Source organism: Schistocerca gregaria, chromosome 8, assembly GCF_023897955.1.
Source record: "Schistocerca gregaria isolate iqSchGreg1 chromosome 8, iqSchGreg1.2, whole genome shotgun sequence".
Taxonomy (NCBI): Eukaryota; Metazoa; Arthropoda; class Insecta; order Orthoptera; family Acrididae; genus Schistocerca; species Schistocerca gregaria.
This window is the reverse complement of record NC_064927.1, coordinates 83448479-83736836: the sequence shown is the minus strand read 5'-3', so window position 1 is coordinate 83736836 and position 288358 is coordinate 83448479. Positions and strand designations below refer to the sequence as shown.

The window sequence follows — 288358 nt, the reverse complement described above, 5'->3', positions numbered from 1 at the left end:
ACCATTACATACTTGCAGGCGATCGTGACATTGTGCTATTATCTTGGGACGTCGTTCTTTTGGAATTACCACTCGTTTACCCAAGATTTTGATACAAAATAACAACCTCAACAGAAAATTCAGGCTAGGTTTCTGACATTCAACATCTTTACGCTGTGCTTCCCTCCATTCTTCAATAGAAACGTCATTGGAAACAACCACTCTAACTTTACTGCTTAACGCATCGGCATTTCCATGCAATTTTCCTGGTTGATGTTTTACCTCATATTCAAATTTGCTCAATTCTAAAGCCCAACAAGTTAACCTGCTACTAGTATCTTTTAAACTTAACATCCACTGTAATGCTGCATGATCCATGATGACAGTAAATTTTCTCCCGTACAAATAACATCGAAAACAGGTTACACCGAACATGAGTGCATGAGTTTCTTTTCAATTGTACTGTAATTCAATTCTGCTTTGTCATGCTATCGAGATGCATAACCAATTAGTCGTTCTTCTCGATCGATTTCTTCTGACAGAGTGGCTCCTATAGCACAATTGGAGGCGTCCACCGACAGAATGAATGGTTTTTCAAAATATGGGTATGCTAGTACAGGGGCTCTAGATAAAACATGTTGGGTTTGTTGCATTGCTTCATCACATTCCTTAGTCAGGGGCTTAGCAATGGTAGCATAATCGTTCACAAAACGTTTGTAATAATTGGCAAGGCCTTAAAATGACTGTAATTCTTTGATATTTGTTGGTGTTGGAAATTCTTTTACAGCTGTACTCAAACAGGGATGCGGTTTGACGCCTTCTTCACTTATTATATGTCCCAAATATTGTATCTGTGATTGAGCAAAGGCACACTTTTCCAGTTTCACACTCAAGTGAGCTCCTTTCAACCTTTCCAAAACATCCCTCAGCCTTTCTGCATGTTCTTTGATGATATCCCTGCAACAATAAATCTGCAAATCTTTGAAAAGTGATGGGTGCATTCGTCAAACCAAAGAGCGTTATTACACATTCATATAATCCTGTAGGTACAACAAAAGCAGTTTTATGTCGGTACTGGGGTGCAACATGGATTTGATGGTATACAGAGCATAAGTCAAGGGTGGTGAAATATTTACAGTTGCCTAATGGGTCTGGAGTAATTACGTGATTCACTGCCATCATATCGACACACAGACGATGGGCTTTCTCTCAATTTACTGACTTTTTTTTGGGCGACGACCATGGGGGACGCCCAACAACTTAAGGAGGGCTGAATGTTTCCTGCAGCTAATTGCTGCTGAGTCGTATCCTTGACTACAGATTGCAATTCATACGGTAAATGGTATGTCTTTTGCTCATTGGCAATGCTTCACCGGACAGAATTTCGTGCTGAACCAAATCAATTGCCAGTAGAAACTGCATCTCTTCAAACAACCAAGAAAATTCCTGTAACGCTGGCTGCAACATCTTTTTCTCCTCAACGTTTAAATGACTCAACTTATCTGTCAACTGATTCCTTAATGACGATGCAACATAACTCACTCCTCTGACAGGACACTTCTTTCTCCTCCATCTCTCTTTATCTTTGCTTTTGTGGAATTTCAGCTCTTCGTACTTCTTCCAAGATCTCTTTCATACCAAAGTTATCTATGCTTACCGGTATCGCAAAACCTTAGTGTTATCTTTCCGATCGGCAAATACTTCTCTTAACATGAACTGATTGATGATCTAATACATAATTTTGGGTGAGCGGATCCACCATAACGTCTACCTTCGGCTGCTTCTGATTTTTGACAACTTTCCAAAGAATTTTTCCAGTTCTGCCTTTTATCCTTACAGGGTCTGTGGTTTTTATCATTCACATCCGCAGTTTTATGGGAGACTGTGAACGGCACCTTTCACAGCTTCCTCACGTCTGAAGGTTTAGTGCACTGCCAAAACAATAAATTGCTGCACCAAACTGCACAGTTCACGCTCGATAATTCACTATTCCCTGATAATGGTGCAAGAAGTAAGTCCCTAATATGATGTCAAAATCACCTTTCTTTAACCTCACCTCTTCCTTTTCTTGACTGTATTTATTCTCGTCTCTTTGCAGATTCACTACACACGAACCTGCAGGGACAATTATTTCTTTACCAAGGCCACTGATATGAAATCAGGGTGCCTGTAGTACCCTTCAGTCATTCGTATCTACAAATAATACACTAATTTGTGTACCAGTGTCAACGAAAATCTTAACTACTTTGCTCCACCTCTTTACTTTTTCTGGTCCGCACCGGGTGTATTATTCTGGTCGGGGACGCGGGCAGGTGGTGGACTCGGCCCCTCACACGTTTCCTGAGTTTGACCCCTCGTTGCGGCGTTCGTTGCGCATCTGGTTAGAAAATTGGTACTTGATTGGATAGACGTTATTAAGATGACCTACCGTCTGGCAGATAGTGCAGAAAGGTGTGCAACAGCGCATTGCCGTGTGGTTGGGTCTTCCACAACGCTGACAAAATACTTCCTTTTCTAATACCAGTACTGGATCCAGCGGCCCTGGTGCAGCAGTGTACTATTGCCAAAGTAGCAGCTTCAAACAAAGAGGTGAGGGAGGCTGCTTTAATTTCTCGTCCGATAAGAGGATCAATACCATTAACAAACACATCAATTACATGCACTTCTGGTTATGAGCGCAAAATCCTACTTTCACTGCCATTTTCGCCTAGCTTGTAGGTACTGCAAGATACGGCTCAAAGGTGATATGCAAAAGCATCAAAATCTTATCGTTAGGCTTCTGCCTAAGAGTTGATAATTGATCTCTGTAATATCCTGTACCTCTGGTATCTGAATAATGCGCAGTTAGTCCATGAGGCAAAAGACAAAGTGACACATACCACGCAGTTCGCCCACTGTCAGTATGAGCATTCTGGTTTCCCCTGTTTGTTACAGGTTGGTTGGTTGGTTTGGGCAAGGAGACCAGACAGCGAGGTCATCGGTCTCATCGGATTAGGGAAGGACGGGGAAGGAAGTCGGCCGTGCTCTTTGAAAGGAACCATCCCGGCATTTTCCTGGAGCGATTTAGTGAAATCATGGAAAACCTAAATCAGGATGGCTGGACGCGGGATTGAACCGTCGTCCTCCCGAATGCGAGTCCAGTGTTTAACCACTGCGCCACCTCGCTCGGTTTTGTTACAGGTATGGAGCTAGCCACAGGTACTGAAGGTCGCACACTGACTACCATCATCTGTTTCAATATGCGGTTTTGCTCAAGTAATTCTAGATTTTGTATGAACAATTGGTGTATTTGAGTATTAATAGCTTTCAGCGGGTATTCCAAGGCTGGTGCCCCTGCGTGGCCAATATGCCCGCCGATCAGCACACTCTATGCGCGAACTACTCGGCAATAGAAGTGTGACGAAGTCTCAGATACTGTGGCATAGGGCTATAGGCAAGGTACATTTGCCGAAAGAATTTAGATAAGCGAGAAAGTCGATATGGGAATGCATCCATACTTCCGACACCAATTTTGTTAAGGACAGCCAGAATGGAAGATGGTGGGTAGGAATAAACCATTAGGAGGATTTTAGTTGATAGGTCTTTTATTAGCAAACACTGCACTGAAAAAGGGGCACATAATCAGACCTAGGGATGCGAGGGTGAGCCAGAGCATAGTAAGGGGCGAGTTTGCATAGCTAAGGAAAAGTGAGTTTCTGCCATTGATAAGTCCGACTGGTGTGGCAGCTACTGAAAAAACAAAGTCTGCAGTTTTGCAGCACCGGGAAGGGCAGGAGTTGTTGACTGGTACAGGGCGTGCGATCGAGAGAGGAGCCCCGGTAGAGGGTGGCAGAGTACATTCAGCATGGCCACGTGGCTTTCTCAGCCCTCATTGTTCAGAAGCTGAGAAACCTGCGGGGGCACCATGGAAATTTCCAGAGCATGGCCTGCTCAGCGTCGCAGAGATGGGGTTACCTTATCAGCACATGAGGGACGTGCGTGATCGAGATTGCCTCCCCCAGTGCTTAGTTGGTGGACCATGGGATGGGAAAGTTACAGGCAGCCGAAGCTGCAGGCTGGCTACTGATTGAGAATAAAGTGACTTTTGAAAGCGAGTAAAAAATAAAATAAAATCCCCTACTATCAAGCTACTATCTGGCTAATCCTTACAATAAACAAAAATTTATAAATAAAATAAAATAAATTTATAAATAATATAAATATATAATATAATTATTATAATTATATAAGTATATTGTAGTATATATTATTTATTTTACATTTATATTACATACTATTGTGATATAATATATTAATTATAATTATATAAATTATAATTGTAAATATATAAATAATATAAAAAATAAAAAGATAGAAATATAAATAAAAGGAATATAAATATAATGTGAACAATATATCTACAATTTTATTTTCAGTCAATCTGTAAAACATTTTGTTGTGCTTCATGCAAGTTAGCAGTAGATTAGGGTGAGAAAGAGAAATGGAATTTGTTGTGATATTAGTCGAGTTGACAAGGATCATCTCTCTTAGCGACTGCCTGGGTGTGTTCTCAGGCACACGAGCAGCTGTCTGTCTCTCTCTGTAGGGCATCCAGCAAGTGGCAGCAAACGTATCCATGACATATGAAAACAGTGAGGAATGAAACACGGGTGTGTGTGTATATATATATGTATATATATATATATATATATATATATATATATATATATATATATGTGTGTGTGTGTGTGTGTGTGTGTGTGTGTGTGTGTGTGTTTGTGTGTGTAATGACTAAGCTTTCATGTTTAAAATTCTTTAAGCATGACACAATAAATTCCGATCGATACTCTTCTGAACATGTGGCCAATACTGGTGTTCGTGTTTGTGTGTTTATGTCCTTGTATATAACCCAGAAGTAGTACAGTAAACGTTACATTGGTTTTACATGGAAAAATTAAAAATCTATGAACATAAAGCTATTTTACGCAATTCAGAGACAAGTATCTTCAAAAATGACGCGATTTTTACACATCTTAAGCGGAACCGACACAACTTTAAACACGGAAATACTCCATCTCTTTGAAAAAGTTTCCTGCTGTGAGTTGTTGTTACTTTACTGTAACAGTCAGATAAATTTAATTATAATTGTGTCAAATAAAAGCTTATCAGTCAAACTTTTCCTTTCTCAGTCACTACTGTTAGAACCGCTGATTTTAGGCTGTTTACGTCAGCAGATCGGCTCATGTGAATGCTTAGTGTTGATTCAAATACTTTCCTAGTGACTAGGAGGGAAGATGTTTGTCTGTACGTGTCGACATTGTAAGGCAGTTTTCCTGAATTAAATTATTTTTGCTGGCTTCCACTGGTCTGGCACTGTTCTTAGGGAAAAAATACATCGAAAAGTACTGAGAGGGTTGGAAGGCTTCCGTGGGGGCCTTCCCTAGTTGTTTGATTTTGATGCCTTTCACCCCAGTGGTACAAATTTTCCCTTGTTTGATCGCTAAGGAGACTTATCTCGTCCATCTGTGGTACCGTAGGAGGATGAATTACTTGCACTTTGGTTTGATTTACATGATTTTTGTGGATGTCGTCAACAAGTGCTTTTTTAGGAGAAGTGCGAAGCTTAGCTAATGCGTTAAGGAACACATCGGCTTATCCTGTGTCGTTCGCAGCGACGTTTCCATGTTTCCGTTGGAGAAGAGGGCAGGGGTACAGGGGACCTTACTTATTCCCACAGTGACCTCGATGGGCTTCTTGGAGCTTAGGAGCTGCAATTCTGCGCCCCTATTTCGGCTCTCGGGTGAGTAAGAGGGGCCCTAACTCCACTGCGTCGGCAACTCCGCTTCACTTTCAGAGTGACAGACGGAGGCAGAGTCTATAGCACTTGTATATCCTTCTTTTCCCCTTGTTCAGCTGAAGAACATTGTGTGAAATCCTGTCTTCATGCTCCCTAGCCACGACGAATGCGACATATGCATCACACATTTTGAGCAATGTGTATATCAATTACCTTTGTGTTGTGGTTGTCCATAGGGTGGGTGACGAGTTCATGCACAAGCTTGTCCGGGAACGTTGCCCAGTCAGCTGGATTATGTGCTGCAAAGGTTTTTGTGTTTGCAGATGGAGTGGTTTTCTCGGGGGAGCTGCTGTTCACAAGAAGGAAGAGATAATCATTTTCCACATCTTTTCCAACAGTACCATCTGAGCATTGTGTAGCTACTTTGAGGCGCCATGGTATGTGGCCAGGTACTGAGCTGCCACTGGCTTCATTGAAGGTAGGGGAAGAGTTGCGTATGTTTGGTAGGTTGATTTGGGGGAGGGGACGAAATAGAAACATCATCGGTGGTATCGGATGGGGACGGAATCCGGTCGTCCCTTTCAAAGGAACCATCCCGGCATTTGCCTGCTGAAATTTATGGAAATCACGGGAAACCTCAATTATGATTGGCCGGACGCTGGTTTGAACCGATGTCCTGCCGAATTCGAGTCCAGTGTGCTAACCTGTGTGCCACCTCGCTCGGCTAATTCTCCTATGTGTAGCCTATCAGTAATTCTTACCCTTATTTGTCACCTTGCTAACGTGAACTCTGATGGCGGTTGCGAGGAGGCGCTATGCTAAATGCACTGGCGTTGCGTTCTGCAGGATCTGGGTTCAAATCCACATGTGGCCATGCAGATACAAGTTTTCCCGTCGCCCGAGTAACACACGATTAGTTTCCTTCCTAGTGGTTATTAAATCCCCTCTTATGCTGCATCTCATAGGATCTCATTCGTCGACAGACACGTATACCACTCAACAGCTAAATCGGTAATCCATTTACAGTTACAGGCTATCTATCTGAGGGCTTCCAGGGGCAAAGACTACGTTTTCGTATTTCATATAATTATTGACACAAAACAAATATTTAAAACGTTGTAGTAATTTACTTATTATGTGGTATAATCTTACGTTAAAGACTTGATGGAGTAAGAAAAGAAAGGTTACGGAGTGGAGTTGAAATTCAGGATGAAAGGATATGAATGATACAATTTGTTGATGACATTGCTGCTGTGAGTGAAGTGATGAAGACTTACAGGATCTGCTGAATGGAATGAACGGTGTAATGAGTACAGAATAAGGATTGATAATAAATACACACCTGGAAATTGAAATAAGAACACCGTGAATTCATTGTCCCAGGAAGGGGAAACTTTATTGACACATTCCTGGGGTCAGATACATCACATGATCACACTGACAGAACCACAGGCACATAGACATAGGCAACAGAACATGCACAATGTCGGCACTAGTACAGTGTATATCCACCTTTCGCAGCAATGCAGGCTGCTATTCTCCCATGGAGACGAACGTTGAGAAGGCTGGATGTAGTCCTGTGGAACGGCTTGCCATGCCATTTCCACCTGGCGCCTCAGTTGGACCAGCTTTCGTGCTGGACGTGCAGACCGCGTGAGACGACGCTTCATCCAGTCCCAATGCTCAATGGGGGACAGATCCGGAGATCTTGCTGGCCATGGTAGTTGACTTACACCTTCTAGAGCACGTTGGGTGGCACGGGATACATGCGGACGTGCATTGTGCTGTTGGAACAGCAAGTTCCCTTGCCGGTCTAGGAATGGTAGAACGATGGGTTCAATGACGGTTTGGATGTACCGTGCACTATTCAGTGACCCCTCGACGATCACCAGAGGTGTACGGCCAGTGTAGGAGATCGCTCCCCACACCATGATTCCGGGTGTTGGCCCTGTGTGCCTCGGTCGTATGCTGTCCTGATTGTGGCGCTTACCTGCACGGCGCCAAACACGCATACGACCATCATTGGCACCAAGGCAGAAGCGACTCTCATCGCTGAAGACGACACGTCTCCATTCGTCCCTCCATTCACGCCTGTCGCGACACCACTGGAGGCGGGCTGCACGATGTTGGGGCGTGAGCGGTAGACGGCCTAACGGTGTGCGGGACCGTAGCCCAGCGTTATGGAGACGGTTGCGAATGGTCCTCGCCGATACCCCAGGAGCAACAGTGTATTACGATAGTTCCTGTCAGTCTTCCATTAGGCTTCAGATCAAGGAAGTAAATGAGACCTACATAGAATAGCTGTTACAGAGATGAGTTTCAGTAACAGAGTTGGAAACAAATGTGCAGTTGAGTTAAATTTCAATAAAATATTAAAGAGATAACTAATAGGAATTAATAGAAGCAATTGGTAAGTAATTTTATGTGGAAATTTCAGCAGCGATTTCGTCTTGAATAGTAGTGGTTGTAGTCTCTTACAATTGTTGATTTCCAGCTTTGGTATGATCCTTAGAACATAAATCGATAGACACAGTGTAGAAGTTACTAATAACTTACTTAAAAATTCGACTGCCTTCCAGAAAACTGATATGATTCCAATATTTCATGGTTTACCTGACAATGATGGTCAAAAGGCAACAGTCAAGTATCGCAATGCATCTGGTTCATTTACTAAGGAGACATAAAATCTCAAAGGATCATAATTGCTAACTTATGAACATTATTAAAAGAGAATGACTAATGGGAAGTAGGATACACACTACATAAGAAATTTGATACTTTCCTCAAATTACTGATTTATTAATCATGGTTTTCTTTTTGTTGAGTCGAGAACAATTACAGTGATGTGACCACAAATGCCTGTGGAGCATGACCCTCGTATTTAAACTGCACTTTTGGCTCTATGTCTCCGTTTATGATGAGACCACATCATATTACATTAAATACAACAGGATAAACATTCAATCTACCATCGCTAATAACATTTTTGTACCGATTTTCACCCAAATAACCATGTTTACAGTTTAATATATATAAGTAAATAAGAGATATTCTGCAAAACGTTGGAAAATGTTAATGCTCTGGGAAAATTGTATGTGATAGCATAATAGTCTCAAATAATATAATTCGACTTTTACCAGCAGTGTCCTTATGTATTCTAACTTTAACTCTTGTGATCTAAAGCACCATCATCATTGCATGATTAGCTTGTAATTGATGCATAGCAATTTGTAGTGCTCATAATATTGTTAATGTCATCTGTCTGCAAGCTATAATTATCCCTCAAAACTCCCTTTCTGCCTAAGTATTCTCGGCAAGTGTGGAGGTGGAATTCTGGAAAAATTATTCTATATACTATCGTTATTTACGAGCTAAGTCATATTATGTGGTTGAATATTAAAAATTAATGATATCAGACCATATTCTCTTAATTGGCGGTAACAAATACAGGTCCATCCCACATTAAATAACTAACACTCTGCAACTAATACATACCTAATATACATTAACACTATATTATCAAAGTATGGTGATCACTATAAGATCATCTGCAGTACACTAGCAAATAAATGACGCAGAAAAAATACTCACTTTGCTATATGTACTAAATGTATACTTCAAGAACCATGACCACTACTAGCACACAATGGGAGTATTTATTTACTATATTTATTCAGTGTACAACTTTGTGCACAGTGGTAAGAAGTTGGCTACAGAGTCATGTAGCTACTGTCAGACAGGAGCAGAAACGATTAGGCAACAGATTAACACTGTAAACAGAAGATTCATGTAACTTGCATTTATGCAAGCATTCGAAGACTCATTACAAATAATGCAGCAAGTAATAGACTCCAGCTCTCAATGTCAACAAGGAATAGGCTCTCTGAAAAGCAGTCAATGGTGTGACAGCCACGACTAGGCAGTGTCTATGTAGCATCATGTTGTGAAGAGTCTCCAAGTGTGAGTGAGAATATGTGGGTGCTGCTGGCCATCCTACATTATGGTGACAGAGAGCGCTCTTCATACAGAACCACTGGAGGTGTGGCTCAGCAGGTGTGCTCAAATTGGATCCGCTGAATGCTGTACGATCACTATCGGAGTTGGACAGAACTTTGCAATTCAGTTGCCAACTTATAAACAACCTTAGGTAGTATCAACATATGATACTATTATTTATTTACTTCTTTTACCACATCAGACAGGACCCATCAGTCCCTCTGTTACATTGCATGGGGGTTTCACAACTACAGCACAATTTTTATATGACAGATGGTATTAAAATGAAGTCAGTAGTGACAATGTGTGTAGGAAAATACACAATTATGAACTTACAAAATTAATACAAGCAGTACTTGTGCTACTGTTGCTGCTTCTACCACTAGTCATAATACTAATAACAATAATAACAGTAATAATAACAATAATAATAGCTATAATGACAGTAATAGTAATAATAATAGTAATAATAATAATAATAATAATAATAATAATAATAGTAGTAATAATAATAATAATGACAGCATTAATAAGAATAATAATGATAGTGGCTGGTACAAAAATAATTTGTAGGTGTACAAAACGAATGTTTTCACATAAAGTGACTTCTGGGGAATGAAAGTTTAAGGAGACTGCTCCATCTAATAATACTGGGAATCGACGAAGATGTGGTTTAATGAAATTTGTACAAGTGTAAGGAGAACATATAGGAACAAAGATAATCATTACTGTTCCTTTGGTAAATATGTCATTACTGTATTCTGAAGATGGAAATGTTATTCAGTTCTATAGTTTACGCCAGGGGTTTTCTGAAGAGTGTGGTTCCCATTACAGAGGAGGACTTTGAGAAAGAGGCTGAATGATAGAGTAGGATAGAAATGATTTTGCTCTGAATAGGCCACACAAGCACTTTATTTATAAGAAATAAGAAAATCTGAATACTTGGTTGTAGGACTCTCAGACTGCGGGTTCTGAACAAACTTATGTATATAGATGGTACATCCATCCCTCCAGCCCTGAATTCTGAGGATTTTTGCCTGTTAGAGATACTGATAACGGCAAAGTATCAACATATGGGATGAAAGTGGCCACATCTTTTGAGTTCATTGATGTAGAAGCTCACATTTCTTAGACTGCGAAGGTACCATTAACTTTGGTATGTGAGGTAAACGTCAACTTGATACGTCACCACTTCCTGTAAAAAAGGGTTCTTAACAATCGGACATACAGACAGATGGACAGGCAACGAAGTGCTCTTACGTGAATTCTGTTTTTACCGACTGAGGTACAGAGCCAGCAGAAACGGGGATAGTGGTGATGTGGGACCAACGTCTCAACATCCGCACTGAACGTACCTGGTAGCCAGCTGGGAAAACACTGTCGAAGTCAGTTGTCATGAGGCGTCTTCAGCACGTAACTGAGATATACATTAGCTACTGCAATCTCTCATGTACGTAGGACTTACAGCACCAGATCAAGAAAAACGTCAACATTTGAGTTCCATATCTCGATAAACCGACAGTGATTACAAGCTGTCGACAATGGCCCCAGAAGGCCCCCAACGCGTGCTCCAGAAGGTGACGTAACTGCCCTGTAGCACAAGTAAACATACTGCGCCGCGAGTGGTGAAAACAGGAGCAATCGAGATATTGCAATCAAAAATCAAAAATTATTCCGACGATCGAAACATAAACCATTGTTTTTTAATGTCTGATAACACGGGGGTTTCCAGGTCTTACTTAAAAGGTTACCCTTCTCTCTATTAATAAGATTATCAGATAAACGAATCTCTGTGGATACTTTTAAAACACAGTTCCAGTAGCGAGATGCAAGGGCAACCATTTGTGTCTCGTCACACAGCATTCTTTGTCCCTCAGTGAGACAATGCTCCACCACTGCAGATTTCTCAGGCTGAAGCAACCGTGCTTGCTGCTGGTGCTCAACACATTGGTCCTGAATGGTCCGGATTGTCTGACCACAGTGGCTAAGGGATCTTGTACACACTGGGCTTCCTCAAACCCAAGACATCCTTAACAGAGCCAAGAAGTGCTCTAATCTTGGCTAGCCGACGAAAAATACTTTTGATATGATTTTTTCTTTTTTTTTTAATCCTTCCTGTCTTCGAGGAAATACGCCCAGCAAGTGATAGAATGCTGGGAAACCCCAATTAACATTAACAAAAGAAGTCCCAGCTGCAGTGCAGAAAGAAATAACGTGAGTACAATATAATACCTTTTAGAATAAACACTGCCGAGACTGTAGGTAAATGGTGGTACTAACGAGGCTAGCAACGACCCGAGCAAGAAAACTAAAAATTCACCTATAACGAGGAAGTATTTGGCTGAAGCCATACTGTGTGACGTAGTAGAATCATGGTAGGGAGAGTAACGTTATATGTAAGCATTTTGAGAACTTAATTAAAACACAGAGATCTCTCGTCTCATGGCAGGCCACACACATGCATTTGGTAAAATTATCGAAGACATTGAGTCTCAAAATGTATGTTTGTGAAGTGAGGGCGGTACGCTTTACGTATCGTGGAGACAAACGTAAAGTGGTAGTTCATATTCCTATGGCCTTGGATTTATGCACGTCGTTCCATCCATAGCAAGTGTGCAATTGTCATTAATTTCGACTAGGGAAAATTTAACATGCTACAGAATGCAGGAAAGTTAAGACTGGTTGGATTCAGTCAAGGCCAGAGTAGAGAATTAGCGTTTCAGCTCCAGCATTGACACAACGCCACCACAGTTCCCAATTGGTAATTTAACAACTCATGTTAGGCGAGATTAAATGTTGATTCAAGATTTTGTTTACTCCAACCTGTGTATTCTTTGAATATAGAAATTCAAGACTTAATTACAAACATCCCATCCATTGAGTACATGAGTGTTTTGATTAGTTCAAAAGATACAGTTCATTCTCCACCAACTTAGCCCATTGCTCAGCTACGAGCATGTGGATGTAAATATCACTGATAAATGTTTAATTGTTTCATTTGTCATAATACTTTCATATATGGAGATAAAATTTTAATAATCACATATTCAATGTCTAAATGTCAATTAATTTGTTTAGAGTTGAAAGTATTCAACTATCTTGTTGTTTATGACTTGAACCTTGAAAGCTTTGATAAATTGAAATGTAGAAGGAGAAAGGGAGAAGTTGTGTTATCATTTTAGGATAAATCCCAAACTTGTCATTTATATTTACTTGAGTATTCTTTAATGTTATAGTGGCATTTTAATTTAATTTTGAGAGAGGTCCAAAAATTATACCTATGTGAAATGTCTGATTACCCCCTGGGCTTCATATGACAGTTAAGATACATTATCCATTGGCATGTAACATACATTACGTACTTGCATAAAGACCATAAGATATGTCGCCGATTTACAAATGGCTTACCTTGTCAGGATACTGAATAAACAGTATTCTGCTCAGATAGAAAATGCAGAATTCTGAATTAACAGCATTCTTATAGTTTATTGACGATAAACAAAAAACCGTCGCAAATTGTAGAAAAATACTTTTCATTTTAAAAATGGCTCTGAGCATTATAGGACTTAACATCTGAGGTCATCAGTCTCCTAGAATTTAGAACTACTTAATCCTAACTAACTTAAGGACACCAGACACATCCATGGCCGAGGCAGGATTCGAACCTGGGACCATGGCGGTCGCGCGGTTCCATACTGAAGCGCCTAGAACCGCTCGGCCACATCGGCCGGCAATTTTCATTTAAATTTGACTCAGCTGTGTAGCAATAAATAAGTTACATAAATCAGTAAAGTGTAGTTAGAAGTGTATTTGTGCATGTTTTAATTGCTGGCGTAAAATTATTGCTGTACTGGTAGTGTTGAGTTCTGTGTCAACTCCAGTAATAAAAAAGGCAAAAGGAAAGAGGAGAAAACCGATTGAATATAAGACTGATATTTTGGGGCAGAGCCATGTCATAATATGATGTTAACGCGTAGTCAGGTTCGAAAAATTCACGAGCAGCAACACTTAGAGGAACGATCAAAAATGACAGAAAGCAATAGATCCAAGCAGAGAGTAGTCATGGCAGATCTTGATAGGATCGAGCTTGAGACGCAACAGCCACATTAGCGTGAACAACATGAAACAGAGGACGTAGAAATACCGAATGAGACTGAAAAGGTAACACATGGCGTTCAGTCTGGTCAAACGAATGAACATGAGAACAGCAGAGCACATAATTCAGAAGTAGAATCCGTAGACAGAACCGAAAGTGATCATATTGAATCAGACAGGTTTTCTGTCACATGATCGAACGAGTGTTAGTGCACCTACACTGTATTCAGAAAAGAAGGAAACGGTTCACGAAATACGCGAGTGCGTACGGTTACATCAAATGGCAACAGGCGAAAATGATGTAAGAGTAGAAAACGCCAAAATATTTGGTATGTTGCAGCGGTTATTACAACAACCTCAAGTATCAGAAAAGCGTTTAGAAGGGCGCATAACCCAACAACAAAAAGAATTAGCAGGGCGTTTAGAAGAACGCATAACTCAAGGACAAAAAGAATTAGCTGGGCGTTTAGAACGGTTCATAACTCAAGGGCAAAAAGAGTTAGAAGGGGGCATAGCACTGGGGCTGAGAGAAACTAACAAAGAAATACAAAAGGCAAGTGTTAATATTCAAGGTCAACTAGATCAAATTAGTACTAAGGCTTAAGAAGCACAAATTACGTTTCAAACGCTTGCTACGGAGCACACACGAAATGAGAACAGACATTGACACTGTTCAAGCAGACATGAATACATTACGTGAAGATATGCAACAAAGTGTCAAAAAAGTTGAACAACAGGTCGAAGCTTTTGCCATCAGAGCATCGATGAAAGCGAGACATGACATTGCTGAAACAATGACTCACAGAAAAAAAACAACGACAGCTGCATTAAATAAATTCGATGCTCATATTTTAAAGATACAAGAGAAAAACGAATATCAGTTTCAACAGCTCAAAAAAGATATTTCGAGTTCAATACAAGGTCGAGGAGACGTGGAAAGCGTTAGTGGGGAGTCGCAAACGACGACAGAATCAGCTTTAATGCCGGTAGATAATTCTGTGAAGACGGCAAATTCAACAGTTGCCGATACATGTGAATATCAGTACGAAACCGCAGACAGAGATCGGGAATTTAGTCCAAAACAGCATATCCCAGCTCAATACGGTAATAATAGGGAACAATGTCATTTGCTACCACTTGTTCACGAGAGAATAACGGGTCAGTCGGGAATACGAGAATGAGGGTTGCAGCAAGGTTACGTACGTCAAGCACATATGCAGACCATGCGATAGCGACACATTACGCAACACCAAAACATAAAGGACGAATACCGACAGGTTACAGTGCAGTATCTCACGAGCCACAATCGGTCACAGGACAAAACACAGAGCCGGAAGCGGGTGTTATGCACGCATATTGCACAATGAAACCTGCAAGTAATTCTGCTGCACAAATGTCAGAGAATGAGCCCAATTACACACACTAAGGGAGGATGAATTGCGACCACCAGATCCAGGGAAGTGTACAGAATGACAGACGTCAGGTACATTCGATGCAAACATAGGACAGAATTCGAGTCTCAAAACACAGAAGGTATGATGCCACAGAGCGAAGCAAGAATTTTTGGTGGCAACTACTTTCTTACAGTGCGCAAATATCAGCACTATAAGGAAGAGCCAAATAGTCTACATACTCGCACATTTATTGATCAGTTCATAGTAGGAATACCAACACATTGGCCTGTGAAACATAAACTACATTTCATTTGTGCACACATAGGAGGAAGTATAGCCAAAACCATGCAGAAATTTGGGATTCGTATCGTCACCTGAGATGCAAAATGTCTGGTTTGAAAACTCGCGAGAGAAAACTGCGGCCAAGTTCTCTAAGAATATGGCGAAAAGATCAATGTTTAGACAGCCCATATAGTGCTGGCGAATTGATAGAGATATGCAAAACTGAATTACCAATGAAATATGTACAAGTACTGATAGGAGGTGGAGGCGATAATGATGAAACTTTCAAAGGTGTTTTGAAAGAAGTTGAGTTAATGTATGAAAAGAACGTTGTGACTCAGGACAGAATAACTTTGAAAAGACAAGTAATAAACAGACTAGTAATGGTAGCAAGGGTACATCGGTAATGGGATTGAATCCTTGAAGAAATGGAAACACTTACGTAAGTAGGAATAGTGGAAATACGGGACCACAACGTAACTGGTATGGACTTAATAATAATAGTTGGAACTTAACGAATGAGAATAGGAATGGCTATTGGAGACTTCGGGAATATGGACAGACTGATTTGAATCAGCGGTTGTCAGGTTAATGGAGAGAAAGTAGATGGGGAGGTGTTGCAAGAACGCAACCACAGCCAAATACGTCAGGTAATTACAGGAAAAATGAACCGCAAAGGGAGGTTGAATCACAACCACCAAATCCAGGGATGTGTACAGAATGACAGACGTCAAGTATTACAAGGCATGAAGCAAATATTACACTGTCTGCAGAAAAGAGGAACGAAGTAACAGCGGCGATAACGAGGGTAAAATATTATGGACAGGAATGGAAATCGGAAATAGGAACGAGAGAAGGATCGTCAAAAGTATCAGGACCGATATTTCATATAGGAAGTAAGTCGCAAATAAAGTGTTGGGACGAGATAGATAGGGAAGATACGGACGATGTGGAAGGAGTCCTAGCTTTACCTAATCATGAACCAAGTAATAAAGAGGAAGCATTGATGTATATGGCACAGATGTTTGATTCTTCACAGATGAAAGACGATTCTCAACGGGATAATACATATCCTAATGTTATTAGACACGGTACAGTTGATCAAGGCGATAAGAGTAAAAGATGGAGTACGTCAGAAAGGAAAAAGGAAAGTACGAACGAGTACACCTAATCAAAAGTTCGGTGTGCTACAAGATTTGTTAAAATCCTTCCATCAAACCTTGAAAGAAAAACAGAAAGAGTCGGAAGTGTTATGGAATCAGGGAATCGAACAGAATAGGGAAGAACACATAGATCATAGCGAGGCCAATGATAGGGCAGATATTTCGTCTAGGCCGAGAAACGAACGAAATAATATAGTATCTGAACAGTCAGATAAATCAGAGCCAGGAGTATATATTTGTGGCATTTATGAGGACATAGTACGGCAATATTGCCGAGACTATGTAATCACCAAGCCAGATCAGAAAACAGCGTCGCAATAAATAACGTATAGCTGAAAATGTGAATCTGCACACTTCAGTGGCAGATAACAAAGATGAAAACGAACTGTTGAATCAGGATGTGAGTACAAAGAATCTAAACGTGAGGTACTATCACATTTAAAAAGTAGTTGTCATATTTTAAAGTCCAAATTAAATACGATCACGTAGATGTGTGACGAGGAGCAAAGTTAAAAGAGAGAGCAAGGTGTCAAAATGATGTTTTGAAATCTAGACTGGGCTAAGCTACAAGCTGGTCTGAAAGCAGCAAGAATACGGTTATATAATTTGCAAAAGGGAAATACTTCTCCTCAAACTTTCGAACAAAAACAAATACATCGATTAAACTATGAAGTAGTTGCGAATGTATTAATGGAAGAAGTCAAAGGCGAGAGCACTTCGGAGACAAGTCCGATACTGCGAGTAACAGTAAAGGGTTTTGGCGTTAACACAATTGTACACAGTGGGAGTGAATTAACGGCAATATCAGAGTCGTTATTTAATCGATGCAGTAGCGACAATGATTTGTTACAGTTCAAACATGCAACTTTAAAGTGCATGGACCAATTATGGGACGTCCATCGAACGTCACAAGGAGGAAAAGACTTGAATTTGGCTGCCAAGGTCACATAATAGAAACTAACTTGTCATAGTACCGAAGATGTCAGTCGACATGATTATCGCAGCCGATTTTCTTAGTCAACATAAAGCTGTGTATGATACAGGCAGAGGAAGCCTCACTTTAGGAGAAATCACTGTGAAATTCGAAGACAATCTGGGACATTACACAATTACAAATACAAGTAGATGGAGATAATGCGTGTCAGGATAATTTGTAATATCTAAGGATAAGTGAATCAGAGCCTATGAATGTAGAAATACTTGAAGATATTCACGCTGACATCGAGAAAAAATACAAAGTCTAGACGGGTTAACAGATTAGCAAAGATTGGATTTAGATGGAATATTATGCAAGCATGAGAATGTATTTGAACCAAAATCTGGAGAAATTAAAAATTTCCAATACAAATTCGAGGTTAAGGACCACAAGCCGTTTAGAGTAGCTCCATATAATATTCCATTGAGTTACTGACGAGCTGTATTCTTAGAATTAAGTAAGATGGAACAAGAGGCTGCTATTGAACAGGTACCATTAACTTATAACAGCCCGTTATGTGCTGTAGAAAAGAAGGATGGAACGATATATTTAGTGTTAGATTCCAGACACATTAACACAATCATAGTTTCAGACACAGATAACAAAGCTCTCGAGTTTTTACTAACAGTAAAGTTGACACATGGCAGACTGGCAAGGTGAATTTAGATCTTGCAAGAGTATGATTTCTGTGTAAAGAACATACCAGAACGAGCAAACACCTTAGCAGATTTTCTTTCCCGATGCCCACATGGTGCAAGGCCAGGTATTATGGTACAGATCAAGACCAAGTTGGCATATATTGCATAAGAAGAGTTCCTTTTGAGATTTACATCCCAACAGCTTTTCAAATATAGCACATGAACAGAACAAAGGTCCAGAAGTATTCAGGATCAAACAAATGGAAGGACAAGAACTCGGTTGACATTCGTCAGCATTATTTGCTGAAGGCACTAGTTTATGGCAGGCACTAGATTATGGACAGTATGCATTCCTGTTGAGTTAATAAACAAGTATATGTGGTACACTCACTTACGTAAGGGACATTTTGGAGTGAAGAAATGTTTTATGAAACTTAAGGAGACTGCACATTTCCCCAACATGGAAAGACGAATACGTCAAACACTTAAAAAATGTAAAGATTTCCGAAGAGCCAAACATGTTACATTTGAGACTCGACCACCATTATCACCTACAGTACGGAAAAAATTTAAACATTTGGCAGCAACAGATTTGATGGGACACTTACCAAGAACACGGAATGGTAATACATTTATTTTCGTGGTCGCAGAGTTAACATCAAATTATGTTACGTTGATCACTTTAAAATGTACACCGGGTATTACCAACAGCGAAGCCCTACAACGTGATTTCCTGAAACAAGTAGGACATGTACAAAGGTTGATTTCCGATAATGGGCCCCATTATAGGTCAAACCGAGGTTGGCAACTTTAAAAAGACACAAAATTCTACTCATATTCACATCCAGATACAAACCAAGCGCTAATAGTGCAGAACGACCAACGAATGATATTGGGACATGGTGTCATCTGTACTGTAGCTCATGACACACTACATGAGATGCAAATTTACATCAGTTACAAACTATTATTAATGAAATCCAACATAGTACTACGCATGTACCACCATGTACTACGCATGTACTCAAGAATAAAAGACCAGTGGATAGGGTATGAGAAGGGGTACAGTTCCCCCTATCCAGACCATCATACCAACAGATCATAGCAGTAGGAGTAGAAAACATCCAAGTAGCAGCTGAAAAACGTTAGCTTAGAGATGACAGAGGTGTGCCCAAACGAGAATTCATGGTGGGAGAGTTGGTTCTTGTTAAAGCTCACCTATTATCAAATAAACCGAAACAGGTCTATCATAAATTTTATCCATTGTATAAAGGACCTATATTAATCAGTAAGGTAGTTCATGCCAATGCAGTCGAATTCGTAAATCCAAGAAGGGGAAAGAATATAGGTTTACATCATGTCAGTAACCTTAAACCTTATAACTAATAAAATTTATTACAGTAATCATATGACAATTAACCATGAGCATATAAACGAGTAGATCATGTATAATATAGAACAAACATAGATATGTTTCCAGTTGTAGCAGAAATGCAGATAACAACAAGAAGAACTACAAACAAGTAATGATTCAAAATTAAATCTCATAATAATACTCAATTAAATTGGTAAACTAGGTCATAAAAGATTAATAAAAGAAAAATAATAGCACGATGAACTAACAAACTAATAAATATATCAGTGATTCATACTCATGAAGGAACTGGAAACTAAAATAGTGTAATGTAAAGACATATAAATGATAAATTAATGTATAGTAACTGAGAATATCTTATTTAAATATCCAACATTTAAATATTTATTGTGTTATTCATGTACGTGTCCATTTCTGAAAATATTTATGTAAAAGTTTATATAATTATTCAATGTAATGTTCATATTGTTATATTATCTATGTAATTAACTGATGTCAACTAACTGTAGAATTCATGTAAATAAAATTGTAAGTAGTGGTGAAGAGGTGAAGCAGATGCAGATCCACATCATTACCATTGTCTAGGTAAGGAAAGAGCAGTAAAGCTGATGTTAAAACGCAATTTCGACAGAAAGCTACTGATGTGAGTTGGAGTAAACATTTGCACAACATGGCATCAGCAACAAACCAGCGACAGAAGGAACGAATTTACTGACTCACACCTTACATGAAGGTGGATACTGAGCCAGGTGGATGTTAAAGGATCTGCCTCACCCCATTTGCCAAAAGGGTTGGGGGAAGACAGCAATTGGACACCTGGGACACACACGTGCAAGGAAGGCTAGCAAACCCCATTAGCGACATCAATAGCTACAGGAAATAAGCTAAGCTCATATTATCATCACGACCACCTGGGGAAAATAAACACGGAATATTTCTCTTAATTACCTAATGGGAAACTGTATCTCTTTATCAATTCTGTGATCTATTATCTCATAACAAACATAACTGGTAATCCTTTCGAGTTATATACTGAACAACAAATCCTATCCCTACGCCTGAGAAGCTCAAGTTCCAAGAAAGAAGATGTGAAGATACACCAAGAAATGAAGAGAAGAGATAGGCTGGAAGATGAGGCCAGAAGACAGGAGATTCATTTTTTTCAGTCTCTTACATTAAATTCAGTATGAGATGTCGGAAATCAACTACAAGTAACACTCAACAAACCTTAACAATACATTTATTCAGCAAATAAAGGGGGTCAAACCTTCAAGCAGAACGCATATTGGGAACTTCATACATTAACCTGCAACTAATTTCGAGGAGTTACACTCAACATTCTCGATGGCAACTACACGAAAAAGGCGCAAGGACACCTAAGTCAATACCTCATGACAGTGCCTTGGACGAATTGACCACGTGATAGCAGTCCTAATCAACCACTCAGAACTATAGATGTCAGTGATCTTCAGCAACAGCACAGTCTACAAGTGACTATCAATATCAGCAACCACTAATCAACAGTAGCACTGAGAAGAGACCCAGCACAAAATTAAGTGAAAAGGTAATGAAAAAAGTAATGTGTGGGGAAAGTCATGATAATATTTGAAAAGGAGTGAAAAAGACACTCATTTGAACAAAACATCTGCACTACTGCACATTTGTATTTCGTAATTGATTGTATTTTTATAATTTTAATTGTAATTTGTAAATGTAACTGAAAAATGTACCCTATTTTTATATTATGTATTTCATAAACAAAGTTCCTTTATTTTATCTAAATCATCATGGTTTTAAAATTTTTTATTTCATATGTAATGTATGTTCATTTAATCTAAACATAGCAAAAACTATTTGTGTATAGTAGAGATAGAAAACATTTGTTTGCAAAAATAAATAAGATGAAAAATATGTAAAGTTGGCTCTATGGAAAATTATTAATTATTTAAATATGATAACAATTTAATTAAAGTAACAGGTATATGTGTTGAGACTATAGATAACAGAAACAAAACGCTTTCTTAACTTCAACTCATCTTCCATAATCAACATCATGAATGTTTGATAACTGTGGAATGCCTGGAATTGTTATTACCAAAGGACAATATAAAGTGTGTATGAACCATTTTGACATAATTTAACCATAAGAGGAAGGAAATATTGTAGGACTGAATTCAACAGAAGTTTCAAAAGACTGTGAAGGAAAACAGTAATCATCTAGAAAAGATACCGTGTAAGACAAGATTTTAACTCAAAATTTCCAGGATATTAAGACTAGATCATCCATAATAAGGTAGACCAGTAGCTGGACATTAAAAAATTAATTGAGCTTATTATTTTGCACTGCAACAACCAATGCCTGAACTGTTGCTTATAGCAGCACAAAATCAAGGCAGAACAGACACCATCTGTAATTTTGGACCTTACATAAGATTCATAGATATGATACAGAATAAATTACTTTGAAAATAACTCTCTGTTCTCAACAGGATGTAATTATGTCAGTCTCATGAACCGAATAACCAAACAATATCTATGCTTATAATGGTAGGGTCTTGCATAAAAGTCAGAAAGTGAACACAGTGTGGAGGCAGATCAGCGCACATGACCAATGGCATTGGCAAACCTCAGTTAACATTAACAAAATAAGACTTAGCTGCAGCACAGAAAGAAATAAGGCAACTACAATATAATAACATTTAGAATAAACACATCCGAGACCATGGGCAAATAGCGATACTACATTAACAAGGCAAGAAAAATAAGAATTGAACAATAACAAGGAAACAGTTGGCCTAACCTGTACTGTGTGAAGTGATAGAATCACAATGGGGAGAGCATAAAGCATAAAAGCATTTTGAGAATTAAATTAACACACAGAGATCTGTCATCTCGCTTCAGGTCACACAAATGCGAGTGGTAAAATTAGCAAAGACATTGAGACTCAAACCTTACATTTGTGAAATGCAGGCAGAAATCTTCAAATATCGTGCCGACAAATGTAAAGCTGTAGTTCACATTCCTGCGGAAATTATTGTGGTCTCAGGTTTCTGAATGTGACTCCATCTCATAGAGAGTGCGCAGTTGGCATTAATTTCGACTAGGAAAAAATTATTCAATCTGTATAATGAGCAAGCAGTAAAGGAAACAAAAGAAAAATTTGGAGTAGTTATTAAAATTCACGGAGAAGAAATAAAAACTTTGAGGTTCGCCGATGACATTGTAATTCTGTCAGAGACAGCAAAAGGACTTGGAAGAACTGTTGAACGGAATGGACAGTGTCTTAAAAGGAGGATATAAGATGAACATCAAGAAAAGCAAAACGAGGATAATGGAATGTAGTCAAATTAAATCGGGTGATGCTGAGGGAATTAGATTAGAAAATGAGACACTTAAAGTAGTGAAGGAGTTTTGCTATTTAGGGAGTAAAATAACTGATGATGGTCGAAGTAGAGAGGATATAAAATGTAGACTGGCAATGGCAAGGAAAGCGTTTCTGAAGAAGAGAAATTTGTTAACATCGAGTATAGATTTAATGGTCAAGAAGTCGTTTCTGAAAGTATTTGTATGGAGTGTAGCCATGTATGGAAGTGAAACATGGACAATAACTAGTTTGGACAAGCAGAGAATAGAAGCTTTCGAAATGTGGAGCTACAGAAGAATGCTGAAGATTAGATGGGTAGATCACATAAATAATGAGGAGGTATTGAATAGAATTGGGGAGAAGAGGAGTTTGTGGCGCAACTTGACAAAAAGAAGGGACCAGTTGGTAGGACATGTTTTGAGGCATCAAGGGATCACAAATTTAGCATTGGAGGGCAGCATGGAGGGCAGCATGGAGGGTAAAAATCGTAGAGGGAGACCAAGAGATGAATACACTAAGCAGATTCAGAAGGATATAGGTTGCAGTAGGTACTGGGAGATGAATAAGCTTGCACAGGATAGAGTAGCATGGAGAGCTGCATCAAACCAGTCTCTGGACTGAAGACCACAACAACAAACAACATATGGAGCAAAGGAAAGTTAAGAATGGTTTGATTCAGTCAAGACCAGAGTGGGCAATTAGTGTTTCAGATGAGACACAGAGAGAACGCTGCCACAGTTCCTGATTAGTAATGTACCTATGTGCATTAGGTGAGATTAAATGTTGAGTCGAGATTTTGTTTACTCCAGCCTACGTACACTTTGAATATAGAAATTCAAGAGTTAATTACTAACATACGCTCCATTGAGTACATGAAAGTATTAATTAGCTCAAAAGATAAAGTTCAATCTCCACCAACTTAGCCAACTGCTCAGCTACAACAATTTAGATGTAAATATCATTGATAAAAGTTTAATTGTTCCATTTGTCGTAATACTTCCATAAATAAAATTTTAATAAACACATATTCAATGTCTAAATGTTAATGAATTTGTTGAAACTTGAAAGAAATTAAACTCTCTTGTTGTTCATGACTTGAACCTTGAAAGCTTTGATAAATTAAGATGTAGAATGAGAGAGGGAGAGGTTGTTATCATTTTAGGATTAATCCCAAACTTGTCTTTTATATTATTTGAGTATTCTTAGAAAGACAAACTAGCGTTTTTATTTAATTTTCGTACAAGGCCAAAAATTATAGCTATGTGGAATGCTTGTATACCACCCTGGGGTTCAGACAACAGTTAAGGTACATTATGCATTGGAACGTAAGATACGTTATCCACTTGCATAAAGACCATACCATACATCGCCCATTTACAGTTTGGTTGATCTAATGTTTTTCAGTAAACATACCAATGAAAAATTTTATTGGGAATCAACCATCTTGGAGCTCTAATATAGTTATCCATCATTAACGTAGTTTCTCCTCAACCACTTGGTCCTATGATTGTACATCAAATAGAGTTTGTAAAATTTTATGTCTTTACTACTTGATTTTAATTCTGGGACTCTTATTTTTGTTCCCAATATGTCTTTTATTTAAGTAAATTTTGTTCGTTATAAATTAGTAAATTATTTCAGGTAAGTGGTAAGTCATAACTACTAAGAAAGAGATTAACTGTATCAAGAAGGAAACTTTAGAAAAATGCTAGATTAGTTGGTTGTAATAAAACTTTCTTAACTCCAAGTATTACATCGAAAAACGTTACACGAGACTGCGAAGGAAAAACGATAGAAATTCATATCGGTAAGTATAATTTCAAAAATGTAAAGAAATATTTATTCGAAAAATCCATATATTCACATTAACTTTCATGAACTCTTACATGGACTTACTATTGAGAACAAGGTTAAATTGTATATGGATATAAAGGATAGTATTGGAAGTATGCTTGGGCTTAGTAGATAAACTGTTGAAGCCAATAAAAAGACTATTTGTAACGAAGTTTCTAAAATTGTTCCATTCAAATTAATAAATAAAAATTTTAATCTTGATGGTGGTAGGTTTCTTACCTCACTTATCATTTTCATAGAGAAACTAATATTTTTGCTTCATTTAAACCAAATGCTGAATTTGGAAGACCAATAATTTATGAACCACATTATCTTGTAGATATATCAATTCTTTTATATTCAGTATTTACAAATTATTATAACTGATGAAAATGACAGTCTGGTCAAATTTAATCTCTCTTGTGTAACAGTTCTTTTAAAAATGTCTTAATAAATTTTGTGATTAATAAATCATAAACTAAATCGAGAATCGAGAGTTGCCAGTTTTACTCATTTCCTGTGCATCAGAAAACAAAAAATAATTGAAATGAACCCAACAGAGACACAAAAATTGAAATAAATGTTGGTGATGGATGGCTTCATCCATACATGCTAAATTATAAATGAACTTTAGAATTGTTATAGCAAATCGTGATAGATCAGGATCAGATTAACTTACTTATGACAGAAAATAAAATAAAGATCAATAATTATGTGGTGAAGCTCTTTGATTTTATGACCATAAAATTAGGAAACAATATTTATCTCGACTTTTTATTTCATTATCACCTATGTTATATTTCATTTTATCTGTTACTGTTAAAACAAACTTAGAAGGACATAGCCTAAATAATGGAGAAATAAGGAGTATGTTAAACCAGTTACTTTATCGACTTGAACTACTTGCAGTATTTTTAAGGATTATTAAGACATTAAGTGGGAAGGAGGTTTAACAGCAGTTTTTACTAGTTTTTCTAGTTCTGAAGACGCAGTTCTTATATCGCTTGATTACAATGATCCTAAAGTTGAAATTAAACAAGCAATTCCTAAGGAAGGAAAAATTGTAATAGAATCAATGAAAATTCGTGTAGCAATTATTAAATATGAACCAAATTAAGAGTTAGAACAACCATAATATATTCTGAAAATGCAAAAGTTTTAATATCGTTGCATGAACTACATACTGTAGACGTTGGAGGATTGCATGGTAAGGAAAACTTCGAATTAGATATCATGAATTACAATAATTCTGCAGAATTTGATTTGACCTCTTTCGTATTTGTTATATTTCAGACAAATCGTAAAAATAAACACTTACTTGACACTGCATCATTTAACTGCGTTACTTTATAAAATACACTCCTGAAAATGGAAAAAAGAACAGATTGACACCGGTGTGTCAGACCCACCATACTTGCTCCGGACATTGCGAGAGGGCTGTACAAGTAATGATCACACGCACGGCACAGCGGACACACTAGGAACCGCGGTGTTGGCCGTCGAATGGCGCTAGCTGCACAACATTTGTGCACCGCCGCTGTCAGTGTCAGCCAGTTTGCCGTGGCATACGGAGCTCCATCGCAGTCTTTAACACTGCTAGCATGCCGCGACAGCGTGGACGTGAACCGTATGTGCAGTTCACAGACTGAGCGAGGGCGTATAGCGGGCATGCGGGAGGCCGGGTGGACGTACCGCCGAATTGCTCAACACGTGGGGCGTGAGGTCTCCACAGTACATCGATGTTGTCGCCAGTGGTAGGCGGAAGGTGCACGTGCCCGTCGACCTGGGACCGGACCGCAGCGACGCACGGATGCACGCCAAGACCGTAGGATCCTACACAGTGCCGTAGGGGACCGCACCGCCACTTCCCAGCAAATTAGGGACACTGTTGCTCCTGGGGTATAGGCGAGGACCATTCGCAACCGTCTCCATGAAGCTGGGCTACGGTCCCGCACACCGTTAGGCCGTCTTCCGCTCACGCCCCAACATCGTGCAGCCCGCCTCCAGTGGTGTCGCGACAGGCGTGAATGGAGGGACGAATGGAGACGTGTCGTCTTCAGCGATGAGAGTCGCTTCTGCCTTGGTGCCAATGATGGTCGTATGCGTGTTTGTCGCTGTGCAGGTGAGCGCCACAGTCAGGACTGCATACGACCGAGGCACACAGGGCCAACACCCGGCATCATGGTGTGGGGAGCGATCTCCTACACTGGCCGTACACCTCTGGAGATCGTCGAGGGGACACTGAATAGTGCACGGTACATCCAAACCGTCATCGAACCCATCGTTCTACCATTCCTAGACCGGCAAGGGAACTTGCTGTTCCAAAAGGACAATGCACGTCCGCATGTATCCCATGCCACCCAACGTGCTCTAGAAGGTGTAAGTCAACTACCCTGGCCTGCAAGATCTCCGGATCTGTCCCCCATTGAGCATGTTTGGGACTGGATGAAGCGTCGTCTCACGCGGTCTGCACGTCCAGCACGAACGCTGGTCCAACTGAGGCGCCAGGTGGAAATGGCATGGCAAGCCGTTCCACAGGACTACATTCAGCATCTCTACGATCGTCTCCATGGGAGAATAGCAGCCTGCATTGCTGCGAAAGGTGGATATACACTGTACTAGTGCTGACATTGTGCATACTCTGTTGCCTGTGTCTATGTGCCTGTGGTTCTGTCAGTGTGATCATGTGATGTATCTGACCCCAGGAATGTGTCAATAAAGTTTCCCCTTCCTGGGACAATGAATTCACGGTGTTCTTATTTCAATTTCCAGGAATGTACATTATTGAAAATGAGAGTAAAGAAATTTTTCCACAGTGGATTTAGAATATTAAACCTCCAAATAATTTTCTCAAAACATATGGTACATTTCTCGATTTTAAACAAGCTACACTACTGAAATCAGACATTGACATAACGCCATGTAATTTCATAATGAACTATCCTACCTGTATGATTAACATGACTCACATTAATAATATTGTAGCTTCTCAGAAAATAATGATGAAACATTATGCAGCTTCTAATGAGATATGGAAGTAACTAGCGATGCAGAGCACAGAATAGTTACAAAATTTTTTTACTGTGTAAGTGTAACTAAAGTTAGAAGAAGTAAAGAGATAAAGCCATGTGCTGATTGACAATACTTCATTTCGTGTACACATTCATGTTAACTAAGCAGTTCATTACTTCATTCAGAGATGGTGCTAAAGCAGTCGTCCTTCAAAACAGTATGGGAATATAATTTGATTGTAGCAGAACATTTTTTTAAAATTATTTTGAGTATTGTAAAGAAACATTAAATGTTATTTACATTTCATCACCTCAAATAAAATGCAAAAATGTGAAGAAAATACTTAATTTACATACAAAATGAACCAATGGAAATATCACTTTTAGAATCTAAGTTATCACTCGAACACAACAATGTTTACAAGAAAAATAGAGAAGCTGAAAAATTCCTTCCAGGGGTTTCCTTCATATAGCGTCAAATGCTTTTAGACCTTTTGATGAATTTGTTTAACTTTTTACTTTCACTACATTTCATTCTACTTATTTTCTTAAGTTCACTTTTTTATTAAAAAAATATTTAATTTATTTTCTTATATTAACGTTTTTTGTGAGAAAAAGTAATTATTGTGATAGTACATGACTGTGGTAATCAGAAATATTCATTTTTATTCATTTTCTAAGGCATTTTAATTGAAAAATGTGAATTTTGATCTGGAATTGGAAATATAGTACGTAAAGAGTGTGAGTCCTGGGTAACATGGGTCGGTCCTGGCGTGATCCAGGACTGAGCGAATTAAGTTTGTACCGGTACTTTTGATGTACTATGCATGGAAATAGGATTTTTGTAATTTTTATATGCTGACAGAAAAAAAAAACGCAGCACCACGAACGAAATGTGATAGGTGTGTTTCTACATCTGGAAGATGAAGTCAATTCAGATTAGATTCTCATAAGAGTGGCGTTAGTGCACCACTATGAGATTGCAGACCAGTTTTGCTTCAAGTGCACACTCTGTCATGTTCATTAATTACTCACTCCATATGCTGTAAATTTTCTTCCATGCTGCTCTCATGAGGAGTGTGTGTGTGTGTGTGTGTGTGTGTGTGTGTGTGTGTGTGTGTGTGTGTGTGTGTGTGTGTGTGTATACATAAGGAAATAAATAGCTCAAAATGTGTCCAAACATGAACATTTTAAAATATTTACATTTGTAAAGGAAAGTAAATGCAGCTAATCTCATTAAAAACATCGTAAAAAACTTTCTGACACTCCTAAAATTTTACTATAATATGTAAAATTAGTATTACACACATACCTTCTAATGCATCTCAAAACACTGGGTATATCGTCGATGCTCTGATTCAGAAGGTACTGCTTCACTCCAGTAAGTCCTTCTTTACAATATTCACACTGATCAGCATCATTAAGACTGAAATAAAATATTTCTTCAATCTCAGAAGCCAAAAATTCCTACAGAGACATAATACTTTTGTTTACACATGTACATTCATGTACCATTTAATACTGGAACATGACCTTCACAGAATGGAAATGATTGTTTATGTGCATCATGCTGGGAAAAGTAGTAATTACCAGAGTACATTTCTGTGCTGCAGACAGTTGTATCGGGCCATTCAGACATTCACAGTTTGCTGTGTCAGGTAGTGATGATAATCCCAGGTATCTCAGCAACCTAGTGGAAGTGTTCCTACCAGATTCCACTACGGCGAGGTGCCTTTCCCTATCCTACTCCTGTTATGCTATGAGGGAAATGGTATCTATAGCTTAACATGGAATGTGAAGCTTCACATCACTCACAGCTAAGAAGTAAGTTAAAGACAATATGAAATATCCATCAAATATTCAATCACTCAATCTTTCGATTTCCAGATTGGAGATTTAATACTTAATGTCAATGTTTAAAATAGCTTCCGTCCTCTGTTTGTGGTCCTACCCATTCTCACCACCTATGGCCTTTGTTACCAAATGGACATGCTCATCACCTATGGCCTTTGTTACCATATGGACTCTATGATCATATTACTTAGCCTCAAAAATTTCTTACTTAAACCCTCAAGCCACCTGTTAAGTCCTGATATTTCTTGTGTATTCTAAAATGATGAAAAGCAAAATTTAGTTTTTAACACCTTAACACTGTCAGGGGAACTCAAAGGTCTTCATATATCAATAAATTAAAATAAACACATACACGGTCTTGAGTTACTTAATTATCGCTCAAACTTTAATTTGGAGCCTGTACTGTAATTAAAAGTGGAAATAATGCTCCTGTTCTTCTAATTCTTCTGAATTAAAATCTTCCTGTCTACTGGTAAGTCACCTTTAGACCCATGTTGAAAAATCCGTATATCCTGTGTGTGGCCTTTATGTTGATTCATGACCTTAAAGTTAAAACTGAAACTATGCTTAATAAAAATTTAAAAAGAATCATACAATTCATTTCACACAATAATATAATTTGTGGTGAATTTTTGAACCTCTTCGTATTTTGAGTATGATAAAACAATGTTCTTCTGCTAGGTGCAATTTAAAGTCTTTCATTGTTCCCATTTCTACTTTCACAGTGTCACAGACATCTTGTCCAATAATCCAAATATAACTATGGATTTTGTGTTCACAGAATAGCTGCATGCTGGGTTAATTGCGTAGGTGATACTAATTGAGAGTAGTTGGGCAGTAGAGTTATCAGAACAGCCAGAATTGTTCCATAGTTCATGCACCAAGGACAATGTTGCCAGATCTCCCTAAAGTTTCAATTTCCTCCCTTCCAAATACCCTGAGACATTTGTCCTTCAAGGCCATGTGTCAATATGTAAAAAATCTGTGTCGTTCTGGGACATGGGTCCAGTTTTCCATACAAAATAGCCAATTGTCTTTATCACTTTTATTGATATTCCCTCATTATATATTGTCCAGTTAGTGAAATTAATGGCATACCACTTTCATTGTCATAGTTCAACATCAAATTATAATTATTTATATCCCAAAAAGCTGATTATCCTCCTCTAGCCCACCCTTGAGACTGACTTGCTACTTGTACCCTGTTCACCATCAGACAGACTGCTCACTTCTATGCTGATTAGCTGTACAGCTGACATATGCCTCAGCTTTCTATGCAACGACATTTTCTGCAATTTGTACCATACTACTGTGCCCAATGACACTTCTGCAAGCACTTTATCATCTAACAGTCGTCCCCCATTGCTATATACAGCTCTGAGGCTATTTGTTACAATTTTATTGATTTTTCCGAAAAATATCGACTCTTATTGAGATCATAAATAAATATTTAAAAAGTAAGACAGTGCACCACTTAAACAAGTTACATATTTAAACAACTAATAGCCTACTGTGGTGATGGAAATTATTACTTCATATCAATTAGATTGTGATTAGGTGTACGCTAAAAGAAACGATGTCCTAAACACTATCACCTCACCTAAGAGAAGTCACTTACCATGTTACTGTGTGTATGTAAATAACCGTGGGAATTAGAATATTTTCTACAGCCATCTGATACTCATACACAGTACAACAGTGTTATGAGTAGGAAAGAAATATAAATGAAGATATGCACTGCTGAATAAGTCCTTGACTATATAATCCATGTTTACACTATAGTTCACTGTAGGGTAGGAACATTATGTTTTTATTATGCTGGTCAAAGTTTAAACCAGTCGATGGTCCTCACACTTATGCAGTTGTGAGTGGTTGCATCACAGCCCCAAAGGGCAACCGCATGACATGGTAGATTTGGCAGATAGCAAAGATAGATAGATAGATAGATAGATAGATCTGTCGACGCCTGCCTGCTATGCTGTTACTTTCATGACTGTGATTTGTCACTTTGCAACTGAGCCACCTTAGTTGACTAGAGATTAAATGTGTAAAGCAATTATCCCAATAGCATGTCTAGCAGATGTCTAGTGATGGTATGCTTCCATTGCATGTAAGTGGCGACTGGGGATATTCATATGTAGTGCATGGGTTACTACCAACTGGCGAACAGTCCACAGCGATTAAAATCCGCTCAGTGGACATCATATCGTACGTAAAGCAGTCTTAAACTCCAAGAACTTTATAACTGTAGTTTTTCCCACATATGGATCGTTAATGATGTTCCATCAGCTTGAATTTTTCGTATCAGGACTAGTACTTTAGCATTCCTTACATCATACGTTCTATACTGAAACAAGTACTGATAGAGTATAACTGTATCATTGTGTAAGCGATTGTAATCCTCTGCAGTCTACTGTTGCTGCAATCCTTTAGAGAACTGCAGTATGTTTGAACAGTTCATGACATACCACAGGTTCTGTCTGCCTCTTGTCAACCTGCTATTCATTTTTTTAAATGGTGAAGCAGGAAGCTGTTAAAAATGTATCGAACTTTAGCCTGCACAGTTGACAATTACATTTACTGTTTAAACAAACATCGCCACGGCAGCACCAATTCACATAAACTATTTGATCAAAAGTTTGTGAACATGTGGTAATAATACTATCATCAGTATTGTGGCTATTGGAAATACAGACCCCGGCCTGTAAGTGTCGATAAGCGCATTTTCTTAGGTGTTTGGTACATACACTCCTGGAAATTGAAATAAGAACACCGTGAATTCATTGTCCCAGGAAGGGGAAATTTTATTGACACATTCCTGGGGTCAGATACATCACATGATCACATTGACAGAAACACAGGCACATAGACACAGGCAACAGAGCATGCACAATGTCGGAACTAGTACAGTGTATATCCACCTTTCGCAGCAATGCAGGCTGCTATTCTCCCATGGAGACGATCGTAGAGATGCTGGATGTAGTCCTGTGGAACGGCTTGCCATGCCATTTCCACCTGGCGCCTCAGTTGGACCAGCGTTCGTGTTGGACGTGCAGACCGCGTGAGACGACGCTTCATCCAGTCCCAAACATGCTCAATGGGGGACAGATCCGGAGATCTTGCTGGCCAGGGTAGTTGACTTACACCTTCTACAGCACGTTGGGTGGCACGGGATACATGCGGACGTGCATTGTCCTATTGGAACAGCAAGTTCCCTTGCCGGTCTAGGAATGGTAGAACGATGGATTCGATGACGGTTTGGATGTACCATGCACTATTCAGTGTCCCCTCGACCATCTATCAGTAGATGCTCAGGACAGTAGCACTTGAACATTCGACCAGCTTCGCCATTTTCGGAATACTCGTTCACAGGCCTTTGGAAAGTCTCTTACCAGAATGTATTTCCCAATTTGCAGTCCATATCTTCCATATCTTCACTAGGGTGATCTCGCGACCGAGTCTGCTTCGCTTGTTAAGGCGTCACATGCTCGCAACACAAGCATGCGACATACAACATCGCGTTGACAATTGGTCATAATGTACTGGCTGGTCATTTTGTGCACCACTGTTCTGTATCTGTAACCAGGAACGCCATCAATTAGTAACATCAGGAACTATTTCCATAAACGTTGTCATTTGTGTCTGAGCACTTTAGTATTTGTGATACTATTGTTTATGTAATAGATTATTCGAAAAGTTAGTGTAGAGTGTATGTAAAAAAATTATGCAACACATTTATTGTCCTTGTACGAGAACTGTTATGGCTAGGTACAGACTTTCTTTAGTCTAACATCTATGGGAGTAGCAGTCTGTGGCAGTAGGTAACTTGTTGTGGTCTCTGGTCTGAAGACAGGTCTCCATGCTGCTGTGCTATGAGCAAACCTCGTCATCTCCGAGTAACTGCTGTAATCTACATCCTTCTGAATCTGCTCATGGTCTCCCTGTACGATTTTTACTCCGCACACGCCACCGCAGTACTAAATTTCTGATCCCTTGATGTCTCAGAATGTGTTCTGTCAACAGATCCCTTCTTCAATTCAGGCTGCGCCACAGTTTTCTTTGCTCCCAAATTTAGTTACATTATCTACCCATCTATTCTCCTGAATTCGTCTGTATCACCACATTTCAAAAGCTTCTGTTCTCTTTTTATCTAAACTGTTCGTCCATTCTTCATTTCCGTAGGTGGCTACTCTCCAGACAAATACTTTCCGAATAGACTTCGCGATACGTACCTATACTCGATGTAACAAATTTCTCTTCTTCAGAAACGCTATTCTTGCCATTTCCTGATTACATTTCATACCCTCATTCCTTGGGGGATTTGAAACATACATAAAGGACTATAATATATAACGTAGCCATGTATGGAGATATTACAAGAAAACATGTCCAATATGCAATAATTAATGAAACATGGGCGTAAACGGAACAAGGAAGAACATGTAAATTATGTATCTGCCACTAAATAGAGACGTCGCAGCAACAATCCAGCTAAGTGTTGTTTGCTTGTAAAGTTGACTTTTGCAATAACGTTTGGCGTCCACATTCCGAACATAAAGAGTTAAACACGATGTATGTGACAGATTTCTTTCTTAACTATTTTCACAATGCTTCATGAGAAATTATTTCGGTAATCGAATATAATGCTGTATTACTAGCGTGCTGTTCCAGCCATTGCAGACAATTATCCATATCAGTAATTGCATTTATATTACCTACATGAGTACTTTCATTGTTTAGTCCATAGATAGTATTTTAATGTGAGTGCAAGATAGAGTGAATGATTATTTCAGTTATTACGTTACTGAATTATTGTGACTCAGTGTTGCAACGCACCGTTAGCTACTCTGTGTCAACATTCTATTTCTCATAGCTGTTTTGTTTCTTTCTAATTACTAGTTGTGAGAAAGTGCACTACAATGTAGGGTAATATTACCGCCCGTACTGAAATCTAGTTAGAGCTCGGCGTCGGGCCTTCCGACGTCTTTCCGGTCACATTTTCAATAACTTTACATACTTCATTGCAAATACCGACAGCCACTTTATGAACTCACCAGACATTTGCGAAATTAGAGATTTGTTCTTCCCCAAAGTTGCTCATTCCATCCTATGCATTTTCCGCTCACTGTCTTTAGTTTAGATTACCAAATGATGAGTGTATTTATGTACAGTAGCTGATCGTAAGTATCTGGCCACAAGTTACTGGATGTTAATGTGTGGTGAGTCCATCTTCCGCATTTAGGACGGCGTGAATTGGCCCAGGAACACTTTCAGTGGGGTATCAGAGTGTCACATGTCTGGATGGGTGGAGGTGTACGGCAGACCGTTCTCCTTCAACAGTCGAAACCTGAGAAGGTTGTGATGTTGGACGCTGCGGTCGGCAACAAAGTCTTCACTGTAGCTCACCACAGAGGTTTCCCACTGAGTTCAGGCCAGTCTGTTTCAGGAATGACATCGTCCAGAAACCATGGTCTCAATGACGTGTGTTGCCATGCCGATAAAGACAATCACCGTTTCCGAAATGTCCCTCTGCTGTAGGCTGTACACGAACCATGTAAAATGCGTTCAGCTCCTTTTGTATTTAGCGCTTGAGTAAGAGAAATAAGGGGACCACGCCTTAACCACGAAAATGGGAGCCTGTGAAAGAATCGTTCCATTCATTAATGCGATTTTTACTACCCACCTCCGCAATGCGCCCCTGTGTCCGTAATTATAAGAGGTCTTCTGGTGTCGTTTATAGCTGTGATTGTTCCTTCGCTTATCCACTACATAATAGCATTTTCGATTCGGTCAGCTTTGAAAGGATTGAAAGGAGTTGTTCCTCGGGCGACACCTGCTGACTGATGCACATTAGAAGTGACTGAGCGCGCTTCACGGACCCATTCTGCTGCTGCTTCTCTTCTGACAAAGCGTTATTCCCTGCCTGTTCTCACACTTGCCGGTCTGCCTCTCTATGGCATGTATTGCTCAATTCCGCATTACGTGGTGTGTCCAGATACGTCTCATATGATAATCTGACAGTCCATACCAGTCATAAGATAGCGCTGAATATTAGTCATCGATGTGACTCCACCTCTGGAGTGCGTGAACTATTGTACGGCAAAATTTATCCAATCATTTTCCCCTTTTTCCACTAGGATTAATGAATGGTCGTTTATTGACCGAAGATCTGTAAGAGGCCTGTTGAGGATATACTATACTTACATTGTAAAACTTCAATTTACTGGAGATCCAAGTGTTTTCAGAAAACATTCAGTACTTTTTAAAGCAGTAACTCTTGCTAGGATGGCTAGCTACCCATAGACTCAGAAGAAACAAATTTTCAGTTGTGGGAACTGAAAAGCATATGAGCTATTCAGCAAAAACATTATAATCACCTTGCTTGTTAACGTGTTGGTTCACCTTTGAAACAAAGTATAGCAGTGAATATGTGTGTTACGGATTAGATAAATCCTTGGTAGGTTTTCGGAGGTGTGTGGCACCAGATGTCTTCCTAAGGTAACAGAGTTTAGGTATTTAATGGCCAGCTGTTTGTGGGCGCTAAACTCGTGCCCAGTTATTTTGGTTTTAGAGCGGTTAGCATTGGTCAGACATCGCAAATAAACCTGTCAGATGAAGAGTAATTATATCTAACCAATTGCTCTTTTGTTTAGTAATTTAAAATGTTAAAGTAGTCCAGATGACAGACAATCCTCAAATTTCGTTTCATTCTTTGGTATAAATTTAATGAGTTAGGATCATATTAAAGTCTCAACGTTTCTTCACAATGTGTATGTCTGTCTATAATTTCATATAACTGTCTTTCTAAATTTCTTCTTTGTGTTCTAATCACATAATAATGATATTTACATTCTGGTACTAGGCTACCTCAAGCAGCTAACCGACAGTGCAGCAGCTGTCTGGAACGAAGTGTGAGGGGTCAGCTGCCTTCAGGGGGCTGAAGGCCGCTTACGACGTAATTCCTCAGCGGGCACTGACAGATGATGTCAACCACGAGTCAAGACGCGACCGATATTTTATGGAAATAAATAACTCATTCACAACTTCATTCACAGTGCTTAACGGCAAGCACAGGCCACTGCTATCCTTCTGAGGAAACCCAGGACGGAGCGAACTGGGAGAGTGCATCCTGACACAGAACAACTATACTTATGCTTTCCCAATAGTCGCCTCTTTCAATCAATATGCGTTTTCATCCAGGGAGTTAGACACAATGAGGATACCTGGTGAAGTTTGTCCAGAACAAGATTATTCCTCTGGCTGCTTTAAATTTATTTAGTGATTCGCTTAAATTTAATCATATAAAGTGAAAATGAGTTTCTCTGGCACTCCTGGAGTGCTGATATTAGGTGGCGCTAGAGTTTTAATTGGGTACAATGATAAATCAGTGTGAAGTACATGAAATTTTTCAGATACTTCTAAAATGTTGTCTGTGTGTGATTCATTACATGTAAACTATGCATCGACAACTATGCAAAATTAGAAGAACTAGTCGTTGAAAGCTGTGAGACATACACCTTTTAGGTTTTTCTTGAAGGGAGTTACCCCACACGACGAATTTCTTTGGGAACGTCTGTATTTTTTTAGAGGCTGATAGTCACTGTTCTCTTCAGTTACTTGCAGAAAATTCAATACCGAATGAGAAACAGTATTCGTGAGTAACTCTATGTAATCAATATATCAAACATGAAAGGTTTTTAATAGCAATACATATGCATGAGACTTACATTAATTTGGTTGCTCATATGTCCTAAACGAAAGGCATTGAAAGGCAACGACATTTACTAGAGCACAACAACAGCATCATGCCTCGGATGGAAGTTCCACTTTACATCCCACCTCCCTCCAAAGTCAGCAAAATTGTGCTGACTAGTTCTACGCCCTCCTGCTTCCTGCTGAATCAGAAATTTGTGCGAAGGAAGGAGTCTGTGCATGCACGTTCACAGAATTCCGTATCTTACGTGAAACGCCTAAAAAAAGTCCAGATCTGTACCAAAAGACAAAATAAAATTCGATAAGTGTCCTCTTTTCAACATATGCACTTTATTCCGCTTTCACATATGCAAGGAACGTAATTTGCAAAGCAGGTGTGCTCTCAAGATATGAAACTCAACGAAACTGTAGCATACTATCAAATGCGTGCGGCATCACTCTTGCCATCACACTTCACGTCTGCATTTCAAACGACAGGAAACAGATATTTTGACGCAAAGAACTCACATTTAGGCGGCGTTGCCTGTCTGCACGTCTGTGCTGCGTGTATTTCGCTGCCTGGCAAAATTATAGTTTCACAGTGAATAAGCCGTCTAACTCTCGCAAGCATACCAGCACGTCACGCAAGCTCCGATGACAGCTCCCATCCCAAACGATGAGTCGCAGATTGCGCGCTGCTCTACGTATTTTATGTTAAGGAAAATTTATGCTTAGGAAATCGTGGTGAACCAGATTAAATCATTTAGAAGACCAACAAGGGCGACATCCAAACATTTTCACAACATCAACGCTTGTTTTTATAGAGGAAATGTATTACATCCACTACTGAACCATATTCGTGCCACTCTCATACCTCGAAACGTGTCACCTTTTCGAACCTATCTGCTATGGATGTCACACATCAAAAACTCCAGCGCTGTTATTTTGACAGTTCCTCTGCATATTGTAACTGCTTCTCAGTCTCCGCCCCACCATCCTGCAGCTTCATCCATGTGATCGTCCCAATTTATGTCGGACCTGAATGGAAGTTGGAGAGCACAAATCTAGGAAGTCCTGCATCTCTTGGAGAAACAGGAGGAGCTGAGTTCATGGGACAGGCCCATATAATCGTAGCTCCTTCAACCATGTACAATGTGTAAGGCCAGTACCAAACGAAGCTTTCCTCTGCAACACGAGGTGGTAGGAAAGATAGTATGGGCTGTAATGGTGGTGTTTCTTGTTTGGAAAATTAGGTAGACTCCACATCATATATGTCATGGAGGAAGTATGAACATTTTGCTACTGCACTGCGACACATCTCCAATCTACATACTGGCACTGTAGTCTGAAGGAGATCTAGATCTCCCAGGGTGCATTCACGTCTATCATCCAAACATTTTCTCCAATCCAACAAACTATAATAACTAACGTCATCTGTTAGAAAATCGATAAGGTATTGTCATGACTCTGACTTGTGATATATCTGCTCAAATACAGTCTGCTTTCCGGCATTGACCACATGTGGCGATCCTATTAAATATATAGATATTGGTTCATTTGAGCAGGTGGCTTGTCATTGCAGTAACTTCCACAGGCTGGTGTAAACTTTCGTTACCTGTACTTTCAAGGGATCATATCCAACACACTATCAATCAAATCAGATGGTTATTGTATCGCTCCTTCATAAGCACTTGAATACATTGCTTTTTCGGTTATAACACACCTAATCAGTGTACATTGCCATACACGTCATCTTTCCTATGCTGACATAAAGGTCCATGTCAGCTACTGCTAGACTGGCATTAACATGTTTTGATCCTCTGGCTGTCACAGAAAGCTGAATATTTCATGGCATAAACTATATAGCTACACTGTCAGCTAGAAATAAAAAACAGAGGAGATGTTTTTTATTAACTAAAGTGTGGAAGACATAGCAACATATGGAAACTGGATGCGGTATTGGAGAGTGCTTCCAACAGCTATTTGACGGTGAAGACCTGTAGACTTAATCTCATCTTCCCCATAGACAGGGTTGCGGATGTCTAGGTGCTCCATTTCGAGTAGCACTGTTCCTTCATTTTCCGTCCTGTACAAAATACCAAGATGGGACAGAAGTTAGGGCGACAGCCATGAACGCACCCTGAAAGACACAAACCTGCTTTGGGCTGCAGTACCTGTATATATTTTGGGGCTGTGTCGCCAAATTTTCCCAGCAAGAAACACCATTGTAGCTGCTCGTACTAGCTTTTCTACCACCTAGTGTTGCAGAGGAAATCTTCGGTTGGCACTGGCCATATGCATTGTACACAGTTGCTGGAGCTAGGACAACATCTTCCCATTTCCACAGAGTGGTCAGAACGCAGTGCTGTCCCATTAACTCCGCTCGTCTTGTTTCTGCAAGATATGCAGAAGGTCTTAGGTGTAGCACTCTCCGACTTCCATTCAGATCCGACTTAAATAGAGGCGATCATATGGATGAAGCTGCAGTGTTGGCGGGGCAGAGACTGAGACACAGTTACAAGATGCCGAGGGACTGTCTCAAAAACAGTGTTGGAGCTATTGCTGTATGACGGCCTCAGCAGATAGGTTCAAAAAGGTGACTCATTCTGAAATATGAGAGTGGCACGAATATGATTCACCAGTGGCCGTAAGCATTAGAAGATGTCTCTACAGGATCCAATGCAAGTATGTGGTTGAATAGATGGACTTGATTCGAAATTGCAGACAGCATTTCTCCTTGAAAGTGCAATGCTATCATCAACTCAAGAGAGATTTTATGGAGAGTGATGGTAACATTGTCGCTTCAATCGTCTTTCCAATACCGCTGTCTTTATGAGAAATGTATGGTGTGGGCCGTAGAATTCCTCTCCGGTTAGCTTCAAACGTCGGTTCTCAACAGTGTTCGTTGAAAAGTGTCTTCCCTCCACGGATTCCAATTTGACCAACGTGGTGAGTGTAATCGGAATACTGGAAAAATTACTTGCCATGAAAACCAACTCTCATGATCAATTTCATTACTTAGCCCATCAAATTAATATAAATGATGTGCCACTTGGTGGGTGGAGGAGAAGGCTAGGGCACCACAGAATCATCCTTGATGGTTGTTCCTTTTTTTTCGTTGTGGCAGTATCCCTTAACTACAGTTCAAAGTCCCACCTACACAGGGCGAGACAGGCTCTCAAGATTTGCTTCGTAAGTGATAGTACGATATAGCATTGCACTGGTAAAATGGGACCTGCCCTGCTCTAGTGTACAAAACAGCTATGTCCTCTTGAAATATAGCTTTTTGTTGTCGAACGTAAAATCAATGTGTGTTTTTCCGACATATGAGCAAATGGCGTGAAAGTCAGTATTATCCGATGTTATTTTACGTGTCTGAAATATTTGTAACACATACGTGATCATCCGCCATCAGCGGTGGTGCTTTTTGCTGAGTGTCGCAAAATGATAAAATTAGAATTTTTTCGTGGAGTTGAATGTGGAAACCATACAGTTTTTCCTCAAAAAACTAAAAGGAAATGGGCTGTGACCATTTTCATGGAAAGAGTTCAAGTATTATCGTTGCAATGCTGCTGACTTCCGTAAGAGGCCGTTGCTCCCCCTTCAGACAAGCAAAATACCGTTGGGATAGCCCTACAGTTTCGTTTTGAGGGATGCCAGCGTCACTCCTTTATGTATGTGTAGCTGACCACATGACCGCATGTTCGCCAACGTATTTTGTACTCAAGACACTGCATTGTGAGGCTCCGGTCGCCTTAGGTGCAAAGGGCTTGTTGTTTTGGAAGCAGCCAACTTTCAAAAAAGCAACAAATTTTCTCCTGATGGGTGTGGTGGTGCTACTAAATTTCCCTTTTGTGTCGTGTTACTGTCTCCTCAAGGCCAGCAGCAGTAGATGGGGTGGCATTTGTGCCGCATAACAGAAAAGGGCGGACAGTGGCCACACCTGCTGTGAGGCATTCAGTGAAGCAGCTGACCATTTGAAAGAGCCTGTGTCCTCCCCATAGGTAGATGGAGGGAGGGAAGTGGCAGGGGGAGGTATTAGGAAGAGGGCCTCGATTTTCGGCAGTCTGTGGTTGTACACAGAGGAGAATGCATGTTCAACTACCACCCCGTTTGCAGTGTTTTAGGACGACGATTTCCTGAGTACATATACTGCATTATGACCTGTTCGTTATGAGTTCTGGTTATTTCTAGACAATTTTTAAGTGTAATTAGAACTATGCCGCATTTATCTCCATCAGATATGGTATTGTGTATTGGCTGCCTTTACCTGGAGTGCAGGGTGGTTTTTGATTAGGCATGTTTAGCGAACTCTTACATCAAACAACAATAGATTCTGTATGCTCACAGGTAATACACTTTTTAAACACCTCTCTTTCCAACACCAGCATCTTGTCAGTTGAAAATATTTCCCACCAAAAAGAATAAAAACAGTACTTTGTATTCCAGCCTTTTTTCCCTGCCAGCCTGTAGGTGATGGGCATAGTTTGAGTGTGTCTGTCAATAGATTCTAGTGATATCGCAAAATTTTTTCCCAGCAGGGTAACACCAGTTGTATGGTATCGTCAGTTCTAGAGTAGTATTGCGATTTTGGGCAATCCATGTCTAGCACCAGACATTTAGTTGTGTAATTAGGCTAATTCATTACGATTAATTATGTTAGTAGAACCTATATTCACTTCATTTTCCTGACCATAAATAACGTACCCTAACCTAATCTTCCTCTCCTGCAGCTGAGTACTTTCTGTGTGGTGCTGGGGAAGGGGGAGGGGGGGTTCACTTAGGCTTTCCTTCCAGTAGAATCAGGGTTTGAGTACCAGAAAGGGTACCACCATTTTTAATTTCCCATCAATTCCAAGCGCCACTGGTGTCATAATAGTGTTTGGGGGGTTGCACTTGGGCTTTGAATCCATGAGAATCAGGGCTTGAGTCCCAGAAAGTGTACCATCAATTTTAATTTCTCGCCAGTTAATGTTGGTGGGTGGGGGTGGGTGTGGGATGAAATATCACCACAGCTGGGGACAAAGAAATTTCCACCATAATTGGAAACTACCCCTACAGGGTATATTGGGGGAGGAGGGCTGGGGCAAATATGCAATCTGAGAAAGACGCATGGCATCTTTAGGTGAGGGTTTCCGTGGTCGTGGGGTGGTAGTGGTCAGGGCAGGAGGTGATTAATTGTTCTATTTAATTAATTTGAGTATCTATTTTATATCTAAATTGTAGTGAGAACCCCACCTCCCTAATAATAACAACATGTCATTGGTTGCACAATATTCAAGGTGGAAAGCAAAATTTGCAAGAACTATATAGGAAATCCAAGGACTGTACTTGAAGAAACGAATGCTCTATACCACAGTTTACAAACTAGAACCTAGAGAACCACATTAATCACTCTGCAGTACTTTGTGACATTTTTTAACATTTGGAATTGCATATAGAACCAGAAATAAAAAACATGCTTGAGAAACAAGACCAGGAATAGAATCAACTGTTGACACGAACCCTCAAAGTAGAACCAAGCGATTTGGCGCAGTGGTTAACATACTGGATTTGCATCTGGGAGGATGACTGTTCGAACCCACAGCTGGCCATCCTCATTTATGTTTACCATGATTTCCCTTTATCACTTCTCGCAAATACCAGGATGGTTCCTTTGAAAGGAATTTGTGGGACCCATTACCTCGCTATTTGGTCCCCTCCCCCAAACCAAATAACCAACCTCGTAATAGAAAGGATAGACATCAGTACACAAAACATGCTTTCCATGATAGAGTTGCTATTTTAACTGAAATATAAAGAGCTCAACACACGAGGAAAAACTACTCCTGAAGGGAACCAAACACAATATAAACACTCATGTCACACAAAGGGCAATAGAAGACATCATCAAAGAAAGTAACGCGCCTGCAGTGCAGTTGGGACCTGGCAATCGTAGAGTTGGGACGTGGTGGAAGGCAGTCGGGTTGGAGCAGTTGTGAGACTTGGATAGCCATGACTCGCCTGACTGTCGCCGATACACATGACTAGAACTGGTCGCCGGTCACTTATGGGTTGGTGGTGTGTGTCTCAACTCCTGGTTCGGTAGTGTCATTGTTGTGTCACTGCTTTTAGCATTGGTTGCGTTCTTCGTCCCAGTGTTTGTGAAATTTTGTGTAGCTTGTGATTTCGACTGCTCAGTTATTTTAGTGCTGTCTCCGTGCTGATGCGTGTGAGTCAGTCGGTTGGCGTGGAGCAGCAAGGAAATCTCTGCTGCATGTAGTTTGGCGGGGCCCGCTGGCACTTTCTGTACAGTGTGCGGGGTTTTTCTCATTGCCACGAGGTCCGTGGCTTAAATACCCTGGACACGAAAGTTGAGTTTGCATCTAATTTACCAGTAAGTCAAGACTGTTTACATTGTGCATTTGGGCCTCGTTGTTGGCTGTTGGAACATTCCTGCGAGCAGTAATGTATGTGTTCGAGTTGGTGAAGGTTTAGCCACCGTCCGGTGGAGTCTAGCTGTATTTCGTTATTTGCAATTGAAGTGCACCGACACGATTTTCTTCCTTGTGCCGTTAACGTTCCGGTTACCTGCTCTGGCCGTCACTGTGTTGTCGCTGTCCAGCACAGATTGTAGTTCGACAGCTTACTGTATGCTTCGTTGTAGGCGTCCATGCTCTTTACGTTGCATTGAACTCCCTCTGCTACACGTTACCTGGTCGATGGGTCTGTTGACTGTGTGTTGGTTGGGTTGTCGTCGGATCGAGAATGGTTGTGCCGACTGCCTGTCTCACCTAAGTCGGCAGTATTTCATGTGCTGGCCGACCCCAGAAACTTCTGAGCACCGTTAGCTGCACTGCCTTTTCTTATTTTCTGTTGTGTGTATTTGTATGGCTCATAGCCGATGGTTTTGAATCAAAGTTGAATTGTTTTTAGTGGTGTGTTAAGTAATGGACCTTCAGCTACTTTAAAATTAAAGTTCTTTGCTTTTCATGTGTTAGATTGTTTGGGCCAGGAGCCTGATTAAAATATTGTTTAAAGATAGAGCCTTGCGCCTTGTGTCCACAAAAAATTATTTTAGTTGTTTTTTAAGTCACGGCCTTCAGCCGTTTTAAAATTAAAGATCCTTACTTGTCAAGTGTTAGATTGTTTGGGACCTTCAGCCTAACTGAAGATAAGGCCTTCTGCCTTACGTTTCTTTATTTAATTTTACCTTGAGTCTTAAATCATCGGCCTTTAGCCGTCTTTAAATGAAGGTTGTTTCTTTTCAAGTGTTATATTTTTGGGCCTTAAGCCAAATTATAGAACTTACTTTACTTGAGGCTTATCACACTCCAACTGAAGAAAGAATCAAAATAACTGGGAAGCAACTAAGACTGACAAACTTTATCCCAAAAGTACAGACCCAAGAAATCTCAACTATTTGCAGGCAATGACAATAGAAAATTATTTTTGATTTAAAGATGAATTCATCATCAAACACGGACTCCCCATGAGCTCACCCTTAATTCGCATTCTGACCAACATCTTCTTTAACCACCTAGAAAAGAAAATCTTTGAAGAAATAATAAAACCAAAACAGTTAGGCTGTTTGGGCTGTATACGTCGTAGGGCGCTGAAACATCACAGGTATGCTCATTAATCTTTGCATTCCCTCAATATGCTGATAAAACTAACAGTTCTCCTTTCTGTCATCAGGTGAAAATATAATGCTACAAGTAGTAAGAATGTGAAATGTTATTCATTTTGACGTTAAGATGTTTGCAGCCTGGGGACTTGTTTGATATCTTTTGTGAAGTGGCTGTTGTCGTGATGTACGCTGAAGAAGGTTTAAGTTATCCGTACGAAACGCGATAGCTATTGAGAAGGAAGACTATGCAATGCTGGTAAAGTTGTTTTATCAGAACGGGAGCAATAGCAGAGCTTTAATGAGGAAATATCACCGACAGAAGTTGTTACGAAGACAGCCCGTGTCAGTAAGTGAGCTAAGGAATATGATCAACAAATTTGCAGGAACAGGTGAATTAGGTGGTGCAGCAGGGAGAGGGAGGCGTCCCAGTCCCATGGCACTTTTTGACGAAGCTGTTGTAAGCCTAGCTCACTGGGCAGCGCTCTCCTCAGATTATGCAGCCCGTGCTTGAGCTGTGTCACGGAAATTGTCTCTCCCCAGGTAAACAGTTCAAACGAATTTGCAGCACATATTTTGATAAACTTTATGTTCAGTATGGTTTGTTGGAGTTGCGTTGCTGTGTTCCTGTACTTGTTGTAGAGCTATAAGGGAAATATCGGGCATAGCTCTAAAACTAAGAATTGCTGAGCTCAGTTTCCCATGAGGCCACGCATTGGTGGCTGGTTGACCATTATTTTCCTTAACTACCATGAAAACAAAAGCTTTGAATGTATAACAAAACCAGTTGCTGCTGACATAATTTGCTTCATAGTTGTAACACATGACCGTCTACTACAGTTACTTAGAGACATCAGTACTGCTCATCCAAAAATACACTTCACCTCTGAAATTGAACGAGACCAAAAGACAGATTTCCTAGACACCACAACAGACAACAAAAACCCACTGATTATGCCACAACTGTGATGAATCATGTTAGGGTGACAAAACAAAACTATAATTTGTGTACTTACAGAAATGGAACCCATCATTAATGCATTTTATGTACCGAGATATTCCTAGTCTCTAGAGTATCAAAATGTTTATTGCAAGAAGTAGCCCGTTTAAAATTTGTCGTGGCAACTACCCCAAGACAACCAATTCATTAAACTGACCACAAAAATATTGCGATGTTCTCCAATATTCTGCATGTTACATGAGCAGTCTCTCACCCCACTCTATCAGCAACGCGGCAACAGCATCATTGAAAAAGGGTACTACACTTTGCTGTCACAACTGAACAGATCCCTGTAGAAGAGATCAGCGATTCTGTGGAAGCAGCTCTCCGGCACACATTTGGGACAGAATCTAAGAAAACCAGACAGGAAACCAAATTTTACTGCGAGCTGTGTCATCGAAGGACAACCTTAGTCTTGAGGAAAGGGCAGCTAACACGCAACTGAAGAACAACAACGATATTTTGTTGTTACAAACAGCAAAGGCAATGCAACTGTCATCTTGGGAACTGAGCAGTGTGAAGGCAATATGAAGGCATTATTAGAAGATTCCATCGACAATGAACGAAAGGCGGAGCCCACGGCCAATATAATTCGAAAGGAACACATCACAATCAAGGATTCCAGAACTGACGATGACACTGCCTATACACTCATTCCCAGAGTACCAGTTGCTTCTAGAATCTTTGGAGGGCGGAAGACAACATAAAGAATATTATTCCTTAACGCCAATAGTGGACTGGATTAACTCACCTAAATACTATCAGGCAAAATATCTAGCCTTTAAACTAAATATGTAGCTACAAAATTGACTATTATTTGAAGAACTCGTTGCACTTCTTACAACGCATAAAGAGACAAACAATTTTATCCAAGAACATCATGATCAACTTAAACATAAAATCATTTTTAGCAAACGTGCTGTAGATGATACTGTTCGCATCCAGCGAGAGCATGTCCCGCCAAATATAAGCAACATTTCTGAACTGTTGTTTGTCTTCGACGTAGCAAAAAATGTCAAGGAAAATACTACGAGCAACTGGGTCTTACTCATCCCTGTTAACAGCATATACACTCCTGGAAATGGAAAAAAGAACACATTAACACCGCTGTGTCAGACCCACCATACTTGCTACGGACACTGCGAGAGGGCTGTACAAGCAATGATCACACGCACGGCACAGCGGACACACCAGGAACCGCGGTGTTGGCCGTCAAATGGCGCTAGCTGCGCAGCATTTGTGCACCGCTGCCGTCAGTGTCAGCCAGTTTGCCGTGGCATATGGATCTCCATTGCAGTCTTTAACACTGGTAGCATGCCGCGACAGTGTGGACGTGAACCGTATGTGGAGTTGACGGACTTTGAACGAGGGCGTATAGTGGGCATGCGGGAGGCCGGGTGGACGTACCGCCGAATTGCTCAACACGTGGGGCGTGAGGTCTCCACAGTACATCGATGTTGTCGTCAGTGGTCGGCGGAAGGTGCACGTGCCCGTCGACCTGGGACCGGACCGCAGCGACGCACGGATGCACGCCAAGACCGCAGGATCCTACGCAGTGCCGTAGGGGACCGCACCGCCACTTCCCAGCAAATTAGGGACACTGTTGCTCCTGGGGTATCGGCGTGGACCATTCGCAACCGTCTCCATGAAGCTGGGCTACGGTCCCGCACACCGTTAGGCCGTATACCGCTCACGCCCCAACATCGTGCAGCCCGCCTCCAGTGGTGTCGCGACAGGCGTGAATGGAGGGACGAATGGAGATGTGTCGTCTTCAGCGATGAGAGTCGCTTCTGCCTTGGTGCCAATGATGGTCGTATGCGTGTTTGGCGCCGTGCAGGTGAGCGCCACAATCAGGACTGCATACGACTGAGGCACACAGGGCCAACACCCAGCATCATGGTGTGGGGAGCGATCTCCTACACTGGCCGTACACCTCTGGTGATCGTCGAGGGGACACTGAATAGTGCACGATACATCCAAACCGTCATCGAACCCATCGTTCTACCATTCCTAGACCGGCAAGGGAACTTGCTGTTCCAACAGCACAATGCACGTCCGCATGTATTCCGCGCCACCCAACGTGCTCTAGAAATTGTAAGTCAACTACCATGGCCAGCAAGGTCTCCGGATCTGTCTCCCATTGAGCATTGGGACTGGATGAAGCGTCGTCTTACGCGGTCTGCACGTCCAGCACGAACGCTGGTCCAACTGAGGCGCCAGGTGGAAAAGGCATGGCAAGTCGTTCCACAGGACTACGTCCAGCATCTCTACGATCGTCTCCATGGGAGAATAGCAGCCTGCATTGCTGCGAAAGGTGGATATACACTGTACTAGTGCCGACATTGTGCATGCTCTGTTGCCTGTGTCTATGTGCCTGTGGTTCTGTCAGTGTGATCATGTGATGTATCTGACCCCAGGAATGTGTCAATAAAGTTTCCCCTTCCTGGGACAATGAATTCACGGTGTTCTTATTTCAATTTCCAGGAGTGTATATTCATTGAGACCTTTGAAGTAATGGTACTTTCTTCTGCTCATTTACGCCCACATGGCTGATGAAGACAATGTGGACGATACGTTCGCTACACGGCCTCATGGTGAAACATATCTACCCAGGTTTCCTAATAGTGGAATAAAATGCACGGGAAGATGCAGTTCACGATAGAGGTAGAAAATACTGGTTGGTTGGTTCATTTGGGGGAGAGGCTAAGTAGTGAGGTCATTGGTTCCATCGGATTACCGAAGGAAATCGGGCGAGACCTATCAAAGGAGGTAGAAGAGAATGGGGTAATAATATCCCTGAACGTGGATGTGTACAGGACAACGGACGACACATCAGGACGCAGATTATCCCGGAAGCATACACATACGTACAGATATTTGCACCACCAACCCAACCACCACCCAGCACAGAAGTACTTGGTCATTCGTGTGCACCGCCTAAGCGATGCTGAAAACGTAACACAAGAGCACAGAGCGCTACAACCATAAACCGATACAAACGGAAAAGTGAGCTTACCTCGGCTGAAAAATATCACTGACCAGATTAGTAAACTTCTTCACTGGGTTGGCGTCCAGCCTATCAATCACAGAAGCCAGAATGTGCTAGGCTCCACAAAGGACAAAATAGAAGTCTTACACACCGCAGGTGTGTTTAAGGTGGAATGGCAGTCTGGAAAAGTAAACACCGGTGGGAAGAGCAAGCCGATAGCAACTCTCATACTAGAACATAAGTGTTACTCTCGCCTGGAGTAGCATAGCAAGTCTGCAGTGGCCAAATATCGGCAACAACGACACAAGGAAATCAAATTTAAATAGGCGTTTGGACAAAAGAGAATCTGCTGCATGAATAGAATGATCTCAGATGGAAAACGAATGATAAGCAATGAAGGGAAAGCAGGGAGGTAGAAGAAGTAGACAGAGGGTATGCGCGAGGGAGATGAATTTGAAGGCAGTGTTATAGAAGTGGAAGACGAGAGGAATACGAGAGGGAAGATATGATATGGCAAAAAGAAATTGTCAAACCCCTGAAAGATAAGGCCCAGAGAATAGACGTCTTTCAGGCACACATACTGCTAGCCTTGAGAGAGCCAGCCATGACAAAACTCTTCCATCCTGTGTGCAAGACGTGGAAGACAGGTGAAATACCCTCAGAGTTCAGGAAAAAGTAGTAATTACAGTTCCAAAGAAAGTGGATGCTGACAGTAGTGAATGTCACCCAACAGTCAGTTTAATAAGTCATGCTTGCAAAATACTAACACAAATTTATTTACAGAAGAACGGAAAAATTAGCAGAAGTTGGCCTTGGGGAAGATCAGTTGGGATTCCAGAGAAATGTAGGAACATGCTAGGCAATACAGACCCTACGACTTATCTTACAAGATAGGTTAAGGAAAGGCAAACTTATCTTTATAGCATTTGTAGACTTACAGAGAGCTTTTGATAATGTTTACTAGAAAATCCCCTTTGAAATTCTGAAGGTGGCAGGAATAGAGGAGAGAGGGCGAAAGGCTATTTCTAGCTTCTAGAGAAAGCAGACGGCAGTTATAAGAGCCAACAGAAATGAAAGGGCAACAGTGGTTGACAATGGAGTGAGACAAAGTTGTAGCCTGTCGACAATGTCATTCAATTTCTACAATGACCAAGCAGAAAAGAAAACAAAAGAATAAATTGAAATAGGAACTAAAGTTTTGAGAGAGGAAATAAAAATTTTGAGGTCGATCAGTGAAACTGTAATTCTGTCACAGATATCAAGGGGACACAGAAGACCAGCTGAAAGTTGAACGGAATGGACATTGTCCTGAAAGGAGAATATAAGATGAACATCAACTAAAACAAAACAAAGATAATGGAAAGTAGTGGAATTAAATCAGCTGATGCTGATGGAATTAGATTAGGAAATGAGATTCTTAAAATAGTAGATGAGTTTTCTTATTTGGGCAGCAAAATAAATGATGATGGCAGAAGCAGAGAGATATAAACTGTAGAGTGACAATGGCTAGAAAATTGTTTCAGAAGCAAAGAAATTTGCTAACACCAATATCAATTTACATGTTACAAATTCTTTTTTAAATCTATTTGTATGGAGTGTAGCTGTGTATGGAAGTGAAACAAAGAATAAACAATTTAAGCAAGAAGAGAACAGAAGCTTTTGAAATGTGGTGCGACAGAGGAAAGCTCAAGACTGAGTGGATAGATGAGGTAACTGATTAGCAGGAATTGAATATAATACGTTCTGAAGCATCAAGAGATCACCAATTTAGTATTGGAAGCAAGAGTGGGTGGTAAAAATCGTAGAGGGAGACCAAGAGGTGAGAACAATAAGCTGGTCCATAAGGATGTAAGTTGCAGTAGTTATTAGGAGATGACGAGGCTTGCAAGGGACAGAGTAGCATGGAGACCTTCATGAAACCAGTGCTCAGACTGAAGGCCACAACAACAATAACAACGACAAATGTACACTCCTGGAAATGGAAAAAAGAACACATTGACACCGGTGTGTCAGACCCACCATACTTGCTCCGGACACTGCAAGAGGGCTGTACCAGCAATGATCCCACACACTGCACAGCGGACACACCAGGAACCGCGGTGTTGGCCGTCGAATGGCGCTAGCTGCGCAGCATTTGTGCCCCGCCGCCGTCAGTGTCAGCCAGTTTGCCGTGGCATACGGAGCTCCATCGCAGTCTTTAACACTGGTAGCATGCCGCGACAGCGTGGACGTGAACCGTATGTGCAGTTGACGGACTTTGAGCGAGGGCGTATAGTGGGCATGCGGGAGGCCAGGTGGATGTACCGCCGAATTGCTCAACACGTGGGGCGTGAGGTCTCCACAGTACATCGATGTTGTCGCCAGCGGTCGGCGGAAGGTGCACGTGCCTGTCAACCTGGGACCGGACCGCAGCGACGCACGGATGCACGCCAAGAGCGTAGGATCCTACGCAGTGCCGTAGGGGACCGCACCGCCACTTCCCAGCAAATTAGGGACACTGTTGCTCCTGGGGTATCGGCGAGGACCATTCGCAACCGTCTCCATGAAGCTGGGCTACGGTCACGCACACCGTTAGGCCGTCTTCCGCTCACGCCCCAACATCGTGCAGCCCGCCTCCAGTGGTGTCGCGACAGGCGTGAATGGAGGGACGAATGGAGATGTGTCGTCTTCAGCGATGAGAGTCGCTTCTGCCTTGGTGCCAATGATGGTCGTATGCGTGTTTGGCGCCGTGCAGGTGAGCGCCACAATCAGGACTGCATAGGACCGAGGCACACAGGGCCAACACCCGGCATCATGGTGTGGGGAGCGATCTCCTACTCTGGTGATCGTCGAGGGGGCACTGAATAGTGCACGGTACATCCAAACCGTCATCGAACCCATCGTTCTACCATTCCTAGACCGGCAAGGGAACTTGCTGTTGCAACAGGACAATGCACGTCCGCGTGTATCCCGTGCCACCCACCGTGCTCTAGAAGGTGTAAGTCAACTACCCTGGCCAGCAAGATCTCCGGATCTGTCCCCCATTGAGCATGTTTGGGACTGGATGAAGCGTCATTTGATGCGGTCTACACGTCCAGCACGAACGCTGGTCCAACTGAGGCGCCAGGTGGAAATGGCATGGCAAGCCGTTCCACAGGACTACATCCAGCATCTCTACGATCGTCTCCATGGGAGAATAGCAGCCTGCATTGCTGCGAAAGGTGGATATACACTGTACTAGTTCCGACATTGTGCATGCTCTGTTGCCTGTGTCTATGTGCCTGTGTTTCTGTCAATGTGATCATGTGATGTATCTGACCCCAGGAATGTGTCAATAAAGTTTCCCCTTCCTGGGACAATGAATTCACGGTATTCTTATTTCAATTTCCAGGAGTGTAGATCTCTATGGGTATTGCACTAATAAAATGGAAAATATACGTGTGTAATATTTGCAAACATATAAATTTACATATTTTAGGGATAAAAGGTAATATTAATTAAAGGGAGAAGAAGAAAAAACATGCCAAGAAAAATTCTTCTCAAGCTCGTCTTTTGATTTGAATGTGAGCGATGGGCTTTGTTTTTCTCCTCCGTTTCGTGACCTTCTATCACACAATCAAAGAATGCCAGAATACTGTCTCCCACGCAGCTCACAGTCGCAGCACGAATCCTGACACGTGGCCTGGACAGATTTCCTCGCGTCATTCCCGCCTCCTGTGCACCTCGTGGTCTCCGCCTTTGTCTTAACATTTCCGCTGCCGGGAAGCCAAAGCTGTTAATCATTGTTATCTACAGGCTCGTTAAGAAAACAATAGTTTCCCACGTCCGTCTCTCTCCTCGTGCACACTTGACATGTCTGCGACCTGCACTCTGGTGGAAATACTGTTCTATTTGCAGCATCGAGTAAAGCGATTTATGTTAGCTGCATCTTGGTGGACCTTCTAAAAATCTCGCTTCTAAATGCATCTCATAGCTAGCCTCCAATTCTTAATGTATGTCATTTATTTTAATCAGTAACATTAAATGCATGTTTTCATTCTACTCACGACATATGTATTTTGAGTCTAATTGTATTATATAACTGTTTTTATAGTAAACAGCACCTTCAATTGCTTTTCGCACATGTCAATGTTGTACAGCCATCGTCTTCCCAAACCTAGCGACGCAACCCTTTAATCTGTTCAGGGACACTTCCTGAGTATTTTGGTATTGGTTGCTCGTAGCCTCCAGTTGTTCGGTACAGAGTAATAACCAAAATGTTCACGATATCCAGCTAGGTTTTAAATCCCTTAAATTTGACAGACAAGTCAGGTTTCAAAGATCCAGAAACCAATTTCGTACAAATGTACTGCCGAAGCTGAGCCCGTCTCCACACAAAGAACACCGCCGTCCCTCACGTCTACGATACTTTCTACAATTTTTTTCTACGCAAATTTCTCAGATATTTTCTGTTAATAGCTTTAATGCAAATAGGTCATTATTTATAATGTTACTGAAACGAGCTATACTAAGGAAAAATATTATATACAAGAAGCAGATGAACCATTTCAGGTTAAATACATCGGATGCTATACACTTTCTAAAAGTAATGGAAAACAATATGTAATTGTTCATGGAAACGGCTGTACTTTGGTTTTAGTCTGATGTGTAACACATTTCATTTGATTTTCATAAATTATTAACAGCGCACACATTATTAATTAGAGTGAAAGAACAAGAGATAAAATTAAGAATTGAGAAAATATCCCTTTCCAGGAATTTTGCGTTTATTACATATTTACTTTGCATTTCCTAGCTCATTGACTATGTTATTAAAGTTAGCCGGCCGCGGTGGTCTCGCGGTTCTAGGCGCGCAGTCCGGAACCGTGTGACTGCTACGGTCGCAGGTTCGAATCCTGCCTCGGGCATGGATGTGTGTGATGTCCTTAGGTTAGTTAGGTGTAAGTAGTTCTAAGTTATAGGGGACTGATGACCTCATATGTTAAGTTCCATAATGCTCAGAGCCATTTGAACCATTTGAACTCCCTTCTCAACCACTGCTTCCCTTTTGTGCCCGTCGACTCTTATTGGTGCCCTCTGATTTCTGTACAAATTTAAATAGCCTTCTGCTCCCTGTATTTTACCCCTACCAACTTTAATCCTCAAAAGAGACTATTACAGTCAACAGTTTTCTCTAACTGTACAAATACTATGAACGTGGGTTTGCTTTTCCCTTAACTATCCTTTATGAGAAGTTGAAGGGTCAGTATTATCTATCGTGTTCCTACATTTCTACAGAATCCAAACTGATCTTCCCTAAGGTCGGCTTCTACCAGTTTTTCGGTTCTTCTGTAAAGGGTGCTTGTTAGTATTTTGCAGCTGTGACTCATTAAACTGATAGTTTCGTAATTTTCACAACTGTCAGCTCCTGCTTCCTTTGGAATTGGGATTATTATTTCGTCTGTCTCACATATCTTGCTCACTAGATCGAAGAGTTTTGTCATGGCTAACACTCCCAAGGCCATCAGTAGCTCTAACTAAATGTTGTCTATTCCTGGGGCCTTGTTTCGACTTAAGTTTTCAGTGCTTTATCTTTACGCAGTATCATATCTCCATCCTTGTCTTCCTCTACATCCTCTTCCATTCCAATAACATTGCATGCAAGTATATGTCCTTTGTATAGCTCCCTCTATATACACCTTCAGTCTTTCCACTTTCCTTTATTAGCTTAGGAACGATTTTCTATCTGAGCTCTTGATGTTCATACGGGTGGTTGTCCTTTCTCCAAAGGTCTTTTTAATTTTTCTGTTGGCAGAATCTATCTTACACCTACCGATTTGTTCTCTAGCTATTCCTGGTTAGCCATTTAGCACTTCCAGTCGGTATCATTTTTTAGACTTTTTTATTCCTTTTCGCCTGCTTCATATATTGCACTTTCGTATTTTCTCCTTTCCTCAATTAAATTCAGTGTCTCCTGTAGTACGCAAGGGTTTCTACTAGCCCTTGTAATTTTACCTACTTGATCCTCTGCTGCCTACACCTTTTCATATCTTAGAGCTACCGATTCTTCTTCTGCTGTATTTCTTTCCTCTGTTTTTGTCAATCGTTCCCTATTGCTCCCTCTGAAACCCTCTATAATCTCTGATTCTTTCAGTTGATCCAGGTCCCATCTCCTTAAATTTCTGCCTTTTAGCAGTTCCTTCAGTTTTAATCTGCAGTTCATAACCAATAAACTGTGGCCAGAGTTCGCATCTGTCCCTGAAAACGTTGTTACAATTTAAAATGTGGTTCTTAAACCTCTATCTGAAAATCAGTCTGAAACCTTCCATTATCTCCAGGTCTCTTCTAAGTATTCAACCTTCTCTGATGATTCTTAAGCCAACTACTAGCAAAATAAATTATGTTCTTTTCAAAATTCTACCCGGAATCTTCCTCTTTAATTCCCAGTCCATATTCCCCTATTACTTTTCCTTTTCTTCCATTTTCTGCAATCGAATTCCAGTCCTCTATGATTACTAATTTTCGGCTCCTTTAACAATCTTAATAAATTCTTTTATCAGACATTTCCTAATCTCCTCCTCATCTGCGGCTCTAATTTGCATACAAACTTCTACAATTGTAGAGCTTTTGGGCTTCATGTCTACCATGGGTACAATAATGTGTTCACTACGCTGCTCATAGTGGCTTAGCAGCGTTCCTGCATTACCCCTATTTGATTTTGTATTTATAACCCTGTATTCACCTGACCCAAAATCATGTTCCTCCTGGCACCGAACTTCACTATTTTCCACTATATCTAACTTTAAGCTATCCATACCCTTTTTAAAATTTCATAACCTACCTACCCGATTAAGGGATCCGAAATTCCAGGTCCGGATTACAGGTCCTGATCGGTAGAACACCTGTTTTGTTTCTCCTCATGACAACGTCCTATTGAGTAGGCCCCGACCAGAGATCTAAATGGGGGACTATTTTACCTAAATAATATTTTGCCCAAGAGGATGCCATCATCATTTAACCATACAGTAGTGTCGCATGTCCTTGGGAGGAATTACAGCTGTAGTTTTCCCTTGCTTTCCGCCATTTGCAGTACCAGCACAGCAGCGCCGTTTCAGTTGACGCTACAAGGCCACATCAGACAACCATCCAGGCTGTAGTTCCTACAACAACTGAAAAGGCTGCTGCCTGTCTTTAGGAACCACACGTTTGTCTGGCCTCTGAATAGATACCCCTCCATTGTGGTTGCACCTATGGTACGGCTAACACATGTAAGCCTTCCCACCAATGGCATGGTTCATATCCTAATAATTAGCGCAATAAATGCGTCGCAACCACCGTTACCATGTGTTTGACCGTTCCCCCTTTTCCTGCACCCACACCACATTCTGACTACTTAAAGCGACATGTTTTCAAGTATGAGGGAAAGTGCGAACTTCTTTCAACAGGCTCCACGACAATAACGATTAATGAGCATACCTACGATGTTTCAGCACCCTGCGATGAATACAGCCTACACTAAAGCACTCGGAACAACGTCAGTTTAATTATAACAAACCGGCAGAAGCAAGAAGTTCATTGTTGAACGAGCTAACTATGTACATGGGACCTGTGTAGATTATGTATACTGTGGCCATATAAATTATCGCTAGACCTCCTTCTGGTAACAGTCGTTTCTCTACGGAGCTACATAGATGAAATGATACCGTGAAAATATGGGCTGTAATAGTCGGTTTTCAAGGGAAGGGCCTGATCTTGGAAGACAAGGGGCACAAGAACTCACGTGCTTCTCTTGGTGCATGCTTAACAACACTACTCTTTCAGTGTCCTATCTCCGTGTCCCTCCCTCCCTCTCTCTCTCTCTCTCTCTCTCTCTCTCTCACACACACACACACACACACACACACACACACACACACACTCTGTCACTCTCTCTTTCTCTCACCCTCTCTTTTGGCTAATGTTTTCACCCCATCTGTGCCTGCAGCATTGTCGGGGTCCCATCTTGCGAGATCGCCAATACAGTCCTAGTATGACCTCAGAGAACTTCAAAACAATGTACCATAATTTTAGATCAGGTAGATTATAAGAGGAATAAAGTATGATTCAAATTTACACATGCATAGTCCTGGCGTAAAATCTTTTGTAAAACAGCAACTGTGTAATTCCATAGAGGTTGAACCATCAGCTAATCCATTCCAAACAAAGGTTTGTTAACCCACGACCATGCTTTCGATATTTGTAACAATACCTTCTTCAGATGTTTTGGCCCTAAAAACGTATACACTAGTTACAAAATAATTTTTACAAACATAATAAAATATTGATAGAAGAACATCTGAGCCATGCTGCGGCTCGCGTTGATGCTGTTACAGGTTTCCGTCCTCTGTTGGAGGCCAGACTGTAACGTTTAGTTGACACGGTTGCGGTTGTTGGTGTTGTTCTGGCGTTGACTGGCACCACTTCGTTTCCAGAGCGTTGCCTGTCCGCTAGTGGCAGCAGCCGCGTTATCGATATGTGGCCCTAACATTGGCGTGACGCGGTTGTTCTTCCGGGTCGTGTGAGTGAGCAGTCCGGTTGGTAACTCCAGAGGAGTCACTAGTGCAGTGCGGGAAGACGCAGGAACCGCTGGCGGCACTCATGCACTGCCAGATGGAAGGGCGCACGACCTAGTCGTCAAACGGATCCAACAAGCCTTGAGTGCATTTTAGTTCGAGTAGTGAATCCTCCACCATAGTGAGATCTCGCGATTCTCCAGTGACGTGAGTTGTGTTGCTGCTCGCAGTGTCGCCGTGACGAATGGCAGCGAGTGGAGCGCTTGGGGAAGGCGGATCTAATTAGCTTTCTTCGACTTCTTGTTACTAATTGCTGTAGTCTATATTTTACTGTTTGTTAAGTTCAACCAGCGGTATTTTTTCTGCCTGGTGGCTGCTAACGCCCCAATTACCTGCCGTGGACGTTAATGTATGTAACGGCAGTGTACGTTTCCTCGCCTTGCCGCCGCTGTCCGGTGAGGCGTGTAATTTTGACAGATTTCTTAGTTGTAAATTGGCTGGCGATTCTTCTACTTTGGTCGTGGTGATTCCTTTCTTGTTCTGGGTTTCGGCTTTCGCGTATTTTTACATCCTTGCATTTCGCTCAGTGGACGTCAGCTAGCCTCACCAAGATTGTCATTAGTCACTCGTTAGACTGCCACTAGTCTGACGGACCCATCTTGTCACGTGAATGCAGTTAGTGGCTGCCCTTCTGACTGCTCACAAAAGTGTTTCTGCCTGACCCACACAGAGGTCGGTTCCTGGAGCACCCTCTGTGACTGGCCCTTGTCTTTCATTATTGTGTTCGTGTTTTATTACTGTATTATCAAGTACAATCATTTGTCTCGCCGATTTGTTGATCAGTTGCCTGTCTTTTACATTAACTTCTGCTATTGAATTGCTGTTTGATAGCATGTCTGTTACATTTTTTTAATAACTGCAATTTTTGTAGTTAAAGCCCTTCAGCCATGACTGTGGTTATTTGCTTTAAATTCTGATTGCGATCACATTCACTTGTTTTAAAAACATTATTTGCTGTGTCTATATTTTATGTATCTTCGTCCTTTCTTTAAATAATTGGTATTCTTGTCGTTAAAGGCCTTTAGCCGTGACTGTCGCTACTTGTTTTAAAATTCTAGTGAGGCAATGGTATTTTCGCAGTTAACTTTAAAGATCTTGGTGATTTGTTTTCAATATTTTAATAACTGTAGTTTGTAAGTTTCAACAAGTGAAACAATTCTCAATTTATTGCCATTAAGGCCTTCAGCCGAGAGTTTCTTTACTTGTCTTGAAATCTTAATTTGGCGATTGTATTTTTGCAGCGAGCTTTAAGACCTTGGTCACTTGTCCTTATATTTTAATAACTATAATTGTAAGTTGCAGCAAATTAAATCAATTCTAAATTTTTTGCCATTAAGGCCTTCAGCCGTGAAACAATTCTTAAAGTACTGCCATTATTTTAATTTGTTGATTTTAAATAAATTTTGTGTGATTAAAAGAAAAGCCAACCATTAGCAACTGATTATGGCCCCATCCACAATCGTAACCGAGTGCTGCCTTCCTTGACCACCAGGTCTCAATATTTGTGAAGTAAACATGCTTGCGTATTACACTGCATGATAGCACAATAGACTAGATGAAGCCAAGCGGCTCTTGTCATGAATGAAATTGATGAAACAAGAATTATTGCAAGACATGACTTTAGATAGCGCCGGATTACGTATAAAGTACCTCAGAATGACTACTCATTAGCAGATTCCCACAGGCAGAGGCTCTTGTGAATACATAATTGTAATAGTTGTCACAGGATAAAATATTTGTTTAAGTTACATGTACTTTACGCCATAGACTAAGACCAACTGCTAAAAATATACGTGCTCAAGCGACCAGGAAAAATCGGGCTATAGAGGGCGCTAAATACATACAAGTAAGAGCTGCACCTGGGTTTTGTTGAACAAAAGCATTCTACACTCCTGGAAATTGAAATAAGAACACCGTGAATTCATTGTCCCAGGAAGGGGAAATTTTATTTACACATTCCTGGGGTCAGATACATCACATGATCACACTCACAGAACCACAGGCACATAGACACAGGCAACAGAGCATGCACAATGTCGGCACTAGTACAGTGTATATCCACCTTTCGCAGCAATGCAGGCTGCTATTCCTCCATGGAGACAATCGTAGAGATGTTGGATGTAGTCCTGTGGAACGGCTTGCCATGCCATTTCCACCTGGCGCCTCAGTTGGACCAGCGTTCGTGCTGGACGTGCAGACCACATGAGACGACGCTTCATCCAGTCCCGGACATGCTCAATGGGGGACAGATCCGGAGATCTTGCTGGCCAGGGTAGTTGACTTACACCTTCTAGAGCACGTTGGGTGGCATGGGATACATGCGGACATGCATTGTCCTGTTGGAACAGCAAGTTTCCTTGCCGGTCTAGGAATGGTAGAACGATGGGTTCGATGACGGTTTGGATGTACCGTGCACTATTCAGTGTCCCCTCGACGATCACCAGAGATGTACGGCCAGTGTAGGAGATCGCTCCCCACACCATGATGCCGGGTGTTGGCCCTGTGTGCCTCGGTCGTATGCAGTCCTGATTGTGGCGCTCACCTGCACGGCGCCAAACACGCATACGACCATCACTGGCACTAAGGCAGAAGCGACTCTCATCGCTGAAGACGACACGTCTCCATTCGCCCTCCATTCACGCCTGTCGCGATACTACTGGAGGAGGGCTGCACAATGTTGGGGCGTGAGCGGAAGACGGCCTAACGGTGTGCAGGACCGTAGCCCAGCTTCATGGAGACGGTTGCGAATGGTCCTCACCGATACCCCAGGAGCAACAGTGTCCCTAATTTGCTGGGAAGTGGCGGTGCGGTCCCCTACGGCACTGCGTAGGATCCTACGGTCTTGGCGTGCATCCGTGCGTCGCTGCGGTCCGGTCCCAGGTCGACGGGCACGTGCACCTTCCGCCGACCACTGACGACAACATCGATGTACTGTGGAGACCTCACGCCCCACGTGTTGAGCAATTCGGCGGTACGTCCAGCCGGCCTCCCGCATGCCCACTATACGCCCTCGCTCAAAGTCCGTCAACTGCACATACGGTTCACGTCCACGCTGTCGCGGCATGCTACCAGTGTTAAAGGCTGCGATGGAGCTCCGTATGCCACGGCAAACTGGCTGACACTGACGGCGGCGATGCACAAATGCTGCGCAGCTAGCGCCATTCGATGGCCAACACCGCGATTCCTGGTGTGTCCACTGTGCCGTGCGTGTGATCATTGCTGGTACAGCCCTCTCGCAGTGTCCGGAGCAAGTATGTTGGGTCTGACACACCGGTGTCAATGTGTTCTTTTTTCCATTTCCAGGAGTGTATAATAAAGTCAGTATAATTTCATCTACAAGGCTATTAAAATGTAATAGATTTACAGGTGTACATTACATATATAATTATTAATACATTAGCTGACAGAGTAATATTGTACATAAATTCAGTGTTCAGAAGGTAGAGGTCTGTGTACAAAAGATCACTGTTACAAGTGTATGGGGAGACAAAAGAAATTTAAGCTAAACCACCGTCACTATTAAGAGAAAACTACCGATTAACACGACGGAAACTTAAGTGATAAGAAAAATAGGGGAATAGCTGGCGCTATATAAGAGAATTAACTGAAAAGTAATATCCTCCATCTTCGTAACTCATTCAACAGTTGGCAGCATTGGTATTTAGCAGTTACTGGCTTGATCCTTATCCTCTTCTCTACAGCTCCAGTTGGCGGGAAGCCTTAGCATTAAAACGGTTGTGTTGTTACAGTGTAAAGTATGGAACCCTGAGCTTACTGTCGGTCAGTGCTATTTACGCAATGTGCAGTCATTGAATTTTTGACCCCAGAAGGTGTCACCCCAACGGAGATTCATCAGAGAATGAAAGCAGTTTATGGTGATTATGTTGATGTGAGTACTGTGTGTCGTTGAGCGAGTAAGTTTGAAGATGTTGAGGAGCGAACCAAAGAGTCGGAAGACCTGTGACAGCAACCACCGAGTTTCACAAGCAAAGTGTTGACAGGTTGAGTCAGGACGGCCGTCGTATCACTCAGAGAGAAACTGCAAGTACTATCGACATTTCACAAGAACATGTGGGTCACACTATTGCTTTGCTTTGCTGTCGGAAGATCTGCGCACTACGGGTACCCCAAATGCTGATTCCCGAAATGGAAGTGCACAGACTTGAAATCTGCCAGGAACTCCTCTCGCGTTACGAGAATGAAGACGCACGGTACTCACACCAACACAATCACCTTAAACCCGCTTTCATTCTCTGATGAACCTCCTTTGGGGTAACACCTTCTGCTGTTAAGAATTCATTGACTGCACGTTGCTTAAATCGCATTGACCGACCGTCTGTGCAGGGTTCCATACTTTACACTATAACAATGCAACCGTTCAATGCTAAGGCTTCACGTCAACTGGACATGTAGAGAAGAGGCTATGGAACAAGCTAGTCAGTACTTGCCATATACCAATGGTACCAACTGTTGAAGAGTTGCGAAGGTGCAGGCCTTACTTTTTAGTCAACCCTCCTACATGCGCGTAAGCACTGTGTCTTGTTGGTATTAACTACGATAATTTACATTAAAGAAATATGACAATTTCTTATAGAAGGCCACTAACAAATGCAACAATTTTAGAGATATCCATTCAATATAAGATATTTAATACATTTATGTAGCACAGTGACACTGTGTGTAGCTTTTGTGTGCGGAAGATAACAGGTACAAAGCTTACGTATGTTATCAAAAAGAAAAAAAAAAGGTGGAGGACATAACAAATGGATTAAATTACATAACAACATAAAAATTTACCTCACAACATAAATTTACATCACAACATAAAAAAACATTTCGCTTCTCATGAAGGCATAGTTAGATATACCAAAACCGTGGTCTAGGCTCTAAGCACTGTGGGACTTAACATCTGAGGTCATCAGCTCCTAGAACTTAGAACTAACCTAAGGTCATCACACACATCCACGCCCGAGGATTCAAACCTGCGACCGTAGCGGTCGCGTGGTTCCCTACTGAAGCGCCTAGAACCGCTCGGCCACAACGGCCGGCAGTGGTCAAGGATTTCAATAAGTCCTTACCCTGCAACTTTTTATCTGTTACCACTCACCGCGAATAGAAAGAGTTAAACTGAACCAGTACTATTTTTGGAATATCAACAGTGTGAACATGTGTTGATAAGACCACGAAAAATGAAACCCACTGGAGTTCAACAGTAGAACAAATATATTTTGAGAAAAACCGACATTGCCAGAGATCGTATATACGTATTATATAACCGCGAGGAGCTGCAACTGATCGTCCAAAATGTAACCCCCCCCCCCCCAACAAGATGGTTATAAATTTGAAGGTATTCTTATAAATCTAATTTCCAGCCTTTTATTTCTTTACGTAAACTGACTTCTAATTCCCTCAGAGTCTTTACAAGTTTTTGAGGAAAATGTCACATCGAAATTAGCACAGATCCCACCGTTAACCAGCAAAAAGAAAATCAGAACTGCTTAAATAATACTGAAATCTTCTGCGGGAAATTTTAGAAGATATGAATCGAAAGTCTCCCGTTTTAAGGAGCCATTTCAAGCTTCACAAGAACCAGCATCCCATCCGCCCGGCCATAATAGCATAGGGAGTGCCCACCACAAGTTAGCTAGACATTTGGAAAGTAAACTGAAGAAACATTTACTTTTGACAGTAATATTTCCGTTGAAAATAGCAATATCTGGTTAGAAAATGAAAATGCTCAAATGCAGTCTTAATACTAGATTGTCATCTTTTGATTTTATAAGGCTGTACATGAGCGTTCCGTCTGACATGTCACTTGAAATCGTTGAAAAGTACCTATTGCCGCATAAAAAGTTAACTGAGAGGCAAATTAGAGAGATGAGTTTGTGGAAGGTAGTGCTCAAATACAGTTATTTCACTTGTAACTGTAAATTGTATGTACAATCCTTTGGCCTTGCGATGGGTAGTCCCTTAGATGACATCCTCTCTGATATCCCCATTAACTCCCTTCAAGATGGCTTCTTCAAAACTGAGAATCAGTGAAATACGGCTTTATGTGCGACATGTAGACAACCTAATTTTTGCATTTGATGAAATGACCAAGGCTTAGATTCGTTGCTTAACCCCTTTAATATGGTAGGTTATAGGCTCCTTGTTTGGCGTTATAATTTTTAGTTGTATGAAATGCAACAACGAAGTAAATGCAGTCGTTGGTAAGCCAAGTAAAGGCTTAGTGGGAAAATGCAATCAGGCTACAAAGGAGTCTCTTCATAAATAACTTTTGCAGCCAATCTTAGAATACTACTCAAGTCTTTAGGACCAAAACCAAAGAGGAGTAACAAAGAAAGGTCACAGATTTCTCTGACGTACGAGCGGCAAGGAAATGCTGAAAAACCGCAATTCGCGGAATACTGAAGGCGGACGCAAATTATCTCCCAAAAGCATTCTTACCAAATTTCAAGAACCAGTGATACGTGAAGAATCTGAATACAATGTTGAGCCTCTTACGAATCAGCCTCGTAGACATCATGCAGACAAAATTGCACCAATTATGGGATGCACAGAAGCTTTTCAGTTCTCATTAAACATTATATTAGAACAAATAAGCCCTCGGTCACAAATATTAAGTCAAAATTGACCACGTTTCGACGCTACTATGAGCGTCGTCTTCAGAATTAAACTAACTGTTCTAAAACAAATTATGTATATAATACATTAATAAAATTAAAGTTTGTACTGACTGGAAAGAGATGCAGTGCTTCCAAGTCACATTTTAAAAAACTTAAGCCGGAAAGGCGACGTCATGAATAGTTGTAAATAAGATGGCGATCCGCTAAGAGCTGCTCGTACTTCAGTGAACAAGGGTTGCAACAAAATTCATTCAACACTCCACATGCAACTGTAACGGGAAGAAACACTAACATGTAATTATACACTGTCTTGCGCTTCATAATGGGTTGGGGACCGCGTATGCAGATGTGCAATGTCAGAATAACAATTTTTTCTCCGCTTCCTGTCTTCGTGGGTGAGCCTGCAAACCTATGAGTAGCAGCCTCATGGAAGGTGTTCCATTGTAAACATCCATAGTTTGGGCTACTTTCAGCACTCCATTGACTCATATTCCAGCTTACACTCCGGAACCGTGGGACTGCTACGGTCGCAGGTTCGAATCCTGCCTCGGGCATGGATGTGTGTGATGTCCTGAGGTTTGTTAGGTTTAAGTAGTTCTAAGTTATAGGGGACTAATGACCACAGCAGTTGAATCCCATAGAGCTCAGAGCACATCTGCATACGCGGTCCCCAACCCATTATGAAGCGCAAGACAGTGTATAATTACATGTTAGTGTTTCTTCCCGTTACAGTTGCATGTGGAGTGTTTTGAACCAGCTTACAAACACGTCGCAATTTTCGATAGACCTTCATTCTGTCACCCAAACTCAACTAGCAGATGTTGCCCGGTTGGTGGATGGGCTTTAGAAATCCATGCAGTGATCCCCTGTGATTCACTTCAAAGCCTATCAGGCAGTTTATAAATTATCTTTAAAAGAGTGATATTGTCTGTCAGTTCTACGCACGACAAATCATAGTGGCCAATTTTTGAAGGAAGTATCAATATCACGATGAAATTGCGTTAAAAATTAGACCTGTCTCTATACAGAATGTTAATGTGTGATGTCTCACGTTAAAAGAAGCAGTCACATAGTTTTCGTGTGTATAATTATACAGCATTTTTTGCTAACTCCACCATTACGTCTCTGATGCAACATAAACAATATATGATATGTAAAACAGATAGTTATTATCTATGTACGAAGTATTATGTAGATGTATTGAATACCTACGACACTATCATTTTTTCACAATAATGTCAAAATATGACCACCCTACTTTAATAAATACAGACATCCCCTTTTTCAAGTACTTTATGATTTTTTCTAAATTTTTCTTTATTTCCATAATTTAATTGTTCTTCCATATTACATGTGTGAATGTACAAGAATATTTGTGTTCTTATTGCTTACACTACTATGTTGCCTTACTAACCAACAGTGATTTAGATTCCCACCTCAAGTAAGAGGGATACTACAAAGCGCCTGCAATCACTTCCTCTGTGTCTTCCAAAAGTCAAAGCATAAAAAGAACTTCTGTCAGTACACAACGCTAACTGATAAAGGCAACACTCAAACACAAATGGATTGCGGGAGTTGGAGTGCTGGCTCTAGCTATCTTAAATACTGCTATGTGTTTACTGATTCTTACTAAAAAATCTATCTCCTTAACCGCCGTAGCAACGATGACATCTATTTATAATAGAGAATACTGTCTTACTACAATCGTCGATGCTTCGTATAAACTCCAAGATGCAAGATCTATGTAATAGATGAAAATAATGTTCAGAATACTGATCAGATGCAGCTGTAAATGTTTCTGTATATCTAAAACCTATACTTCCATGATATGTATATGGTCACAGATGAAAATAATAAGAATGTCTGATCAACTATTTTTATCCTTGTGTTAATATACAAACACACAAAGACCATTTTCACTATTTTGCATCTTCGTTTTCTATGTGTTTTCTGATACTCTATGTGCAAATATACAAGAATATTTGTGATCCTAATGCTTATGCTGTCAAGTTTCTTTAATATCCAACAGTAATTTAGATTCCTCACCAAGCTGGAGGGAATCTAAAAAGAGTCTGCAAGATAAGTTAGTGGTGAATTGTTATCATACGCATGGCTGTGGAATTGCATATTTCTCTTTCATGTAATTCTACAGATAAGACTTAGTTAAGTGTACAACTGGCCTTTGGTGTGCTATTAACATACCACAAAGCACCTGTCAAAAGTTTAATTGCTGAAAGAAACAATGGGCTTTTGCACAGAATAAAATATAATGTTGTTTTATCAACGCTATAAGACACAGATTGTATCGACAACTGGAGTTACTGTCTGCCAGTTCTACGCCTTCTCATCACAATCACAGTTCTTAAGATTGATGAATTTAGACAAGGAATTTCTTTTGGTATATTTGATGTGGTTTGTATGGTAAGAGAACCAGGTACTTTTCCATGCAATGCAACTTGTTAAGCAAGGTATCACAGTTTATAAATAGATTTCTTTTGGTATATCATCGAAGCAAGCATAAGTAGTGTTTACCAGTTTAGCAGTCAAAATCTTTGATGTTTGTTTACCTTTAAGGCAGTCCCCCACAAAGTGCAAAATATAGTCGATGCAAAATAATTAGGGACCGGATTTTAATGACAAGGTATATTTTTTCTTGAACTGTAGAATGAATTTTACAGCAGAATTTTTTTGCACAAATCTAGATATTCTGTTGTACAAAAATTGTTTTGATGTGCATATAAAGTCTTATTCACACCTTTGTTAGTAATAGGACATAATTGGGCCAACTTTGTCGTATATTTAGGTACACAAGAATAAAACATGAAAATTATCCTCGCATGATTATGTTTCAGGTGATCCTTTCCTTCCATTTGGTCCTGAGTCCCGTCTGACGCAGGGTTGGCGTTGTTATTACTGACTTGGCCATGTTAGTGTCAGAGGGCGGCCGGATGCCCTTCCTGCCGTCTCCACGAACCCCCTGGGACGTAATATGTGTACCCCAACTGTCTCCATCTAGTGTAAGCCATGAAGTAGTGTGAATATTTTCAAATGTCTGCGAGTCGTGTAATTGAGGCGGAACGTGGGGATCAGCCAGGTATTCACCTAGTGGGATGTGAAAAACCGCCTAAAAGCCACATCCAGGCTGGCCGGCATACCGACCCTCATCGTTAATCCATCGGGCATATTCGGTCTGGGGCTGGCACGCCTAACCGAGTCCAGGAAGCAGCGCACTAGTGCTCTCGGCTATCCTGGCACGTACTATGTTTCAGGTGATACTGTCACAAATAAACACAACAGTACTAGGGATCTTTATTTAACAGGGTTATAGAAGGCAAGCAGAGTAACATATTAGACAGTTTGCTGACGTATGGAATTGTCACATGGAGTTCACAAAACTTTCTTAATACAAAAAAAGGCGAATTCCGTCATAATAAACATGGAACATGTTTATTGGAATACACACGCACTATAGTTGAACATGGCAAAAGTGGAGTTCTCCAACTACATGAAACTGGGAGGTTTTGTTCCAGTTTTTGGATAGTAGTTCTGCTGCGCTGATGGGTAAATATTGTTTTGTTAACTATGAGATGTTATAGGGAGTGCAGAAAAGCGCTTTAACGTGCAACAACACAGCAACAACGCCAATTATAGCGGCTGTGTGAAAAGAAGGGCTGATAATAACAGCTGGAGACAAACACCGTTATTTGAGCAGATTGGCCTATCTTCAAACATGCACGTTTTCTTCAAGGACCCGTGTGAATTAACGGTGCCCAGCAACACACCATTGGAGAATCTGACAAGCCACGCTTCAGACAGTTGCTGTACAGTGCACGACACCTCCAGTTCCAGATGAACCTACACATCCCGTCAAAAGTTTTCTACCGCCCTTTATAAAAATTGTATTCTTTATTTTAGAATACAAACACATCGTACAAACCATAAATATATATAGCATTAAGTATAGAACAACGCGGTTTACATTTTACCCTCATCAAAGTATCCCTGGAGACAGCTCTTCGTTTGCTGGAGATTAGATTTTGTATTGTTTTTGCAAATATTTCAGTTCAAAACCTCTTTAAGTTAATCCATAGATCTTCAACATTAGACGTCCTGAGTATTCGGATCTCTGTGTTTAGTTAATTCCTTAGTAGCTTAATGGGATTCAGATGACTGACTTGGCCAAACCAATTTCTTCAGAGCCCCACATTTCTCTTTCCTGTTGATATACTCCCCGCACAATTTAGAAACATATTTGGAATCATTGTCCTTCTGCAGATGAAGCCCACGACAAAGGACCCTCTTTTCAGATGGAACTGCACCGTTCATTAGTATCCTGTGATAGCCTTCCGTCCTTAACATCTCATTAATTCTCACCAGGTCACCCTTAAAACATCGTCACATCATGACAGACCCTCCACCGTGATTCATCGTAGACGACAAACGCTGACCCTTCGAACGTTTTCCACGAAGTCGTCAAACAAACATTCGTCGACGAAGGCTTCCAGATATTTTAGCCTAAAACTCATCCGCAAATAACACCTGGGACCATTGCAGCACGCTGCAGTTTTCTTTTATTATTATTATTATTATTATTTTGCGACGCACGCCTTCGAACCTTATTCATGCAGACGTCGTTGCACTGTTGAGACAGACTGCAGCTCCTCCGAAACTCTTCCTCTCATAATCCAGACGCGGCACGACTCCTCTGGCGTTTACGCAGTAGACATATGAACTGATCTTCCCTGTACGACGTGACTCTGAGCCTTGCAGGCGGAGCAACTCTTGCTTCGACACCAATTTGGTTGAACTTCTGCAATATATGCATCACTGAAGATGGGGCTACGCCAACATTCGTTGCTATTGCTGTACTAGTAATAAAAAACAGACCAGTAAGAGACGTTGGGTTCAGGGTCTCATTTTAATGTCATCACGAAATCTAGCCCCTTAGCCTGACACCCAAGTCTTTTTGTACTGTCTCCAACAAAAGAGCCCTGAAAAATGTCTTACTCTGTTGCCCTTTCACTCCCATACACAGCCTCTAGCAAACCAACAAATGGATGACCTCGAAAATCCCACGTCACCTTCCATCTGAGAGTGCATGAGGATGGGATTCAACATTAGCACATGCAGTAGATCTGTCATTAATAGAAGACACATCAATCGGCTCTTGTAAAGAGAAGTTTAGAGAATACAGCCGCCTGAGCGACTAACATTATTTTTTCAGGTGTAAACAAGAGGCTATTATGTGAGGACTGCACTATGGAGAAGCACGTCAGTAAAAGAGACACCAGACAGTGGCAGACAGTGGCAATGGAGCAGAGAAATCCGCACTGTACCCTCTGCCACCTCTGAGAAGGCTAGAGGAATGTCTACGTACAGGTCTTCACAAGGAAATTGCAAGCAGGCGACCAGTGGTGTGTCGCCGATTCGATCTTCAAAGGTATCCAGGGCTTTGTGATTAGGCGAGATTATTGGTATGTTACTTTTGTAATGAACCAGGCTATATAGCGTGACAACGCAGTGCCAATGCTAAACGAGTGAATACAAATACTAAAGAAAAGGGAAACGAAATAACGTCATAAGTTGGCAGTCGAGTCGAGTTGAGTCACAAAGTTGTACTGTGGAGTGGTACTTAAGATAGATGTTGAGAGGTAAATTCGAGGGCGAATTTCTCCGAAGTGTGGAGGAATGTTGAGTGGTACTTAAGATAGGTAAATAAATTACTGAAATCAATGTGAAGTGAAGTAGAAATTAGAAAATAAATGAAAAACTTAGTTCAGTATGAAGAAATACACACTGGCAAACAGCGGACAGGGCAGAAGTGGCAACGGCCAGCGCTTGCAAGTCAGCCCGTTGAGGAGAAGCCATCGCCCTCCCCACATAAGCGGAAGCTGTCGATTCAGCCGCCAGGGCATCGCCCGACCGGCTCACGTGTTTCTCAATTGTCACATGTGATCAAAGGCCCTCGCCTACATTCGAATAGCCAATGACCGACGTTAAGAAGATTCATCGAGAAGCTTTTCAACATGACAGAAGAGGCAATGACTGTGAAGTCGTTCACCTCCAGCGAACTGAAGTAAATAAATACGCGAGACGCAGTGGGCCCCGACAGTTCAGTCGGTGCAGAAGACCGTTATTCAGGAAAAGACTACATCGTACACAGAAGCACCAAGTCCGCTGCTGTAATGGAATAGCAAGCAGCAGCCTCGCCGCCAGAAGACAAAAGTTAGAAGGTATTTGAAGGCTGATATTTACGTACCCCGATGACTTGTGAGGATGGGAAGGAGACACCCTCACATCAGCAGTCACCTGTGAGCTGGGATGAAGATCTGACAGCTGAAGACTGGCAAGGTGGAGTCCATTGTTCGAGTCCAGGACATTGGCCTTCCCCCGCCGCGCCGCTCCGCTGGCCGACGCACAACACAAGCGACCGCTTAAAGAAGAGAAACACTGGGACGTCACATCCAAGGTATCACCATCCTATTCACGACTTCGTTCTCAATAAATAAAATGTAGACTGGCAATGGCAATGAAAGCGTTTCTAAAGAAGAGAAATTTGTTAACATCGAATATAGATTTATGTATCAGGAAGTCGTTTCTGAAAGTATTTGTTTGGAGTGTAGCCGTGTATGGAAGTGAAACATGGACGATAACTAGTTTGGACGAGAAGAGAATAGAAGCTTTCGAAATGTGGTGCTACAGAAGAATGCTGAAGATTAGATGGGTAGATAGCATTACTAATGAGGAAGTATTGAATAGGATCGGGGAGAAGAGAAGTTTGTGGCACAACTTGACCAGAAGAAGGGATCGGTTGGTAGGCCATGTTCTGAGGCATCAAGGGATCACCAATTTAGTACTGGAGGGCAGCGTGGAGGGTAAAAATCATAGAGGGAGACCAAGAGATGAATACACTAAGCAGATTCAGAAGGATGTAGGTTGCAGTAGGTACTGGGAGATGAAGAGGCTTGCACAGGATAGATTAGCATGGAGAGCTGCATCAAACCAGTCTCAGGACTGAAGACAACAATAACAACAACAATTAAACGGACCGCTTCGCGATGCGTGTCTCCAGTCAAATGGGAGAGACGGCAACACGAGATACACCCCGCCAGGCGTAATCAGACACCGACGCTGCCGCAGCAGAAGGCTCCGCAAACGACATAGATGCCGCTCTCCCAGCCTGAACAATCCATTAAGGAAACCGTTGTACAAAACGTTCAATAAAAGTTATTTCATGTAAAAATTCTGTTTCATTCTACCTCATACCCGAGCCAAGGAAGAACCCAGCTTGCCCACATGTTGTTAAGAGACAAAAAGTAATCTATTTAGTGTTTGTCACCCTGACGTAATGCTTTAGAATCAAATGCCCTTTGCAGTAATGCTCATCCTGACAAGTGACTAGCATCAAAAGAGAAAACCCAGTTACAGTACTCAGTTGACTGTATGAGCAGGAATTCTTTTGTAAATATAAGGTGCACACAGAGGAATATGTGTGTATGGAACACAACTTTCAGACGGTGGAGGACTAGTTAGACGTCCCATTGGAAGAAATTTTAGGCAGGGACTTTTGCAGGAGTTTAAGAGTAATCATAGGTTCCTCCTTCAACACTACAACATGTGTAATTAAGTAAACAATAGGAGATAAAAGGATGGCAGTCTCAAGTGCAAGTTGTTCGCCTAAAATATAGCAGCACAGTCGCTCCCCCACACGCTGCCCGTAACGGTTGTGGGACGCACCAGCTGTGGCGATCTCACACAGACCCGGAACGTCTCCAATAGGGCTGCTGCTCTGTGATGGAGAACACTTAACTCTTTCTTACAATCTGTTAAACGTATTTCTTTGACAGATTGTACCCCTCTGCAACAACTAAACTCTACAGAACGATATAGATCACTCTTTTTAAATGGCTGCCTGCTGCGCCGAGCGCTTCATGTTTTTCTGCAGCCGCATTGCCTCCCCTCTGTAGCCACTTGTCTCGCCAGGCCTTCCTCCATCCTCCTTGGCCGCTCAGTGTGTGCAGCCGGCCTTGAGGAGACGGCCCTTCGCCAACACAAAAGTGAGATGCAGCAGCACCGCCTCACCCCTTGTCATAGCGTGGTTCTCTCCAGCGACCACCAACAGTAGACTCGCCTCTCACGCCCCAAGCATTCTGCGATGGACAACAGCTGTATTTAACATCAATCCATCTCTTACAATCGAGCACATATTAAAAAAGGGGAACACAAATGTGAGAATAATAAATGCCCTCTTTCCACGAAAACAGGCGCAGATCATTTTCTTTTAGGTTTGTCAGCAAAATCAGTATAGTTTGTTATGTTCAACTGCAGAATACAATTCACATCTCATCATTTTGTGATGTCCAGCGAAGTGCACCGCCACTGATCACACATGATCAGTAGAGACACGTTCACCCTGCGTAAAATCAGGGAAAAAGAGCGTTGACTATTTTGCTGCGAAAAGTACCGATATCCGCAACTGTGACGAGAGTCAAGAATAAGCCAGAATTTAAACTTCGAAGAAAAGAACATCTATATTAAGAAATGTTTTTCAGCTTGATAAACAAATTACACATCCTGAGAGGGTCTCTCATGTTCAGTGTCTGTAAATAAACTATCATGCACGTGTCTATTACAAATATTCCAGACTCATTATATAACATTAGACAATACTACCTCTCAGGCCATTGACTCACAAGTTGAAAAAAAAAAACACGTTCATTTCACTTTCGACAACAAGAAGATATAATTCAAGAGGACATAGCTGTTTTGTACCCTGTGGCAGGTACCGTTTTATCAATATAATGCTATATCATACTAGCATTTACGAAACAAATCGTGACATACTCTCCAGCCTCGGTGGGATATTGAAATTTCGTTAAATGGTATTACCGCAATGAACAAAAAAGAAACACCTGTCAAGATTCAATCTGTGGTGCCCCAGCCATTTCCTCCACCCACCAGGCGGCACGTCATTGATATCAATTTGATAGGCTAAGTAATTAAATTGTATGAGGAGTAATTCTTTCAGCAGTTGGAATATACTCATCACGCAGGTGAAATGGGAATTTCTGTAAGAAAGACGATGCTCTTTTCGAGGAACACTATTGAAAACCACCATTTGAAGGCGACAGACAGAGGGATTCTACAGCCTACACCATACATTTCACGTAAGGACCGATCTTTTGAAAACACGATCACAGCGACAGCGTTACCGTCACCGTTCATAAAACGTGGTCTTCAGTCTACAGGCTACGTTGGATCCTGTAGAGACGTCTTTCAATGGTTACAGCCGCTGGTGAATCATATTCGTTCCACTCTTATGTCTCGAAACGTATCATCTTTTTCGGACCTATCTGCTAAGGAGCCCATGTAGCAAAGTTTCAGCGCTCTTTCTTAGACAATCCCTCTGCATCTTCTAACTACTGCTCAATCTCTGCCTGCCCCTCCCAGAAGCTTTGTCCATGGGATAGCCCCAGTTTAACTCCGACATGCACGTAAGTTGGAGAGAGCTTTATCTAAGTTGGAGAGATCTAATACCTTCTGCATCTCGTTTACAACTAGCACAATATCAGTTATTGCGACAGGAGCGAGTTCTGACCACGTAGTAGAAAAGGGAACCTTGTGTATAGATTGGAATGGTTTTCCTTTTCTTCCCCTAACATGTTTGTTTGATATGTTGTTTGTCATTAAGTGGCTGCTTGGTTGTTTTTCTCTCTGCTATCGATATCTGCGTTTTTGCTTCCGGGTAACTGCTATCGAGGAAGTGAGATCTTTGACCGGTGGGAACGTTGTGTGGTGGCGCGGAAGTAAGGGCGTGCGCAAAGAGAGTCTGGTGGACACGGGAGCGCAGTGTGGCTCGCCAGCGCGGACCAGACGTGATCTGTTGTACCCAGTCGCCACGTGATGTATGTCGGTTGTGTGTAAGGGGCGGGTGGAGTAACGGAAGAGCTCCCCGCGGGTTGGTTGTATACAGAATCGCCCCACGAGTAGTTGCTGTTCATTTCACCTTGTTGGGATGTTAACAAGCTCCTCCGTTTCACACTGTAGTTTAAAAAGAAAACACCTAACATGACGGAGCGGTCACTACCCGCCCACGTTGCAGAGAAGACGTGAACTCGGGTGACAGAGCGTGTTGTCGTGTGACCGTGGCGTGTTGGGTACACTGGCGACGCGTGCGTAGTCGGATGTGTGGATCCTTGCCATCGGAGGTCGTGTACTGCCTGTTCGAGCATAATTGTAAGTTAAATCAGTGGAAGGTTTAATCATTAAGTAATAAGTTTGCGTAACCAGTGTCTCTTCTGCCTTGTGGCCTCCGGCGATCGGGTTTCGTGCTCCCGGCACCGGTGTAATTGAAGACAGTGACCTTTCCTCCTCATCTCGTTACTGCCCGATGGGAGGTGTAGTTTTGGCAGTTTAATTGTTTCGCTATTCTGTCGTGTGTTACGAGTAAATTCTTGCTTCCTGTTGGTTGATCATGTGGTCGCTCATTCAGGACTGTGTGGTGTAATGTTTCCTTGCACGAGGTTAGCTCTAATTCTGTCAGCAAGTTATGCCATCTTATTACAAGTTTTCGGTGGCTAAAAGTCAGCGCAGTGACCAGCCTGAGAGTGGCAACTGTGTTTACGGGCGTATTTAAATTGGTCAGTATTCTGCCTAGCCTGAGCATCCCTGAGTGGGTGATTTGTCGCCGCCTTACACAGGTTCGTCATATCTGTTATATTCTAATTATGTTCCAGGACACTTTCGTTTAAAAACTTTGTTAAATTCCTCCATTCCTTTATTGCCATTAATCGTGTGTTTGCTGAGACCTTTGATATTTTTAATGGCGGTGTTGGAGCTTCACTACCTCACCGTACTTTATTAACAAAGTTCTGTATTTACTTTAGTAGCCTGTTTACTAATGTTCTTTAAATTTTTTTAACTGTTGTATTGCTATAAATTACGATTGCCGTTATCGGCGTGTTTTGAAAGGCTGTTATTGCCGTACTGCTACCTTGTGTGCCTCTTTTTTTAGAAAGAAATTTTTAAATTGTGGTATTGCTATAAAGTACTTGATTGCCGTTAACGGCGTGTTTTGAAAGGCTGTTATTGCCGTACTGTTAGCTTTTTTTTTACAATTTTAAGCTGTTGAATTGCTATAAATGACTTGACAGCCGTTTTTAAAAGAAATTTAAACTGTTGCATTGTTGTAAATTACTTGATTTCTGTTAGCGGCGTGTTCAAAAGGCTCTTTAGTGCCGTATTGTTAGTTTCTGTAAGATATGAATAAAACACTTGTGTGTGAAAATCTCAACTGGACAGTAAACTACTAGAAATTTGGCCCCGTTTCCCAACTTGTGGTGTCGCTTGTAGTAACCGTAACCACTGTGTGTGTCAGGGACATTTCATCGTTGCTCTGCCTACCGCGTATAATGTATGAGTTCCCCCTTCCCCCACAGCACAAGGTACTAGAAAAGAAAGTACTTGCACTTAGGGTGGAGTTTCTTGTTGGGAAAATTAGGAATACTCCACACCCACACGCATGGGAAATAAATGAGGATTTTGCTATTGCATTGCAGCACATCTCCAAAATGCATAGAGATACTGCAGTCTGAAGGAGATCTGCGTCTCTCAGGGTGCATTCGCATCTGTCACCCAATCATGCTCTCCCACCTCGGTATTTTCTAGCATCCGACAGAGAAAATCTATGCACTATATAATCTCTGCTAACATAGCGTGTAAGCTTAGGGACTGATGACCTTAGCAGTTAAGTCCCATAAGATTTCACACACGTTTGAACATTTTTGAACAAACCCTTTAAAATACACTCCTGGAAATTGAAATAAGAACACCGTGAATTCATTGTCCCAGGAATGGGAAACTTTATTGACACATTCCTGGTGTCAGATACATCACATGACCACACTGACAGAACCACAGGCACATAGACACAGGCAACAGAGCATGCACAATGTCGGCACTAGTACAGTGTATATCCACCTTTCGCAGCAATGCAGGCTGCTATTCTCCCATGGAGACGATCGTAGAGATGCTGGATGTAGTCCTGTGGAACGGCTTGCCATGCCATTTCCACCTGGCGCCTCAGTTGGACCAGCGTTCGTGCTGGACGTGCAGACCGCGTGAGATGACGCTTCATCCAGTCCCAAACATGCTCAATGGGGGACAGATCCGGGGATCTTGCTGGCCAGGGTAGTTGACTTACACCTTCTAGAGCACGTTGGGTGGCACGGGATACATGCGGACGTGCATTGTCCTGTTGGAACAGCAAGTTCCCTTGCCGGTCTAGGAATGGTAGAACGATGGGTTCGATGACGGTTTGGATGTACCGTGCACTATTCAGTGTCCCCTCGAAGATCACCAGAGGTGTACGGCTAGTGTAGGAGATCGCTCCCCACACCATGATGCCGGGTGTTGGCCCTGTGTGCCTCGGTCGTATGCAGTCCTGATTGTGGCGCTCACCTGCACGGCGCCAGACACGCATACGACCATCATTGGCCCCAAGGCAGAAGCGACTCTCATCGCTGAAGACGACACGTCTCCATTCGTCCCTCCATTCACGCCTGTCGCGACACCACTGGAGGCGGGCTGCACGATGTTGGGGCGTGAGCGGAAGACAGCCTAACGGTGTGCGGGACTGTAGCCCAGCTTCATGGAGACGGTTGCGAATGGTCCTCGGCGATACCCCAGGAGGAACAGTGTCCCTAATTTGCTGGGAAGTGGCGGTGCGGTCCCCTACGGCACTGCGTAGGATCCTTCGGTCTTGGCGTGCATCCGTGCGTCGCTGCGGTCCGGTCCCAGGTCGACGGGCACGTGCACCTTCCGCCGACCACTGGCGACAACATCGATGTACTGTGGAGACTTCACGCCCCACGTGTTGAGCAATTCGGCGGTACGTCCAGCCGGCCTCCCGCATGCCCACTATACGCCCTCGCTCAAAGTCCGTCAACTGCACATACGGTTCACGTCCACGCTGTCGCGGCATGCTACCAGTGTTAAAGACTGCGATGGAGCTCCGTATGCCACGGCAAACTGGCTGACACTGACGACGGCGGTGCACAAATGCTGCACACCTAGCGCCATTCGACGGCCAACACCGCGGTTCCTGGTGTGTCCGCTGTGCCGTGCGTGTGATCATTGCTTGTACAGCTCTCTCGCAGTGTCCGGAGCAAGTATGGTGGGTTTGACACACCGGTGTCAATGCGTTCTTTTTTCCATTTCCAGGAGTGTAGTATTTACAATCACAACCATGCGATGTCAGCTAACAAATACCATACAGAACACTCACTGTATGGTCTTTAAAAACATTTTACTGTATATATATATATATATATATATATATATATATATATATATATATATATATATATATATATATATATATTGAGGTAATAGTGATGTATGCATGTTGACTGGTGTCTTTGATGATTTCCTTAAAAAAAAAGCCATCTGCGTTAATGGATGATACAAAGTGGATGGAGTGATCGGTTTAGAGGGGTTGTAGCGAGGTATGTTTTGGTGGTAGACTTACAAATCATACTAGGGAGAGGGAGACGTTACCGTATGCCATTTATCATGCGTTTAACCATATTTTTCCTTTGTTCTCTAGGGATGCATCAGTTGTGTGGCATAGCCTGCTTTTGTCTCATAGACAACTATGTGTTCGGTGTGTGACTTAGAGCACTATGTACCAGCGATTGTTAACAGCTAATCTCTCAATATCACAGTCAGCAGTGGGCTTCTGACACATGTATGATGAAATATATCCATCAAGGAAAAACCTGGAACTGTGGAAAGGGGCCAAAATGAGCGGCTCTCAGTTACACTCGAGCACATATGACTTTATTTATTCGACCAAATATTACAGTACAAATTCTTGAACTTAATTATCAGCTGAATACGCCACACTATCTTATGCCTTAAGGGCACAACTACCGTAATTTTAAAAAAACGGCTGAAAGCCATTAAGTCAATATTCAGACGCCAAAAGAATATTTAGAAAGCAGAAGGCCTCACATTAAGTAAGTTCTAGAATTTGGCTGAACCCCAAGAATGTAACGCTTGAAAATCAACAACTTTAATTTAAGGACAGCAGAAGGTGGATGATTTAAGACTCAAGGTAAAATTAAATAAAAAAGCACAAGGCAGAGTGCCTTATCTTCAATTAGGCTGAAGGCCTGAAACAACCTTAAGCTCCAAAGACAAAGATCCTTAATTTAAAAAACGGCTGTAGGCCCCATGACTAAAAACTAAAGGTAAAATAAATGTTAACAACAAATTTTCATCTTAAATTAGGGTGAAGGCCCCAAACAATCTAACCCTCGACAAGCAAGGAAATTTAATTTTAAAATGGCAGAAGCCCCATGACTTACAACTAAAATAATTTTTATTAGGGAGGAGACCCAAGGCTTTATCTTTAAAGAATATATTAACCACGCTGAGGGCCCAAACTGTCTAACACTTGAAAAGCAAGGAACTTTAATTTTAAAGTGGCCGAAGGCCAATGACTAAAAACATCGCTAAAAACAATTCAACTTTAATTCAAAACCATCAGCTATGAGCCATACAAACACACACAACAGAAAATCAGGAAAGGCAATGCAGCTAACGGCGCTCAGAGGTTTTGGGGGTCGGTGAGCACTTGAAATAGTAACTTTCACTTAGGTGAAACAGGCAGTCGGCCCAACTATTCTTGATCCGACGACAACCCAACCAACAGACCAACAGGAATTCAACAGACCCACCTATAAGGTAACTTGTGTTCCACTCGACCAGCACACAACTGGGAGTTTAATTCAAAACGTAAAAGGTATAGACGCCCACAACCAAGCATACATTAAGCTGTCAAACTACACACCATGCTGGGCAGTGACAACAAGGTGAGGAAAGGACACTACCTGTATTTACGTCAATAGCCAGGGCAGGTAACCGGAACGTTAACGGCCACAAGGCAGACAAAATTCCTCTAGTGCACTTCAACTGCAAATAACTAAATACAGCTAGACTTCACAGGTTGGTGGCTAAGCCTTTGGCAACTCGAACACACACGTTGTTTCTCACGAGAATGTCTTAACAGCCAACAACGAGAACCTAATGGCACAATGTGAACAGTCTTGACTTGCTGATAAATTACAATCCAAACTCCACTTTCATGTCCAGGGTCGCTGAGCCACAGACTTTGTAGCAATGGGAACAGCCCCACACACTCCGACACTGCGTAGCGACCGCCAGTGGGCCCTGCAAAACTACGCCCCCCAGATTTCCTCGGTGCTCTGCGCCAACCGACCGATTCCCACACATCAGCACGGAGACGACTCTAAAATAACAGAGCAGTCGACATCACAAGCTACACACAGTTTCACCAATACTTGCATGAAGGACTAGACCATACTAACGGCACTGTGCAATAACAAGGACGAATCACGAGTAGGCACACACAGGCAACCCATAAGCAACTGCCTGCCAACATACACATCGTGCGACAATTCAACCAACTGCCAACCAACCAAAGTGATCCACACTCAAATGATATTTATTGGCTACCATCGGGCAAGTCATGGCTGTCCAGACTTCACTGCAGCCATGCCCCGAATAAAATTCTACCATATACCAAGTCAAATACTGCCAGGTCTGAACTGCACTGGTGGCGCCTCCCAATTCACAGGCAGATCCGAACTGACTCCGAACACACAACTGTTAAGTAATAGCAGTCAGCAAAGATGATATACCAGGGCATATATAGATAAACGCCACTACTGTCGCTCACTAGGAGGCAAACCTGCAATTCACTGACAACAGAAATTGAAACTAACGTAACGAGGTGTCAGTATAGTAAAGAAACTGAATGTAAAATAAGAGATGACCCGAACATGAGCCACACACGGCTCAACCTCCCCCCCTCCCCCCCCCCCCCACAAAGATCAACCCGGCGGACACATACCGAAATGAAATCAACTAGTAGCTCCTAATGATGACAAAAGACAATGGTCGGGAAAAGCCGCAAGTGAAACCATCGCTCGGTCCCACCCCTACAGAGGGAACATCCTCACCGGCTACCCAACATCCTTGCACCAGGAAGGTACCGACCTAAGTGCCACAAGACGAGCAATTCAAAACCATTGCTACGTCCGCAACGAAAATAGCACGATACCCGCTCGGACTTTAAAACTGCAGGGGAAACATGCCAACAGGTACCCCGACATCCCTACTCTGACGAAGGCACCGAGCTAAGGCCCACAAGATGACGGAGTTGAAGGAACTATTCGACGTTGACATGCAAAGAGATGATGACTTGAACTAATGCACTAACAGTGCCCTCACCCTGTCCAATTGGCTGTCCGTAGGTTGAATTATTTGCAAAACACAATAGCGTCTTCAAGGCCTCTGACAGCATTAAGCAAAATTTCAATTGCCGCTTCTGTCTCACTCACCATCGCGGACGTGAAGTCAACCGGCTGAAGAACGGCAGCGCCCAAACGGGCTGCCAATTCCGGAAGACTTCCCTCAGTCGCTTGGCGTTTATTGCCCACTAGTGAACAAAGTGGTCCTTTCTGAGCAGGCCGATCCCCGGACACTATCTGACTGCCATTACGATAAGCACCTCAAACGAATAACAGCCAAAACATTATGGTACCACCAAACAGAAACAAGAGTGAAACTGACAGCAACTGCAATGGCGAGCACAAGCATAACCAAGCTCTGCTACCAGTGAGACGCACAGCTAAATCCGCAGGGCTGGACAGGACAGGTAGTTGGAACTGTGGAAAGCGGCCAGAATGAGAGACTATCAGTTACACTCAAACACACATAACTTTATTTATTTGCTCAAACATTACAATTTCTTGAACTGAATTATCAGCTGAATACGCCTTAAGGACACAACCACTTTAACTTAAAAGATTAACGGCTGTATGTCATTTACTCAAAATTCAGACGCCAAAAGAATATTTAGAAAGCAGAAGGCCTCACGTTAAGTAAGTTCTACAATTTGCTTGAGGGCCCAAAAATCTAACACTTGAAAGGCAACAACAATTTATGGATGGCTGAAGGCCAATGGCCGGCCGCGGTAGTCTAGCGATTCTAGGCGCTTAGTCCGGAACTGCGGGACCGCTGCGGTGGCAGGTTCGAATCCTGCCTCGGGCATGGATGTGTGTGATGTCTTTAGGTTAGTTAGGTTTAAGTAGTTCTAAGTTCTAGGGAACTGATGACCACAGATGTTAAGTCCCAACCATTTTGAAGGCCAATGATTTAAGACTGGAGGAAAATTAAATAAGAAAAACATAAGGCAGAAGGCTTTATCATCAATTAAGCTGAAGGCCCCAACCAGTCTGATGCTCGAAAGACAAGGATCCTTAACTTAAAAATGGCTGAGAGCCCCATGACATAAAACTCAACGTAAGATAAATTTAAACAAGAAAGTCTTATCTCAAATTAGGCTGAAGGCCCAAAACAATTTAACACTTGACAAGGAAGGAAAATTTCATTTTAAAATAGCTGAAGTCCGATGACTTAAAATACAACTAAAATAATTTTTACTAGGCAGAAAGCCCAAAGCTTTATCTTTAAACAATATATTAATCAGGCTGAAGGCCCAAACAATCCAACACTTGACAAGCAAGGAATTTTAATTTTCAAATGGTTGAAGGCCCATGGCATAAAACACAACTAAAATAATTTTCAGTATTCAGAAGGCCCAAAGCTGTATCTTTAAACGATTTCTTAATCAGGCTAAAGTCCCAAACAATGTAACACCTGGCAAGCAAGAAACTTTTAATTATATACATGTAAATCTATAGTCTGGATATGGTTGCAGTTCCAGCTACAATTCTTAGTGTGCTATTGTGTTTCGAGTGGTAATTTTATGAGACATTCAATTTTCAAAGCAGCAAACTTATACACCAAGCAAATAGATGCAAATTAATCTGTTACAGAGAGTGAATAGTGACAATAACACTGTTTTGTTATCGTATTTTCAGTCAAACTTGTATCCTGGAAGTTAGCAGATCTAGACGTTAATGCAGTACACACATACATACCTTAGACCTCAAAGCGCTGAGGCACAGAGAACTGAATGCAAATTAAGCGGTTTACACTGTGTGCACAGTCACGGTATTTGATGTTATTAGCGTTTGTAGCGTTTTTGTTTTGCATGATGAAAGTCCGGTTGCTACTGGTTTCTTTATCGACTGTAATTATTTTTCGTTGTTCACTGTTGCTGCGTGACTTCATTTTGTAATTTGGTGATAGTGAGTGGAGTTGCGAACGCTAGAAAATGGAGTTCCACGTGGAGAATTCGGAACATGTTCTTCAGTTTAAGTTCACCAGAGGGATGACAACAGTGGAGGGGCCATAAACATTTGCATCGTCAATGGAAATAATGCCACTGGCCACAGCACGGCAAGAAAATGGTTGGTGTTCTCATCTTAAGGAGGATCGTTTCGATATCAGAGACTCTCCTTTTTCAGGAAGGCCTTCAGGTTTTTAACGAGGATCGTTTAAATGCACTAACCAACAATGATCCACGTCAGTGTACTCTGATGGCAGATGTGGTGAAATGTGTTCACTCGACCATCGTCCAACATTTACATGCGATGGGGAACGTTCAAAAATCGGGTGTACTGGTACCACATGCTCTAAGCCAAAATTACAAAAATGAGTGGGTGGCCACATGTGCTTTCTCGTTGCGAACTGGTTCGAGAACGTCACGGACTATTCTTATCCTGTATCGTTACTAGTGATGAGAAATGGTGTCTTCATGCTCACGTGAGGAAAATAAATGGATTGTTGAGCCCAGAGAAAGAACCACCTCCCCGTACAAAGACCTGTGCGGAACCAAAAAAGATAATGTTATGAATGTGGTGGAACAGCGGCAGCGTGGTGCACTACGAATTCCTTCCCCGAGGTGTATCCATCACTGCCGACATTTACTGTCAACAACTGAGACGTCTTGCAAACGGAATCCAATAACAACGACCAGGAACACTGCGTGAAGTGATGCTACTCCACGATGAAGCGCGGCTGTTCGCCGATTCTGTTACACCGGCAGAAAACGGTATACAGGAGTTGGGGTTGGAAGTCATTCCACACATACCTTATTAATCTGATATTATGCCCTCAGATTTTCGCCTTTCGCACTGTATCGAAATACCTTCAAGGAACTGCTCCTCCCGATGAAAATGCTCTCCGAGCATGGCTTGAGCAGTTCTTCACTCAAAACCAAGTGATTACTACAGTTGCGGAATCGAAAATTTCCCCCAGCTTTGGAAAACTGTTGTGAATAGTGAAGGAGAACATATTATCGGTGACTAAAGTGTGTATTTTGTGTATCTGTGGTGCTTATTAAACTAAAAGGGTAAAAGCTGCGAGATTATGTAGCAACCTAATACATGCAGGTTAAGATGCTTGCACAGAATAAGTTGAGACAATTATACTGTTTTGTCATGATATGTACAGGGCCCGGGAGGCAGCAGGCTGGAGGCAGGTTGACACAGACGTGGTGTTCGGCGGGTCTGCGCCTGAGTGATGGATTCTATGAACTTTCGCACAATTGCTTGCTTTAAACGTTAATGCGAAACTGACTAAATTACATGAAAAGTAAGTATTGTTGTGAAGTAACTTGTGACGTCATGTGGCCTTTCGTAACACTTGTTTAAATGTGAAAGTATGTCAAGCTCGTTGCAGAGACAACAAACACACCCTGCTTACGAACAGTATGTTCATTCAACCACGCAGCAGCTGTCTAAGCTTTCAGATTTCTGCCTTCTTAAATATGGAACGGTGACGAAGTCCACGACAAAGAATTGCATCAGTTGGTCATTTCATGTCACCTAGTCCTCTCTGCTCAACCTGAAAATTTATGTGAGCTTTCGCACGTGTCCCTGATGAAGACTGGTAAAGTTTAACGAGCGTCGAAAAAATACTGACCGAGATATAGTCACTTGTTTGACGGTACGCACGACTTTTTGCAGAGCGAGCGTGAATTTCTAGCGACTTTTGGCTGTTATATCTCGGGAAATTTGACAATTCAGGGTACTCACTGCACGGAATCAAGCTCGCTTGTAGTGTGGCAGTCACCTCTGCTTATTTTCTGGAGCAAGATTCTTCATGTTACTGCCTCTCTCCTTTCAGAAGAAAGCCTGTGACGTTTTCCTGTCATTTCGTCTACGAAGATACAACTGACATGGGAATCTGCCCATCATGCGCCAACTCATATTTAGTGGTAAGATGGACCAGTGGATAACCCGTCCAAAACAGATCACAGATCGAGTATGAAAACAGGAAGATCGTATACTGGACCGTGAAAAAAGAAGCAAAATAGAAACTGTGAACGGTGCAAGCTCAAGATGTGCTACATCGAGCGAAATGGAAGAGCCACGGCGCCGTGGTTATGTGGTCACGGTGTTGGACTACAACGCGAGATGTCTATGTTCAAATCCCAATCGCGTCCCATTTTCACAAAATTATGAACTGTTCATCCGCTCACAGACTCTTCTTTTCTCGTTCTGTATTCTTGGCAATTCTCATTCTATACATTGATTATAGAACATGAGTCATGTGGAAGAATATATTACCATTGTGATATCTATGTGATCAATAGTGAGAGCAGGCGGGATGCCACGCAGACTTCTGGCAGATATGGAAACAACAAATAAAAGGGTGTTAATTATGGAATTCAACAGTCAAAACCTCCAAAACGTTAAAAACAAACGTTTGGTACAGCGCAAGGGAACTGTGTGATTGTGAAATTGTTGCGTTCGTTTGTTGCAGCGTGTGTGACAAACACTTATGTTTTTATCGTCTCATTGAGAGTGATCACATTTGCTTTTAAAGGAACATCTCCTCGAGCAAGGAGACACATTTCACTCACTCACCAGGTGCACAAGTTACGTGCATCGGTGAGAGATTCCTGTTATATGACACACGTACTGTCACTAATTCCGTGTATGACACACCAGTGTGTTTTCCGGTGGAGTACTCGGTTGAGTTGTCGCCTTGTCATCAAACATTACACCACGACACAAACACACATCTAAATACAGCGATAAGACGTGTCAATGACAGGACGGATAACTCATACTTTTGTGGAAACAAAATGGGGCACGAGAGAGATCTTAACGCGTATGTCCCACTTGTCCAGCCCTGTGACCACGTCTTCACGATGCTGTGGCTCTTCCAATTCTTTCGATTCGCACATCTTGACTCTCTATTTTGCTTTTTTTTTTCACCCTTCCTTACACCTTTCTGCTGCTTGATCTGTGTTTAGTTTTTGACGAGCTGTCCACTGAGCAGTCTTGGCACTAAATCGGAGGTTATACGATGGGGCGTTTCCCTTGTGAGGACTCAGCACTTTGGCATTCGTCAACAGGAAACACACTAGAACACACAAGAAATTCTACGTGCTACAATCAAAGTAAAGACAAAATATGGCAAAAAATATCGGATGATGTTAGCCAGTCCTGAAATGTAGACGGCGGCAAGTGATAGGGAAAAGCTGGCCCAATCTCCCGTATACGGAGCTTTAGCATTCAAAAAGGATCGTAAAACCTTGAATCTCGATTTCGAGAAAACGTTTCAACACTTCTTAAATCCAAGTAAAAGTGTACGAATGATAAACAAAATGGGTGATCCAGTGGAGTTATGCATCCAATGTGGAGCCAACCTCCTCGAACGCTGTCACTGCACGACAGTTCGTTCACTTCCCTTCGCTCACTCACTTTCTCCCGTGGATTCCTCTCAACAACACGTCGCCACCATCGCCAATAAGCGATCGGCTCACTATTGGGTAATTTTCCCTAAGCCACTGTTTCGAGAATCGAAAATGGTAGACATATTATTTAAACAAGTGCTAAATTAGGTTAAAAAAGGGAGTAAATTACTTCCTTGTCAGACAGATTTTTCAAAATCACTACACTTCATTCCACTTCATGCAAAATGGCTTTATTGACATTAACCATCACTTTACGAAGCAAGTAGTAATTCGACAATCCAGTCAAGTTTCCAGTACAGTTGGGAGTTTACATGGATGCACAAATTATTCTTGGGAGTCGAAATCCGGCAGTCATATAAGTCCCTTCGAAACCCATACCTGCTGAACATTAACAGAACTACTGAAACGGTTCTTGTTGTCCCGTTCCATTTTTTCTCAATAAATTCTTGTATCGGAGGATTATAGCGAGAGAGTTTTTACTCTGCAGAAATAAATCAATGAGTAACAAGGAGAGAATGGACCAATTGGTGTTTATTTATTAATTCTTTATTTAGTGGGTACCATGTTTCCCTGCCTCCTTTCCCTTATGTGACCTTGGACTGTATGAATGAGATATTAGGTGAAGTAGCAGAAAGCTTTGGTCAGAGGTCGTAGCATTGCATGAGTAGAGTGGTTCGGTAGTAGGATAGTACCAACCCCGTACACGCACACAAGTTTTGCAAAGATAGTGTGCAAATCAGGTCAGAGAGATCTCGAAGGCACGAGTATTGGCTCTGTCGAGTTGGCGAACCGTCCCCTCCACTACCTTTTGAACGAACGAAGGTTAGGCGAGTTGCTCGCAGGCCCACTTGTTCCTGGGTAGAGGCGCAGGACAGACGTGGAGACGCAGCTCTCATTTTGGTAATGTTAACAAACGTATCAGAACGTCTCAAATCTGCTCGTTATTATGTTCCAGATGTTGAAATCATGTGTGATATTACCACGAAACCCCTATAAGGGAGTTTATTTTCATAATGTAGTCAAATTTTAGTAAGAACGCGTTTGTGCCTTGGTCATATGGCTTTAAGCACACGGTCGTATTATTTTTCTGTGTTTAACAGAAGTTGATTCGTTTAATGTATTTTAATGACGTCTTTCTCTTACAGCAATATTTTATGGGATTTTTATTTATTTTTCATACATTTTATTTGTGTATTTGTTTTGCCGCCATGTGGTCAGTCGGAGCAAACGCCACATTGGTAGACTGCAGTTTCGGTTTGAAAATTTATAGTAGTCGAGTGAATAACCATACCGTAGCGGGTCAGTGTAAAATAGAGAAGGAATAATCTCGTGTGTCCTTATCTTCAGAATTTCTGTTGGCTACCGCTACTTGGCCACGTGTGTGGAATAGTATTGATGTGATAGTTAGTTAATGTTTATTGTACATCCCATAACTATTTGACTCGCCTACAATGAAGTGCATTACGTAAAAAAAGGTTTAAACTCTTGTATCTAGGAAAGTTCAAATTTTAATGCCCATTGATGGAATGAAGACTTGTAAAATTTTCCCACCATCTGACAGCAAATGTTCTTCCCCCAGCTCAGAAACGTGGTGTTTCTGAAAGCAAGATTAAACCAAAATTGGCGATCATAGTTAAGTGCACCACTTGCTACCCCTTCTTTAGCGTACGTTTTAACGAAAATTGGAATATTTAGGCAAATACTCTTCCGTCTTGTCCGATTTCGCTAGTAGTGTCTTTGCTAAACTTGTTCTGCGTCACCTATAGTATTTGATTGTAATAAACAAGGCTTCGGTACGATTGTAATGCCTGCATAAAATTTCACTGAAACCAGGTCTGCGCTCCGCTCTCCCTTACCATAATTACAAGGAAAAAGTGAATCATGCTAACAAGAGAGACCAGTCGTGATGATGTATATTCCAACAGACACGCGGTTAGTTATTGAAATGCCATCGGTACTGAGTAAATATCAATTTACCTATACACTCGACTGATTATTTCCTCCCTTCATGATAAATAATAGGCGAAAGTCAGTACCACAGTTGAATGCTAGGTCATGAAAGTAAGTAATGGCTCTATGCTCCCTATTACGCCCTGAAAGGTTGCCTTCTGTAGTGGTTCAAAAAAATATTGCATTATCCGTTGCATTCTGCAGTATGTGGCTACTGGGTAATTTTCCCGAAGTCATTGGATTGAAAATCAAAAATAATAGACGTATATTATTTAAATAAGAAATTAGATTAAAAAAGGGAATAAATTTCGTCCAGATCAGTCAAAAATTTCACATTCACTACACCTCACTTCACGCAAAATGGCTCCATTAACATTAACCATAATTTTACGACGCAAGTAGTAACTCGACAACCCAGTCGAGTTTCCAGTACGGTTAGGGTGCAATAATTATTCTTCGGAACGGAAATCTAGCATCCATACAGGTCGCTTCAGAACTCATATGAGATGAACATTAAGTGAACGGAAAAACTGGAGGGATGAGTCTCTGACAGAAAATGGAGGATAAAAGGTGCTATGAATATGTGTCTGGAGATGGCCGGTGTACGTATGTAACGACAACAGATCGTTCCGCAACACAGTACAGAGCTATATACCATCCAAGTCACAACACAGGTTCGAAGAGGCGTCCGTGGGATGCAATCTACTCGTTCACACGTCGCACCTTGAAATGCCACACTCTTTCGCACGTTCTAGCCTCTGTCTGAATCGTGTCACAGGTGTCGTGCTGTTGAAGGGTCTCCACAACAGGAACTGGTTCAGCACACACAACGCTGTTCAGATGCCTCCAGAGGTAAAAATCCAGCCCGTTCCAGCCAAGTGATCCAGCAAGCCATGCTACAGGGCCCCCGCGTCCCGTCCAATGTCCAGGGAGGATGTCGTTGAGGTGTTGGCGAACTATAATGCGGAAGTCGGGTGGTGCTGCGTCATGTAGAAACCACACAACCTGGCGTATTGCCAAAGGCACATTCTCAAGGAGCCCAGGCAGATATTCTGCAGGAGGTCCAGCTACGTTCCCTGGTCGAGGCGTTGTGGAATAACGATCAGTCCAAGTATTTGGCCGCCAAGAAACCCTGCCAACGCTTTGATGCTGAGCCAATGCTGATGAGATGCGACAGTCATTCGTCGAACATTGTCTGTAGCCCACAGGCCACTATTACACAGATTGATGATGCCGATTCTGGTCAACGTTGCTTCTTCAGTAAAGACGACTGATGACAGAAATCTCATAATTGTGTTGGTCAGGCGAAAAAAACATATACAAACTCCTTCTGTAGAGGGAAATCCGCTGCTGATAATTATTGCACACTTTGCAATAATAAGGACAGTAGCGGTTACCGTGCGGGATTCGCCGAATCGTACTCTGACTTAAACCATATTTTCCTGGAGCTTGTTCTAAGGTTCATCTCAAAATCTTGTAAAACCCGGCCGTCCAGATCTGTTTTACGTACAGTCCACCGCCTCCCTGCTCGTTCGCCTTTCTCAAGAGACACATAATCACACAAACGCCCAGATAGGGCTTGAAATGTTGTGTGAAGTGGTTGGTGATTGCGAGAGTATTTATTTTCGTATAACCGTGTTGCCTCTCGACCCTTTCCATCTGCTTGGCCTTACACAGATACCATCTCGGCTTGTTCCCGAGACGTATATCAGACAATTCTGCTGCCTACAGTACGCTGCATCAGTCACACAGACTGCAACACGCAAGGAACAAACGGCAGGTGGACAGAGGAATATATATTCGTCAGGGCCATCTACCGTAGCAACGATGCGTTTTCGGACACATGTTCGTGGGACCTCTTTCCTCCATTTCGGTCAGGAATCCATCGCTGCTGTTTCTCGGTTTTATTAATGTTTATCTTGCATATGAATGCTTATGTGACCAGAGAGTAGCGGTAAGCGGCCAACGACTTACAAATATTAGATTTGTGAGGCAATGTGTATGTAGTGAGTAGTCAGTCTGACGTAATAAAACATATGGTTACAAAATAAAGACACGAAGTGCCTACGAAACATGGAAAAACAGGTAGGATTTGACCTCTGTTCAGTTTTCCGGAGCAGTGTACGAAAACGTGACACATACTGTCACTCTGAAGATATACGGAAGAAAGGCAAAGCTACATTTGAACCTCTGCAGATTTATAGACACTTTTTACAATGTTTACTGCAACACAAACTATGAAATTCTGCAGGAACCAGGGATAAAGCACAGGAAACGACAGTTTTCTATGACCCATACAGAATCCAGACTGGAGCTGCAGGAGTAGAATAAAATGAAAGTGAAGCAGCAACTGAGCAGGGAGTGACACTTGAATGTAGCCTACCACGGGTAGTATTCAACATGGACTTTGAGCAGGCAGCGTTGGAAAGCAAGAATAAAATTTGGAACTTCGAGATTTTACGATGAAACTGAAATTATGTAAGACACAGTAAGTAATTGGAAAAGCAGTTGAACGAAACGGGTAGTGTCTTAAAAACATGCTATAAGATTAATAACAGCAGAGGTGCCACAAGGGTAATGGAACATACCGGAGTTACGTTAGGTGATGCTGAAGGAATTAGATTAGCAAATGAGACACTAGAGGTGGTAGATAAGTTTTTCAGTTTGGTTAGCAACATAACTGATGATCGGCGAAACAGAGAATTTGTTGTTGTTGTTGTGGCCTTCAGTCCTGAGACTGGTTTCACGCAGCTCTCCATGCTACTCTAACCTGTACAAGCTTCTTGACATCCCAGTAACTACTGCAACCTACATCCTTCTGAATCTGTTTAGTGTATTCATCTCTTGATCTCCATCTACGATTTTTACCTCCACGCTGCCCTCCAAAACTAAATTGGTGATCCCTTGATGCCTCAGAACATGTCCTACCAACCGATCCCTTCTTCTAGTCAAGTTGTGCCACAAACTTCCCTTCTCCCCAATCCTATTCAGTACCTCATCATTAATTATGTGATTTACCCATCTATATAAAATATATAAAATGCATACTGACAACAGCAAGGTAAGCGTTTTAGAAAACGAGAAAATTGTTCACATAGAGTACATAATTAAGTGTTACGAAGTAGTTTTGAAGTTATTTGTATGGCGCGTCACGTTGCCCGTAAGTAAAGCGTGGACAAGAAATGATTCAGACTACAGCAGAATATGAGCTTTTGAAACGTGCTATAAGAGATGAATGTTGAAGTTTAGTTGAGCAGGTCGAACTTCTGAAGAAGAGATACAGTACAGAGTTCATGAAAGGAGAAGTTTGTGCCTTATGTCGACCAAAAGAAGGGATCGATTGGAATGGTGCATACTAAAGCATACAGTAAACTGGCCGTAAGTACAGTGACGAGTGTTTGTCAGTGCATCGGCAAGGTAACACACGTAGCTGTAGTGACGCAACCGGAACTGCTCGGATTACTAATGAGCGCAAGAGGTCGACGATTCGGCGAGCACCGGCGCCACTGCCGTGAAGCCTGCCGTACGCTGACCAGTGCTGCTTTGTCCTCGCCGAACGTAAGTCACATCTTCGCGTCTCGACATTTTCTTTCCTTTCCTTTACTTTTGTTGGATTCCCACGCAAGGCCTTTGCACTCAGCTGCACAAAACAAAATCGTATAACTGCAACAAATTGTAAATATACGTGCTTAACATTTTCAATGAAAGCAACAAGAAAGACTCACACATGACAATATGAAGAAGAATGTGTAAGTGATGGTATTAGAAGCAGGGATTTTGCCAGATGTTTTTCCATTCTAGGTAAGAATTTAAAATTAACGCCCCCTCTTTTTTAACACCATCCATCTCCCCAATATCAACCCTTCCCCTCCACCGCCATCAACATACACAGAACAACAATGTAAATTCCCTATTATACTTTTAATGATTAAACTAACGTGACCGGACGTCCTCACTTTCTGAGGAAAGCCCTCAATTCAACTGTCGCATGACAAATGACCTGCAAAGACAAAAATTAATATAGGGGCTGACGGAGGAGGGGCGGCGTTATGTATCAACTCGTAACATGATGGCAAGCCAACACACAAGCCCTTCTCTAGCGCTCGTCGTACGTGAAAAAGAGTTTGCTTCCGATTTGCATTCAGTAACTGGGGCTTTAGTTTTGAGGTAGGTAGACGTAATGTGTTTGCTTTCGTCGAGTAAGTAAGGACTTCTTAAAATAACTGTTCCGTACGCACTTGATAAAATGCTCTTTTTTAACTTTTCATATTTTTAATTTTTTCTCCTCATTTGGTCAACTTTTTCACTGTTTGATTCTAAAGTAATTTTTTCCGCCCTTTGCAGCCCATAAAATTGTGTCGCTCAAGGTGTTCCTGTTGGTAGTACCTGTCCTGGTTACAACTAACTGTCTATAGTTTTCTAGTGCAGCAGAGCATTAGCCTGTGTTAAACCTAGACAAATCTACTAGGTAGGTGGTCTAGAGGGTGAATCGCTTAACACATACACTGTAATAATTTCGGATCTGGAAGGCCGTATCGATTGCGGTTTCGACAGAACTGAATTGTAGCCAAAGGCGCATGTTTGGTGCTAATACACAGACTTTGAAACGTTGGCAGCAGTGAAGTTTTTTACATCAGTTACTAATTTTTAAATGGGACAGTGCCTGTTGATAACAAAATCCTAAAAGTAGGATAAATGTAAATGTCAGTGGTGATTGTTACTGGAAGCTAGTGCAAATAGGTTATGAGTTACCGTATTGTTAATTTGCAAACACGGACTGCTATTTGTCCCATGCTATTGCTTAGATGCTAGGCGGCGATGTTATATTCTTTTGCATTGTTTTATGTGTATACAGTGAATGCATTGCGACGCTCCGGTCACTTATTGTGGTGATAGTGGACTTAGCAAGTGTTTTGCAGATAGCACATGTGAAAAAAGCGGACATGCCCATGGTATATGGTGAATGTAGAAGTATGCCGTTAGTTCGTGTATCGTGTATGTCGAATGATATCACAATAAACTAAAACTTCGGACAATTACAGGTAATATGAAACGGCATGTTACGGCTGCCTGCGCTGCAATTTCCACTGAAATTCTAGAGCGTGTGCAGCATTCGTTGCATGGCAGACTGCAGGCTTTAAGGGTGCATTGGTTCTTTACGTGTCAGGCCCGACAGAGGTACTGCAGTCATCTCTTTTCTTGTCTTTCGCTTGTCTTAGACAATGTCCCATTTAACAACCCAACACCTCCGGAGACTTGCTTAGGGCTGCTCGTACGCATCCGTGTGAGATTCACATACATTTTTGTTACAACGTGGAACAAACAACTGTTCAACAAACAAATGTTCAAGCTGCGACATACTGTAATCTTCCTGCAGTAGATTTTTGCATTAAATAATTGTATTCTAAAGAAATACACGTTTGTAACTTAAAGCACGCTGTATATGGGCTGCATATTCGGGCCCCTGCCTAGTATTCCAATGTGTGACATCCACGTATAAATGACATCTTCCACTATCGAAATATCTGCAGTTCAAATTCTTCTAATAAACACTATCAAAAGTGTCTACGGCATTTGAGCGCCAACAGTTACTGAACGGTACTGGTATTACAAAAAATAAACGCCGTGCCCTGTAGCAGCGCGGTCTTTGCTGTCTTGCCACGGTTCGCGCTGCTCCCACCCCGTGCGAGGTTCGAGTCCTTCCTCGAGTGTGTGTATGTGTGTGTGTGTGTGTGTGTGTGTCTGTGTTGCCCTTACCGTAAGTTAGTTTAGTTTAGATTAAGTGGTGTGTAACACTAGGGACAGATGACCTCAGCACTTTGGTCCCATAAGAACTTACCACGAATTAAAAAAAAGAAAAATAAATAAAATAAAATAAATTAATTGAATTCTATTTGACTTGCGTAAATCCATGGATAAATGGCTGAAAGGATGGTTAGAGTTTTGTTTCCCAAACAGACTTTGTATATTACTGAAGTGGCCACAGCACAGTCATGCCTTCACACTTCCACTGATCATGGATATAAAATTCGGACAGTCGGAGTGTTGGCCATGTAATGTTGTTTGGTGTGAAAGCTCTGCGACAGGAAGCGAATCTCTCCTCAAACAGTCGCATTCGGGAGGACGACGGTTCAATACTGTCTCCAGCCATCCTGATTTAGGTTTTCCATGATTTCCCTAAATCGTTTCAGGCAAATGCCGGGATGGTTCCTTTGAAAGGGCACGGCCGTTTTCCTTCCCCATCCTTCCCTAACCCGAGCTTGTGCTCCGTCTTTAATGACCTCGTTGTCGACGGGACGTTAAAATACACTAAACTAAACTAATCTCCTCAAACAGTTTCAACTTATGGAGCACCATAGATTGTCGTGATTCTAACAAATAATTGAGCAGTTAAAGTTGTTCACAGTGTAATGCTTTCGACTAGAACGTGTCCCCATATTGGCTAGTCTTACATCGTTACTCCTTTCACTATCGATGGTGTTCTGCTTACTAAACGATACGAGGCAGCTAACTCACTCTTTGCTTCATTCGCTGTTTCTGTTATGTTTTCCTCAAAGGTAAAGCATTTTGTCCAAGTGAACTCCATGATATTTGACAGATGCGGTTCACGGAATGTTTCCACTGAACGACTGCATAGTTGCTGGTAAATTTTGTCTGTCGTATAAATAGCCGCTTAACTTTTGATGGCATTTATTTTAGCCTGCCGTTGCTTTAATCGTTTTTCAGTATGTATAGGATCTCTTGGGAATTCGTAGTCAAGTTCATTGCATTATGGTCTGCCTGATACTTTACTGTATCGTCGTCAAATATGAACTAGATACAAGTGTGGTATCTTACAGAAGTAAATACTAAACAGTATCGGACGCAAAAGGGAAGCCTGTGCAGGCCCAGCACAACGGGCTCCCTCACATTACTTCCTGTGTGCTGTTTGCACCCCAGTGCTGTTCTCAGATTTAACGTGTTGGCTCATGGCGCAGTGCTCCGCAGCAGCTGTGATTTGGCATGCAGCTAATGAGTGATGATACGTGTTATGGTCCGTCTCTAACCAAGAATAGTTGTTTAGAAAAGTGACAATAAAGCTGTGTGCAAGCCACGAATTTCCAAACATTTAGAGACGTTGAAAATCATCGCGTGCTCAAAATAATTTATCTATAACTGTTCAATGGTTAAGACTTGCTGCCTTCAAGTTTCTTTTATGTTTTCCACTTACTAAGATTTTGCTAGGTGAAAAATCGCTAATGGAATGTCTCAGAGCTGGAGCCTTATTTACTTTTGCCATTTGAGTTTCTGGAAATGTTTCTCAGTTACTATTTCTCCATTTGTAGGTTATAGGGAAGCAGTTGCAATAAAATTTCCGATGAAGTAGTATTTTGTGGTCAGTTGATTCTGAATACTACACTTCTTCAGTTCCAAATAAATGTGTTCATTTCTATCAAATTTTTGCATCTGGACTATTTTATATCGCCAGTGTAATATGTGCTACCATCGGTTAGCTCTAATAGTAAAACGAGGCTTATTACACGGAAGATTGATCACGGTCTCATAAGATACAGGTTTTGAAGTGAATAAATCTATGTGCTTCCTTTACTTCAGTTGTGACCTATATCATTGTAGTGAAATCCATTGCGGTATCCTGTATTTATTGCACAATCAAATCTTAGCTCATGCATGCAGTCGTCAAGGGACATCGAAGGCAAGATATTCATAGGTATTTAAACCATTTTTAACTACTCACTAACCGGTGGGATGTTGAGGAAAGCCATGACATTTATTGTTGTATTGTGCGTAAAACGTATCACATACAGTGTTCTGTCAAGTGAAGAATTTTTATTGAAATTAACATTCGGAAATTTATAGAAGTGCGTTTAGTTCTTGGAACTGTTTACTTCAAAATAACAACAAGTACAAAGTTCGCCAGCTGGAAAGAAGAGGGCGACGTCGGTTCAGAAGACGCTGCCTTTGGGAAGTTCTACAACCAGGTCCTTTGGAACTTCAGAAGTAACAAGACGCAATTTGTTTACGACACGGATGCAACCAAGTACCTGCAAATGGTGGATGTAATCTGAATGATAAATAAGGCAGACTGACTGCTTAAAACAGGTATCTACATAGTGTTAAACATTATTTTTGTGTGTAAACATTGTTAACTTCTGTTAACATAGAAAGAATCATGGACAGATAAATGAAAGTACTGCTGTTTTAATGATTTACAAAAATTAATGTCTGGAAAAGGGAGTGGAGACGATAGCAGTACAAAATTAGAGGATTCAAAGTTTCACAGTGGAGAGAGAGGAGCTGTTCCACAATGGCCTCGTAATTTTGATATCTGTAATATTAAAGTTGAACAAACTAATCTAAATCCAAGTAGTGAAGTTGTGACTAAGTACAGGTTGTCTCACAGGAACATAGTGATGTAAGGTTAAGTTTTAAGAATAATGAAATCTTAGCGGCGCTGGCTAGTCTGATCAATAGTAACATTGACAACAAAATCAGTGGTCTAGTTAGTAATGTGAACAGTAACATAAGTAGTTTGGGAAGAGATATGTTTACTAAGAATGACATAAATAGTTTAAAGGGTGAAATTGACTGTTAGATCAGTGGTTTGGCTAGTGATATTGACAACAAAATCAGTGATTTGGCTAGAAACAAGAGTGATATTGACAGTAACATAAGTAGTTTGAAAAGTGGAATGTGTGCTATTATTGACAGCAAAATTAGCAAGTTGGAAACAAGTTCTGATCTTAAGTTACAAAAATGTCAGGAGGACCCTGTGAAGGCCTTAAATGCAACAACTGAAAATGTTGGTAGCAATTAGGAAGCGATAATAAGTACAGTAGACAACAATTGTATAACTAGAATTAATTTTGTTGTAGATTACTGTGATGGGAAAGTAGAAGAAGCTGTTTACTTCTGTAATAAGAAAGCTAACAGTAATTTTTCTAACAGAATCTTAAATTCACCGAGCGAGGTGGCGCAGTGGTTGGACACTGGACTCACATTCGGGAGGACGACGGCTCATTCCCGCGTCCGGCCATCCTGGTTTAGGTTTTCCGTGATTTCCCTAAATCAATCCAGGCAAATGCTGGGATGGTTCCTCTGAAAGGGCATGGTCGACTTCCTTCCCCATCATTCCCTAATCCGATGAGACACATGACCACGCTGTCTGGTCTCCTTCGCCAAACCAACCAAGAAACCAATCTTAAATTAAAGTTACTGTAGCTGATTTTAAAAGAGAGTGGGAATCAGAGAGGAAAAACCTACAAGGGAAGTGCTTTACCACTATTGACAGTAAGACAGAAAATCTAGGTAAGCAATTCTTGGAACTTGAAACTCAGGTAAACAATGTGCAGAGTGTAAACTGTAGTGGTAATAATTGTAACTTATTTAGTAAATTGTAAGAGTTTTAATAGTTTTGAGAGATATGGTAATGTATATCCCTTAGATTTTATTAGGGAATTTAATAATCTGCCAAAGAATTGGAGTGACCAAGAGCAAATGTCTTTTGCAAGGGGGTACATGAAATCTGAGTCTTATAGTTGGACAGCTGAGATTTCAGAAAAATGTGCTTTATGGGAAGAGTTTAGGCAAGCTTTTCTAGACAAATATTGCTCTAAAGATGAGCAACAAAGTATGTTGTTCTGGGTTGGCGGCAGATATGAAGATAGGAAGGCAACGATTACAGAGTTTTGTGAAAAGTGGATTGGGAAAGTGAAGTATTTGGATCTTATTAGTGAGTCAATTATAATGGGACTGGAAAATAAGTTGCCAAGTAAAATAAAAGAATGGCTTACTCCAGCTCCTAGAGATAATATTAGCAAATTTATGGGTTACGTGGGAAGAACAGAGAGAGCACAGGTTGCAGTGGAAGGAAGTGGGTTTATGGAAATGGGGATAACCACAATAGAGAACCCCATGCTAACAGGAACTCCGGAGAGGAGTGAGAATACGATAATGATAGAAATTCTGCAGAGGGGAGAAATTATAGTTCTGACAATGTTCAGAGAAGTAATAGGAATTTCTAGAATGAGCACAGAAGAGACAGGAATTCCATAAGATAGAGGTTACAATAATGACAACAGTTATAGGAGTAGTAGGAATCTCCAAAATGATAGTGGGCATATTGAGCAAAGAAGAGGTAGCAACTACAGGAGATTTAGAGAGCAAAATGGGTGTAATAACGATAATGGTTATAGGAATTGTGGAAATTCCTGGAATGAAGCAGTACCAGACGATCAAGGGAGAGAGAGGTATGACAAATCAGACAACAGAGGGATAGAAACAACAGTGGGAGACACCACAATTTAAACTGACTTCTTCTCTAGTTGGGGTCTGCACAAGAGCAAGAGATTCAGCAGGGCCAAGATTTAGACAATTCAAACCAGTGTAAGCTATGACCATGACAACAGGACTAATGAAGATATTAGGGTAGCAAATATACAGGTAGATAATATAAAAATGGTTTCCTAAGAACAGGAACCAACAGATTTAATAGAAACTAATACAGAGAGCATAGATCATTCAGGTATTGATCAGTATGATGACAGAAATTGTAGGTTACAGTGTGAAAATCAGTGTTTTGCCTTATGGTCAGAAAAGGAAGACAGTGAACAGTTGGTTAGCCAGGCATTAGAAGGAGAGGATAGTGACAACACGGATGTTTTGGATAGTGATTCATCAAGTAATTGTGATACTAGTGAAGTTGATGAAATGTTTGAATTTGTGTATGATAAGAAAGATAACCTAATTAGCAGAGAGAGGATAATGGTTGAAGAAGTGAGTGATGAGGAAGATGCGTGGTTTGTAGGAAGTGTAACTGAGGAAGGGGCACATGTCACTTGACTGTAACAGATGATGTTTTTGGTGAAGCAGATGATAGTTTCTCTATGAGAAAAATCAATGAGGATTTGTTATATGAAGAGGACAGTAAAGATAACAATGATAGTAATTGGCATCCTATAGTTATGGCAAAGTGACAAGGTGCACCCATAAAATGCTTGTTGGACAGTGGAAGTGAATTGAATGCAATATCTCAGGAATTTTTTGACTAAATTAGAGACAATAAACAACTGATGGTCATGTATGTATCTGGGGTAACGGTAGTTGGTGCTACTGGTAAAATGACGAAGACGATTAAGCAGGAAATGTTTCTGTCTGTTGAAATTTGTGATCCGTTACTTGAGTGTAGATTTCTGCTGGTACCAGAACTCAGCCAAGACATGATTCTAGGGACAGGATTCTCGTGTAAATGGAATGTGAATACAGATTTTGCTGCCAGCAAATTTAGTTTTGTATGTAGTGGGAATAGATTTGAGATGAGTTTCATAAAGAAAATTATTGATGAAGAGAATAATGATTTAGGTTGTTCGTTGAAATATCTGTCCAATAATAATGTAAATGGATTAGATGAAGGAGAGAAAATGCAAAGGGAGATAGAGCAGAAAGTAAACAGTATTGAAGCTATAACCGAATAACAGGGGGAGGTGGGTCAGGTGTTAATGGAAAATAAAGAGGTTCAAAATGGCTCTGAGCACTATGGGACTCAACTGCTGTGGTCATTAGTCCCCTAGAACTTAGCACTACTTAAACCTAACTAACCTAAGGACATCACACACACCCATGCCCGAGGCAGGATTCGAACCTGCGACCGTAGCAGTCGCACGGTTCCGGACTGCGCGCCTAGAACCGCGAGACCACCGCGGCCGGCAATAAAGAGGTATTTTCAGGTAGGCCAGGGTTAGTAAAGGACTTTGAATGCAAATTGTCTTTTAAAGAACATGAACCTTTCCTTGTCAAACCCTATGCTATCCCGTCTGCAAGAAAGGAAGCAGTTAGGAGAGAAATTCAGAGGATGTTACAGTGAGGAATAATTGATAGATTTAACAGTAGATACAACAATGGTTGAGTCCTGATGAAAAAGAAGAATGTGGATGTGCGATTGATTTTAGATGTGAGGAAATTAAATGAGATAGTACTAAGAGAAAGTGATTGGTCTGCAAATATAGAAGGAATTCTACAAAAATTTCATGGTACTAGATACCTGTCATCATTCGATGTAATGTGTGGGTATTGGAATATTAAATTGAAAAAAGAGTCTAGACATTATACAGCATTTTTGCATGAAGGTAAAAGTTTTCAGTATTGTGTTGTGCCATTTGGGTTGAATTTGTCTTTTTGTATTTTTAACAGGGCTCTTGATAAGGTCTCAGGAGAGGAATTAAGTAACAAAATCACAGTGTATGTGGATGATGTATTAATTGCTGATGCAGATTGGTTTGAGCATTGTAGAGTCTTGGATGAAGAGGTGAAAACAATATTTAAAGGGAGCTGGAAGTTGAAATTAAGTAAGTCTGGATTTGTGAAGAAAGAGACAGTATTTTTAGGGAATGTGATTAATGAAATTGGGATTAGGCTAGAATCAACAAAGTTAAGGGCAATAGAAAATTTCGCAGCGCCAAAGACTAAAAAGGATTTAAAATCAATGTTTTGGTTATGTGGATTTTATAGGAGGTATGTATCAGACCAATCATTTAATCATCCATGTTTAAGGGGAGCCGGAGGTGATCAAATCCAAAAAATTACTATTTTTTTTGCTACCGAAAATTAATTGGAACATTCCTCTTTAATGTAAACTTTGAATTATTATTCTACTCGCCCTAGAAGTGGAGTTATTACCATTTTCGCCCACGCCTGCAGAGGAAATGGGCGGCCGCTGAATGCATCTAACGGCCTCTCGTGACTTCCTGGCGAACTGCTTGGGATTTTCGCTGCCTGTTACGCATACAGCGCCTTATGTTACGCATACAGTGAGTGTGCAAGGGTTGGCTACATTGTTTTCTGTCATAAATGAAGCGCTAAGAGCGCGGAACATCGTCTCTTTGCTGTTTACCGTTTCGAATTAGTTCAGTGTTGCTCCTGTTATTGGTAGTATTATACTTCTTGTGGAAAGCGTTGTTCTGCTTAAGATCCCACGTTTTAGTAACCGTGTATATAAGCAGAGGAAGAACGTAGGGAAAACAAAATTAACACTAATACCAAGTTGCGATACTACAATTACTGAAACAATGCTTCCTTCTGCTAAGCAACACATGGCCGGCCATAGCCCTGTGACATCTTCTAGCAAGAATCTGACTGATAGAAGTGACAGATTTCGTGAATATGTTTGTGACAGTGATGATATTAACGAAGTACTGAATATTGGATTATTATCTTCTGTGCTGAAAGAAAGTGTTCTGTGCAAAATGTGTTCAAGTGTAGGAGTGGGACTAGAGATAACAAAGCACTTTGGTTTAGCTTGTAAGATGAAGATAATCTGTGCATGTTCCAAGTATCAAGTGACTTTCTACAATTCACATGCCAGTCTCTTTGGTGAAAATGGACGATCTAGAGTGTTTGATGTGAATGTTCGGCTTGTGTATGGTCTTCGATCCATTGGAAAAGGGTCTGCTGCTCGTAAACTGTTTTGTGGTATTATGAACTTGCCATCGCCTCCATGCAAATTTGGGTACTACTGTGAACTGGTAGGATCCTCTGAAGATGTGGCTTTGAAAACCATGAAGGAAGCAGTGGAGGAATCTGTAGAAATGAGCGGTGGTTCTAGGGATTTGGTAGTGGCATTAGATGGTTCCTGGGAAAAGAGGGGTCATAAATCCCTTAATGGGGTTGTAACTGCTACTTGTGGTGATAGTGCAAAAGTGATAGATGTTGCAATATTATGAAAACATTGTAGGTGCAAAAATAAAAGCAAAGGTGTTCCCAGATACAACGTTAAGTACAAATACTACCTTGGGGATGGTGACTCCAAAGGTTTCAAGACTATAGAGGAACTGAAACCATATGGAAATGAATTTGTAGTTGAAATGTTGCAATTCATTGGGCATGTGCAAATGCGTATGGGTGCACGGCTTCGAAGGCTCAAACAAACTTTGGGTTCAAGTAAGTTCAGTGATGGAAAGACAATAGGAGGGAGAGGCAGGCTTACTGATGAGGTGATTGAACGTCTACAGAGATACTATGGGTACGCTATAAGGCAAAATACTACTAATAATAGTGACATGCGAAAAGCAGTCTGGGCATTGTTTCTTCATACTGCCTCTTCCTATGAATACCCTCAACACAGCCTGTGCCCAAAAGATTCCAAGTGAAAATATAATGCAAAAAAGGACTATGATCACATACATGGTTTGCCCGCAGCTGTGATAAATGCTACAAAACCAATTTTTCATGACTTAGCACAGCCAGGATTGTTACACAAATGTCTACACGGAAAGACGCAGAATCCTATTGAGAGCGTAAACAATTTGATTTGGAAAGTGATTCCTAAAAGGGTGTTTGTAAGCATAAGTGTTTTCAGGTGTGCTGCAGGGGAGTGTCATAGGACCGTTGCTATTCACAATATACATAAATGACCTGGTGGATGACATCAGAAGTTCACTGAGGCTTCTTGCAGATGATGCTGTGGTGTATCAAGAGGTTGCAACAATGGAAAATTGGACTGAAAAGCAGGAGGATCTGCAGCGAATTGACGCATGGTGCACGGAATGGCAATTGAATCTCAATGAAGACAAGTGTAATGTGATGCGAATACATAGAAAGATAGGTCCCTTATCATTTAGCTACAAAATAGGTCAGCAACTGGAAGCAGTTAATTCCATAAAATATCTGGGAGTACGCATTAGGAGTGATTTAAAATGGAATGATCATATAAAGTTGATCGTCGGTAAAGCAGATGCCAGACTGAGATTCATTGGAATAATCCTAACAAAATGCAATCCGACAACAAAGGAAGTAGGTTACAGTACGCTTGTTCGCCCACTGCTTGAATACTGCTCAGCAGTGTGGGATCCACACCAGATAGGGTTGATAGAAGAGATAGAGAAGATATAACAGAGAGCAGCGCGCTTCATTACAGGATCATTTGGTAATCGCGAAAGAGTTACGGAGATGACAGATAAACTCCAGTGGAAGACTCTGCAGGAGAGACGCTCAGTAGCTCGGTACGGGCTTTTGTTAAAATTTCGAGAACATACCTTCACCGAAGAGTCAAGCAGTATATTGCTCCCTCCTACGTATATCTCGCGAAGAGACCATGAGGATAAAATCAGAGAGATTAGAGCCCACACAGAAGCATACCGACAATCCTTCTTTCCACGTACAATACGAGACTGGAATAGAAGGGAAAACCGATAGAGGTACCCAGGGTACCCTCCGCCACACACCGTCAGGTGTCTTGCGGAATAAAATAAAAAAAAATAAAAAACACTGCACTTTGGCATTTATGATGCAATAGCAATCTACAACCAAGGGAACAGTGTGAAGTGTGAAGTTCTGAAGGCATTAGGATTTACAGCTGGGGTGAACACTGTACGAGCAGTAAGAAATATTGACAGAGAAAGGATAAGAAGAGCAGACAGAAGAGAAAGGGATATGAAGTGTGATGGAACAACAGGCCAGAAAAGAAGACAGAAGAAGCTTTTGGAGGATAAAGAAGACCCCGATGATCCATCCTGTAGTGCAGGAATGTATAGAGAAACTTTGACAGCCATTTCCCATAAATTAAACTTTTTCGAATATAAGGAACATTTTCTCAAAATCCACTCAAGTTCGAGAGATGAAATTTTTATACAGTACTCCTAGTGGTCAAACTTACATTGTAACACAGCCATTTGGCATTATGTTCAGTAGTTTGATTTAAGTTTAATTATAAAACAATTATTTGTAAAAAAATTGGGCCATTAATAAAAAAATAATGGGAAGGAAACTAGAAAAGATACTCCAAAATCCCTCTGTCATAACTGCAATGCTAAACCACTCAATATGTATAAAAAAAATTCAAATTTTTCTATTTGGTAGTTTATTCACAAATGTTCCTCAAACTTAGTGATTTTAACATGGGCAGCATAGACACCTCCGACTCCTCTTAAGCAATTTGTTAAAGAAAAATGTTCCTTGGAATTTGATGCAAGAGTGTGAGGAAGCATTTAGGAAACTGAAAAGAGAACTAGTGAATAGTTCAATGATATTTCATACTGATTTTTCTTTGTCAATTTGCATCAGTACTGATTCAATTTATAGCAGCTTAGGGGTAGAAATTTTTCGACTAGTCAATACAGAGAAAGAGGTTGAGTACACTACAATAGCGTTTGCAAGTAGGACATTACACCTTCATGAGAAGAACTACTATATTTCTGAATTTGAGGCTTTGGTCATTATATTCGGGTTTCGGAAATTTCCATGCTACTTGTTAGGTGAAAATACGAATATGAAATAAGATGGGACTTGAATGGTGAACTAACTGATGAAGCTAGAGTTAAGTAATGTATCAACTTAAGCAGAGTAAGAACCTGAGTGAGCAGAGAGGAGCTGAAATTGTTTAATAAATAATTATGAATTGGCTTTATCTAGGGATGACTGAAATTGAGGATTTTGTGGGCACAATAGTATTTGAGGAAATTAGTAGTAAATTTGAAGCTAACAGGAATCAAGTGTAGCTTTATGGTAGCAAGTTTCTGTGAGTGTTAGTTCTGTTTTGTGAGAGCATTTGGTTTAGGGGCTTCCACATTTCTAAAAAGGAAGGAAGTTTTGATTTTGCAGTGTGAATTATTATTATGTATATGCAAGGAATGTATCTAAATGTCTAATGTAGTGATAATCTCGTAGTTTTAAGTTCATGTACGAAATAGGTTATGAAATAGTGTCTGGTTGTATGTATTTATGTTTCCCTGGGACACAACATTGAATGAAAGGAGCACAGGAACTGCAGAAAATAGAGAGTGGATAAAGGACCATAGAAACCTAAAGGACTGCAAGAGTTGCCTGTGACTGTACATCAGTGAATGTGAATGGAAGCGCTGACAGACACTGAATTGGTGATGTGTTGAAAATTTCATTATTAATTTATTCAACATTAGGAAAAAGGATATGTGTATTCTTTTGAAAATGTAAACTTAAAAAGCAAATTTTTATAAATAAGGTTTTAGAGCTCATGATCAAATTATGAATAGGGAGAAAAATATGAAAAAAGTTTACAGATTTAGTATCAGTGTGATGATTTACCATTTTTCTTTCTTTCAAACTAGAAAAATTCATCAATTTCAATTTCATATAAATTTATTGATTGGCTATGGGAATGTGTGTGTGTGTGTGTGTGTGTGTGTGTGTGTGTGTGTGTGTGTGTGTGTGTGTGTGTGTAAAACATTCCAGGCTTATGGTTAACACAACTGCATTATGTATTACTAGATCAATACTCTCATATCTCCACCTACAGTTAAATTCAATTGCTTTTAGATAATAGGAAAAAGGCTTTTAGAACAGCAAAACCACACAATAGTAGTGATGATACCCATTGTACCATAAACAATCAAAATCAGATTCAGGAAATTAATATATTCAAAATGTTTAGATAAAAGAATAATATATTTCGTCCACATTATCTGTATCTCTATCTGAAGCCTAATTAACAAAATGTAGATACTTGATCGCTTAGCATTGTTAATATGCTTATTTCTGCCATTTCAATATTAATGTGATTTTTAAGTGTAGAAAATGTCTTAAACTTGTTTTAGCAAAGCAGGGATTATTATAGTGTGTTTGATAACGTTGTGAAACTATTTCATATTATAAATTACGTTTTGCATTATTGTAAGCAGTAGTACATTGTAGAAAGTGTATAAATACTCGGCGTTGAGTATTGTTAGGGCAGATCAGTGTTGGACCCACTAGAGGACAGATAAGTGTGTACAGCTGAGATAAGTTCTTGGTGCATTATTCAGGTTTGAATTTACAATAGAGCAACTTGTGTGTTGGACATTGTCTAAAACAGCATATTAGAACAGTGCAGTGCCTGATAATTTCAGAGAATTAAACAGTTTGATTTAATATGGTATTGCAAAAGGCAGAATGATATGTGACTTTATATTCGTACTTTGTTGAGTATTAGTGTTGAACAATGCAAAGGATCTCACACACGCATTTCTATCAGATTACTGCATCTGGACTATTCAATATCGCCAGTGTAGTATGTGCAACCACCAGTTAGCTGTAGTGCTACCAAGGAGGCTTAATACACTGAAGATTAGTCATGAGAGCATAAGATACAGTTTTTGAAGTGAATTAATCTATGTACTTACTTTACTTCAGCTGTGGCCAACATCATTCTAGTGAAATCCATTATGGTTTCCTGTATTTATTGCAGAAGCATATTTTGGCTGATGTATGCAGTCGTTAAGGGACACCGAAGGCAAGATGTTCACTGGTATTTAAACCATTTTTAACTACTCACTAACCTGTGGGACGTTAACACGTTTTTTCCGCACGCTATCCGAGATTAGAATAATAGAATGTTGTTGTGAAGGTGGTTCGATTAATCCTCTGCCAGTCACTTAAGTGTGATTTGCATTAGCCGTGTAAATGTAGAGATAGATAATAAATGGTCTTGTCTTTTTCGTAGCAAAACAGTCCGCCACCTGAGTCCTTTCCTGCTCCACATGACGGATTTTCTGTGGAAACTTTCTCTGCCAATCGTAAATGCCCTAACATTGAAATCCATTGAAATCCCGGTACTTTACTCCTTCTCAATTCCTTTCCGCCAATCGGACATTTTGTGCCCACTCCAGACGCCTAAAAGTTATATGCATCCAGCATGAGGGGTACCATGCACTGTTCACATGATCATCTGCGTCACTGGTTTGTTTGTATCCATTTGGAAATTCTGATATGCAGTTTTCCAAAGCTTCTTTCTGTCTCACTGCAGTGGCCTCCTACTTTCTCTCCTGCATGAGTCACCTGGCATGCATTCATTGGCTCACGCCACAGAGCACCACCTAAGAGACTTTCGTTGTACTGTCTGTGTTTTTATTTTTATTTATTCGTCACGTTCCGTGGAGGAGCAAATCTCCAAGGTCATGGAATGTGCAGCACATTAATTTAATATTCTGCTATACACTCCATCATAGCCATGAGAGTACTTAGTCTTCAGTGGTTTAATTACTAACTCAATCTCCCTCTTGTCTGTATCACAGAGAAGTATTTCAGTATTAATCTTGGAAAAGTGGCAAGATAATTACATGATTTCCTGTAGAAGATAAATTTTTATTTATTTCACCTGAAATTCTCAGAAAATTATTGTTAAATACTGTACATATATCTGATTTATGAGTAACAGAAATAATTTTACAGCGAACTGATTTTATATCGTTGACCTTGTGCTGCTGACCTGACACTTCCTTCACAAATGGTTCAAATGGCTCTGAGCACTATGGGACTTAACATCTATGGTCATCAGTCCCCCACTTCCTTCACAACTAACCATATGGTTTTAATTTTATCCTGTGAGCTAGCTATTCCTCTTGCCTACCACATACTTTTTGCCTTCCTAATAACATTTTTAAACACCTTACATTACTGCTTGTAATGGGCTACTGTAGCTTGATTGTGACTGCTTCTAACATTTTGATATAATTCCCACTTTGTTCTACATGATATCCTTATTCCACTACTCAGCCACCCGGGCTGCCCATTACTGCTAGTACCCCTTTTAGAATGTTCTAATGGAAAGCAACTCTCAAATGTGTTAGTGAAATCATTGTGTTTATCATCTATGTTACTGGCACTATTAACATCCTGCCACTCTTGTTCCTTGACAAGGTTTAAAAAACTGTCTGTTGTTGTTGGATTAACTTTCCTACATAGTTTGTAATTACATATACCATTGGTTCTAGTACAAAAGCCTTTTTGTGTTAAAATTTGTGCAACATGGTCTGAAAGGCCATTCATGCTCTTACTAAAAGAATGCCCATCAAGTAATGAAGAATGAATAAAAATATTGTCTATGGCTGTGCTACTGTTCCCCTGCACCCTAGTTGGAAAAAAACACAGTTTGCATCAGATCATATGAATTTAGGAAATCTACCAACATCATTTTCTTTGCACCATCATACACAAAATTTATATCGAAGTCACCATATATAACTAGTTTCTGGTACTTCCTATAAAGTGAATGGAGAACCCTCTCTAGCTTGAGCAGAAATGCTCTGAAGTCGGAGTTAGGGGACCTATAAACAACAGCAATTAGAAGTTCAGTTTCATTAAAGTCAACTACAGATGCACAAGATTCAAATAACTGCTCAGTGCAGTGTCATGATACGTCTATGGACACCAATGGAATATTGTTCTTTACATACAGAGCCACTGCCCCACCCTGCAAGGAATTCCTTGAAAAACAGCCAGATAATCTGCAGCCTGATAAAGTAAGTCTCTCAATTGTCAAATTATTTAAGTGGTGCTCTGATATACCAACAATTTATTAGTCAACATCTGTAAACAGTTCGCTAACTGCATTTCTAGTACCCCTTATATTTTGATGAAATATGCTAATTCCTTCTCTACTTGGAATCATTATGTTCTCAGAACATGAACCCTTAGTTAGAGGGACTTCCTTTAAGCAGGTATCCCCATCAGCTGACTTTAATCTAAAAAAATTGCAGCTCTAACACCAAGTGCTACAGGAATTTTTCCATGAGTGACACAACCATCACCCACTAAACTGTTACCTATAAGCTTAGCCTGCATCCCCTTCCCTTCCCTTTTGAGGTGCAGGCCATGCCTAGTGAAACCTGATCTACTGATAGACCCAACTGGCACCCCTGAGATGTGACCCATGCCACCAGCGCTCTCCCCAGCCCCAAGTCATCGCGGCTAACAACTGCATTACGGTGAGGTCGATCATGACGCTGAAACAGCTGCATGAAATGCACATTAGTGCCACCAGTTTTAGTAGCTATCTTAACCAGGTCACCACCTACATCATATTCCCGATCCCTACTGAGACTGTTCCCTGGCCCACCCACCATCACTACCTGATCCTCCTTCGTAAAACCCTCACATAACTCCCCCATGCTGTCAGTCACGTGAGCCAACCCTGCACTTGGCTTCACAATACTGGTGACCTGGTACTCACTCCCCAACAGTTTCTACAACTGCTGGCCCACACCTGTACCATGGGAACTACCTGGCAGCAGAACCTTCTTCTGTCTGCTAAACTTTGCGACTAACCTAGCCTTAGGACTGCTGCATGTTCCGTACATCTACAGCTACACAAAGTTCCTCTCCACTCAAAGCTAACAGTTGGTCATATCTATTGCTTCCAAACAAAATGTTTCCACTAGCTGCTTGTTTCATTTCTTGCTCATTGACATGCAGTATATAGGACCAATGTGTTAATACACTCGATTGAGTGTCATCCCTTTGCAATACATACTCACAGGCAAATCTGCTCATTTTAGCTGAAGTTAGTTAGATGTCATATTTATCTTCCTATTAGGATGTATAAAAACTCTCATGTTAGTCTGCCACATTACATATCCTCCTCCTTCCGTGTTCAATTTTGTGCTGGATCAATCAGTGGTTGAAAAACTGATTGGAGTCAGTGCAAAATTTATTGCAACTGCTGACTGTAATAATTGACATATTTACTGACAAACTTCCTATTCTAATATATGGTATAACCAAACATTGGTCCGATCCAATCTCCTTATCGTTACATTTTACATTGCAATTGATCTCATGTTTACGAATTTGAGCTTTAAATTAATTTTTTTCCAAAATTTAACATATATTTCTAATTTTCTGATTCAATACAATTATGAACTAATCTGAGGTCGTTTTCATTTTGTATATTTGTCTATGTTTTGATTTTAATTTACATTCATACAAATCTAAGCTTGTCTATAAATTTGAATCATTTCTAAAATTTTTAATGGATATGTATTGAATTTCAGGAAACCTTCGTTTAAGATTATCCTTCCCTCTTTTCAATATTTTTTCCTTTATCTTTACCTTTCATATTAATCATAACCTAAGAAAGTTTCATTTCTTACAATAATTTTTTCGATTTATGTTAAACTGAAACACATCATCCTCAGGATTTTACAGGCATTATCCTATTCATAAACACATTTACACCCTCCAAAAATCTTAAATTTACGCATTATAACTTTACAAAAATTTTCAGATTTGACTTTTACAAACATATTAAGTTTTTAATCCTACTAATTGCATTGCAAAATTTAAATTGACATAATGGAATAGCTAAAGCCATTCGTATTTATACCCTATATTTCTAACAAGCACATCACACATTAGAATGTTACCTCCCAAGAAAGTTCTGCACTGGCTGTATCAATGAGTTTTATTAAATTTGCAAGCGGTTTTGCACCACTTATCGGTGCATCCTCAGGCAATATACGCTATTTATAACATGGTAACGTTGAACATCGCCCTGTAGCCACTCTCCACTATTCAATATACAGTCATCTGGTGAAAGTGGTAGTTACAATTAAAAATATTTTTTAAAACAGTTTTTAAATGATGGGAGCGGCGATGACCATCCAAGGTGAGAGGAGCCAGCTTGCATGGTCTTCAGCGCTCCCATCATTTAAACTTTTTTTAATTTTGAAATTTTAGCTAATGCTTTCACCAAATGACACTATATTGGACGTGAGTGGCAGGGAGTGACTACAAGGCAATGTTCAACGTTACCATTCTATAAATAGCGTTTTATTGCCTGAGGATGCACCGATAAGTGGTGTGAAACCAGTCGCAAATTTAATAAAAATCATTGACTCAGCCAGTGAGGAATTTTCTTTGGAAAGATGTCGAAGTCTTACTTCGGTTGCCCACCCTACAAAACGACATGTACTAAGAAAGTGTTAACATTAGGTCTTCTTAACTTAGACATGTTGAAAATTATGAATTACAAGGGAATACTATTGATATGTCAAAATAAAAATTTTGAAAGCATCGTTATTAAAGCTCTTTTGCTGACACACAAAAGTCTTCAGAAATTAAATATTTTTAAACACAATCTTGAAATTTATATTTTTTTTCAGCTTAATCGGATAATAGTCGGTCACAGACAGTTCTTTATCCTATATCTTTAACATGGTTCCCTGAGGTCATTACTGTCTTTTTCATGCATCTCGACATGTCTCCATCAAACATGGAATGATGGTCGGCCGCATTCCTTGACATGTTTCTGGTGAGCATGGAATGATGGCCGGCTGTGTGTCCCGCCGCGCCTCCGCTGAGCATGGAATAACGGTCGGTAGAGAGAAAGGTTACTGAAAGTCTGAGTGCATCATGAATGAGTGGTTGCCTTTGTCCCATGTCGCATGTGGCCATGGCGATGTTGTGTGGGAGATCTATTCTTGGCAGCATAAAAACTTATCTTCTTCATTCGTCGAATCTTCATGCTGGTCCATCGTTGGTCAATCTGTCTCTAGGTGTCTATACGAGTAGTATCTCTCATCCTTCGCTATGACATCTGAAAGTGTTGCAATTTGGCATAAGGAATATTGGAAATTTGTACTGCTAAGACAGTTAAAATTGAATTGTTTGTTGATAGTTAAATGCAATAATAGTCTTGTATGGGAAGGTATTTGGAAAGGTTTCTTTATCTCTTCTGGTCCAGGCTCTTTTTTCCTCCAAATCTCCTGTGTTGCATCTTCAATTCTTGTTGCATCTTGCTGTCTTCTCACTTGTGGCTTCGTTCTCCTCTGAACCAGGAATTGGGATTGAAGACCTGTTTAACCTCATTATTATTTAATCCGTTATTATGGTGTCTTCTTTCAAAATGGTGTGTATCCTGTGTTCTATTGGGAAGCTCATCTAGATAGATTGGACAGCATTCCCTCCTTTCCTTGCTTACTCCCATGAGGATTCAGGAATGTTTTGCAGTTGTTGAATTCCGTATGGTATGATAACAGGTTCAGGTATTCTGAACATTGCATCTCTTCTTCTGGTGAACTTAAAAACCTGATCGTCCATGATGTAATGTGTCTGCCTCCATTCTGGTTCGGTGGATATCCATCATCTCTCCTTATGCTGCTCTAAACAGTTTGTGATGGAAGTGCCAAGCATCTAACACTTTTGTAAAACGGTTGTTATAACTCTTGTATGTGGCTTTTATATGAATAAAATTCACATCATGGTACATTTTGATTGTATCCAGGATGCATCGTAGATCTCCAAACTTTTCCACAGAGTTGTTATCTCCTTGGACTGTTGCTTCCACCAATGCCTCTTCTCTTGTCATCTCGTAAGCTGACATACCAGCCACTCACACTCAGTGTGCCTTCCTCTCTCACCTAACTGCTCTCCTCAGTCCTGATGTCGATCTGGCTGCAATGATGCTGCAAGTATTGGGGCAAGGCGGCTCCTACACCAAAGTACCGTTATTCAAGATCGCGGCGATGATGTCACCCAACCCCAAGGCGGACTCTACACCAAAGTACTGTTATCCAAGATGGCGGGAATGTGTCAGGCCCCTATGCCATGATCCCATCCCGGGAAGTTCAAATTCCATCAGGACAATGCAGCCTATAAAAACCTAAGAAAATGGCAGGAAAGAAAGGTCATTTGTGTTACCTCCACTAACCCAAGTCATCTGACTGCCACCTCATCTTAGGAACTGGCGCCAAGTTTGAACTTTGGCGGGAAGATTGGTCAATTGGGCTACCTCTAATAAACTAAGAAAATGGCAGGAAAGAAAGGGCACTTGGGTTACCTCCACTAATCTAAGTTAACCGTCTTGTCCTAGGAAATGGTGGGCAGTTTGAATTTGGTCAGTAAAGAAAGGTCACTTGGGCTATCTCTACTAACCTATCTAAATGGCAGGAAAGAAAGGGCAGTTCCACTAACCTAAGTCATCCGACCACTACCTCCTTCTAGTAGGGAATGGTTGGGGAGAGGATTCGACCAGTTCTGGACATAAGTCTTTAGTTGAACAATTTCATGCAGTACAGCTATCTACTGTGTTCATCATGGGGACCAGTTTCCAACTTACCTAGTACACAGTACTGTCACCAGAGGGCGCTGTCATCCAATATGTTGTTGTTGTTGTCTTCAGTCCTGAGACTGGTTTGATGCAGCTCTCCATGCTAATCTATCCTGTGCAAGCCTCTTCATCTCCCTGTACCTACTGCAACCTACATCCTTCTGAATCTGCTTAGTGTATTCATCTCTTGGTCTCCCTCTATGATTTTTACCCTCCATGCTGCCCTCCAATACTAAACTGGTGATCCCTTGATGCCTCAGAACATGTCCTACCAACCGATCCCTTCTTCTGGTCAAGTTGTGCCACAAACTTTTCGACAATCCTATTCAATACGTCCTCATTAGTAATGCTATCTACCCATCTAATCTTCAGCATTCTTCTGTAGCACCACATTTCGAAAGCTTCTATTCTCTTCTTGTCCAAACTATTTATCGTCCATTTTTCACTTCCATACATGGCTACACTCCATACAAACACTTTCAGAAAAGACTTCCTGACATTTAAATCTATATTCGATTTAACAAATTTCTCTTCTTCAGAAATGCTTTCCTTGCCATTGCTACGCTACATTTTATATCCTCTCTACTTCGACCATCATTATGTCCCTCGACACTTATAACTGCCATCTGGTTTCTGTACAAATTGTAAATAGCCTTTCGCTCCCTGTACTTTACCCCTGCCACCTTCAGAATTTGAAAGAGAGTATTCCAATCCACAATTTCAAATGCTTCCTCTAAGTCTACAAATGCTAGAAACGTAGGTTTGCCTTTCCTTAATCTAGCTTCTAAGATGAGTCATAAGGTCAGTATTGCCTCTCGTGTTCCAGTATTTCTATGGAATCCAAACTGATCTTCCCCGAGGTCAGCTTCTATTAGTTTTTCCGTTCGTCTGTAAATAATTCGCGTTAGTATTTTGCAGCTATGGCTTATTAAACTGATAGTTCGGTAATTTTCACATCTGTCAACACCTGCTTTCTTTGGGATTGGAATTATTATATTTTTCTTGAAGTCTGAGGGTATTTTGCCTGTCTCATACATCTTGCTCACCAGATGGTAGAGTTTTGTCAGGACTGGCTCTCCCAAGGCCGTCAGTAGTTCCAAGGGAATGTTGTCTACTCCAGGGGCCTTGTTTCGACTCAGGTCATTCAGTGCTCTGTCAAACTCTTCACGGAGGATCTTGTCTCCCATTTCATCTTCATCTACATTCTCTTCCATTCCCATAATACTGTCCTCAAGTACATCACCCTTGTATAGACCCTCTATATACTCCTTCCACCTTTTTGCTTTCCCTTCTTTGCTTAGAACTGAGCTCTTGATGTTCATACAAGCGGTTCTCTTATCTCCAAAGGTCTCTTTAATTTTCCTGTAGGCAGTATCTATCTTACCCCTAGTGAGATAAGCCTCTACATCCTTACATTTGTCCTCTAGCCATCCCTGCTTACCCATTTTGCACTTCCTGTCGGTCTCATTTTTGAGACGTTTATATTCCTTTTTGGCTGCTTCATTTACTGCATTTTTATATTTTCTCCTTTCATCAATTAAATTCAATATTTCTTCTGTTACCCAAGGATTTCTACTAGTCTTCGTCTTTTTACCTACTTGATCCTCTGCTGCCTTCACTACTTCATCCCTCAAGGGTACCCATTCTTCTTCTACTGTATTTATTTCCCCCATTCCTGACAAGTGTTCCCTTATGCCCGAAATCCTGTACAACCTCTGGTTCTTTCAGTTTATCCAGCTCCCATCTCCTTAAAGTCCCACCGTTTTGCAGTTTCTTCAGTTTTAATCTACAGGTCATAACCAATAGATTGTGGTCAGAGTCCACATCTGCCCCTGGAAATGTCTTACAATTTGAAACCTGGTTCCTAAATCTCTGTCTTATCGTTATATAATCTATATGATACCTTTTAGTATCTCCAGGTTTCTTCCATGTATACAACCTTCTTTCATGATTCTTAAACCAAGTGTTAGCTATGACTATGTTGTGCTCTGTGCAAAATTCTACCAGGCGGCTTCCTCTTACATTTTTTAGCCCCAATCCATATCCACCTACTACGTTTCCTTCTCTCCCTTTTCCTACACTCGAATTCCAGTCACCCATGACTATTAAATTTTCATCTCCCTTCACTATCTGAACAATTTATTTTAGTTCATCATACATTTCTTCAATTTATTCGTCATCTGCAGAGCTAGTTTGCATATAAACTTGTACTGCTGTAGTAGATGGGGGCTTCGTATCTATCTTGGGCACAATAATGAGTTCACTATGCTGTTTGTAGTAGCTTACCCGCATTCCTATTGTCCTATTCATTATGAAACCTACTCCTGCATTACCCCTATTTGATTTTGTGTTTATAACCCTGTAGTCAGTTGACCAGAGGTCTTGTTCCTCCTGCCTCCGAACTTCACTAATTCCCACTATATCTAACTTTAACCTGTCCATTTTCCTTTTTAAATTTTCTAACCTACCTGCCCGATTAAGGGATCTGACATTCCACGCTTCGATCCGTAGAACACCAGTTTTCTTTCTCCTGATAACGACGTCCTCTTGAGTAGTCCCCGCCCGGAGATCCGAATGGGGGACTATTTTACCTCCGGAATATTTTACCCAAGAGGACGCCATCATCATTTAACCTTACAGTAAAGCTGCATGCCCTTGGGAAACATTACGGCCGTAGTTTCCCCTTGCTTTCAGCCGTTCGCAGTACCAGCACAGCAAGGCCGTTTTGGTTATTGTTACAAGGCCAGATCAGTCAATCATCCAGACTGTTGCCCCTGGAACTATTGAAAAGGCTGCTGCCCCTCTTCAGGAAGCACACGTTTGTCTGGCCTCTCAACAGATACCCCTCCGTTGTGGTTGTACCTACGGTACGGCTATCTGTATCGCTGAGGCACGCAAGCCTCCCCACCAACGGTAAGGTCCATGGTTCATCATCCAAGATAATGAACATGAAGTCAACTGATCATGGGAGTACAATCATCTAAGATGGTGGCAAACAGTGTGTTCACCATGAGATGTATTGTCCAACTTCTCTAGTATACAGTACTGCCACCAGAGGGGTGGTGTCATCTCTCCTGTGACATAATCTAAGATGGAGGACTTGAGGGGGAAAATGGCTTGAAAATAACTCAGCCTGCGCTGGGATGCTGGAGAGAGTGTACTTTATTTATTTTAGTTTAATTTATGTAGGGATGGAGTACATTTACCACACTGATACAGAACACAGGCTTTGACATGCTTGGGCTCATTCCATTCAGCCCACAGACCTGTAAACTTCTCCTAAATAACACTCAGCAGACACGCAAAAGCTCCTAAATTACCCAATTAATTTCAATACAGACATGCAAACTCTTCCTAAATAATGCAGTACACAGATGTGCAGACATGAAATCTACCAGAAAACTGCCCAAATAGTGCATAGCACAGCCTACAGACCCAGTCGCAAAACAATGCAACAGACGTAATCAACATGCACAAGCACCATCCATCACTCCCTGCCCAGTAGACAGCATAAGAGGCCACCTGCAGACCCACGAAGTGATGTGGCCGTCAGCTGTCAAACTACGCTCAGGTGCCCATTCACGCCCCTTAAGCATGAGGCGGCGACATCCCGTTCATACTTGATACCTGAAAAATTGCTCTCGAAATACGTGTTCACCTAGGCACCATTGTTGACTCAACTGGACAGGTGCAAAGACATATTTGCAGAGCACACTAACACAACCACTAGCCACTGCCAGACGCAATCCAGCACGTCCCATTGCTCTCACACTGCTGCTGCCAACAGCGACTGGGTGAAAGTTATTTCTATTTTGGAGTATACAGTTAGAGTTCTCCAAGTGTTATACTAACATCACAGAACTCCAATGCTCACTCACGCTGGTCACATATACGAGACACCATTGCTGAAGCGATACCTGGGAATACTGACATTTATGAATAGCACAAGGCACATTGTTCCTAGTGCTACATGAGCGACGTGTCTAACCATGCTTAACGGCTCAGCGTGACTGACACAACTCCGCAAATAGCGTGCGCGTAGCTACAAACCAACACAAGCGCATCTAACAAGGTTCTCAATCTTATACTGATGTCACATGACTATGTAAAAAATAAGAACGGAGTCTACTCTCAGAAATTGTATAGTGTCCAGAAATAGTTAATGCTCGCATTATTGATGTGTCAGGTTATATGCAGGGAAATTCTTGTCACAACAGGAATTGTTTACGAAAATAGCAAAGAATAACATCAAATGCAATCTTCCTCACAGGCCTAACATGGCGCCCCATCCATCATGCCTTACCCTTCCTGCTTTCAACACACACAAACGTTCTCACTGCTGTGTAGAGACACCTATATCCCAGTACAAAGGATGTGAATGAATCGAGCATTATGATTGGCTCTTATCGAATTTATAGTCTGAAGTACTGATGCTACAGGTGTCAAACACCATCCACCTTTTTTCCTTTCTGCATACTACACTTTCAGCGGTTATTTCACACAGATAGGCATATTGCATTGACAATTAAACGCTGCAAAGTGCCTCCACATATTGTCAAATATGGAAAGGCTCTTACTCAATTACAATGCTCTCGCACTAAGGACCGGAGCTTGAATATTAGAGCGTGAAACGGAACTCCAACGTAGCAATATATCACCGCATACTGTGTCCATGTAGTAAACGTACCAAATCGTCCCTTTTTCTCATTTGCACACATACTGCAAAGCACTCCTCCTAGCACCAGACATCCCCCTGTCAGGTCGGTGGTCATCCATCCCCACCAGGTGACCAGAGCACCCTCAGTGGATCGAAGTCACTCCTAGAACTGTTCTATAAATTGAGGTACATTCCCCTTGACACAAACATGTTACTGTTTCTGGTGTGGACCGGCTTGCTTGCTTGCTTTTTTCTACACGCATCTCCAGACTCTGGGATTACAAAAACACATATATTTCCCATTGGCTGCACACAGCAGTAGCCTACCAATCGTTCTCACAACATAATTCCGAAGATATAGACGAAATTATTTCACTACAAACCCGAAACGTCAGCATTTATACCGTCTGTGAAGACCTGTTAGTGAGAAGTCGAAACAAACGGTGGAAAATGATATTTCCACTTGTGAATACCGATATAACAGATTCCAAACCATCCCTATAATTTACAAAGTCAACTATGTTGTTTCACATGTCTAGAGAACAAGCAAACATCTCTTTTACCTGCTGGATACACAGACTATAAACGATGTTCCCTCAACTAAGTAAAGGAGCGAAATGTGCAGAATCAGTAAACTGAACAATTTGCTTGGTAGGGAATAACGGTCCAGCACAAACACACCTCCATATTCAATCTTCTCAAATTTCCGCGCGATCACGAAAATTGCCCAACGCATACTAAGTATTCGTTCACTTCAAAAACTGGCGCTGAGCACTATGGAACTCAACTGCTGTGGTCATTAGTCCCTTAGAACTTAGAACTACTTAAACCTAACTAACCTAAGGACACCACACACGTCCATGCCCGAGGCAGGATTCGAACCTGCGACCGTAGCAGTCGCACGGCTCCGGACTGCGCGCCTACAACCGCGAGACCACCGCGGCCGGCTATTGGTTCACTATTTTGCCCTCTAGAGGACGGCAAAGTTAACTCAGATACATTCCTGCATTCCAACAGGTCTTTACATTTGGACTGCTGCTGACGGCTGTGGCTCTGGAAATAGAAAAATCGGTACCCATTCTTATGTCTTGACATACTCTTCTAATACTGTCGCAGTACTCCATGTCAGATCCCTATCGTCCTTACGACTGGACATAGGTAGTCATTTTCTTTGCACATATCAGAACACAAACACATACTTTACAAGCCTGAAGCTCGAATGAAAACATATCAAGCACCCTCTACTTCAAAGTATAATACTTTGTCAATAACTGATCGCTGGGGATGCGAAATAATACTGAGAGAAAATCAACCATGAGTGGACATGTCTCATAAGATTTTCTTGCGAGTGCTACCACCGTGTCCTAGAAATAAAGGTTCAACCCCCAGATGTTAAAAAAAAAAAACCGATCCCAGCAAGTACTGTATGTTACTATCACAAAAGGTCTTGGTTCTCAGTCATCTTTCGAACCTCTCTGCTACAAATAAAATCCAACATGGTTTTAGTCAGCCCCTACACATCCGCAACTGCTCCCATTTCTACAGCTTTGCGCATATCATCGTTCCAATTTAAGTCAGAACAAAGCAGAAGTCGGAGAAAGACATATCCACCACCTTCTGCAACCTGTGTAGAAACAGAACGACTTGAGTTCGCCCAACAGGACCAGGTTTTGACCATTCGATGGAAATGCGCGCAATGTGGTACGTGTCCAGACTACATACAGATACTACAGGCAGAAGCAGATTTGCTTCCATTCACATCTATCAGTCGAACGTGCTACCATCGTTATTCTGTACGATCCAACAGAGAAAAATTATAAAAGCTCCACTAACTTCGTCTGATATAGAAGTCACACAGGCGCCCTTGCAGGCGCTATGACGCATAGCTGCGATGTGGATCCTGTGCAGAGACAGAGTTGTTGCGATGCTCTCCAGAACAGCACTCCGGAAGAGACACCCCGTCCGTCATCGAATTTACCTGTTAATCTGCTGCTGCTGCCTATGTGGGACGATCCTATTAAATATACAGCTTTTGATCCATTGCAGAGGGCAGTTTGTGGTTTCATCACCTGTACTGTAGGATGATGACCGTATCCCACAGACTGTACTAGAAGTCGCAAGAGACGCTCCCTGGGACCCTGTGTCGTTGTTGAAACGTTGTTTTCTAGCACACTTTGTATACTGCCATACATTTTCTTTTTCTATCATTACTTCAAGGTCTCATTTTATTACTACAGCTACAATAACATGTGAGATATGGTGGATGATTTTAAATAAAAAACAGTTACAAAATAAGGAAACCAGAAGAGTTTGGCTGCGTTGTGCAGAGTTACCAAACTGACGTCCAAAAGTGATTGATGACTTCTACATTTAAACTTAGGCATCACAATGATAGAATAGATGATGGCTCTGTGTTCCCTTTCAACTGATTGCTCACATTGCACTCATGTACACGATGACTGTTTCGGTGCTAGCAACCCCCAGTAGGTGTCACCCATTCACAAAACTCATTTCCCATTTCAAACAAGCACTGCCAGTCAATCATTTTGTGGTAACCAACAGCGCGCCAATGCACAGATGGGATGGAAATTGCTTGTGAATGTAGCACAGCTGCCAACACCTGGCCCAAATGCGCAGATCAGGAGGAGTAGTATAGCATTGTACTAGAGTGTTTCCAGTCACCTCCACATTTGAAGAGCTTTTGATCTGTTTTCTGTATGTCTGTGTCAATACATGTGTTGCAGATGGCTCCCAGGACACAAACTTCGAACATTGAATATGTGTGCAGACGTAATGTTTTGTTATTCCAACTGTGAACCATATCGCAGATGTGATGTGTGGTTGATATGCCTCTGAACATTGGTCCGGATATATAGTGCAACCCTAACCCGTGCACAGCATATTGTGGATCCGAGTCCCTACATCGCTCCTTATATAACATGCAGCTGATCGACCTTCGAATGGTAACTCATATCTACTATGGGTCCTGGTAGCCATCTGCAACATGTGCATATACGTAGACATACAGAAAACAGAGCAAACGCACTCCAAATGTGGAGGTGATTGGACGCACTTGAGTACAGTGCTATACTGGTCTGTGAATTTGGGCTAGGTATTGGCAGCTGTGATACATTTACAAGTAATTTTAGAACACATGACGAGAGGTTACGTCATGATCGCATGAATAGAAGTGACGGAAAAATCGACAGAACTTCAAAAAATGACAGGTGAATAGCTATAAATTGACATAATATATCTGGAAATGCAGGGAACTTGGGGAAGTACTTGCGTATCTTCTGGTTCACTCACAACAATTTATAAGTGGGGACGAGTATGCGGCAGCAAGAGGAATCCGAGAAAAAGTCGACATGGAAGCGAAGAGGATCGCTCTATCAAGTTAGCATTATACTGTATGTCTACTGAGGTAGCAGTGATACACGTAAATTAACTGTATTTGACGTTTTTCAGGAAGACTGATAACCATCCGCCTCTAAACTTACATGCATCTGTGTTAAGGGATAATGGAGAGCGGATGGAGTGATCGATTGAGATGGAGGTGTAACGAAGTACGATTTAATGGTAGACTGATGATGCATTGTAGAGAGGTTTGAAGTTGCTGCAGGTCAATTTTTCCACTGTTCTGTCAGGATGCATCAATCGCCTGGCATAGCATCCATTGGACTCGTATACAGCCACGTCTTATGTATATGATTTAAAGCACTGTCTACTTACGATCGTTAACGAAAAACCTGTTGGTCATCAGAGGACTTCCATCTCATGTGTGATGAAACGTGGCGCATTCCTCTAAATGATGATTTATGTGATGTGCTTCAACCCCCTCTTTATCTTGGTTGTAAAATCATGACTTCAGCTTCATAACTATGTTAGTGGTGAGTGCTTGTGAGGCGCTTCAATCTCCGTGTATACATTTCAGTTACAGATGTGCTGCTTACAGAGTTAGTGACGGAATGACTTGTAATTTTCACATGTCGTACGTTGATGCTATGGGTTTATCTGTTTCCTTGTAAGAGGAATTCGCCGTTACTATCATTTTGCATAGGGCTGATGCAGGCATAGTATGATTTCCGAACCGTGAGTGGATGTGAACAGTGGGCACCATACACCTCCGGAAAGCTATATTGTACTCGTATCACACAGAGCCAATGTTTCAAGGAAGTAGTTTTTTCGTTTTACGGCTCGATAACATAGTTTATCGTAGAGAAACCGGGAAGATAGATGTATGCCATCCGCTTGAAATATATTTCTTACAGTGGAATATTAACAGCGATCCATTCCATACGACTGATAGGTCGGAAACGTAAGCAATTTAGCATTATGCCCCGTTTTAAGTGCGGATCGTTGTAGCCTTAGGAGCGCGTGCCAGTACCCTCCAGATACCGATCCTAGACTCTAGAACAATACTTTGGAGTATTTTGGTTGATTTACGTAAAAATGCGTCGAACTCCATCCATCTAGAGCTCCATCGCGCATAAAAATCATTCGTTTCTTGTTCTTCTTAACTGTCTGCTATTACATCACGACACTTTGAAATCTGTTACTATGCATCGATAAGGAGTGCTAAGCTCCTCGACATGGGCGCATCTCGAGAAATCTTGTACACTTGGATGGGTGAGGACTCGGGAAGCTCCATTCATTCACGAGACATGGAGTGTAGCTGTCAACTTCTGATCGGTTGCAGATTAATTCAGTAACGGTGCAACAGCGCGGGTTGGTAAATGACAGTATGATGAGGATATTTCACTCTCTAATTTTACCCTAAGACAGCTAGAATGCTCTGCTACTCTCAAACTCTGAGAGATAGATCGTAAATTAAGCACTGTGATCGAGGTGTTAGAAATAAATAGAGCGCTGTCTTGTATACCTTGATGATTTGTGTATTCAGAATTAACACTGAATGGACATACTGCGCAGTCGTGTAGCTACATTCGCAATGATACTCGCAAAGTAGAGAAGAGGTGGTACAGATATGATACTAAAATTGGGGAAACATGCTGTCACATCATTGGCCAGTGTTGAAATTACTGCAAAATTGCTAAAATTGTTTACACTATCACCTGTGATCCTTATTGTTAGAGAACATCAGCGGTGCCATTTCTATCCCATCCGTGCATTGGCGAACTGTTGGTTACCACATAATGACTGTCTGACAGTGCTTGTTGGGAATGAGTTTTGTTGACGGGTAATACCTTCTGGGGTTACTAGCACTGAAACAGTGATCATGTACATGAGTGCAATATGAGGAATCAGCCGAAAGGGAACGCAGAGCCATCAGCTATTACGTCACTGTGACTGATGAGTTTAAATGTAGGAGTCGTCTATCACTTTCGGAGTTTGGAAACTCTACACAACACAGACAAAATCTTCTACTTTCCTTATGTTGAACTGTCTTTATTTAAAATCATCCACCGTGTGTTGTGTGTTATGGAAGCCACAGTAACAAAATGATTTACACCTTGTGATGTCTAGTTTTCTGCGAGTCCGTGTATCAGAGAGTCTTAATGTCAGTTTAGGACCTGACGCAGACCTCAAAGAAGTGGCAGAGAAACAAAATGTATGGCAGTGTACAAAGTGTGTTAGAAAACAACGTTTCAAACAACGATACAGGGTCCCAGGGAGCGTCTCTTGCGACTTCTAATACAGTCTGTGGGATACGGTCATCATCCTACAGTACAGGTGATGAAACTATAAACTGCCCTCTGCAATGGATCAAAAGCAATATATTTAACAGTATCGTCATACATAGACAGCAGCAGCAGATTGACAGGTAAATTCGATGACGGACGGGGTGTCTCTTTCGGAGTGCTGTTCTGGGGAGCATCGCAACAACCCTCTCTCGGCACAGGATCCACATCACAGCTATGCGTCATCGCGCCTGCAACGGTGGCTATGTGACTTCTATATCAGACGAAGTTAGTGGAGCTATTATACTTCGAAATTTTTCTCTGTTGGATCGTACAGAATAACGATGATAGCATTTTGGACTGATAGATGCGAGTGGACGCGGTTCTGCTATGGACTGTAGTAACTGTATCTAGTTTGAAGACGTACTGCATTGCTCGCATTTCCACCAAATGGTCAAAACACTGTCCACTGTCCTGTTGGGCTGACTCAGGTCGATCTGTCACTGCACGGGTTGCAGAAGGTGGTGGACATGTCTTTCTCCGACTTCTGCTCATTTCTGGCTTAAATTGGAACTATCACGTACGCAAAGCTGTAGAAATAGGAGTAGTTGCAAGATGCGTAGGGACTGACTAAAATCATGTTGGAATTTTACTGTAGCAGGCAGTGACCACTGAAAGCTGTTGCCTGTCTTATCCGCTGTACGTCTTTCTTATATTATTGAAATACACTCCTGGAAAAGGAAAAAGGAACACATTGACACCGGTGTGTCAGACCCACCATACTAGCTCCGGACACTGCGAGAGGGCTGTACAAGCAATGATCACACGCAAGGCACAGCGGACACACCAGGAACCGCGGTGTTGGCCGTCGAATGGCGCTAGCTGCGCAACATTTGTGCATCGCCGCCGTCAGTGTCAGCCAGTTTGCCGTGGCATACGGAGCTCCATCGCAGTCTTTAACACTGGTAGCATGCCGCGACAGCGTGGACGTGAACCGTATGTGCAGTTGACGGACTTTGAGCGAGGGCGTATAGTGGGCATGCGGGAGGCCGGGTGGACGTACCGCCCAATTGCTCAACACGTGGGGCGTGAGGTCTCCACAGTACATCGATGTTGTCGCCAGTGGTCGGCGGAAGGTGCACGTGCCCGTCGACCTGGGACCGGACCGCAGCGATGCACGGATGCACGCCAAGAACGTAGGATCCTATGCAGTGCCGTAGGGGACCGAACCGCCACTTCCCTGCAAATTAGGGACACTGTTGCTCCTGGGGTATCGGCGAGGACCATTCGCAACCGTCTCCATGAAGCTGGGCTACGGTCCCGCACACTGTTAGGCCTTCTTCCGCTCACGCCCCAACATCGTGCAGCCCGCCTATAGTGGTGTGGCGACAGGCGTGAATGGAGGGACGAATGGAGACGTGTCGTCTTCAGCGATGAGAGTCGCTTCTGCCTCGGTGCCAATGATGGTCGTATGCGTGTTTGGCGCCGTGCAGGTGAGCGCCACAATCAGGACTGCATACGACCGAGGCACCCAGGGCCAACACCCGGCATCATGGTGTGGGGAGCGATCTCCTACACTGGCCGTACACCTCTGGTGATCGTCGAGGGGACACTGAATAGTGCAAGGTACATCCAAACCGTCATCGTACCCATCGTTCTACCATTCCTAGACCGGCAAGGGAACTTGCTGTTCCAACAGGACAACGCACGTCCGCATGTATCCCGTGCCACCCAACGTGCTTTAGAAGGTGTAAGTCAACTACCCTGGCCAGCAAGATCTCCGGATCTGTCCCCCATTGAGCATGTTTGGGACTGGATGAAGCGTCGTCTCACGCGGTCTGCACGTCCAGCACGAACGCTGGTCCAACTGAGGCGCCAGGTGGAAATGGCATCGCAAGCCGTTCCACAGGACTACATCCAGCATCTCTACGATCGTCTCCATGGGAGAATAGCAGCCTGCATTGCTGCGAAAGGTGGATATACACTGTACTAGTGCCGACATTGTGCATGCTCTGTTGCCTGTGTCTATGTGCCTGTGGTTCTGACAGTGTGATCATGTGATGTATCTGACCCCAGGAATGTGTCAATAAAGTTTCCCTTTCCTGGGACAATGAATTCACGGTGTTCTTATTTCAATTTCCAGGAGTGTAGTACCACACCAAGCCTGTTTTCTCACGGTCGGTTGCCATTCAGAATTCGTTCGTTATATCGTGATGAGCTGAAAGTGGTGACTTTAACAGTGAGCCTTTGGTTGCTGGAACTCCTGTTCTGCTTGGGCATCCCACACCCAGGACATCTTTTCACTAGTTAACCCATATAAACGTCAGGTAGCAAGGGATTCTACCGAAATGAATCTTTTGTAGACGTTAATGAGTCCCACGAAGGCACGCAGAGTTTTTCTATTATATGGAGTGCCTATCTTCTGTATGGTTTGCAGTTTGTTAGGATTGGGTTCAATTCTCTGTTCAGTGAAAATATGACCTAACATCTAAATCTTTTTATTCCCAAAACTGAATTTCAGTATCTTTATGGTTACTCCATATTCTTTTAATGTCCTTAGCAATTTATCAAGCACCTTATTACGAAGTTTCCATGATGGCTCAGCTACTAATATACTATCGACATAACAGATGAGACGCTGTTGTAATTCTTTATGCAACAGAGTCCCTCAACCTCTTATAAAAGCAGCAGATGATATGTTCAGGCGGAAAGGGAGCGTTTTGAATTGATAACTTCAAAATGAATGAAATTTTCACTCTGCAGCGGAGTGTGCGCTGATGTGAAACTTCCTGCCAGATTAAAACTGAGTGCCTGACCGAGACTCGAACTCGGGGCCTTTGCTCGCGAAAGGCAAAGGTCCCTAGTTTGAGTCTCGGTCAGTCACATAGTTTTAATCTGCCAGGAAGTTTAACTTCAAAATGGTTCAAATGGCTCCTAACACTATGGGACTTAACATCTGAGGTCATCACCCTCCTAGAACGTAGAACTACTTAAACCTAATTAACCTGACATCACACACATCCATGCCCGAGGCAGTATTCGAACCTGCGACCGTAGCAGTTGCTCGGCTCTAGACTGAAGCCCCTAGAACCGCTCTGCCACAGCGGCCGGTTTGATAACTTCTTCTAACTGCGATAAAAGCTTTATACTTCCTACATTCAGGTGTTAGTTCCATTTGCAAAAAACTAGCTCCCAAATCAAGTTCTTAACTGCAAAGAACTTTTGTAACAGCTCTTCCCATTTTTCTGGGCGATCGTTCTCAGGAATGATAATGGAATTTATCTGTCTTGCATCAGTGACTAACCTAATACTCCCACCCTTCTTATCTACAATTTGCAAGGGGCTATTGTACGTTGAGGTTTAAATTTCAATAATGTCACCTTCTAGCATCTTATGTAATTCTAACAATACTTGACTTCGGTGACACAGTGGAATAGTGTAAGGCGGTACTCTATATGGCTTGTGTTCTTTAACCTGGACTCCGTTTTGAAAATTCTTAATGGCACCGGATTTTGTCGTAATACTCCATCTGATTCGGCTTTGTCTGTATCTGAAATATCTTTACTTGTCGCAGCTTATTATCTATCTCTTAATGAATTTCCACCATTACCTCGTCATCTGCAGGTATTGTTTCTTTCACCCACCTATATCTTGGATGTCCTTCTTCCGACTGACACAGATCCAGTTGCATAGTCAATTGTTCGTAAGCCCCTGGCATCTCTTCATGTCTGAGTTTGTCCTCAAAATTGACATGTACCCTCCCGAGCATCATATACCCTTCGCCCATATTGACCGTAGCACAATTTTGCCATATGAAATCGGCTCCAGTGATTATGGGTACAGAAAGTTTCGGCACAATTACCATGTTGGCTTCTATTTAATGTCCCTGAGGTGAAAAAGTTACAGAAGTCTGTCTAGTAATCACCGCTGACGCACCCATGATTGGTCCATTGACTTTAACACGTTTTGTCCGTAACACTGGTGGCGCCTGTTCAGCGTTACATTTCTCAAAAAGTTCTTCCGAAATCGCTGTCATTTCGCTTCCCGTATCACGAATCGCGTCTACAAGCGTGCCACTTACCACAATCCTAACGAACGGGTGCATCTCATGAGGAGATTTAATTTCATTTTCGTGCATTAGTAACTCCTCCAACGAGTCATATGTTAACCTGTCAACGTGTTGGGCCTGGTTTTCCCATTGGTTTGGTACCGTAAGTTTATTCTCCTCATTACTTATAACTAATGTCATCTGAATGATTTGGGCTGAAGTTATTTGCCCACAATCTTTATCAAACGCCTCTAGTACTTCTTCATACGTTCCTGTCCTATATGCGTCATCTGCCTTGGGTATCACTATTGGTGTTATCAATGGTGTTTTATCCTCCTGGCATACTATTTCTCTCTCAGTATAGTATCAATGAACTATATCCGCCACAATTAGTGTGCTACTGTCGATATTGACAGTTAACAACTCCTGTTCCTCATCATTGGTGATTTCCCAGACAACTGAATCACATCATGCTGCGGTTTGTATCCGATCACCCCCTGAAGATACTTCACAATCTTGCTGATCAGAACTAAGTCTATCTACATGTTTACTTATAAAATTAACTTCATTTGGCGATTGAATCACTTGTGACTGGTCTTAGTAGCTGTCAATTCTGTCTTTTACCTGTGTTTGGTGGCCTAAGGTCAACTTCCTGTACTGGTTCGTTTCGCGTGTTTTGTCCCGCTGAAGTCTGATTTTCCCAACCTAGCCATCCCAGTTCCTCATGAACAGCTTGGATTTTCCTGTTGAAAACCTGTTAACCTGCCTGGTTCGAATGGCTCTAACCACTATGGGACTGAACATCTGAGGTCATCAGTCCCCTAGACTTAGAACTACTTAAACCTAACTAACTTAAGGATATCACACACATCCATGCCCAAAGCAGGATTCGAACCTGCGACTATTGCAGCAGTGCAGATCCAGACAGAGGCCCCTAGAACTGCTCGGCCACAGCGGCCGAAACCTGCCCGCCTCGTTTTCACGGTGATTACGTCTAGCATCATAGTTACCACCGTAGTTTCTGCGACCAAACCAATTATTGTAATCCCGCGGCCCCCAAAAACCACCATAACTATTGTTTTACTCGAGTTTCCAAAACCATAGTTATTATTGTTATCGCAAGGGCGATTACCATTCTTTCCGAAAAGATTACCTCTTCCTACGATATTATTGCCGTTTAAGCATTATTAGAGAGCAATCGGTTGTTATTATTCCCCCTGCCATTGTTTTCTCTCACTGCACGTTGATGCTTCGCGTCATCTTCACTGAAGATGAATTCTAGTTCTCTTCATATCCCTTTACATGCCTGTATATTATCTCCTGCTCTACCAACCAACGACTGCTGAAAACGCAACGGTAACTTCATTGCGCACATAGGTATCAGTTCCCCATCACAGTATGGATCATTTAACCACTGATTCTTTTTTGTCATTTCTTCAAACAATCTAGCTGGTTTGTTTTCACCTGAATTTTCAAATGACTCCTTCCGCATCAATTCATATTTTATTCTATTTTTGGTTTCCGTGGACCATTATCGCTCCAAGAACGCAGATTTAAATTGCTCAGTTTGCAGCTATGCATGGTTTCCGCTATCGCGTCCTCCATATGCCCAGAAATGAAGTCAAGTTTATGGCTAAGTGACCAATGCTTTGGTAAACCAATCTGGAATTGATGTATGAACGTGCGGGGGTGTAAGCCGTTCTCGCTTTCTTTGTAATGTCCTTCTGACTGTCAAAAAGTGATCCTTGTCAAATTTTTCTATTCCACCATATGGTGTTTGTGTTTTCGCCACCTGTTCCGTTCCCTTCAACTGCGTCATGTCTTCCTATACCCGTTCTACCACATTTGGGTCCTCAGATGTCATATTTGATTCCCATCTAGCACCGCATCTACGCAGTGGTGAGCAGTTATCTGAACCGTTTCGGACTGAAAAATGTGTTTACATTTCCCATTACAGGATCAGTGTTTTGTCTTTGTACTTGATTCATATTGACTTGCGGTGTATAACCTGTTGTACTCTAACTTGGAAATTGAGAATTTAGTACATGTGTAGCCGTGAATTGTTCTATTCTTGCGCCACTCACGTTCGTTCGGAGGATCGCTGGAGTTCCGTTGGAAAGCGTGCAGTTAGCGTTTCCCGCACCATTGTCTGCTGTGAACGCACATTACCTACTTCGCTCACCTGTGTTAACTGCTCTCCTCCAATTTGCTTCAGTTCTGTATCGGAAATTACTGGCGTAACCTCTTGTGGATATACAAGTGGAATCTCATGACCTTCTTGCATAACTGACTTGTTTACTTCTGGATTTCGTTCCACCATCATGTCGCTTGTTACTACTGATTCCGTTGCCTCACTGCTGCTTTCTGTACGGTGCCCAATACATTGTTTCAGTTCTGCACGAAGCTGTTCATACTGTTGCTGATTTTTCGTGACGATGATCACGTGACACGTTTTCTGACATTGAGCTACTCCACGATCTGTTGCGCCTTACCAGGCGTCTTACGTGCTAAATTATTAACTCTTTGGTTAACATTATACATTGCATCCAGCACCTGGTCTGCGTTAGAACGCATCTTTTTCTGATCAGGCATTGAATAGACTCGCTCCAGTCGATCGCCTCTTTCCGGATTTCAGCCAACTGTTTATTAACTTCCGTTCTCAATTTTTGCTGATCTCTGCGGATTTTTTCGAACCCAGCATAGGTTTCAAATTCGAGGCCATTTAAGGCCGCATTTGTTTCTGTGTTTAGAATTCTAACCCTACATTTGTTTTAGTTTTTAAGTCTGCTAACTCTGCATGTGTCTGCTTTACGACAGTGATTTGCTTCGACATTGCGAGCACACTATCTGACTCTTTGCCATCGCCACCTGTCACAATTTTATGTAGATTTTTCCCTTCTCGTCTTTTATGTGACGTCTCACCGACTTCCGTGCACAGTGACGACGCACTTAATACATTCTTTCTGTGGGAAATTGTCCCGTTTGATTCAGAATTACAATACACCGAAGATGCTGTTCTCTGAGTCTATTTCTGACCCACTACATCCGTCATTTGTTTGTTTTGGTGTATTCTCAGACTGTAATACCAATCGCGAAACTGCCACCATTCCATCTGCACTATCACTTCGTTCGGTTTCGTAACTCGCACTCGATACTTGTGGTTGTACATCAATTTCTATCCTGTCAAGTTCTTCAGTTTGCCCTTTATGCAATGCTCTCCGTCCTTCCGCCAACTCCAATCGTCTAACCAACCCCTGTCTTTCTCGATTTGAGCGAGCCTTAGCTCTTGTCAACAAGTTATGACCTTAGACATCTCCAAAACACCATAGAAAATTCTTAGACTATATACACATCATCAGCAACGCCGTTCACTATTTGTGGATATTCAAACCAACTCAACAACGCTGTGATCAAATTCGCTCGTGCCAGCAAGGTCATGCACAAGCTATTTTTACAGAAACACAAAATTTTAGTTACTTGTTAACACAAATTCTCTTCTCTTTGGATTACCCATTTACTGCACTCCAACTACTAGTCATACACATACATTGGGTAACCTATTCACAAAAACAACAAAAACAATTATATTCTCAATTAAATTTTAATTTCTTTTCTTATTGGACTAATTGCCATCCTGGCCAACCAACTGCCATCCTGGAAGGATCTCCATTCTCTGACACTTCACTCCTTTTCTCTTTCGTCAGAATTCAGCAAAAACACTCGTTGATTGTGTTTAAGTCTATGGTTTAAACGACTTGGGTAAAGAGTGGACCTGTATTCTATGTCAGGTGTTTTAGCTGTAAAAAGATGGATTTTAATGCTAAGTTTTTCACAGATATACACGAATTTACATGGTTTGCAAACGTGACAATGTTAGGACAGTTGTCAAGATAACGCATTTCGTCATGAGTAAGTGAAATAACTCGAAATAGAATCAGAGGAAATTTAACTAGAAGTTTCTTTACAACATTATTCTTACCACTACGTCATGAAGTTGGCCAATACAACGATAAATCATCCGATTCCGGTTCTAAGTTGGGTTCTATTTAGGATGACAATCAAGTCTAAGGAGGGTAGTTACTTTTGTGACAATCTGAGCAAACGAATAACCAAGGTTGCTCGATTTCACAGTGGTCGCAAGCTGGTGAACCAACAAGTTGCGCCTCTTCTGGAGGTATTTACCTTAGCTGTGATGAACTGTGTTCTGCATGGCTGCTCTCGTCCTCTGAAATTCCTATAAAAGCTAATCGAAACCTTTTGCAATTTTTTCAGCAGAAACTCTCTTATGTGTCTCGTGAGGCGAGAAATCATGCACCCATCCCTAGTATTGGAATATGTCGATATGCACGTGAATGGCTGGAGAAGCGTGCATATTACAATGCCCTCGCAGTTCTCGCAAGAACAATTAAGTAGCAGGTTCGTTTCTCCACATTTGGAGCTCAACGATGCTATAGCTAATATCTAGCTGAATGCAGTGATCACACAAATTTCTCCTCTGCGTCATACAGAGCGCTATACGCCCAGTTCTGCACTTCACGCCAGTTCAGAGTAGAGTATCCCAAAATTTCGATCTTGCCTTTCTCGTAGCAAAACTGTCCTTCGCCTGCGTCTTTTCATAATCCACGTATTGTTTTTCTGGCCAATAGGAGCATTCCTATTGTTTTTGTGAGAACTCTCTCTGCCAATCGCAAAAGCCCTACCATTAAACTGCTTCGAAATCCCAGCACTTTACTCCTTCCTAGTTCGGGACATTTTGTGCCCACTCCAGACACCTAAAAGTAGCACGCGTCCAGCATTAGGGTACCACACGATGTTCACGTGATCAACTACGTCACCGGTTTGTTCATATCAATTTGGAAATTCCGATACGCAATTTTCTAAAGCTTCTTCCCGTCCCACACCAGTGGCCTGCTACTAGCTCTCCTGCATGAGTCACTTGGCGTCCATTCAGTGACTCACCCCTGGACACCCCCTAAGAGCCGTCCGTTTTACTGCCCATGGTGTGCACTTTGCGCCTGCTCATGTCTGCCTCCAAACAAAATGCTTCTTCTAGCTGCTTGTTTCACCTCATGTTCATTGATATTCAGTATATAGGATAGATGTGTTAATACTGTCGATTGAGTGTCATCCCTTTGCGTTACATACTTATAGGCAAATCAGCTCAGTTTCACCAAAGTAAGTTAGGTGTATAATTCACCTTCCCATTATGATGTACAAAAACTCTCATGTAAGGTGCGAAATTGACCTCCATTTAATCTGCCATCTTACACCCCTAAACTTACAGATGATAAACTGCTACAATGACATACACTTTGAAATACAGCCCACTTCCCTAACAGTGAGTTTGAGTTGCTGGTGCCGGTGTAAGGGATGTCGTTAATGTACGGTGGAACACAGAAACATCCAGGACAAATTTGATTATTTCCACCAAGGGCTTTTCTGTTTCCGCAGTGTAGTCTGTCACTGTTATGAAGATCACAAAACTCCCTCTGCCTGTCTTAGTGATGAGTGTATTATGTTAATTTAGTTTGGGTGTATTATGTTTATGGTTTTCTAACAAGAAGTTTTTGTATTTGAATGTAAGGTTAATTCGTCCTTTCTCAATATCTGTTTTATTTCCTCTGTCACTAGTTTTCTTGGTAGACTGCTGTTGAAGTCTGTTGCCATATAATATACTCAGTCTCAGGAATAAAACTTTGAGTGGTCTTATCTGTCATGGGGTGTTCAAATTGTTTTTGAAGCTATTCTCGTCATGTGAGTCTTAATAAAATTAATCAAGTCTTAATGGAATGTGTGTTCCGTGTTTGTGTTTTAGTTTCAGACGTGTTTCTCTTCTTGAGTTTATTTAATTTCCGTTCCTATTTGTCATACAGTACTGAGGAGCAAATGACTTCGTTTGCTAATTCTAAATGTAATCGGTATTAGCTGGCATTCAATTCTTGATTTTTTGAATATAGGAAACAAATTTCACATTTTAGCGAAGTGCTTAAAACATTTTCCATTCCCAACCTCGTGAGACGTACAGTGCGTTTGTTCTCCCACCCCTCTGCTCGCTGCTTACATTCCTCATTGAGATCATCAAATGTTTTCCAGAGCCGTGTGCTGGGGCTTGTTATGGGGTGTGTTATATTGGGATAACAGAAGAGATGATGCAGCCACCCAACAACGTGCAGATATTTATCCTATGAAATGTGAAGTAAACATAAGCAGTCACCACGAATCCGACAATTTTGGACCAGAAACACTTCTTATTCTCCAACAATGTATAGGTTTTGATGTAAATACATAACACCCAGGCGAGACATATAAGTTAACTGGTGGTAGGGACAATGCTCTCACAGATGGAACTGAAGCGAGTTTCGTGAATGTCACAGATCCACATTAAAAGTGGGTTTAAAATGGGGACTAAATAAAACATTTTTACGCCTTAATTGACTTTTATGACGTACTTAGAACTGCCTGAAATGACAATATCAGAAAAATATTTACTCTTATTCTTTTGTGTTGTTAGTAGGATAGCTCTTAAAAACCCTACAATTCAAAGTCATCTAATAGAAAAGAAATTAAGTAGACTCAGTCATTAATAATTATGAGTAAAACTTTCTGAAGTTAGTACAATGGTTTCAGTGTGTGTCAGTGTTTCTCTAAGCCATGCTGGCAAGAGCAACGCTTCTGGTAGTTCACCCTTGCCAGACTGGTCAGCTGGTGAGATTCTAAACAAAGCGTAGTGCCCCTAGGGGGGCCCCTCCTTGCAAGTATGTGGGTGGCAACCAGATGGGCCCTTAGCTAAGTCTGACATTACTTTAACTTACTTGTGTCAGGCTTCATCTGGTTTCTTATCGATCAGCCTTTCACGGTCAACAATGTGTTTTTCTTCGAGCTCAACAGTATTAGGTTTCAAGGCTCAAGGCTGTTTTTCATTTTCCTGATCTGGCTCCAACAGAGGCGACAGTGGACACTATGGACCTCACTACCGAAATTCTGGTTAAGACATAGACAGGACCTACAATCAGCGTAAAGGAAGAAGACCTTGACTAAAAATTACCTGGTCCTCCAGGTTGGGGGTTGAGGCGTTAGGCCTGCTCCCCATCAATCGGAAAACTTCGGTCTGCAAAGCAATCCAACAGTAAAGCTTCAGACGTGGATCGCAAGTAAACGGATTGGACCCAGTAAACTAGGCATCGGAGTTTCGGTACAACATTGATATTTTATCTTTCTTCCAAGACACTATTCACTCCTTTTAAGTGCTCTTCGAGGTAATTACCTGTCTCTGACAGAATAACAACACCGTTCGCAAATCTGAAACGTCTTTGATCTTTTCACTAACCATTAATCGACTTCCCCAAATTCTCCTTGGTTTCTGCTCAGCGTTCCAGTTGATTAAAGCTGGAGATAGCCTACCACTCTGCGTCACTCCCTTCTCAACTGCTGCTCCTCTTTCACGTCCTGTGGATCTTACAGCAGAAGTCTGGTGTCTGGTTTCTGTACAAGTAGAGACTAATCCTTTCCTTGTGTACTTCAACTTTGCAGCCCTCAGAACTTCAAATGTGTACTCAGGTATGTAGCGTTTACTGATTCCATGTCCCCTTTTACAGGAAACAAAATCTGCAATGGTTCCTGTGGGAAGAGAGGATGTGCGTTCCGGTCCCCAGGTGCCACAGTGGTATGCCGGCCGATCAGTGCTGGTGACGGGGGCCACCGGCTTCCTGGGGATAGCCATCGTGGAGAAGCTGCTGCGGTCCTGCCCTGAGATTGGCACTATCTACATGCTGATGCGGTCCAAGCGTGGACAAGACCCTCAGGAGAGGCTGGAAGCCTATGTGTCCAATGTGGTGAGTTTCCCTGGTGTTTCTGATATACTACGCAGATGAGCCAAAAGCTTATGAGCACAACCCAATGCAATACTGACGTTTCAGCACTGAATGACTTGGTGTTGTGGGAGCATGACACATTAAAGAAGGTTTATAGGCTGAAGTCAGACGAATAGAGAATCATTCTAGTGATGATACAGGACGCAAACGGAGAAATACAGTGAGGTAATCCATTTCTACAAAGGGCAGATCGATATGGCCTCCTGTCAGGGAACGAACATCTCAGAAACATCATAACGTCTGAAGTGTTCACATTGAATAAACGCGAAACCAAGAGTAGGCGACTAACTGTGTGATACCCATGCCACATCACAGAACCTGGAGGCTGGAGACTTGCCCACTCTGCAAAACAGGATAGGTGGCGATTTATGGCACATCGGTTGACAGAGTACGATGCTGGTGCAAGTACAAATTTTTCAGTGCACACTGAGTAGGTACATTGTTTAACATGGTGCTCTACTGTAGACCGCTACCACGTGCTCCTGTGTCCATCCAACGAAATTATTGATTTCTATTACGATGGGCAGGGGATCATCGAGATTGCAATGGAAGCGTGTCGCCTAGTTGCATGATTCACATTTATTGCAACGCAAGGTTGATGGTAATGGCTAGATGCTCCACCATTCTGCAGCATGCCTGTTTGTAGCATCTACCATGTCTCATATGCAGTCTGGTAGGTGCAGCTTTACGCTCTGGGGGATGTTCACCTAAACTTCCCACGCGATCTTTGGTGGTAATGTAAACCACAGCGACAGCTGTTGACAGCATGAACGTTACTCCGAACCACCCGGATCCGCTAGTGCTTGATGTCTTTCCTGGGGTGATGACATCTGGCAGCAATCATATGAACAGTTCAGAGTAGTGTTACAGTGGGTTGATGGGCGTCATAGTGAATGTCAAGGCCATCAAAGTCGTGAGATCTGAATGCAATGGGACATATGTAGGACACTGTCGGGTGCTAGCTCTGTGCCCACAAAACATTGGCCCAAAATTTATAGGAATTACGATACCTATGCGTATGTATCTGGTGCCATATATCTTCAGAAACCCACGAAGGGTTTGCCGAATCCCCCTTCCACTCAGCTGCTGCTGCACTTCATTCCAAAGGTGATCAATATGCTATTAAGCCGTTGGTCATAATATTTCTGCTCATCATTGTATTGCTGGGGTGGCTGACACTAATATATGCCAGGATCGTCATCTCAGGATGAAGCATAGGATGAGTGGGTGCTACCAGCTGCTCAGTGATCGTGAAACTAGAAAAGTACTATTAACAACACCATAAAAGATACAAATGATAAAGTCGCCAGAAATTGATAGTGCACTATACTTTTCAAATCGGCCCAATCCTACATCTAAACACATATGATAAGCTGCGTGTAGCTTGTGCGGGGATTGTCTTTTCTATTTGTTGCATTGCCTTCCAATTACTATATCTTCCCTTATATTTTGGGACAGGCACTGGCAATGTTGGTACAAGAATCAAGCGTTCCCTGAAATGTACAGTCATACCCAGCATGTATGACCGTCATATGAGTAGGATGTTGCAGCTTAATGTTCATAGCTGAAGTCACTTCAGTTAAAAGTGGAGATGATCGTATGGCTGAGAGGCCCCATGCGGAGGAATTAATTAATATGTATGTTGATACCAGATAAGGAATTTGCCCTTCGATTTGTGCAAGCTCATCAGGATTACCCAATGCCCTACTTGATAATCAACTGCCTTTCACTGCTTTTTCTCATTTGTTCGTGACATTCTGAGGCCTTTCTGTTTGCTTTCTATGCCTATTTCCATCCCTCCTGCAAAGTACATGCGAAATTCGTTACATGCTCTCCATTCTTCACCACGCAATACGCCTTAATTCACTCGAACATTGGTGACATTTTATGGCCCGACACTAACATGACAATAGGCCTGTACTTTTCTGAACCTTAGTCGTACACTGTGTTAGCTTTAGGGTAACAGGGTGTCCCAGTTATTATAATAGTTATTTACATAGTGACTTGACGTTTTTCTCATTGTCGTATGCACTGACTCTGTTCCTTCATTGGCCTGTGAATTCATGTACTTCTCCATAACTTACAATAGATGACAAAGCTGTTTCATCAGTTCTGACATAAAATTGGTGCTGTGATTTGTAGTTAATTTTTCTGGAACACTCAGCTCCAACAAAAAAATTTTACCACTGCCTGTGTCGCTGTGTTGGTTTGCTGATTTTTTATAGCTACTAGCCCCACTTTAGGTGAAAGCCGATCTGTAATGATCAGTAGATAGTGATTCTTTGCCAGTATTTTCTCAAAATGTCCTAAGGTGTCCATACCAATAATTACAAATATCTTATTAGGTTCTGGAATACAATGATATTACAGGTCAGTGTGGTCAGTGTACACATGGTGCACCGTTTTCACATGCTGCTTCACATCCTGTTTGCACATATACCGGCAGTAGTGATCAGATACCTGCTGTTCAGCGGTTCTTTGACCCCATGACCTAATAACATGTGATCATGCGCCTGCCTCAGTACACCATCATGCAAAACAGCTGGAATCACAATACATGGCCCATGTCTTGTCTTCTTAGACGACATACAGTTTGCACAATATACTGTGTGTCCAGTGGAAGTAGTTTATGTTCTTTGTCGCAGCTTACACAGCCTTCCACTCCACAATGATGTACCCCATGTCCGTAACGTACCAGCCTTCCAACTGAGGACGTCTTCAGTCTGGGGATTCTTACCAGGGTCATAAATTACTGCAAAATCGAGTTCACATATTCTGAGTACCTACAAGGTATATTCTTCATCCACAGTAACCACTGTAACTCTTGTGATTTGCTATCACTTTAAATATCTTACCATAGATATAACATTGGATGTATATCATGCCATATATGAGGCTTTGCGTTTTCCTTTCCATAGGTGAATGATTTCTTTGCTTGCTTTGCGTAATGCTAGGCATTGGCATCGATGTGTTCCAACCAGTCTGTTTCATGCGGCCAAGTGAACGATTACTATTATCAGAAGACAGTATGAAGTCTTTCTCATAATTACAGAAAACCAACACTACACTAATTGTAAAGTTTCTTTCAATGTTCTGAATGCACCACGCATTTTGATTTCTAGTGGAACATTACTCATTTTTTTCAATGAATGACTTCAAGTAGTTTCTAAATATTTTGTGACAGATTTCCTACAATAATTTGCTAACCCTAAGAATGATTGTCATTCTTACTCCATCTGACGTGTTATAAAATCCTGAGCGGTCTTCCCTTATCAACAGTCAATCAAAAGGCCATCCTGAATAGCCACAGGTCTTAAATATTACAGGTCTTCTTGTAATGTGAAGTGAAATCTCTCTATAGTTAGAGTCAGGTGTGCCATGTTCAATTGCTTAAAAACTTCTCTCGACCATAGCTCATGCTTGTTCAAATTTTTTAGAAAGAACAGTCCTGCCATCCAAATGTACCCTACACTTCCTTGGTTTTATACCTCATAAACAAATGCTCTAATGTGGCAGGCAAATTTTTCAACTCAAACAGCATAGAATGATATTCGTACTGTCCTGAAGGAACTGTAAACGCCGGTTGGCGCTGGTCTTCCAGTGCTACTTATAACTTTTCAACACATTTATGGTAGAAAAAAAACTTGTACTGCCGCAGATTTTCAAAGGTTACTGTTATATTTCGTATTGGACACAAATCCGTAATGGTGCAATAAAGATGTCTATAGTCACATCAAAATTTATAAGCTTTTGTTCCACCCATACCGTTTTTCAGGAAAACAGCCATGGGTGCTCCTGAAGGACCTACACTTTCTCAATAAAGTTGTCCCATATCTGTTGATTAAAGAACTCCATCACTGGTTGTAAGTGATGACACACAAAATATGATATACAGTACTCAGGTGATTGATTTTCTATTGGGATTGTGTATTATATCACTGGAAAATCTCGTAAAGAACCACAAGGATTTAACAGTTGTTCAAGCTCTAACAACGACTCCTACATCTCTAATTTTTTCATAGACCTTCGTATATATAGCCCCACAGCCACTTTTAATATCTTGGGGGATGTGCTCAGCTCCTTACAACGATGTCTTTCGTAGTTTTATTTGAAATCAGAAACTAATGCGCTTTAATGTGGCTGATGCAGGCTCAGAGACAATTGCATTTTTCTATTTTGCATATAGAATTCAAAGCTATGAAGTGATGCATATGTAAGCTATCCAGGTTATTGCCATAACAGTAAAAATCCTTCATTAAGGACACCATCGAAAGAAGCTTGCTGCACACAAATGTGTGGAAGATAAGATATTATAGGATTACACTGTGAGATAAACAGAGGTAGCTCGGAAATGCTAATAGCAGCAGAATGAAATAAAGCGCTTATTTCAAAAATACAAATAGGCAACAAATGAAAATGACTTCTCTCAAGCACTTATTCAGTAGAATAGATGTGTTTAACAGTAGAAAATGTAAACAAGTGTGCATAGCTATTAAGGTATGCACTTCAGAGCCATGACTACTCAATATTATGTTTATTGACCATTCCTCCTGGGACATAACGTAGGAGAGCTGATCGTCTGACCAACAACCCAGCTTTCTATCTGCCAACAGGTTGTCCACAAGTGCTGACATATTCTCTGCTGCTTTACCCGAGAAAGGATCAACTAAGCTAATGGTATAACATCTAGGTTGCATACTGATAAAATGGACAATGATCTGTCCTATTACGAAGTGATGCATAAGAAGTCTGTGTTATCTGCCATTAATTGTGCTATTTTAATCCAAACAAACTGCTTCCTGAGTGATAACCACCTGTTCACCTGACTTAATAACTGTAAAGCCTGTGTGTATAGCAAAAGGATATATACAGGGAAGATTAATCCTAATGTGACGTAACACTACAAATCTCCTTAATATTTAGGCCTGAGCGCTAGCCATGCAAAGTCACGGCATTCATTGGCATACTGCTCTGGCCTTCTGGTTTTGAGAAAGATCACTGACGAGGATTGAGGGCAGGGGACACTATGTCCCAACAAATTACACTGTGTACTCCTAACTGGGCGTATATTAGACTATGGTTCGCTCATGTTACCCCTAAACTCGACCAAATCATTGCCTGAGCTCATCTTGACGGAACCAACTTTTAAACCAACTCTCCAGTCTACGTGTGGCATTGTTGAAAATCTGAAAGATGAAACACATCAGAAAAAAGTTGTCTTCACTTGCTACGCTGTGATGACGATGTTGGATCCAGACCCATGAAGCTCAATGTTTCTGATTTACAGCTGGCACCATTCGTAATGGTCCACTGGCTGCGAGAAGAAGGTAGTCCTCACAGATGGTGTCCATAACATGTACTGTCAGCTTCCAGTGGTCATGAAATCTGAAATGCTATATTAACAACACCTTTACGTATTGAAATGCTTGTGCAAAATCTCAAGGCGAAGTCTGAACAGCGAGCATTGACCGCAGACAGTGATGGGCGCCTCAGGAAAGCACATGGTCATGTGAAGAGCGTTCACCTAGAGGACGCAAGCAAACCAGAATACTGACATTACAGAAGGCGTGCCCTTGGCAAAGTTAGTCCTGCGGACTTCAGATGGGCAGTAGAAGTGGGTGCAGATCTATCAAGCTCTGCCACAACAATGGAGGGTTGGGCATTTTGGTAACACAATAATCCCAAACCCTTGACACTTGGACGAAGATTGGAAGCCATATGAGGGCATCAGAAAGGTGGTACCCCTTTTAATGGCTGCCATTGAGCCCTGCAAGTTTAATATCTAACAGCAAAGCATGGGCAGCAGCTAGTAGATAATGCATAGAGACCTAGTCGAAACTGAAAGGGCCATGTTTGACCCCTCCAGGACAATCATCAGCCAGATGAGACTTCCTTGAAGGTGGCTCCTCTTTTGATGGCAGCCACTGAAACCCTGTGCGCATTAAATCTAGCAGTGACGTGTGGACAGCAGCCAGTTGATGATTTAGCTAGTGATAGACGAAGGTGAGAGGGTCATGATCAGAAGCCAGATGAGTTCCCTCTCTCGATCGCTGCCAGTCCTGTAAGCATTAGATCTACCATCGATGCACGGATGGCAGCTAGAACATGAGGCAGCTACATGTAGACGAAGCTAAGAGGGCCATTTGGGATCTCTTGAGGACGATCAGAATCGAAATGAGGTCACCTGGGCGGCTACCCCCCTGTCGATGGCTGCCACACCAGATCTGGAAACATTAGGTCTAGCAGTGATGAGTCGGTAGCAGCTAGAAGATGATTCAGCTAGACATAGGCCAAACTGGGAAGACCATATTGGACTGTCAGTTGTAGTGGTGTAGACCTCGTTGAAAGCGGCGACTAGAGACGAGATACAGCTAGAGCCGAGTGAGGAGTACTTACAGGCACTTGGCCTGGCTTTATTACGACCCGGCGTCACTTCTGGTACCGTAGGCACCTAAGACGCGCAGCACTGGGCTCCGTTATGGGGTGATACAGGCCACCACTTCAGTGGCCTGGCGCTTACGCCATGCTGCATCTGCGATTGCCAGACAGCTGGATGGCCTGCTTGCTGTGGGTTGTGCAGCCTAGATGAACAGATGCTGGCGCTACATTTGAGATTGCTATCCTGTATCTTCACCGTATTATGACGAAACTGGCTTGTGCTGTGAGCTGAGAGTGGCGGAATTTGCGTTAACCGCATTCGTTGTGGGCATAACCGGTGCAAAGTGGTATTAAAGGTAAGGAATGTATCTGAGTGATTATAAATGACAAGAGCGACGGTACGCCCGAGAGGGATGGCGCGGTGGTTAGCACACTGGACTTGCATTCGAGAAGACGATGGTTCAATCACGCGTCTGGCCATCCTGTTTTAGGTTTTCCGTGATTTCCCTAAATCGTTCCAGGCTAATGCTGGGATGGTTCGTTTGGATAGGCATGGCCGACTTCCATGTTCTTCCCTACCGATGACCTGGCTGGTCTGTCTCTTCCCCCAAAAACAACACAACAGCAACACAACGGTAGAATCATAGCGACAGTTAACAGCATTCCAAAAGCAGTCTTTATATGAGAACACCGATCTGAGCCACCCTTCATAGCTGAGCAGCGATGGAAGTGTCGGTAACACTAGTCAACAAATTTAAACTTTTTTCTGTATCTGGTTTGGAAAAAGGTAGTTTTACCTAATTTTGGCTTGCTGAATACACTGGTAAAATCAGTTTTTTTTCATTACGTCACATTTGCTAGATACAAAGCAGAATAAAAAATGAGAACAGCGAAAATTGACACAATACATACAATACATACAAATATACACATTCAGAACCTTTGAAATCAGTACTATTTTGTATGTATGTAAGGACATGATACCAATAAAAGATCCAAATTAGTTCAGAATATATTTTCACCTTTAATCGTCTTTGGTGTTTGAAGGATGCGACGACATAGCTATTCTTTTGATTGTCGTTTCATCACTCTCCCTAACAAGACCCCAGCAGTAGTCGCTCATCATTGAAGGGTTCCAATGACCTTGCTAACGGTGTGCCATGGTAAGAATGTCTTGGTGAAAGCGTTCACCTCACTAATCGCTTATGGGCCGTCCGGTGTGGCCGAGCAGTTCTAGGCGCTTCAGTCTGGAGCCGAGCGCCCGCTACGGTCGCAGGTTCGAATCCTGCCCCGGACATGAATGTGTGTGATGTCCATAGGTTAGTTAGGTTTAAGTAGATTAACTTTTAGGGCACTGATAACTTTAGATGTTAAGTCACATAGTGCTCAAAGCCATTTGATTTTTCATCGCTTATAGCTCCCAAATTGTGCTGGAGGAGAACAAGGTGAGAATGTAGCAAGTGAATTTTAAACATTCTACACCCATGTTCTTATAGTTGTTCAACATATCATTCACAATGGCAACATAGTTTTTGTCTTTTCTGTCACCCAAAAACCCCTTCACAATTGCTTTAAAAGGAGACCAAGCAGCTAATTGGATATATGTGAGTTTGGTATCAAAGGTTGCATCTTTCAGCACTTTTCTTATTTGTGTCCAACAAATATACACTCTTTCATATTTGCCTCACTTACGTTGGGAATCTTTTCTTTTAAGTGATTGAAGGCCTCACGTTCTTTATCCAGAGATTTTACAAAGTTCTTGATAAGGCCCAACTTGATTGAAGGGGAGGCAAAATGAATTTATCGGGCTCAATCAATGGGTTAATGTTCACATTTATGTTTCCAGGAACATATAACTTCCGTGTAGGCCATTTCGTGACTATATAGTGGTTCTTGGTGTCACGGCTGTCCCAAGGGCACAAAAAGCAACGGTATTTGGTGAATCCCGCCTGTAAACCAGTAAGGAGTGCAACAACTTTTAAATCATACCAAAGCTGCCCTTATATTTGATTGTCTCTAGAAACAAAGCCATGGTTTCATAAGTTTGTTTCATGTCTACTGTGTAAGCCAAAGGTACCAATGATAATTCATTGCCTTTATGCAGTAGTGCTGCTTTCACGTTGGCTTTACTGGAGTCAGTAAATAGTCGCCAATCCGGTGGATTATGCTGTGCTCCTAGCTGCACCATCAGACCACTGGCATCTCTACAGACACACACTGAATTATGCATATCGAAATATTCAGCGAAGGAAGCACCTCTTGATCTGAAACTGGAAATTTTTGTCCCTGGTGCTATAAGGTTCGGATGTTGCACTCTCGACCTCAAGAGTATATCTTGCTGTTTCCAAAGTTTAAGATCGCGAACCAAATCGTTCAGTTCCTTTTGATTAAAGAGCTGAGGCGAACTGTCATGATAATGAGGGCAGTACTCATCTATATGTTCAGTACTTTCTGATTCATTTGACATGGTGTCTGGTTCCGTGGCTTTCAAGTTACAGACAGGAACAGGCAACCCCTCATCATGGGGCACAGGCAAATGCACTAAAGATACATTTGGATACGTTATTTTATGTATAGTTTTGCTTGAATGTCCCGAAATAATGGTCATTAATGGTCATTAGGCTCACACCACACCATGGGAACAGCGAGCGGCATGGCTCGGCGTTTTCCTTGCAACCACTCCGTTAAGGTTGTAGTACATGTTATGCAGACAATATGAAGTGCAAAATTTTTATCTCGATAACCAACAGGACCATGAAAATGCAGTTCATATGCCTTCTGAACCAAATCAGTGATTGTTTTCCATTGGGCTTTTGGAGTGAATTTCCCACACAAATAACAAAATTTGTCGAGGTGCTTTAGACAGAAATGAATTTTATTAGTTGTCATTTTTCTTGGCGTAAGTTTTAAACACAGAAATTTTTTAATGTCTTTCACAGGAAACACTCACTGAGGATCTCTTTCACACCGATGGATTACCACAGCAATCATTTACTGACGATTTGTAGATCTTCTATCTCTCCTCTGCAAATGAAAAACTAACAAATATCAAAGCAGAAGAAGAGAAAAAGTGAAATACTGAATACTAAAAATTAAAAAAACCCTTAGAAACTCAAAACTGGTACGTGCTAGAACATTTTGAAAGTTATATTCGGATTCTACAACCCAAATTACATACCAGTTTATGTATCACATCCCAGATGCAAAATGGCTGGCGACTAGTGATAATCATTGCCTTACTTTCCCTCGCTGCCACTGATGATGAGTGTTGGCTGTTTTATTGATGAAATACCTTGCAGACCGGCACAGCTGGACCTAAATGACGACAACATCACAATTATGTTAGTTTTGCACGAAGTTTGGAATGAAGTGACGGTTAAACTTCAAACAACATGTATGTGTAAACGTGTGTAGCAGTTGTAATCTGAACTGTATGATGCTGAGAAACTTACGTTTTCAAGAGATTTCAAATACTTGTTTCCCATTAATCGGCAGACGCTTCATCACATGAATATTTATTCGTTTGGAAGTTTATCACTGCAAGATAACTTTCACTGTCTATTTGGTTAACTTTTGAGTGATGCAATGAGCACATACTTTTTACAGCATCGTGAGTCACATTTAGGGATTATATAAGTTGCTCAAAGCCATTGCATCTGAAAAATTCGTACAAAAATGTTCTAGGTTATTTTATCTGGTGAATGCTGTCAAATTTAATAGAACATATAAGTATTCAAGGTTGTGATAGGAGTGTGGAGACTGTAAGATATTGTCGTGAGGAATTGTTAAGTAAGTTTCGATATGCTGCAGGTTATTTAAACGATGGTTTGAAATGAGATGAACTTTGGGAAAAATTATCATACCACATTAGAATTAAAGTCGGTGGTGGGCCAAGCGGAAGTGTGGAACAATTTTTCAATACTGGAATGGGCTGAATCTAACTGTAGAGAAAGTTAGTAGTACAGACTTACAGAAAACTAGTTAGCTCTTCTCCCCAAGTTCCTTAAACAATAAAACTCCCACATGTAAAACAACTTTACATGTGTGATTATAAGTGCCTTAATGTGTTAAATAATCAAAATTCAACACCTAAAATGTTTAGGGTAGAAGACTCAATACCATAATTATGTAGGTTTCATCAGTTTACAAACTGTTGCACGTTGGCCGTTTACTTGGATGTGACACATTCTGTTAACTAAACATAGTTTCAAGTAGAACTGAACAATTTCGAAAAAAAAGTTTCCCATATTTAAACAGCCGAAGTGGATGGCCGCAGGACGTAGTACTTTTATTTGTGCGTTTTAATCGTCATTTTTCATTCTTTTGGGCTCATTGACTGTTTCTTATGTTTAATCCATGCTGTTTACTTAAGATACTGTTGGGTAAACCTAAACGCTTACCGTTTATGAACTGAAATTGTCTGTAGAGCACCACGCAACAATAGAGCAGCATTTACAATCCAGTAAAAACGTGCTGGTTCGTCAGCGTCCACTGCATCGTATCTCTTGAACTGCATTTGGCAGAATGATATAATCCTGTAGGAGTGTTTAGGTGTATGTGTGGATACCGTTTGCATGTTGTGTTGTGAATACAGTTGGTAGTAAAGAATAATAAATAAAATGGGGTACCTGACACTGACATTGTGTGGCGGCGGCTGCTAATTTATTTCCTATTGTATTTTTGCAGTTCTCAACAGAGGCTCTCCTGCTACAATGTTGGCAACCAGGAAGTGATTAGCAAAAACGTGATGCCTGTAATTAAAGTTCACTGTGCCCACTCTGATGGAGAAATAAAGTTATTAATCATTGAAGTTCATTACTCTGAGGATTTAGAATAATGTCTGTGATTCATAGAAAATGCACTTTACTTTAACATTTTTCACTATATTCTGAAATGATAAAGCGTAAATTTTCAAATAAATATTTAACTAAATATTTAACTAAGCAATGCTACTATCAGCTATTGTACTTTCAGAGCTGTTCAGAGTCTATTTCGTGGATCCTATTGACTGTAGATAATGAAACTGTTCAATTTTTTGTTTTTGTTTTTTTACACAAGAGGTGGATCCCCTCCACACCCACACCGGCACGATGGCCAACACAATAGGTCTACTGCTATCTCTGCATAAGGGTTAGTAAAGTGAGGTGTCGCAGGATGTGGGTACTGCGATGTTTGCGTACGTCTGGTTAGGGTTAACCATTAATACGCGCTCATCTCGAGATATAGTTGGTCGAAATCGAACGAAGGGTAGTGGTTTGAAGGGCAGAGGAAAAAAGTACCAACGCGGGAGCCAAGGGAAAAAAACCTCTGCGATAGTCGGGTGGTAAGAGCAGTAGCGGTTGTCTTGCTGCCTGCGATAGGACGTGCAAGGATAGGCTTTGTTAAGAGGTGTATATCATGCATGTCGATACCTTGACGTTGTGCGGTTGTGATGCTCGGCGGCTGGCGATGGTTCAGCGTCAGCAACCTGCAACAGTTAGGTTTACTATCGATATGGTGTCCGATAGGTCATATACGGGTAGCACAGAGTGACGGAATATTGGCGGATTGTTTGTGCGTCTGTGGGCGAGTTCGTCGATGTCCCTGCTGCGGCCTCTTGGTCGGCTCTAATAACAGCTGGTAGTTACCAGTCAGTGTTGCTGATATGCAGGGGCTTGCCGACGTTTGTCGCTTGTTTGCGTATGTTAGTTTACCATAGGTGGCTGTGCCCTAGCTAGCAGTGTCTATAATCGTTATTGATGTAAATGTTCAAAGTGAATGCTCGCCTAAATTTGATGTTAATGCTCATCAAACGCCACCATAGTAATGATAGAAGGTCTGTCCTGTGGCGACACATGAAAAATACAACATATACGCAAACTGACAATAACTCACTGAGGTCGTTCCGTAATTAACACTTTACCACAATGTGAACTCATTGTTACGTGCATACCGAGTTACGTAATACGGCATCCAAGGCTGTTCCTTGCAACTGCACAAACGCGACGCGGCTTCCGGCACGGAGTGCGCCCTCATACGAATCTAGAAGAGAATTGGGGCCTGACTCTAGCTCGCAGCCCTCTTATTTATACAGCCGTGGAGGGGACCGCTGAAGGCGTAGCCAACAAAATTTGCCTACCTGGCAAGCCTCTCGGGCTAGTAAAGAACCACTTCAAGTTACTAAATAATAAATTGCTTCATTCACTGGAGGCCAATGAAGCTCCCAATTTAATAGTGCTGTCAGCACAGAGGTAAGTATCTATAATAAAATTCTGATGCGTCTAGGTTAAATACTTTTGGCGATAGAATGATGAGCTCTGAACTTGCCCTTTGGAGAGACGCTACAGCTATAGTTTTATAGATACCTTATGGAAACTTCTCACATCTTCGTCTTTATAGCGTACCTCCATTCAATTTAAATCTAAATATCCTAGTTTTATCTAATCACTCACTTACTCTATCTTGCTTCCGAACTCTTAGGACACAAAAACAGAAAATCATCAATTTCAACCAAAATATTACTTTGTGAAATCCAGCATTCTGTTTCCATTACATTACAGTGAAATAGGAATCCGAATACAAATTTTGAAGTTTCTAGCTCCTTCTTGTTGCGCCGATGATTTTTACGTAAAATGTCCAAATATCGAAAACGGTTAAGTTACTAATCTTAAACTTAACACATTATTACTTTAGCATCACTCCCGACATACTATTAATTTTTCAGGTTATTTACTTTACTTTTAAGGTATTGTGCAACATTCGTAACATCATAGCTAGTTGCAGCGGATTAGGCTGGCACACAATGGAAAGCACAGGAATACTATATGGTGTGAGTAGGCTGCTTCCCCACAACGTTGCATTCCACAAACAGTGGAAATTTCGTAAGCGATAAACTTATTTTGTATGTGGTGTTAAGAGTAAAATTATCAAATACATGGTTACTAGAGTATGAGTAACTTGTACACCACGAGTTAGAATGCCTCTAGTGGTCTACACAGTTTCTGTATTTAATAGTTAAGTTACTGTGTTAAGCTTTTAATGGAAGTTTATACCTTTCAATGACTAGATTACGACAGCATTCAAAGTTTTAAATTTGGTCAATAATTACATTAAATACTGAAAATTAATTTAATGTTGCATGTGGAAGCCATTACACTGGCGAGTTGCAGCTGGGACCTAGTGACAATTGCATCCATGTAGGAAAACAGATCATGTAAGTGAGGGAACTGCTTATAGACGTTGACTCTGAAATTATTGGTATATCTGAACACTTATTAAATAAGGTGATAATTCAGAGGCTTCCTTTACCAGGATACAGGTTGGCTGGCAGCTTTTCGAGGAGCTATTTGCGGTGTGGGGGAGTAGCCATGTGTGTGAAAAACGGCATCCCATTTGAGTCAATTGATGTTTCAAAGTACTGCACTGAAAAGGCGTTTTAATGTTGTGCAGGTGTGGTTAAATTTAGCGGAGCTTAACTTCTAACTGATGTTATTTATAGATCCCCAGACCCTGGTTTCACAACATTTTTGCTAAAGCTAGAGGAGGCTCTTGGCTCTTGGTTCACTTTATAGGAAATACAAAAAGTTAGTTCTATGTGGTGACTTCAATATTAATTGTATAAGTGATTGTGTAGAGGGTAAAAATCGTAGGGGGAGACCAAGAGATGACTACACCAAGCAGATTCAGAGGGATGTGGGTTGCAGCGCGTTCTGGGAGATGAAGAAGCTTGCACAGGATAGAGTCGCATTGAGAACTGCATCAAACCAGTCTCAGGACTGAAGACCACAACAACAACAACAACAAGTGATTGTGCAAGGAAGAGGATGCTGGTAGACTCCTTAATTCATATAATTTTATGCAAACCGCATTCTTTCCCACGAGAGTGCAAGGGAACAGTAGAACAACCATAGACAATATTTTTGCTCATTCCTCATTACTAGAGGGTCATTCTGTTAGCAAAAAGGTGAATGGCCTTTCAGATCATGAAGCACAAATTTTAACTCTAAAAGATTTTTGTGCTGCATCACGGGTTAAATATAGTCGTCAGCTGTTTAGGAAAGCTGATCCAGTTACTGTAGAGACCTTTGTAAACCTCATAAAGGAACAAGAGTGGCAAGATGTTTATAGCGCTGATACAGTAGACAATAAATATAATGCTTTTCTCAAGACTTTTCTCATGCTCTTTGAAACTTGCTTTCCGTTAAGACATTCAAAAGAGGATACTAGCGCAAACAGGCAGTCTGGGTGGCCGACTAGAGGGCTAATAATATCTTGTAGATCAAAGTGGCAATTATATCAAAACGTTAGAAACAGTCAAAATCTAAATGCAGCAGCCCATTACAAACAGTATTGTAAGGTGCTTAAAAATGTTATTACGAAAGCAAAAAGTATGTGGTATGCAGATAGAATAGCTAAGTCTCAGGATAAAATTAAAACCATGTGGTCAGTCGTGAAGGAAGTGGCTGGTCTGCAGAGACAGGTCGAGGATATAGAATCAGTGCGTAGTGGGAATGTCAGTGTTACTGATAAGTCGCGTATATGTACAGTATTTAATAATAACTTTCTGAATATAGCAGGTGAACTAAATAGAAACCTAGCCCCAACAGGGAATCATATAGCGCTCTTAGAAAAAAGTGTTCCGATACTGTTACCTGAAATGCTCCTCCATGATACTGACAAGAGGGAGATTAATAATTAAATCACTAAAGACCAAGAACTCTCATGGATATGACGGGGTATCTAGCAGAATACTAGAGTATTGTTCTATGTATGTTAGCCCAGTACTTAGCCATATCTGTAACTTTTCCTTTAGGAGTGGTTGGTTTCCTGACCGATTTAAGCACTCGGTAGTGAAGCCACTTTATAAAAAGGGAGACATTCATAATGTTGTCAATTTTGGACCTATTTCTACGCCATCGGTGTTTGCTAAAGTTATCGAGAAGGTTGTATATACAAGGTTACTGGAGCATTTAAATTCACATAATTTGCTGTCAGATGTTCAGTTTGGTTTTAGAAATGGTTTAACAACTGAAAATGCTATATTCTCTTTTCTCTGTGAAGTTTTGGACGGATTAAATAAAAGGTTGTGAACGCTAGGTGTTTTCTTTGATTTAACGAAGGCTTTTGACTGTGTTGACCGCAAAATATTACCGCAGAAGTTGGTAGCTTACAATTGGTTCGCCTCTTTCTTATGAACAGAAAGCAGAAGGTAATTCTCTGCAATATTGAGAATGGTAGTGATGTTGTCCCAATGGGGCACTGTTAAATGGGGCATTCCCCAAGGGTCGGTGCTGGGGCCACTGCTGTTTCTTATTTATATAAATGATATGCCTTCTAGTATTGCAGGTGATTCAAAAATATTTCTGTTTGCTGATGACACCAGCTTGGTAGTGAAGGATCTTGTGTGTAATATTGAAACAGTATCAAATAATGTAGTTCATGAAATAAGTTCGTGGCTTGTGGAAAATAATTTGATGCTAAATCACAGTAAGACTCAGTTTCTACAGTTTCTAGCTCACAATTCAACAGGAACCGATATTACGATCAGACAGAAAGGGATTATTATAAGCCAGACGGTACAGTTCAAGTTCCTAAGCGTTCGAATAGATAGTAAGCTGTTGTGGAAAGCCCATGTCCAGGATCTTGTTAAAGAAACTAAATGCTGCTTTATTTACCATTAGAACAGTATCTGAAATAAGTGACACTTCAACACCAAAAGTAGTCTACTTCGCATATTTTCATAAGCTTATGTCATATGGTATTTTTTTTTGGGGAAATTCATCTTATTCCAAAAGGGCATTTTTGGCTAAAAAACTTGCTGTTCGAGCTATATGTGGTGTAAGTTCGAGAACCTCTTGTCGACCCCTATTCAGTAGTCTGGGAATTCTGACATTGCCCTCACAGTATATATTTTGTTTAATGTCGTTTGTTTTTAGCAATATTAGCCTATTCCCAAGAGTTAGCAGCTTTCACTCCGTTACTACTAGGCAGAAATCCAATCTGCATGTGGAATGCACTTCCTTGACTCTTGTGCGGAAAGGAGTGCAGTATTCTGCTGCATCCATTTTCAATAAGCTACCACAAGAACTCAAAAATCTTAGCAGTAGCCCGAACTCTTTAAAGTCTAAACTGAAGAGTTTCCTCATGGCGCACTCCTTCTATTCTGTCAAGGAGCTCCTGGAAGAGCTAAAAAATTAAGCAAATTCCAGTGTTACATTGTTGATTTTCTTTATTTTTACTTACGACTTGTCATCTGAATATGTTTTTTTTATATTTTATTTTATCTGTTTCTAATATCGTGTTATAATTTCATGTATTGACTCGTTCCATGACCATGGAGACTTCTCCTTAATCTGGTCGCTCGAAACAATAAATAAATAAATAAAACCGATTTCGAACGAAATCAGAGACTCTCTGCTGGAATATAACACTTATCTACGCTATACAGTTTCAGAGAGCAATAGTCACGGCGCTGGGTTGTTCATAAAATGAACGTCTCATTTGGTAAATTGTGTCGAAGTATTTGTGTAGTATGCTAGTGGAGAGGGTGTCCCTGTCACGACCGCAAGGGGTCTCGGATCTGTACATCGATGGATGGAGTAGGTGTTTTAGTGCTCTTGACAAGTAGCTCGGCATGTGGTTTCTGTTTATATTAATAAATGTCCATTGCTAACCTTAGATACTATAACATGTGAATGAGAGAGCAAAGGTACCAGTGTGGTTGAGTAAATCGACACTGGAAGTGCTGAAGATGGTAGTTTCGCTTTTCAGTAAAGTAATCTACACACTTCACTTGCCACACAGCAAGTGGAGGGTGGCAATTAAATTTGAATGGTATGATCATTATGCCACTAGCACAGTCAGGCTTCAAGGGTTCAGTGTGGTTTGCAAAGCTTCTCGTCCCTTCTCAATCAAAAGTCTTTAAAATAACTTTTCATATTAACTCATTGAACCAAGTCGGATTACGGACTTTCGATCTTGTTTTACATCGTCTCAATGAGATGTCTTTACTTCATCAGCGTGCCAGAATACACAAGGAATTCGCAAGGTCATCAGCAATCCACCGTTTATTTGTGCAGATGTTCTCAAAGGTTCGAGGAGAGCGGCCTGACTTCGCGCGCCACCTGTTCGTGATCGCCGGCGATGTCAGCTCCCCAGACTTCCAGCTGGAAGAGCAAGACATGGCGGCCCTGCAGCGTGACGTCAGCGTCGTCTTCCACTGCGCCGCCAGCGTCCGCTTCGACGACAGCCTACGCAAGGCTGTCAACACCAACGTGGTGGGCACCAAGCGCATGCTGCAGCTGGCCGAGCAGCTGCCGAACCTGCAGGTCTGACGAATGTGCAAAACGACTTAACATGATCTTAGAGTACGAAATCCAAAAGGGAATCACTGTAAAAAAAAATTCAAGCATCCTGAAGACATGGTGGTATATCAACATAGCTTCATACATGTACACATAACCAGAGGATGTGTAAATGATTAGAGTTACAATTCTCTGTGACCAGCAGAATGCTCACCAGTGTGCATTAGATATGTTTATGTTAATTGTTGTTACCAGGGCACGAGCAGCGTCATATATATCTGGTGAACACTGTGAAAGACAAGAAGATGCTGTGTACTAGTATGAAGTAGTACAATCAGCACATGGCAGGCTTGGAAAGGGGCCTCATTGTCGGTCTTCACTTGGTTGACAAGTTGAATAATGTAGGATCCAGATTTGTGAGCATTTGGATGCGATAGTGGGCTGATGTGACCACAACCCGTGGTCTAGGGGTAGCATCTTTGATTCATAATCAAAACGTCTTCGGTCCCAGGTTAGATCCCCACCACTGCCTAAATTTTGATAAATAATCAGCATTGGCGGCCAAAGACTTCCGGCATAAGAAGTCAGCCTCATTCTGCAAACAGAGACGGTGGAGGAGCGGATAGAGGTTCAGGGCACTCTCTTGTCCTAGGGGTGAGAAATTGCCTCTAAAGGCGGAAGAATCAGCAATGATCAACGACATGAAGATGTAGAAGGCAATGGAAACCACTGCATTAAAGACACATAACGTGTATCCACAGGACATGTGGCCTGTAGTTGAAGAAGTGTCATGATGATCTCTCCATTGGCAAAAGATTCCGGAATAGTCCCCCATTCGGATCTCTGGGAGGGGACTGCCAAGGGGGAGGTTACCATGAGAAAAAGACTGAATAATCAACGAAGGGATAATGTTCGACGAGTCGGGGCGTGGAATGTCAGAAGCTTGAACGTGGTAGGGAAACTAAAAAACCTGAAAAGGGAAATGCAGAGGCTCAATCAAGATATAGTAGGGGTCAGTGAAGTGAAGTGGAAGGAAGACAAGGATTTCTGGTCAGATGAGTATCGAGTAATATCAACAGCAGAAGAAAATGGTATAACAGGTGTAGGATTCTTTATGAATAGGAAGGTAGGGCAGAGGGTGTGTTGCTGCGAACAGTTCAGTGACCGGGTTGTTCTAATCAGAATCGACAGCAGACCAACACCGACAACGATAGTTCAGGTATACATGCCGACGTCGCAAGCTGAAGATGAACAGATAGAGAAAGTGTATGAGGATATTGAAAGGGTAATACAGTATGTCAAGGGGGACGAAAATCTAATAGTCATGGGCGACTAGAATGCAGTTGTAGGGGAAGGAGTACAAGAAAAGGTTACAGGAGAATATGGGCTTGGGACAAGGAATGAAGGAGGAGAAAGACAATTGAGTTCTCTAACAAGTTTCAGCTAGTAATAGCGAATACCCTGTTCAAGAATCACAAGAGGAGGAGGTATACTTGGAAAAGGCAGGGAGATACGGGAAGATTTCAATTAGATTACATCATAGTCAGACAGAGATTCCGAAATCAGATACTGGATTGTAAGGCATACCAAGGAGCAGATATAGACTCAGATCACAATATAGTAGTGATGAAGAGTAGGCTGAAGCTCAAGACATTAGTCAGGAAGTATCAATACGCTAAGAAGTGGGATACGGAAATTCTAAGGAATGACGAGATACGTTTGAAGTTCTCTAACGCTATAGATACATCATTAAGGAATAGTGCAGTAGGCAGCACAGTTGAAGAGGAATGGGCATCTCTAAAAAGGGCCATCACAGAAGTTGGGAAGGAAAACATAGGTACAAAGAAGGTAGCTGCGAAGAAACCATGGGTAACAGAAGAAATACTTCATTTGATTGATGAAAGGAGAAAGTACAAACATGTTCTGGGAAAATCAGGAATACAGAAATACAAGTCGCTGAGGAATGAAATAAATAGGAAGTGCAGGGAAGCTAAGACAAAATGGTTGCAGGAAAAATGTGAAGACATCGAAAAAGATATGATTGTCGGAAGGACAGACTCAGGATACAGGAAAGTCAAAATAACCTTTGGTGACATTAAAAGCAACGGTGGTAACATTAAGAGTGCAACGGGGATTCCACTGTTAAATGCAGAGGAGAGAGCAGATAGGTGGAAAGAATACATTGAAAGCCTCTATGAGGGTGGAGATTTGTCTGATATGATAGAAGAAGAAACAGGAGTCGATTTAGAAGAGATAGGGGATCCAGTGTTAGAATCGGAATTTAAAAGAGTTTTGGAGGACTTACAGTCAAATAAGGCAGAAGGGATATATAACATTCCATCAGAATTTATAAAATCATTAGGGGAAGTGGCAACAAAACGACTATTCACGTTGATGTGTCCAGTACATGAGTCTGGCGACATACCATCTGACTTTCGGAAAAGCATCATCCACACAATTCCGAAAACGACAAGACCTGACAAGTGCGAGAATTATCGCACAATCAGCTTAACAGCTCATGCATCGAAGCTGCTTACAAGAATAATATACAGAAGAATGGAAAAGAAAATTGATAATGCGGTAGGTGACGATCAGTTTGGCTTTAGGGAAAGTAAAGGCACGAGAGAGGCTATTCTGACGTTACAGCTAATAATGGAATCAAGGCTAAACAAAAATCAAGACACGTTCATAGGATTCGTCGACCTGGAAAAAGCGTTCGACAATATAAAATGGTGGAAGCTGTTGGAGATTCCGAAAAAAGTAGGGGTAAGCTATAGGGAGAGATGGGTCATATACAATATGTACAACAGCCAAAAGGGAATAATAAGAGTGGACGATCAAGAACGAAGTGCTCGTATTAAGAAGGGAGTAAGACAAGGCTGTAGCCTTTCGCCCCTACTCTTCAATCTGTACATCGAGGAAGCAATGATGGAAATAAAAGAAAGGTTCAGGAGTGGAATTAAAATACAAGGTGAAAGGATATCAATGATACGATTCGCTGATGACATTGCTATCCTGAGTGAAAGTGAAGAAGAATTAAATGATATGCTGAACGGAATGAACAGTCTAATGAGCACACAGTATGGTTTGAGAGTAAATCGGAGAAAGACGAAGGTAATGAGAAGTAGTAGAAATGAGAACAGCGAGAAACTTAACATCAGGATTGATGGTCACGAAGTCAATGAAGTTAAGGAATTCTGCTACCTAGGCAGTAAAATAACCAATGACGGACGGAGCAAGGAGGACATCAAAAGCAGACTCCCTATGGCAAAAAAGGCATTTATGGTCAAGAGAAGTCTACTAATATCAAATACCGGTCTTAAGTCGAGGAAGAAATTTCTGAGTATGTACGTCTGGAGTACAGCATTGTATGGTAGTGAAACATGGACTGTGGGAATACGGGAACAGAAGAGATTCGAAGCATTTGAGATGTGGTGCTATAGACGAATGTTGAAAATTAGGTGGACTGATAAGGTAAGGAATGAGGAGGTTCTATGCAGAATCGGAGAGGAAAGGAATATGTGGAAAACACTGATAAGGGGAAGGGACAGGATGATAGGACATCTGCTAAGACATGAGGGAATGACTTCCATTTTACGAGAGGGAGCTGCAGAGGCCAAAAACTGTAGATGAAGACAGAGATTGGAATACGCCAAGCAAATAATTGAGGACGTAGGTTGCAAGTGCTACTCTGAGATGAAGAGGTTAGCACAGGAAAGGAATTCGTGGCGGGCCACAAAAAAAAAGTGGGCTGATGTTGGACTGCCTGGAAACATGAGATCAGTCGTAATCATGGTTCTAGTGGACAGCATCTAACCACCACAAAGGAGAATCACAATGTAGTACACCAAGCACATCATAGCCCCTTCACATCTGTACCGGTCACCAGAGAATAGGTAATGAACTTCCTACAACGTTCTGTGCCATCCCACACCATTGCTTGAGGACTAGTGGCGGCTGCACTAGAAAATTATTGTCGCATGCGTAGGCTGCAGCTAACACTTCAGCACAGATTGCAACATGTGGAGTGTTCCTGTGACTGAGAAGTATGGACGGCTAGTGAATGAAACAACATTGTATTCAGCAATGACGTGAAGTGCTGCACTAACTCTGATGCCAATTGTTTGCGAGTTCGTGGCGACCTGTGGAGAGGTCCAATTGCTCCATTGTTTTAGAGGGGCACAACGCTCTTACTCCTGTCACTGTGGTGTGGGGAACCATTATACATGACTTCAAGTCATAGCCAGTATCGATTGAGAGGAATGTTACAGCAAACTATATATCATGGGCATCTTGTGTCATCACGTGTTGTTGGAGAATCGCAATGCCATTTTTCAACAGGAGAATGATCATGCAGACAAGGCAAGTCTCTATGAACTGATGAACTGTCTACAGAATAGAGAGGTGCTCCTGTCGCCATCAAGAGACATAGATCTGTCACTGAAAGAACATACACTCCTGGAAATGGAAAAAAGAACACATTGACACCGGTGTGTCAGACCCACCATACTTGCTCCGGACACTGCGAGAGGGCTGTACAAGCAATGATCACACGCACGGCACAGCGGACACACCAGGAACCGCGGTGTTGGCCGTCGAATGGTGCTAGCTGCGCAGCATTTGTGCACCGCCGCCGTCAGTGTCAGCCAGTTTGCCGTGGCATACGGAGCTCCATCGCAGTTTTTAACACTGGTAGCATGCCGCGACAGTGTGGACGTGAACCGTATGTGCAGTTGACGGACTTTGAGCGAGGGCGTATAGTGGGCATGCGGGAGGTCGGGTGGACGTACCGCCGAATTGCTCAACACGTGGGGCGTGAGGTCTCCACAGTACATCGATGTTGTCGCCAGTGGTCGGCGGAAGGTGCACGTGACCGTCGTCCTGGGACCGGACGGCAGTGACGCACGGATGCACGCCAAGACCGTAGGATCCTACGCAGTGCTGTAGGGGACCGCACCGCCACTTCCCAGCAAATTAGGGACACTGTTGCTCCTGGGGTATCGGCGAGGACCATTCGCAACCGTCTCCATGAAGCTGGGCTACGATCCCGCACACCGTTAGGCCGTCTTCCGCTCACGCCCCAACATCGTGCAGCCCGCCTCCAGTGGCGTCGCGACAGGCGTGAATGGAGGGACGAATGGAGACGTGTCGACTTCAGCGATGAGAGTCGCTTCTGCCTTGGTGCCAATGATGGTCGTATGCGTATTTGGCGCCGTGCAGGTGAGCGCCACTATCAGGACTGCATACGACCGAGGCACACAGGGCCAACACCCGGCATCATGGTGTGGGGAGCGATCTCCTACACTGGCCGTACATCTCTGGTGATCGTCGAGGGGACACTGAATAGTGCACGGTACATCCAAACCGTCATCGAACCCATCGTTCTACCATTCCTAGACCGGCAAGGGAACTTGCTGTTCCAACAGGACAATGCACGTCCGCATGTATCCCGTGCCACCCAACGTGCTCTAGAAGGTGTAAGTCAACTACCCTGGCCAGCAAGATCTCCGGATCTGTCCCCCATTGAGCATGTTTAGGACTGGATGAAGTGTCGTCTCACGTGGTCTGCACGTCCAGCACGAACGCTGGTGCATAAGTGAATATGTACATTGATAAGCTACTGTGAGTATCAATAGTTCCTTAAGTAAATGCCTCCCAGATGATCTTGACCGTATGCAGCTGTTATTCTAATTACAAACTTTTGTGCTGTGAATATTTGTTTCCTTAATGATGAATTAACTCAAAATATGATGACACGTGAAAGGGGTGTGTGAAACGAGGTATAGTAAGCTAATTTATCTCTAAGTTTATCAGAAAAAATTACAATAACGTTAATAACATAAGTAACTGAATTCAAAGGTTTCAGCAGATCATCAATGTGTTTCTCCTAATTTAATCTCTCATCAATGTACACACCCAAAATTAGGAACATTCTGCTTTAATATAGGATTGTTTTCAAACTCTACATTTTTTAATGGTTTTGTACCATTTGCTGTTCTTATCTGTACGTGCTCTGTCATATCAAAACTTTTGAGAGTTAGTTAATAATTTTGTGCAAGACATTATGCACAACATCCTAAGCGAATTCATATTTGTTGGGTGTGATTAGCATACTTGTATCATCAGCGAAAGTGAAAAGAAGTAGCTTAGCATCTTCATGAATATACACTGGCAAGTCATTAGAGAGAGAGAGAGAGAGAGAGAGGGAGAGAGAGAGAACAGTAAGGGATCCAATATTGAACCTTGTGGGACCCCATTCTTGATATCTCTGCAGTTGGAGAAATCTTCCGATTTCTGCACATTGTGTGAACTGTTTATTTCAACCTTCTTTACTCATCCAGTAAAATATGAATTAACTCATCTGTGCACTGTCCCACTCATACCATAATACTTAAGGTTATCTAGAAGAATTCCATGATTTATACAATCAAAAGCCATTAACATATCACAGGAAATAACAACTGGTGATATTCGGTTATTAAGAGCGTTCATGATCTGATTAGTGAAAGGATATATGGCATTTTTGTTGGAAAGCCTTTGTAAACACTGGACTAGCGTTTTGTTATTTATTTTTACAAAAATTAAGCTACTACTCAATAAAAAACATTGTCAGGAATTTTCGGTATAGGTATCACAAGTGAGACTGGGTGGTAGCTGTTTGTATTAGACCAATCCCCTTTTTCATGCAATGCTTCATCAGTAGCATATACTGTCAAGTAAAAATGTTTTGTTTCAGTGAGCTATTACATATGTGGCCGAGCATCCTCCTTATCTGTTGGCAACAACGATTTAGTAATTTGGTGGAGATGTCGTAATTTCCATGTGAGCTTTAAATTTTGAATGAGGTCATTGTTTTCTCTAATTTCAGAACGAGAGGTGAGTAGAATTTCTATTTTACCAAGTTTCACATGTATTGCCTCTTCTTTCTGATGAACATCTGCATCCTGTTTCCTATTTTTTCATTCACTTTGAACGAAAACTGTTTCAATGAAAGTGTCGGACCATAAAAATCTGTCCTTTGTCATAGTCACTTACGATAATGGCCTTCGTTATTGTGAGATTGTATTGCTTTTAGAATGATTTCTTTCTTATCTCCTCTTACTTGCTTCCCTTACTGAGCCACGTGTATGCAAAGCCACCAAACGGCGTGGAATCTAGCGGTGGGTTCTGGTGCGTGGTTCGAATCAACAACGCCTAATTAATTGCATATTTTGTAAGTGATGGCCCATGTTATGCAACAGTGAGTAGTGGGCACTCCAGTATATTCATCCTCGCTGCAGGTATGTGTCAAGACCACTCTGTTACCCCTTCTCTATCTCCTGTACAAAAGTGGCTTCTCATAAGAGTCCTCTTTCTTCTCCAGCAAGCTATCTACGGCACTTTTCCTGCAGTGCACTTCACCCTCCATTCGTCCTATAATTACTTCCAGCTCCAGCTCAATAGCTTCACCTTCTGTAGCCAGTGGTGCCTTTGCAACAATCCTCCAACAGAAAGACGATAAAATATTGGAAAATGTAGCCAAGTCATCCATGCCTGAGATCTTTACCCTGTACCCCAAAACGTCCAGATTATCTAATTAACAGGAGTAAGTCAGAACTAAGTATGATACGATACTTGTCAACACTTCTTTCCTGAAACAAACATTCTGATTCAAGGTGCATGGACAACTGCATCTAGTAAAATTAAAATTCTTCTAGACTATATAACGAAGTAGGATTTGACAACTGAATATTCAGTTTAATTTCCATTTCGAGAACTGAGTATACAGTTTTGCTTTCTCTTCTGAGAACCTGAAAGCTTGCATTACTTCCATAACTGCTTCACTGTGTAAACTGTCAGTGATGCATGAGGGAGTTTGTAAAGCATATGTTATGAATTTAGATCTAGGATTCCACTAAGCTGAATATCCACTTAGATAACGATACTGCTTGTATTCAAAATTACCTTGATTTCAGGAACATGTACTGATTTATAATTAAAACATGTATTTATAATATAGTTTTACTAATAGAATCTTTGAAAATGTTGTTTTTCAGGCATTCCTGTATATCTCGACCTCCTTCTGTCACTCAGACCATCAAGTGATTGAAGAAAAATTATACCCGGCAAAAGCAGACCCAGAAAAGATTATGAATATTGTTTCCTCGATGGATGACGATCTTTTAGGGCTTATAACACCAAAGTAAGAAAATAAAAACAGTTCACTTTTCCAGTTATTAACTAGGTAGTAATCTAGAGTGGTTAAAAACAGGTACATCTATCAGCCAACCGTTGCAGCATGCACCAGTGGCCTTTCGGTCTCTCTGAAATTCAAGGTAGCAAGAAACAGTTATACAAAATGTCACACCGTTTCAGGAACACCATAGCAGCTAATATCAGTTCGCAGAACGTGTCCATATGTCTGCAACCACGTCACTTATTTCTCAAGGATTATGAGGACGTGCCTTGTGATCTATGAAATGGTGTTCGATTACGTCCTAGAACCACGTTACAGAACCACTATATGGCCAATGAAAAGAGAACAATTTCAAATTCGAATTCACTACTGTGTTCCTCAGAACCCCCTTCCCTCGATGTTGGCATCATTTTTACTGTACGTTCCCCGTGACTGAATGTAAGTAGATACATCAAAGACTACTTATCTCAATACGACCATCGATGGAGCAATGACATGAAGAGGTTTATGGATGAACACATTAATATAAATGCAGCACCCTTTTACAGATTTCTTGTGTTATCATCATCGATTGCGTTGGATCGGAAGAAATACACGTGCAGAGATTTTCCAAACTACTAGGGTCAAAATTATACGAGTGGTCATTGTCCTGAGGTGATCAACTTCACGGATTCCACTTTCGGTTTTTAAGGACCGTTAATGCCGATCTGCCACCGTGTCATTATTTGCGAATGGTGTCATCAGAATGTGGTACGGAGGGGAGTGAGACGAGCATCCCACAGCGTCAGCTGCAACTGATACTTCTCAATCAAGTGCCAACTGGTATGGTGAAGTTGAGTGTTCTCCATACCAGTATTTGCACAAAGGAATAATACTTGGCAGTACCGGGAATTCTACGTCTGCCGTTTGCAAGGCCGTCAGACACTCCGACACTTCATCTATGGAGGCGAGCGAAGTATGAAACTAATAGTAGGTAATGATATCTTGTTTTGTATTGAATTGATACTGAGCATCTATTCGGCGGCCATGACATAGAATCCGTCAAACTAGAAAAAGAGTTCGATGATGTAAAATTCTCTAAGGATCTCAAATTCTCATTTATGTAAGCTACAGAATGGGAATGTACAATAAGTAAAAAAACCAAGAGGGAAAGAAAAAAATGGAAGACAAAGAACGAAGTGCTAGGATTCAGAAGAGTATCAGGCAGGGACGCAGCTTCCTTTGATTGGTATACACTCCTGGAAATTGAAATAAGAACACCGTGAATTCATTTTCCCAGGAAGGGGAAACTTTATTGACACATTCCTCGGGTCAGATACATCACATGATCACACTGACAGAACCACAGGCACATAGACACAGGCAACAGAGCATGCACAATGTCGGCACTAGTACAGTGTATATCCACCTTTCGCAGCAATGCAGCCTGCTATTCTCCCATGGAGACGATCGTAGAGATGCTGGATGTAGTCCTGTGGAACGGCTTGCCTTGCTATTTCCACCTGGCGCCTCAGTTGGACCAGCGTTCGTGCTGGACGTGCAGACCGCGTGAGACGACGCTTCATCCAGTCCCAAACATGCTCAATGGGGGACAGATCCGGAGATCTTGCTGGCCAGGGTAGTTGACTTACACCTTCTAGAGCACGTTGGGTGGCACGGGATACATGCGGACGTGCATTGTCCTGTTGGAACAGCAAGTTCCCTTGCCGGTCTAGGAATGGTAGAACGATGGGTTCGATGACGGTTTGGATGTACCGTGCACTATTCAGAGTCCCTCGACGATCACCAGAGGTGTACGTCCAGTGTAGGAGATCGCTCCCCACACCATGATGCCGGGTGTTGGCCCTGTGTGCCTCGGTCGTATGCAGTCCTGATTGTGGCGCTCACCTGCACGGCGCAAAACACGCATACGACCATCATTGGCACCAAGGCAGAAGCGACTCTCATCGCTGAAGACGACACGTCTCCATTGGTCTCTCCATTCACGCCTGTCGCGACACCACTGGAGGCGGGCTGCACGATGTTGTTGCGTGAGCGGAAGACGGCCTAATGGTGTGCGGGATCGTAGCCCAGCTTCATGGAGACGGTTGCGAATGGTCCTCGCCGATACCCCAGGAGCAACAGTGTCCCTAATTTGCTGGGAAGTGGCGGTGCGGTCCCCTACGGCACTGCATAGGATTCTACGGTCTTGGCGTGCATCCGTGCGTCGCTGCGGGTCGGTCCCAGGTCGACGGGCACGTGCACCTTCCGCCGACCACTGGCGACAACATCGATGTGCTGTGGAGACCTCACGCCCCACGTGTTGAGCAATTCGGCGGTACGTCCACCCGGCCTCCCACATGCCCACTATACGCCCTCGCTCAAAGTCCGCCAACTGCACATACGGTTCACGTCCACGCTGTCGCAGCATGCTACCAGTGTTAAAGACTGCGATGGAGCTCCGTATTCCACGGCAAACTGGGTGACACTGACGGCGGCGGTGTACAAATGCTGCGCAGCTAGCGCCATTCGACGGCCAACACCGCGGTTCCTGGTGTGTCCGCTGTGCCGTGCGTGTGATCATTGCTTGTACAGCTCTCTCGCAGTGTCCGGAGCAAGTATGGTGGGTCTGACACATCGGTGTCAATGTGTTCTTTTTTCCATTTCCAGGAGTGCACTTTACGCACTTCACCCTACAGTCAGTGGAAACTACTGAAAAACCCCAGGCAGGGCAACAACTTATCTTATTACTTTAACATATAATACATTTTAGTATCCTGCTATATTTTGTGGTAGGTGCGATTTTTATAGTTCCAGTTCACTATCAACAATCAACAAAGACACTGCATTAACAGCAAGTACCTTTTAATTACTTTTTACAACAGACTGTTGAATTATTTGAATGTTTTTGTTCCTGCTCATTTTGAAATGTGACAGCATGGTAATTTAATAGTCGACTGATGTTAAGTTACCACATTCCTCACCAGACGATGGAACACATTCGATATTTGAATATCATGAAATTAATTCATCTGAAGCTAGTGTTCTGATGACAGTGTCGACGGTCCACGGACTGTAAAAACTAGTGTACAGTCTTTTCCTTCTGAAAATGAGAATATAGAATGACATTTACACTCACCGACAGGCCACAGCCGCCTGTCATCTTCGAATATCATCAAGAGTACCTCAGGCGTTTCCAGGTATGAATCCAGCAATAAAAATGTTCATCTGAAGTAGCTTTTCCTATAGTGCTTCAAAATGGAATACTAGAGATGTCAAATTTTAAGTGGCTTCATATTCTTGGAGAAAACTAGAAAGTCAACGGTAGCAGAACACATTGCATTAGGAAATATTTCTCAAGAACAGATGATTCTCTGATAACGGTTAGGTGCATCGAAATCCTGAAGGTGCTGCAAGTATGTCAGTATCAGTGACAACAAGGAAATCTACAGTCTAAATTGCACTAGTGTGAATAAAAGTTAGGAAATAAAAGTAAATGCTTAAAAGTATAATGGCCTGTATTGGAAACCGTTGTTTCATATTGATGATTTTGCCAATATTTATGTGACTACTTGGGTCTAAAGTGAAATCGGTAAGTTAACAAGAGAGTATGAAAAGAAACAATGTTGTAATGCTTTCTAAGAAGGAAGAGTTATTGAAAACAGTCTGTTGTTCCAAATTTACCTCATGTGAATACTGAAATAAAGCTCTGTATACAATAACGATAATAATTCTGTTATTAAGATTTTAAAAAAATATATAGTGTACAGTACTACTCTTATTATTATTATTATTATCATCAACTGAAACTTTGTGGCAGAGAAAAACAATGTGCCAGAGACTCGAACTCGGGACCTTTTCCTCCGCAGGCAAGTACTCTACAAATCTAGCTACCCATGCACGAATCATAAACCGTCCTCACAGATGTACTTCTCCCAGTACCTCGAATCAATCCTCCAGACTTCACAGATACTCTCCTACAGACCTCGTCAGACTAGCACTCCTAGTAGAAAGGATATTGTGAAGATATCACTTAGCCACAACCTGCGGGACGTTCCCAGAACAAACTTTTCACTTTTCAACGGAGTTTGCGCTAGTATGAGACTTCCTGGCAGAGTAAAACCGAATGCTATACCGATAGTCGAACTTGGACCTTTGCCTCTGCAGGCAAAGGCGCCAAATTCGAGTCGAGGTCCCTCACAAAATTTTAATCTGCCAGGAAGTTTCATATCTGACCAAACTCCGCTGCAGAGTGAAAATTTTGTTCTAGATGTCAACAACTGTACTAAAAATGTATCTTGGCCAAAGTTTTCCTCAGCATTATAGCTGCCTTAAACAATACTTTTGCATGGTAAGAGTAAACAGAACAGCGGTTTTAAGCATGTGTATTATTTTGACATTAATTTCCGAAAAAGCGTTTCGATCGTAGTCAATGCCAATTACCTTTTATGTGAGAAGTAAATACTCTCCCAGATTAAACTGGAGCCACAACGTTCATCTTTTAGAAACTAATTTTAATGTCTCCTATAGCTCCACTGCATGATACATTATGAGTAGGAACTGACGTTTTTATATAAACAGTTTTTTCTAGTACACACACATGAATTGAATATGTTAGTTCGTATCAATATTTTGGAAATTATCTGTGTCTAGGTTGTTCACATTCGGACAAAATATCACGGGCAGGATGCAGCTGTGTTAAGAAAGTCACTCACAGCCAAGATTCTGGACGGCAGGTATATTATTCCTCGACATAAACCAGTATTGGTGCGCCTGCTCTTCTGTTGACACATCTTGTGCTCAGCATTAGACGGCGCTCACCCTTCACCAACATCCCTTACTACTCTCTTTGCCCAGATGCTTCAAGTTGTATATCATGTAAGCACAAGAATCTGTACTCTCTCGTAACTGATAAGCAAGATAGGAGCTCTATTAGTAGAAGCAGTATGTAATACATATTGTACTTAAATTTGGCGTCCAAAAAAAGTATAAAGCATTCGAGAATGACAATGAATATGAAAACTACAATAATGGTAACATATTTGGTGGTGCAGAAACAATGACAAACTATTCGTAATGACTCTTTATAACTCTCCACTACCTTGAGCCAAAAAGTTGTGATAGGCCTAAAATGTGATTAGCCAGCAAGTCCTAACCTTATCGATATAATCCTTCGTATTTCGCCTTTCCACATTTCCAAGGAGCTTGAAGTCAGACATATGCATGCTTTAAGATAGAAACGACGAGACTCCATACAAATCTGCATGTTGTGCGGATATGTTTCTAACAACAAGAAAGAGGTACGATAATTTAATGAACTGAAATGCACATTGTGTTGTTGCATCTTTCCATCTATGTGCTGCACCCATTACAGTGAATGAAAACAATTTTGCAGTAAATTTTTTTAATTACCACTCTTTAATCCATGCACGAAAATCCAAGCCGCCATGTCTAACATGTGAAACCAGCTGTCAGCGATTGCGAGGAGAACGTGACAAGATAGACGCCAGCTCAGAATAAGCAACAATGAGTGTGAACCAGTTGAGGGGCAGTGCTAAGGTATGGGTGGGGGGCATTCACCTGGGGTAGTGTGGGACCTGCAGTAGAATCACATACAGCGTCAGAGCTGTGGATTAAGTGAATATTATTAAGGACCACCTTCAATCCTTGATGCTTGATGTGTATCCCAACAGCAATGGCATATTCTAGCATGGTAACTGTGTCGAGCGGTCAGAATCGTGTTATAATGATTTAACGAACATGAGAGTGAACCTACCTTGACACCCTGACTACCAGATCTGCCTAACCTGAAACTGATGGAACAAATCTGATACGCCATGGGATGCATGCCTGTGCCACAGTTGGACACCGGACAGCCGCTAGGTTGGTTCTGGCCCAGGATTGGTTTCAATCCAGCCCACGGAAGAAACCTGTTGAGAGAGAGAGCGAGGTGCTCACACTGTGTTTCGCCTATTATGCATTTTCGAATAATTCCATCGATGCTCGGTTAGTTTAATTAGTACGGGGGCTGGGGCAATATCGTCACCTTAAGGAATGAAGCACTACTACTGACACATCATTCAGACTTATTGTCTCTAACTTCTCCATTGGAGCTATTGATGTATACATATTGAAATAACTGTTTACCAAATTTATAATATTTAACACATTTATGTTAATAGTAGTAATCTCAATGTCTGCACACTGTCCATATTGCTCCACGACCCAGGTAGAAAAATCCATATAATATTAAATAATTGCTTCTACACTTAGAGGAAACTATAATTCAATGTAGTATTAAATTAAATACATATACAACCCATACATGCCTATAAAAAGTTAGTAAACATAATGAGACACAAATTTGAGAAAAACCTTTTTGAAATTAAATTTAATATTTTCGAACAACAGTTCCATATGAAAATACTGTAGTCGTTACATGAGTTTACTTCCTACATTTGTTTTTATAAAAATCAGAGGTGAAATCGTCTCAGTCTTCATCAACATCAGCACACTCTTTACGAGACCATTCATGGCATGAAGAACAAGACATCCACCCTTCAGCACTTGTCAATCCTTTATCCTTACAGAACTAGAATTCAGCACCATCTTAAATTTCATCCTCACTACTTGTAACCTTCCGAACAGAAGCTTTCCTCCTCTTGGTGTTGGTCTCGCTTTGCTTATCTGAAGCGTTAAGTTTACTCCATGCTCTATTTGTCACGCTATGCACATTCTTCTCCATCCGTTTGCCTTTTGTACTTCTGCTTTCAAATTTTTCTCTTCAATTGGATGCTCTTATATGGACGGCTTGACAAGATGGCAACTAAGCCCCTTTTCCTCTTCTGCAAACGAACCTGAACAGATTTGGGTGGTGGGCTGATATACTCAGGAGTAACTACAAAAGTGAACTAGGTTGTGGCGACATTTGAGCTGGAATATGTGCTGCATTACTGACGGTCTGGTTTTATTTTCAGGGTTTCTGAATTGGAAAATAAATGCCTACCTTTGAGAATAAGAGATCTTTCAGTAGGCAAAGAGGCAGCAAAATCTGCTTCTTCGAAAAGTTAAAGGGACATATGCCACATCTTTTAAACCCATTAATACAAGTTATAGGTGTTTCTGACCTCATATATGCTTCTCCAAAGAGTCTGTTCATTTGGAAATGGATCACTCCGAGTCCATTATAGATCTGAAGAAACTTCTCTTCAGCAGACACATAACATGTACCAAGTGGAAACACATCTAGTAGTTGCAATGATGCTGAACTGTAACTGTCAGCATTTCGTTTTCTCTTTCGAGGGTACTGACGTCCTGGTTATTGATGTGTGTTATGTAAGCATCAAATCTGAGAAGAGCAGGATGCTTGTCTGATGTCTTAGGATGGCTCACGAAATTGTCAAACCATAAAGAAAATTAAAGAATTACAGGAAAATGTTACTCCTGGAACACCATCAGTCTACTCGGCTTTCATTCAGTTGTGAGGGAAAATAGTAATCGGGGAATGAAATGTGGGAATACAAATGGCAGCCGTAAACAGAACTCCATCTTCTGCAGATGTGATAATCCTTCCTAGTTTCTTTCCTTGCATGGAAAGCACTTTATTCGATTTTGCTTGAGCAGTAGTTACTCCAGTTTCATCGACGATAGAAATCCAATGGGTCGGAAATAGTTTTTGATCCACGAGGGCTTTTACATGGACAAAAATTTATCTAGATTAGGCTTAAAGGCATGAGATTACGAATGCACTGTCAGTTCTGACTGACGACTCTTGATTCCGGAGAACCAATCTCCTCCAGCAAAACGTGATTCTTTGTGCAAAGGATGTTCAATTTTGATTTTCTCAGCTGGTTCAAAAGCAATGCTGTTGACATCTCTCACCATAAAACAAAAGAACATTGTTTCCATTTTCATAATATAGTCTTTCAGTTTTTTTCTCATATGCAGGGGTGAAAACAAACCAAAGACTTGCTTGTCTTCGGTTGCTTCTTGATTTAAGTTGTTGAGTCGTCTCTTCACTAATGTGAATATTTGCGTTCTTGCAGCCTGTTTCGCCACTTCTTACAGCTTGAATAGGCTGCCGTACTTTTTCTGGACTCCAGCATCATTATCAAGCTATTGTGAGGTATATTTATAGCTGTTTGCGAATTATCTGTAAGAGAAAACTCGTGTCATATGTATGAATATGTTAAAGGCAAAGTGGTTCCCTTGAAAAAAGCGGGACCATCTTGCCCCAGGCGCTCTCAGACTAGGAAACGATGGATACAGTATGTATAACACATTTTAAAATCTTGAAACATAGTGGTGATTTAAGTTAAAGATGCAGTTAAACAAACTATTAACTATAATAGTTATTCCAAATAAATTCCACTAAATGATACAATGAATCTGACCTTACCTTGCTTCGGTTCTTCACAAAATCGATTTTTCCTGTTAGCCTCAAACCAACTCAACGAATCATTTCACCAGACATTCAACTGAGCATCATGGAACATAAGCAGGACACAGCACAATATTCCACCAAGAGATAGCACCACCAACTGGCGGCATACTTCAAGGGTATCACACTGCCCCACAGTCACTATACATGGGTCTTCCGTACTACTTTCTTATTGGTCGAACAATGCATAAATGTTTTTAGCGAGGTGTGTGACGTTAAGCATTTTGTCGTGGTAACAACATACAGCTCGTGTTTACCCTCTGCAATGGTAGAAATGTCACATAGACGTTACAGGACGCTCACACGTTCTTTATCATTGTCAATATCTCAATATGACGATCTCCAGAAGCCCAGTACTGTCGTATTGTCAGTACTAGAAATGTTGACGAACAGTATTGATGTCAGCCAAAATATTCTCAGAATTACCAGTGTGTAGTCAGCGTGTGAGGGCGAGTATTATCAGTGTAACATTTCGCCATTGTGTTCTTCGCATTTTCAGAGTTAGCCTTCTGTGTAACACAGCTGATACATATGGACTTCAAGCGAATTTTTAAAATGAACAAAGAAATGACGGCTTAATTAATTTAGAGACACAGAAACAACAAATGCATAGGTCATCTTATGTATTTTTGAACAAATTTTTAAAAAATGATTGTTAACAGTGTTTGTGGATATTAACACGCTAAATATCGATCACACGAATGACATGTGTCCGAAAATTGCTAAGTTACTTCTATTGGCTTGGTCACTGAGACTGCCTATCTCATTGCGATATTTTGTTTTTCTATCCCATTTCTTATTAAGATTAGTAAATATATCTTATCCTTTGCTGACGGATTAGAACATTGTAACTGCTCAAACTGAATGAAATTCATAACGAATAAGCAGCCAACAGTTGCCTTCACAGATGCTTATTTTTCTATGATGTCGTATGATGGTGACTGGCAGCTAACAGTCGTGTGTTTACGTTTGTTTAGTTTCTGTGTACATTATTTCTTTACTAATGCCGTTGGAGAATATTGCAACAGAATTTAAGATAACAATTGTGAACTGTCGTAAGTGAAGGAATGCTGTTCACAACCAGTAACATGGGGTGAATATATAATCAATGTACTCTTAATGAGTCTTTTGAGGCGTAATTTGCTGGTGTTAAGTAAGTATGTGGATCAGACCCTGGGTCTTGCCCACTAAACACCTGCCTGTGATTTACAGGAACTGCAATACCTGTGCATTCACATCCCTAGCTACAGAGCCCTGAAAACTCATAAAGGGCTTGTGAACTACAGTCACGCAGAGCCACTGATCTACTGTGTTCTAAATATAAACCGGCAGGCTATCAAGCAGGTTGTCATAATGATCTTCGTCATAAGCGTACGTCACAAGATAAATAAGTGTGGAGAAATGTGCACATTTCTGAAGGTAACTATATGTTGTTACAGGTTGTTGGGGAACCTACCAAACACGTACGCCTTGACGAAAAACATGACAGAGGAGCTGGTGGCGAGGTACTCCGATCGGCTGCCGATCGTCATTGCCAGGCCGTCCATTGGTGAGTGAGAGTCTGCATCACTTCACATCGCGGTAGAGCCATTTATTTCGGTATACCTTCCAGGCAGTGACATATAAATACTGAAGTATGAACTATCTGCTAGCAATGGTATCGATAAGGACTAAACAGAACAGCACCGTTTATAAACTGTATGGACCAAAGGGATGAACCTGTAGCGCGAGCCCTAACATGCAAAAGTAGCTTTTTGGAGCATTTTGTAATGAAATGCCTGTGTACCAGCATTTAAAATTAGTTACGTAATCGTATAACATATTACTATATAATGGTAGGAGCTGAAGAAACCAATAAAAATTTATGCCACAGCCAGGATATGACTATGGGTCTCCTGATTAATAGGCGGACATGGCAGCTTTAATGTCATTATAGCGGTATAGCTAACACAGCTGCATTGACCACCCTAGTCCAGAGCTCTCCCTAACAGAAACTTCAGTTCACGCTCTAAGCCTATTTGCTGTTTGTTAAAGCTTAATTATTGCGAAGACTCTCCAGTACTGAAGGAGCACTCTAGCTTTGACCATAATGGAGAAGTGCATTGCTGGAGAGCCTCGGCAATACTGACGATTTAAGAAGGGGGAAAACAGGAAGAAGGCGTAAATTAAGGTTGTGTAAAAGAGGGCGATAGAATAGGTGTGTCTGCTATTATTTTTCGTGATGTAACGGGTAGCACATGTGCCTAGTAAGCAGGAAACCTAGGTTCAGGAGGCAGCTGTAGTACAAATATTAATTCATTGCTTCAGTTTCTGTCATTGCAGAAGATGAAGTTCACACTCATGTGTGTGAAGCGAAATTTAATTCCATCATATCAGCATTACTATATAATTAGTGATCTAAGGAACTGATAAGATTAAAATACTGAAAAGAACAACAGTGATTAATATATTTAATACGATATATCAATGGCAATATGAAACTATATTTTCTTAAAAATGATAAAAAGATGAAATATTCCATCTTAAAGAGTACGCAACAGAGATTAACATCATGGTGATTAAATGCACTTCATGTATAAGTATTCAGCATTCATGCATTACTTTTCAGCACTGACACAAACAAGGAAGCAGAGAATTTGTGACTGCTAGTGTCAGAAATCCAAAACCAACTGTACAAAACATTTTGTAATTAATGTAAACCTTTATTTCTATTAAGGGAATAATCTGTACGTAACTTACTGTGCTTCCTGTGCCACCTACATCCAATTACATTGGCAGTATACATTAACACACCCACAATATGCATGCCAAGTTTCGCCTTGCTAATACACAGTACTGACGCTCTGTAAGTCTGCTTCCGAACTGGGCTTTGATGAACTTTGTCTACCTGGTGATGTGGCTCTGCCCACTCTTTCCACTGGCGCGTGAGTCAGCGTCTTTCTGATGCTATTCCTCGGCACTGCACTGCTCAGTGCGTACTCGATGCTTTGGAATTGCACATTCGTCTCCATCCCCTCAAACGTGTCACCACTGTCATGTAGGGAGCCATACTAGGACAACATGGGGCGGGGGAGAAGGCAGTAAACTGGGGGGCGTGAGGTGCCAGGATTGGCAAATGGCACCATCACCAAAACCCCAGCTGCGCCCAAACATCCATCCTATGCTCAGAGGGAATCATCGGTCGGACAACCCCAGAAAGGGCACCCACACTTTTCATGAGCATGTCCAATGACAGTCAGAGAGGGCGATGATGCCAACAGCTGTGGTGGGTCGCAGCAGGGGGCAGGAAGTTGAGTTACTGTGGCGACGAAGGCGATGGCTGCATCTCCATCAGGTTCACAGGCAGTGCTGAAGAGGTACTTTCTAGAATATCCATTTATAGAGAATAAAAATATAGTAGATAAATTAAAACTCTATAACACTCTGTGTATGGAATATTATTTAGTTTGAGAAATTCGAGATAACACAGTTTCTTTCTTCTTAAAATGCAGCATACAAGTATTTCTTTTAAAAAGTGCAATGTCTAAAAATTTAGGCCCTGGAGTGCACCAAACCTGAAATTCCTTACTTAATAAAATATCGTTTCATTTGTTTAATTTGTCAGGGTTAACACTCTTCGACCCTGTAATTATATAGCAACCTATTAAATTTTCAGGCACCAAATGTCTCCAATTTCTTTAAGAGTGTGTCATTAAAGATCACAGTTTCTTTTGCATGAAGTGCGTATTGTACTGCAAGCTCGTAAATGAGATAAAATATAAACAGTAAAAATATTAGTGATACACAGAAAATTAAGATTGTAAGTACCTTCTCTATACAATTATCTATTCTACAGCAACAAGAAAGTGGATTCATTCATTAAGTAATAATTTTAATTAATCTGATAAAAACTGGTCTCAATAAATGGAAGTGTTGAAGAAGTGTAAAAAATGTGAAGTGGAGAAGTCAATTGATAACTTTCATCCATGTAAATATGTGAAGGATAATCATTCACATATGTGTAAATAATGTTATAAATGGTTAGAAGAAATACATATAATAATAATAAAAAGTACATTTTAAACAGCTTATACCCAATCATAAAAATACTTTATAAAAATTTAAGGACATTAAAGATTTTCTTTCTTTTCACAATCCACAGGAGTTAAACAGAGAATGACAAAGTGAAGCACATTGTAAAGAAATGTATTGGCTGTTAGGAAATTAAAGGTTTTAGTTGTTTTTACTTATGTTATACATACTTATATGGACAAGCTTTCAACTAGATACAAGATTTATCAAATATAAGATAAGTGAGAAAGAAAATAGTGTATACATGTGGAAAAGAAATAGTTAAAGTTGACTCAATAAACATTTATGGTCGAATAGACACATCAAAATAACTGAAATTCAAAACACTAATTTTTTGCAGAGCTGAAATGGGAACATCTCTGAGAGAGTTTACAGTTGCTCAATTTCATGATTATTGCAGAATAAAAAATTTACAACTTTACAGAAGATTTAGAAAAGATGATTTAATTAATTTTATTTTTTTGCATAATTTATCACCGCCGCTTTTTTAAAATCCTAATGAAAAAATTTTCATAATAATAGACCATAGAACGGAACCCTCACTTAGAGAGTTTATAGTCGCTCTACTTCATGGTTATTGCAGAACGAATAATTTACGAGTATTCAGCATATTTACTAGAGATGATATAATTAAATTGTTTCAAATAATTTACCGCCTCCTGCAAAAGCTCTTGATAATTAGAAAGGCTAGAGCTAAGGATCTTATTATTAAAGGATACAGTAAATTAAAGAAATCAGAGTTAGTTAATGGTGTTGGGTTACAGGAGTTTCAATTTCATACAGACTTGTTCCAGAAAACTAGATCAAGACCAAAACATGAACCTAATATAAAGTATTTCTAATTTAAAGTATTTTCTATAAAGTAATTTTATTGGAAAAGCTCAACCACTAGGACAAGAAAAATTGTGAGACTAGATCAGATTTATCCATTAAGTAGCAAAGTATTTGAGCAAGAAAAAGAGACTGAGCCATCAGATAAGCATTTATTTGAGATTAAAGAAATTAGATTAAGATTTAATGAAAAATTTAAGCCTGGTCTGTTGACTACCAAATCGTTTTTAATGATGTCAGTATTTTCAAACTTAGTACTTTCGGCGATAAATCAGTTTATATAACCTAAGCACTCAGTCCTGTGTTTGAAGTAGCAAAAAAGAGAACTAATTTCAGGAAAGGATAAAAGTATAATATAACAACCAACAATCCAAAAATGTTTTATCTAATTTGCACATGATATAAAGCATCAAATAATATTCTAGAATCTGTTCAAGTTTTGTGCAATAAAATGAGAGATATCTTAACATCTGATGAGATGACTCAAATGGAAAACACCTCATTTAACATTCAGATGACAGCATTTCCTAGAGGCCAACGTGGTCGAGCTAAAAAAAATAACAAATCTAACTGAAGTTCAAAAGACTAAAAGATGTATCATAAGAATGAATAACAATGATAATTTGTGTTGTCCTAGAGCAGTAATTGTGGCATTAACATACCAATACAAATAACATTTTGGGCAGAGAACTAACTACAAATGAGATTAAAAGAAAACAGAGTAGGAGATAAATACTACTTACAAAAAGAGCTAACTGACATATTATGTAATCAGTTGGGTGAATACAATGAAGAGGGGTTTGCTCTAGATGACATTAAAAATGTTGAACAGTTGTTGGATAACCAAATAAATGTTGTTCAGACAATTTCAATTCAATTACCTACAGTTGTCCTGAGAAAGAAATAAAGATACATCTGTATAAAGATCACAAATATTTTGATGTAATTAACACTATGTCAGCTTTCTTAGGATCATCATACTTCTGTGATAACTGTAATAAGCCATATAACTACAACTACGAATGCAGATGTAAAATAGAAAAGTTTGTATATGTGCAAAAAGGGCAGATCACGAAAGTATATAAAACAAGATTTTGTGTGAAAAGTGCAACTTAAAAAATCAGCAAGATTTGCTGGAGATCTACAGAACATAAATGCAGCTTTGAACATTCCATGAATTGTAAATAAGCAGTTAAAACTAGGAATCGTAAATGTTACATGCAATATAAATTACAAAAAGAATGTACCTGTGAAAAACAATTTGCTGGGCATTTTATACTGCAAAATTGCCCAAATTGTAATAAAAATGGCTGCTATGTTATTGGAGAATTCAAAGATTTTTATGTTTACCAATGTGAAACACAGAACAGTAAATCAATTTTTTTTTACAAACGTAAAACAGTACTCTCAGGCACAATAGAAAATAAAGAGGGGAAAATGCTGTTTGGTGAAGACATGCTGAAGAGATGGAAAGAATACATAGAGGAGTTGTATGCTGGAATACCTCTTTCGGAGGAAGTAATAGGAAGAGAAGAGGAAGTAGACGAAGATGACAAGGGAGATGACATTCTGCAAGAAGAATTTGACAGAGCTCTAAAAGAACTACAGGACAACAAAGCAACGGGTATTGATGACATCCCTGCAGAACTAATAAAGAATGCTGGTGACGGCATGAAAATGATGCTGCTTATACTTATTAGGTCCATCTATAACACAGGAGAGATACCGACAGACTTCCAGAAATGTATCATTGTTCCTATATCAAAGAAGGCAGCAGCTACAAAATGTGAACAGCACCGAACTCTTAGCCTAATATCACATGCATCAAAAATTCTCATAAAAATAGTTCTGAAGAGAATTGAAGAGAAGGTGGAGGATATGCTGAGTGAAGATCAGTTTGGTTTCAGAAGGGGATTGGGAACAAGAGAGGCGATTCTGGCACTAAGACTCATTATCGAAAAGCAATTACAGAAAAATAAACCAACTTATATTGCCTTTATAGACATGGAAAAGGCATTTGATAAAGTTATCTGGCAAGAGATGTTCAGAGTGCTGAGGAAAATTGGAATAAAGTACAAAGACATCCGCGTGATACTCAGTTTCTATAAGAATGAGGTGGCAGTGATTAGGAACTGTCACCAGGAACAACAAGCAAATATTAGAAAAGGGGTAAGACAAGGATGTGCTCTCTCTCCTCTTATATTCAATGCTTACATCCAGGAAGCTATAGACCAAGTTCGAGAAACTACTGAGGTGGGGATCAAAATTAATGGGCAGAAGATAGACATGGTACGTTATGCAGATGATATTGCTATAGTCACGGAGACAGAAGAAGATCTAGAGGAAGTCCTCAGAACAACGGAAAAAATTCTATACAATCAGTATGGAATGAGAAAAAACAAGGAAAAGACTAAAGTGATGGTATGCAGTACAGGAGCAGAATATGAACCTCCGAGAATTAGAAATGGAAGAGAGGAGCTGTAAGTGATACAGGAATTTACTTACCTGGGAAGCAAAATCACAAGGGATGGTAGAAGCCGGAAAGAAATTGCGACCAGAATACAAAAGGCCAAAATTGCATTTAATCGGAGAAGGAACTTACTCACCAGCAACAACATCAGTCTGAAAATAAGGAAACGCATCATGAAAGGTTTCGTTTGGAGTGTGGCCTATATGGATGTGAAACTTGGACAGTTGGAAGAGCAGAGAGAAGACGGTAGAGGCCCTGGAGATGTGGTGCTATAGAAGGATGATGATGATCAGCTGGACAGACATAGTAACAAATGAAGAGGTGCTTAGAAGAGTACAGGAAACCAGATCTCTGTGGAGGCACATCCAAACAAGAAGAGACAAACTTGTAGGGCACATCCTACGACACAACAATATCATTGGAACAATAGCAGAAGGAGTTATTGAGGGAAGGAATCGGCGGGGGCGACCAAGGATATCATACATGCAACAGATCATGAATGACGTTGGATGTAACACATATGTGGAAATGAAGAGGAAAGCAGACAGAAGAGAGGAATGGCGCTCTGCTGCAAACCAACCTCAGGGTTGAACACTAAAGAAGAAGAATGTGAAAAAGGCTTCTGTAGGAGAGTGAATTGTACCTATACTGAGAGATACTATGAAGTAACTCAAGAAACTGGAACACATATTCCAAATCTCATAATTGTTCACAGTTTCAGAGTTGTTGTTTACAAATTTAAGACAAATGACAATTCTGTCATTCAATGATATCTGAAAAAAAAGCAGTTGTGACACATTCATAGCTCACTAAGCAAAACATTACGATTACAAATTTATTTTGAAGTACTGTTTACAAATTTATGACACATGATGAATTCTGTTGTTGGATGATATTTGAAAAAAAGCAGTTATCACACATTCATAGATCACTATGGAAAACTTTACGATTCCCATTTTCTTTTGAAGTATTGTGTTGAAAATACAATAAAGCCATATGAAATTTACACAGGAACAAAACTGATGTTATTTGATACCAGACATGTAGGCTTAAAAATTATAGATAGCAGTAACTTTGTCCAACATGAACCTAGTAGTTTTCCAAAGTCATTTGATCCTTAAGTATTGAAGAAATGCTGCTTCCCTGATTTCTTCAATACATAAGAAAATGAAAATTACTTACGGCCAATTTCTGATAGTGAGTATTAGTGTGTTAACACTATGAAGTCAAAAGATAGAGAAGCATTTCTCAAATGGCACATCTCAATAGTTAAGGAGAACTATGTGTTCGATATGAAGAAACAAATTACTGAGTACTTTAATTCTGATGTACATATTTTGAGAAGAGGTCGTTTAGAACTGAGAAAACAATTTTTAGAAATAGCTAATATAGATCCATTCTATTATTTAACCATCCCTGGAGTTTTCATTGCTATTCACAGATCTAAATATTTACCTGAAAATACAAGTGCTGTATTGGATAAAAAACAGAAAGAGAATTACAGTAAAGAATCCATACCTTGGATAACAGCTTGAAGAATAAGAACATCACAGCTGTAAAAATGTTTCAAAAGTGTGACTATTAACAACAAAATTAGGAAACAATGGCGTACCTTTATCAAACGACCTTAATGAGAAAATAAGAAATGCTGGATATAATTTAGAGGAAATGTGAGAATGTGATTGGCTTAACTCACCAGAGTATAAAAAGCAAGAAAAATTGAAACAGTTACCTGAAGTTATCGAACCATTGAACCCAAGAGATGCTTTTTGTGGTGGTTGAACACATTCAACTAAATTAGGAGCTTCAAATTATTATCCTCAGCAACATGAAACGAGAATATACAGACCCAGATATTACACTTACAAATTATACAGATTTGTAAAATGTAAAGTATTGGTGCCTAGAGGATTCTAGCACCCTGATTTGCCTGCACACATACAAAATGGTAAAAATGAAAAACTGTTGTTTCCTTTGTGTGTCAAATGTGCAGAAGAAAAAATAAGAAAGTGCGATCACAATGATGAAGAAAGAATTTTTATTGGAACTTTGGTAACCAATGAAGAAACTTGGGTAGCCAGTGATGTAAAGCTGACTGTGGAAATGGGATATAATATTTTCGATATCTATGATGTATGCGATTTTAAAAATAAGACCAACATGTTTAAAAATTATGTGAAAGATTTTCTGAAAATAAAACTCGAAGCCAGTCCACATAATTTTGCAAGTGATAAAGAGTATATTAAAACAGTTAAAGAAAAATTGGATATTGACTTGGAGCATGATACAGTGAAGAAAAATCCAGGAAAACGAGCTGTTGCTATGAATATGTCCCAGATTTACAGCACTTTTATGAGGTACTACTGGATGATTGACTAGATACTTTAGATGTAAATTTTATTACTGAGCACATGGAACCACTTGAGGTACAATTTCAAGGATTATTAGATGGAAAACAATGCTGCTACAACATCTTCATAGCTGAAATCACTACATCGAATGCAAGACTTAGATTGTATGATAGTTTAAATAAACTGGGAAGAAATGTTCTATATTTTGACACTGATTCTGTAGGATATATTGATGATGACACAGTCAATTTCGAGAAAGGCTAGATGTTGGACAAATCGACAAATGAGTTTGGAGATAATAGATGGATTACAAATTGGGCTTCTACTGAACCAGATAGTTATTATTATGAGAAAAACGATGAAAGTTCCGTCGTGAAAGTAAAACAATTCACATTGAATTACCAGAATATTCAGAAGTTGAGTATTGAATCTATGATAAAATTAGTAGTGAGTGAAGTGAAAGAAAAGATAGAGTAGTCAGATAACGGTGGATGTTGAAACTAAAAATATAGTCAACAAAGAACTTAAGAAACAATTCTCAATCCAGTATCATAAAAGTGTGCTTCGAGAAAATTACGATACAGTGCCTTATAGATATTAAAAATTAAATAATGTATTTATATCCTCTAATGTAAAGAAAAAATTCATACCATATTCCTTATACAAAGACAATAAATGGATTAGCTTCCTTTTGCTGTGTTATCCCATGTCTAGCTTTTTGGTTTTAGAGTGAAAAAGTTATAAAAATAATGAGTAGGCTTTAATGTAATTTTGTAATTCTTTGGTAAATTATTTATAGGTAAATTATGTGTTGCTATTACTATTAAGAGACAGAGTTTTCTATTTCCTCCCATATTACTATATGACTTAATTCTACATCATGGTTCCACCTTCTCAAATGTTCTATAGTTCAAGATAGTCTAAAATATTTGTTGCAAAATTGTATTCTACTTGTATCTCATTCAATTTATTATTTGTATCGCCATAAACGTCAAATTTTAATTTCATCCCCTACATTAGTCATATTTAAAAGATTAAAGTTTTAAGAGAGTATTAAAATTTTATTATATATAACTGGAGTTGATTCCATTGACACCAACTTCACCTAAGTTGAACAGATTTTAATTAATTCAAGAGAAGAAGTATAAATTAGCTTTAGGAACATGGTTCAAAGATATATGATTTCCAGTGTTTAACAAAAAAGATGTTTTGATTACAAATCATATTTCGTGTTTCATTAGGTATGGAAATTCAGCAGATCTGAGCAGATCTACTGCAGATATGATAATTTAAAAAAGAATTTGAATATTTAAATAATTATATCATAGAATATCCAGAAAATCGACACAATGATCCTTTATCATTAGGATATGAATGCATACAAAAATAAATTAAAAATATAACACCAAATAATTTAAGTAGAAATATATGGATTTTATAACCAGTAACAAATTTCAGAAAACATGTAATGAGTTTGAGGACTAAAGTAGCTCATAAAAACAAAGATTATTGTATCGCTCTTGAAGAAATCTTTTGTGTTTATGCCAACTATGTAAAACAATATAAAGCCATTCAATCTCAAAAAATTATTGAACAATAGGCTAAATAACTAAAAGAAAAGAAAAAAGAATGTCTTCACTCAAAATATATAATATCTGATGTAGTAAAGATGAAGGAAGAACTAGTTATTTACATTGTCACATCCAAGCAATAGACCAAGAAAAACTATTTCAGATTTGGTAGTGTGGTATCTAACAATCGTGTTTTAGGAATATTATCCAGTTAAAATAGAGGAATATGTAAAGATGACAAAATATTAAATGTCAGAAAATACAAATTTACCGATTACAAATTAGTAGAGAACATACTTATCACTAACTTTGGAGTACACAAAGTAGATGAAAAAAATAAATATACAAAAAGCATGTCAACAGTCTGTCTTTGTTGAAAAGTTATGTGGCCAATCCAGTGTTACTGTTGATGAAATAAATGAGAAGACAAAAAATTTCTATAACCAAATTTTGACAGTGCCTGCTATAGAATTTTAATTTATCTGCAACATTTTTATTCTATATAAATGGAATCGATTGTAGACCTCGTTAATAAGAAGTTTGCAAACAATGGCAAGCAAGTATCTGTGATTGTTGATGAAAATAATAAGTGATTGTTTAAAACTAAAGATGTTGCTCACATTTCAGAATATCATAATGCACAACAAACCATTAGAATAAGTTATGATGAAGGTGAACGTATTTAATTAGAAAAGGGGTGCTATTCAGTAGTGCACCTTGAACTATTCAACCAAATACATTTTCATTAATGAATTTGGTCATTATTCTCTTATTTTATCTTCTAGAAAAGAAGAAGCAAAGAAATTTAAATTTTTTATTACTCACGAAATTTACCATCAATTAGAATATATGGTCAATATGAATTACAAAATAAAATAAATTATTTAGAAAATAAAGTTGAAAGTGTGAGAAAAATGTTAAATGTTGTCAGAGATATAATTCAAGAGAGTCGTGGTTTAATGAAGAAAAATCATATGGGGGATTATTCATAGCATGTTATAAAATTTCAAAAATCTTCTGTAAATTCTTGATCACATAAATTGTGAGCAGATTATCCAGAAATGAAAATAACTTGAGAATCTGAACTGCAAACTCATTAAATCTGTAGAATTTAATGAAAGAAAGATTACCAATAGTTTCTCAAGGAAATCATTTTGATAGAAGTTTAAATGATGATATTCTTATAACAGAAATTATTATTTTTAAAATTGAGCATTAAATATGTACTTCATTTTTAATCAATTCTACTGTTGTGTGAATTATCAATTCCTAACCATTCAACATACACTTTATCTCCTTTCTTTCTCAAAACTTCTTCCAATTGATATACATCTGGATAATTGCTTTCTGTACCTCTTACTCATAAAAATTTTGATATCTTTCAACTTAAATGTGACTGGATTCGTATGGCTAACATATTCAATATAAAACATTTCTGTTGACCAACTGGCAGTGTAGTCTTTCTCAAAAGTTAGTTTAAGTTTACTAATTCTAACTTTGTCTCCTTTTTTAAGTTTGGAGTTGCTAGACCCGCCTTATTGACATCTCTTGGCTTCATTTTTAGAGTTGAATATTTTGTGTATTCATCAACTAGTTTCAAAACTAAGTTAACTCATTTATATTTTCCTTGAAGAGCAAATCTTTTCCACCTTTTTTCTTTAAGTTCTCTGTTGAATTTTTCAAAAACAGGTGCTATTAATTCACAAAAAGTTGAATAATGATTAATCTTATATTTCTTCATCAGTTGTTTAAATTCATTGTCATAAAACTTTTTACCGTTATCTGCATGTAATTTTTTTGGGTTTCCAGCAATAGATATTTTTTCAAAAGCCTCAACAATATTCTTACCTATTTTTACTCTAGCTGGGATAGCCTAAGCCAATTTAGAAAAGACATGGATAACAGTCAATAAATATTTATATCCCCAATTTCTCTTTAAATTCCTTTCAATTTGCCAGAATCCATTTCGACTAGATCAACTTGCCATACATCATTTTCTCTCATTGGTTTATGTAATTCATTAACGATATCTTCGCGAACATTAAAGATGTCTGGTGGACACCCTTCACCAACTTCTGTAGCATAGAAGTATGTTTGCCTATAAAATTTTCTAAGTTACTCTTTTTGCTTTTACATACTGTGCAAAGACCTTCTATTACCTGCTATCCATTATTAGTCATGAGTCTGTGAGGATGATGAGCTATGGTAAATTTCTTACACTTCTAACAGTAGATGTTCTTTAATTATCTATTTATATAGAACATGAATTTAATGAGATTTAGATTATTTCAACAAATTTATTTAACTTTACGTCAACTGGAACAGTTTTAAAAGAATCTTTCAACCTTATGGTGAGAAAATTTGATTTGTTTATCATTATTAAATGATTACAGTTATTTATTTGGTGTAGTTTATCAGTCACACTTACAGTGATACCATATTCATCACATTTTAAATCTCTGTTTATATTCTCATCAATAACAATAATTTTTTAGACCTGAAACCATACTCAAAATTATTAAGTCCCGGCCGCGGCACAAATTTTAATTGATTTAGTCTGCTTCGATCATATTTGATCATTATCGTGAGATAATAACGAGACGGGAGTCTCAAAGGACACATTTAATTATAAGATATTCAAAATTGTTCATTTTTGTTCCCCTCCTGTCATAAAAGTAAATTCAATAATTTGTGTATCATGTACTTTATTTTTAAGATTATGTAACTCATCCAAGTATGGAGTTAAATGTGTTTTTGGGAAATAATCTGAAAAAGCTTGTTCTACTTCCCTTTTCGTTAACTAACGTGATAGAGCAGTTTTAGTGACATTATTGTTCAACTGTGTTAGTATTCTTGTATAGTCAAGTTTTGTGATTACCTTTGATAACTCGTTCTGTAAATAATTTTTGATTTGTAAATCCTTTGCCCTTAGGGGTCATTTATATTCGCATTCTTCTAGCTTTAAAGCTGATATATCCTCTGGTTACTTTAAAAGTAGCATTAAGTTCTTGATAAATTTGTTTAATTATATTATTTGTTTTTTGATCTACTAATGACTTAATATTATTGATTTTGGGTTAAAATTTTGACGTTAACTGATTATTAATTTTAGGCTCTGATGACTGAAAATTCTTAATCAGTTTATTGGCAAAGATGTACATTTCATAATGTCCAAATATTATTAAACATGTAATCATGTGACAGCAATTTTAACATATAATTACTATATTCATTGGTATATTACCGCCTAATGAATCAAAGAAAATTTTATCTCTTCATTCTTATAACAACAAATCCAATGAGAACCAACATCATCTGATGTATCTATATGAACTATTCCAGATTTGCATTCTCTAGGATGATGTGGTAATTCATCAACCATCAAAACTCAAGGAAAGTGTTTGATTTTTAATTGTTTAACTAATTTTTCTATATTTAGATTACTAATGCATTACATAATTTTTTAAATTTCTTTTCTTGATCCCATTCCTTTCTTTACCATTGCTTGATTATGCCTTTTCTGTTCTGCCAAATCTGCATCAGCTTTTTTTTGTTTGTTACTGCATTTGCAATTGCTGCAGGTCCCCCAGCAGGAAAACTAATACCTGCTAGATATGGTAATGTGGCGAATAGTAATGGAAGAAATCGACCTTTATGTTGAGTTATTCAATGCCTTCCTTCTTTTTTGTTAGGTATTGAATACTCTTTTTCACAAAACGAATACTTAGTGTAATGAGCAAATTACCATCAGTTTTTTTCTCTGCCTATCATTTTTCTGCATCAGTTAAAAATGGTTCGATACTATATAATTGATCATTATTCAGTTTAAATTTAATTTATTTTGGTTTAGTCTTGCCACTAGGAAGGAAATTACAAGCGATTGAAAGGTTAATAATTTATATAGATTAAAAATCAGTAATAATTTATATTTTTTACACTCCCCAACCATTATCATCCACATCTAAGCCCATACCTAATTTTCTCTTTCCATGCATAATTCATTGAACTGCAGTGTCTCAAACTTTTTCTTGTTAAGTTGTATCATGTGCATGCCTTGTTTCTTTCGCAGCTAATTGAAGTTATCAGCTTCATGTCTTCTTTCTAAATCTGTATGATCACAATAGGTAATGTCATTTGCAAGCTTCGTCTAATAGATTAATTCCTTGATCTCCATGTGCTAAACTTTCTTCTAGCTTGGTGAAAGGCCCACAAAATTTATAGCCTCGATGATGCATCTCAGCCATTGGTACATTATTTAAAACCAAAATGATTAATCCATATCCATGATTTTCACTTTTCCAAAACATTTGAGGAACATTATTCAAAATCCTGATCAAATATGGAATTCCTTTGGGACTGTTGTTGAAGAAATCACGAAATTTATTTGTCAACATTTGCAGTATATCCACTTCCTCATTGCAATAATTATTATCTACAGCTAATTCTTGTCCATGTATCACAGCTAATGTATTAATTAATGATGGACATCATTCATTCAGACATATTCGATAGTTTTTCTGAATATTTTTTTTACTATGCCTCCACCAACTTTTTCTCTTTGCAATGAATCATCTAAATCATTTTGTCTCAGTGCTGGAAAAAACTTGTCAACAATTTCATTTATCAAATATTTGTACTCGATTTTATTTTATTTGGATTATTATTGGAATATAATGCTCCAGAATTGTATACTGTGTCTCCATAATTTGATAAATCAGAAACTGTAAATAAGTTATTCACATTTCCATACTTGTCTGATTTTTAGTTAATAGATTCTATAATCCATCTGTACCTTCGAACCTTCTATCAGCAATAGTTAATTTATCTCCATCATATTTTACTGGTAATTTAAATAAACGAGCAGGTCTTCATACAAATGTTTATCATCACTGTGATTAATATATTCTAATATTCTTTCACTTACATTTATTTTTTAACATTTTTATCCTTCTCTCTCTCTCTCTCTCTCTCTCTCTCTCTCTCTCTCTTCTCCACACATAGTTAACAAATCTTGTATTTCTGATTCACCTAAAGTATAATCACACTATGGAATTTCATATTCTGTAATTGGTGGCACATCATTAAATTCTTCTAACTGATAGTCAGAATAAGGAACCAATTTCTTTTCAGCTTCTCTGTTTCCCTTAAAAACTTTCAAAACATTATCACCTAATTCTTCAATATGGTGTTTGACTTATTCAATTGCATCAGTAACCGGTTTAAGTCCTTTCACATATTTCTCTTGCACTGTTCTTGGTTGTATATTTCTTTTTTTAAACTCGTCTTTTAACTGTTCTTTTACTTTTCTATTTTAACAACATTTTCATCATCTTTTGCGAACATGTAATTCAGATAGCAACATTAATCAACACTTTTACCATATGTGTATAACGAATATGTTTACATTAAACATTCATGTTGTTATGAACTGTTCTATTGTATTTCCGAACTCTCCTTCATTCGCTTTTCTAGTCATGTCTGTCATAAGAAATTCAAATTGATCAGTCCTGTAATTACTACATATTTCTTTAAAATCATGAGACTTTCAATTACATCAACACACTCATGATAAATATTCATTTTAAATTTGTGTCATCTTGTCTAAAGAAATTTAAAGATTTAAAATTATCTCTGACTAACTGTTTTGGTGTTTTTGAATATGTCTGAGCTAAACGAAAACAATCTACATCTACATCCATATTCCGCAAGCCACCTGACGGTGTGTGGCGGAGGGTACCCTGAGTTCCTCTATCGTTTCTCCCTTCTATTCCAGTCTCGTATTGTTCATGGAAAGAAGGATTGTCGGTATGCGTCTGTGTGGGCTCTAATCTCTCTCATTTTATCCTCATGGTCTCTTTGCGAGATATACGTAGGAGGGAGCAATATACTGCTTGACTCATCAGCGAAGGTATGTTCTCGAAACTTTAACAAAAGCCTGTATCGAGCTACTAAGCGTCTCCCCTGCAAAGTCTTCCACTGGAGTTTATCTATCATCTCCGTAACGCTTTCGCAATTAGCAAATGATCCTGTAACAAAGTGCGCTGCTCTCCATTGGATCTTCTTTATCTCTTCTATCAACCCTATATGGTACGGATCCCACACTGCTGAGCAGTGTTCAAGCAGTGGGCGAACAAGCGTACTGTAACCTACATTTCCTTAAGATTCTTCCAATAAATCTCAGTCTGGCATCTGCTTTACCGACGATCAACTTTATATGATCATTCCATTTTAAATCACTCCTAATTCAGACTCCCTTATAATTTATGAAATTAACTGCTTCCAGTTGCTGACCTGCTATTTTGTAGCTAAATGATAAAGGATCTCTCTATCTATGTATTCACAGCACATTACACTTGTCTACATTGAGATTCAATTTCCATTCCCTGCACCATGCATCAATTCGCTGCAGATCCTCCTGCATTTCAGTACAATTTTCCATTGTTACAACCTCTCGATACACCACAGCGTCATCTGCAAAAAGCCTCAGTGAACTTCTGATGTCATCCGCCAGGTCATTTACGTATATTGTGAATAGCAACAGTATTATGACACTCCCCTGCAGCACACCGAAAATCACTCTTACTTCGGAAGACTTCTCTCCATTGAGAATGACATGCTGCATTCTGTTATCTAGGAACTACACAATCAAATCACACAATTGGTCTGATAGTCCATATGCTCTTACTTTGATCGTTAAATGAGTGTGGAGAACTGTATCGAACGCCTTGCGGAAGTCAAGAAACACGGCATCTACCCATGAACACGTGTCTGTGGCCCTCTGAGTCTCGTGGAAGCGTAGCGCGAGCTGGGTTTCACACGATCGTCTTTGTCGAAACCCATGCTGATTCCTACAGACTAGATTTCTAGTCTCTAGAAAAGTCATTATACTCGAACATAATACGTGTTCCAAAATTCTACAACTGATCGCCATTAGAGATATAGGTCTATAGTTCTGCACATCTGTTCGACGTCCCTTCTTGAAAATGGGGATGACCTGTGCCCTTATTCAATCCTCTGGAACGCTTCGCGCTTCTAGAAACCTACGGTACACCTCTGCAAGAAGGGGGCCAAATTCCTTCAAATTGGTATCCCATCAGGTCTAGCGGCCTTTCCTCTTTTGAGCGATTTTAATTGTTTCTCTATCCCTCTGTCGTCTATTTCGATATCTACCATTTTGTCATCTATGTAACAATCTAGAGAAGGAACTACAGTGCAGTCTACCTCTGTGAAACACCTTTGGAAGAAGACATTTAATATTTCAGCCTTCAGTCTGTCATCCTCTGTTTCAGTACCATTTTAGTCACAGTGTCTGGACATTTTGTTTAGATCTACCTACCGCTATGACATAAGACCAAAATGTCTTAGGATTTTCTGCCAAGTCTGTTCATAGAACTTTACTTTCGAATTCATTGAACGCCTTTCGCATAGCCCTCCTCACACTACATTTCGCTTCACGTAATTTTTGTTTGTCTGCAAGGCTTTAGCTATGTTTATGTTTGCTGTGAAGTTCCCTGTGCTTCTGCAGCAGTTTTCTAACTCGGTTGTTGTACCACGGTGGCTCTTTTCCATCTCTTACGATCGTTCTTGGCACATAGTCATCTAACGCATATTGTACGATGGTTTTGAACTTTGTCCACTGATCCTCAACACTATCTGTACTTGAGACAAAACTTTTGTGTCGAGCCGTCAGGTACTCTGTAATCTGCTTCATGTCACTTTCGCTAAACAGAAACATCTTCCTACCTTTTTTAATATTTCTATTTACGACTGATATCGTCGATGCAGTAACAATGTAGTACTTTATGTCTCCCTGTAGTGAAATATTCTGTAATTGTTTCCTGATTTTCAAGAATGGTGCCATCAATTAGTAATAATGATTTTTCTTGAATTTGATCTAATGGAATAACTTCTTCATTATTTTCATTAAAAGTAATGATACTTTTGTTGCACTCATCTTCAATTTTTTCTCATCTTTTTATAAATTCTCGATATTTCAGTTGATCTAAACTTTTAGAATAATTTTATTCAATTTCACCCATCCAGGTGCTACAGTATAATTATCGATCATTAATGTTGTTTTTCCTCAACCACTTGGTCCTATGATTGCATATCAAATAGAATTTGGTATAAGTTTACAATGTTTATTTTTTGATTTTTGACGAATTTTTATTCTTGGTTCCCAATCAGCCCTCATTTCATTAAATAAATTTTTTATTATTAAATGTGCAGGTTATTTCGGCTGAATGACAAGTCATCTGTTCTTAAGAAAAGGTTAACTGTACCTGTATGAGACAGCTTTAGTAATGTTGTACTGGTTCGTTCTTACTCAACTTTTTTGACTCCAAATATTACATTGAAAAATGATAAACAGTATTGTGATGGAGAAACAATAGAAGTTCATACAGGTAGGAAAAGTTGAAACCTTGGAAAAAATTTATTTATTCGAAAAGTCGTTAATACTCACATTAAATCAAATGAAATTATAAATGGAGTGAACATCGACAGTGATGTAAAATTTTATATGGATATAACAGGTAGTATTGGAAGTTAGCTTGACTTTAGTAACCCAATTTTTGATGCTACTGAAAACATTGTTGCTAATGATATTAATAAAATTATTCCATTTGAATTAATAAATGTAAATTTTAGTTTGGGTGATGGGATATTTGTAAAGCATATTGATTATTTTAACTGAGGAACTTATATTACTGCCTCTTTCAAGCTTATCCGTCATATGATGGAAAATCCAATAAAAAGTTTTTGATAACTATGTGGCAAAGTTGTTTGAGGTCATCACTATAAAGAAAGCAAACAATATTTCTTCTAGAATGGACCATCCATTCAGTTCTTTATCTGTCCTTATGAGATTAACTTCTACAAGAGCTCATGAGTTAACTATAAAAGGTCACAGCCTTGACAATGGGAAGTTAAAAAGTAAGAACAATTAATCACATTTTCCACTAGATTTGACTGGTGTATTTCTCAATTATTTTCAATAAGTGGTGTGGGAAGGAGATTTGAAACTAATTTTTACTTGGAGTTCAAATGCTGAGGATGTATTCTTAGTTGTGTTGATAAAAATGATACTGGAATTGAAATAAAAGATACACTTGCAAAAGAACATAAAAATGTATTAGAATCTATGGACATTCATGTTTCTGTCATGAATAATGAAGCAGAATACTCATTAGAGCTAGAAGAAGAAAGATTGAAAAACCCAAAATTTAAAATTTCTTTCTTTGAATTAGAAGCAGCTGAAAAACCCAGATCAGAAGGAAAAGAAATTTTTAACCATAAATTACTAATTATTATAATTCTTCAGTATTTGATAAACTTACTTCATTTTCCATGTTTTCCAAACCAATCGAAAAAATAATAAACTAGTTAAGTATTGTTTAACCAATTATATTAAATTACAAAATGTTGTTGTTGTTGTCTTCAGTCCTGAGACTGGTTTGATGCAGCTCTCCATGCTACTCTATCCTGTGCAAGCTGCTTCATCTCCCAGTACCTACTGCAACCTACATCCTTCTGAATCTGCTTAGTGTACTCATCTCTCGGTCTCCCTCTACGATTTTTACCCTCCACGCTGCCCTCCAATGCTACATTTGTGATCCCTTGATGCCTCAAAACATGTCCTACCAACCGATCCCTTCTTCTAGTCAAGTTGTGCCACAAACTTCTCTTCTCCCCAATCCTATTCAATACCTCCTCATTAGTTACGTGATCTATCCACCTTATCTTCAGTATTCTTCTGTAGCACCACATTTCGAAAGCTTCTATTCTCTTCTTGTCCAAACTAGTTATCGTCCATGTTTCACTTCCATACATGGCTACACTCCAAACAAATACTTTCAGAAACGACTTCCTGATACATAAATCTATATTCGATGTTAACAAATTTCTCTTCTTCAGAAACGCTTTCCTTGCCATTGCCAGTCTACATTTTATATCCTCTCTACTTCGACCATCATCAGTTATTTTACTTCCTAAATAGCAAAACTCCTTTACTACTTTAAGTGTCTCATTTCCTAATCTAATTCCCTCAGCATCACCCGATTTAATTTGACTACATTCCATTATCCTCGTTTTGCTTTTGTTAATGTTCATCTTATATCCTCCTTTCAAGACACTGTCCATTCCGTTCAACTGCTCTTCCAAGTCCTTTGCCGTCTCTGACAGAATTACAATGTCATCGGCGAACCTCAAAGTTTTTACTTCGTCTCCATGAATTTTAATACCTACTCCAAATTTTTCTTTTGTTTCCTTTACTGCTTGCTCAATATAGAGATTGAATAACATCGGGGAGAGGCTACAACCCTGTCTCACTCCTTTCCCAACCACTGCTTCCCTTTCATGCCCCTCGACTCTTATTACTGCCATCTGGTTTCTGTACAAATTATAAATAGCCTTTCGCTCCCTGTATTTTACCCCTGCCACCTTTAGAATTTGAAAAAGAGTATTCCAGTCAACATTGTCAAAAGCTTTCTCTAAGTCTACAAATGCTAGAAACGTAGGTTTGCCTTTTCTTAATCTTTCTTCTAAGATAAGTCGTAAGGTCAGTATTGCCTCACGTGTTCCAACATTTCGACGGAATCCAAACTGATCCTCCCCGAGGTCTGCATCTACCAGTTTTTCCATTCGTCTGTAAAGAATTCGCGTTAGTATTTTGCAGCCGTGGCTTATTAAACTGATAGTTCGGTAATTTTCACATCTGTCAGCACCTGCTTTCTTTAGGATTGGAATTATTATACTCTTCTTGAAGTCTGAGGGTATTTCGCCTGTCTCATACATCTTTCTCACCAGCTGGTAGAGTTTTGTCATGATTGGCTCTCCCAAGGCCGTCAGTAGTTCTAATGGAATGTTGTCTACTCCGGGGGCCTTGTTTCGACTCAGGTCTTTCAGTGCTCTGTCAAACTCTTCACGCAGTATCATATCTCCCATTTCGTCTTCATCTACATCCTCTTCTATTTCCATAATATTGTCCTCAAGTACATCGCCCTTGTATAAACCTTCTATATACTCCTTCCACCTTTCTGCCTTCCCTTCTTTGCTTAGAACTGGGCTGCCATCTGAGCTCTTGATATTCATACACGTGGTTCTCTTCTCTCCAAAGGTCTCTTTAATTTTCCTGTAGGCAGTATCTATCTTACCCCTAGTGAGATAAGCTTCTACATCCTTACATTTGTCCTCTAGCCATCCCTGTTTAGCCATTTTGCACTTCCTGTCGATCTCATTTTTGAGACGTTTGTATTCCTTTTTGCCTGCTTCATTTACTGCATTTTTATATTTTCTCCTTCCATCAATTAAATTCAATATTTCTTCTGTTACCCAAGGATTTCTAGCAGCCCTCGTCTTTGTACCTACTTTATCCTCTGCTGCCTTCACTACTACATCCCTCAGAGCTACCCATTCTTCTTCTACTGTATTTCTTTCCCCTATTCCTGTCAATTGTTCCCTTATGCTCTCTCTGAAACTCTGTACAACCTCTGGTTCTTTCAGTTTATCCAGGTCCCATCTCCTTAATTTCCCACATTTTTGCAGTTTCTTCAGTTTTAATCTACAGGTCATAACCAATAGATTGTGGTCAGAGTCCACATCTGCCCCTGGAAATGTCTTACAACTTAAAACCTGGTTCCTAAATCTCTGTTTTACCATTATATAATCTATCTGATACCTTTTAGTATCTCCAGGGTTCTTCCACGTATACAACCTTCTTTCATGATTCTTAAATTACAAAATATCTATTTGAAAAATGGAAGAAATGTGTTCTTCCCCACCAAATAATTATCTGAAAGCATATGATGCTTTCCTCGATTTTAAGAGATTCACTCAACTGAATGACGATGTAAAGGTAAATCCCTTCAGTTTTACTGAGAATTATCCTACTTTTGTTATATGTACATCTAGGAGAATGAGAGTGTTAATCACAGAAAACTACAATGAAATTAGTTGGCACTTTTAATGATGAAATTCCAGGAGATACAATAGCCTTACATAGTCATGTATGCTAGGAAAAATTTAACATATGATGAACAGCATAGAATCTTAAGTGAAAATTTTTGCTGTTGTTAGTTTTATTCAATATCAATGGATACTGAAGAGGATAAGTAATGTAAGCAACTACGATTGGTTTGTAAATATTGGTGAGCTGGCGGAAAATGAATTGTATTCAAGTTCTAAAGCCTCTGATTCTTTTCTCCGGACTGGCAAGAGATAGAAATATGCGCATTGTTTTAAAATGAGGCCGCGTTCATTGTCAATACGTCCCAGTGATGGCAGCACCGTACGGCAGATGGAATTTTACCGCCACCGACGACAATGAGAACCGTTTTAAATACTTAAAATGGCTACGTTTTCCTTACTCGAACAGCGTGCAATCATTCGTTTTTTGAATTTGCGTGGTGTGAAACCAATTGAAATTCATCGACAGCTGCATTTGGGAATGGAGTTACGGATGTGTCGAAAGTGCGTTCGTGGGTGTGACAGTTTAATGAAGGCAGAACATCGTGTGACAACAAACCGAAACAACCTCGGGCTCACACAAGCCGGTCTGACGACATGATCGAGAAAGTGGAGAGAATTGTTTTTGGGGATCGCCGAATGACTGTTGAACAGATCGCCTCCATAGCATTTCTGTGGGTTCTGTGCACACAATCCTGTATGACGACCTGAAAATGCGAAAAGTGTCATCCAGGTGGGTGCCACGAATGCTGACGGACGACCACATAGCTGCCCGTATGGCATGTTGCCAGGCAATGTTGACGCGCAATGACAGCATGAATGGGACTTTCTTTTCGTCGGTTGTGACAATAGATGAGAAGTGGATGCCATTTTTCAATCCAGAAACAAAGCGCCACTCAGCTCAATGGAAGCACTCAGATTCACCGCCACCAAAAAAATTTCGGGTAACCGCCAGTGCTGAAAATGATGGTGTCCAGGTTCTCGGACCGCGAGGGCGTACTCCTTACCCACTGTGTTCCAAAGGGCACTACGGTAACAGGTGCAACCTACGAAAATGTTTTGAAGAACAAATTCTTTCCTGCACTGCAACAAAAACGTCCGGGAAGGGTTGCGCGTGTGCTGTTTCACCAAGACAACGCACCCGCACATAGAGCTAACGTTACACAACAGTTTCTTCGTGATAACAACTTTGAAGTGATTCCTGATGCTCCCTACTCACCTGACCTGGTTCCTAGTAACTTTTGGCTTTTTCGAACAATGAAAGAGACTCTCCGTGGCCGCACATTCACCAGCTGTGCTGCTATTGCCCCAGCGATTTTCCAGCGGTCAAAACACTCCTAAAGAAGCCTTCGTCGCTGCCATGCAATCATGGCGTCAGCGTTGCGAAAAATATGTGCGTTTGCAGGACCATTACGTCGAGAAGTAACGCCAGTTTCATCGATTTCGGATGAGTAGTTAATTAGAAAAGAAATCGGAGGCCTTAGAACTTGAATGCACCTCTTACATCATGGGATGTGAATATTTAAATACTAGGCAGGAAAATTTGTATGGAGCTCGATAGTAAATTTAAAATTATTTTGCTAGGCAGGTTTAATAAAGTAACAACTGAATCAGACTTTGAATGTTTTGAAAATGGCGATATTAAGCTAAAGTATAAAGGATTCAAGAGAGCTAAAAATAATGATTACATATTTCACGAGCTAGAGCTCATTCTTTGAATAAGTTTTTATTGATTTAATTTCTTACATCTTATTTATTTTTGTGGATGGCTTGGGTTTGCTCAGTAAATAATCCCCAAGTGTACCAAACCTACCCAGTTACTACTGCAACATTTTAAACTAAAATTCAAAACCATGGAGGTAGCATATCACCAATGAGGATTAGGACTTAGTTATGTATAGGCACAATTCACTGCCTTATTGATGGCCAGTACTGTAAGTACATATCAAACTAATCACCGTACTATTACCCAATAGTTGTTTACATGCTTTGCACCACCAGATGGAATGTACTGATAACTATAGGGCTGCGAATTCTGATCTAATTCAGGTACAAAACATCTACTTAGAAGCACATTAATTAGACCAACGTGTCTTCAATACTGTAAAACTTGATGAAGTGCTCACTATGGCTCATGAACAGAATGAAGTAGAACATAAATATCACCGCCATAGATGGACACAAATGTGGAAAAATATTCACAGTCCATGGCTAGAAAACAGGATATGTGAATTATGGTACAGTATTCTCAACGAATCTAGCACTATTCAGATGCTTGAGCTGCAGAGGTGCAACTATATGCAGGCATCATACTTATTACTATGCTTTTCAAGTGCAATTAACACTTGAGTCAATGTACTGTTTAAGAGGACCACACTATGGCTATCTATCCCATGTTAATTTAGGCATTAATTAGAACCATTTCTGGAACAACTATTTGATGCAGGACATTAATATTCTTACTGTAAGTTACATAATGCTAATTATCATCTGTACTAAAATCAACTTTATCCATGTAATAGTTTTGAAGAAATGCTTTTTTAAGTTTATTAACAAAAATATTAAGTATTTTCTGCAGAAAATGTTTTTGTGGGCTTCCTAATGGGAGAATATTAATGAATATATTACCAGAGGTGGTTTTTTGTTATGCTCAGTCTGAAAATTTCATTCATTTATCTATTATAGTTTCTAATATAATGGGGCATATGTACTGAAAAGTTTAGTTTGCATGAAATCGATTTTAAAGGAACAACTATTGAAATTTGTTACTTACAGTTAATTAAAACTGCCCTGCTGCATATAATGGCCATTCTCTGGCCTCTAGCAGGTCTTCAAGCGTCTTTTTCATCTTCCTGGATGTTTGTCTTGCCTTCTTGTCCATATTAGATGCGGACCTGTCTGCGTCGGCTATTTTCATTTTATCGCAGTGTAGCAGCCCAGTGATCATATTTTCGCCAGGATTAACTCCCAGCTTTTTCAGTATAGAACACTTTCCAATATTACCACAAATGAATATAATAACAGCATCATGAACTCCTAGTTTTATTGTATGCATGCCTAGAAATACAGTTTTAGGAAGGTGGTTCCAAATTATGCTGTTGAAACATTCATTTGGGTTCTGTGTCTGCCCATGTAGACATTTCCTTGAAGGTCAGGATGAGCCATGTCTCCCAAAATACGTTTAAATGCTGTAATAACAGGAGCAGGAAGAGAATGCTGGTGAGAATCAGATTCTCCAGATGCCTGAGCCCTATTGTAGTTGCAACACAATTTTTTTCTGAAGGACACAATCCATGACATGGCTTATCATAAGTGGAGGACTTATGGAGACATATTGCCCAAACATCTCTCTTCATTATGTCCTGATTTTCTTTATTTCTCCAAATTGCTTGCCCATACTATATCTGCGAGTTTTCTACTTCAATTTTTGTTAACCTACCCTATCCAGTCAACAATTTTCCATCTTCTAACTTTTTTCCTCTCATAACAACAGTTAATTTTCTCAGCCTTTTTCCCAAACGTTTTTGAACAGGGTCTACGTGTTCTATTTTGCTAATAATGCCATCCATATGGCTTAGAGTTAACAGTTAACAGTGTGTTCATGGCACATAAAAATTTTTTTTCAGCGAAATCCTTTTCAGAGTACTTAAGTAAAACCTTAATCTATCTAAATATGATGAAAACGGAAATTCGATTTTTTTCCACCTGAACTATGGTGTGATCCCCTTGAGTGACAAATGCATCAAGACAGCCATAGATGGAGCAAAGATGATACATTTTATTTGCTTTACTTGGTGTCTTAGTTTAAAACTTCAGCATCTGCCCGCTGGACTACACTGAGCTATGGCATAATTGGGCAGCAAGGAGATTTTTATATACATGCATATTTTTTTATTTCACTTTACATTAAGAATTCCAAAGAGACTTTGATAGTCAGGTGTGAAGATGGAAAAGCACTGCAGTAATCATTGCCCAAAAATCATCATACACCAACAACCATGAGATGCCATGGTAAACCTGCAGGTCAGGACAAGTAGTAGGAATTGTGGATGTGGGCCAGAATGAGCTGCTGTCAATTACAGTCCAAATATAATTCTTTATTTAGTTGTCCAAATATTACCGCACTCCTAAGCTTGAATATCGACAGAAAAGTCTTCAATTCTAAAATGGCTGAAGGTTCATAAATTAAATGCAGCTGATTATATAAGAGAGAGATAGAGAGAGAGAGAGAGAGAGAGAGAGAGAGAGAGAAAGCTATAGGCTTTAACCTTAAATAGTATTTAAGGCCAAGCAATGTAAGATGTGACTAGTCAGATAGATTAAGTTTTTAAAAGCGGCCTAAGGCCAATAAATTTAAAACAACTAAACTACAATAACCTTTCAACAGGCAGAAGGCCCAAGCTTTATGACCAATAAGAAACCTTCCTCCACACTGGTTGAAGGCCTTTGTTTAATAAAAATTCTGGCCAATTTTGCAAGGCAAAAGACCCAAAGCTTTTAGCCTTAATTAATATTTAAGCCCATGTCATGTAAGACTTCACAAGTAAGAATCCCAAATTTTAAAGCTGCTGAAGGCCAACATTTTAAGAAAAATACAACTATGATAAATTTTCAATGGGCAGAAAGCCCACAGCTTTATCTTCCCAAAGGTAATACTTGACAAGTAAGATCCTAGAAACTTAAAGCGGCTAAAGAACGATGCTTTAAAACAATACAATAAATTTTCAACAGGCAGAAGGCCCAAGCGCTATCTCCAGACAATGTAAGACTTGCTCAATTTAGAAAAACTTACGTTTAATACAGCTGAAACCTTTGATTTTAAAAACACAATTAAAAACATACAAAACGAACCATCGGCTATGAGCCCTTAAAAATACACAATTAAACACCAACAAGAATGGCAGTGCAGGAAATGGCGCTCATAAGTTTCCAGGGGGCTCGGTCTGCTCTTGAAATCAATACGTTTGCTTAGGTGAGACAAGAAGTCGTCCCAACTACATTCGATCTACCGTCAACACAACCAAGAGACAGTCAGGGACAACTTGCTAAGCACCGACCAGTATAGGAGAATTCTAAAGCCCAAACATTGCAGACATAACCGCCCACAACCAAAAATACATTAAGCTATCAAAAACTACACACCATGTTGGTCTGACAACAGGTGAGGAAACGACACTGCCTGAATTTACGTCAGCGAACAGGGCAGGTAACCGGAACACTAACGGCCACAAGGCAGAAAATTCCGCTGGTGCAATTGATTTTGAAACCGACGAATATAGATAATTCCGCCATACGGCGGCTAAATCTTCACCAATTCCAACGCCTGCTGTTGCTCCCAGGAATACCACCAACAGCGAACCACCAACCAAGGGAACAACATGAACCGATGTAGCTTCGGTATCTAAATCATGACTAAACTTTCATGTCCTGGGTTGATGAGCCACCAACCCATAGCACTTGGAACAGCCCCCACATGCTTCAACCCTGCATAGACACCCACAGCAGGCCCAGCCGACTGCGCCGCACAGAGACTTGACTGCTGATCCGCTCCAGGCGACTTACTCACTGCCTGTTCGCTAACAACATTTAAAACAAATTGTCAGTGGAAATGACAACAACTACACAAACAGTTTGACAAACATTTACATGAAGACTTGAACGACTCTCACCAGTGGCTGTGCAATCACAAAGACAAATCGGGAGTCGATACACACACAACCAACCCATAAGCGATCGGCGAGCCAATTCACGTCGTCCAGTAGGACGACCGACCGACGATCCACGAAGACCGTCCCCGGCTCAAGTGATGCGTGATGGCAACGGTCGGGCGAGCCATGGACGTCCAGGTCTCACTGCTGCTCCAACCAGACTGAACTAGTGCTGCGTTCCAAGTCCACAACTGACAGGTTGGAACTGCCCTGCTGGCACGTTCCAACTGACTCCACGACAGACGACAACCGGGAAGCAATAGCAGTGCACCAAAGAAAATAGTGAGAACTATATCAATAGGCGGTGCTGGTGCCCCTGGCGGCAGACAAAGCAGCAACTCAGTAACAACAGAAATTAAATCTAACATAACAAGGTGGCAACACGAAAAAAAAGAGGGTAAGAAAAAAGAGATGGCACGAGCATGAGCCACCGAAATATAAATTTCATTACCACTAACGGATTTATATTCAAATATGGAGCAAGGAATATTCAGTTGGCAGTTATTTTACTATATCGTCCCAATAAATCTCGTAGGACATAATATTTTGGAAATTTGGAAGAATGACTAACTTCTTTATCATTAGACAGAAGCACGTATTTTTAGAAAAAAGGAGCTACTCGTGACAGATGTGGTGGAGGCATCGTGACCAGGCATTGGAATCCTCAGCCCCTGCCCTCTTTGCTTCAGCCTGTCCTGTGCAGACGAGCATCCGGGTAAAGAGAGGTAAATCGATCTTATTTTCTAAATCCTGAGGTAACAAAAAGAAAACAAAAGAAAAAAGGAAAGAGTGGGTATGCCGGCGGTTTATGAACGTATAGGGCGAGCGTTTGAATCAAACTGGAACCAACTTTTTTTTCCTTTTTTCTTTACTTAGACCTGTGCAAATAATACTTTAAACTTCAATTCGCTACAAATCATAGAGTTGTAGGCTTCTCTAGGTTCCACATTATTTCAAAAGATTCCATTATATAATAGCCTAATCACTAAAAAAATAGGTAAATGATCATAGTAAAAATATTGAAAAGTGATCTGTAGTTACTTTAACTGCTTGCTGGTGTGTCTATAGTTTTCAGCTAAGAGAATCACATCACCTGACTGGCCCATTTTTCTAAGCCCTTACACACAGTTTACTCGACCAAGTTGATGCGCCATCCAGTATCTGCCGTTTATTACTCTTTCTTCAATTTCGGTGGCCTATTCGACAATTACACTAAAAAGAAGATCCTTGGTAGCACGCCACCTTAGTGAACTGGTATGTGTAATACGTTTCGGATCTCGCCACAGCCCTACTTTCTGTATTTGTTTTATATTGTCTCTCAAATATTTCGTCCCTTATTTACTATTTGTTATTAAATTATATTTTTTTAATTTAACTTTTTTCACTTTTCTCGTCAGTAAATGACTAATTATGGTCTGTGTAATTCATGTTAAAGTAATCTTTCTAGGAAGGTAATATTATCTAACCCCCCATAGCAATAAAAGTAATCATTCTTGGAGAGTGATATCCATCTGATGAAAGTGCAAATAATATTTCATGGAGCATGATATTCATCTGACCTTCCAAAAAAATTCAAATAATACAGCAGCAAGTAGATTTGTATTTAGAAGTTAATATTGGTGGTCTAATAAATATGTAAGCTACTTACATAAAAATTAAGTAAAATAAAATGAAGAGTACGCTATGTCTACCTCCAGTATTTTGTCTACATGCCATTGGCATCTAGAACGGCTTGGATGATTCGAGGCATAGAGCCCGGCACACAGTTTTAATCTGCCAGGAAGATTCATATCAACGCACACTCCGCTGGAGAGTGAAAATCTCATTCTGAAAACATCCCCTAAGGCTGTGGCAAAGCCATGTCTCCGCAATATCCTTTCTTTCAGGAGTGCAAGTTCTGCAAGGTTCGCAGGAGCGCTTCTGTAAGGTTTGGAAGGTAGGAGACGAGGTAATGGTAGAAGTAGAGCTGTGAGGAGAGGGCGTGAGTTGCGCTTGGTTAGCTCAGGTTGTAGAGCACTTGCCCGCGAAACGCAAAGGTCCCGAGTTCGAGTCTCAGTCCAGCACACAGTTTTAATCTTACAGGAAGTTTCATTTTCATACTACGTCTCTACCATTCCTCTCTCGAATGGCGCCTGGAAAAAGGAACACCTAAATCTTTCCGTTCGACCTCTGATTTCTCTAATTTTATTATGATGATCATTTCTACCTACGAAGGTGGGTGTCAACAAAGTATTTCCGCATTCGGAAGAGAAAGTTGGTGATAGAAATTTCGTAAACAGATCTCTCCGCAAAGAAAAGCGCCTTTGTTTCAGTAGTCACCCCAACTCGCGTATCATATCAGTGACACTCTAACCCCTGTTGCGCGATAACACTAAACGAGCTGCCCTCCTTTGCACTTTTTCGATGTCCTCCGTCAATCCTACCTGTAAGGGTCCCACACCGCGTTGCAGTATTCCAGCAGAGGACGGACAAATGTAATATAGGATGTCTCTTTAGTGGGTTTGTCGCATCTTCTAAGTTTTATGCCAACAAAGCGCAGTCTTTTTTCGCCTTCCCCACAATATTTTCTATGTGGTCTTTCCAATTTAGGTTGCTCGTAGTTGTAATTCCTAGGTTAGTCGTATTGACAGCCCTTCGATTTGTGCGATTTATCGTATATCCAAAATTTAGCGGATTTCTTTTAGTACTTATGTGGATGACCTCGCACCTTTCTTAGTTTAGTGCCAATTGCCACTTTTCACTCCATACAGAAATTCTCTCTAGATCATTTTATAACTGGAATAGATCGTCTAATGATTTTACTAGACGGTAAATTACAGCGTCATCTGCAAACAATTTAAGGGGGCTGCTTAGATTATCACCTAAATCATTTACGTAAATCAGGAAAAGCAGAGGGCCTATGACACTACCTTGCAGCACGACAGGTATCACTTTGTTCTACGCAATGATTTACCATCTATCACAACTAACTGTGACCTCTCTGAGAGGAAATCACGAATCCAATCACACAACTGGGAAGATACTCCATATGTGCAATTTGATTAATAGTCGCTTGCAAAGAACTGTATCAAAAGCCTTCTGGAAATCTAGGAATATGTAATCGATCTGAGATCCCTTGTAGACAGAACTCAGTACTTCACGGAAATAAAGAGCTAGCTGTGTTGCACAAGAGCTATATTTTCTGAATCCGTCTTGGTTATGGGTCAGTAAGTCATTTTCTTCATGGTGATTCATAACGTTCAAATACAGTATATGCTCCTTAAATCCTACTGCAAGTTGAGGTCAGTGATATGGGTCTGTAATTCAATGTGTTACTTCTACACTCCTGGAAATTGAAATAAGAACACCGTGAATTCATTGTCCCAGGAAGGGGAAACTTTACTGACACATTCCTGGGGTCAGATACATCACATGATCACACTGACAGAACCACAGGCACATAGACACAGGCAACAGAGCATGCACAATGTCGGCACTAGTACAGTGTATATCCACCTTTCCAGCAATGGAGGCTGCTGTTCTCCCATGGAGACGATCGTAGATATGCTGGATGTAGTCCTGTGGAACGGCTTGCCATGCCATTTCCACCTGGCGCCTCAGTTGGACCAGCGTTCGTGCTGGACGTGCAGACCGCGTGAGACGACGCTTCATCCAGTCCCAAACATGCTCAATGGGGGACAGATCCGGAGATCTTGCTGGCCAGGGTAGTTGACTTACACCTTCTAGAGCACGTTGGGTGGCACGGGATACATGCGGACGTGCATTGTCCTGTTGGAACAGCAAGTTCCCTTGCTGGTCTAGGAATGGTAGAACGATGGGTTCGATGACGGTTTGGATGTACCGTGCACTATTCAGTGTCCCCTCGACGATCACCAGAGGTGTACGGCCAGTGTAGGAGATCGCTCCCCACACCATGATGCCGGGTGTTGGCCCTGTGTGCCTCGGTCGTATGCAGTCCTGATTGTGGCGCTCACCTGCACGGTGCCAAACACACATACGACCATTATTGGCACCCAGGCAGAAGCGACTCTCATCGCTGAAGACGACACGTCTCCATTCGTCCCTCCATTCACGCCTGTCGCGACACGACTGGAGGCGGGCAGGACGATGTTGGGGCGTGAGCGGAAGACGGCCTAACGGTGTGCAGGACCGTAGCCCAGCTTCATGGAGACGGTTACGAATGGTCCTCGCCGATACCCCAGGAGCAACAGTGTCCCTAATTTGCTGGGAAGTGGCGGTGCAGTCCCCTACGGCACTGCGTAGGATCCTACGGTCTTGGCGTGCATCCGTGCGTCGCTGCGGTCCGGTCCCAGGTCGACGGGCACGTGCACATTCCGCCGACCACTGGCGACAACATCGATGTACTGTGGAGACCTCACGCCCCACGTGTTGAACAATTCGGCGGTACGTCCACCCGGCCTCCTGCATGCCCACTATACGCCCTCGCTCAAAGTCCGTCAACTGCACATACGGTTGACGTCCACGCTGTCGCGGCATGCTACCAGTGTTAAAGACTGCGATGGAGCTCCGTATGCCACGGCAAACTGGGTGACACTGACGGCGGCGGTGCACAAATGCTGCGCAGCTAGCGCCATTCGACGGCCAACACCGCTGTTCCTGGTGTGTCCGCTGTGCCGTGTGTGTGATCATTGCTTGTACAGGCCTCTCGCAGTGTCCGGAGCAAGTATGGTGGGTCTGACACACCGGTGTCAATGTGTTCTTTTTTCCATTTCCAGGAGTGTATTTCCAATCTTTAGAATCAGACCTTTCGTCAAGTGAGCGGTTATATATGATTGCTATGAAAGGCACTATTGTGTCTGAAAAATCTGTAAGGAACCTGATTGGTATACCATCTCGATGGAAGACTTGCCTTTCTTGATTTGTGTTGTTTTGCAACACTTAAGTTAACTACTTTTATGTCACGCATGCTAAAAGCTGCTCTGGTTTCGAATTCTGGAATATTTACTTCGTCTTCTTTCGTGAAGGAATAACGGAAAAATTTATTTAGTAACTCCGCTTTACTGGCACAATTATCGGTAACATTTCCATCGCTATCGCGCAGTGACTTTATTGACTGTTTTTTTTTTTTTGCCACTGGTGTATTTTTCATACGACCAGAATCTCTGGGTTTTCTACCATATTTTGAGACAATGTTTCATTGTGGAAACTATTAAAAGTATCTCGCATTGGAGCTTCTGTGAAACTTAGCCATTCTTCGGGATTTGTGCGGTACTTTCTCTCAATCGTGCACTCGGCGTAGAAAATGACTTTCCTCCAATATAAATCTCGCCAGGAAATCACATTTGCTAGTCTGTCAACGGCTTGTTCGTCAGACAAGAGTCCTTTGATAACAGCACGACGGGACCTTATGCCCTGGTTCTCTAATCTTGTGACGATCCTGAGATATGTGAAGCTCTTCTTGGTTCCCGGATGATTGAGAAAGGCGCATTCTGGGTCGCCCTGACCAGTTCTTCATCTTGTCTCGAGACTTGTGGTCTGCCAGATACACTAAATGTCTCGCTCCCTCAGTATTATATCTAAATCTAATCCATCTGCTTGCTGTGGCACATCAACTCCATAAAGACATCCTGCCACAGATGCACCGTTTTCAAAGACAGCAGTTCTTTGCTCGCGAGCATTCACATCAGCCATTTTCATGCATACCTGTGAGGTATGCATTAGCTGATATGTTTCTCTTAACTGAAAACTGTAGAGAGCCCAGCTGGTGGTTGAAGTAATTACAAATAAATACATCCATTTCCAATATTTTTAATGGCCATTTGTTTGTTTGAAGATTAGAATATTATAAAATTGAATCTTGAAAGAATACCGAGGCTAGAGAAGCCTACAACTGCACAATTTGTAGCGAATTAAGGCTTAAAATAAAACCTGCACAGGCGTAAATAAAAGAATGACAGTCAACTCCAGTTAGATTCACACACTCATGCTTCACGTTTGTATACCGTCAGCCTTTCCACTCAGCCACTCAAGCAGATGTGAAGCGATCGTCGTCGTAGTAATTCTACCGACGTGGAGTTCACATATTTCGACCGTTTGCACGGGCTAGAAAACTGACTTGCAAAAGAAATGACACGATCAGTTAAATTGTAATGAACGTCGACAGATACTGTATCCTGGCTATTACATTGCTTCTATTTGACGATGTGAACACCAAGCTGAAGATCCATAGACCGCTGTAGTTGTGAACACTGGCTCCTCTCAGATGGGGCATGCGCTATATTCTGTTCTTGGACTCCAAATTATTTGCCGTGGGCAATCTCTTTACCTATCACTGTACATGATAAGGTTTTCCACAAGCACAGCAAGTCCCATTCCGCGAAGGGGAATTTTCCGTCTTATGCGTGGAAAATCAGCAGGGACACGATTTCAAAGCAGACGCATGCACTGACACGTTTTTACACTGGCCACGGCGCTATGGTCTGTTCCCGTGTGGTGATCAGCTGCAAGGCCATACCTGTTTGTCACTTTGCATTACACTGCAGAAGGGACTTAGCTCAAAGCTTTCGACAGTACTATCACATGAATTTGTTAACGAATCATACGAATTTTACGTAATTGCGTCACTATAGTACTGTCCAGAGCTACGTTCAAAACGACACTGTCATGTCAAAACCTGAAATTCAGTAAACATCTGACAAAATGTCTGTTCCGGCTTTGTTCATAAAGTAGCATATCCAGCCTACTAGTCGGGAATAACGTTCGAGTGAGGAGATAAACTCCTGTGCCAGCTGCTGACAAGAAGTAAGACCACTTCACCGCACCTCGCAACTGATGTTTAGCACAATGGGCGTTGTGAGGAGATAAACTCCTGTGCCAGCTGCTGACAAGAAGTAAGACCGTTTCACCGCACCCCGCACCTGATGTTTAGCACAATGGGCGTTGTGAGGAGATAAACTCCTGTGCCAGCTGCTGACAAGAAGTAAGACCGTTTCACCGCACCTCGCACCTGATGTTTAGCACAATGGGCGTTGTGAGGAGATAAACTCCTGTGCCAGCTGCTGACAAGAAGTAAGACCGTTTCACCGCACCTCGCACCTCATGTTTAGCACAATGGGCGTTGTGAGGAGATAAACTCCTGTGCCAGCTGCTGACAAGAAGTAAGACCGTTTCACCGCACCTCGCACCTGATGTTTAGCACAATGGGCGTTGTGAGGAGATAAACTCCTGTGCCAGCTGCTGACAAGAAGTAAGACCGTTTCACCGCACCTCGCACCTGATGTTTAGCACAATGGGCGTTGTGAGGAGATAAACTCCTGTGCCAGCTGCTGACAAGAAGTAAGACCGTTTCACCGCACCTCGCACCTCATGTTTAGCACAATGGGCGTTGTGAGGAGATAAACTCCTGTGCCAGCTGCTGACAAGAAGTAAGACCGTTTCACCGCACCTCGCACCTGATGTTTAGCACAATGGGCGTTGTGAGGAGATAAACTCCTGTGCCAGCTGCTGACAAGAAGTAAGACCGTTTCACCGCACCTCGCACCTCATGTTTAGCACAATGGGCGTTGTGAGGAGATAAACTCCTGTGCCAGCTGCTGACAAGAAGTAAGACCGTTTCACCGCACCTCGCACCTGATGTTCAGCACAGTGGGCGTTGACCTTAGCGTAGTACTTGTTGCATTCCTCTTGTTGTTCGTCAAAAGTTCGGAACTGTGCAATGCATGCATGTAGGTGCATCATCAACTGCGACATTTGTTGATTCTGAAACTGAATGAAATACATTAGGTCAAGGCCACCAGCAACAGGAGGCATGCCGGCCGGTGTAGCCGAGCGGTTCTAGGTGCTTCAGTCTGGAACCGCGCGACCGCTACGATCGCAGGTTCGAATCCTGCCTAGGGCCTGGATGTGTTTGATTTCCTTAGGTTAGTTAGGTTTAAGTAGTTTTAAGTTCTAGGGAACTGATGACCTCAGATGTTAAGTCCCATAGTGCTCAGTGCGATTTGAATCATTTTTGAACAGTAGGCATAGGCCCAGCTGGTGTAGGAGGCGGCTTAGAAGACACGTTAACGAGAGGAGCGCTGCAACAAATTAATCATACACAAAAAGCGAAAGCATTGTGGGCAATTAGTAGCAATGCGCCTCTGAAACTAAAGAGAGAAATATTAGTGACTCGCTTTGACAGAATGGTGGAGAGCGAAGTCAGCGTTAGTTCTCTAATCCTCGTCACGTGATGTTATGTCGGCCAGTGTTGGAGTCAGGAGTGAGACACAAATAAGGAAGGTGAGAACTTGCGTTGACCGGTAGCAGGAATCCAAAATGATCTGTACATAACGCTTGAAGATTAAATATACACTTTATTTCTGAAAAGGAGGAGGAAAAGGTCCACAGTTACTTCCAACAGGGTGGGACAACTGCACTTACAGCTGCTCGAATCTTGACGCAAATTTACTCTACCTTTGCATGACAGTTGTTACCAGAGGTCAGTCTCTTCGTTGACCTAGCTGGCTAACCAGGTCACCGGATCTATCAGTGTGTGATTACTCTGTGTGGGGAGCCCTCAAGTCTAAGGTGTATCGCAACAAGCCTCACAGTCTTCGAGAACTGCAGCAGAACGTTTCGGGTGAGACTTCAGCAATTCCATCAGTCCAGCTTCGATCCGCCTTCAAAAACTTGCTGATCAGGTCCCACCACTACCAACAGATGAGTGGTGATCACTTTCAACGTCTGCTACAGTTACTTTAGTACTGAATTTCCTTTCCTCTGCTGTGTTTCTTTGTGTCCTGGAACTCTATTCTCTAAGCCATTTTTATTTGCCCCGCCCTGTTTTATGGCGTTGTTGAATGGAAATTTACTGTAGTATATTACTTGGCGAGGGGGTGTCAACTATTTTGTGAATACTGTGTTCCTCTCATTCCCTAGAAATTTCGAGAGGATTTCAGAGATAGATGCCAGATACTCGGGAAAACTGCATTTCTTTCGTTCCCTCCGCAAAACGAATGACTTTTTCCCAAGCTTCTGAAACCCACCCTAGTTGCTAACATTTTCATTTATTATAAATATACACTAAACACATTTCTTGCAAAAAGTATAATATTTCTTACAAAGAAAGCGACTATTTATCATATTAAAAATCCAAAACTTCACCTGGATACCAGAAACAAGGTACACAAAATCTGATACGTCAGGTTTTCCTTAAATAACATATAACTTTCGGCTGCTGCAGAAATATGAACTCGGATTTACGAAGGCAAAATGAATCGTGAACCTGTTACCGAAATTAGCGGTGTACGAGCATAATTATATTCGTCAGATACCAAGTCTGAATGCATAATGGGCAGTCTTTCGATACAGCGCTAGCCATCGATCATTATTGGGAATATGAGTTGAAGTCAGAAGTTAAAACAGCTGTGAAGAATGAATTCAATGAAAGGCCATACAATGTCCACTATTAAACAATATCCAGATTTCTACTCCATAAGAAATTTTCTATCTCTCTGCAATGTTTACTTTGATGCACCAACCCCATTATAGCATATTACAGAAGGAATGATAGGAATGCATGCAGTGTTCCGCAGTAGCCTATTTCGCCAGTAGCTGACATCACCTCTCTGGTTTATGCACCATAGTAAATTGCAAGGCAACAACACTGTGATATGTTACATAGGGAGTAAAAGAGATATAGTTTTCCCTTCATGTTTCCATCGTGAAATAGCAGAAGATGACACTGTTTGAACCGCAAGAACAAAGTACTACCTAGCATGGCATCTATATAATGTTTGTCATACTGGAATGTCGACTAACTTACACTAAAGCACCAGAGGAACTGGTGTAGGAAAGCGTATGAAAATACAGACAGAATACTGCGCTGCAGTCGGCAACGCCTATACAGTAAATGTGTGGCACAATTGTTAGATCAATTATAGTCGGCGATCGAGCGATGGGACACAGCATCTCCGAGTTGCGATGAAGTGGGGTTTTTCCCGTACGACCATTTCACGAGAGTACCATGAATACCAGGAGTCCGGTAAAACATCAAATGTCCGACATCCCTGCGGCTGGAGGCAGAGCCTCCAAACGCGGACCCAACGACGACTTCAAAGAATCGTTCAGCGTAACAGAAGTGTAGTCCTTCCGAAAATTACTGCAGATTTCAATGCTGGACTATGAACAAGTGTCAGCGTGCGAACGATTCAACGAAACATCGGTATGGGCTTTCGGACCCGAATACCCACTCAGGTACCCTTGATGACTGCACGAGACAAAGCTTTACGCCTCGCCTGGGCCCGTCAGCACCGACATTGGACTGTCGGTGACTGGAAACATGTTGCCTGGTCGGACGAGCCTGGCTTCAAACCGTATTGAGAGGATGGACGTGCACGAGTGTGGAGACAATCTCATGAAACCATAGACCCTACAAGTCAGCAGGATACTATTCAAGCTGATGAGGCCCTGTAATGCTGTTGGGCGTGTGCAGTTGGAGTGATATGGGACCCTCGACATGTCTAGATACAACTCTGACAGGTGACACGTACGTTAGCATCCTGTCTGATCACTTGATTCCATTCCTGTCAATTCAGCATTCCGACGGACATGGGCAATCCCAGCAGGACGATGCGACAACCCACACATTGCTCCAGAATGGCTCCAGGAACACTTCCGCGGGCCATTGAACTTCCAGAAAGTGAACATTATTGAGCACATCTGGTATGTCTTGCAACATGATGTTCAAAAGAGATCTCCACCCCCTCCTACTCTTACGGATTTATGGACAGGCCTGCAGGATTTATGTCAGTTCCCTGGAGCACTACTTCAGAAATTAGTCGAGTCCATGAGACGTCGTGTTGTGGCACTTCGGCGTGCTCGCGGGGGCCCTAGAAGATATTAGTCAGGTGTCCCAGTTTTTTTTTTCTCTTCAATCTACAATTTATTTCAGTAGTGTCTATAAGCAAGCTACAAGGACTTTAATAAGCTACACAGACAATTAAGATATGAAAATATTTAATTAGAGAGCCCATTGTGTTTGCAGCACAACAACTTCACTTGGTCGCTAACAGTTTTTGTTTAACCTTGAAGTATTTATCAACAGTGCTAACCCACAATCGATATGTATTTTTATTAAATTTTATAGTACGATTAATTTATGAGAGTAGTGTCATGCATGTTTTGTACCAAAAATCTTATATATTTTGAGAAATAATACAATTTTATGTTTGTGTAAAGTTCAGTTCCTTGTTTGCAATGAGATCTTACCTGCATATTTCGATAAGTAACCTGAATGTACTCACTAATTGATAAATGATAAATAATCTTATTTCAGTAGCAAAGATACTATTTGTGAGATATCGACTTTTAATCTCTTTTTGTTGCACCGTCACGATGATCTTTGTATCACGTCTCTATTGTTACAGCACTCCGTTGTGTTTAAACATAGCAGAAGTTCTTAGTGAGTAATACGAAAATATGCAGTTATAGTTTTACATCGCAATAATTTAAAATTTCGTCAGATCTGCTACTTCCTTACTAAAATCGTGTTTCGCCATTTAGTTTGTTGCTTAGGCTCAATCATTTATAAAATACAGCAATAATTGTCAACCATTATCATAGTTTACAGTTTTTAGTGCAGAACATGCTACATTATATTCTTCTCCCTTAAATTCGTGCTTCAAAAGGAGAAATATTACTGAAACACGTGTTAAGCCATAAACAGTTCTGCGAAGTGTCAGTAACATACCTCAGATTGAAACGGCAGCACCATTATATATTGCAGATATGGAGACCAACGTAACATTTGAGAAGCAAAATACAGCAGTTCAGTTGTGGAAATATTTAATGTGAGGATCGTTCTGCCATACACCAACTATTTAAGCATGAAAATAGCATTGTGGTATTTGACATACACATTAGAATCTTTGTATTGCTGACTCATTTTTGCAAACTTTTCAAATGTCAGATTATCACTGTCACACTTTATAAGGGTCATGGAATGAGTGAGATATGGATTATAATTATTTGAGGCTGTGTTATGTCTTCCACCACGTGTAGTATACAGATAAAATGTTATATGTTCATTAGTCCTACTTAAACTTGAAATGTGTGTGTGTTACAAAAACGTTAGACCACAATCTAGGTAGTGACAAACAGGCCTTAATGTTTGATTCGTTTACAGAATGAAATATACAAAGAAGAAGCTCCTAACGTTATCACGATGGAAAAACGCATATACTGCACAACAGTAAGAGAAAAAAAAAACCTGCATTTCTTAAATCAGTACATAACGTATGAATGAACAGTATTGTGGAAGCAAAATGTTGTGAATATTTGTAAGGATTCTGCTTGTAGCATCCACTTATGCAATAAGTCAGTTTCCCTATGTGCATCAAAATTCAACACTTAATAAAAAGCTAACTAACTGTAAGGTCATTTAACAGAGATCTGAAATTTTATCGCCCATAAACGATAGCACTTCAGTGAAGCAGCGCCACATCTCACATCAGCGTCCTCCAACAAAGGACTGTACACAACCCTACCATACACAATGTATTTCAATATACAATTCCTATAACCTAAATTGCAAGCAAAGAGACTGTACATATGAACACTAACCAATGACCATTTTGCATTTGGATATTATGGAAATTTGACTAAAAAAGGCATACTTGAATATCATTGCAACCTAAGTCGCAGGCTTCATACAGATATTCATTTAAATAAAGAACGTACAGGGAAATACGTTTCTGGTAAACAAGTGTGCAACACTTGATTTCATTCTAATGTTGTATACGTTAAGATAAAAATCACACAATTTACAAATTTGTTGGGATCATCCAATCTACACTTCTCATTACTCCACCAAGCTGCTATCATCACAAAGATAAACCTGAAACATCTGAGCGAAAGAAACGTTAGACTTCACGAATAGTTAATAATGAAGGATCCAAGATAATGTGGAATGAAATGAAATTATAAATAATGAAATAACTGGCGTCGAAGGACTCGATAATTTGCAATCTCTCCAAACATGTTGCTTTGGTCATAAGAACACAGAAGGATGTCACTGCGTTGAGAAATAGTATTAAACAAACCTCGGTTGGCAAATTGTACGTCAGCACAGAGTATAAACTGGATTGATATTACCAGATTTATTCCACATACTGGTTAGTGCTACGGCCTACCATCACAGAAATGTGGCTTCTTCAGAAGCATCCTCAGATATAATTACCTAACCAAAAATGGCTTAACGTTCCATAGTACTGTATAGCAACGTAACTGAGCAAGTAATGTAATGGCTGACTTTCCTCGAACAACGAACCCACATGGTTTGCTAACTGCCAACGAATCCTATTGGCTAATGGCCATCTGAGTGTCCCAAGAAGTACGAATGCCACAGTGGAGTTCCAAAGCGTTTGTCAACGTGTCTAAATCGAAACTAGTTAGTGAAAGACCTAAAAGTTAGCAGCAAAATATGTAATACACGAACAGGACGTAAAATATGTTGTAAAGGAACAAGAGCCACATAACATGCTCTTCTCAACCTGAAATTCGCGGTATGAGTACTGTACGTGCGTTCGTGTGGGTGTTAGTGTGTGTTGCTTACGTATTTTGGGTGTGGAAATTGCTGCGAGATGCCTACTGTTGAGCAATGGCGTCCGAATGTCTATTGGCCGTACAATTCCAAAGCCGTCAGCTCCACCCGCACAGCAGCAGTGCCAAAGGGAGTAGACCATCACAGGAGGCTCTTATCATCACGCACGTCTAACATCGACGCGTTATGATCAAGACTATGTTCTGCTTCCGATATCCAGCCAAGCAGAAAAATGGTTCAAATTGCTCTAAGCACTATGGAACGTCTAAGATCATCAGACCGCTAGACTTAGAACTACTTAAATTCAACTAACCTGAGGACATCACACACACCCATGCCAGAGGCAGGATTTGAACCTGCGACGGTAGCAGCAGCGCGGTTCAGGACTGAAGTGCCTACAACCGCTCGACCACAGCGGCCGGCAGCCAAGTAGCTAATTAGAAAAATGTAGTACTCTGCCAAGGCATCGCAACACTTCATAGTGTCAACTCGGTGCATCTGGACTTTGTCACCGTTTTGGTAATAGCAGCTAGAAAGATTAACTTTTTCGACTCTTGTTCACGGCCTGGACCTCACGACGAGTGTGTCCTTTACCTTTTGCTCTGGCAGTTAGATCGTCCAGCAAGCAGCTTGTTTATTTGTTTTCCAATTGGTGATGTTTTGCAAGCCTGGGTTGTCTATTACAGTCTTCAAGACTAGCCCTCCCTGCCACGATAAATTTTCTGAAGAAGTATTTAATTGCAGTGGCCTCAAACTAATTAGTTTTGGAAGAAATTTCATGAATCATTTTTTGTGTTTTTGTTAATATTGAGCTGAAGGCGCCGAACAGTGTATATTTAATATAATTGTGTCAATAAGATTTTTTTCCTTTTAGTTCCCGTTTACCAATAATGTCAGACATAATAGAAATGCTGCGCGATACACCCATCACACATATCTTTTGGATAAGTTCTTTAGAACATGGTGCAAGAATGCAGATTGTAAAGCTGATTGCAGGACACAAAAAATGATGTGACGTCATAAACAATGAAATGAGTGGAAAAATCCCGCGTCATGCATGAAGTTTGAGTACGTTAATTCTTTACTGCTGAGGCACTCCTGCAGTCGAGTCAACTTAAGGAAACACCTGACACCCGCCAGCCATTTTGCCTGCCTGCAATTGCGAAGCACAAGCGGCTGTAGGTGAAACTATAGCCGTATACAGAGGTGTGAATAGGCGTTGCCATAGAGACATTTAAAAACGCGTTATACACACGCAATGCAGCTGCCCCAATGTACAGAAACGGTCCGCGATCATGTTTCTTAGTTTGGATGCTGCAGTTGTGCATTTGTCCATTATGCACATTTCTTTGTGTGGGTATTTCATAATGTCTAAGATGTTTTCACGGACATATGAAAATGAATTTTTTTGGCACCTCGCTACAAACACAGCTCACCTTTTCCGTTTCTAACAGAATATTGGCAACACGAATACCCAGGGGAATGCCAGGTTTGCCTCAGCTAGTATTCGATAAACGTAAATCGGTATTAACTATAGTGAGACCTTCTTGTCCTCTGTCAAGAAACTAGCCTTTTTTCTTTATTTCTCTCACACCCACCTATTTCACTGCTCAAATCGTGCCTGTCTTCCTTTCCCACTTTGTTACTTACAGGAATTGGAAGAGGGCTGCTGTCCTCAAGTCCCCTACGAGCTTCGAATGCGATCTCTTACGTTGCGCACACGATTGTCTCTTCCTCAAGTGAACCATTAGCACTGGTCAAGTCTTTAGTTGATAAATTTCATAGCACAGAAGACTACTTGAAGAAAAATCTGTTTTGAACAACTTTCTTTCCGACAGTGACACCGGTCTGGAGGGAGCCGCTAGAAGGCTGGGCACCGAATATGAATGGACCAGTCGGCTTCTTCGTAGCTGGTGGGAAAGGCGTGTTGAGGGCTATGCTGGCATACCTCAACTTCAAAACGGACATCGTACCCGTCGATTGCACGGCGAACGCCATCATCGCAGTGGCGTGGCATTTTGGAGAGACGAGGTGCGCATTACATTGAATTACTATCCTTATGAGCTACTAGATACCGTAGTATTTCTTTGCACGCTTTACGCTACCTTAATACCGTTTAAGACTGCCCAGTTATGCCTTTTATCTTAGGATGGTTATTAAAACAGCTTAAAGAAAAGGGGGACTTTCTGTCTAATATACTACAGACGACATGATGGTTAGAGACGGTGCACAAACGACAATCGTAAAATGGTGGCTAAGGAAGCTTACCAGTGCGGATTTCTAGCACGGCGAGCAGAAGCTGTTACTTACGCCGCCGGTGACGAACACACACACACTCAGAGCAAAACACGTTTTTAAAAATGCTAAGTGTCGTCCCTGTCACGCTGAGGTGACATTGCGTGCAATTAGTCTGGGTTTTCCTACTGAAAGGTGTCTGTTGAGTCAATCACCGTTCATTCACTTATAACGTATCTTTCGCTTTAATTACGGGAGAGCCAATATACCTTTACTTCCCGATCGCACGTTGACCGGCTTCGACGTATAGGCCTCTCTCTGCTATGTACTGTTTAGTTAAGTTTAGAGGTACCTACACTCTCAGCAGTTCATCTGCCGACTGACCGTATCAGTGTACACACGTCACCACCGACTCCGCTCTGCGTTTACTACACTGCCCTGTTTTTGTGAATTTAAGGTGTTGTGAACTTAAAGTAAACTTCACTGAGTTTATTTTCTACGACATCTCGCTTGGTTTTGCACTGAAACAAACACAGGTGTTTGCCTCTGCTATTTTAAAAGTAATGAGTCTAAAATAAATAAATGAAATAAATAAAAATATCGAGAAGAAACAGTTGGCAAAGAGCTGCATCAGCATCCCTTAATGGATCATGGGTTCCTCGACGGAGATAGGAATTTGCAATTGAATAACGTCGTTCTACAGTGCTTTGAGGAAGATTGTAGTGACCCATATTTTTTATGTTGAGCGCCAGACTTCTTGGATCTGAAGCTGATGTAACACTTGCTATCGTGCACTAGGACTGCTCTCACGAAAGACAAGCGCGTACTTTAAGGAAATTATGTATGTACCATATACCACTGGAATGTAGAGGTCTGCGTTATATGCTGTGCCTGAGTGCAGAAAGCCGCCTTTATTGAGTACGTTATCGGGCATTTAGAGCCCTGTAGTTCCTCTAAAGTGCCTGTGGAGCACAGTGCTGCACTGATAGTGGATCATTGATCACGAATAAACCAGAAAAGATGTTAATCGAAGAATTTGAGGAGTTAGCTTGCAGAGGAATGTGGGACATGAAATGGCTCTATAGGACGACGAATGATGATGGTCTCCAGTGAATCAGCAAAGGAAGGGACATATGGTAAACACTGACAAGAAAAAGGGATGGAATGACATGATGTGTGTTAACGCATCAAAGAATAAATGCCATGACAATGAAGGAAGGTGTAAAAAAAAGGTGTAGGGGAACACAAAGATTGGAATATATGCGATAAGTAATTGAACGCAGGGTGTAAGTGCTGCTCTGAAACAGGGCACTGCTTCCATGGAGCGAAGCCGAGTAAGCGGCACTCGTTCCCATCACTCGCTCTTAATGGGTGAGCACTCGCTGAGTGCCACTCTCAGTCCGTGCAGTGAAGAAAAAATACAATACAGTGTGATGTCTACAGCAGAGCGCTGAGCTTGTATGTAATGGAACTCTGTGGTCTATTTACATTCCTGGAAATTGAAATAAGAACACCGTGAATTCATTGTCCCAGGAAGGGGAAACTTCACTGACACATTCCTGGGGTCAGATACATCACATGATCACACTGACAGAACCACAGGCACATAGACACAGGCAACAGAGCATGCACAATGTCGGCACTAGTACAGTGTATATCCACCTTTCGCAGCAATGCAGTCTGCTATTCTCCCATGAAGACGATCGTAGAGATGCTGGGTGTAGTCCTGTGGAACGGCTTTCCATGCCATTTCTACCTGGCGCCTCAGTTGGGCCAGCGTTCGTGCTGGACGTGCAGACCGCGTGAGACGACGCTTCATCCAGTCCCAAACATGCTCAATGGGGGACAGATCCGGAGATCTTGTTGGCCAGGGTAGTTGACTTACACCTTCTAGAGCACGTTGGGTGGCACGGGATACATGCGGACGTGCATTGTCCTGTTGGAACAGCAAGTTCCCTTGCCGGTCTAGGAATGGTAGAACGATGGGTTCGATGACGGTTTGGATGTACCGTGCACTATTCAATGTCCCCTCGACGATCACCAGAGGTGTACGGCCAGTGTAGGAGATCGCTCCCCACACCATGATGCCGGGTGTTGGCCCTGTGTGCCTCGGTCGTATGCAGTCCTGATTGTGGCGCTCACCTTCACGGCGCCAAACACGCATACGACCATCATTGGCACCAAGGAAGAAGCGACTCTCATCGCTGAAGACGACACGTCTCCATTCGTCCCTCCATTCATGCCTGTCGCGACACCACTAGAGGCGGGCTGCAGGATGTTTGGGCGTGAGCGGAAGACGGCCTAACGGTGTGCGGGACCGTAGCTCAGCTTCATGGAGACGGTTGCGAATGGTCCTCGCCGATACCCCAGGAGCAACACTGTCCCTAATTTGCTGGGAAGTGGCGGTGCGGTCCCCTACGGCACTGCGTAGGATCCTACGGTCTTGGCGTGCATCCGTGCGTCGCTGCGGTCCGGTCCCAGGTCGACGGGCACGTGCACCTTCCGCCGACCACTGGCGACAACATCGATGTACTGTGGAGACCTCACACCCCACGTGTTGAGCAATTCGGCGGTACGTCCACCCGGCCTCCCGCATGCCCACTATACGCCCTCGCTCAAAGTCCGTCAACTGCACATACGGTTCACGTCCACGCTGTCACGGCATGCTACCAGTGTTAAAGACTGCGATGGAGCTCCGTATGCCACGGCAAACTGGGTGACACTGACGGCGGCGGTGCACAAATGCTGCGCAGCTAGCGCCATTCGACGGCCAACACCGCAGTTCCTGGTGTGTCCGCTGTGCCGTGCGTGTGATCATTGCTTGTACAGCTCTCTCGCAGTGTCCGGAGCAAGTATAGTGGGTCTGACACACCGGTGTCAATGTGTTCTTTTTTCCATTTCCAGGAGTGTACATTCGCGCGTTATCCACGGCCGCTTCAAACGAGTCAGAAGACAAACTATTTCTTTTAGACGCCACCTTATAAATCTTTAACTTCGTTATGAGTGACTAGTCGCTCAATACCGATTCTCAAATGCATGTTCAGCTGGCAACCATCTACCTGGATAGCGATGGAGCAGGTGCCAAGGTCACGTACGTTATCTCTAGAATCATAGGGTGAACCTCTTGTGTGGACACCAAAAGCGGAAATTTTGTCAGAATTAACCAAAAAAAATCATTTTGCAGCAATATTTGAATTGATAACATATAATGCAGATTTTAAGGCTTATTTAGTTATGAAAAATGTTGTGGTGTGATTGACTGATCATATTCAAAAAAGTGTTGTTTCTTGCAGCTATTTATTTGCATGTTATGGCGGTATGTAATAACACGTACGGGAAACACAATGATAAACAAACAGCAGCACTTATTAGAATAGTGTGTAACGAAATATTTTGCTTTGAGTGATGATTTATTTGTTTAGTCAAAGTCCGTTGATTTATGTGTGGATCTGTAGTCAAAGTCTGTTCACTAATATGACCTAGCATAGTTAACGAGACCTGTCTAACCTATAGAAGTTGCTCTGTTATAGGACAATTCAGATGCGAAAACTTTATTTACTCCTGATATGAAGTGTCAGTTGCATGCTTAGCATCTTATTTTTATCTACATGTGTACTGGACTGTTACAGGATAGTTAAAATGCGGACACAGCTATAGCGCACTTAATTCGAGAGATCGCTGTCATGCTTTTGGCTCCAATTATGGAAACTGTATGGAAGAGGAATAATATTTTGAGGCTTGACGTAAAGTGTATGTGTATGTGTGTGTTTTTCGAAGAAATTGTAGACATTGTAATAACATAGACATCGACATTTGTGTGTCTGTTCTTACATGTTTCTGAAGACATTTTAGATATGCAAGTAATAATGTGACACTTGATAAGTATAATGTGTTTTATGGAACTATGCAATAGACAAACTGAATTACTGCCACTGTGTAAAGCTGTAATTTTTTTATGTTGTTAGATCAACTAAAACTCTACCAACTAACTATACGACGAAAAAGCCTGCAAGAAACATAGAAACTTTGCAATGATTTTCAAGTAAAAATGATAAAGTAAACATTGGATAATTGCTTCGTTTCGCTGAAATTGCTTTGGAAACGTTGTTGTTGTTGTGGTCTTCAGTCCTGAGACTGGTTTGATGCAGCTCTCCATGCTACCCTATCCTGTGCAAGCTTCTTCATCTCCCAGTACTTAATGCAACCCACATCCTTCTGAATCTGCTTAGTGTATTCATCTCTTGGTCTCCCTCTACGATTTTTACCCTCCACGCTGCCCTCCAATGCAAAATTTGGGATCCCTTGATGCCTCAGAAGATGTCCTACTAACCGGTCCCTCCTTTTTGTCAAGTTGTGCCACATACTCCTCTTCTCCCCAATTCTATTCAATACTTCATCATTGGTTATGTGGTCTACCCATCTAATTTTCAGCATTCTTCTCTAGCACCACATTTCGAAAGCTTCTATTCTCTTTTTGTCCAAACTATTTATCGTTCATGTTTCACTTCCATACATGGCTACACTCCATACAAATACTTTCAGAAACGACTTCCTGACACTTAAATCTATACTCGATGTTAACAAATTTCTCTTCTTCAGAAACGCTTTCCTTGCCATTACTAGTCTACATTTTATATCCTCTCTACTTCGACCATCATCAGTTATTTTGCTCCCCAAATAACAAAACTCCTTTACTACTTTAAGTGTCTCATTTCCTAATCTAATTCCCTCAGTATCACCTGATTTAATTCGACTATATTCCATTATTCTCGTTTTGCTTTTGTTGATGTTCATCTTATATCCTCCTTTCAAGACACTGCCCATTCCGTTCAACTGCTCTTCCAAGTCCTTTACTGTCTCTGATAGAATTACAATGTCATTGGCGAACTTCAAAGTTTTTATTTCTTCTCCGTGGATTTTAATACCTACTCAGAATTTTTCTTTTGTTTCCTTTACTGCTTGCTCAATATACAGATTGAATAACATCGGGGAAAGGCTACAACCCTGTCTCACTCCCTTCCCAATCACTGCTTCCCTTGCATGCCCCTCGACTCTTATAACTGCCGTCTGGTTTCTGTACAAATTGTAAATAGCCTTTCGCTCCCTGTATTTTACCCCTGCCACCTTTAGAATTTGAAAGAGGGTATTCCAATCAACATTGTCAAAAGCTTTCTCTAAGTCTACAAATGCTAGAAACGTAGGCTTGCCTTTCCTTATTTCCTGATAAGTACGTCCTCTTGAGTAGTCCCCGCCCGGAGATCCGAATAGGGGATTATTTTACCTCCGGAATATTTTACCCAAGAATACGCCATCATCATTTATCCATACAGTAAAGCTGCATGCCCTCGGGAAAAATTACGGCCGTAGTTTCCCCTTGCTTTCAGCCGTTCGCAGTACCAGCACAGCAAGGCCGTTTTGGTTAATGTTGCAAGGCCAGGTCAGTCAATCATCGAGACTGTTGCTCTTGCAATTACTGAAAAGGCTGCTGCCCCTCTTCAGGAAAAGTAAATAACCAAAAAGTGTTTTGCAGGTGGACAATCCCATATTCACAGAAAATCTGGAAAGACTGCCATAAAACTGTGGACAGGGGTAGGCAACAAACAACATAGAGCGAAATAAGAGGATTTGGAAAGAGTAGAAGAGTGTGAACCTCTCAGACCAAGCCAATAAGTTGAAACACGTCCTTTAACTAGGAATAACAAGTAAGGAAAGAAACAAAAAGAAGAGTGCATTTTATAAACTATAAATCGGGCATCTGTGACACATGAAGTTTTGGGCGATAGTAAGTTATAGCTGTATATTTGTGTAAAGCGGAGGGGTGAGGGGATAGTGGGAGGCAGTCTCAGACTGTATACTCTCCCAGAGCTGAATCCAGGATGTGAGCTTCATCTCAACAGCCTCCACACTGAACACTGGCCTTTACGATACTGTATCTCGACCACTTGTGCTCTCTTACTGGGCTGGACTGCTTGCATTACTCTCCTACCAATGGACGATAAACTATTGTTACTGCAGTCGATAGCACGATAGATTCGTAATCGGACATCACCTCCATGTGCAGTCGACCTCACTTAGGTTCTCTGTCATTCCAAGCCACTAGATGCGAGTGTCTGGGTCTTTGCTCAAAATTCAGACTTCTATTCGACTCCTCCTCTTTCTTCCTTCCATCAAAACTCTCTAACGACCCTGGCTTCAATTCTATACTTCCTCCTTCGTTTCATATTTTCTATAATCCGTAGTTGTAATACTTTTCAAAAGACACTGTAACTGAAATTGAATATGAATCTAGTGTGATGTGTCGGCCGTAAAATCAAAATGCAACATTAAATATATTAAATACTGGTGGATCCGACAGACGTTGTCTTGCATTTTTTGTTTGATATTTAAATGATACCCATCTTCTCCTTCTTCCCAAAATATCAATGGATATTGCTAAGTGTCGTCAGAGCGATGACTGTCTTCAATGATATGCACTGCGTTATCTCTGCATTGGATTCGTATATCTCGACGTTCAGATGCGTCGCCAACCATAGCAACAGCAACTTCATTAATGGTCGGTACATTATATCGGCCCGCGTGCTGCCCAGATGGTACTTTGCCTGCTGTATAGTCGTTTTGCAGTCTGTTTGAAACGGTATTGAACAACTGGAGCAACTGATTGTCATTCTGTAAAAACGGTTCTAAAATACCCTCAATTTCTCGCTCCTCCATCTGCTCGATATCGTTGTACTGGCAGCGTGCGTCTATTTGCTGCTCCTTATCACCCATGAAGTAGATTTGGAGAAACTTTGAATCGGTATCCAGCATCGGCATTAAAGAACAAATTTGATGATACACTTGGCCCTGAATCTTAAACGCTGAGTGAAAATTGTGACCATCCTCATTCTGAACGATTTTTGTCGCTCCAAATGACGTCACTTGAAAGCGTGAATTGGATGGTTCCGTCGGCGAATACAGCTTTTCCAGACTCGCAGCAGAAACCGGCCAATCCACCTTTGTATTTGAGTGCATGACAGTGTTGGCATTGTTTGTTCATAGCACCGATTACAATTTGTGAATGTGGCGAATAGTCGATGTCCGACTCATATTCAAACGAAAGGCGAAGAAGTGATGCACGTGTCAATGCGCGATACACTTGCAAACGCTGTTGCTCACGTGTTCTGAATGTGTCCGTGACTCGTTGACGGGCCAGTCTTTGTCTCAATGCATTAGCTCGAAGGCGTTAGTTGCGTTGCTCTTGACTTTCATTAGCAATTCTGATTGCAGCCTGGTTTCTTAAATTTTCATTGTCCGTCAATTGATCTTCTGCCGATCTATTTAACCGACGACTCTGGACTAATTGTGAATTCCGAGTCCGTCGACCAATATTTCCTCCTCGTCCACGAAGACATGGCGTTGTTTTATGTACGTAACTTATATGTGGATATAATACACTTAATATTCACTGAAATGCGACACCTGAAATATCAAAAGACACCGTAAAAAAATAAAAATGTCAAAATAACGAAACACACATAATGTAATACACTTAAATTAAAATGTCGAAAAATAAAGGAAATCCTATGCACGTAACTTATATCTGAATATAATACGCTCAATATTGCACACAAAAATGCAACGCCACCTACCGTGCTGATTAAAGAATGTAAATTTTCCAGGCCCCCACTTGAATGCATACACAAAAACGCATTCACGTAGATCCAACCGTTTAGTTGCGGTATGGATAAATAACCTAAATACCGACTGCAGCGCCATCTGGCGGGATCATTTGTGAATCTAAACCATCCAGGGTGCCACCCAAACGCATGCAAAAAAAAAAAATCATTCAAATCGGTCCAGCCGTTTAGGAGGAGTTCAGTGACATACACACGTACAGTAGAATTATATATATAAAGATTCGACGACGGGATGTTGAAAGAAACATATTATCACTGCCGTCAAATATGAAGATTACATTATGTAGAAGAACAGTGTGGCAGTGGGAAGACGGATACCAGTCTTCGATACGCAATAACGGAAAATATTACGGAAAATTACAGACACATATTCCCCCCAAGTCCCGTTTTCACATAATTAATGCAAATAAAAAATATATAAGGTCCATTATTTGCACAAAATTAAATCATTAATCATTCCCTACCCTTCTTCACTGAATACCGGTCGAGGTAATACTCATACTGAAAGTGACGGAGTAACAGTATGAGATACGAGTGAGATTTTTTAAAATGTAAGCTGTACAAACCAGAAGGCTGTTTCCGGACAACACTTAATCATATATCATCAGCCGCCTGGATAGCCGAACATTTTAACACCCCGCTTTCACGATAATTGTGCCAGTCCTGGATCGAATGTGCCCCAGTAGATTAACGAAGAGGGACGGTGTGCCAGTTACTGTAGATATGGTTTTAGGCCGTTTCCCACATCCCAGTAGCTGAACACTGGGCTGGTAACCAAGTCCCGCCTCCGTTAAACGATTAGCAAATATTTAGGAAACGTATACAGCCTTTTGCGCACTTTCCACTTGGTCTGTTACGAGGTAGCGAGAGGATGAGACTTTGTCACTTCGGCAAGTTACGTGTGCCAGCTTTAAGAGTAACCTTGGCAACCCTGCAGCGATGTGATCGAAAGGCCAAAGAAAAAGAAAAAGGTGTTAACCAGATACCAGCAGACATTGCTGACATAGTAGGTCCCGTTCATCAAAACAACACATGGTTTGAAAATGATTGTGAAATTTTTAGTAAATGTCACTTTTTTAGGTGAAATCATAGAAAATCTTTTAAACACTAAAGAAAAATTTTCCTTTTAAACACTAAAAAAGAAAAATAGCCCGGGACTGGGGCAATTTACAGTTCACTGCTCTACACTAACTTGACGTTTGTTACAGGCAGGCGAGCCCCTATGTTTGCAACATAACTAATGGGGATCAGAACCGCATCACCTGGGGAGAGCTCATGAAGAATCTGATGAGGATAAATACAACAGAGGTTCCTCTGAGACCAATTCTGTGGTATCCTCAGCCAATTGTGACGACTTCAGTCGTGTGGTACACAATCTGCCACTTCTTCCTCGAATTCCTGCCTGCATATATTCTGGACTTCGTCATCCGTCTTTCTGGAAGGAAACCATTGTACGTATCAATATATTGTGACTGTAAAAATACGCCAAGTGCTCATTATGATAGTGATTTAGTGTCATAATATAGCAGTACACTTTAAAGAGACTATCATAAGTAGAAATCCTGGTACCACTATCATCAGCAACTATGTATCGTAAGACGATTGTTGAGTGTTGCCACCAGTTTTCATGCTTATGGAACCGATGAGACTTCGGCCGTTTAGTATGATACGTAAATTAAATCGTGGAAACGGTAAGAAGATATAACGTTATACACTCCTGGAAAAGGAAAAAAGAACACACTGACACCGTTGTATCAGACCCACCATACTTGCTCCGGACACTGCGAGAGGGCTGTACAAGCAATGATCACACGCACGGCACAGCGGACACACCAGGAACCGCGGTGTTGGCCGTCGAATGGCGCTAGCTTTGCAGCATTTGTGCATCGCCGCCGTCAGTGTCAGCCAGTTTGCCGTGGCATACGGAGCTCCATCGCAGTCTTTAACACTGGTAGCATGCCGCGACAGCGTGGACGTGAACCGTATGTGCAGTTGACGGACTTTGAGCGAGGGCGTATAGTGGGCATGCGGGAGGCCGGGTGGACGTACCGCCGAATTGCTCAACACGTGGGGCATGAGGTCTCCACAGTACATCGATGTTGTCGCCAGTGGTCGGCGGAAGGTGCACGTGCTCGTCGACCTGGGACCGGACCGCAGCGACGCACGGATGCACGCCAAGACCGTAGGATCCTACGCAGTGCCCTAGGGGACCGCACCGCCACTTCCCAGCAAATTAGGGACACTGTTGCTCCTGGGGTATCGGCGAGGACCATTCGCAACCGTCTCCATGAAGCTGGGCTACGGTCCCGCATACCGTTAGGCCGTCTTCCGCTCACGCCCCAACATCGTGCAGCCCGCCTCCAGTGGTGTCGCGACAGGCGTGAATGGAGGGACGAATGGAGACGTGTCGTCTTCAGCGATGAGAGTTGCTTCTGCCTTTGTGCCAATGATGGTCGTATGCGTGTTTGGCGCCGTGCAGGTGAGCGCCACAATCAGCACTGCATACGACCGAGGCACACAGGGCCAACACCCAGCATCATGGTGTGGGGAGCGATCTCCTACACTGGCCGTACACCTCTAGTGATCATCGAGGGGACACTGAATAGTGCACGGTACATCCAAACCGTCATCGAACCCATCGTTCTACCATTCCTAGACCGGCAAGGGAACTTGCTGTTCCAACAGGACAATGCACGTCCACATGTATCCCGTGCCACCCAACGTGCTCTAGAAGGTGTAAGTCAACTACCCTGGCCAGTAAGATCTCCGGATCTGTCCCCCATTGAGAATGTTTGGGACTGGATGAAGTGTCGTCTCACGCGGTCTGCACGTCCAGCACGAACGCTGGTCCAACTGAGGCGCCAGGTGGAAATGGCATGGCAAGCCGTTCCACAGGACTACATCCAGCATCTCTATGATCGTCTCCATGGGAGAATAGCAGCCTGCATTGCTGCGAAAGGTGGATATACACTGTACTAGTGCCGATATTGTGCATGCTCTGTTGCCTGTGTCTATGTGCCTGTGGTTCTGTCAGTGTGATCATGTGATGTATCTGACCCCAGGAATGTGTCAATAAAGTTTCCCCTTCCTGGGACAATGAATTCACGGTGTTCTTATTTCAATTTCCAGGAGTGTAGAAGAAGAAACGAAGAATCGTTATTAGACTGATAAGGATGGAGACAATGATGAGCCAAATCGCTATGACCACTTAATTAACAGTGTGTTCACCCACATGCGGAAAGCAATACAGCAGATATTCTGCGTCGAATGAATTCGGAAAAATGTTGGTAGGATTTCTCTCGTACGTGGCATTAGGATGTCAATGCACAGGTCACGAAATTTCGGTGAACTGTGACGAGTGGTTAGAGACCGTGGAGCTGGCTCCCCGACATCGTTCACTGGCTTCAGCTCAGGTGAATTTGGTACGATTGGGGTGGGTGTGGAAAAGGAATGTAGCCCATGGCGCGAGTTTGATTGCTTGATTTGAGGCGAGAGGACCGAACAGCGAGGTCATCACTGCCATCGGATTAGGGAAGGAGGGGGAATGGAAGTCGGTCGTAACCCTTCAAATGAAGCATCCCGGCATTTGCATGAAGCGATTTAGGGAAATCACGGAAAACCTAAATCACGATGGACGGATGTGTGCTTGAACCGTCATCCTCCCGAATGTGAATCCAGTGTGTTTAACCACTGCACTACCTCGCTCGATCAAGAAGCGAGAATAGCTGTTATTTGGTCTTGGGCTATTTGAGAATGAGACCTTTACGAAGTTTGTTCTCGCTGACGGCGCCATAAAACGACGAAAGGGAAAAAGTTTACCACTTGTCACGTCTTCACTGTTCATGCAGTAGAACTTCCACATAAAGTATGACGTTTTAATTTATTACCTCTTTACTATTAATAGTATTCGTTACACGTTTTGCAGACGGTATTCACGTACACCCCTGAATGTGCGTGAAAAAGTATGCACTGTACGATACAAAGTTCACGAAATATGATCTCATATACTGAGATGTGTTCTTCCTCGTCCCCGTTACAGCCATGTTGCATTAATTATTGCATAGTGGCATGTCCTTTCTTGTAATACCTCCATACTGAGTAACGTTTTATATATATATATATATATATATATATATATATATATATATATATATATATATCACTATGCAATAATTAATGCAATATATATATATATATATATATATATATATATATATATATATATATATATTCCTCTAAATACGTTTCAGATGGCCCAAGTGGGCAGGGCGTAGAACGTGACCTGGCAATGGCAAGAAAAGCTTATCTGAAGAACAGAAATTTGTTAACTTGGAATATACAGTAGTATCACAAATACGAAAGTGCCCAAACAGAAATGACAGTATTTATGGAAACAGTTTCTGATGTTACTAATAGATGGCGTTCCTGGTTAAAGTTATAAAACAGTGGCGCCCACGTTGGTAAGCCAAACCATTATAACGAATGCCCAAAGCGATTTTGAACGTCCTATGGTGGTGCTGCGGGCACGTGACGTGGTAACAAGCGGAGTAGACACGGTCAGGGGATCACCCGAGGAAAAATATGGGCCGCAAATGAGGAAACACGTTGATATAAGCGACTCTGACAAAGGGCCTATTATTAATACTCGGAGCCTGCGAATGAGCATCTCGAAAATGGCGAAGCTGGTCGAATATTCACGTGCTACTGTCGTGAGCGTCTACCGAAAGAGATAGAAGAATAGTGAAGCTACGACTAGGCGCTAAATGGTGGGACGTCCACGACTCTTCACACAATGTTGGTTTCGTTGGCTTGTCTGATCTGTAAAATATGGTAGATGGTTATCTGTGGCATCTCTGACGAAAGAGCAGAATGCTGGTGCACGCACAAGTGTTTCGGAGCACACTGTTCACTGTACATTGTTCAACATGGAGCTCCACAGCAGACCTTTCCTACATGTTCGATTAATAAAACCATGTCGGCTCTTCGGGTGAATCACATTTTTGCTACACTAGATCGATAGTCGTCACCGAAAGGGCCTTCAACGAGGTGAACGGCGGCTGCAAACATGCAGCACCCATGGACGCAGGCTGCTGAGAGCAATATCATGCTGCGGGAGACATTCTCCTACGCTTCCATGGAACCTGTGTTAGCAATCGAAAACACGCTGTCAGCTGCGGACAACCTGCATTCCTTCTTGTTTCATGTCTTCCCCGACGGGGATGTCATCTTCCAGCAGAAGAATTGTCCGTGTCTCGGAGGCAGCACCGTGCTAGAGTAGCTTGAGGAACATTATATTGATCGCACGTTGATGTTTCGGTGACCAAATTCCCTTATGTAACTTGTAGGGAATCAAACTGGTCCACTATCGGGTGCCATCACCACGTACGCATGTTATTTACACGAGTTACATGACCTGTGCGTAGATGTCTAACGCCAGATATCTCCACAAAACTATCAACGAACTGTCGTATCCCTGATACGCAGAATCAGTGATTTATGTCGTTCCAAAGAAGGAAAAAAGTTATTAAGCAGGTAGTCATAATGCTTCTGCTCTTTGGTTTATTTCAAAATATACCTGATAGTATTATGGATTGAAATTTAAAAAACTTTCAGAGTAAGCTATTGTCTTCACATGACTGTGCCGTTACAGGCTATTTAGGTTAAAAGTATTTATTCGTAAGAAGCAATAATATTACAGTCCACACAGACGTGATACATCAAGTTCTTAAAGGATACGCTTGTGTGTTCCAAACGTTTCTAATAATTATCACTAAGTGCGACGTGACGCAGATCCTACCAGCCTGCTCTTTCTCTCTCCCTCTCCCACTCTTTCTCCTCCTATCCCCAACTACAAGGGCTCTCCACACTATACTGTATGATGTTCTCCTTGTGTGTCGAGACCATTTACCAAATCAATATGCGTATAGAAAGAACTGGTCACCCTTACAGTAAGCCATGTCTGCTATTTACAGAGTCAGCAATTTCTACAGTAAGGAGTATTCGGGTTTTACTTCTCATTTACGACGAGATCGTTTCAGAAAGAGTGAAACCTACAATTGAGGAAGAATGTGTCCTGTCTTTTCGAAAGGAACCATCCTGCCATGTGCCATGAATGACTGAGAGAAACCACAGAAAATCCAAATGTGCGTGGCTGGACAGGGCTTTGAACCAAAGTCCTTAGCACTAGGATCATGCAACAAACGCCACTGTCTTTCTAATTTACTCTACTTTAATTTGTTAATGTCAAAAGGCACATTTCAGTTCTGAAAAGGGTATGTTTGCACAAAAAGTAAAATTTCTAAATATTATTACAAACTGTTCATTGGATAACAAAAAAATGATTCAAATGGTTCTGAGCACTATGGGACTTAACTTCTGAGGTCATTAGTCCCCTAGAACTTAAAAATACTTGAACCTAACTAACCTAAAGACATCACACACACCCATGCCGAGGCAGGATTCGAACCTGCGACCGTAGCGGTTGCGCGGTTCCAGAACCGCTCGGCCGCTTCGGCCGGCATTGGATAAAAATACGAGTTCTTGACTACTAATCCATTCTGTGGAAATCACACATCAATAGCAATATATGCCCTGCAAGTTGTAGCTGATTTCCTCTGTGTAATAATAATGACTAAACCGATCTTTGAATAATTAATTTCTACTTGCAGGTTACGAATAAGATGGCTTTCAGGGCAACAAAAATTTTATGTTCAGTATTTCATATAATTATTAGCTGCTGTGAAAAATTTAAAATATTGTCCAAATCAACCTGTTAATTCGTATAATCTTACATTGAATTGTTTGACACAGTACGTCGGGTAATACAGTGAGAAATTGCGGCATGTCAAATGACGCACAAACTACCCATGCTATATTTTTTCCAGGACTTGAGAGTGAGGGTACTTAGGGACTTCCAACAAATTTCTGTCGTAATTTGAAATGTTTCGTAAATTATTGTCGCTGACACAACAAGACCCCCCCCCCCCGCCCCCCACCTGCGCCACCCACCTTGCCTGAGTTACTGAAAGGAAACAAATCCACCACTTGCTATATTTTGTGTCTTCATGCACTACAAATTCAGCATCAGGCAAGACGCTGTAATTTATTACTGCTTCACTATTATGTGCTGGCTGCACATTATTCAGACAGACTCCTTATACTATTGCACCTATCACTTTACCTAATAAAGTACATTATTTTATGACGTAGTTCAGCAGGTATGTCGTCACAAACAATGAGATGTGCGAAAAACTAGCTTTTGGCTGAAGTCAGATTTCTTAATGTATCGGTCATAGTGGAATAGAGGTACCTTTTCTAGGTGATGTCTTTTTAGAGGTTTTAATTTTTCAAATTTACTAGCACTTATTCGGCTTCGCCTTCACAACTGTGCATTTCCTTAATGAACTGCGCTTCTGTTTCTTCTGACACATATTAGGTTTGATGGTCAAGTTGCAGAAACATTAGCACACATGATCACTTGAGGAAACCAAAATCGAATCTGTAATTGCACGAGGAGAAAACTGGCCTTGATCAACAGAACATCTGAAAGCACATTAGTAGTGGAGCAACAGGGGTATCAGGACAGACCGTATTGTCGCCAGATCTCGCAAGAATCATGGGCCAAGGTTGCATTGTAACCAGATATCTGAAAATGGTGAATGTCGTCCTTCCACAGTGTCCTGGACAGCTCTCCTTGAGGGTTCTGGGATGAAGTCCTGAGATAGATGTCCTCCTTCGAGGCAACATGTCAGTAACCTCCTGACACAAGCAGTAAACTGTTCTCTAAAAGTCGGCCACTTGGCTTTATAACTCTGATTACTGATAATCCAAAATTATTGTCCAGCTATAGTAATTAATAATGTATCACTTTTATTTACATTATTTAAAGCCCAATCATATTTTTATGCAACAATATTGATTTTTTTCTGACCAGTCCACTTCTCTCTTGTGTTTTGTTCACAATAATGAGATCGTAAAAGAGACAGCTCACTTCTGTCTGTTTATTTGCACAACTAACATTTCATCAACCTTCTATGCAATTTCGATATTTGCAATTTGTAGCAGAGTATTGTACCCAATGACTCTTGTGAAAGCACTACATCATATGACAGTCTTACTCCATTGCTGTCTGGGGCCATTTGTTACAATTTTGCTGATATTCTACAAAAATGCTCTTTTCCAGGTCATAAATAATTGTTTAACGAATTTAAACAAGGCTCTACCAATAGTGGGTTTGGTCATTAATACTTACCACAGATTAGATGTATACTAATTTAGTTCTTAGGCCTGTTTTAAAGAATAGCTAACACACTATCAGTTCATGTAAGACAAGTCCTATACAAGGAAGTTACTGTGTACATATAAGTAATGGTAGGAATTAGTAACGTTTCTACATGCCATGCCACATTCACACATAATATATGGGTATTACCACTTGATCAGGAATGTAGGTGCATGCATGCACTGTTGAATTAGTCCTTTACTACATGATACACATTTATACTTTGGTCGGCTGTTGGGTGGGTAGGGTAAAACGTTTACGTTAAGCTTACCAGCGTCTGCACCATTTAGTGCTCTCACTCTTTCGCAGTGAGAGAGAGAGAGAGAGAGAGAGGGGGCGGGGGGGAGGATGCACCGCAGCCCCCAAGAGCTTCCATAGGATATGACAGATTGGACAGATAGCTCTTTGCAACCAGTTAACAATCACCAGGACCGCTATCACTCTCAAGACCAAGAAATGTCACTCTGCATCTACCACCAAATCCACCTCCTGAGTCGACTAGACATTAAGTGTGTATAACGATTTTCTCAGTAGCAGCAGCACCTTGCCAGATCGGTGACGGAATGATGGGAGGCTTTTGTTTTGTGTGTGTGGGGCGAAAAGGACAATGCATGCCTGATAAGATGTGTCAGTATTTGACTAAACGCACTTAGTGGACATTGTATACTATGTAAGCAGTCTTAAACCCCGAAAATTTTATAACTTTAATTTTTTCTATACGTGGAATGATAATAACGTTTCATTGCCATGACTTTTTCTCGGAGCAGGAAAAGTACGCTAGCCATTCTTTACGTCACCTGTTGTAACGGAAAGAAATATATCATTGCGCTAGCGATCGTCAGTCCTCTGCAGGTCTTCCTGTAAATCGCCACAGCCCCAGCTTAGAGAACAGAATCGTCTGCTAACAGTTTCCATGCAAGAAGCAGCTTCGTGTGCTTTTGAAGGTCATCTAACTATTATCTTTTTCAGCAATGAAGCAGGAAGTTTCTTTAAAAAGGTAGCAAACCCCAACCTGCACTAGATAACATTTCAGCACAGCTGACACCTATATTTACTAATTAAAAAAATGTTGCCACAGCAACATGACTCGAGGTGCACTATTTAATCAAAACTACATGAACAGGTAGTATTAATAGTACCAACAATGTAGTGATTGGAAATATAGTGCCTCACCGGTAAGAATCTTTACGCGCATTTTCTCAGGTGTTACGGTTGGTATTGTTTTTAATGCGTCGGCATGTTTCCCGTAAGAAGCAAAACGATTTTACGTGGTTATTCGACAGAGCTATCGCAAATTAGTCTAGAGCGACATTTTTTGGATTGGTCTAAATTAAGAGAGACGTTAAAGAAGACAAATAATTGCCAGTACTCAATAGTACAGGAAGCGGGTGTGCGATTATTTACCTCTAATGTAAATATGACATAAAGGTCGTAGGAGTAATGAAAGAAAGATGGGAATGCATGTGCACCGCGACCATTCCTTTGTTCAGTATTTGTATAGCCAGAAAAATATCAAAAACTGTAACACTTTCCGTAATGTAGAATTATTTGTGGTGAATATGTATGCCGAAAAATGGATTAATCATTCGAGTAATGCATAGTTTAACAGTATTACACACAGAGGCGAGACCTATGTAAAGCTTTACCTCGCTGTTCACTTTTCCCCACGTGCTTTGCAGAGTGGAATGATTTGGCTTTTATAGCTGTTAACCTGCAACCCATACGCCGAACCGATAGTCCTTCCAACACCGCAGCTTTCTCCTAGACCATGGTACTGCCTACAAAGAAAACAGAGTTGCTTAACACTCTCTCGCCAACTTACATTGTGTGGTGGAGAGTAAATGCAACATTTGACCCACACCTAAGTTCCAATCACATCTAAAAAATGATTGTCTTTAAAAATAAAAAGTCCTGTATGAGCTTAAATTCCTCGTGACTGGATGGAATAGTAAAGGTGACATGCACCGCGTCGTTTGCGTTGCATGCACACCACACCCGCATATTTACTTCCTTGATACCGGGGAGCCACGACGCTGGAAGCCTATAGCTGTCATTTGTGTTGAAGTTACATACATTCTTGGAAATTTCAACCGCTTTCCGACATCTATATATGTCGATTTCCTTAGCCTGCACACGTACGTTATTACAATCGATGTCACAGCCCCAGTTCTCATGATGTTCTGCGTGACGATTTTACACTTTGTTTTAGCCACACGTGCAGTTCGCGTTCCGCCTGTATACACTTTGCCACAGCCACATATCACTTGATAGACGCCTGTATTGTGGAGGCAATCAGGTGCATCTTTTATTTTGTTTTGTCTAAAGAAAGATGTCTGGATACCATTTTTCTTTAGAATTCTTCTTATGCGGTCAGTCACCCCAGGAACGAACAATAACGTAACTGAGTGAGAAGATAGTACCTTCTCATTCTTATTAGCGTGATTTATATTCCACCTAAAAGCCCTATCGATTGAACAACTATAACCATTTGTCTCTATTGTCTTCTTTAAAAATTTCAACTCAGATTCCAGGTTGTCATCATCGTGATACGGAAGGCACGTGAAGACAGTGTGTTGAACACTGCTTGCTTCTGGTCTGGGTGCTGGTACGAAATGGCATCTAAATATCTGCTTGTGTTGGTTGGCTTTCTATACACTCTGTGACATATAGTGTTATCAGATCTTCATATACCAACACATCTAGGAATGGTAAGCCGACCTCACTCTCAACCTCCAAAGTAAATTTGATTTTGGGGTGAATTCCATTTTAGATTTTATGGAACGCATGAAGCTCTTCTTCGCTATGTGACCACTTAACCATTGTATCATCCACATAGGGAAGACAACAAAAAGGTTTCAAAGGGTTACTACATAATGTCTGTTGTTCGAAATGTTCCATAAAAATGTCACCTGCAACTGGCGGTTTGGTTGAGCCCATACCAAGGCCATCAGCCTGGTCATAGAATTCACCATTGTATAGGAAACAGCTCTAAAGGGGACATAATTCAGTTAAGTCATAAAGAACTGGAGCAACTTTATCACTCCTGATCTCCATTGTATCTTATGCTGGTACGATAGTTATATCAAAGTTAACCACCATGTCAGCTGCAGATATCTTCACTGGGCATATAATTCAAAAAAATGTTTCTAATCTTCGACATAGGTATTTGTTTTACCAACTAGACGTCTCACTTTACCAGATAAAAGACGTTCTAAAATATAAGCTAGCGACTCAATCTCACTGACGACAGGTTTCAAAGGAACCGATATTTTGTTGATCCTGTGGAGTCCACACAGTCTGGGTGAGACAGGTATTGCACGCGTTATATTCTTTGTAAAAGAGCTGTAAAATCAGGAGTGTGATATCAAATTTTTCACTTTCCGAATGATTCTGTTAGTCGGATCTCTTTTTTAACTGCGATACACAGTTTCAGTTAGTAGTTGTTCCATCTTCCTGCGATTATCCATAGCGTTTAAAACAACGGTAGCGTTCAGCTTATTCGACTTCTTTACAAAGATGCTTTCGCTTCTCGTGAGTTCATTAAGAGTTTTTTTTCCTGCGTCGATATGCTGCTTTTGAGAGGTTTCGATTTCCGTATAATCTTGTCTTACTACTTCGACCTGTACCTTTGGAAGACAAAAAAAAGATACTTTCGGCGGCAATTACGATTTCTTCAACAGTTATTCTCTTCGGTGTGGTTGCGAAATTCAAACCTTCGCCGGACCTGAAACAGCTTCTTCATCGAATACTTCTGACAAGAGATTGACCACTATTAGTTCTGGATCTACAATGGTGTCTGTGTGTTTCATAGCACTGAAATCCGAAAACCTCCTGAATGATCAAACGTTATTCTGTCCACTTTATCCCAGTCCTGCGGTGAGAGAGCTGGCGCCAGTGAACATACAGCTCAATTAAAACGGAGCCAGCATAATTTATGTGCCTGTGTATCAGCTGTATTCTTATACGATGAAGGGCTTGGCTCGCCCTTTGGTAGATCCTCCTGACTTTCCCTGTCTGCACATGATGGCTAATTCTGGCGAATTTGGGAATAACAGCATTACCATGACACCGTCCGAGAATGGCCACATAGATTAGTAATTTACCTCTTCTTATGCGGAGGTTCTCCAGTCTTTTGATGGTGGTACAAACCTCTTACCCATACAAGCGTTATATGCAAGTTTGCAGACGAACATAGCCGTTGTTACTAAAGTTAAAATCTTCTGGGCTGTTAGGCTGCCACATGTCAAACAATAACCCTCATCCAGCGTAAGTATGGAATAGTATGGTGACGTTGGGACCTCAGTAGTACCTACAAGAGTTTAGCCAATAACGTCCCTTTTTCTGCGTCAGCGCGGGAATAGTCGCCGATGACGACGGCTCAACAATGGTGGCTACAATAGTCTTAACCATTATTTCGACTTCTCCAGCACAAACGTGGGAAAACTTCTTTTATAAGAGAACGCGGCACTAGTCTGAGACAGTGTTCTAGCAACAGTGGACACCGAAACATCCTAACAAACTGCCAGCAGTGGAGTCGAAATGTCCATTATTTTAGAAGGAAATATGATGCGGCCTAACAACCCAAAAGATTTTAACTTTAGTGGCAAGGGCCTCGAGAGCCTGCAGACTTACATATGTCTCTCTTGTTTTCAAAACCATTACTTTCAAAATATATGACTTTCTTCCCCTGAGTCAGTAGCATTCAATGATGTTCTGTTCAGTTTTATGTTTAGTACACATTAAAACTTATTCATGTTCTTTTGTTCTGAGTACTGCTGGGTCAGTATGATCGTAATCTAAATTTCTTCTTCTTTTTCGAATGTAACATTTATGGAAATTAAATGATGAGTGTTATGATGAACCACTGTAATGTACATATGCGTTTATATTAGTTCTCTATTATCAGCCAGTACATCATATGGAAATTATTTGAGGCCTTCATGACCTCAGCAAAACTTACTGAAAAAAATACTGATAGTAAGGGGGATATATAATGAAGATACAAGATGTATGGAACTGGAGGAAGTAATGTTGCCTTGAGAAAACGTGCTACAGATTTCAGGCCACGCCCCCACTGTCACCATTGCCACCATCATTGCGGTTTTTACGAACTACTGCCAGTCTGCTGATGGTATACTAATATGAGTTCATGTGTTACTCATGTTGACAAGACGATATGCTGTTAATGGAATGGCTTAACTGCAGATTCCACATATCTTTTGACCGTTGGTAGCCGTTGGGTGGTTAACTGCTCTCTTCGCTCACAGGTGGTGATTGATGAAACGGGTCGCAGCCTCTTGAGAGATAGTACCAACTCGTTTTAACATCCTCTTTCTGTCATGCATCACCATTCGCTGGCATATCACCTGACAAGATGACCAGATGCGCAATGAGATATTCTTATCACACATCAGCAGCAGAAACTGTTATTTCAGATTTATTTCATGGATAACTAAGGCATTGGATGGAAGAAAAGCTAATGAACAGAAAACATCCAGCTATCCTGTCTTCTGTAACATGCCTCCCAAAATGTTAATAAGAATCCATGTTTTTATGGCTATCATTTTTAGAGGTGTACATGTTTTCGTTCCAACGAAACACAATAAGTCATTGTTTCACTGTAATGACCTGTAAATACTTTCCTGGCACTAAGTTTCAGACAGCATAGGAACCACAGAAACGCTATGAATCATTACTTCACTCTGATGATCTACAGATGAATGTGTGTATGTAAAGACAATCCAATTTTGGAGGGAACCTGTTCCATTTCGTATAATTAGAGGCAGCAGAAGGGGTGAAGATGTGGTAACTGTTCGGCATATGTAGAAAATTGCTCCTCGCCATATTATTACTACCTCTCAGGTAAATCATGGATCTTTGTAGCACTCATACCATTACCGCTGAACAAATGATATGTCCATTCTACTTTCTCGCAGTCCCCTCCATTAAAGGGAGTAATGGGGATATGTAGTACATAAAATCAAACTTTGACATATATATTAGGAAATTATCAAGAAGGCAGTGTTACTATGGATGACTAGTCTGTTGGACTCTGCGGAGAACTGTCTTAAATGTATACAAACATAAATGATTTTGAGGATAAACGCATTTTATATTCAGTACATTAGAGGATGCACGAAGAAAAGCTCTTTGTAAACCACTATTTAATGCCATGATGATGTGTATTGCACCGAGAAATATCTGATTCTGTTACCACATGAACCATTTGATACATACCATTTATAATTCTTTGCCTACACTCACCATTATTAAACTATCATTACAACAGTGTCAAAATTCAGACTTGGCAGACAGTACTTCCGTTTGTCTCCCATATGGTTAAAACCAACATTTTATTTGACTCCCAACCCAATACTGTTGTAAAGGTCAGTTGTATCATCTGTTAACAGGTACTTCAAGAAGTAGTAATAAAACAGCTGCATCAACTTTCACACTCCACTAAGTTGTATCAATGTGCATTGCATGAAAAAAAACACACAGTTCCATTACCAAATATACCAGATTTAATTTACCACCCAAATAATCTTGCAGAAACTTTGTGGATTCCTTCTGTCTTGGAGGGGGAATAAAAATAATTGCTGAATACTAAGGGAACACAATAAGGCAAGCAATATTAACACAAATATTCTTATACATTTTTCACACAAAGTATATAGTAAAATGTGTAAAATTGGAAAAATATAGAAACTTATGGAATAATATTGAAAATCTGCACATGGACATTCTGAATAGACACAGCTTACATCCAGAGAGTTCAAATTCTTAATAAGACTACATAGCAATATTGACACCTCCATAAAACTACTGCCAATAATATCTATTTACAAGACTGGTTGTGGCTACTGGGATCGTATTAAGATCGTTTACTCCAGTCCCTCGTTCGATTCATAATTCTAAGGTGATGAAAGTATGCATTTTTCACACTCACAAGCAGTTTTTTTTTTTTGTCATCAGTCTACTGACTGGTTTGATGCGGCCCGCCACGAATTCCTTTCCTCTGCTAACCTCTTCATCTCAGAGTAGCACTTGCAACCTACGTCCTCAATTATTTGCTTGGCGTATTCCAATCTCTGTCTTCCTCTACAGTTTTTGCCCTCTACAGCTCCCTCTAGTACCATGGAAGTCATTCCCTCATGTCTTAGCAGATGTCCTTTCATCCTGTCCCTTCTCCTTATCGGTGTTTTCCACATATTCCTTTCCTCTCCGATTGTGCGTAGAACCTCCTCATTCCTTACCTTACCAGTCCACCTAATTTTCAACAATCGTCTATAGCACCACATCTCAAATGGTTCGAATATCTTCTGTTCTGGTATACCCACAGTCCATGTTTCACTACCATACAATGCTGTACTCCAGACGTACATCCTCAGAAATTTCTTCCTCAAATTAAGGCCGATATTTCTCTCCAGAAATGCCTTTTTTGCCATAGCGAGTCTGCTTTTGATGTCCTCCTTGCTCCATCCGTCATTGGTTATTTTACTGCCTAGGTAGCAGAATTCCTTAACTTCATTGACTTCGTGACCATCAATCCTGATGTTAAGTTTCTCGCTGTTCTCATTTCTACTACTTCTCATTACCTTCGTCTTTCTGCGATTTACTCTCAAACCATACTGTGTACTCATTAGACTGTTCATTCCGTTCAGCAAATCATTTAATTCTTCTTCACTTTCACTCAGGATAGCAATGTCATCAGCAAATCGTATCTTTGATATCCTTTCACCTTGTATTTTAATTCCACTCCTGAACCTTTCTTTTATTTCCATCATTGCTTCCTCGATGTACGTATTGAAGAGTAGGGACGAAAGGCTACAGCCTTGTCCTACACCCTTCTTAATACGAGCACTTCGTTCTTGATCGTCCACTCTTATTATTCCCTCTTGGTTGTTGTTCATATTGTATATGACCTGTCTCTCCCTATAGCTTACCCCTACTTTTTTCAGAATCTCGAACAGCTTGCACCAATTTATGTTCTCGAACGCTTTTTCCAGGTCGACAAACCCTATGAACGTGTCTTGATTTTTCTTGAGCCTTGCTTCAATTATTAGCCGTAACGTCAGAATTGCCTCTCTCGTCCCTTTACTTTTCCTAAAGCCAAACTGATCGTCACCTACCGCATTATCAATTTTCTTTTCCATTCTTCTGTATATTATTGTTGTAAGCAGCTTCGATGCATGAGCTGTTAACCAGATTGTGCGATAATTCTCGCACTTGTCAGGTCTTGTCGTCTTCGGAATTGGGTGGATGATGCTTTTCCGAAAGTCAGATGGTATGTCGCCAGACTCATATATTCTACACACCAACGTGAATAGTCGTTTTGTTGCCACTTCCTCCAATGATTTTAGAAATTCTGATGAAATGTTATCTATCCCTTCTGCCTTATTTGACCATAAGTCCTCCAAAGCTCTTTTAAATTCCGATTCTAATACTGGATCCCCTATCTCTTCTAAATTGACTCCTGTTTCTTCTTCTATCACATCAGACAAGTCTTCACCCTCATAGAGGCTTTCAATGTATTGTTTCCACCTATGTGCTCTCTCCTCTGCATTTAACAGTGGACTTCCCGTTGCACTCTTAATGTTACCACCGTTGCTTTTAATGTCACCAAAGGTTGTTTTGAGTTACCTGTATGCTGAGTCTGTCCTTCCGACAATCATATATTTTTCGATGTCTTCACATTTTTCCTGCAGCCATTTCGTCTTAGCTTCCCTGCACTTCCTATTTATTTCATTCATCAGCGACTTGTATTTCTGTATTCTTGATTTCCCCGGAACATGTTTGTACTTCCTCCTTTCATCAATCAACTGAAGTATTTCTTCTGTTGCCCATGGTTTCTTCGCAGCTACCTACTTTGTACCTATGTTTTCCTTCCCAACCTCTGTGATGACCCTTTTTAGAGATGTCCATTCCTCTTCAACTGTAAAGCCTACTGTGCTATTCCTTATTGCTGTATCTAGAACACCCTAAAGTCAACCATACCGTAACCGTGGGTAATGTAGTCAATGATTCGTTCAACAGTGCATATCTTCATGTACGTATCTATCCAAGTTGTAACACTGATGTACAGTGTATGAGCACGAAATGGCTGTACAAATATTCCTAATTCCCATTGGTATTTACATATCCACAGTAATATTATGCTATCTATCTTCTACGGAAGCTGACAGTGTGTCAGCCATTGTTTCTTTTAACATATACCTAACACAAGGTCTACACATATTTGTCCACGTTAATTAATAATTTCTATCACCATAGCATGCTGTCAATTGTTTAAATATGTCATTTATATAAATGATACTATGTGTTACTTGTTTAATATTTATTTATGTCTCAGAAAGAGTGGATATATTTTGTAAAATCAGTAAAATTGTGAGAAATAACTCCAGTACTGTATATACCGATGGAGAACGTCTTATATGGTAGGGTATTTGCTGAAATGTTATTAGGCACAATTGTCTGCTACAAACTGCAGAAAATGTAATTATTTAATAAGCTGAAGGATATATAAGGCCTGCAGATGGGCAGCATACCAGTGAGGATCCTGTCAGATGGTGTACAGAGCGCAAGTGACAAGTTGTGCTGATTGTTGGACTGGTGGAGGATTGGCAGCGTTTTTGAGAAATAGATTATTATGATTGGGTGTTGAACAATGACAATAAAGTTGATGTGCCATTAATACCACTAACTGGACAATAAATTATGACAGATCGTTAAAAAAGTTAATGGCTAGTTTGTAGCGTACAATGGACCCATTGTCCCTGGATGACACTGACATTACGACATTATCTGCGGAAATTTGGCAAGGAGGACATTGAACCTTAGGACATTGAATCATCTGTCAACAATGTGTCCTTGGCCTATGAACTTTGGGGGATATGGCAACAATGGAGGCTGTGCAAATATCTCTACTCACAGTATGTATCATCCATGTAATTACTCCAGAGTGCAGGAATCCTGTGAACCAAAATTCCAGAGTCACATGTAATTGACTGGACAATATGTCTCTTACACACTGAAGGCAGAAATGGGAGGAAAGCAAGATTTCTTATTGTACTAAGCGGAAGAACATTGTATTATCAAGAAAATACACAGGTGGTTCAACATTTTCCTGCTAATTGTGTTACCGGAGGAAAGTAAATGTATTGTGCAATTTTTTTTAACTTTTCCCGAAGAACAGTTTCAGTTTTAACCTTAAGGTTAGGGTCAATAGAAAGGCCACACACAAAAAGTATGCAATTCCCAACATGGATCTACAGGTGAATTACCAGTAGACAGGAAGATTTTAATTCAGCAGATCATTCATCACCTCCACCAAAAGGAGTGATAAGCCCTTAAGAACTTTTTTTATTTTTTTGAGCTAATGTGAACATCTCTTTCTTACAAGCATTATTTCCATTTTTAGTTACAGTAAAGGCTCCAAATTAAACTTTAGAAGATAAATAAGTTTATACATTTATTGTCTTATGAAGACGTTTCCCTAAACGTTTTGAAGTGGTAAAGATGAAATTTTGCTTTTCATTATTTTGGGATACTCAAGAAGTATGAGGACTTAACAGATGGCTTGACGTTATAAGTAAAGAGTGTATGAGGCAAAAGTAATGTGGTCATAGAGGCAGCACGCTAACGAAGGCCATAGGTGGTGAGCACAGATATGAGCCACAACAGGAGATTTTAAGGAATTTTAAATAGTGAACATAGGTGTTAAAACTCAAGTCTGTAAATCGAAAGGTCGCGAATCTTTGATAGATATTTCAGAGTGTTTTTAACCTAGCTCTTAGCTGTTAATGAGGTGAAGACTCGCTTTCTGCATTAAGTGGTAGATCCCATTGGCCTGGTAGCATAACTGTGGTAGGTTAGGTATATGAAAGTCATGTAAAAGGAATCCACCAGATCACTGAGATACACAAGTTTATCATCATTATCTCATACGTGAAACTGAAAATGTCTACACATCTAGATAAAATTGTCTACAGCACAGAAATGTACTCTGATAATTACTTTTTTCAGTTTGGTGCACGTAAACAATCGTTTACATTCGGCCAAGATCATGATGGGATATTACGTGCTTCATGAATGGACATTTATCAACAAAAATATTGTGTCTATGTATGAATTTATGGCTCCTGAGGATCAAGAAACCTTTTATTATAATGTTAAAGAAGTCAATCAGTATGAATATTGTAAAAAGTCACTTATTGGAGCGAAGCGGTACATTCTGAATGAGAGTGTGGATGATATACCCGGTGATTTGAGATACATGAGAAGGTATGTATTTTATGTCAATTTTAATTCTTATAATATAATTTTAGGAGTGTCAGAAGATTATTTTCTGATGTTTCGAATCACATTAGCTGGATTTTCTGTCCTGTAGAAGTGTAAATATTTTAAAACAGTCACGTTTACATACATTTTAATTACATATTTCCTTATGTCTATTACATGAAGTCAAGTGTTATAGTGTTGTACCATTGTGATGAGTTACACGCACACAACATACACAGAGTAGCATGAAAGAAAATGTTGTATCGTATGAAGTGCGTAACCAACGATGACGACAAATAGAGTGTGTAATCAACGCAAAGCTGATTTGCAACTTCGTAGTGACTCTACTAGCACTACTCTTATGAGAATGACGCGAAATTAGGATAGACATCATGTTTAGATCTAGTATTATGCCCACCAACTTTTGTTCTTGGGGTTTCTACTTTTTTCAGTCAGTGTACAAAAAATCGATTTCCATGTGTCCTCATTGCAAGCCAAAAATGACAAAAGTATTAGGTTACTTCACTTCTAAGAATGTAGGTACTACCTTCAAGTTCTTTTTCTTAATCACAAGCCACTGTTTCCAAGAGGAAAAATAGTGTTTTGGCAGTAAGACATGACCCGTCACTGGGCTCTTCGCACCATGTATATCTTCACTGATTAATGACACGACAGCCTCGGCATGCAGTCGGAACTCTACCGACTGGGCACAAATACTAAGAACCACTGCCAGCTGCTGCTGTACTGGATGAGCTGCCTCGTCAGCTGCCACAGCTGTGTGGAGCGTTGTGCTGTCACTGGGACATGTCAGTACACAATATAGGGGAGCAGCTTGTCAACACAGAGCCGTCAGGTGCCAGACCCTTGTCACATGACAAACTATGTGTTGCGTAATATTGGAAACAGCGCCCTGAATGAAGTCTGTCGTAGTCAGGCAAATCACTCTCCTTTTAACTGGATTTTTTTTTCTGAATACCACCATGGTTATTGACCCTAACCATTTTACACCGGATATATCGGTAGTATTTTAATATGCTGACATAGAAACATATATTACAATTTTTCAATAAAACCTTCATTATTCTACTTTAAATACTACTATAGTCAACGAATAAAAATAAATTTATATTGGGATCACATTGACCACAGATAAATCTTAACGTGCTGTAAATATAAAGCTGAACGAAACATCACCAGACACAACTGACTCAGTCAGAAAGTCGTACGTTTTGGAAATAATAGTTTTGAAAACAAGCTAGATATGTATTTCCGACGTGCTTGTGGGGTCATATTGACCCTCTGTTTTTTAGAAGGGTTCAGAATGGTGCAAATGATAGTGAGAGGCAGGGGGGACTGTAATATTGATATGCTTAAGCATCTTACTAGATGCCAGAGATCTGGAAGACTGCAAACTTTGGTGAGACTTATGGGTGTAAAAGAAGATGATATATCAGAATCATGTGACTGGAAGTGCCGCGTTCGATGAACCAGTAGCCGTTATTTCACTGAAGTTGAGCGGTGTTGACCATGTCTGGTACTTGAATTGGTCTCTGACTGGGTCTGAAGTCTGCTGTTCGGGATTTTTCCTTTGGCTTTCCGACAGAGGAGACACTAGAGATGGTGGTGCAATGTCTCTGATCACCAGTCATTGTCCAATCTCTTGGGTTAAAATCCAAATTTCTCCCAGTGCCTATATAGTGGGGCATGCACCACTGTTGGCTGAAATCCACCCGCTGACTATGGACGTTAAGGTAGGAGGCCTTTTTGTGCTTACAGACTCCTACAATAAGCAGTTACACATAAACACACAACGCAAATATTACACGAAGGAAAGGTGCCTACGAATGTGACGTACAGCAAAGATGTTACCAATACAGCTGGTTTAACCTGCCCTATAGGGTTTAGCACCCAATGATGCCACACGACATTACATGTTTTAATGAAAATCATCACCTGGCTGTCGAGCATAGTGGCGAATAACTACTTTACTTACATTTCGTTAGTGAAAGAATGCTGGGAGTCAGAAGCAACCTCAAAACATTTTTCAATCTTAAGAACTTCAATAAGAGTAGGATCGACTGTGGCTAATGCTTTAGTTATCACTTCACAATCGGGGAATGGGGAGCTAGAAGTACAACCACATCACGAATTGATGATTCTGTTCAGTGCCTCACCGGGCAGGCCTCGAAATGATTGGTATACTGCATTTACAAGCAGCAGCTTTCAAAGACAGTATCACCTAACCATACTGTTGGTACAGTATACCAAATTTTGGACACATCAGCAATAACGGACTCGTGAAATAAATTGAATAAATAATTGAACACTGGAAGTCGCTTTATAACAGGCAATTTTCAGCATAACCGATCATACTTCTCATTTTCCGTTGTGAAGCGGAACACGAAAAGAAAACCTGGAAGTAGGGCAACTGAAAAATTCCCTCTACCAAACTCTTCACAGTAATTTTGCAGAAATAGATATAGATGTGGGAAAATACATGCGTTACGTTGAAGAGTAGACCAAAATTGCGGATCCAATACTGGAAACAAGATTCTTTATTCAAGACAATACCATAGGAATAACCAGTTATTTAGCCACAGTTGTCTTTGACCTTCTAGATCTCTGTCGCTGTGGAGTGGATCTTGGGCTGTGTGAGAGTTCATTATCTGGAAGAAACGAACAGATGGTAGTATGGCTCCTGTTGACTTCAACTGATCCGATTTTCGGAAGAAAACTCATTTACTCTGTTGGTTCAGAGCACTGTCAGCTAGTGATCATGTGATAATGCCCTTAGAGCACACTCTGGTGCTCGCACGTTCTGCTACGTTGCTCACTCAACTATGTCCATATTATTCTTTAAGCACTGCATGTAAAGTATTGTGCAAGATTAGAGTATGAAGAATTTTCGAGAAAAGGCTGACATATCGGAATCATACCCCAGTGGTCAAGTATTCTGACTATCAGTTTGTCAGGTTGAATTCGATTCCCACTTCTACAATTTCTTATTCTCTTTCTTCATGTTATCATGTTCCTCGCAAAGTTGAACTATTAGTCACCAATTTTAAGACTTCGATTGTCACAGAAATGATGTCAACATTCCGTGCTGAGAGCAGCATGTAGATATTACATAAAATATTTATTTATAATTTTTCTTTGCAAATGATATCACGCAAAGGGCTACTACATATGTCATATATAAATAACTCAAACTTATTTATTCATCGAGATATGATAGTAACTCGTCCATGGCCGTGAGACGGTCGACAGGACGAGATGCGTAAATGCATCAATAGTGCTTAAGTTCTCTAACCTTTTTTGAATGGAGTATGAGGGAGTCTCAAGTGGCGTTTCACGTACGAGTCTCAGAGACCAGCGGTGAAGCACACTGACTGAAAATTCATTGTATCCGGTCCGACTCCCACTGCTTACGATTATTAAAAATTTTATTTCATTCATCATAAAATTAACGATTAACTATAAATTTATATCAACTGAAATATTTCAGTGTATATAAGTTAAATTAATGTATCCAATTTAATTACTAATACAAACTTTGTAGACCAGATGGCCATAGGCCACAATATTGCAGCTTCCACATGATCAGGGAATGGTACACTGGTATTGTGTTGTGTTTTACAGGATATGGTAACAGTGTTTTTCTTTACCCCATGTAATTGTATCTGCAATATAATTAGTATTTAGTAACTACAGTTTCTAATTGTAATATCACTCTTTTTAGGATGTACTATTTGCACGTTATAGTGCGGACACTTTTCTATGGCCTGTTACTCTGGCTACTGTATTCGATGTCAGAGCCAGCACTGGAGATGGTTGAAACTGCAATGGAATATTTGACTTCTGTGTTTTATGGAGCTCCTATTATTAGAGCACTCACTGACGGTGTTCCTGTTTCTTCTACTGTGTTGCCAGACGATGTGGTTGATGTGAAAAACAGCTGAATACTCTGTTTCCAGTTTTGTTCGAATAACTAACCTCAATATTACACTAGTAACTGTTTCCAATAAAAATTCGTCATTCCAAAATCTGTATGAAGGAGAAACTTTTTTCACAAAAAGAAGAGTACACATTTCATAAGCACATAATGTTGATAAAAAATCGTAATTGGTATGGAACAATGGAATATTCAAGTTAAAAACATGGTTTAATACTTTGAAGATACCCTAAAACTCTGCCTGTCCTGTTACTTTAATTCAATCTACACTGGTTTCAAAATTATTGAATTTCTGAACATCATGTTGTATTTGTTTTCATAATATATCAGTATTAACAACATTAGGAATGTGTAAACCATTAGATTTTTCTCCAAATGGGAGAATTTTGAAAAAAAAAATACCGCTGAAAATGAAGCCAAGTGGGGTATGCATGTCTGATTTAAATTACTAAACAAATTAATTTTGAATAAAATCAGTAACATGTATACAGCAGTTTTTCATAACCCAAATGAAAATTATTGTTGTCTCATATTGTTAATATTTTCTAGCTGTTTCTATATTATTTAACCTTGAGTAGTAATTTTAACAGATCCACTTCAAAATTAATCAACATGCTCGATAAGATTTCTAATCCTATGGGGCAGAATTGTCTTTTGTGGAGGTTTGTATGCCGACACAATACATGCACGTTGGTAATGTACCACGTTATAGACCATCCTACACAGTCACAGATTTTTCCACTGATTCACACTGCAGAAGGTGTAATGAACACTCATCAGCCACTGACTATAACCTAACTCACATATAGAAGGAAACCAAGGGCACTGGTGGTCTTTCTGATAGCTACAATCAGATTCTAAAGTTAAATATGATTGCAGAATGCGCAAAATGTAGCTAGAAACAGAAGAAATTCAAATACATTTGAATAATCGAAGCAGTTCAACATCTGCTTCAATGTCTATGTATTTATCTCCATATTCAGATTCTAAGCCACTGTTGAGCTTATGGAGAAGGCACTTTTCTTCATATAACATATTTGGGATTGCGTTTGTTCCCTCGGCATATGGAGCACAGCAAAATCTACTGCTAAGATGCCTCTGTGTGTAACAATCTTTACTTTCTGTTTTTGGCCAGTATTTGAGGAAAACATGACATGCAGCAGTCATAGAAATTAGTGTGAATGATACATTACCGAAGTTCCTGCCAATATTTGCTTTTAGCTTTGAAAATTGTTGTTGTTGTGGTTTTCAGTCATAAGACTGGTTGGATGCAGCTCTCCATGCTACTCTATCCTGTGCAAGCTTCTTCATCTCCCAGTAGTTAATGCAACCTACAGCCTTCTGATTCTGCTTAGTGTATTCATCTATTGGTCTCCCTCTACGATTTTTACCTTTCACGATGCCCTCCAATGCTAAATTTGTGATTTCTACCAACTGGTCCTCTCTTCTTGTCACGATGTGCCACAAATTCCTCTTCTCCCCAATCCTATTCAATACTTCCTCATTAGTTATGTGATTTACCCATCTAATCTTCAGCATTCTTCTGTAGCACCACATTTCGAAAGATTCTATTCTCTTCTTGTCCAAACTATTTATCGTCCATGTTTCATTCCATACATGGCTGCACTCCATACAATTACTCCCAGAAACGACTTCCTGACACTTCAATCTATACTCGATGTTAACAATTTTCTCTTCTCCAGAAACGCTTTCATTGCCATTGCCAGTCTACATTTTATGTCCTCTCTACTTCGACCATCATCAGTTATTTTGCTCCCCAAATAGCAAACCTCCTTTAATACTTATAACACTTCCGTCTGCTGCTGCTGTACCATATAACCTTAAAGCAGGTTGTGAAATAAAACAATCTTATTGAAGCAATTATGGTATAACGCAACAGAGGAGTGTTACCCTCTGAGAGGAATTTTGTTGTGTTGACCGTGTTGTACCTAACGGAGGTGGCTTATCGGAAGTGAAAGTCAGAATTACGGAAATATTTGAACAGTAACAAACAAAATTTTGCCTATCTGTACCGTTTAACAGGTAACGAAAACGGTCGCGAGCCTAACTAGGCAAGAGAATGATTAACATTCTCGTTCAAGGAAATAGTTATTAGTAACTTTAATGGATAAACACTACCTATATTTTGTCAAACGCGAGTGCAGTGAACTCTTGACACATACGTATGTTTTAAGATTGAAGCTAACAACTGAACCATTACAAACTATTTGCAAAATTATGACAGATACCGAAACACACTATTACTTTAAAGGTTACAGAAACTGGATGGTCTTTATAACGTTATTATTACTATTCACTGCAGAATGATTAATTGAATATAGGTTAAGTCTCTCTCCGTTAAATACTTTACTAAATAAAATGAAAGTTAATAGGAATCCACTAACAGGTTGCTTCTCATAATCATTTCAATAAAGAAATTATGGTTTTCATAATTAATGGTCTTTCCGTTACTTGTTACCGAGCATTAACACAATAGACAGACTGTGGATCCTGGTATACTATTCACATGCACTTCTAATACACAAGAGGACAAACAGCAAACATAAGTATATAACGTTTCATACTGCAGTTTTCCACTCTTACTACATTGAGAGACAAAATTAACATATATGTAAGATACTGACTCACCATCTATGATTTACAACAGGCAGTAATGAGACCATTTACGAAGCAAAACTTTATAAGCCTCAGTCTTACGAACTCTTAATTTGAAGTTGGCAACAATATATTAATAAGCAGTTTTATTAGGAAAATTACTTTCATTAACTTTCTTTTTTTTTGTTCAAGAGGCATTAATTAGCAAAAACACTGGACTTTAATGTTCTTTCAGTAGGGACACTCGGAAATCACTGTAGTTCAAACGGAGAGGAACCTGTGAGGTGTTATGATAAGGAGAAAAATCAAGGTAGGTACATAAACTCAGTTATAAATTACCTTATATTTAAGCACACTAACCCATCCATTTAGCTGATCCTTCACTGTACATTGCTATAGTGTTCCGTTACAGTGATTGCGCAATGTGGTGGCGATTGCATGTCGGTAGGTAGAATTGCAGGTAGAATTGCTGGACTCTGTCATTACTTGGTGGCGATGATAGATACAGATTCCAGAATAGTTCCAGCTATTTATCCATCCATCCGAGGCATTGGAAAGTAGCAGAAAAAATCTCTTTCGGAACCAGCACGGTATGCAACATTTACATGGCAGTTCACAGTTTGGTAGCTCGTCCCCGACTCGTAGCTCGTCCCCGACTGACTCTCAGTTCCACCTTTTCTACCTAGGCCAACCACAAATTGCGCGCTCTACACAGTTCCGTCCCCGAGGGGAACCACAACAACTTTTACATACAGAATGACAAAGAACCCTAAGTGAGGATCAGTAGTTTACACAACAGTAAAGAAATACATATTGACATTTCTACAAAAAAAATTATTCACACAGAAATTACAATTATATACAGTAAGTTTTGTTCCCTCCAAATGGGACAAAGAATTTAAATGACAGATAAACTACATTGCGGAGAATCATATCATGACATCGAAGTTCTTACAAAGAAATGAGTATAGAATTTTATGTTATCGATTCCAACAAACACATTTACAGAAGCTCAGTGATGTAACGTTAAATGAAACAGAAACCAAAATAAATCATTGGAGTATTAGAGCTATGGTGTTACATACTTTGTCTCATTTCCTAATCTAATTCCCTCAGCATCACATGACTTAATTCGACTAATTTCCGATATCCTCGTTCTGCTTTTGTTGATGTTCATCTTATATCCTCCTTTCAAGACACTGTCCATTCCGTTCAGCTGCTCTTCCAGGTCCTTTGCTGTCTCTGACAGTATTACCATGTCATCGGCGGACCTCAAAGTTTTTATTTCTTCTCAATGGATTTTAATACCTACTCCAAATTTTTCTTTTGTTTCCTTTACTGCTTGCTCAATATACTCCCTTCCCAACCACTGCTTGCCTTTCATGCCCCTCGAATCTTACAACTGCCATCTGACTTCTGTACAAATTGTAAATAGCCATTCGCTCCCTGTGTTTTACCCTTGCCACCTTTAGAATTTGAAAGAGAGCATAATAATAATAATAATGGCAATAATAACAACAATGGCTTGTTAAAACACAATTTGTGGATGTACAAAACGAATCTTTGCAAATATAGGGACTACTGAGGAATGGAAGTATAAGGAGACTGCTCCATTTAATAATACCGGGAAATGAGGAGGATCTGGAGGAAAGAGGGTTGTACAAGGTTTTTTTCTTGTCATCTGTCTACTGACTGGTTTGATGCAGCCCACCACGAATTCCTTTCCTGTGCTAACCTCTTCATCTCAGAGTAGCACTTGCAATCTACGTCCTCAATTATTTGCTGGAAGTATTCCAATCTCTGTCTTCCTCTACAGTTTTTGCCCTCTACAGCTCCCTCTAGTACCATGGAAGTCATTCCCTCATATCTTAGCAGAAGTCCTATCGTCCTGTCCCTTCTCCTTATCGTTGTTTTCCACATATTCCTTCCCTCTCCGATTCTGCGTAGAACCTCCTCATTCCTTATCAGTCCACCTAAATTTCAACATTCGTCTATAGCACCACATCTCAAATGCTTCGATTCTCTTCTGTTCCCGTATTCCCACAGTCCATGCTTCACTACCATACAATGCTGTACTCCAGACGTACATACTCAGAAATTTCTTCCTCAAATTAAGGCCGGTATTTGATATTAGTAGACTTCTCTTGCCCAGAACTGACTTTTCTGCCACAACGAGTCTGCTTTTGATGTCTTCCTTGCTCCTTCCGTCATTGGTTATTTTACTGCCTATGTAGCAGAATTCCTTAACTTCATTGACTTCGTGACCATCAATCCTGATGTTAAGTTTCTCGCTGTTCTCATTTCTACTACTTCTCATTACCTTCGTCTTTCTGCGATTTACTCTCAAACCATACTGTGTACTCATTAGACTGTTCATTCCGTTCAGTAGATGATTTAATTCTTCTTCACTTTCACTCAGGATAACAATGTCATCAGCGAATCGTATCATAGATATCCTTTCACATTGTATTTTAATTCCACTCCTGAACCTTTCTTTTATTTCCATCATTGCTTCCTCGATGTACATATTGAAGAGTAGGGGCGAAAGGCTACAGCCTTGTCTTACACCCTTCATAATACGAGCACTTCGTTCTTGACCGACCACTCTTATTATTCCCTCTTGGTGGTTGTACATATTGTATATGATCCGTCTCTCCCTATAGCTTACCCCTACTTTTTTCAGAATCTCGAACAGCTTGCACCAATTTATATTGTCGAACGCTTTTTCCAGGTCGACAAACCCTATGAACGTGTCTTGATTTTGCTTGAGCCTTGCTTCCATTATTAGCCGTAACGTCAGAATTGCCTCTCTCGTCCCTTTACTTTTCCTAAAGCCAAACTGATCGTCACCTAGCGCATTCTCAATTTTCTTTTCCATTCTTCTATATATTATTCTTGTAGGCAGCTTCGATGCATGAGCTATTAAGCTGATTGTGCGATAATTCTCGCACTTGTCAGCTCTTGCCATCTTCTGAATTGTGTGGATGATGCTTTTCCGAAAGTCAGATGGTATGTCGCCAGACTCATATATTGGACACACCAACGTGCATAGTCGTTTGTTGCCACTTCCCCTAATGATTTTAGAAATTCTGATGAAATGTTACCTATTGCTTCTGCCTTACTTGACCGTAAGTCCTCCAAAGCTCTTTTAAACTCCGATTCTAATCCTGGATCCCCTATCTCTTCTAAATCGGCTCCTGTTTCTTCTTCTATCACATCAGACAAATCTTCACCCTCATAGAGGCTTTCAATGTATTCTTTCCACCTATGTGCTCTCTCCTCTGCATTTAACAGTGGACTTACCGTTGCACTCTTAATGTTACCACCGTTGCTTTTAATGTCACCAAAGGTTGTTTTGACTTTCCTGTATGCTGAGTCTGTCCTTCCGACAATCATATCTTTTTCGATGTCTTCACATTTTTCCTGCAGCCATTTCGTCTTAGCTTCCCTGCACTTCCTATTTATTTCATTCCTCAGCGACTTGTATTTCTGTATTCCCGATTTTCCCGGAACATGTTTGTACTTCCTCCCTTCATCAATCAACTGAAGTATCTCATCTGTTACCCATGGTTTCTTCGCAGCTACCTACTTTGTACCTATGTTTTCCTTCCCAACTTCTGTGATGGCCCTTTTTAGAGATGTCCATTCCTCTTCGACTGTACTGCCTACTGCGCTATTCCTTTTTGCTTTATCTACAGAGTTAGAGAATTTCAAACATATCTCGTCATTCCTTAGAACTTCCGTATCCCACTTCTTTGCGTATTGATTCTTCCTGACTAATGTCTTGAACTTCAGCCTACCCTCCATCACTACCATATTGTGATCTGAGTCTATATATGCTCCTTGATACGCCTTACAATCCGATATCTGATTTCGGAATCTCTGTCTGACCATGATGTAATCTAATTGAAATCTTCCCCTATCTCTTGGCCTTTTCCAAGTATACCTCCTCCTCTTGTGATTCTTGAACAAGGTTTTCGCTATTACTAGCTGAAACTTGTTACAGAACTCAATTAGTCTTTCTCCTCTTTCATCCCTTGTCTCCAGCTCATATTCTCTCGTAACCTTTTCTTGTACTCCTTCCCCTACAACTGCATTCGAGTCGCCCATGACTATTAGATTTTCGTCCCCCTTTACATATTGCATTACACTTTCATTATCCTCATACACTTTCTCTATCTGTTCATCTTCAGCTTGCGACGTCGGCATGTATACTTGAACTATCGTTGTCGATGTTGGTCTGCTGTCGATTCTGATTAGAACAACCCAGTCACTGAACTGTTCACAGTAACACACCCTCTGCCCTACCTTCCTATTCATAACTAATCCTACATCTGTTATACCATTTTCTGCTGCTGTTGATATTACCCAGTACTCATCTGACCAGAAATCCTTGTCTTCCTTCCACTCCACTTCACTGACCCCTACTATATCTAGATTGAGCCTCTGCATTTCCCTTTTCAGATTTTGTAGTTTCCCTACCACGTTCAAGCTTCTGACATTCCACGCCCCGACTCGTAGAACGTTATCCTTTCGTTGATTATTCAATCTTTTTCTCATGGTAACCTCCCCCTTGGCAGTCTCCTCCCGGATATCCGAATGGGGGACTATTCCAGAACCTTTTGCCAATGGAGAGATCATCATGACACTTCTTCAACTACAGGTCACATGTCCTGTGGACACACTTTACGTGTCTTTAATGCGGTGGTTTACATTGCCTTCCGCATCCTCATGTCGTTGATCATTGCTGATTCTCCCGCCTTTAGGAGCAACTTCCCACCCCTAGGACAAGGGAGTGCCCTGAACCTCTACCCGCCCTTCCGCCCTCTTTGACACGGCCGTTGGCAGAATGAGGCTGACTTCCTATGCCGGAAGTCTTCGGCCGCCAATGCTGATTATTTATCAAAATTTTGGCAGTGGTGGGAATCGAACCTGAGACCAAACACGTTTTGTTTAAGAATCAAAGACGGTACCCCTAGACCACGGGTACTACTCTGTGCAAGCGTAATGGGGACATATCATTACTTTTCCTTTAGTAGATATGTCATTACTGTGTTATGAAGACAGAGTTGTTATTCAGTTCTTCAGCTTATGGCAGAGGGTTTCTGACGAGTGTGATTCCTGCTACTGAGGAGGACTTCGAGAAGAAAGCTGAACGATAGAGTGGGATGGAAAGGACTTTGCTCTGAGTAGGCCACACAAGTACTTTATTTATAACAAATACAAAAAATGGAATACCTGTGAGTAGGACTCGCACACTAAGGGTTCTGAACATTCTCAGTTATGATTATCGACGATTCATCGATCCCCACAATCCATTATGTCGAGGATTCTTACCTGTTATCAACAGTGGTAAAGGCAAGATATCAAAATACGGAAAGTAAGTGCCCATATATGTTTACTGCATTGATGCATAAGGCTACATTTCTTACACTATTAAGGTACCATAGACCTTGGTATGTGAGATAAGTATCAACCTGTTATGTCTACCAGTTCCTGTAAAATAGGCTTCTTTGCAGTTGGCAGACAGACAGACAAATGGACAGACAACAAAGTGATCTCATAATAATTCCGTTTTCACCGATACGACTCCTGGGAAAAGGGAGACGTGAGACCTACAGATCTCCTCACTCGACGTACCTGGTAACCAGCGGGAGACTCACTGTCGACATCGGTTGTTGTAGGGAGGCGTGTTCCGTCCTTGACTAAGGTAGACATTGGCTGCTGCAGTCTCTCAGGTATGTAGAACCTACAGCACCTGAACAAAGGAAACCTCAGCATTTCGGCCCCATATCTCGATAAACCAACAGTGATTACAACCTGTCAACAACTACTGATGGGACACTGAAAAAAGGAGGTGGGGCATTATTGTTTCCTATGTCACCCTGGCTAATTGCCCCTCCACGTCCCTGCCCAGTAATCGAAATACATACATTCTGAAAATTCCCACACGCAGTAGACAGGAGCATCCCAACAGGAAGCACTTGAGCTAACGCTTGCATGTTTCAACCTGCCAGAGAAGCTGTCGGAGATCACAATATGCAGGCAATCTAAATATAACAATTGAAAGAAGGCAGCCTTCGGTCACTAAAAATAGTGACCGAGAACTGTTCACTATTCACGGTCTCTGAACGTGCAGCCAATTACAAAAAAAAATTAAATATATTTGTTATACGATTTCCTAAAGACTGGGAATTCTTCTAGTAACGTTGTGTTATTAACCTACCTTGACCATACCCACCAGAAACAGTAAGAGTCCCCCACTACTCAGCTGTATGGGGGAACAACTTGGGCATTTTGCTTCCTATCTACCTACCAGTGGCTCTATGTGGCAGTGACTGGAATACTGAATGTCCCCTCTTCCGCCACAATTTATGCCTTTGGGGGCATAGAAGGGTCACCTTTGCCAGTTGGCATTGTGTCAGATTGAGTGACTTCATGCATAAGCTCTTGGGAGAAGAGCCTAACTCTATAGCAAACATTTTATTTGATGCTTCATTAAATATCCAGTGCCATTAAAACATTAAATGCTCTCATTGTCATCATTATTATATTCGATGACCTGCAAATATTTAAAGATGATGTAACAAATCTTGTACTAAAACAAGTATTTGCTGTTATTGTAGATGGCAACAAGTTATCACTGAGGTTTCTAATGCAATAGCACAGGATGCAACATTCTGCAACATGCTGGAGGAAACGCAGAAGACAAACTCTTTGTTGTCACAATCTCAGCACCATCAACTGTGTGGGCAGACAGTATGCAGCTATTTACTGCAAGAAACACGCTGTTGGATTTGTGTTGACATGAAGTTTAGATTAAGGTAGTAGGAGCCGAGAAAGTTACCAACTTTTCTAGTTGTGGATCCTGTCACAATAGTAATCATGTGAGCTCATGATTTTCCACCACAGAAAAAACTGTAGAAACGTTTCAGTAGTTCTGAGGATCAGTGTTTGACGTTATTCAGTGTAATGGTAATGATCTGATTGTGTGTGGAGACCAAAGTTTTCTCATAAAATACCTGTTTTTTGCTTATTTTCTCCTGTAAAATGTTATTTCAATTAACAAAAATGAATCTAGCCCCCATGATGATCTGGTAACTCATGTACACTGTATGCATCTAGTGATACAATGTAGTTTTAAGGCTCAGTATAAGGCACATAATGTCACATTTTGGCTCATACACTCTCTATTCAAAAGCATCTATGGTACACTGCAACAAAAAATGTGACCACCCCTGGTTGTAACTTGTATTACAATGCATGTGCATCACAAAAAACTAACAGGATGAATGCTATAAATATTCAGATGATGGTGCGTCTGAACAGCTAAGCTACAATCCACTCAAGCAATGGAAAGCGCTATGTGATTATCAATCATGCATATGATTAACAGGTTTTGCTTTGGGTAAAAGACAAATATCTGTCACGCACTGTTTACCCTTAAAAGTAGGACTCACGCAAGCGTAAGTGAAGATATTCTAGGATATCACACGATTTGCACAAAGTCGTGTTTACACTTTCATTGAAAAAATTGAGTAAAGAAAGGGAGATTGTTTCTCAGATCAGGGAGATAGTAATCTTCAAACCCAAGTCCACACAGTGAAATATATCAAATATTATGGTGAATTCACAAAGACTCACATTTCGTCATTCCCTTCAGAGGAAGCAACTATTCATGGCACAAATCTTCAAACTAATATTTGAGGTATGATCTTAACATCCAGAGAATGTACTGCAGCTTTATGAAAAAAATTGTGTACCCTGAATCAGATATCAACCAGTGACTTTATCAAAGCATTTTAAGACATCGTTTCCCAAACTCTCCTCCTTGAATTGACACTTGTTGGACATATGGCCCAAAAATGAAACAAAGGTGAAGCTAGACTAGAAAAGCTGCGTTTTATTTCTAGAAGAGAGTTATTTCTCAGGAAGGCTGAGAAAACTATGAAACTTTTGAGTGATACTGATGCTGCATCATGGATGCCCTCAAGTTACACATACACAATAGACAGGTATTATGAATACACACGCTCACACACTCCAGCACATTTTTACAGTCGTCAGCTACCGAACTTAAACCTTTAAAATGACGCTGGAGATACTTGCAAGAGTTTCATGTGTTTGTGGTATGCCTGCATTGCTGGTGCTGAAGGAAATAACGTAACTTCTTGTCTTCTAAAGCTGCTCACGTATGATATAATGAAAAACAGAACGCTGTATGGTTTGCTAACTGCGACAGGCAAACCAAAATTCGGGAGGTTTTAATGGTTTCATTCTACGCAATGAGCAATTGTATGACTCGTAGTGTCAAATTGCACATTTCTGTCGTCAGGGCTTTCTTAGAGTCCTCACAACATATCATAGCCGATGTATAGTGGCCAGTTCTCGTCCTAAGCGCTGGGCGAGCCCATTCCATTCTTTGGAAGGAGGAGGACGACCTGTTTGCCATCTTTCGGATAGTCGGTGGTGACAAAATCGAGGTGCATGCCCTACAACATTTCTCAAAGAATTTTACTGTAACTTTTCGGTAAAAAAACTTTCATTTTTGTGTTTCTTATACACACAGATGAAGATGTGCCTTCGTCTAGTTAATGGTCATAATTATTGTGATATTTATACTGAAGTAAGACACTGTGTGGAATTAGAAAAAGTCTGCACTGAGAAATAGAGGTCTCTATGATATAGCGATTGTCCCATACTACATAATTGTTGCTGCATATGACATTTAGGTAACGTATTGACTTCTTTCTCAGTCTTCAGCACAGGTCTATATATATATCACCAATCATGTGGAAAGTGATCTGGTGAAAGACTCATCTGCAATTGTGTCACTCCACCTATAAAGCCATGATTCCTCAGATTTTCGTAAACACTTTGAAATACTGAAATTACATTTTGGCAAATGATTGCATGCAAAGAGGAGAGTATGGCTGTTACACAAAACTTCATTATTGAACATGCTATTCCACAAAGTACGGACATTTTCGATGCAGGGTTGTGATTTTCAAGGTCCATTGATAGGTTGTGAAACAAGAAATGCTGTGGTTTTAGAAGAATATAAGTAGGGTATTCGTGAGCTCCCTAGGACAAAGACCATTTTTTCAAAATTCTAAGATTAAAAAACAAGATTTAAGTTTTGTCTTACCAACTTTTTAAAAATTTATGTGTACCTGAGGACAAAATTTTCATTTAACTAAGAAAATAATTAAATTATAACTTAATTTAAAAAACTTAATAAAAAACAAAAATTCTAAAACTGATGCAAATTCATTAAAATGCATACAACGATCTTTACTTCGTTTTTACCTCAATAAATATAATTTAATCCAACTATTTTCTCCACTTTATCATTGTATTCTGAAAAAAATTTAGTATAAAGATCTGGAGGAGTAATTTTATATTTATCTTCCACAAGTAATAGACCTTTTGACAAAATTTACTATCAAACTTTCAGCTTTTCAAATATTGTAAGATTTATTGCTTTTCCATGCTAATAATTCAGTGAAAACTTCTGCATAACCATTCCTGTAATTGTTAAATTTACTTTTCAGACTTTTAAAGAAGTCGTTCACATTCTGTTTTGCTTTTATTTGATTTCCTACATTTTTAAAATTAGGAGTTTCGAAACTTTGAAATTGAAAAAATCGTCTCTGTCCTTCTGAAAATATTTAAAAGGAAATCTAAAAATAAAGAAAGCAATTTCATAACTGTTTCAATTTTTTGTTTATTTAAGTAATTAATGATTTTCGATTAATACAAAGTTCTATCATTAGGCATCTTTTATTGAAAATCCACATACCTTTATTTTTTGAGTGGTTGAATCATTTCTTCTTCTAGCGATATGTATTACATAGATAGGATGATTCTGAGTAAAACTGAAGGGGTTACATTTACATTGTTATTTAAGTTTTCTTTAAAAATTTCTAAAATCATTGCAAGCTTTTTAAAAGTTATCTGGGGTGAAGATTTCAAAATATTTTAGGAAAAGCTTCATTTCTTCCATCTTATACATATATAATTTTGCAACTTAACATGAGCAAATAAAGAAGATTCGTTTAATTGATTAATTATTTCTATTAGTTTGGAAAACAATTAAAGTAAAGTAAGACATATTAATTTCAGCAGAATTATAATAAAATATAATATTAAGTTAAAAACTTCTTTTTACATTTAATCTTGCAAGTCCATTGCTTGTAGTTCAAAGAAAGAAATTGAAATTTTAGGATTTGTCAGTCTTTCTTTTTGTAGTTCAAGCAAATATTCTGTTAAATATTTAAGAACAGGAACATCAATTTCCACAGATCTTACAACCATTTTACCTTCTTTAGGAAGTGTAATAGTGATATTATTTACAGGATAATGCATTTTAGAATCTTCTTATCTTTTATTCAACTCTAAATGAGAATTATGGTCAAATCTCATTCCAAAAGTATTTATTTAATTTCTTATAAAATCAACTAAATAACTCTAATGGATAAAGTACTTCACTTTGTCTGATTTTAGTTTTATGATTATTAAGAATATGTTCTTCCATTTTTTATTTATTTGATAAAAACAAATTTAATCGAATAAGAGTTGGTGAAGAAATAAATAGATGTTCTATTCTAGGTAAGACAGTGTTTCCTTACTTAACTGTAAAAACAGCTGATAATTTTGACATGTAATTACCATTTACTTTCATATTCGATTTATCAACATATGCTGGAAATAGAATGAAAATTTCACTCTACAGCAGAGTGTGCACTGATATGAAACTTCCTGGCAGATTAAAACTGTGTGCCGGACCGAGACTCGAGACAGTTTTGTTTGGAAGGTAGAAGATGAAGTACTGGCAGAAGTAAAGCTGTGAGGACGGGGCGTGATTCGTGCTTGGGTAGCTCAGTCGGTAGAGGACTTGCCCCCGAAAGGCAAAGATCCTGAGTTTGAGTCTCGGTCTGGCACACAGTTTTAATCTGACAGGAAGTTTCGTATGCTGGAAAATCCCAATCCCTTGCATCCTTGTGAATAACATTAAACGTCATATGAAGTTGTGAATGGATTCATCCATAGCCAGTTTTAATATTAATTTCTGTTTCTTTGTTAGGAGAATTAAATTATTTTTTCTTTTCTCATTAACAGGAAATGAGTGAAATTGATAACTCTTCATTATATTTGTGATTTAATAGGAAAATATTTATTAAGTCATCTTTTAAATTACTGTTGTACAAGCACCATTGTAGTCAATCAAATTATAATTTTCATCAGTTATAGTAAGTATTACATTCTGATTAGTATGAATGATCTGAAAATTTTTAGGAGAATTCTGTCCATAAATTTTGGGTTCTCCAAATTCAGCATTAATTGAAATGAAGAAATAACTTTAGTTTTTGTTTCAAAATGATTGTTCTCTATAATAAACGTTACATGAGCTGGGTTAAAAGTTGCATTGAGTAATTCAAATGGAGTAATTTTAAGAACATTATTAGCAACTGTTTTTCATTAGCTTCGATAATTTGTTCATTGAAAGCCTAAAATTTATCCAGTAAAATCTTCTTTATCCAATTCGACATTACTTTCAAAAACATCTGTGTTTACAATTTTATGTTCTTTAATGGGTATATTTGTTTTTTTGGTTGAGTGAATTACTCTAAATTTTTCAAACTACATTAATTAACAGGAATTTCTATCATTTCGTCATCAGTATAGAATTATTATTTTTCATTGTAGTATATATAATTAATATAATTAATAAAGTTGAACAAAGATGAAGTAGTGTAATATTATTATGTTTCTATTATTGGAACTGTCAATCTTTTCTTCAGAGCAGATGAATTATAATTCATTTGATAAAAATTCTTTAAATAAACCAAGATTTAGGATCTCTCAAAAAGATAAAAATAAACACAATAAAGTTATATAACATTCTATGGAAAAAACATTAAGGTTTGATAGTTATATTCTAGCTGTAGGGTTATTAAATTCGAAAATAATTAATCATATGTAAGTTTATTCTTAAAGTTTATATGAATCAAAATATCAAGAATTTATTAACAGATGTGGAAAACTTAAGATAAAATTAATAAAAATGGCCACTTTTATTGAAAACAATGATGAAATTTTTCCATTAGATGAATGTGAAACTAATTCAGGTGTAGGTTTTGATGACTTCATTCCTGAAAATCAAGATTTAGTTAGATAATATTTTATTAGAGGTAGACATAAAGCAATAGATTTCTGTACTTCATTCGAACTCATTTGAAATTAACAAAACAATTATTTAGAGATAATCTTAATTTTTAAAATATTTACAGGTAAGATAAGAAAATTCTTTTGGGTTTGGGACCGCATTGTGAACTATAAAATTCCTACGTTACGGCGACTACTGTAAGGCACCTTCCTCAGGGTGTATTGCTAACTGCTGAATAGTCGCTAGTTGGGTTACTTATATATGATGGAGGAGTCCTGTCAGTGAATATGAGGGTGAGGAGGAAGGGTGTTAGGTGTTCCTTACTGGTCTCTGCATTACATGTTGCCATTGGCAGAAACAGGTGTTTATCATTGGAGTTTCCTTTATTGCTTGCGTTGGTGGAAATCGGCAAATAGGGAATGAGCGGCTACTGCAGAGTACCGCTTTTTACTAACTATCAAGTATCGACCAGGGCACTCTGCGTAAATTTTGCCACTGTGGCTTACCACACTCCTGTTGCTTTGTGAGAGGTGTCCTGCAAATCTGTCACTGCTAGCAGCCCAAACGCTGGGAGTCGGTAGCCATCTTCTCTATTCATGTTGTTGGGTGGCTTGGCTATTTCTCTATCGTCTCTGATATTTCTAAACGGCTGTTTCGACAGTACGCCGGCCTCTCAAAATTCGATCTTCATCCTGCACGGTTCCTGGTGATCTGCCACTGCTGATTTCTTGCATTGTTTGAGACGGATATATCTGACGAGTTCAGAGAACCTTGTGCTTATTGGACACCCAGTCTCGCCTTTATACAGCAGTGTACATTTATTTGCACCCAATTTTATAAAACCTGGTGGCATGTATTTTGCGACTGGTTGGATGTTGTTTCCAATCCATTGAAGCACTTGGATTCACAGCTGCTGAAGCGCAGCCATGTTTAAAATCGTATTTGAAATGCACCTACGTATTTTAAGGGGCAGCCTTCTGGAGGGGAGAGCTTGGTCATCAGCCACAGCTACACAGAGAATGAAGTTGACCCTATCCCTCCTTACCTTAGCGTCTCAAAGACGGTCGGCAGTTGGAGATCACTCTTGAGCCTGTCGTACTTGTTGCATGACTGCTGTCTTTCTCTTTGCCCATGCACTATAGGACATACATACATATGAGGCTGTGGCAGGCAGCTTCTGCCTCAACTGTAAGCAGGAGATAGTTCGTCACAACTGACTGTGGCAGTGTCTTCCCAGCTGGCTACCTGGTAAGTCCAGAGTGGATTGTTATGTGTACACCTCAGGCCTGCCCCATCCTCCCTTTTTTACTTTAGTTTTCTTGTTATTCCAGTTCTATTCTTGAAGCACTGTTCACTGTGTTGATAGAGAAAGTGGATGTCCGTGTTGTAAACAGCGATAATCTATGTGTATATGCGTGCATGCGTGAGCTACGTTCATTACATACTATTTGTGCTATTGCGACTTGACGTGGTGTTTCCTGCTGCTGGCTGTAAAAAGTAAGATCGTTTTCCTTCATTGTATGCTTTCTCACAGGTGAACTGTAAAGTGTTAAAGGGCAATACAAGATTGTGACCTATAATGTACACTCCTGGAAATGGAAAAAAGAACACATTGACACCAGTGTGTCAGACCCACCATACTTGTTCCTGACACAGCGAGAGGGCTGTACAAGCAATGATCAGACACACGGCACAGCGGACACACCAGGAACTGCGGTGTTGGCCGTCGAATGGCGCTAGCTGCGCAGCATTTGTGCACCGCCGCCGTCAGTGTCAGCCAGTTTGCCGTGGCATACGGAGCTCCATCGCAGTCTTTAACACTGGTAGCATGCCGCGACAGCGTGGACGTGAACCGTATGTGCAGTTGACGGACTTTGAGCGAGGGCGTATAGTGGGCATGCAGAAGGCCGGGTGTACGTACCGCCAAATTGCTCAACACGTGGGGCATGAGGTCTCCATAGTACATCGATGTTGTCGCCAGTGGTCGGCCGAAGGTGCACGTGCCCGTCGACCTGGGACCGGACCGCAGCGACGCACGGATGCACGCCAAGATCGTAGGATACTACGCAGTGCCGTAAGGGACCGCACCGCCACTTCCCAGCAAATTAGGGACACTGTTGCTCCTGGGGTATCGGCGAGGACCATTCGCAACCGTCTCCATGAAGCTGGGCTACGGTCCCGCACACCGTTAGGCCGTCTTCCGCTCACGCCCCAACATCGTGCAGCCCGCCTCCAGTGGTGTCGCGACAGGCGTGAATGGAGGGACGAATGGAGACGTGTCGTCTTCAGCGATGAGAGTCGCTTCTGCCTGGGTGCCAATGATGGTCGTATGCGTGTTTTGCGCCGTGCAGGTGAGCGCCACAATCAGGACTGCATACGACCGAGGCACACAGGGCCAACACCCGGCATCATGGTGTGGGGAGCGATCTCCTACACTGGACGTACACCTCTGGTGATCGTCGAGGGGACACTGAATAGTGCACGGTACATCCAAACCGTCATCGAACCCATCGTTCTACCATTCCTAGACCGGCAAGGGAACTTGCTGTTCCAACAGGACAATGCACGTCCGCATGTATCCCGTGCCACCCAACGTGCTCTAGAAGGTGTATGTTAACTACCCTGGCCAGCAAGATCTCCGGATCTGTCCCCCATTGAGCATGTTTGGGACTGGATGAAGCGTCGTCTCACGCGGTCTGCACGTCCAGCACGAACGCTGGTCCAACTGAGGCGCCAGGTGGAAATGGCATGCAAGCCGTTCCACAGCACTACATCCAGCATCTCTACGATCGCCTCCATGGGAGAATAGCCGCCTGCATTGCTGCGAAAGGTGGATATACACTGTACTAGTGCCGACATTGTGCATGCTCTGTTGCCTGTGTCTATGTGCCTGTGGTTCTGTCAGTGTGATCATGTGATGTATCTGACCCCAGGAATGTGTCAATAAAGTTTCCCCTTCCTGGGACAATGAATTCACGGTGTTCTTATTTCAATTTCCAGGAGTGTATTACAACAGCAAGTGTTCCAAGCTGTGGGATCTATTATCTGTAAAATTGTATTACAGCAGTGACAACTGTTACAAACTATATTATTATATATTCTTAAAGCATATTACACTGCCAGACTGTACAAAAGCGTGAATTATTCCACGTTTTAAGGCTGTTCCATGTTACTATTATCTGTAAACTGTTCCAGCATGAGTGACATATTAATTTGTAAATACAGTACATGTTACATATATGGTTTGTAAACATTATTCGCTATTTTATTCTTTGCTGTCTAGTGAAAGATGTATTCTGAACTAGAAAGAAATGTATTATTCAGCTGAACTGAAAGGTGTGTTTTGCACATGTTGAAAACGTACTATAATTCGGTACCTGCAAATTAATGTTGTTGGCTTGACTGGAAAACATCAATGAGGTCATTAGAGGAGCACAATCTGGAGTTAGGGAAGAATGGAGAGGGGAGGAGGCCATGCCAACTTTGCAGTTGGCTTAACCGATTTAAGGAAATCACAGAAAACCTCATTTTGGATGGCCAGAAGCGGATTTGATCCATCGTCCTCTTGAATGCGAGTCCACTGAAAAACGTAAAATGTTAACTAGCTATTCAGGTCAATCGATCCCCGTGTTAGGACAGTGCAGCCTTCTTGCAACATACAAAGGACAAACAAAACTTGTGTTATTTTACGTTCTTCGTTCTTCTTCTGCAGTGAACTTGTTTGGTTTCGATTTATTTCAGTTGTTTAACTTGTCTATAGTAAATCAGGTCCTATCAGTGAACCAGACGGTGCCTTCAGACAGTGTTTCTCGTCTATGTGAAGAATTTGCAGACATTATTGCACAGGGCCTCGGTTGCGCTAAGAACTATAAAGCACATTTGGAACTGAAAGTAAAAGCGCAAACGAAATTTTTCAGAGCGCGCAATATTCCCCTCGCATTGTGTGATGAGGTCGCAAAAACATTACACGATTTGGAATCACAAGGTGTAATTGAACGTATGCAGGCTTCTCTCTGGGCATCACCCTTAGTAATTTTGCCAAAACCTTCCCGAAAATTGAGACTTTGTGAGGACTTCAAGGCAACAGTGAATCCACAGCTAGTGATTGCAACTTTTCCTTTACCCCGCCCGGAAGATCTTTTTGACAAACTGTGCCCGGATAACTATTTTTCGAAGTTGGACCTCGCAGATGCGTACTTGCGAATTCCGGTGGACATAGAATCCCAGTGCGTTTTGGTGGTTAACACGCATCTTGGGTAGTATCAATTCAAACGACTGCCATTCGGGTGTGCATCCGATCCGGCGTTGTCTCAGCAATATCAACAAACTGTTTGTGCGTCGGTCCCTACTGCAGCAAATTATCTGGACGATATCGTGATATCCGGAAAGACGGAAGAAGAACATTTGGCCCATCCGAGAAAGTAGTATTGGCTCTCGTATTTGGTGTTATAACGTTTCATGATTTCTTGTATGGTCGTCACTTTACCATAATCACAGACCACAAACCTCTGACATCGCTTTTTCATACGACCAAGCCTGTACCTCCACGTACAGAGCAGAAATTCATTCGCTGGTCTATTTTCCTCTCGCAGTACCGCTACGATATCTTGTATCGGTCCACTTCTAAGCACGGAAACGCCGATGCGTTGCCCCGCTTGCCTGTTGCTCAGGATAGGGCATTCGATTCCTCCGAACTTGATTGCATGTTAATTGATGCGGAAACCGATGACGTGGTCGAATCGTTTCCGATTGATTTTCGTCGTGTAGCTACAGCTGTACCCGTAGTCTAGAAGTAGCGTCTTTGATTCTTAATCAAACGTCTTCGATCCCGGGTTCGATCCCCGCCACTGCCTAAATTATTGATAAATAATCAGCATTGCCGGCCGAAAACTTCCGGCATAAGAAGTCAGCCTCATTCTGCCAACGGCCTTGTCAAAGAGGGCGGAGGAGCGGATAGAAGTTCAGGGCACTCCCTTGTCCTAGGTGTGGGACGTTGCCCCTAAAGACGGATGAATCAGCAATGATCAACGACATGAGGATGCAGAAGGCAATGGAAACCACTGCATTTAAGACACGTAACGTGCATCCACAGGACATGTGGCCTGTAGTTGAAGAAGTGTCATGATGATCTCTCCATTGGCTAAAGATTCCGGAATAGTCCCCCATTCGGATCTCCGGGAGGGGACTGCCAAGGGGGAGGTTACCATGAGAAAAATATTGAATAATCAACGAAAGGATAACGTTCTACGAGTCGGGGCGTGGAATGTCAGAAGCTTGAACGTGGTAGGGAAACTACAAAATCTGAAAAGGGAAATGCAAATGCTCAATCTAGATATAATAGGGGTCAGTGAAGTGAAGTGGAAGGAAGACAAGGATTTCTGGTGAGATGAGTATTGGGTAATATCAACAGCAGCAGAAAATGGTCTAACAGGTGTAGGATTCGTTATGAATAGGAAGGTAGGGCAGAGGGTGTGTTACTGTGAACAGTTCAGTGACCGGGTCGTTCTAATCACAATCGACAGCAGACCAAAACCGACAACGATAGTTCAGATATACATGACGACGTCGTAAGCTGAAGATGAACAGATAGAGAAAGTGTATGAGGATATTGAAAGGGTAATGCAATATGTGAAGGGGGACGAAAATCTAATAGTCATGGGCGACTGAAATGCAGTTGTAGGGCAAGGAGAAGAAGAAAAGGTTAGAGGAGAATATGGGCTTGGGACAAGGAATGAAAGAGGAGAAAGACTAATTGAGTTCTGCAACAAGTTTCAGCTAGTAATAGCGAATACCCAGTTCGAGAATCACAAGAGGAGGAGGTATACTTGGAAAAGGCCAAGAGATACGGGAAGATTTCAATTAGATTACATCATGGTCAGACAGAGATTCCGAAATCAGATACCGGATTGTAAGGCGTATCAAGGAGCAGATATAGACTCAAATCACAATATGGTAGTGATGAAGGGTAGGCTGAAGTTCAAGACATTAGTCAGGAAGAATCAATACGCAAAGAAGTGGGATACGGAAGTTCTAAGGAATGACGAGATATGTTTGAAATTCTCTAACTCTGTAGATAAAGCAAAAAGGAATAGCGCAGTAGGCAGTACAGTCGAAGAGGAATGGACATCTCTAAAAAGGGCCATTACAGAAGTTGGGAAGGTAAACATAGGTACAAAGTAGGTAGCTGCGAAGAAACCATGGGTAATAGATGAGATACTTCAGTTGATTGATGAAAGGAGGAAGTACAAACATGTTCCGGGAAAATCGGGAATACAGAAATACAAGTCGCTGAGGAATGAAATAAATAGGAAGTGCAGGGAAGCTAAGACGAAATGGCTGCAGGAAAAATGTGAAGACATCGAGAAGATATGATTGTCGGAAGGACAGAATCAGCATACAGGAAAGTCAAAACAGCCTTTGGTGACATGAAAAGCATCGGTGGTAACATTAAGAGTGCAACGGGAATTCCATTGTTAAATGCAGAGGAGAGAGCAGATAGGTGGGAAGAATACATTGAAAGCCTCTATGAGGGTGAAGATTTGTCTGATCTGATAGAAGAAGAAACAGGAGTCGATTTCGAAGAGATAGGGGATCCAGGATTAGAATCGGAATTTAAAAGAGCTTTGGAGGACTTACGGTCAAATAAGGCAGAAGGGATAGATAACATTTAATCAGAATTTCTAAAATCATTAGGGGAAGTGGCAACAAACGACTATGCACGTTGGTGTGTCCAATATATGAGTCTGGCGACATACCATCTGACTTTCGGAAAAGCATCATCCACACAATTCCGAAGACGGCAAGAGCTGACAAGTGCGAGAATTATCGCACAATCAGCTTAACATCTCATGCATCGCAGCTGCTTACAAGAATAATGTATAGAAGAATGGAAAAGAAAATTGAGAATGCGCTAGGTGACGATCAGTTTGGCTTTAGGAAAAGTAAAGGCACGAGAGAGGCAATTCTGACGTTACGGCTAATAATGGAAGCAAGGCTCAAGCAAAATCAAGACACGTTCATAGGGTTTGTCAACCTGGAAAAAGCGTTCGACAATATAAATTGGTGCAAGCTGTTCGAGATTCTGAAAAAAGTAGAGGTAAGCTATAGGGAGAGACGGGTCATATACAATATGTACAACAACCAAAAGGGAATAATAAGAGTGGACGATCAAGAACGAAGTGCTCGTATTAATAAGGGTGTAAGACAAGGCTCGCCCCTACTCTTCAATCTGTACATAGAGGAAGCAATGATGGAAATAAACAAAGGTTCAGGAGTGGAATTAAAATACAAGGTGAAAGGATATCAAAGATACGATTTGCTGATGACATTGCTATCCTGAGTGAAAGTGAAGAAGAATTAAATGATCTGCTGAACGGAATGAACAGTCTAATGAGTACACAGTATGGTTTGAGAGTAAATCGGTGAAAGACGAAGGTAATGAGAAGTAGTAGAAATGAGAACAGTGAGAAACTTAGCATCAGGATTGATGGTCACGAAGTCAATGAAGTTAAGGAATTCTGCTACCTAGGCAGTAAAATAACCAATGACGGACGGAGCAAGGAGGACATCAAAAGCAGACTCGCTATGGCAAAAAAGGCTTTTATGGCCAAGAGAAGACTACTAATATCAAAATATCAAATACCGGCCTTAATTTGAGGAAGAAATTTCTGAAGATGTACGTCTGGAGTACAGCATTGTAGTGAAACATGTACTGTGGGAAAACCGGAACAGAAGAGAATCGAAGCATTTGAGGTGTGGTGCTATAGACGAATGTTGAAAATTAGGTGGACTGATAAGGTAAGGAATGAGGAGGTTCTACGCACAATGGGAGAGGAAAGGAATATGTGGAAAACACTGATAAGGGACAGGATGATAGGACATCTGCTAAGACATGAGGGAATGACTTCCATTTTACTAGAGGGAGCTGCAGAGGGCAAAAACTGTAGAGTAAGACAGAGAATGGAATACGCCAAGCAAATAATCGGGGACGTAGGTTGCAAGTGCTACTCTGAGATGAAGAGGTTAGCACAGGAAAGGAATTCGTGGCGGGCCGCATCAAACCAGTCAGTAGATTGATGACCAACAAAAAAAAAAAAAAAGCTACAGCCACAGCTGCCGACGCTGTCCTTGCTCCCGTTCTGATTTCAAAGTCACGGATCGGGCACCCGTTGGTTCGCTCATTTTTTGCTCGCAGGGAGAGACTTTTTGTTCGGCGTGGTATTTTGCTGTTGCGTTCTGATAATGATCAGTCCAGGGTCGTGGTGCCACGTTCGTTACAGTCCTCTGTCTTACAGCTTCTCCATCAAGGACATTGTGGTATAGTGAGTACGAAACAACTTGCTCGTTAGCACTGTACTTTGTTCGGAATCGATGCCGCGATTACGAATATGTGTTCTTCTTGCATGGTGTGTGCCGAACAACAATCAGCACCACCGCGGAAATTATTTGCATGGCCAAAAGCCAATTCCCCTTGGCTACGCTTACACATCGATTTTGCTGGTCCATTCTGGAATGCTCGATGGTTGGTTGTGGTAGATTCATTCAGTAATTTTTCTTTTGTTGTCCGGATGTCTTCCACGACGTCATCTGCCACCATCCAAGCATATCCGCTATCTTTTGCATTGAAGGTCTTCCACAGACTATTGTTTCTGACAATGGCCCACAACTCATGTCCGCAGAATTTCAGTCATTCTGCAAGGCCAATGGTATTCAACATCTGACGTCCTCGCCGTATTTGCCACAGTCAACCGGTGCCGCTGAACGATTGGTCAGGACTTTCAAGTCACAGATGTTGAAGTTGAAAGAGTCGCATTCTCGGGAGGACGCGTTATTGCTCTTTTTGTCCTCGTATCGCTCTCAGCCCCGAGATGGTCGCTCGCCGGCTGAGTTGCTCCACGGCCGTCATCATCGAACCGTGATGTCTTTGCTACATCCACCCCATCAGGTTCCTGTGCAGCGGCAGACACCTGCTTTTGCCCTGGGCGACGTTACCTACTATCTCCACTACCGAGGTTCACGGCGTTGGCTCGAAGGGCTCATTCTTCGCTGCCTCTGACACGCTATGTATCTGGTTTTGGAGGCCTCTGGTGAGGTGCGTCGGCATCTCAACCAGCTGCGCCTCCGTCGTCGCACGGGATCTGCCGCTCGCCATCTGCTTTCAGCGACGGTGCCGTCCTGTCAGCGCCCCGGGGACCCATCTACTGCCTCGCCTCAGCCCCAGGTGTTACCGACGCTGCCTTCCATTTTGCCCCATGGCGGCGCGCCGCCGCCACCTCCGTCGCCGCCTGTTCTCCCGCCGGCGACGCCCGCAGTGGACACGTCGCTGCAACCGCCTGGCGCATCCGTGGTCACGCGCAGCCGATCGCTTCCCGTGACGGTTGTCCTCCGACATGGAACTCTTGCCCGCTCCGGACCATATGTCATCTTCGCCCGTTGGGTGCCTCGGCCCGATGGAGGTCGACCCTTCGGCCCCTCCTGTCTCTCTACGGGCGCATACACCGCATGTTGGCGTAAACCCTGGAGCAGGTTTTCAGGCGTTTCCTAGCTCCCCGCGGTCCGAATGGCAGCGTACGGGTGGCACAGCCTCGCCTGTTGTTAGGCACCCCACCTCGTCCCATACGTCAACATGCGGTCCTCCCCACGGCGGGCGGAAGCCTTATGCCACAACCGTACGCCCATTTGCGGGGGAGGAATGTGGTGTCACCACCAGACACCACACTTGCTAGGTGGTAGCCTTTAAATCGGCCGCGTTCCGGTAGTATACGTCGGACCCGCGAGTCGCCACTATCAGTGATTGCAGACCGAGCGCCGCCACACGGCAGGTCTAGAGAGACTTCCTAGCACTCGTCCCAGTTGTACAGCCGACTTCACTAGCGATGGTTCACTGACAAAATACGCTCTCATTTGCCGTAACGATAGTTAGCATAGCCTTCAGCTTCGTTATTTGCCACGACCTAGCAAGGCGCCACATTCAGTTACCATTGATATTGTGAATCATGTACTGTCACGAGCGGCTTCATCATTAATGGGTTAAAGTTAAGTATTCCACTAGCTACGTCCGTTTTTCTCAATTCTAATTCCATTGTCATGTTCCAGACCTCACGCCAGCCTGCGTGTGCTAAAACGCGTGCATTTCGGCCTCCTTTAGTAACACGGTGTTGGCTCTCCTGCCAACCACAACAGTTTATTTATGAGGAAGAAAAGGAGCATATGCAAGAATTTTTATGCCAATTTCTTGTGGATTTATTACTATGAACAATTTTATTTTGTATTTAGTTGTCAGTATGGAACGATATTTTTATGCTGTGTGATCTGAAAAGATTTGCACGTTTATATGACACTTTGCAAAGAAATGGAAGACAGACATATTTCGGCATTTCTTTCTTAGATTGTAATGGTGATGGTGGTTGCTTGAGTTTACTTTAGATTTTTCCCACATAGGCTGTTTATCAAAAATGTATTGTAACCATTATTTTGGGCTATAGATTTAAGTATGTTCATTTCTTTACATGCATCTTCTTCACTGATAGGGGTGTCGAGCACACAGTTGACAGAAGACCTAAAGAAAACAGTTTTATGTTGCTTCAGATGGCATAAGGTATTGTTAATGGTAACATCACTAGTAGTTGGTTTTCTGTATATTTTGAAGCTATGCTTGTTGTTGTGAGTGGAGACAGTCGTGTCAAGGAAGTTAATTCTTTCAATGGTCTGCTGTTCAGCTATGAATTTAATATTTGGGTGCATTTTATTCATTTCGTCTGCTGGGTTATTTAGTTTTTATTTTCAACTTTTGAAAAGTATTATAGTGTCATCCACATGTCTTTTATAGTAGAGAATTTTGTCAGCAAATTGTAGGTGGAAGGACTACTCAAGCTACATCATAAGTTCATAAATTTTGTGCATTGCCTATCTTTTTGTATTTGATCAGATTCTTTTGTTTTATTGTGAGAGTGTCTTTCCAAGGGATGTTGGTGTAGATGTTTACTATGTCGAAGGAGTCAAACTTTGATGAGTCTGGCACTTTAGATGTTAAATGTAGTTGATGAACCCAAAACTTTTGCTAAATGAAAAGCTGTTTTGAAAGGTGTAATTTTTCTTCAGTATGTCATGAAGTTTTCTGGTAATTTTGTATCCTGGGCTGTTTTGTTGCATTTACAATTGAACATATGGGACTACCAGTGTTGTGAATGTTTGGCCGAGACCTGAACCTAGGTGCCTGTGGATTCATTGGAACACAGTAGTGAGCTACACTACTAGTCAGCAGAAAATTGCAGTTTTCAAGCAGTCTTCAGTTTCTTATGGTACTTTTGGGTAGGTGGATTTGTAGTTCAATGATATTATTAGATTCAAAAAATTCAAGTTTTTGTTATTGTATTTTCTTTGGTACATGATAACTGCAGTGTTACTTTTACCTTATTTTATTACTAGGGCTTGATGACTAGCGAGGTTTTTATTGATGTTTGCAAGTATTATCTGCATAAATCTTGTTCTTCTTGGTGTGTAACGACTATGGTATTCTGAAACTTACAAAAAGTTTTTAATTGTGTGTAAAATATTTACCTCTAGCTATTTACCTTTTGTATGCAGCTAGCAACATTTATTGAAATGTAAAATCTGTACTAGTAATATTTGTATCATAATACAATGCATCTCTTGCCAAAGACTTTTATGTAGTAAAGTGTAGTATCTGTCATATCCGTATTATTTGTAAAATTATCGAATGTTACGTCCTGCGAGCCAGTATAAACCAATTGCAGCTACATAGCTTAAAATGTATCTTATAAGAAAAAATCTGATGTGAATACCGCAAGGAAGTGCACTGTAAGTAACTAAAACACAAAAAGCTTTTTAATTCGTAAATATTTCGTCACCGACTACTAAATTACCGTCATCATTTCCGCCAGCAGCACCAGCCCCCATCCAGCTACACTTGGTCCGCAAGATAATGTTTCTGTAACATCTCCATCTGAAGATGAGCCTGCAGTGGCACGAAAATATGTTCATGCTTCAATAAACCATACAAAAGCGACTGGCTGCATTTTTATTATCAGATAAACGCCAGGTTATCCGGTATTACGCAGGATTGTTTGTCTAATTTGCACCATGTTGATTAAAACAAATAAAAAGTACTTTGAATTATTCAGTTTTTCTTCAAAAACTCTGAGTGCATCTCCTGTGCGTCATTCTCTTCAAAACTACAGCTCTTATATGTCCATTTAGGAGTAGCCTACGCAAAAGAGCAATATAAATCCCAGGTTCATAATAAAATGAAAAACTAAATCATCTCATGGAATGTAATGGATTAAATTTCATTGCAGATAGAAGATATTACTTACCAGTTTGTGCAGAAGTACCTTTGGAGACACTTTGTCGTACTAATAACTTCAAGTAACATCACTACCGTATCAGTAACACTGTAATGAACAGTTGGCCACAGATTAAGAGGTGGTAATACGGTGGCTTGTTCTTTACTCCCATATCTCTGCCAGGTCAAGTGACGTTACTACAAGTGCCCTCTTGCGTCTTTTGTAAGAACACAGCTGCTCACAATTTTTATATTCTTCTGCTTCTATGTCGCTCATGACGTGTCTTACTACGTTTTCGATAAAATATCTCAAAAATGGTTTTGACTTACTACCTTTCCTGTGTCAATGCCTCAAATGTGCTCTATTTATCAGCAGCCAGACACACATACTGCCTCCATGTGAGATACAATTGTTACGTGTTAGCTTTTAGCACTGCATGGTACTCATGAGATATAACGTCTAGTATGATCTTGTGACTATTTTATAGTGTTTTAACCTTTTAGTCATATGTATGAATGTTTTCTTTTGAATGACTGGACTGTAGTTTCATTTTTGGGATGCATTATTATGTGAATGGTTATAGCATTCATTCTACTAGTCAATGAGTGATAGTGAAGCAAACCATGCAGCAGTGTAATACAAATTACAACTGGGGGTCGATATATTCTTTGTTAAAGTGTACCAGCAGGTACTTTCCATCACCCATTACCTAAATGTAAATTGCATGTCTGAATAAATCCAACAGAATGTTTCTTTCAATAAATAGCTGCACTCCATCCATGCCTCATTGTTGATGGTGGTGGTACTGTGTCAACAAAGAGTTTTTCTTCTGCGCTTCCTCCAGCATACTGCAAATTGTGCATTCTGTGCTACAGCATGGGAACCTCAGTGATGACTTGTTACCATCTACAAGAACAGCAACTGCTTGTTTTAACACAAAACTGTTTACATCATCTTTAAATTCTTGCAAGTCTACAAATAGTGTCATTTTTACTAAAGAATACTAAGGATAACATTTAAATCTTTTAATTCCATTGGGTATGTAATGAAGCATCAAATAAAATATTTCCTATGAGTTTCCTCCTACCTGAGAAGTGTCTGCTGATTACTTTCTCCCAAGTGCTGAAGCATAGAGTAACTTGCATTAACATAATGCTAACTGTGATAGGTAGACATTGTATGTGCTCAAAGGTATTAATTGTGGTGGAAGACGGGACATTTCAGCAGCACAGTCATTGCCACATAGGTCGATGCGCGAGTGTTAGATAATATGGAAGTGGCACCTCCATACATCTGAATAGAATTGGACTCTTACTGTTGCTGGTGGCTGCAGTCAAGATCTGTTAATAACGTACCATTGCTAGAAATATTCACATTATTTAGAGAAAGGTATAACAAATATTTGCAGAGTGAATGTATATAGTTATCTCTGACAGTTTCTCAGGCAGATTGAACCCTGCAAGCCTTATCTCGGGTGCTTCCACATTGGCTGCTCCTATCTACTCCGTGTGGGCTATCCATAATAATTGACCAGGATGACACAGGGAACAGTTATGCATCGCCTACTTTCATGTTTCCCATAGGCAATCGTCGACAGCTTATAATCGTTACCAGTTTATCGATATGACGCCCAAATACTGAGGTTTTCCTTGATCAGGTGCTGTAGGTCCTACATACATGAAAGACTACAGTAGCCAATGTCTACCGCAATCATGGACCGAAGATGGCCCCCAACAACAACCGACTTCGACGGTTTCTTCCCAGCTGGCTACCAGGTAGGTCGAGTGCGGCGAGTTTCGTGTAGGTCTCACGTCTCCACCATGCCCCTTTTTCCGGGTTCTGTATCTCAGTCGGTGAAAACTGAATCCTTATAAGATCACTTTGTTGTCCAAAAATCTGTCAGTCTGTCTGCTGACTGTAAATAATCCTATTTTACAGGAACTGGTAGACATATCAAGTTGACACTTATCTATGGTACCTTGGCAGTGTATGAAATGTAACCTTCTGCGTCAATGTAGTCAAAATATATGGCAACTTACGTTCTATATTTTGGTTTCTTTCCATTATTGGTATCGATAACAGACAAAAACCCTCAAAATTCTGTATTTGGGCGGGGGGGGGGGGGGGGGTGAGGACAGATGAACTGTCTACATACCACTGAAGACTGTTCAGAACGCTTAGTGTGGGAGTCCTACTCCCAAGTATGTGGATTTCTTTTTATTTGTTATAAATAAGGTGCCTGTGTGGCCTATTCTGAGCTATGTCCTCTCTATCCCACTCTATCATTCAACCTCCTTCTCGAAGTTTTCCTCAGTAGCAGGAACCATAAATCTTCAGAAACCCAGTTCCATAAGCTAGAGAACTGAATAACATCTCCGTCTTCAGAAGACAGTAATGACATATCTACTAGAGGAACAGTAATGATTGCCTTTCTTCCTGTTACCACTGTACATCCTTCTTTCCATCAGATCTTCCTCATTTCCCAGTATTGTCAAATGGAGCAGTATCCTTAAACTTCCATTCCCAGAAGTCACTATATTGGAAAACATTCGTTTTGTACACCCACAATTTTTTTTACTATCCACTATCGTTATTATCCTTATTATTGCAATTATTATGGGTTATTATTATTAGTATTATTAATATTAATACTGACATTATTATTATTATTACTATTATTATTATTATTATTATTATTATTATTATTATTATTATTATTACTAGTTGTAGCAGCAGAACCAAAGCAGAAGTACAGCTATTATTAACATTATAAGTTCATAAGTCAGTATTTATGTACTACATTGTTACTACTGACTTCATTTTTATACCATCTATCATATAATTGTTGTTATATAGGTAGCTATGACATAAGAAATGTCTAGTATGTGTGAATCCCACATCCAATGTAATAGAGGGGCTGATGGCCCATTCAGATCAGATTAAAGACGCAAATAAATTATCGTATCATATAATGTTACCACTCTAGGGGATTTATAAGTTGGCAACTTAATTGCAAATTCCTGTGCGACTCCAATAGTGGTCGTACAGCGTTCCATGGATCCAATGAGAGCACACCTGCTGAGCAACATTTGTAGTTGCTCCGTACCTTGAGTGCCCTCTGTCACCACAACATAGGATGTCTGGCAGCAGCCAGATGGTCCCACTCGCATTTGGAGACTCTATGCAACATGGTGCTACACAGACACCACCTAGTCGCTGCTGTGACACCAATGTCTGTACTTAGTTTCGAGACCATCTTCCTTGTTGATACTGAGAGCTGGAATCTGTTACTTGCTAAGTTATTTGTAGTTTGTGTTCATACACTTGGATAGATGCAGGTGAAATTAATTTTCTAGTTACAGTGTTAATTTGTTGCCTAATCTTTTCTACTCTTATCTGGATTTCCTATGAGGACAGTCGCCACATGACGTTTCTTACCATTGTGCACAAAGTTGTACACAGCATAAATAAAATAAATAAATACTCCCATCCTGTGTTAGTAGTGGTAATGGTTCTTGAAGTATACATTTAGTACATATAGCAACATGGATTTTTTCTCTATCATTTTTACATGTGTACTGGGGATGGTCTTGATTTATCATACACTGATAAAGTAGTGTTAATGTATATTTTCAATGTAATTGTTGTAGAGTGTTATTTGTTTAATGTGGGATAGACCTGTGTTTGTACCACCATTTTGCAGAATATGCCAAGATGTCATTTATTTATAGTATTTAACCTCACAATGTGACATACCTCATAAATAATGATAACATATAGAGCCATTGTTCTAGAATTCCTCCTTACTCAGCAACAATACTAAAGACAGAAAGGGAGTTTTGCGGGATAATCATAGGTTGAAGACTACAACCGTAATGTATACTACAAATCACAATGTATGATGGCACTTTGGATTGAAGAGATAGAATACAGAATGACACTGCTAGTAAAAACCGAATTTCATAATTTGAGGCTATTATGCTGTCACGCACAATTCTCCCAGATTAGTAACATTTTCCATATTTTGTGGAATATGTCTTATTATATATCTTAGACTGCAAGTATGGGTATTTGGGTGAAAATCAGTCAAAAATGTAAACAGCAATAGCACACGCAATGTTTATACCATCGTTCTGAACACAGTATGGTATAGTGTCATCATAAATGTAGACACAGTGCTGAATGTGCAGTTTATGCACAAGGATTGTACTTTGCAGTTCTTGTTGGTCACATCACTTTAATAGTTCTTGATCCACTATAAGGAAAGCAATTATTAATAATTCTGTAATTTCTGGACAGTATTAAATTTCTTAGGTACTGTGTGTCATTCTTCCCATTACTTATTCTCTTTTAGTAGTGTTCAAGAGTCAGCAATTATGATTCCTTGAAATGTTATGTCACCTTCCTAAATGGGCCTGATTCATTCAGATGCTTTACTATTTCCATTTGACCATCACTTTCAAGTAAATAATGAATTATGGGGCTCATATCAGTTTCCTGAAAGGCTGCAGAATACTGAAGTAAGTTGTTAATACTTTCTGCACTGTGTCTATCGATTCTTGTTGGAAGTATTAGTGTGAGGATCATACTTCCTGGTGGGCGTTATCTGGAGGCAAAGAACTGTCTGTTCAATCTACAACTCCTCACGTGTGGGGGCCACTGACTGGTTTGGACGCTGGTCAGCATTATGAAAATTTTTTAAACTTCCTACCCTACAGTGAACCACAGTGTAAACAAGGATTATGTAGTCAAGGCCTCTTGTACAGTGCTTATCTTCCATTACATTCCTATTCAAGACATAGCATTGATGTACTGTATATGAGTACAACATGACTGAAGAAATGTTACTAATTTCCACTGTTATTTTCATACACATAGGACTTCTCTTAGGTGAGCTGGTAGTGTGTCCACCATTGTTCTTCTTTTTTTTTTTTTAACACAAGATCCACAAATTTCTATCCAAGTTAAGTAATAATTTGCAACTCCACAGTATGCTGCCTACTGTTTAAATATGTAATTTGTTTAAATGGTGCTCTATGTTACTTGCTAAACATTTATTTATGGTCTCAAAGAGAGTGGATATCTTTTAGAATAGTTAAATTGTAAGAAATAGCCATAGTATTCTATATAGCAATAGTGGACGACTAATATGATAGTGTGCTTGCAGAAATGTCATTGTGCACAATAGTCTGCTACTGACTGCAGAAAATGTATTTATTTAAGAAGGTGAGCCACATGTCAGGTGTGCTGATGAGGAAGTGAGGAGTCTGTCCGATGGTATACAGAGCACAAGTGAAAAGTCGTTCTGGTGGAAGATAATCAGCTCTTTTGGGAAGTAAATAATTATGATTCAGTGCTGAAAAATGATAGTAAAATTGATGTCTCATTAATTTCACTAACTTTTGCATATGTTATGATGGATTATTAATAAAAAGCTATAAAGACAAATAGCAAGGTTGTAGGGGCTAAAGGGCACCTTGTCCCAGGATGACACTGACTATGAAGAAATTGATATATGGCCTTGAAGAACAACTGACTGAGGACATTTAGCAAGGAGGACATTAAAACTTGAGAGAGTTCTGACAACACTGTGTACTTGTCACATGAACTTTGGGAGATATGACAACAATGCAGGCTGAGCTATTACCTCTACTGCCTCAGTACTCACAATAAGTATCAACTACGCAATTAATACAGTGCGTAGCTATCCTGTTACCCACAAACCATAGTTACATGTGAATTAGGAGACAGTATCGCTCTTACACACTGAAGTCAGAAATGGGAACAAAGGGAGGTTTCATATCGTACCTAGCAAAAAAATTGTATTATCAAGAAAATACACAAAATACAATATTGTTCAACAATTTCCTTCAAATTGTATAATTGGAAGAAAGTATGTTGTTGTTGTTGTGGTCTTCAGTCCTGAGACTGATTTGATGCAGCTCTCCATGCTAATCTATCCAATGCAAGCTCCCTCATCTCCCAGTACCTACTGCAACCTACATCCTTCTGAATCTGCTTAGCGTACTCATCTCTTGGTCTCCACCTACGATTATTACCCTCCACACTGGCCTCCAATGCTAAATTTGTGATCCCTTGATGCCTCAGGACATGTCCATACAAATACTTTCAGAAACGACTTCCTGTCACTTAAATCTATACCCGATGTTAACAAATTTCTCTTCTTCAGAAATGCTTTCCTTGCCATTGCCAGTCTACATTTTATATCCTCTCTACTTCGACTGTCATCAGTTTAATTTGCCCCCCAAATAGCAAAACTCTTTTACTACTTTAAGTTTCTCATTTCCTAATCTAATTCCCTCAGCATCACCAGACTTAATTCGACTACATTCCATTATCTTTGTTTTGATTTTGTTGATGTTCATTTATACCCTCCTTTCAAGGCACTGTCCATTCCTTTCAACTGCTCTTCCAAGTCCTTTGCTGTCTCTGACAGAATTACAATGTCATCGGTGAACCTCAAAGTTTTTATTTCTTCTCCCTTGCTTTTAATACCTAATCCATTTTTTTTTTTTGTTTCCTTCACTGCTTGCTCAATATACAGATTGAATAACATTGAGGAGAGGCTACAACCCTGTCTCACTCCCTTCCCAACGACTGCTTCCCTTTCATGTCCCTTGACTCTTATAACTGCCATGTGGTTTCTGAACAAATTGTAAATAGCCTTTCGCTCCCTGTATTTTACCCCTGCCACCTTTAAAATTTGAAAGAGATTATTCCAGTCAACATTGTCAAAAGCTTTCTCTAAGTCTACAATGCTTATTAATCTGATATTTCGGTAATTTTCACATCTGCCAACACCTGCTTTCTTTGGTATCGGAATTATTATATTCTTCTTGAAGTCTGAGGGTATTTCGCCTGTCTCATACCTTTTGCTCACCAGATGGTAGAGTTTTGTCAGGACTGGCTCTCCCAAGGCTGTCACTAGTTCTAATAGATTGTTGTCTACTCCCGGGGCCTTGTTTTGACTCAGGTCTTTCAGTGCTCTGTCAAACTCTTGACGCAGTATCGTATCTCCCATTTCATCTTCATCTACATCCTCTTCCATTTCCAGAATTTTGTCCTCAAGTACATCGCCCATGTATAGACCCTCTATATACTCCTTCCACCTTTCTGCTTTCCCCTCTTTGCTTAGAACTGGGTGTTCACCTGAACTCTTGATATTCATACGAGTGGCTCTCTTTTCTCCAAAGGTCTTATTAATTTTCCTGTAGGCTGTATCTATCCTACCCCTAGTGAGATAAGCCTCTACATCCTTATATTTTCCTCTAGCCATCCCTGCTTAGCCATTTTGCACTTCCTGTCGATCTCATTTTTGAGACGTCTGTATTCCTTTTTGCCTGCTTCATTTACTGCATTTTTCAATTTTTCTCCTTTCATCAACTAAATTCAATATTTCTTCTGTTACCCAAGGATTTCTACTAGCCCTCGTCTTTTTACCTATTTGATCCTCTGCTACCTTCACTACTTCATCCCTCAGAGCTACCTATTCTTCTTCTACTGTATTTCGTTCCCCCATTCCTATCAAATGTTTCCTTATGCTCTCACTGATACTCTGTACAACCTCTGGTTTAGTCAGTTTATCCAGGTCCCATCTCCTTAAATTCCCACCTTTTACCAATTTCTTCAGTTTTAATCTACAGTTCATAACCAATAGATTGAGGTCAGAGTCCACATCTGCCCCTGGAAATGTCCTACAATTTAAAATCTGGTTCCTAAATCTCTGTCTTACCATTATATAATCTATCTGATACCTTTTAGTATCTCCAGGATTCTTCTATTTATACAACCTTCTTTTATGATTCTTGAACCAAGTGTTAGCTATAATTAAGTTATGCTCTGTGCAAAATTCTACCAGACGGCTTCCTCTTTCATTTCTTATCCCCAATCCACATTCACCTACTACGTTTACTTCTCTCCCTTTTCCTACTGTCGAATTGCAGTCACCCATGACTATCAAATTTTCGTCTCCCTTCACTATCTGAATAATTTCTTTCATCTCATCATACATTTCTTCAATTTCTTCGTCATCTGCAGAGCTAGTTGGCATATAAACGTGTACCACTGTAGTAGGCATGGGCTTCGTGTCTATCTTGGCCACAATAATACGTTCACTATGCTGTTTGTAGTAGATTAGCGGCACTCCTATTTTTTTATTCATTATTAAACCTACTCCTGCATTACTCCTATTTGATTTTGTATTTATAACCCTGTATTCACCAGACCAGAAGTCTTGTTCCTCCTGCGACCGAACTTCACTAATTCCCACTATAACTAACTTTAGGACGACGGTTCAATCCCGTCTCCGCCCATCCTGATTTAGGTTTTCCGTGATTTCCCTAAATCGCTTCAGGCAAATGCCGGGATGGTTCCTTTGAAAGGGCACGGCCGATTTCCTTCCCAATCCTTCCCTAACCCGAGCTTGCGCTCCATCTCTAATGACCTCGTTGTCAACGGGACGTTAAACACTACCCACCACCACCACCACCTAACTTTAATCTATCCTTTTCCCTTTAAATTTTCTAACCTACCTGTCAGATTAAGGGATCTGACATTCCACTCTCCGATCCGTAGAACACCAGTTTTCTTTCTCTTGATAACGACATCCTCTTGAGTAGTCCCCGCCTGGAGATCCGAAAGGGGACTATTTTACCTCCGGAATATTTTTCCCAAGAGGACGCCATCATCATTTAATCATCCAATAAAGCTGCATGTCCTCGGGAAAAATTACGGCTGTAGTTTCCCCTTGCTTTCAGCCGTTCGCAGCATCAAAACAGCAAGGCCGTTTTGGTTAGTGTTACAGGGCCAGATCAGTCAATCATCCAGACTGTTGCCCCTGCAACCAGTGAAAAAGCTGCTGCCCCTCTTCAGGAACCACACGTTTGTCTGGCCTCTCAACAGATACCCCTCCGTTGTGGTTGCACCTACGGTACGGCTATCTGTATCGTTGAGGCATGCAAGCCTCCCCACCAACGGCAAGGTCAATGGTTAATGGGGGAGGGGAAGAAAGTAAATATATTATATAATTTTTTAACTTTTCCTAAAAGCAGTTTCAGTTTTAACTTTATGGTTATGAATAAATAGAAAGGCCACACGCAAAAAGTTAGTAATTTTCAACATATATCTACAGATGAATTACCAGTAGACTGAAAGATTTTAATTCAGCAGAGAATTCGTCACCTCCACAAAAGTAGTCATATTGTACTAGAAGAAGATTAGTAGCACTGTGGCGAAGTGGTTATGATACTGAACTGTTCCAGGGAGGCTCATAAGTTCAAAACTCACCTGGACTGTTCAATTTTAATTACTATATTCGGTTCTAGTACACTCTAGAATTATCCACAAATGTCAAGAATCATTGTACTGGAAAGTTCTGTAGCGTATATATACTGTATGTGTTGTGGTCAGAGGCAATTCGCTCTGCGCCCTTGTATGTGCAAGTGCTTAACAAAGTTCCATTAAGTGAAGTTAGTGTTCGCCATTCATCTAATTACACAGTCTTCTACGTCACATTCTAGTGGAGACGCTGGGTATTGGAACTTATGGTAGCGCACATTATCGACGACACAGTGGAGCCTATCATGCCACGACAGAGCTGCCGTTTATGTGGGGAGAAACCCAAGTTCGAGCCATATTCAACAGATTACAATCTACCGGAGACAGAAGAAGAAGAGGACGTTACGATGACAGCAACTTTGTTCCACCACATGAGACATCCTTCTGGGTTCTCTGATGCCAATGGCCAAGATCCCAACAAGTGGCTGAAGGTATATGAGCGTACAGCCAAATTTAAGAAATGGGATAACGCCGTATGTTTGAGTAATGAATTTTTCTACTTGGAGGGCACTGCGAAGAAATGGTATGTGAACAACTACGAGAAGTTCACAAGCTGGGAAGTATTCCAGGTGGAACTGCGACAGACGTGCAAGGCTGAAGATAAATTAAAGTGTAGAGCACAGGGTCGAGGAGAAACCACAGCACCCTACAGACAAGACTTCTTGGAGGTGTGTAGGATAGTGGATCCTAGAATGAAGGTGGAAGACAAGGTTGCACTTCCCATGAAGGGCGTTGCTGAGGAGATGTATGAAGCCCTAGTCGTGAAGGAAGTCTCGACAGCAAACGACTTCATAAAATGGTGCCAGTATATCGAGACAATGCATAAAAGAAGAATTACACGCAAGAAGTTTGAACGGATTCGAAACGTAGTATCGATGTTTTTGATGGAGGAAACAATTGATTTTACAAAATTTCTTCGTAAGATAGTGAGAGAGGAAGTTCAGAAGGCACTTGGATAGCACGGCGAGCAAAAACCGAGACGCTTCAAGAGTTGATAAGGGAGGAAGTGGAACAGACATTGAACCCCCCTTTAAAACGGTGAAAAAATCGAGAGGAACCTTTTTGGGCAAAAAGTGAGACTGGCGTCTCGAGGACCCAGGATAACCAACCAATATGTTTCCACTGTGGACGCACAGGACATATGGTGCACTACTGTCGAGAAAGGTGCGGATATTTGATGACGCAATATTTGATGCATGTGCGTAGCAAATGCTGAGCTGTTAATTGAAGAACAGCCGAGCGTCATAGAAATCTCCCATGCCAAATCTATGGGCGAAATTAGTCCTATCATTACAAGACAAGATCTTCTAGCTCAACTATCACCAGATCTCACTAAGGAACAACAGAAGAAGCTACTTGCCATTCTTCAAGTGTTCTCTGAATACTTCAATCCACAGAGAAAATTAGACAAATCGACGGTGAAGCACCGGTTTAGCACTGAAGATCATCAACCAATAAGCCAGAGAGCATACCGTGTGTCAGCAATGGAACGTCGAATAATTCGCGACGAGGTAGAGGAAATGATTAAGAATGACATCATTCAGCCTTCGCAGAGCCCATGGTCATCACCAATGGTGCTCATCAGGAAGAAGGATGGCTGTTGGCACTTTTGTGTTGATTACAAAAAGCTTGATGAGGTAACTAAAAAGGACGTTTACCCTCTTCCACGAATTTACAATACACTAGATTGTCTGAAGGTTATTTAGTTTTTCTCAGCCGTTGGCATGTACTCGGGATAATGGCAGATTGAAGTAAATGAGTCTGATCGTGGGAAAGGTGCTATTATCACATCTGAGGGCCTGTATGAATTTAAGGTAATGCCGTTTGGTTTGTGTAATGCAACAGCAACTTTTGAACGGATGAGGTATAATCTTCTACGTCACCTGAAGCGGACGATGTGTCTTTGTCATTTAGATGACACTATAGTGTTGTCAGAGACATTTGATGAACATGTAAAGAGACTGAGGGCCGTTCTTAAGTGTCTCCAACAAGGCGGACTGAAGCTTAATCCAAGAAAGTGTCTCTTTGGAGTCCTAAGGGGCTTAACTTCGATTCAAGCTGCGTCGGGGATTTTCTTCGCTCAAGGACTGGGTGTTGTGTTGTCTTCATCATTTCATCCCCATCTGGCACACAGGTTGCCCAATGTGGCGTCTAATGTAATAAGACCTGCACCAAGGCATCGGACTTGCTTCGTACGTGGCCTCCTGGCCAGTGACGCCAAACTCTCATTTTATTTCATAAATCCTAAATGTCTGGCCTCAGCTGCGTCATTGAATTTCTGTAGAACATTTAAGCCCATGAGTTTAGGAATCACTGGTAGCCACCTCTTCTCAAATGGATGAAAGTTTCTCTTACAAATTTACTAACTACCTTAAATTGTTCTTTCACATCCTCTGAACCATTTAAGGCAATCATAATTTGAGATATCTTGGCGTCCTTCTTCTGCTCAGCAGAGAGATTCTGGAGTGCAGTGAGACAGTCACTGTCTTCATCAAAGTCTTGATGGCCTTGCATTAGGGTTTCTTGAGAGACAGTCGGCACCTTTGTGTTTTCTTCCACTTTCGTACACTATGGCAATGTCACACGCTTGAAGACGTAGTGCCCACCTGGCAAGTCGTCCTGTTGAATCCTTAAGACCTGTCACACAACGAAGTGAATGATGGTCTGTAACAACTGTAAATGGCCTGACATAGATACTGTCGAAATTGGCACATGGCCCAGATCACAGCAAGACATTCTCTTTCTGTAGTTGAGTAGTTTCTTTCGGCTTCTGTAAGTGTCCTGGAAGTATAGGATATAAAGTTTACCATCCGAAATTTGCACCAGAACAGCACCGAATCCACACCCACTGGCATCTGTGTGTAGTCCTGTAGGCGCTATCTCATCATACACACCAAGTACAGGGTCAGTCGTCAGAGCTTTTCGCAGCACATTAAAAGAATCTTGTTGAGTACCACCCCAGATAAATTTAGCGTCAGCTTTTAACACTGGCCATTCAGCTATCGGGGCGGACATTTAGGATTTATGAAGACATATTATAGAATCTGCAAGAGATTTTTCTGGACAGATTTAGGAGTGTCCGTCACTTCGTGTCGCACTGTGGAGAGTGCCAGAGGAGCAAGGCAGTTCCTCAGAAACCACCTGGTCGACTCATACCAATTCCACCAGCCGAAACGCCTTTCCAGCGTGTTGGGATTGACCTCCTCGCACGATGTCCAACGTCTCGCAGTTGCAATGGATGGATTATCTGACACATTATGCCATTACAAAAGCTGTGAAAACAGCCGAAGCATCCGAGGTAGCCAAATATCGTTGAAGACATTGTACTAGATTACGGCGACCCAAGGTCATTAATTATGCATCGAGGGAAAGATTTCAGTCGCATCTTGTGACAGAGATAAACCGTTGGTGCAACATTACTCATCACATGACGACTGCCTGCCATCCTGCCAACTAACGGGCTTACTGAACGCCTTAGTAAGACCTTGGCCGATATGTTATCAATGTTCGTCAATGTTGAGCAGTGGAACTGGGATGAGATGCTACATTTCGTGACGTTTGCCTACAACACCGCCAAACATGACACCATGGGATTAATGCCATTTCTCCTGGCGCATAGGCGTGAAGTGACGACGACGATGGACACTATGTTTCCGTTACATCCTGATGACGTGGACGATGACTATATTGGCCAGGTCATAACCAGAGCTGAGCAAGCTCGGCAGTCAGCTCGACCGCACGCTGCAGGACTAGGAAACAATCGCTGAAGGTATGACGCGAGCCACCGGGATGTTGTCTACCAGCCTGGTGACCTTGTCCGAGTCTTCACTCCTGTTCGGAAGATTGGTCTCTCTGAGAAGCTCCTCAGTTGTTACTTTAGATCTTGTAAGGTTGTAAAACATGTGTCTGATGTTTCTTATGAAGATTTCGACTCGACACAAGACGACGAAAGGTCATGGATACAGTCCACGTCCTTCGAATGAAGCCCTACCAGGATTCTGCAACCCAGGGTAAATTCGAAACTCCAGTGACAGGAAACAAGCGGAAAGGTGACGAAGAGCGTAGCGGCAAAAGAAGTTCTAACAAGATCACTACCAGGGAGAACATCAGTCATCGGGAGTCGGAGTATACAGGACCGATGATTTGTTCCAGAACTAGGACGACGTAACACCGAGACGCTGTTCACTTAAGGAAGAAGCTATATCGCAGAAGACGTTGAGTAGCACCGTGGTGTAGTGGTTATGTTACTGAACAGCTGGAATGTACAATCTTAATTTCTATATTCGGTTCGAGTACGTTCTAGAAGTATCCACAAATGTCAAGAATCATTGTACTGGAAAATGAAGTTAGTGTTCGTCATTCATCTAATTACACCTTCTTCTACGTGACAATATGTTCTCAAGATCTTGTAATTTTTTTGAGTAAATGTGATCTTTTAATTCTTAGAAGCAATATCTCCGTTTTCAATAGAATAAAGGTTCCAAATTAGATAAGTTTAAATATTTATTTTTATTTATACATTATGAAGACCTTTGAGTACCCTAAGAGGAAGTGTTGATGAAGTAGTTTTGCTTTTCATTATTTTGGGATTTCCAAGAAATAAGTGGACTTAACAGCTTGCTTGACGGTTTATGTAAGAAGTTTATGAGGCAAAATAATATGTTCGTAGAGCCAGTACATTATCTGAGACTATAGATGGGCAGCACATATATGGGCTACAACAGGAGTGTGGAGGGAATAAATGGTGAAAAGAGATGTTAAAGCTCAAGTCGACAAAACGAAATGTCACGTGATCGAATATTTGATGGATATTTCAGTCTGCTTTTCACCCAGCTCTTAGCCGTCAGTGATGTGAAGATCCATTCTAGTTTTATCAATACTACATTCAAGGAATAAAAATAGATTTATATTGGGATCACATTTATTGCTGAGATACTCGGTGCCAAATTATTGGATAAATCTTGAGATGCTGTAAATATGAACCTTAATGAAGCACAATTAGAAACAATTAACTCATGGAGAAAGTCATAGTTTTTAAAATAATAGTTTGAAAAGAAGTGAGTTATGTTTTCCGATGTTCTTGTGAGGTCGTATTGGTCATCTGCGGTACTTGAAGGATTCAAAATGGTGCAATCGATGCTGAGGGGAAAATGTAACATAGCACACTTAAGTTTCTCACGAGATGCCGGCGATGTGGACGTCTGCAAATTTTGGTGAGACCTACAGTTGTTAAAAGATGATAATGTACCATCTACATCTACATTTATTCTCTCTGAAAGCCTCCGTGCGCGCTCGAGTCTCTCTAATTTTACATCCATGATCTCCTCGGGAGGTATAAGTAGGGGGAAGCACCCTCTCGAAACCTGGCGAGCAAGCTACACCGCGGTGCTGAGCGCCTCTCTTGCAGAGTCTGCCACTTGAGTTTGCTAAACATCTCCGTAACGCTATCACGGTTACCAAATAACCCTGTGACGAAACGCGCCGCTCTTCTTTGGATCTTCTCTATCTCCTCCGTCAATCCGATCTGGTACGGATCCCACACTGATGAGCAATACTCAATTATAGGTCGAACGAGTGTTTTGTAAGCCACATCCTTTGTTGATGGACTACATTTTCTAAGGACTCTCCCAATGAATCTCAACCTAGTACCCGCCTTACCAACAATTAATTTTATATGATCATTCCACTTCAAATCGTTCCGCACGCATACTCCCAGATATTTTACAGAAGTAACTGCTACCAGTGTTTGTTCCGCCATCATATAATCATGCAATAAAGGATCCTTCGTTTTATGTATTCGCAATACATTACATTTGTCTATGTTAAGGGTCAGTTGCCACTCCCTGTACCAAGTGCCTATCCGCTACAGATCTTCCTGCATTTCGCTACAATTTTCTAATGCTGCAACTTCTCTGTATACTACAGCATCATCCGCGAAAAGCAGCATGGAACTTCCCACACTATATACTAGGTCATTTACATATATATATTGTGAAAAGCAAAGGTCCCATAACACTCCCCTGTGACACGCCAGAGTTTACTTTAACGTCTGTAGACGTCTCTCCATTGATAACAACATGCTGTGTTCTGTTTTTGCTAAAAACTCTTCAATCCAGCCACACAGCTGGTCTGATATTCCGTAGGCTCTTACTTTGTTTATCAGGCGACAGTGCGGAACTGTATCGAACGCCTTCCGGAAGTCAAGGAAAATAGCATCTACCTGGGAGCCTGTATCTAATATTTTCTGGCTCTCATGAACAAATAAAGCGAGTTGGGTCTCACACGATCGCTGTTTCCGGAATTCATGTTGATTCCTACAGATTAGATTCATCAGTGTCGATGCAATAGTAGTAGTCATTTCACTGAAGTGGTGCTGGCCGTGGCTGGTCCTTGGATGAGTGATTGATCGCGTATGCTGTGTGCTGTAGGGAATTTTTCCTTTGCTTTCCAGCAGAGTGGAAAGATATGGTGGCGAAGAGTCCCTGAGCACCAATCTTGTGTAGTTGCCTGGATTAAAATCCAGACATCTCCACAGTGCCTCATGAAGTGAGGGAAAAAAGCACTGTTGATTGTGATCCACCCGTTGACTGCGGACGTAAAGGTAGGCTGCCCCTTTCGTGCTTACAGACACATACAATAGTTGCACTTAAACACACAACGCAAATATTTCACGAAGGCAAGGTGCATACGGGTGCGAAGGACAGCAAACACGTTTCCAGTGCATGTGGCTGAATCTGCCCTATGGGGTTTAACAGCCAGTCATGATATACGACTTTACTTGCTTTAATCAAAAACATCATCTGG

The 288358-nt window shown here is 40.8% G+C and overlaps 2 protein-coding genes across 2 annotated transcripts; both read left to right on the top strand.

Annotated features, from left to right (window-relative positions):
- Window positions 1-91463: 91463 nt before the first annotated feature.
- On the top strand, window positions 91464-224757 carry LOC126285031 (fatty acyl-CoA reductase 1-like). The gene is made up of 8 exons (XM_049984355.1): window positions 91464-91676; window positions 134647-134883; window positions 152358-152606; window positions 160619-160764; window positions 170617-170726; window positions 213522-213714; window positions 222803-223045; window positions 224724-224757. Exons 2-8 carry the CDS (start codon window positions 134662-134664, stop codon window positions 224755-224757), a joined length of 1197 nt encoding a protein of 398 aa, XP_049840312.1. The 5' UTR covers window positions 91464-91676; window positions 134647-134661.
- Window positions 224758-240906: 16149 nt separating this feature from the next.
- Window positions 240907-245593, top strand: LOC126285288 (fatty acyl-CoA reductase 2-like). Its single transcript, XM_049984577.1, has 2 exons — window positions 240907-241158; window positions 244895-245593. Exons 1-2 carry the CDS (start codon window positions 240941-240943, stop codon window positions 245112-245114), a joined length of 438 nt encoding a protein of 145 aa, XP_049840534.1. The 5' UTR covers window positions 240907-240940; the 3' UTR covers window positions 245115-245593.
- Window positions 245594-288358: the final 42765 nt, after the last annotated feature.

Bases quoted from the DNA above. Each gene is read 5' to 3' on its own strand.
- LOC126285288 (XM_049984577.1), top strand. From the start codon at position 240,941: ATGATGGGATATTACGTGCTTCATGAATGGACATTTATCAACAAAAAT. The intron at 241,159-244,894 runs GTATGTATTTTA...CACTCTTTTTAG, and splicing joins GATTTGAGATACATGAGAAG to GATGTACTATTTGCACGTTA.
- LOC126285031 (XM_049984355.1), top strand. From the start codon at position 134,662: ATGGTTCCTGTGGGAAGAGAGGATGTGCGTTCCGGTCCCCAGGTGCCA. The intron at 213,715-222,802 runs GTGCGCATTACA...CGTTTGTTACAG, and splicing joins TGGCATTTTGGAGAGACGAG to GCAGGCGAGCCCCTATGTTT. The intron at 223,046-224,723 runs GTACGTATCAAT...TTCAATTTCCAG, and splicing joins CTTTCTGGAAGGAAACCATT to GAGTGTAGAAGAAGAAACGA.